Genomic DNA, 281,164 nt, shown 5'->3' with positions numbered 1-281,164 from the left:
TATATATATGTGTGTGTGTGTATATTACCTTGTGCAGGAAAATACTCTACATTGAGTCTCTAATTTGTTAATGCTAAGTACTAACTTGTCATTAATAATATTCAACATTTAATGACTTGCTGTAGCGCGTCAAATTTTTATTAATGTCCGGCCCCATCCAGGCTGCGATTGGTCGGTTGACGAAAAGTGACTGACAAGCAAGTCAGCCAGCGAGCCAAACCTTTCCTTATCTTCTTGTTTTCTCCTGTCTTACTGCCAGCTGCAGTCGATGTTTCTCTGTCACTGGAGCACCGGCATTTCTCTCGGTTCTCCGGTGGTGAGTCCGACTATATGTTTTGAACGATTAGCGGTGGGGCGGGGAGGAGGGTTACGGTAGGTTGTCTTAAAAGTTACTTGCAGACTGCTCATAAATCATTTTTTTTCTCATTTTACGTTGGCTTATCTGTTTTTAGAGGCACATGCAAGAGCCCGGTGTGGGCGGAGATTATGAGCAGCCTACAGCGCGCACAGAGAAGAGAGCGCCACACGCACTCTTACTGTTTTATTAAATCGCACACTTTTTGCGGTTACGTAATCACACGTGATTAAATTAATTGTGCAGCCCTAGTGTGTGTGTGTGTGTGTGTGTGTGTGTGTATGTATGTATATACATATATAAAATCTCCAAGATATCATCTGTGTGCATTATTAAAATCCAAGGCACTATCATTCTGTCGGAATTGCATCACAATGTGTCAAGTCAAAGACTGACTCATCTGTAGTTGAGTGAGTTGTGTCATGAGTCATCAGTGTTGGGACGGAGTGCGACAACACTGGAGCCATGATGGACATATTATTGTAGAGCAGGAGGGTCGTTTTCCCAACAAATTCGATAAAAGGTAGAATGTTTTTGCTATTAAATTTTGTAGTCACCAATATGTGGTGTCCCTGAGTGAAGTTTCTCAGTGTGTCTTTAAATGTTTTCCTTCCTTCATTTTTGGTTACCCATATAAATTTTTTTGGTTTGTACAGCCCAAGTTACATGGAATCTGATCTTTTACATATATTTGTGGTCCAAATCAGATACAGGTCGGATTTGTATGAAATACGACCTCAGTCTGGACCATCAGATCAGAATTCATGTGACTCTGACGTCAGTCTATAGCAACAGTCATCACAATTCTCCGCTAGACAGAGTCGCAATGAATGAAAAAGCTCCACTAAAAGATAATTAAAAATGCTACTTGAAACAGTAGAGGGAGAGTGTTGAAGGGCTTAGACCTGCTGTACAGTGCCTATGGGCAGCCACTGTGGCTGAGGGAGGAGGGGTTGATAAAAAATGCTAGTGTGCGTGTTCCCGTAGGGCCGCACAATGCGGAAGGTACGCACAAGATCCAGGTAATTTTATACGCGGAAGTCATTTTTTTGAGCTTCATGCACTTCTGAGCAGCTGCCTTCGACACTGTTTTCTTTATACGTCTATGGGTTCACCATCTTGGTTACTCACATTCATGTTCCCCTCAGGATAATTTGGTATAACACCCATAGGTTTTTATTCCCAAGATATTTGAGACTTTACCTACATATATACAGAAAGTGTTACCTCATTGATGTAAAATGTTGATAGTGTATCATCTGCTTTCCACTTTCATCATTTCACCACTTGACCCAACCTTTGTGATCAACTTTCCCTTTGTAGCAAGGCACAGGTCTAGTTTCTCTATTCTGTTTGTCATCCAGGTTAGCTCTTACCTGGTCACTCAGAATGACTTTCTCCACCTGCTATCATTTTCACCTCTGCAAAAATAGTTAATCTAGAATAGGCTGATGCAAGAGGAAGCCACCCAGTGTATCATTTAGCATTTAATGTATTTTGTCTCCTGCAGTTAAAAGCCCAACTTAACTGACTCATTTCCTTGTTGTTGCTCTCCTTTTCTTTCTCTCTGAATATAATGAATTTAGGATGTCTCATCAGAAGATTTCAGCTCATGTTCACATTATTACCATTAGTGATGTAACAGTGTGGATCCTTCTTTTTTTCATAACAAAGAGAAACCTCTAGTTTAAAGCTTTTGTTCATTAATTACAGCATAAAAATACAACTATTATTAACAGAAGAAAAATTGAAAGGGTTGGTGAAATAATGTATGGAAACACCTTGAAAATGTTAGATAATCAAAACCCTCACTGGGCACAATCACTGCAAATAATGAGCAAACGTTTTCTGAAGACCAAGGTGTGTGATGGTGGTCCTGCCGCATGAAACTAAGGCAGGGCAGGAAGGCAAGGATGTGAGGGATGTTGTCACTTAGCAAAAATCTTAATTTGGATGCTTGTGGACAAGATTGGAAGAGGTTCATACAGCTGCAGGGTTTAGAGGAGCGGACACAGCTGCTATTTGAAAATATGAATGAAGTTAAACTTGGACTCGGTGGTCAGTAATCTGGCGGCTGTATTGCTTGAGTGCTAGGCTCTGAAGATGGAGAACGTGGTTTCTATTCTGGCTGAGGTGAAGACTCTTCACCTGGCAGAGGAGCAGCAGAAAGCAGTTCAGGGATTAAGTATGAAAAGAAGACATGTGCATTGAAGAGGATGGCATCACAGTTTGGTACCAGGTTCAGTGTTGCGATTAATGAAAAAACACATATTTACTGTATGTTATCAGGAAGTGGATGGAGTGAGATAAGAGGATTGCTGGATGGGGTTACGCTGCTGATCACAACAGACTTAAAGATGTCAGTGATTAACGTAGTGCTTGTTCCACAGATTTGTATTGTGGTTGAGCTGCTGAGAGCCATTCATTTCAAAAAGTACTAGATCCTACAGTTTTTACCATGTTACTTTAAAAACCAAAACACAAATGAAAATGTATGATATCAGTTTCATAGGGACTTGACATGTATACATTTTATTTGTGCCCGTTTTATTTATTAATAATTTCAATATACACATACCTTACATTCACATAATTATTCAAAGAGGATATAATTTGTAAAGGAATTTATAAAAGAAGTTAGGATTGGTACATAAATCAAGGTTTTAAGGTTTTATTAAATACATATAACACTGTTATTTCCTTTGGTATGTTGTAGCCTTCAGTCCTGTTCCTTATGTAAATTTATTGAGTGGCACAGAGCCTGCAAGGGGCGGCATTTCCTTTTAAATTATACATCTAATAACAAAGTTTAGCAACTAGTAAATTTACAATCTAAACACTATGATTAAAAGTAGCCTTGTTTTTTTTATGTTGATTAGTAAATTATTTCCACCTGACGAGATTGATTCAAAGAAAATAGGTGAGATTCAGGATAAATAAGTGCACTTTCAAAGTAAAGAGATAATTAATTTGATTTTTATTGCGCATGCTGTCGTGCCAATGACAATATGTTAAAATATGTCTGTTTATCTGTAAAAATTGTATTGCTGTGAATAGCGATAGTAAGTTATTTTGAATCTTGTAAATATTCAGTATAATACAGAAAGTCCAGTTGTATTTACATTTGTGTACCTGTGTTATTTACAAGACAAAGTTTCCCTCTCTCTGTTGACTCGGTGCAATTCAGCTGTCGCTGCTCTCATGTCACAATATCGATGTGGTCCATGTCGACCGTGTGCATCCCCTGGTTTGTCACTGAGTCGAGGGGCCTGGCTACTGTACCACAGGTGCAATGCTGAGAAAGGTCAAAAGCTGGGAGACAGATGGCATGCACACACAAACTCATACATGCACACCCTCCCACACACTTTTAACAGTCCCAAAGGGACAGAGATCTATTGTGCAACTCAGATGGGCATTGCTGTAGCCTGTCACTCACTCACACATGTACGTGCACACACACAATGAATGTAGCCAAGCAGATGTCTTGTAAGCATGGAGTCTTTTTAGTAGTGATTTCCATTTTGGTGGTGGGAAAAAAAGACACAGAATATTACTTTTGCTAATTAATAATAATAATAATTATTATTAGTGCCTGCTTTTATTGCTATAACTGTTACTATTACTGCATATAATAATAATAATGAAAATAATAACGATAATGATTCAAATTAGGAGCGGAACAGGGAGACAAAAAGATTAAGAAATCAGAAAAAGAATGGCTGCCAGATGAGGCATATGATCTACCAATATTGGCATCTTAAACTTGTTTAACAGCTGTTTGATATGAATTTGTTTTTTGGGTGTCTTGTTCCCCTCAAGAAGACTTGTAACGGCTTTGTTGGTCATTTCACTTTCCACATAATGCCATCATTGCATTAGCAGCATTGTCCCTGTGAGCATGTTAGCATGCTGACGTTAGCATTTAGCTCAGCCTCATAGAGCCTCTAGCATGACTACTTAGTCTTGTTGTAATGTTGTTTATAAACCAAACCAAAATGTTTTCTCATTATGTTACATTCTTGAATTGATTGGCCACCCAGTGGAGTTAGTAGCGAGTTAAAAAAAGACCTGAAAGACAGACCGTGGCTCTTCTATCAGTCATCACCTTTTATCATCCATCCCCTCCTTTTCTCTCCCGTCTCTGCTGTCTCCCTCCACTCTCTAACTATTACCATTTAGGGTATCCATGCGCCACTGCCAACAGCATGGAATGTGTGTGTGTGTTTTGTGTTATGTTATTGCCTGTGTTGAGTTTGTGTTTCGTCATGCGTTAGTGGGTGCCTGCATTGTCCTCCTACGCACTCGAATGTCAGTAACGTTCGGCAATTTTCTGGGGGTAATAATGTGCACCAAATACATGGGCAGGCTTCCTTACTAACAGTTGGTCTCTGTGTGAGCGTTTAGGTGTGTGGGTGTTTGCGTGTCAAAGGTGGTTTGTGTGCAGAGGCGTTTGTGAGTGTGTGTGTAGGTGTTAGACACTCACCATTGTACAACACACTGAGTGTGGAGGCATCTGACCCTCAATAATAGATGTGGCTGCAGTGAATATTTAATGGGTGGAGGGTGTAGACACATGCACGTGTTTATACACACACACACACATACATGGGGAAATGGAAATATAATATCCATGCCTGTATGACTTTTAGACTGAGGCACTTGGGAAAGTGGTCTCCGTGTGTTCGGGTGATGCTCTCAGTAAAGGATACTGTGGAAGTTCGCCAGCCCACTACTTTAGCTTTCACTCATTCTTCTCTCTTTTTCTTCAAACAGGGCTCTCAGGATAGTGCTGGCGGTCAGGAGGGACTCGTACCACCACCTTTCTCAGCATTCCCTCCACCTCCACCTCCGCCCCCCCAGAACGGCCTGGCCCTGGATTACGGGGGCAGCCTGTATGCAGCGGGGGCCGTCCAGGGCCCCCGTGGAAGCCAGTGTAGCAGCAAACAGCGCCGTCAACGCTGCCAACAGCCTCAGTGTTCAAGTGAGTGCCAGCCTCTTCCTCTGTGTGCAGCCCACATCAGGTCTTTGCCTTGAGAGGGCGCCGAGAGCAGAGTGTGGAGGAATATATGTTATAGATTTTTTTTGAAAATAATAGTAAGTCACTGGGATACACCAATCTGACTTTCTACTCAACATACCAATTCTGATACCCAGAATCAGCATGCTGACCGATTGTAATTACAAATCCGATACCGTTGTCCGTTTTTCCTTAATCAAAAATCTGTAAATCTCTCTATGTAAAACTGATTCAGATCATTCCCAATCTTTGTGTAAGCCAACTTAAAGCTATATCTACACATGCATTCTTAAAGAGCAGCTAGCTTTGAACCCAAGACTGAAGTCCAGAGCCATTTAAACTGCTAGCTTAATGTTAGCTTAGAGGGGCTTCAGCAGATGTAACGCAGGTGGAGAGGGACAGAACAGGGTATGTGAATGATAGTGGGGGAAAGTGTTAATTTGCTCTAAACACTACAAGACTGATCGACACTGTAAACTACTATGTACCAGTAACTGTTGCAATACTTCTACAACTGCTAGGCTTACTCTCTGTTGCATGCTCTCAATCGCTCTATACTCCACACGGTCCACGCTGCTGACTGTTGATTGCTTTATTTTCCATTTTATTAAGTACACCTAGCTAATGCAGTCTAGAGTCCTGCAATAAAGTCTTTCTTCGTGAAGGTTATAATATTCCGTTTTTGTTAACCAAAATTATATAAAATATATAAAATATATAAAATTTTCACGATTTTAAGTGTGTTGCTTTATTGTGCATAGGGTATGGCACCAATATTGGTTCCTGAACCATACCAATTTTATAAAATCCATTTTAACACAAGAAAATTACATTACACATTACTACAAATACTCCCTTCAATGAGGAATGTGTTCAAAGATCGGGGAGCAGCTGGAGAAACTGTTTTTAATCTGCACTCCTAACTCAACCTGGATAACTAGACTAAAATGATAAAACAGATGAAATATCTGTACAGTATTGGACTATATAAAAAATAAAAATAACTGTCAAAAGGAACATTAATAACAAACAGTAAGGCAGCAATGTACCATTGTAGCATTTTAAATAGATGTCTAATCCAAAGATCCGGTCAACAGCAACACCAGGTTTGTTGTCATTCCTTTGTTCCCAGGGACCTATGTTACCCACCCCATTCGCTTAATATGACATGGGCTATAATGGGAACTCATCAAAGGGGGTTCTTATTACCATCTTAGTTTAATAGGCTTACATTTGAGGGAACTTATCAAATGGTTGGAGTCGTGGAATCACCAACATAGATTAACGCTTCCTTAGGTTAAAAACATGCAGCTATAAAACATTAAGCATAGTTTTGTGGATTAAACCCAACCCAAACAAGAGTTTGAGTCAAGTATAAGTAAAATATTATCCACAGAGCCACCCACACTCAACACATGTAACATTTTTTTTTAGAGATCTTCAATGATGACCATTGGTTATGTTGTGTTAGGAACATGGATACGCTCCTGTCATCACCAAATGACAAGGCACCTTTCAATGCTTGTTACTATCGACACAGTTCAGTCAGTGAATGGAGTACCCGGGTATCCAGGTGTTTCTGTTAATTTGTCCTATCAGTTTATATCAGTGAGGGTAGGCTCAATAACTGAATGAAGTTAATTGGTAACTATTTTGACCATCCATTAATCATTTTAGTTGCTTTTCAAGCAAGTCCCAAATGGTATCTGTTTTTGGCAATTTGAAAAAAATTTTTGGGGTCTGGGAAATTATGTGGGCAAAATATGAATTGATGAATTGTCAGTTGCAGGCCTACAGCTACCACAGTGTAAACAATAAAACCTGATGACAAATTGATATTGTCTGATGGTATATATCGTCTTTGCCCAACACCACAACCCTCTCATCATCTTCTGTGTCTCTTCCTTTTGTCCCTGTCCCTCTGTTCCAGCAGTCAGATGTGTCCTCTCAGATCGATGGTCAGTCAGGGGTTGGGTCGGGAGTAGGAGGTGGCGGAGGGTCTGCTGGGGTTGATGCGGATGACAAGGGAACCCCTAAACGCCTCCACGTGTCCAACATACCCTTCCGCTTCCGAGACCCTGACCTACGGCAGATGTTTGGGGTATGTAGACTGGAATATTCCGCCCTTTTCGCTTTGAATCACCACATAACAATTACCCAGAAAAGACGTCAGCTATGTTTGTTTCCTATACTCAAGTGGTGTTTTAAATGAAAAGTAGGTTCTGTTTGTCTAAAAAACAAAACTTTTACTTGGAATGTCATCGGGTAGAATGGTTATTTTGGGTCAGGTGTAAAAATCTGGCCTTGTGTTCGGTTTTATGTAAGAGGAATGACTTTAAAATGTGGTGCAGAGAAAAGGGCAGAGTCGAGGAAGATATGTTGGAAGGAAAGACCTGGCAGAGCTGGCTCCTTGCCAGCTCCTCATGGTTGAACAGTGCTGACACCCTGTGGCAAAATGCAGCACATGACGTGTTCAGCCTCTTAATTTTCTGCTTTTTATTTTTCAGCAATTTGGCAAAATCCTTGACGTCGAGATCATATTCAATGAGAGGGGATCCAAGGTAGGAAGTTTTTCTAAAATTTGTTAGCAAAAATGAGCCCAGCGAAAGCTTAACAGCTATTTTCAACCTTCTCTCACTTTTCTTTTTCCATTTTCCCCTCCTCTGCTCGCAGGGCTTTGGTTTTGTAACATTCGAGACGAGTGCAGATGCAGAGAGGGCCAGAGAGAAGCTTCATGGTACGCTGGTGGAAGGACGTAAAATCGAGGTAACTCACCACCCTCATCCCCCTTTTCTGAAACGGTGACCATTTTCTCCTGTGAGAATGAGAATGAGTTTGTTCTGGTTGTTTCTGCCCCAGAGGTTTCCGGATGGCTATATGTGTTCAACTCTAACCCCTCTGGCTTCACTATAGCATGGGGCAGTGGTGCCGTGCACACAGGCGTCGCTTTTGACGGCACTTCCTGTCAATGTTTATGTTGTTGTTGATGTTGTAGGCTGCCCATTGCACCTTGATCTTAAAGCTCTGTTTGCAAAGCATGTTGGGTGGAGTGGCTACACAACAAGGCATGGCCGGTGAGACGTCACTACGACATGGTTGCTGATGATATCTGCTTCTGTCACAGCATGTAGGATCTGTTTTTGTTATTTTGTATTTTCCTGCACCTTTTCCATCACCATCATCACTTCTTCCATGATCATGATGGGCAGCCATTTTTGGTTTATGGTTGTGTTTACGACTGAAAGGGCAGTTAATAGCCTCTCAGCTATTTTTCCTCTGAAAAAAGTGCTTGCTGGTGTCTGTAAGAGGCTACTGTATGTTGCATGGATGGATCATAAGGTCAGATGTCAACTGGGAGTTTTTACACTCTTACAGTTAATATTATGTGGGAGGCTCTGGGTATGCATTTTGTTGAAGATTTTTTTAAATGTTTGATGTGTTAAGAGACTGATGCATGATGGGGGCATTTTCAGGGGGCAGTTTTTGGGAATGAAACTGCCGTGAGTAGTGTGGTGTCATTTCTGATGCTTCAAAAAGCTGACTGTTTAATTTCAGACGTGCAAGATGGATGGCACAAAAAAATAGTTTTGTATACACACAAACACACACACACACACACACACACACAGTTGCATCCACCACTCCTGAAAAAGAACACCAGATCTCATGGAAGTGCATTTTGTTGTGCCTTTTTTTTTATCAGCATGAGCTCAGATTTCAGTTGCAAATGGCCTTGGAGATCAAATACACCATGCTTTCGCCATTTGCTCTGGCTCTTGATTATAAATCACGCTTTTGTTTTTACTTGCTACTAAAGCTCCTCTGCATGGTCTTGAACGTCCTGCACTCTTCTCTGTCTCTGTGTGTGGGTGTGCAGAACTAGAAATATGGAGGGCGGAGAGAGAATGAACATGTGAAGAGAATGCAATTGATAGCTTTCGTTCCCTCTCCTTTCCTTGTTTTTTTAAAAGATTTTTTATATTGGTTCTCCTCCATCTATCTCCACTCTTTCACCAGGCCAGTCTGTCTTGTCTGTCTCTACCTGTTTGTGTGTCCCCATATGCACCTGCATTTCTGCTGTCCGTCTCCCTTCCCCCATATCTTTGTCCACTTCCCTGTCCTGTGATGTAGTCAGGACAACGAGATTAAGTTTGATTTTGAGTGATTATTTTGTCAGTTATTTTAATACATTTTAGGCAATAATAAGGGCTAGTTCCCTCCAAAGTTAGATTTTAATTTCTGACTTATTTCTGTTTCCATTTGTTTGCTACTTTTTATCAACTTTTATGATCTGTGTTTGTAGAGGGGTTTAACCAGGAGAGGCTAGATTGTTGTCAAATGGCTGATACTTGTAGGTGACTGTTGACACGTGACCTGTTACATCACTCCCTCTCTATCACAGGGTGGGGGTTGCTATTCATTACCTCGTTCTGTTTGTTTGTTTTATTTTGGGTCATCATTTCTTTTATTACATATATATTTTCTCTATTTCCCTGATGATTTTTGTATGTTGTTGTTGTTGTCAGTCTCCACGGTAACTGCTCGCGTGTCCTCACGCCGTTTCCCTGGCAACGGTAAGTTGTGTACACATGGCATCATCTTTGAATGACCCCTCCCCCCACCCCATCCGTCAAATTTGAAATAAAATGCACCCAACACAAATGAAAGACTCCTTTACTGAAGGGGGCTCGATTGATGGATTGACAGAACCTGATTGGCTAATCATGTGATTGATTGGGGAGGTGGTGAATGAAACGATTACGAGATTAGCCATTGACCGCATGGCATTATTAAGGCCACTTGTATAACTGAATGTACTGCATCTATCTGCAAGTGCAACAACTATGACTACCACTTCTTATGCATTCATTCCAATCACCTCTCTAACTGCATTCAGCATTTAATTCCAGAGCTGTATCCTGCATGGTTTACTCTCTTTCTCGTCATCTGTATGACGCCATATAGTACTATGTCATCTCTCTGTGTCATGTGTCAGCCAATAGCTGCATTTCTGCACCTTAGTGGGACAGCATGCTGAAGCATGAGTGCTATGTTAGCTTTACTGGTGAGAGGATAATAGTTGTCTGTATATCATGGTGTACTGTAGTACTTGATTATCACTTTCTGTACCACACTTGGCTGCAGACAGTTGTAGAGGTATGGCTGCTTAGATTCAACATACAAATTTAAGATATATATATATATATATATATATATATATATATATATATATATATATATATATATATATATATATATATATATATATATATATATATATATATATATATATATATATATATATAGTGTGAGACCAAAAAGGATGCACAGCAAATCTACTCTTCATGTGAAATATGTACTCTTTTAGTACAAAATCTATCATGAAATCATTTGTAGCAAATCAAACTTAACCATTTGTGCCACTGATTAAGTAACAGCAGCTTTTCAATGTTCTGATTTCTGTAAAAAGGTGTCCTTGTTTTACTTTTTGATCAGTTTGGTTCTGGATGGTGTGTGTTGGTGGTTGTGTGCTTCAAGGTCTTTCTGGTGTGCGACACTGATCTGGAATGCCTGGCAGTGTTTCACAACCATAGTTGGATTTATTATTATTATTATTATTTTTTTTTTTTTTTTTTCGAGGAATGATATTTGCATCCCCCATCCTCTCTCGTCTTCATCTGGACTTCTTGCTCTCTCTCTGTGTCTCTGTATTCATTCTTGCTCCATTCACCACTTCTCCATTGTTGCTCATGTACAGTTAGATCAAATGTAGGCAAACAGTCAGATGTATTTTGTATGTGTGTATCGCATCTTGTTGTTTCTGTTTGTTAGAAGAATTGCACATTTGGATGGATTGTTCACTCTCTCTGCCTCTCTCCTCTCCACATCATGTATGTGTTTTTCTGTGTCTCTTCATGTGGACTGGCTCCTCCTCCTGACCTGCATCCCTCTATATTTCTGTCTTTTTTCTGTCGTTCTCTCTCCCTCCCCTTCCTCCCTTTTCTGTATGATGTGTAGTTGATTGGGAGGGCTGCCAACCTTTTTTGATTGGTCTCTTGCTGCATCTGATGCTTGCTGATTGGCTAGTTTTGCTCATCTCTGGTGATGTGATTTGCTCTTGATTGGCTGCGTGTAATTTGTGTATGAACTCTTCGATGGATGTTTTTTTGCATTGTGTTCAACTGATAAATCTGCCGCTTAATTCACCTTCTTTTTCCCTCCTTTTTTTAAAGGTAGCAATATAATGGTCTTGGATTTCTTTTTGAATGCTTTTGTTCTGAAATATTTTGTGGTTTTCTTTGTTCTGTGTGCCAATGGTTGCATTGTTTGTGTGCAAAACTGCCTGACTACTCACCAGGATCTTTGTTTTCAATGTCTTTCTCCTTCAAAAGAAGCGCATGCATCAAATACCATCGCTGCTCATCAACAGAATTAACCTCATAAGTTTGAAAATAAAGCTGTTTAAAGTATAATGACACCTCACACTTAAAGCACACAGGTAACATGAAAACTCTGATCAACATGAATGCAGAGTATGTCCCTCATGTCTCACATAATCTATTGAGTTTAAATTCTAATGTGATTTGGATTCTGCATCATTTTGATAAATCCTCAATACTTGTTTATCTGTTGTCTGTGTTATCTGAACTGGTTTGATTTAGCATCCTGACCACTTTTTCTGGTGTCCAGGTCAATAACGCCACAGCCAGAGTCATGACCAACAAGAAGATGACCACACCTTACTCTAACGGAGAGGCCCTCGCAACTCTGCCATACGGTAATGCACATCTCTACCTTTTGTTAGATATGTGCTGACTGGGCTGGGCAATGTGACTGAAATTAGTATCGCCATATAGGTAAATGTGTTGAATTCTGATTATGTATCACAATATGCTGCATATTTGTAAAACTACATATAAGAATTACTGTACTCCCCTTATACCTGTTTCACTGTAATGCATTGTATATGACGAAACAAAAGAAAATCTTCAGTTACGCCGGGAATCCACTGAATCAGTCTACGGCACGTTACAGCTGCGCCACGGTTGAAATGCGTCCTCAGCCCGGTGTCAAAGTCCACTGGAAGCGTCTCAGAAGCGTTTCAGCAGTGGAGCGTGCAGCCTGCCCCACGTTATTGACTTGTTAATAATTTGTTATTTTTGTGCTTCTACTACCTTCTTCACAGCTCTGTGTGACCCCGTTTCGTTCCGTCAACTTCAGGCTGCATTTCCCACAGGGAGCATTTTAGAAACAGAGCGTTTTGCCTGACTTTGCTGATATGTTTAGATTTTGTTGATCTTGTAACCAGTGTTTGCATTTTGTGCTTCTACTGATTAAGTAGGCTACGTAGTTAAATGATTTCCTTTTGTGTCCGTTTTAACCGTATTTATTGTTGTTTTACGATCGGGAGTCTCCACAGGGTATTTTATTTTGAAAATTGAAGTTCTATGCCGTTCTGTGTCTGACTTCCTGCCTGGTTCGATCTGCTCTGTCCTGCTTGACGCGGCTAGCGGCAAAAATAGACCTGCTACCTATTCTCTGTGGAGCAGAGCGGAGAACCGCTTCTGGGACGCGCTGCGGCCGCAGCTGGTGGATGAGCATTGACTATAATGGCCGCGATTAGCTCCGGCAACCGCGACGCAGCCTTAACGTGCCGTAGACGGAGTCAGTGGATTTTAGGGGTTACTCTTTTCTTTTAATGTTTTTTATTACTATTTTGGACTAAATATGGACTTTAGAGCTTTGTAAAACTAAGAGGATATATTTGTAATCATGATGATGAGACTCCAATAAAAAGAAAATAAATGCATAATAATATTGAATAGAATTTCTGTCCTGGTAATGGCACTGAGTGAAAGCATGTACAGACAAACACTCATGAAGTTTTATACATCTGCTCTTTATAATGAACAGCAGAGATCACTGTGAACACATGCACAAGTCATGAAATGTCTGATCGCTTCTATGAGTTCTTTGTCAAATTTTGCTTTAATTGTACGCTGTCATTCTTTTGTTGGCTACAGCTGGATGGAAGTTGAGTCCCATGGTTGGAGCCATGTACAGCCCTGAACTCTACACAGGTATTCCAACAAGGATTAGACTGACGGAGACACACGCACAAATAATATTGTAATCTTAGAGGTATTTGAGATGCTGTTCTTTTTTTGTCTCTTCTCGCTCAGTACCGGGGTTTCCATACCAAGCAGCAGCAGCAGCTGCCTCCACCGCTGCGACCTTTCGAGGCGCTCATCTCCGGGGGCGTGCCCGGCCGGTCTACAGTGCAGTCAGGGCGGCTGTGCCACAACCTGCCATCCCTACCTACCCAGGGTAAACACGCGCACATAAATAAAAACTGTTAACCAGAGGGGTGTACTATGAAGCGAGAATAATTGGTTAGCAAGGTATGCTGAAAACTAAAGGGGACAGAGCGTTTGCTGTCAGGGCCCCGAGGCTCTGGAACAGCCTGCCCAAGGAAACCAGGTCGGCTGAGTCAGTGAACTCTTTTAAGTCCCTTCTTAAAACATACTTTTATAGGAGAGCTTTTCCCAATCTTATTTGACTTTATTTTATCCCTTTTATTTTATTGTATTTTACTAATTTTATATTAATTTTTCATGCTCTTGTTTTTTTTGTATTATTCTTTACACTTGTTAAAGCACTTTGTAACTTGTTTTTGAAAAGTGCTCTACAAATAAGGATTATTATTATTATTATTATGTCTAAAGCCAGAGTTTTCAGTGTCACAAAAGTGGCTGTCTTTTAACCTGGCAAGAAGATTACCCATGATAACTTTAGCTGCTCCAGAGGTTATGTTCAGATTTTCAAATTTAGATCGGATGTAAAAAATGTCACAAATTAATTTGCTGACGATATTCTCTATGACTGATATAGATTGTTATACTAACAGACATGTTAGGTCGTACATTTGTAAAGGCAGTGAACAAAGCCGTCGTGTTTCCACAGGAACCTACATACGTTCAGTTACTGAAAATGCAAACTACTGTTTTTATGTTTGGTGCTGATTTGCTGCATGGTGAATTCCATGCATCCTTCATTATGGGACAGTGTCCGATCTAAATGCTTCTTGAGTATCATGTTTAAATGTATCAAATTTAAAGCTTAAGAGCTCTAATGTACAGCTGTCAGGTTAGTAATAAACGGCAGGCACTGAGTGGTAAAATAAATGTATTAAGTCAGCAAATTTAAATGGTTAACAATTATCGGTGGAAGAAGACTCAAATGACGCATGAAATGCCTTTTTATGGGAACGCGCACAGATCCTGACAAGACAAACCCTTGGTTAACAAAGAAAGTTGATTATCGCTGTTTGGGGCTTTAGGTTTGTCGAGCCAGCTAACACAAAGAGAGCCTTGTTATATCAAACTTGCTTCGTAGTACACCCCTCAGTAAACTGCTATTGATAGTTAAAGCTAGACGTAATATTATACACATGACTTTTCTAAATGCATGTCTTAGCTTAGTTCAAAGTAGTACTTCATAATTGTGCATGGTGTGTGTTTTGAATATATTTTTATTATAGATATTGACATTGATAGTTTGCCGAGCTAAAATACCATTTCCTTGTTCCTCAGAAGTTATGACATGAGACTTAAGAATTAAGATGAAACTAAGTAGCATTTTCTTTTAATAAAAGGTTGTCTCAGCAGCTGAAGTTAACAGTAGTATCACTCTAAAGTCAGTGCATTTGTATACAAAGAGGTGGTATTTTGTCTTGCATGTTGCACGGTGTGTAATAATCTCACCCTTCTTTCTTTTCTCTCTTTCACAATCTGTTTGGCACCATTTTCTCACCCCTCTCTCTCCCTTAATCGTGGTTCTTTTTTGTTGTTTTCTGCAATGCCCACACGGTGGCGCATCCCACCATGTTTTTGTTTTGTTTGTTTCGACTTTCCACCACCGCTCCTCTGTCCTCTCTCCTTTTCCCTCCTTTCCCGTCTCTCTCACTCTCTCTCTCTCAGTGTGATGGCCTATCAGGATGGCTTTTACGGTGCAGCTGATCTCTATGTAAGTATACCCCTCTCTCCTCTATTGCCTCTCCTTACCTACGTTTTCCCCGCTCTTGCCTGTGGGTTTTCAAGTGTGAAATGGCACGGACCAAACCCATAGAGACGTGTACTTTTGATTCATCACATCTAGACATTTTATCTTCTCCTGATTTATTCTTAAATTATCTTTTTATATTTTTTTTATTAGAAATAAATTTAAAAGTCATCGCTTTCCCAAATGCACATAATGTACCATCTCATTAGAAATGTTCCTTTTAATAATGTGTGCAAATAAATAAAAATAGTACTTGGCAGCCTAACACACACACACAAACATTCATCAAAGTGTTCATTCATGAGTAGACTCCTCTGGGGTTTGTCTCTGTGCATATGTGAGTTAGTTTGTACCAATGTGATTATGAGCGTGTGTGTGTGTGTGTAATGGTGTGTGTGCGTGTGTGACCAGGTTGACAATAGCTGTTTCTGTTCTCTCTGTAGACTAGTGTTTCAGGACATTAGTGGCAGATTGCCCCAGGTAGGGTTTACACACTCTGTATGAGAGCCAGTGTGCATCCTCCTCGTCTCCAATGACTGCGTGCTGCTAGACATTATTGACCATCTGAGATTGAAATGCCTTCTCTGTCTTCTTCTACTAACTCACTGGATTCTGACATGGGTGGAGTTGCGGAAGGGGGAGAAAAGAATTAAGACAAAATTTCATGAAGAATATACTACATAAAAAGTTCCATTCACAAAATATCTACAGGAGACATGGAGGTACATTTCAAGGTAGATTAGGTGCAATATTGAAGGCCAGTACTTGTAACAGTGGGTCACTGTCTTCTGTGATTAAGTTTTCAACTCAATTTCATGACAATATTATATTTACAATAAATTCATCCAGCTAACTTATTATTTCCCTCAGTGTGAAAAGGGCATTTTGTCTTGTTTTGCTATTGTCCCTTGGTGACCAGATGTTAGCACCCCACAGCAAAATACATCTATCAGTTTGATACATTTTATTACGTTCCTGAGGCAAGATACAACAAATCATTTTTATCACACACTTTTATTCCAAAATCAGAAAACAAGTGAAAAGACAAATAAATGAGGCAAGCCGGGACATGTCATCATTTTGTTTTACTCCTTTTATTAATTCATCCTGAATCTTGTCATTGTGTACAAATTTCACATATCGTGCGCATCAGTGAAAATTATTATGCGTCAGCTGCATTGCCATCTTAAAATACAAACAGGAAACAAAATGAATAAGACAAGAATAATGACACTGAAACCTGAGACCTATCCAGTCATCAGATGGATCTGGGACAGTTTCTATCAGCAGTCAATTCAGACCCCTTCCAGGAATCTCCCTATCTGTTTCACCTGTGGCATGCTAACTGGATCAATGTCGGCATGCAGACATACTTACAAGGCTGACTCCTCCCCCAGTCCCCTCTCATTTCCTCCCCTCTTCTCGGTCTATAAACTCCCCATTTTTTTTATTCATTCTTAATTTCACTGCCTCTTTCTTCTCACTCTGCTCATTCCGTCTTCTTTCCTTGCTCAGTCAGTAATTGAACACCTGTTCTGTTCGTAAATCACAGCAAAGTGTTATCTGGCAGTGGCACTTTCTTCTTCTTCTTCTACCTTTCCCTTGCTCTGTTACTCTTCCTCTTTCTTGCCTATTTTCTGCATCAGCCCCCTCTCTCTCTTTACATATCATCCTCCTTCCTCTTCCTCCGTCCTTTCCACCACCTCCCCAGTCCAGCCTTCCTCCCATAGCAGCAACTGTGTGGTCCTGAATGTGGGGACTTGGTCGTGACTGATCCTTTAGGGTAGAATGCAGCAGTGTGTGTGTTTTGTTTGTTTTGTTTTTTTTATAGGAAGTTTGGCCTAATACACTGTACGTTCTGAGTTTGGGAAAGCATGCTGTGTCTGTCAGTGATTGGTCGCTGGCCACGTGAGCGTGGTGTGTGTGTGCCCTTTTTAATCCGACTGGCTGACTGTCTTCTTATACTTTTAGGGTTTTTTTTGTGTGTGTCTGTTCATCAGCAGTCCATCTACACATAAATAATGACACAATCATCTTGCCACCCCTTCCCCTTTCTTTAACTGTGTGTTTTTGGTAGGGGAACCGGGGTGGGGCACAGTTATGGGTATGAACTCTCTCTCTCTCCATGTCCAGCTCACAGGGGAACAGTACAAACACTAAAACACATAATGTACAATTAAAGATATTTTTTCCACATTAGTCATGGAGGGAGAGACCCACACAGAGCCTGAGCTACATCCTTGTGAATGCTGTACTGCACCAGATTAGCCAGTTATGCTGACTGTCTGCTTGTTAATCTTTCACTCTCCTCTCAGCAGTTTTTCTCACAATGTAACCCTTTAGAATCACTGCTTATCTGTTAGTGTGTAGAGGAAATAACAGCAAATGTTTAACAATAATTTACCCTTGTTTCTTTTTCGTCCCACCTCTCTGTCCATCGTATTATTCTCCTTATGACACACTCTACCCTCTTGCTGTCCTCCATCTCTTTCCCCTTCATCGCCTCACCACAGGGTGGCTATGCAGCGTACCGTTACGCCCAGCCAACTGCAGTAGCGACTCCTGCGGCAGCGGCAGCTGCAGCAGCAGCTTACAGTGACAGGTGAGTGGACTATCCTCCTACTCTGACAGGCCAACATCTGCACAACAAGATGACGTGTCCTGAGGTTTAATATCCCACCAAGTCAAGTCATTTTACTTAAAAAGTACATGTACAGCATCTCACAAAAGAGTATACACCCCTCACTTGTTTGTAAATATTTGATTATATCTTTTCATGTGACAACACTGAAGAAATGAATGCTACAATGTAAAGTAGTGAGTGTACAGCTCAACAGTGTAAATTTGCTGTCCCCTCAAAATAACACATCACACAGCCATTAATGTTTAAACCGCTGGCAACAAAAGTGAGTACGCCCCTAAGTGAAAACGTGAGTGGTGTACTCACGTTAGTGAGATAGTGTAATCAAAACAAGTACTGATATCACGGCAAGGTTACTAAACAAGAATAAAACAACATAGATAGCGGACCTACATCAGCCTACAAGATCAGAAATCAAATTTGTCAGTAACATTTTCTAGAAGAGGCGAGACAAAAGACTTCAGGTCTCACACCTACACAAATACACTGCTCAAAAAAATAAAGGGAACACTTAAACAACACAATGTAACTCCAAGTCAGTCTAGTCAGTCACACTCCTGTGAAATCAAACTGTCCACTTAGGAAGCAACACTGATTGACAATTGGTGGAAATTATAAACAATTAGCAAGACACCCCCAATATAGGAGTGGTTCTGCAGGTGGTGACCACAGACCACTTCTCAGTTCCTGAGCTTCCTGGCTGATGTTTTGGTCACTTTTGAATGCTGGCGGTGCTTTCACTCTAGTGGTAGCATGAGACGGAGTCTACAACCCACACAAGTGGCTCAGGTAGTGCAGCTCATCCAGGATGGCACATCAGTGCGAGCTGTGGTCTGTCAGCGTAGTGTCCGGAGCATGGAGGCGCTACCAGGAGACAAGCCAGTACATCAGGAGACGTGGAGGAGGCCGTAGGAGGGCAACAACCCAGCAGCAGCACCGCTACCTCCGCCTTTGTGCAAGGAGGAGCAGGAGGAGCTCTGCCAGAGCCCTGCAGAATGACCTCCAGCAGGCCACAAATGTGCATGTGTCTGCTCAAACGGTCAGAAACAGACTCCATGAGGGTGGTATGAGGGTCCGACGTCCACAGGTGTGCTTACAGCCCAACACCGTGCAGGACGTTTGGCATTTGTCAGAGAACACCACGATTGGCAAATTCGCCACTGGCGCCCTGTGCTCTTCACAGATGAAAGCAGGTTCACTAGAGCACATGTGACAGAAGTGAGAACGTTCTGCTGCCTGCCACATGACCGATTTGGCGGTGGGTCAGTAATGATGTGGGGTGGCATTTCTTTGGAGGGATGCACAGTCCTCCATGTGCTCGTCAGAGGTAGCCTGACTGCCATAATATACCGAGATGAGATCCTCAGACCCCTTGTGAGACCATATGCTGGTGCGGTTGGCCCTGGGTTCCTCCTAATGCAAGACAATGCTAGACCTCATGTGGCTGGAGTGTGTCAGCAGTTCCTGCAAGAGGAAGGCATTGATGCTATGGACTGGCCCGCCCGTTCCCCAGACCTGAATCCAATTGAGCACATCTGGGACATCATGTCTCGCTCCATCCACCAACGCCACATTGCACCACAGACTGTCCAGGAGTTGGCGGATGCTTTAGTCCAGGTCTGGGAGGAGATCCCTCAGGAAACCATTCGCCACCTCATCAGGAGCATGCCCAGGCGTTGTAGGGAGGTCATACAGGCACGTGGAGGCCACACACACTACTGAACCTCATTTTGACTTGTTTTAAGGACATTAAAGTTGGATTGGCCCGTAGTGTGGTTTTCCACTTTGATTTTGAGTGTGACTCCAAATACAGACCTTCATGGGTTGATAAATTTGATTTCCATTGATAATTTTTGTGTGATTTTGTTGTCAGCACATTCAGCTATGTAAAGAAAGGAGTATTTAATGAGATTATTTCATTCATTCAGATCTAGGATGTGTTATTTTAGTGTTCCCTTTATTTTTTTGAGCAGTGTAATAGACCAGGAAGTGAATTTTGAAAAACAACAACTTCCTCTACTTTTCCAGTTAACAGTTTGATTCACCTCAGGCTATGGAGAGAATTTTCTTGATTTTTACCTACCTCTTGTTTGATGTGTTTGCCGTTTTCTGATAGCTATGGACGAGTTTACACGGCAGACCCCTACCATGCTGCGCTCGCCCCAGCTGCCTACGGTGTTGGAGCCATGGTAAGTTTCCAAAGGCCATATATTGTCAAGCGTTAATAATGATATGACGAGTGATAGTCAAAATTTTTGTCAACAATTCACATGAAAAGAGCAAAACCAACACTGTCTTAGTCCATCTCTCAGCACTTTACAACATCCCTCTCCAGTCTGTGGCACAAATACATAGTTATAAAAAAAGCTCAGTTTCCTAAAGCAGCTGGTCACGGTAGTTTAGAACAAACTTTATTCAATGAGGAATAAATAGAACATTTGTTGGGAAAAAAATATTTTTAGCTAACCCAACTGATTTGCGTTAACTTTATTAAATCTTTGTTTGGGAGGAGCATTAAAACACAATATCAGCTGACATGATAGGGGCTTTAAAGTAGGTTTTGAAGATGGTCCTTGTGTTAAAATCAAAGTTAATACACAGAAAATCTGGGGCCATGTAGTATTCCAGCATGGAGATAGTAGGATCAATTCAGTGTTGGTTTTAGTCTTTTTATTGACAATAAGGAAAATGTAGAATAACACCAGATTAATAAATTAATGAGTAATTTCATTTTGAAAAGATTTTATTTACCAAATGCTTGTCATTTGTTGTTTCACAGGCCACACTGTACAGGGGAGGCTACAGTAGATTTGCCCCTTACTAAAGACACTACATTTCCCAGGAGCTCCTCTCTTCCATTGAATTTCTCTGAAAGAGCTCCCTCTGTTGTCGTGGAGGTGGACTGCACCCAATTTTAAAGTGTTGCGTCGACCACAGCAAAGATATTTCAGATCCCACCCCAGAGCAGTCCCACTTTTTCTTATATACGCTACTACAGAAATAGAGGAATGCTGTATTAAAGACTGACGGGTGGCCTTTACATTAAAAAAGAAGGAGAAAAAAAGACTAAAAATGGCCACCTTCCCTATTGCACGGCTGTATTATAGTCCCCCCTTCTTATTCCCTCGGCACTCAGCAGCACAAGACTCGGGATGGAGCCCAGATGTTCTTCCAAAGGCTGTATGTGGATAACTGACATTTAAATAGCTGTCAACCCTGTGTGAGAACGAGCTGAGTTCTGTGAGGCCTGCACACACACCATTAAAGGAAAAAGAGAGGGAAACAAGCAATCAAAGCGTCCACAAAACGTCGGAGCGGTAGGAAGCAGGAAGGTGCATCGAAGGAGCACCTAAAGAAACATTTTGAACAAGAATGACGAGTCATTAAAATTATTTAAAAAAAACAAACACCCACTGATGGATTTTTATAATTCCTCCTTAATGTGGGCGGGTAGTAACGAGAGAAGATTTCCATTCTTGCTGTGTTCTGGTAGTGGGGGACTGAACACGGCAGCTTGGAGAGATGATGTGACGGTTTATAACGCTACAGTAATCACGTCCGAAAGCTGAAGGAGGGAGGGTTATTAGAGCTATTCCTTACCTCAAGTTTTCTTAGTATGTGGAAATGGTGAACCTTTAAACTTAAAATTGTTATGATATGCAAAGATATTAGTTTAGAGAAAAAAGTTACCAAATTATTATTATTATTATTGTTGTTGTAATTATTCTCATTCTTATTATTTTGTTTGACTCAGCAGCCACTGCTGTCATGGGACATGTAGATCCAACAGTGAACCTTGGGGTTAAAAATCAGAAAATGAGCATCTTTATTAACAATATTCCAGTTTTGACTTTATAAGACTCCACTTTAGTCTCACATCATCCTTCTCACGCACAGGATTTCACTACACTCTGTGTGCAGCCACCACTAAACACTACAAAATGTTTTAACACTACCCTTTTCTTCTTGAATTAATTTTAGCTTTAGATCCAAACTGAATCATCCACTCACAACCCTGGGGTTCAAGTACTTGCTGATCCTTTAATGTAGAGATTTTTATTATTTGGATTTTCCCCTCATGCTCGATCTTTTGTAGAGCAAAGTCCAACATTGAATGAGTCTTCCTAAAACATACTTTAGTTGGTAATTGTGTTCGAGATGCTGCCAGCGGCAATTACTGAGCAAGAGAGACATTCTGTCAGTGAGTTATTAGAAAATATTTAAATGCAAAACACCTTACTATTGTGCATATTTCTATACCGTTGTATTCTATATTTCCAAAACGTGGCTTTTTTTGGGGCTTTTGTTTTTGTTCCAAAGATTTGTAGAAAGCACATTTTTCTGCTGTATGTATAAATATTATTATCTTTGTTATTGTTATGATCATAATCCTATTGCTGTCTTTATTTACTTCTTCTTTTCATCTTTTTTATACCTAAGTTGTTGTTCCTTCTCCAGTAAGGTGCAAGTTCAATTTTAAGTTTTTGCTTTGGAGTAAAGATCTTCAAGCAGAGCGCGTACCTGAAAGGTATGCATGTAACACTACCAAACGTTTGCCCTCTTAGTTAAATATTCAGTCAATCCAGGCTACGGTTTTATTTGTATTTGTTTTGGGTTGATTTATATAATCCACTAGCATGACATATGATTATAATTCAAATTATACAGGAACAGATGGATTTTTTTGTTGTTGTTTGTGTGTCCATATTTTGAAGGTGACTGAGACATTTGGGATGAATGAACATAGACTTTAGTGCTTTTGGTTAAAACCAAATGTGTTCCTTTCTTTTTGAGGTTTTCCGTTTATTTGAATATATATTTTTTTAAAGCAGACTCCTTACATTTCAGTGGTTAAATCTGTCAGCTTGGTCGCTCCAGGTTTGTTTGAAGGTATCCAGTGTTATCTCTCATACATAAACAGGTTAATGTTCCAACATTAATAAAAAAAACCAAAATGTCATTGTGGGATATGATCTGGGTTGTGTGTTAAATGGGCCAGTTATGTTTTTGGGTTTTTGGGGGGGTTTTTTTCCCCCACCATAACTAATTTCAAAGCGTTTCCATTATGTTTTCCATTTCTCACAGTTAGAAAAACATCAGGTCAACAAGATGTTTTTTTTTTCTTCTTTCTTTTAAATGCGCTGCTGTTAGATTTTCTCATTACATTAATTTAACATTTCTTTTTAAATATATATAAGTTACTAGAAAAGTGCTCCGGACAAAATGTGTGTTGGGGGAAAGAAACCTAGCCAAAGATGCTAACTAATAGTCCCCAGCACGTTCTGGTTCCCAACTTGAGAAGTGCTACACAAAATACGCAAAGATGGACTTACAAAGCCACTGAAGGCATGGACAAACCAGCATGAGCGATAATTGTCAAGTAAAAAAAACAAATGTTTTGCATGAATCTTGTGTCTTTCATATTTGACTCCTGAGCAGCAGAGCCCAGTTGCGTTGTTCTTTACCACTAAACTCTTTGGAGAACGATAGGCAGCTAGCAGTTTGAAGCTAGCAAACACAACAAAGAGCACAGTGCTGTTTGACAAAAAGGCCTGATGACAAACAAAATGGCTGCCGCACAAACAAACACGTGGCAGCTTAATTTTCCTGTCACGGTTTTCTTGCCACTGTATTATAGTAAACTATGTGGCCATTCTTCATAGTTGCTATGATTTCACAATGATCAGTCCCCTCCCTTTGTCATGTCTATATCCTCCTCGACTGCCATTATGTTTTTTTGTTATTGAATGTCCACAAAATGTTTTATATAAAAATGTTTTGTTGTGATCAAGCTTTCAAGTTGTTTTCTTTGGGTATTCTATTTATTTGCTATTGTGGATGAGGGTTATTTTGTAGTTTCCCATATTATTACACACACACACACACACACACACACAGAGTAGTCTAGTATGCGACAACTGGTTTTTAAATTTTAGTAGCCTATTGATCACCAAGTCAGCAACTATAACTGCTTTAAACCTGCCACATATTTCTTTGGCTATTTGAGGGCAGTGGAAAAAAGCTGTACACGCGACACCAACGTATTATAAGTTTACATGACGCAAACAGTTGCTTGTTTACACATCCAGCAGATCCTGAGCAACAGTAGAATTCATTTGGAGTTGTTTCTGGTCACCTGTTGAATGTAAATCCAACATTTACTCTACTTTAATTTTTGTTTTGGTGGCCACCAAACTTGGGCACAGCAGTGTTTTGAGGTACATGCTAATGTACATATGCTAACATGCTCACAATGACAACACTAACATCCTAATTTTTTTTAATTTTCTCGTGCCAACATTTTGCGAGGCTAGTGATATTATTGCAGCTTTAATGAAGACATTATATGCTGGTATTTATTAAAGGTTTTCTCTGCCATTAAGTATCAATCACATTCCCATGAAGTTAGGCTGTGTGTTTAAAGAATGACATTTCTTTGGGGAAACTATTTATTGACAGTATTATTCAGTTGTAACTCCCATTGCTATTGATGGTGTGCACACATTTACAATCATAGTTCATAAAAATAAATATATATCTCATAAGCAGCTGTACATAAAAAAGGAATATCTCCAAAGAGGGGGAGGGTCATTGAGTGGAAAAGGCAGGAGAGAGGAGCAAGTGTTTAGTGTTGATGTACTGTAGAAACAGCGATCAAACCCATTGTCTCTCAGAAATATACAAGCCAAGTGCAAAGTATTGGGGAAAAATGTTTGGAGTTATTGCGTAAGCAGGGACACTTCAGTAAGCAAATCAATAATAAAATAACTTTTAAATTGCAATTGCCAATTTTACACAATTTGGATCAGCTTTGGGTATCAATTTCTGTTCAATGTCTGTCAAAACCCATGTGGGCCTAACAGAACAGCAGATATCACGTCAGGTATTTTGGTCGGTGAAGGAGACCAGGGCAAGAGAGGAGGACAGGGCGAAGGAAAATCTGTGCAGGGAGGTAAAGTAGTTATGGTGATGACACAGCAGGTTTTCTAGACAATTCCATATTTCGCCAGGTCGCTGAGCTCCATGTCACCGAAGGCTTCCCATGGGCAGACCACTGTGATGTCGGTGCCAAGACCCTCCATGCCGGGGATGTCATCTCCAAATCTAAGAAGAAACAAAAAACATGTCTTAATTTCCTGAACTTAATTAATTTTATTTGATATGAGACTTTTAAGTGGTGGAATAAGTACTCAAATCCTGTACTGTAAACAAAAGTACTTATACTACAACGTGAATACTCCATTAAAAGTACACATTCATAATCCTACTCAAGTAAAAGCAGAAAAGTATTATCCCCTGTGACTGATCAATTCTATACTATTAGATCATTATTACTGATGCATCAATGTGTAAGCAACATTTTAGTGTCCCAGAAGATTAAGGCGCAGCTAGTTTTGCCATTGACAGTTTTTTTTTTTTTTTTTTTTTACTTTTCTGTAATCTTTTTGTCAAATATTTTTTTTTATGATTTTTTAAAATTATTCATATGACTCACAAGCCAAAATGTTTAGGAACTACTGCTTTTATCTTTGTGTTAAGTGTTCAATTTATATGATTATGATTAGCTTTTTAAATGTAAACCAGCTGTTTGATAATTGTAGTGTAAAAGTCCAATGTGTCAGTGTAGTGGAGCTGAACTGTAAAGTGCCAGAACATGTAAATACTCCAGTGAAGTACCAGTACGTCAACATTGTACTTAAGGTACAGTGCTTGAGTAAATGTACTTAACTATTTTCCACCACCGATTACTTAAAGTCTATCTTACCCCTTCTGGCCTGGTTTGGGGGCCTTGCTCTTGAAGGTACGTTGAGTCCTCTGCTTGAATTTGGGGGGTGCCTTCTTCTCTGCGGGAGTTGCAACTGGTGCATCTGCCATCTTTTATGCACTGTGAGAAAAACAATTAACACTCAATTAGTGCAGTCTTGATGTGTAAGACCCTCCTTCTCCTCCTCCTCCTCTAATCCCCACTGTCACTTGCTTAGATGATATAACACGATGTTGGGTCAAAGACTACAGCTGTCATGCAGCTCTTTAAGTACCTGTTACACAAACAGCTTTGACTATTTTTACACTTGACTTTAAAGATTAATCTTGGCCAAGTTACAGACTAAATCTTGAGACCACGATATCAGTAAGTTCACCTAACTCCATGTGTGAAGTTACGCACGCATGCTGTAAATAAATAAAATCCTTAGTGTAGGGGGATTTTGACATGAGCAACTAATTGTCAATCTGCTATAATCTTACTTTTCTCTGACAAGTAAGCTAATCAGTGCTCTGGACTTTACCAGAAATGTACTTTAACCTCACGGATGGCATATTTGAAGATCTTGTAATTTTGTGGAATTTGTCATGAAGTCTCAATTAACCAGTTGTCATTAGACACAGATCACAACGTAAGCATTTATAGCAGATATACAGAATGTATAATATGTGTGATGTTCTTCTATTGAAGGCCAACACAAATAATACCACCTGTGTTGTCTCCGACACATAATGATGAAAGTACCGACACAGTACAGACATCTCTTTTTAATAGTTCTTTACCTTCATTAAACCAGGATGCTACATATTTTTTGGCCAAAATGGCAGCCCAGTTACATTACATAAACCAACAGCTACCCATCCTTTGCTCAATGAAGAATAGCAAGGAGGGAGGAGAAGATCATACAACATTTACATGATGGTTTCATGTAATGAACACATCAGAATTCAACTTTCAAAGTTTTAGTTTATGTTTTTTGGTTTTAACTTGTTCTTATTTTCAGCTTTGTCAGTTTTAATTATATTGTTAACTTATTGCTATTCATTACTATACTATATAACTATATCATTATGTTATTACTACGATTACAGTTACTTTTTCCAAGGAAGCTTTTATTCTGTTTACTTATGTCTGATGTGTTTTTTTTACTTTGCTGCAAGCAAATTCCCCATGCAGGACACTGAAGTCTGAACTGAACTAAACTGAAAGAGTATCTTCACTGTACACATATTTAAAACATGGTGAGAAAAAGAAAATGCAAGAAACCAAAGGTCATCCTTCCACTTCAAACTTTTCATTTGAAGTGGAACTTTTCATCAAGACTTTTCAAGCACTGATGTATACATTTCTAGCCATTTTTTCTTTTTTCCAGTTTAGTAAATTGTAAAACATGTCTTACATCTGCAGATTAAAAATAACAACTTCTGAGGAGTTAATGCCCAGTGCACAGCATCCATAAGGTAAAAGTAAGTAATTAGTAGTCCTATATAACACTTCAAAAAAGTTTTTATAAAGTGCCTTACAGAAGGGAGGAAAAAAATGAAAAAAGAAACAGACAAGACCATATAAAATAAAAGCAAAACAAGGAGGCAAGGTGCACAAACCACAAAACAGAAAGTTATAACTTGAAGAAAAAGCCAAAGGAAACAAAATCAGGGCCCTGTGACTTCTGAGGCGTTTTTCAAAATCGAACAGATACGTTTGTCTACAAAATAATTTCTGTTTCTACAGTTGGAAGATCACCGCACAGTATCTATCTGAAGTCAAGCTTTCTCAGCACGTTTGTGCATTCTGTGCACTCTCATATTCGCTCTAACCTTGACCCTTACAGCAGAATTGAAAGGTAGCAAAAGCTCGCAGATGAGTGAAGGTCAGAGTTTGATCTTACCTGATTTTGCTGTCACACAGTTTGCTTCTGTCCGATGTGTCTGCGGTCAGTTTGTGTTTCTGATCTTCACCCTGCTGTCTTCTTATATACTCTTACTACTAATCCCCCTAACATAACATGCATAACCCTCTAACTGGCGTCTCTGCACTATTAGATTAAGACAGCGGCTCAGGTGTCCAAACAGGTGTGTCTTGCCATGTGCACCTTACATAATGAAGCATCCCTGAGAAAAGCTTAGCTGGATTTACTGAACAATATGAGTTGTTTTGGGACCTGATGACCTGATTCTCAGTTGAGCTCATTTTTAAACTAAATTATTAAATTGTAAAATAATGTTATGCTTTTAAACAAACAGCAATACATTAATTTCACAGTTTCAAAGTTTTATGGCAGAAAATCTTAATTTAAGGTCCACTTACTAGCTTAGTTAAGATTTTTGTTGTCAGATAACTTTAAAATTAAGTGTTGTAACTAAATCATGGGGCCTATCTTGTCTATGTTTTACCAACCTCGGGCACTTCTTTTCATGCAACATTAATTGTTCAGTTAAGTTGGCAGTTACTGTATTGCCCTTATTTAACCTGAATTAAAATGTATTACCCTCATTTAACCTGAATTAAACTGTATTGCCCTTACTTAACCCCAATCCATGCCATGAAACGCGGGATTAAGAGCTGAACGGTTAAGTGTTCCTTATTTGTCGCTAAGTGATTGATCACCTGCGTGGAGCTCAGGGGGTCGCTACATCACATGCTCCAGATCCTTGTGCAGGATGGTACGTTAGGACACATGTTTGTTTACAAATAAAGTGAATGTTTTTCTCAGTCTTTAAGATTTTACAAATGCTGTCTATTTTCTTGAAGTTACTCTGTAAGCCCTCAAAACCTCCTTTATGCATGAAGACTAAAGCCAAGTCAACCTTTTAATAATGATGTGTGCATAACAAACAACAAGGGCTGTGTCAATGTGACTTGAACTGCTGTGAGGCTGCAGGTAATTGCGGGATATTGCTCTTTTCAAGTATTTCACTGCAAGAATGAGAATCAAGTTTATTGCCACCTAGGTATCACATACAAGGAATTTGCCTTGGTTTTGTGTTGCATAATGGTCGCAATAAGCAATAAGCATAGTAAGAGAAAAGTACTGCAAAAACAAATGTGGTAAACTATATCGTGTTTAATATTGAAAAGACCTGGCAGGAAATAAACTGCATAAATCTAAAACTGTGAACTAAAAATTACAAATACTATCTGACATGTAGACTTTAAGTGTAGTGTAGTAGCACATACATAGCAAAAGCAATGAAAAAAGGAAGGAAGCTGTCAAATGCAAAAAGTGAGACAATTTATTATTTATTTATTATTTATAAAAGGCTCCAGCGGCTGATTCAAGCATTTTTTGTGTGTTCTTCAAGCAACTAAGTGCCTGTATTTGTGCACATTTAGCAGAATAATGCTGCATTCCATGGTTCCCCTTCTTTTTTCTTTGCAGCCTATTACCACTAACCTGTTTGGTGCCTTTTCCCGCAGTTTTTGAAGATATATAGTAAAACCAGAAGTGACCCACATTAACCATGACAATAGTTTACACTGGCAGGTATTTTGCATGCACAGTAAATAAATTATTCCTGTGACTCATTTATGTACATTATAATAAAAATGTTACATTTACCATAATTAAACAAATTTTCATGATGCAGATGGGTACAGTACAGTATGTGTGGTTAAAAAAAGAATGAAGCATGTGGTGGGCTGTGACAGACAAACAATGAATATCTTTCAGCAGATTTGCTTGGCTTCTGTTTGATTGTCATGGTAATAATTACTGTCACTCATTACTGCCAATTGATGACACCTCTATAATTCTCTTCAAATTCACAGGTTGACAAACATACCCAACCTGAAATACACCTTGTATTAATATCTCTTCCTTCTTTATCTCATCTATTTGTGTCTGAGCTGGTACAGAAGAGGACAGAGCGGAGTTGGCACATGAAAGCATGACAGCATGAATGTCTGAGGGGATAAGCAGCTCGAAGGACTTTAAAAAGGGACAGTCGTACACAGAGAGGAATCCCACAAACGAGGCTCATCAGACAGCATCATAAAAACACTTTGAGACTTCAACAAAAGGTAAGATTATTCCCTCATCTCGGGTACAGGGAGCTAGCCTACTTTTCCTGCTTTGGATAACATGTAACAACTTACAGAAGAGGACGACAGACAGAGTGATGACTATAGTATTTTTATCATCTCTGAAATTTGGGTGAAATGGGACAGTGTTACTGAAAAGACTTCATACGGAAAGGTTGATGGTAGCAGAGTTTATTTGTACAGCACATTTCAACAGCAAGGCCGTTCAAAGTGCTGCACAAAAGACATAAAAAGACTTTAAGTCAAGATTTAAAATGAACAAGGTAATAGAAAAAAAAACATGCAATAATATTTTTAAAAGGTAAAATAAAAGTGAAGATTATAAGAGTCACAATGCAGCCACAGTGCAGTGTAAGATATGAATAAATAGTCCCAAAATGAATTTGATACAGAGAGGTATAAATCCTACGTGTTAAAAAACTGAGAGTTTCAGGGATCTCATATATATATATATATATATATATACATATAAAATTTATTTAATTTTTTTCAGTAATTAATCACAATGGCAGACGTAGCCGTTCCCGCTGACAAGAAGGGCCCTCCCAGATTCAAGCAGAGGGCCATGCGCACCTTCAAGAGCAAGGCGCCCAAACCAGGCCAGAAGGGGTGAGACAGAGATCACATACACACAAAATATACCCTTTATTCACATACATCTTTACTTCATCTGCCAAAAGTCCTTGTATCTCTCAGTTTGTACTCATCAGATCTTTTTTGTCTTGTGCACTCAGTTTCGGGGACGACATCCCCGGCATGGAGGGTCTTGGCACAGACATCACAGTGGTCTGCCCATGGGAAGCCTTTGGCGACATGGAGCTCAGCGACCTGGCGAAATATGGAATTGTTTAGGTGTCGTTCTTCTGGCTTTATCGCCATTGTAACTGTTGTTCCTCATGTGTTACAGCTGTAATCCTAACAGCTGAAAAAGTGGTAGGGCTACTTGTGTGCTCCAGAGAGGAGGCAGCTTTTGACGATATAGAGGGTTGACCTGGAAAAAATAAAATCCAGCACTCTCTCTTGTCCCTGGCAGTTTGTTTGACCCCTTTTCTTCTCCACCCCTGCCTTCTCTTTTCCCCTTAAAACTCTCTTCTTGTGTCTCCTAACTGGGGGTGAGTTGGACTTTCCACAGAGGAAAACAGAAATCAAATAGATTTTTCTATTTTGAAAACATGTAAGATGGTTTGATTATCTGTTACTGTACTGTTTTACTTTCCTCTTCTTCCACCTCTTTTCCTCAAAGCTGCTGATTTGACATGCACAGATGTTTTATTTTGTGTTAGCGACATAAATATGTATGAGAACGTCTTTCACTTCAACCTTCAGTGAAAGAGAGCAACTCTGTCTATTTTGTCTGTAGAGAGGAACAATTCAATAAACAATAAATTTTTCATAGAGCATCTGTCTTTGTGTCCTTCCTATTATTAACACCAAATGCTACACAGATGTTCCAATAATTAACATTTCACACTCAATGTCTCACACACTCATGCAGTAAAAACATCCACATACATGTTGTTTGGCCTCTTGTGTCACATACATGTGTATAATAACTCACATAATCCATTAATGAGGCCAGTCTGGCTGCCGCTCACTTGCATAAAAATTCCATATAGTTCACTCAAATTGTAAAAATAAATCTGGCTCCAAGGACAGAAGGCGAGGGAAGATAGCCAAAGCCACTGTTGCCATGGCGACCAAAGCTGCTTATTCACAGAAAGTGTCGAGTCTATTGGTTTCCTCCGCAAGTAAAGGAAAGAGGCTTAATAGGAAAGGTGAATGGTTTTAATGTCAACAGGATCACTGCATCAAAGGTCAGATTTGGCGTAACGCCAATAAAGATAATGTTATCAGAAATCTGGCATTTAAAGGCGTTTTTATAGACGTAAGACACAACTTAACAAGAGATAGTCTCTCAGCAAAGACAAAATTAGCATGAAATGTTGTAATATTTGAAAAGGCACAGCCTCAGAAACCATAACGTGGGAATATGTTGTGGGAACATAAGGAGGAAGAGGAATCGCACATCAAGACAAAACAGACATGAAGAATAAAAAGCTTCTGCAATTCTATTTAGTTAGCTCCTTCCTTTTCAATATTATCCCTTGCACAGTGCTCCTTGGGATGTTTAAAGCTTGGGTAATCTTTTTGTATCCAAATCCGGTTTTAAACGTCTCCACAACAGTATCTCGGACCTGCCTGGTGTGTTCCTTGTTCTTCATGACGCTCTCTGCGCTTTAAACGGACCTCTGAGACTATCACAGAGCAGGTGCATTTATACGGAGACTTGATTTCACAGGTGGATTCTATTTATCATCATTAGTCATTTAGGTCAACATTGGATCATTCAGAGATCCTCACTGAACTTCTGGAGAGAGTTTGCTGCACTGAAAGTAAAGGGGCTGAATAATTTTGCACGCCCAATTTTTCAGTTTTTTATTTGTTAAAAAGGTTTGAAATATCCAATAAATTTCATTCCACTTCATGATTGTGTCCCACTTGTTGTTGGTTCTTCACAAAAAATTACAGTTTTATATCTTTATGTCTGAAGCCTGCAATGTGGCAAAAGGTTGAAAAGTTCAAGGGGGCCGAATACTTTCGCAAGGCACTGTATAATCTACTCAATGCAATACCTAGCCCCTCCTCTGGTAACATTTTTGTTAGTTTTGTTTGCTGGTGCCAGTGTCAATGTGTGTGTCGCCTCTAGATATCAATGTGCATTTGTGTCACAGCACCAATTAGCTGTTCAAGTCTCCAAACAGTGAGCGGACAAAGGGACGGCGCCTCATGCAATGTGGCACAAATATGACAAACATCAGTTCAAAACCTTTGGCCTCTTCGTTAGCGGGGAGCTGAGGGGGAGACAGGCGAGGGGAGGGAAGGTGAGGGAACATGATTACAGGGCCTATTGGAAATGAGGGATGAAAGATAAATATCACCAGAGCCTTCATATGGATTAACCTCTTTGATGTGTACACCAAATATCATCTCCAAGTTTTATTGGCCACTATGAAATTGATCCCAACAGTATTAGGATAGTAGCTAGTGTGAATAAGAATGACACTCGTTGGCAGCCCGCAGGTTAGGAATTACAGCTATAGAGTGTTGGAAAAAAATCATACATAAAATGTCTGATATGCAGATTATTTTTTTATATTTTTTGATCAATTTAAAGAGGCTCTTTAACTAACTCTTTCTCCCAAGTTAAACAAATAATAATACTTTTAATGATTGCCACTGCTTATGTGGGAAAACATACACACACGCCTTTTAATCATTTGTAAGCTGCTTAAAGACCGCCATGTAAGGTAATTAATTAATTCTTGTCTTAATTGCGTTAAAGTTTGTCAGTGTGCCTGCCAAGTCACCTTAAAATGAGATTATCAGCAGGGGCCGGCCAGAGCACGCGGGCCTTTTAAGCTGCAGTGTGCTCTCTGGTTGTATCAGCTGCATCTGCTGGTTACTGAGAGACGGAGGAGCCAGCTCACTCTGAGATGTTATCTTACAACAGCCGCCAGAGGTGGCTGTATATTATGGTTTGTTTATTTTAAAACTTAGTAACTCCTCACTGTACAGGAGTAAATTTATCCTCTAGTGTCGATGTTTACACTCTGACTGTAAGATTAGACTTTGCAAAGTCACAGACAACACATGCACAGTAATCATCTTGACTAAATCACTTAATATTCTTCACGTGGCTCGGGTGCTCATTTTAGCCTCTGCGTTTTTGTTCTCCGTATGTTAATGTTTTGTTAAAGCACTTTGTGACTCCTGTCAAATTATTTCCATTACTTACATTCAGTTTCAGGTTTATATTCTGATTCTGCAAAGATAGATTTCTGGCTGTCATAACCAATTTGACTGTCATAACCACTGAGTATCTGTGCAATTTCTGCTGCATTTTCTTTGAGATATGCTGCACAAGTATAGACTATTATAACTGCTGTAATGGGTTTAGTGAAATCACATATTTATGATTCAAATAACCCAGATTTGAGTCACCACCCTGCCACTCAAGCTGCTGCCTACTACTGCTACTACTACTACTACTAAGATGACTCACTTTATTATTGTAATAGTTCCCTATAAATGGTTTAAAGATTTGAAGAGTTATAAATCAAGCTGTGATGCTTTAAACTGTCAAAACCAAAAACTGAATCCAAAAGCTTACTTTTTACCAGTACAGCCAGAAATCCGAGCTGTAAGACAAATCAGGACAATGCAGCACCGCTTCTTCCTGAGTGTTTGTTTATTATCGTCAAATCGTGGTAGCAGAAAGCCTGAAGGTCTCTGAGAGGCTATACAGCAAAAAGCAAGCTGACATAGAAAGTGAGAAATGATGCAATCCTGGCTGAAAAGTAGTTCTGTCTGAAACATACATTGGAGTATCAGGAATTGCCTCAGAGACCAGCAACAGCTTTAACCTGAAATTTGAGTTCATATCGCTGTTTGAGCATCAAGTGCAAAGAGAGAAACATTTTGAATGCGTCATCAGTATGTACCGCAGTGTAGTGTCATATTAATGCTGACAGGGCCGTTTTCCCCTACATGCATTAGAAGCAACTGCAGTGGTGTTTTGTTGTTGTTGTTTGCTTTTAGGGGCATTACCTTATAAGAGAAAAAGTTCAACTCTATGTTGTGCTTTATTTCTTTAATAAAAGTGTTATCAATAATAAAATATGCCTAGTCATTAATTCTGATTCAGGGATATTAAAATGACTGTGGACCTTCAGGTCGTAGCCAGAGGGGTTGTGGTGGTGGTGGGGGGGGGGAGCATTTTAAGATGTTGCTTAGGTCTCCAAAATGTTCAGAAACAACCTTGACTGCTGACAATAAAGACAATCTTTCCCCAAATTACAACCTACACATCCAGCAATTACACACTAACTATTGCATGCATATATTTAAAAATAGAGAGTTGATCAGCGAGCCCACTGTAGACACTGTGTTTCTATTTTTTCAGCAGCAGGTCTGCAACACAGACTCAAAAAATTAGAAAAGAAAATAAATTTAAAAATACAGCCCTGAAGGCTCAGTAGAAAGCTCAGTGCAGAACCTGGAATACCTCATGATGCCTGTCAGGTACCAATCTGTTTGTCACTTTGTTCTTTGCTCTGACACGATGGTGCAACTCTTTGCTCTGAGGCTTGACGAGCTGGCAGCTTACAGGCTGTAATAGCATTGGGACATATGGGTCAGTGCTGACAGAAACAGTACGTGAGTGCTGTGTGAGAGGTTTTTTTTTAGTAAAGACCATCCTGCCAACCCTGAACTAAAGTTGGCCATTATTGCTATGTATAGCAATAGCAAAACATAGGCTAAACACATATTCAGTGTGTTTTTTAAATGGCAAGTGGGCAATGTCTTTCACATAAAATAAGAGGGCAACAAATCTGAAATATGATCATGCATTAATAATAATTTTTTTAAACATTGCAGATCTGGATGCACGCAGTGAAAAAAGTCTGGATGGGGGAATTATTGAACATCACTGTATGTAGTTCAGTGTGATTTAAAATTACATTTTTCATCAACATATTTGAAATTATTTGTACAATAATACAACCCATATAAATTATTATTATAAAAAAAGATTTAAAGTACAAAAATGCAAATGTAATTGTTGCATATAATAGCTTCCGATGTACTCCTGTATCTGCAGGAGCTATTGTAAACAAGCAGCTGCCATTTTAGAGATATTGTTCCTTTTTTCCACACATGCTTCTTCCTTGTCAAAACCTGTTGCCTACATTACCCACAATGCAACTCAATAGTCGACAAGTGGGGTCTGTGATGCAGGTGTGTTATGCCAGGAGCACCTAATGTAGCCTTGAGCAGCCATCATGAGGCGCGGGTTGCAGAGGTCCACACCCCCAGACACCCCCTTGTTTTCATTTTTAAACTTGTCATCTTCAGCCCCAAACAATGCAGACTCAAGTGACATAACTTGAGGTAATTTATCCTACATCATGCAGCTCCCTCTGGAGCCACTAAGTGCTACACAACTTTTTTTCCACATATGCAGTAGGGCTCCTCAACACCTGCAGCCAGACTTTGATATGTAAAGCCATAAGCCATTATTACATGATTATGTGGCTATTACACACTAAATATTACCAACAACTATCAGTTACTTCCAGTATTCTCAAAATATAAAGCCACCAAACAATAAATTTCGAAAATATCATGTTATGTGGGGCATTCAATTGTCAAGGGCAAACACATCCTCTGTGGACCCCTGTTGTAACATTCAGAAAGACACCCCCACCCCCATTAAATCCATACTGCAAACACTCCCACACAACTGACACAGTAAACATGAACCACATCATATTAATCCTAAACTACTAGAAGTTTGACACTGCAGACCAAACATCCCATTCAAGAAAAGACCAGATACATTTTGGATATTATTTTATATTTGATTTTAGCTGATACAAATATTTTACTTTTTTATCTATGTAGTCTCCAGAAAGTGGTTTGCTTACATGGTTGGTTTTGTCTTTAGCGTTTTGTTTCAGTCACAGTACGTTTGTCAAACTTCTCAAACTCTTTACAAGGCGTGTTTCATGGAAAATGTATTTCTTGTTTCTGAAGATCTCTAAATTTACATGACAAATGTTAAAGTTTGCATGCTGACATGGTCAGGAAAGGCTCGGCAGAAGGGTCTGAGGATTAAAATGATGTCAGGCCTTCACACACACGTCATGCCAAAGTCTAACAGGGTTAAAAGTTGTATAACTGATGTTCGACAAACAGTGACAGCTTTAACCTGGCCACAGGTCTAAATACTAGTAATCCATCAGCTTGAGGTTTACGTGCATTACATCACTCATCACTAAACTACTAAATTAAACCTTTTGTCTACATGTAAACTTAAAATCTTGCTCATCTATTGGGACCACTCATGCAAACTGTACAGAGCACATTTTCAAAGTAGAAACCAGAGTTCTGCCCTAATAGCTATCGAGCAACCTCCTGTGTGTTTAACAAAACTGCAAACTAATTTTAGTTTTTTAATTAAATTATAGATAAACCGTTTTAAAGTCTTTTAAAAGTTGGTACAGAGCTCTGATGACATGTAAAGGCATTTGTATTTGTAGCTTTAAATTGTGTTGTCAAGGAAATGTTTACAAAAATCTCATAATGTCTCAAAACGCAAAAAGTGAGAAGCAGAGAATGTCCTCAACAATTTTCTTCATTCAACCATTCAACATTCGAGGGAAGTGAGAGGAGCAAGATTTAGCATTGTATACAATTAAAACATGTTTGTTTTAGTCCAAAAACCAACACAGAATGTGTTCGCATCCAAAAATCAAAAATGTGTTTTCATCTCAGAGTGGGTAACCAAATAAACACAATATGGATATCTGACTGTTTTGACTGCAAGTATGCTCTGAAGACTCTTCTGTATTGTTTTTATATCCAATCTTTTACACAATTTTTGACACGATACACCTTTAATGTTTTGAAGTGGTTAAATGCAGCTCATCTTCACTCTTTCATCATGTAGCATTTCTTTTTCTATTCATCCATCACTATATGATAAGATGTTCCTTTATTGATCCTAGGGAAAATTGTGTTAGTGTCATAAAGCTCCAGTATGAAGCTGCCATGATCATCCCATGTTGCACCAGCTGCTGTGATGATCAGTAAGTCTGGTGATCATGTGACCTCACTTGCTGCTTTTCATTAGTGAAGGAGTGATAGCAGATAGAGGACACCTGTGTCATGAGAGTGAAGGCCTTTAATCTTCTTGGTGGATTTTCAGGGTTGTTTTGTTTTTTATGTAACACAAATTAATTTTATTCTGACTTTCCACCACAAAACAAACAAAAGAAAAACTCCAAATTAACCTGTTGCAAGGTATGATGTGCTGGACTGTATTTATATTTTTAAGTTATCCTGAAAAAGTGTCACCACAAACCATTTAGAGAAAACATAAATCTCAAATGTGATGTTTAAATGTCTGCCACTGTGTGTGTTGTAATCATCACTTTTGCTTTTTTCAATATTTAATATTTTTAGAATTCTATGTGAAAATATTTTGGATTTTATTGATGCAATATAAAGTTTACAGAGTTCAGACCAAAACTGTTACCACCACTGTCCTTAAGAGTTCATTGTATTTTTGTGCACCCAGCTGTTTTTTTTCTGCTCTGTGGTCGAGCAAACTTTAACTTTCATGCATTTTTTAGTAGATTTCTTTTCAGTTCGAATTTTTTTGAGTATAGTAATATTTGCCATGGTGTGGTTATAAATAATTTTGCATTTCAGAGGCTTTTACATTTTTGTTTTAACATCAATACAAAAGACAACATTTCTGTGGTGGTTTGTGGGAGCTGGTCTAAGTTTGTCTCTCTAACAAGTTATGAGAAAATTACTCGTAAAAAATTTAAAATCCTGCTGAGTAGGGTGCTGAGTGTGCACTTACTCTACTCATTAAACATTTAAAATCCTGATGAACAAACAGTCTTATGGCTGTATTAACTGTATTTGACAACTGCAACAAATCAACTGCACCACAAAAAGTTCAAGCATGGCAATGTTTCCATGTTTTTCACAGCATTTCCACAATCTGTATGTCCTCAGACAGACATGTCTGATGTGGCATGATGTCACATCAGACATGTTGTCATGGTGCCATGTGACTTTTGGCATAATGAATATGAATCATTTTAAGTTATTCAGTTGATCTGATCAAATCTTGTTCTCATAACATAGTTTGGTTTTGGGGATGTTCACTGAGAATTCTTCAGATGTCTTTTCTTACACTTGCTAAACGTAGGAAAAACATACATTTAATTTTAACACTAATACATAATAATATGAAATCAGTTTAATTTTGCACAATGCAGGGAAATATGTCAATAGGACATTAAAAAGAAAATAAAACAAGGTAATAACAATTCAATTTGCCTTGTAATTACATCAGGCAAAAAAAGGTAGATTTCAATGTGTCTCCAAATACCAGACTCTAAACATGTATGTTTCTGCGGCAAGGCAAGATTTACTTCACTGGGTGTCTGAATGACGATGAATGGAGGAATTGGTGGAAGTTGTGTCCCTCCTGTGGTGAATGTACCAAAATGCAGCCCAGTTAATCTCTGGTCCTTCAGTGGGCTCACGGGCCTTCTCACTGGCTGTCTACATCCTTCCTGAGAAATAAAGCCTGATTATTGAGTATTGTATGAGTATAAATGATTATTAACCAGGCTGTTAAGTCAGCAGAGCATCCCACCCACAACAGATTTACGTAACACACTGTTACATGAACATGCTACTAATGAGACGTACAAGAAAGGTGTGAAGTATTTCACAAAAGCAAAGGTAAACTGGACTCATCATATCATTATTGTCCCTCTCACCCTCAGATCCCATCGTGCAGGCACATGCTTACAGCTGTCCCCTGTTGCACAGTGACACGTAGTCCTAGGTCCCAGGACCCCCACCTATCGTAAACACCTGTCTGGTTCCCACGAAGCCGCCAATCACATCCCAGAGAAGCTGCAGCAGAGACAGCCGGCTGCCATGTGGCGACCGTCAGGGGCAGAGCAGAGGTGACACAACTCTTCGTACAGAGTCTACAGAGTCTCCTGGTCATTGCTTGATTTGTGTCTTTTTTCCTGCCGCCCTGTCAGCTGAATCATTTGAAAAATGCTGATCACTCTGTTTTTCTCCCTCCTGGTGTCTTCTGTCATTGCCACAGAGAAAGGTAAACTGATTTAAGTAGGTTTTTTTCTAGCATTCCTCTCTCGGCCTTCAATGTAGAAAATCAAACATAACATAATCTGTGTCTTATATTTTAATCATACCAACTCTGTTAAAATATGTTTATTTATCCATGTGGTTCCATGGTGTTTAGTCGGTCGGCACCGACTTTTCAGCACTTTCACTTGCCATGAAATTTTGTACTGTTTTTCAGATAGACATTAATAATCCCCCGAGGCAGAATCCTGATTATTCTGGTGATCTGCTTTTACCTCTAGTGTCACCATGAAGTTGACATTTGTGGTTTTTAGTAAAACATCTCAACAACCATTGGATGGATTGCCATGAAATATAGACATTCATGGTGCTCAGTGAATAAATCCCACGGACTTGATCCCCTGACTTTTCCTGAAGTGTCACCAGCAGGTCAGAGTTTTCTCTTAGCTGGTGAAATCGCTCAACGCCTACTTGGTGGATTGACACAAGATATTGTCGAGATATTCATGGTTCCCAGACAATAATTCCTACTGTGCAGACTTAACTTTTCCTTGATTATTGGATAGATTGCCATGACATTTGGTTCAGACATTCATGCATCCTTCTGGATGACTTGTAATAATTTAGTTAATCCCTTAGCTTTTCCTCTAGCGCCAGCATCATGTGAGGATGTCTAGCATGGCTGTGGACTGTTGTAGTAGTATCATTGAGACAACAATACAACGGTGCAAACTATGTTGAATTGTGTGTCTAGTGCATCTTGTGTCTTTCTCTCTCAGACAGTGCCCTTCCCAGGCTGACTGACACCAAAGCTTCTGAGGCCTTCATCGATTCTGCCGAAGTGGTGGTCATCGGTTTCCTAGAGGTCAGTGAACAAAATTGTACATAGAGGAAAGAAAAAGTCTCAACCATGCCCTACAGAGGCTGTTTTTTGGTTTAGTTTATTATGCTTACATGCATGTGGCAAACCAGACATGATCAAGCAAATTAGCTGAGAGTGAGACTGTGAGGGCTCCAAAAATACAGCATTTCTTTGCACCCTGGTCTCGGTGATGTTGCTGTTACAAATAGATTTTGAGGAAGAATGTATTTCCTGTGGCCACACCTTTGGCAGCACTGGTGCTGCGAGGACAGAGAGTGGCTGCCTGTCCCACAGAGGCGAGCCCTTTGGCCAGACTCTGTGTGCGGGGGAAGATGGAGGGCCACTTGACAGGAAGACTTGTGGGATTGGCTCCATTGACCCTCTTGTAAACAAGTGCAAACAGAGAGGAGATTCATGAGAAGAGACTGGATGAGAGAGAGACAGAGAGCGCATGAGGATAACGCATAGTTGGACTGTGATGCTTAAGGCAAAAAGTGACTGAAATATTGGTGCTCTGACTCACTGCAAATGGACGCATATTACAGGCTGCAAAATGATAAATCGGATTGCCAGAGCTCATGCAATTCTGTCTCAGAAATAGACGTGATTCACCTTCCTTTGAGTCAGCCTCATTTCTCTCTTCCCAGTACATTTTTTTGTTTCTCCAACTTTCTGAATCTCTCACAGCCCTTTGACTTTTTTATATTTATAAGATCATCTTATATTTAGTATATAAAATATCCATTTTTTAATTAGATTATATTGTAAGGTTGTCAGACAATTGTAGTGGAGTAAAAAGTATAATATTTCCCTCTGAAATGTAAGTAGAATAAAATTCAAATACTCAACTAAAGAACAACTACTTTGAGTAAATTTACTTACTGTATTTACTTCCCACATCTGCCAATGCATACCAGCCCACTTTCCCTCCTCAGAGTGTCTTAAAGTGCCAGATTTAGATTTTTATGTCACACCCCGTTTCCCCCTCTTTTAGAATGAAAGATTTGCCAGCTTTGCCAGCAGGTTGAACAAGAAATTGTATTAAACTTACTACATAGTGAGCAATAACGAAAGAAAAACAAAAATCATTTAAAAAAGTAAAAGAATGTACTCCATAAGACGAGATATAGTTAAAACAATCTCCCTCTTTGACTCTCTTTCTCTTTTGGGTCTCAGGGAGAGAAGAGTCGCGGCTATCAGGAGCTCGTTGCAGCTGCAAAGCGAGTTGACTCGGTCCCTGTAGCCATTTGCACGATGAAAGAGGTGTGGGCTGACTACAACCTCTCCTCAGACACCATCACCCTCTTCCGAAAGGTATTCTACACCATCGTGACGGTGCATGATTTTGTCAGCATGAGGCATCTTGTCAAAAAATTCAATAATAAATATGGTGGGTCCTGTCAGTTTGATGATGATAATGATGAAGATGATGATGTGTTACGTGATCAAGGCAGATAACCACCAGGAGAACCTCGTTCTTGCTGAGACCAAGAAGGTTGAAGCTGACAGTTTTGTAAACTTCATCACCATCAACGAGGTCCGCTACATCACAGAATACAACCAAGTGGTACGTCCAACTCTTTTCTCATTTTTTTCTGGAACCAGCAGCTTGAAAATATATATAAATGATAAATAAAAGATGCATATAAGTATAAAATAGCAAATAAATGCAATATAGAAATAAATGCCTAACACTTCATCCATGTCCAAGATGTAACACAAGAACAAAACTAACATTTAAATTAATAATAAATCTAAATAATCTAGAAACAAATAAATGCATAAATAAATAAATACAGAAATAAATGTCTGTCAAATTGTTTTTTCTTTGTTGTTTATCCCTTAAATCTTTACTTCTTTCAAAAATACAAAATATAAATGGAGTTAAAAGCAAAGAAAAAAATTTAACTATTTACATTTTAACATTACCCACCACCCCTTCACCACCCACTCCATCATCCCTTTCCTACCACCCCTCAACAATGCACATTATTCAGAGTATTCCACAGATCTAAACTTATCCAACATAAATGAAAGGGCTAATACAAGAGCAACAAGTAGTCACACAAATGTGAAAAACTAAATAAAAATAACCCGCCACTGACTGTAAGATGTTTCTGGAAAAGGAGATCAGCAGGGATGTAATGTCTCCTGTCTTAACACTCATTCTTTGTAAATGCTGTTTTCCTTTTCCTCAGACAGCAGTGGGCCTGTTCAACTCAGAGGTGAAGTCCCACCTGCTGCTCTTTGCCAACAGAGGGAGTAAAGAATATTCTGAGCTCAAGGAGCGACTGGGAGCTCTGGCCCCTGAGTTCACAGGCAAGGTGAGAATGCCTGTGTGTTTTTACAGGTCAGGCAAGTTCACATGGATATCAGCCTAAATGGTTGTGTTATGCTTTATTGATATTCTTCAACAAATCAAATGCAATCCAGTGATTTTCCATTTCTGTAGTTACGTGATCTGATCGATAATGAGCTAAAGTCATAAAAACTATGTTCCAGTTCTTGTTTGTGCTGATTAACGGAGCAGTGAAGTCCAACTCCCGGTCACTGGGCTACTTCGGCCTCAAGTCTCAGGACCTTCCGCGAGTAGGAATCTATGACAGTGACTCTGACATGAAGTGGCTCCTACCTGAGGGAGAGATTTCTACTGAACGAGTGCGGGAGTTCTGCCAGTCCTTCATACAAGGGGAACTGAAGGTGAGCAGATGATGATCATCTGCTGATGATTAGACGTGTTCAACTGGGTATCTACAACTGCTGGTTAAGATTTAGATGCTGCTCATTGCAGTCAGACGACCTACTAACATAAAGAACAATTCAAAGCAAAAAAAGCAGCCAGGTTAGAGATTTAGAAATTCAGAATAAGTAATGCAATTAATAAATAACAAAAAAAAAAAAAGAATTCGTGCAATAAAAACACTTGACTCGTTCTCTCGTCATGTAAGAAAAGGTGGCAGGGAGTATAAGACACACCACTAATGCAGAACAAGAACATAAGCACTTCTTGCTGTTACTGTAAAGTATATGTGCCACACAAAAGACAGGAAAGCTCACTCACACACTAATTTCGTCTGTCAGAGGCAGAGTCTGAAGCCCCACAACAAGACAGAGGGACCAGAGTTAGTGCCAGGAAATATGTGGCACTGAAAAGGCAAAGGTGGACAACAGAGTGCATTTAAAATGACTTCTGACACTTATTCTACTTAGATAAATAAGATTGTAATGCACAAAATAATATATCTTTATTAGAACAAACAAAGTTACAAAGTGCATCACATAGCAAGCAAATATAATATAATATGTTAATCTATTTCTTATCTATGTTAATATAATAACATACAAACAATGCAGTTGTCGGCAAACTGGAGTCCCTTCCCATGTCATACAAGAAAGGAATTAACTGATAAAGATTTTGTAATTACTAATCATTTATAATTATTAAAGACAGACAATTGCGTAGTTCTTGAAAGGACCCTCTTCAGATTCATCACCAGTAACGCACACAATTTCAACCCTGAAGCCACAGATTTATACATTTCTCTTAGGCTCAATCACAATTTCTACAGATTTCTACAGGATTTTTTCTTGAGAAGGAATGTCACTGACTGCAACATTACAGTATAATCCCTGGCCCTTTACCTACACATATACCTGGCAAATGTGATTTATAAAGTTGAGTCAAGTCTATTTCATTTATATAGCTTATAATATGTGATCTGCACATTGTATGACACCCTCTCTCCTTGGACCCTTGTGTTTTCCTTGTCTGTTATATTCTTCTGAAACGGAATAAATAATAAAATCATTGACAGAAAAAACTAGAAAATGAAGCAGAGCCAAAATAGATTAAAAGCATAATGTGCCAGTGTTGCTGACATGGATGAAGTTAGTTCCTAAGTGAAGGCATTTCTTTGAGCTTTGGTCTGAAGGAAATTCAGTTCAACAGTGGACTTTTATGTCTGTGAAACACTACATAAATAAACTTCAGGTAAACTTGACATAAGTGACATGTGTTCCCTCTATGCTGCATTGTCTGCTATATTTCACTTACCACACTTTATGTTTTTCAGGAGGTGAAGCAGGCAGGAGCAGAAGCCAAAACAGAGCTTTAGGATTCACAGAAGGAATGTAAATGCATTTATATTAAATAAAATACTGTGTCTGATGTGAATTATTTCTTCTGTGAAAAGGCTGTGTGTTTGATTGTCTTGCCCTGCAATTTCTTTTTTCCAACACAAAGGAAATGTGTGCGTGTGTATATCATGTGTCCTCACATATTTATGTGTGTGTTATGTTTTGTCTGTTTACGCGAGTGTGAGCCCGTCTGCGGTCTGGGACACCGGCCACAAGTCGCAGAGATCTGGCCGAGTTTGTTAGTCTGTCCACTAAAGTTATTGTCAGAACCACAACACACCGACCTCAGAGAGAGTGACAGAGGGCAGACTGGGAAGACATGAACCGAGCCAGTCAAGATGCGGTAGTTAGTGGTCTCTCATATGATTCATCCTGTGTGTAAATAAAGTGAAAAACAGCATATCTACTGGATAAATTAACATGGAAATCCCCAGTGTAGAATGACAGAGGCAGCAATCATACACAGTTGAAAGCAGGGCATCAAATTCAATTATTAAGTTTGAGAGATTTGACTCAAAGTCATATCGGGCTCTAAATATGGATAAAAGAGAGTGTATTTAGCAATAAAGGCTATGAAAGCTCTATAAAAGAACAACAGATGGGCTGTAGACATCAAGAGTGAAAAAGTTTGGGCTTGTCCCCAAAAATACTCTCCCAAGCGAGAAGGGAATTTCAAGGCCCAGACTGGGATCGGTATAATTAGTAGTGTTTTATTGCCAAGTGAATGCATCCGGCCGAATTTGGGAAAGCCTGGCAGGTGGACGTTTCTCAGAGACCAGATGGAAATATACAGTATGTGCCGCCTGCCATCTGAGTTTGTTTACGACTGCTATCGAGACAGTGTGACATGAAGCATTGATGGGGGACCTCTGGGCGGCAGTGAGATGACAGTGTATTTTACTTTTATGCCATCAAAAGGTAAACTGTGAGATATTAGAGTTAGTCCCATAAATTTAAACAATATTGCAAGCTCATATCAGAAATAATCTGGTACTAGTAGCTAATTTAAAATCAGGTTTATTGCACAATTGTGTAGTTTGTTAACTTATTGTTTCTGTGATTTTAATAAATGAGTCTCAGCTTCCTCTCTATTTGATGCTATTTCCAACGTACTCAATTTAAGAAGCAATTTCTGACCAAAGTTTATGATAAATAAGATAATTGTGATCATTTTATCCATGTCTGAGTGAGCAGACAGAGACAAGACACAGTCCAGAAAGAGGTCCCACATCTGTGAGAAGGGATTATAGAAACATTAAAAACTAATATATAGTAAACTAAGAAAAACTTGCATTTGTCTCTTCACACAATAATATGCAGTACAGTGTGTGGACATGATGGCCTACTAGTGTGGATTGTGTGTGCCAAGACATTCTGGTAGTAGTGTAATAGAATGACAGCAGTCATGAGGAACTGTGGATTCTGCAATATAATGTTAAATTAGTTCATATTTACACACCGTAACGCAAAATCATACATCTAGCTTTTTTTTAATCATTCAGTTTAGCTAGAGCATATTTCCCCATAGTCCCTGTCACCTTGTGTTCTCACGTTATGAGTCTCTTGTTATGAGCATCCACACACAAAGTGAGGTAATGGTTTAAAAAGAAAAGTCTAAATACATGCCTGTAACTGCTCATTTAACTCGTTTAAGGTTGTTTGTTGCAATGATATGCTGCCTGTGTATCATGCAAGTGGAGCAAAGCTGGCAGGGACTAAAGAAGGACATTTACATAGGTACATTCTTTGACACTTTATTTAAAACAGCTCCAGTTATACACCATACAGACTCTGTGCTGTGTCATACACATTAGCAAAGTGGATAAATCCGCTGTTAATACAACATATCTTGGTGGTGCGTCAGTGTAGGGGTTATATTTATTTGTTTGTTTTGTTTTGTAAAGCTTGAGCACAGGCTTGTTGGAGTCCTGATCTATCAGGTCTGAGGTCTCCAGATGCGTTATTTTAAGGTCATTTACCAAACATAGTTATTTTACTGTAACATTTCCCAGTGCAGATCCCTGTTGGTGTTCTTAAAGGATGGGCGCAAAGGAGGAGATTGGTGAAAAATATGAAAGAAATACATAAATTATTTTGTTGGGTCATTTGTGTCTTAGCATTTGTTAAACCATTCATCAAATGGTGAAAAGCTCTTATAATGGTGCATGTATAATGGAAAATAACCATCCAAGCCTCTAATACACATGCACACACAAACACACACGCACAAATGAACAAACTGTAAAACAATTTTAGACTAACTAACACAAGAGAAATAAAAAAAACAACAATAAAACAGATAAAAGACAATGAAACATTTCAAAACATCAATATAATACAATAAATCCTTAAATATCATTGAAGTAAGGGACATTTAAAGTTTACATTTAAAGACATTTAAAAAGACATTAAAAACTGTTTCAGGCTTCCTCGGATCCTCTGGCAGCCTGTCTCAAAATCTGCCTCACCAAATGTTTCTGTCCTGCACTTTGGAACAATTAAAATACTAAGCCAGAAGATGGGCCTCATGGGAAGTATTTTAAAAGTAAATATTCAAATATCAGTATGGAAACTGACAGGGAATCAATGTAACATCTATAAAACAGGTGTATTGTGTTCTCTCCTTCTGGTCACAGTCAATACACAGCCTCGTCAGTAAACACAGTATTATATTTTTCCCCGTGAGGATAACATATCATCTAATATAGAAGAAGATGGGATGTTTATTACTGATATGAGTTGACTGGCAAGATCAGGCACAGTATAGTGTCTGTCATACCATGTAAGTGTGCGCCTGGGCGTGTAAGTTTTCCACTTTCTGCTGGGCAGACAGGAAAACCCACAACAACAGTACATTTCAAGATTTCAAAGAAGACATGCAACAACAAAAAGGTACTGATCCAAAGCAGAAATGCCTTATTTCCTGCCCATTCGGGGACAGTGGGGGCGATTGTTTACTCCAACTGTGTCCCCCATGCGCTGAATGCATTGACAAAAATGGACACTGGACCAGACATTGAAATTACATGGCACGCGGTCCAAAACAAATTTCTGATCCCAGGAATAACACAAGATTATGAAACACAAAGGACACCAAGGTCACTCTCAGGCAGCACTGAATGTCTCACTAGGCTATATGATGGATGAAGCTGTCAGGGGGCCCTCAGAGATATATATATATGTGATGTGATGAGTGTGTGCATAATTTTTTTGTTATCTAGATAGTATTTAAGCAGCGAGATGGTTCAGCAGTTTTACCATCATACCATTCTTTATCATAAATCACAGCTGAAGCCACACTCACTCACGCGGTTTTGCACAAACAGAAAACTGCATCCAAACCCACATGCATAACGCTGTGCATCCAACACATGGGGGTTGCCTTTATTTAGCTGTATATATATGCTGAAGCACATCAAGGGAGGCTGTGCATTGGACCACTGGTTGGCGATGGTAAGCCTTGGCCGTGCCTGGATCTGACCGGGAGCTCGACCGAGATGGATCTGTAAATAGTGACTGACTGCGGTTCTGGTGGGACTCTGCAGCACTCTAATTAAGCTCTGTCGCATAATGAGGCTCACTGCTGTTCTGTGTCACTCGATTAGTAGCTTGTGGTCGACTCAGGCTATAGTTTGGGGTTTGTGGGGGTGGGAGATCACATCTGGGGCAAGGAGTATAGTAACACTACAGCAATGACAGAACTGGCAAACTTGATGATAAAGAGATTTGACAAAAATTTAATTTCATTTTAAGGGTGTTTCATAGAGATCAGTAAGTTTCAGAGGTTTTGTTGCATTTCCTTATACTGCAGTAATGAGGAGTGATGATTTTTAAGGAACCTGAAGGGGATGTACAGGATGGGTAAACAGGACAAGTATAAAAATAATTTGGTTTGACCTCAGAAAATGATTGACAGGGAAATGAGGGCATTTTTGTTGGAGAAAATATGAGAAAAACACTGTTCAGTTTACCCAAAAGCCAAACAGAGAGAAACAATTTTCGGAATTCAGTTCAGTAATTAAATTTGACATTTATCTTTAAAATTAAAGGTAAAATATTATATTTGTGTGCATGCATGTGCCTCATGGAGAAGGGGAATTCCCTTACACTGTCCTCATGTTACTCTGTTTGTATTGGCTTGGCTTTAATGTGAAGGCTTACATACTATACGTACATACAGGTTTACATACAGAGCATGCACTGTACGCACAGCTGAATGCCTGGGATGTTTGCGGCCTTGTAAGTTTCTGCGCGGGTGAATGATGTTTTGGACTCTGTGCCAGGCCTGCGTGGGTGTTTATGGGAGCTTTCATGACAAGTGGAAGTGGAAACGTTGACATTTGATTCCCCAGCCAATCGGAGGGATATCTCATGTGTGGGCCTGGTCTGACAAAGGACGTGGACTACAATATATATTGACCTTGAATTGGGGAACAGAACAAGCCATCGGAAGAAAAGCTAAGAAGAGCAAGCCATCAAGAAAGCAACTAGTCTACAGAGAGAACTACAAGGCATCATGAAGGCTCTGACTCTCCTCTCCATCTGTGCTCTTCTGTCCCTGTCCTGGTCCATGGGAGGTAAGGACAAATTCACCTCATGATTGCTGTGTTTCACAATATTGTCATCTATGTTATTTGGAACCATGTTAAAGTCGATAATGTGGGTGTAAAAGTGTTGTTTCCTGTGATCCTCAGCTGTTGAGCCAGAGGTTGTCGTGGACCCCGCTGCCGACACAGCCGATGAAGCTGCACCTGCTGCTGACCCTGTGGCTGCTGACCCCGCAGCTGCCGCCCCCGATTCATCCTCCTCATCGGAATCTTCCTCCTCTTCTGAGTCTGATTCGGCCTCATCCTCTGAATCTGACTCCAACTCTTCCTCAGACTCTTCAGCATCTGATTCTAACTCCAGCTCCTCTTCCTCTGAATCTTCTTCCTCTGAGTCAGACTCCGCCGCCTCTGACTCTTCCTCTTCTTCTTCTTCTTCTTCTTCATCCTCCGAGTCTTCATCGGAGTCAGCCAGTGCTGAGGGTATGCAACATTTTTGGTTCCAGAAAGAATTGCTGTATGCTTTTAGAATTAATGTATGAATGTAAAACAAGAAAAGTATGGCTCTTACAAAGAAAGTCTGAGTTTGTGATGTTTGTCCGCACAGCGGCTCAGGTGGTTATGAAGAGAGACCTGGCTGCGGTTCTCCTGAGGAGAAGAAGAGCTGCCCCATCAGGAGACCTCACCCCTCTGCAGCTGGAAAGGTACACTCATTTAATAATCTAATTGGAATAAACTGACTCAGTGAGCAACAAATATACATATATATATATATAGCAAAAAATTACTTATACTTTGCAAACTATGTTGACAAATTCCTTGCTGCAAAGTTCCTACCTAAGAACAAATAATCATTTTATGTTTTATTCTGGTGTGGCTTACTCAGAACAAAAATAATGAATCTAAGTCTAAAGTGACACTTAGATTAGACTACTGAGATTTTACAAGCCATCTAACCCCTTTCCTCTCCTGTGCCATCCAGCCTGAGAGAGGTGTGCGAGGTGAACGTCGCCTGTGACGAGATGGCTGACACTCAAGGCATCGTTGCCGCATATAACGCCTACTATGGACCTGTCCCTTTCTAGGTTACAGACTCATTCACATGGGAACTGTTTTCTGTGTCATTTTTGTAATAGAACGGCGCAACAACTCCCCTGAATCCAGACAAGGAGCAGACAATCACAAAAACAAAAAGGGTTTGGCCCATGTTATGATGCTAGATGAAGCTTTTTAGGCACAAATCCTTGTGACCAGCTTTAGTGGTCCTGTGTAAAAAGGCTCCTCCAGGCTTTCAGAAAAAGGCACATGGAAAAACAAGCCTGTGAAGTATGTAGTAGCCCACATAAGATTAAATTATTATTCACTATAATACAATGAATGGTGCTACAAGTGCAGATGTATTTGTATGTTAATGTATTGATGTTTTTATATTGTGCTTTAGTCTTACTTTAACTAGAAGCAGTAGTTCTAGTAGTAGTGGATGTAGTAATGATGTACTGTAGTTTTAGTAGTAGTGTATTGATCATGGTAGTGGTTGTGTGCAGTGTGTGTAAGATGCACATCAGTTATCTGTAATGACTGTTACCACAAATTGCCTCTGGGTTTGGAAATAATAAATTATTTTTTTTGTCGAATTGTTGTTTTGTCCTCGATGACTAAATACATTTTTTGATTGTATCCCCTGATGTAAGAGATGGCATTATACCTTTAAGATAACTGATGTTTTGCCTGATGTTTTGCCTGAGTGCAGTGGAAACAAGCTGTAAACAACCTGCTGTCATACTTACAAACCGGCAAACTTGTTAGCAAATCGTTGCTTATACATCAAGCAGACAACATTAGCATTCATTTGTAGTCATATTTCTGGCCACCTGGCCAATGTAAGAGCATTATTTACTGCTTTCATCTCTGTTTTGCTTGACTAATTCCTGAGGTAAATATCTGTCTGAAACAGGGTTGTCACTGCATCTTCCAGCAGCATACAGCTAAATCAGGTGCTGTTTAGTTCCAGTACAGCAAACTTCCATGGAAAAAAGGGGAGTGGAGCACACTAATTGATTTGCAGTCTTTACTTGTGCAAACTGCAATCAATGGTTAATTAAGCCTATTCTTGAAAGAAACTGATTGTTACCCGTGTGACCAAAATGTATGCCAGTAGAGAAGAGGCACAAACTGGGGGTAGCTCTTTAGCTGCTAAATGCTCCACTGGGATCACAACAAGCCATTCACTGACTTTGTCTGTCTGCTATTGGGTGTTGAGCAGGTAGTGTACAGTCAGTTTATCACTCTGATAACACAATGAGAGTAAACCAAAACAGTCAAGTTGTGGGACAGAAATCCCAAATAATGAGCTGAAAGATGCTAGGAAGCTCCTTAAAGTTGAGGTGAACTGTGTACCTCTCTATGAATGACATTCTCATACAAGTGGTTATGTAATCAATTCATCAAAACATTGATCATATCAGGTTTAATGCTGACTAAAAACATTCTGTAGTGGATTAGTATCAGATTGTCTTTCATACAAAAACATGCGCAAACATGTCACATCATCATCATCGTCATCATGATCGTCAGCAATTTCTACCTCTCCTTCATTCAGCTTTTACTTGTCCTCATTGACTGCTTTTCTTATATTTACCACTAGATTACAGTGTTGGTCAGTCAAACACATTTTAGTGCACAAGTGATGATTTAATCCTGGATTTAATTGGCACACATGAAAGCTCTTAACTTGGGAGACTATTTGACATGATATCTACCTCTTCTTGGTGTTTGGTAAATACTTGTTTGAGCTCTCTCTCTGAGCTGAAACATGACCTGGAAATTCAGTGCATTGACTGATATCATCATTGTATAAATTGACATATTGCTGTAGGTAAGTTCAATGTCATGATGGTTTAGTTCACTGGTGGGCAAACTCATGAATTGCACTTTATTTTAAATTCTACTGTAGAGCTCATGGTTTCAGAAATACCTAATAAGTAAAGCAGACTTTTGGAGAAATGTGTGTAAAATCACAAGAAATGTGAATATTGTGATTTATACCGTATTAGACGTTAAGTCGTGGGTTTGTATATTTCACTCATGCAAACACCATACAGAATACTGTCAGACATAATCATGAAATAGCATGATTGAACTATATAATAATATATATTAGTGCTGGGCAACGATTAATCGTTATGAGCAAAATTTAATAATGAATTCTAAAAGTGTATTGCGCACTTTTAATTTAAATGTATTGCTATATACACTCACCTAAAGGATTATTAGGAACACCTGTTCAATTTCTCATTAATGCAATTATCTAATCAACCAATCACATGGCAGTTGCTTCAATGCATTTAGGGGTGTGGTCCTGGTCAAGACAATCTCCTGAACTCCAAACTGAATGTCAGAATAGGAAAGAAAGGTGATTTAAGCAATTTTGAGCGTGGCATGGTTGTTGGTGCCAGACGGGTCGGTCTGAGTATTTCACAATCTGCTCAGTTACTGGGATTTTCACGCACAACCATTTCTAGGGTTTACAAAGAATGGTGTGAAAAGGGAAAAACATCCAGTATGCGGCAGTCCTGTGGGCGAAAATGCCTTGTTGATGCTAGAGGTCAGAGGAGAATGGGCCGACTGATTCAAGCTGATAGAAGAGCAACTTTGACTGAAATAACCACTCATTACAACCGAGATATGCAGCAAAGCATTTGTGAAGCCACAACACGCACAACCTTGAGGCGGATGGGCTACAACAGCAGAAGACCCCACCGGGTACCACTCATCTCCACTACAATTAGGAAAAAGAGGCTACAATTTGCAAGAGCTCACCAAAATTGGACAGTTGAAGACTGGAAAAATGTTGCCTGGTCTGATGAGTCTCGATTTCTGTTGAGACATTCAGATGGTAGAGTCAGAATTTGGCGTAAACAGAATGAGAACATGGATCCATCATGCCTTGTTACCACTGTGCAGGCTGGTGGTGGTGGTGTAATGGTGTGGGGGATGTTTTCTTGGCACACTTTAGGCCCCTTAGTGCCAATTGGGCATCGTTTAAATGCCACGGCCTACCTAAGCATTGTTTCTGACCATGTCTATCCCTTTATGGCCACCATGTACCCATCCTCTGCTACTTCCAGCAGGATAATGCACCATGTCACAAAGCTCGAATCATTTAAAATTGGTTTCTTGAACATGACTATGAGTTCACTGTACTAAAATGGCCCCCCCAGTCACCAGATCTCAACCCAACAGAGCATCTTTGGGATATGGTGGAACGAGAGCTTCGTGCCCTAGATGTGCATCCCACAAATCTCCATCAACTGCAAGATGCTATCCTATCAATATGGGCCAACATTTCTAAAGAATGCTTTCAGCACCTTGTTGAATCAATGCCACGTAGAATTAAGGCAGTTCTCAAGGAGAAAGGGGGTCAAACACAGTATTAGTATCGTGTTCCTAATAATCCTTTAGGTGAGTGTACAACCACATGGAAGAAGTTGGAGGGAATGGTGTCATTATGAATAACAACCATAGGTACCTGGACTTATTTACTGGACTTCTCACACCAGTTTAAGAACAGAGAAAACCCCTTCAACAGTCGTTCTTCTGTACAGTAAAGCTCAAATATTCAAAACTTTAATTGTTTTCAAGCCTCATTCTTTATATTCATTTCATTTCTTAACCTAGGTGTAGGAGATTTTAAATATTATGCCTGAAAGACAATAAAGTAAGAAAACAGAGTATGAGAATAGATAAGATTAACAGTGTGTAGGCCTGATCAAAAAATGTGCCCTTTGTGATGTTACAGCTATGACACACCCTGTCACGTGGATTGGTGTACTGTGCTGCTGTTTTATCATTAACAGAGAGAGAAGACCATCTGCTATTGATTTTCTCTGTACACAGTGTTCAGGAGTTCTGCCTTAGCTCACTTAAATCTGTTTACAAGGTGGAGATTTCCGCATCACTGAATTCAAATATGTTGCACCACACAAATTAGCGCTTACGTAGAGATTAAGTGCTACTAAAGATTTACAGCTAGCTAGTAAGTGGCAGGTGTAACTGGTGTGTAGCTTATGTTAGCTTGCTAATAGATAACTCAGTCAGATTCAAGAGTAAAAGCGGTTGTATGGAACATGGTCAATACACCTGACCTGGCACTTGGTTAAAGTTGTTTAATAATGATGTAAACTGGGAATATTTGAAAACATCAATTTATTTTAGGATAAAATTAGCTAGGTTAGCATAATCGCATACTTCCCACTCATTTGAAACTACAATGTCAGAAACATACATATTTCTATAGTTAAAACAACGGGATAACTACATTTATAAAGGGCTGGTAGTTAAGTTTAGCATACTGTTTGCACCCCTAAAAACTGTAATTTTTGAAAGTACAACTCAGTTAACTTCCTGTCTACTAGCTGATTGATTCTGACTGGATGGTGATGTCAAAGCTTAATCTGAAAAGTAACTAGTAGCTACAGCTGTTAAACAAGTACAGTGAAAGTGGGGTAAAAAATACAATATTTCCATACGAAAGTAGACCTGTAAACCTAAATAAAGTAGGTTACAAGTATCTTATTATAATGCTATTTTTAGAGAGTGTCAGTGGACCATGTGGAAAGTGTCTTGTGATTGTTCGTGTGCTTTGGCACAGTTGTGCATATTGACATACTGATAATCCATCTTATGTTCTTTGCACATGGTTTACTAACATCGAATATACAGGAAACAGTTTACTGGTCAGAACCGGTAAACTGTTTTCTGTATATTAGCTGTGTTGCCCCAGACACATAAAATAAAATAAAAATAAAAAAAACTCACAAATCGAACAGAAAGGTCATAAACTAGCAAACTATCTGACTCTCTGAAAGAAGGCCATTACAAAAATAGTGAATCATTAATAATACTGACAATAATATACCACCATGCTGTTCTCATACACCTAATCATACCTATGATAAAGGTTCAGTTATCAACTTTTTCAAATGAGGACACATTTAAAGCGATGAGTGCTGTGGTTTCTGCCCTGTGAGTAGGACATTTCTTTTATAAATTAAAAAAATAATGTTTCAATTAGGTATCAGTATTAATTAATTTTTTTATTTAATTTGTAAATGTCCACACAGGTATTATTGAGACACAGTAGCCTATACAACTCAACATTAAGCATTAAAAGTTAAAAATATTTAGTTAGATGCACATTCATCTAATTTTAAACTACATATTCGTTGAACACAATTATGCTTCTGATTTACAAAATAATTTTTACATCTTAAAACGATGTGTTGATGATGTCAATGTGTTTTTAATACACAGTTTAAAAAAAGATTTTTCTCTGTAAAAACAAAAGATGAAATGTGGAAACATGAGTAAATCTGTTTGTCAAATCAAACCTGCACTCTGCCAAGCAGGTGTTGTGCAGAACTGATCATGACTGACTACAATGACTACATTATCTACTGCAGTGCACAAAGGCCATAGCATCCTCAGGAGTTTTCACAGTTTAACAACAAGGCCTATAAAAGAACCTAACAGCCAAATGACCAAATGCTGCAATAGGTTTGCATTGATCTACTTTGTAATGTACTTTGTTATGAACATCAGTTATGGACTTTTCTCACCATTTGATTACAAATAACCATATTTGGTAAATTGTAAATTTTGATTCATCCTTTTATGTTATCTAAATGGCAGTTTGTTCAAAAATCAAATAGTATATATGTCTGGCAATATTCTATGTTTTTCTTATTGTTCATAAATCCCATGAAAATACCAAATATACACAATGAAGCATTGATACCACTAACAAGCAATCACAGTGTAGCCAAAGCCTGATTATTCCTCATAGACATAGACCTTTTACCAAGTTCTGTACAGCAGTGCTCGAGATAAATGCTAACATTAGCATGTTAACGTGCTCACAATGACAATGCCAATGTACTCATGTTTATCAGGTAAATGTTCATGATCTTACTTTGAAATGTTAGCATGCTAACGTTTGCTAATTAGCAGTGCCGGGCAATATCACCTTAAATAAATATCACGATTTATTGTTGATTCTTTGTCGTTTACACTGATCAACAAACTGAAAATCATGGATTGAGTAGTTCAGAAAACTTTTAAGTATTTGCTAAAATGGGAGAATCAAACTAAGCTGCTAGCATAGCTAAAACACTAGCCTATTAAAACACATTAATGAACCACACCGTTGCACTGGGTGACATGTTCCTTCATTACCATGAACAAATGTTTCTTTTTTGTCAATCCCACATGCATCATCCTGCTGCCAGAAATGCTCAGTATTAACCGGCAGCTGAAAATAGTCCCCAACAAATGCACCATTTCCTTCTGTTTAATGTAATGTTTGCTAAAAACTACAGTGCCCAGATGCTTTAAGAAATGACTAAGCCTTTTCAAAAATGCAACTATATTATATTTTTTATATATTTGTGAACTAAAAATTGAAAACTGGACTGAATTGCTTTAAGATTTATGTCTTCAAAAGGCTTGAGGTTGAAAGCCAAAGACAGAGTATGGAAGGTCAAAAAGTATTGAGAGATGAACAAATGCACTGTTGGTTTTGGTATATTGATGGGATTTGTTGACAATAACAATAAATAATAATATTGCCAGTCTTATTATTTAAAGGCCACATCAGTTAACATCATACAGCTGAAAGACCAACACTTTCCTCCATGTGTTACTTTTTTTGTCTGGCTCTTGATACGCTGAGAGTTGGAATTCTCTCAAAAACCATACTCCATCTCAGACTAAAGGATCTGAGTAATAACATGAATATTATGGAAATTAGAGAGTTTGCCTAAATTTGTTTGGTTTTGTGCCATGACCAGTGCATTTCTTTGCATCATTCACACATAGTCACACACATATATATATACATGTGTACTGTTAATATGTATATATAATCTCAAAGCTGGGTCATTTTCAGAATCTTTAGCTCTATCTTTATCTCATTTTCCACCTCCTTCTCTGCACTCATTGCAGGGTTATCATAAACCTCTGTGCGTGGTTTCTTGTTCTTCTCCACGGATGCTTTCTCACTGTGTTCTTCATCATAAGCAGAAACCTGGCAGCATTTGCAGCAGCAACAGCATTTGCCAGTAATCATACCAACCACTTTGTCCCAGGGAGCCAGAGAGTGGGCCCATAGAGGGAGGAAGTCCCAGGATCGCAGTGCTGCAGGCAGGCACCTGGGTTTCCGTTTCTGCAGGATGTTGATCACAATGATGATGATCAACATGAGGACCAGAGGTGCAGCCACGCCTACCAGTACCTGCCAGCCAGCCAGCGACAGGCTGAAGACGAACAAAGGTAAAATGAAGAAGCAGCTGATGATGTAGACAGCAGCAAACCAGCGGTAGGAGGCGGTGATGTTGCCCATGGATTTAGCCAACCGGATAGGTAAGCGAGTCAAGGGAATTGGATACCACAGGATGATGCCAGAGACGTTGAACATGAGGTGCACGAGGGCAATCTAGAGTAACCATCAACCAATCTTAATAATATGCATCAGACATTATTTTATTTAATATAACATTTTTGTAATTCTTCACTTCACAGGTTTGTAATTTTCTAATAATTCCCTATAAAGTCCAGGAAAGAGCTATGGAATATGTATGCTATATTTGGTATTAAATAAATATTTATAGGTAAAACTGAGACAGCATTTCATTGATACACTTCCAACAATTTATTCATCATTTACAGTGTATTTGTAAGAATGAAAAACATGTCCAAAAGTCTCAAATAAAAAAAATTATCTTTTCTTCATTCTTTAAAGGAACTTTCTCTTTTCCCTATATTTCATCCCAAATTAAAAAAAGAACCCCCTTTTCCTGTTTAACTAATAAATTAAAGTTACAATAAATACCATCTGAATTTTACAAATATTATTGACATCCCTATGGGTCATGATAATCCCTACGAGTCACGTTTGCACAATTTAAACAGTATCAGTTTAAAATTTGTCATTTGGATTTTGGTGGTTCCAAAATGTCAAAGCAAACATTATAAATATGGTGAATAATGAAAGCTAATATTTTCAAATATATATTTTGAATGATATTTACACAAATATACACCAGGGGAAAAAAAGGCTTCCTCTAACCTATAGATCTGATTTCCCTGGCAATTAAAAAGACTAATAAAGAAAAAAGAAAAAAGTAAGTCTGTCCATTCTATGTCTTTTGTGTGAATTACTGACCTGTAGAGCATTGGCCAGTGTGTCTCCAGGACTAGCCATAGCTGCAAGGATGGCTGTGGTTGTTGTGCCAATATTTGAACCCAGAGACAATGGGTATGCTCTTTCTATGCTGATGACACCAATACCTATTCAAATAAACAAGACACTGGTTAAATTCCACATTTTCACACCATCTCTCCAAGAACCATCCCTTAAAGTGTCCTTACTGTTTTACGAGGAAATAACTTACATTTATTTGCTCATTAGGGATAAAAGACAATAAGAAAAGGTCAACAAGCAACCTATGAATATTCAACATATTTTTGTGAAATAGACAGTGTTTGTACACAGTTTTACTGCCTAAGATGTCACAAAGAGAGAGAAGAATATGGAAACATTAAGAAAAGCTGAATCAGATTGTCTATCTGTGGGAATTTCAAGTGCAAAATGGTACATAGATTTTTTTAATAAAAAAACACCAAGGTGATGAATGAAATGGATAGATGGACGGATGGATGGATGACCTCACCAACAAGTGGAGTAATAGCAGAAGTGAAAACAGAACTGCTCTGCACAATGAAGGTCATTCCAGCTCCGACTAAAAGGGCAATGTAACCAGTGACCCAACCAAATGGAAAAGGGAAATCTACACACACAAACAGACACACAACATTCAAGTATTAACCACTGCAACTACTTTCACAATTTATCGACCTTGAACATACAGTGTGGGGCTCTGCTCACCAGTGTTAAGGATCTTCTTGATGACTCCAGCCACCTGTCCCTTCAGCATGGAGTTGAGCAGCTTGACGATCAGGATCAGGCAGGAGCAGAGCACCAACAAAGAGAGAGCCAGCAGGATCAGACCCACTGCCAGGTCTGGCAGATTCACATCCACAAAGAGATGCTCACCTGCAGACACAAACAAAACGCACTCATGAAAGGTCTGCAGAAATGAAACAGTATGGAAACGAGCAGATGATGACTTGTATCCTCCTTGTTTCAAAGCTGCACCTTGGGCACAAGCTGAAAAAGATTTACTCATATTATCACTTTAAAAAATAATATGGTTGGTTATGGCTTCTGCTGTTGGAAATGGGGTCAATAAATGTGCAGCCTGTCAAACCCAAAACATTGAACTAAAAGACAATAAAACGCTCCATTAAGGCAAGGACAATGTTACTGTGTTACTGCATGGTTAAGTAGTTGCTTAGTAAATTTAAACACTTTTGTCATACCATGTGACATGAGGTCATGTATACCATGATGACAATATAATACATTTAATTATTGTACAGATTACAGTTTTTGCAGTTTACACTGGCAAAAAAAGAAGGAGTATACAGTCTGTGAATGCTGGTCTTACATTTCTGGACATTGTATGTTTCAGTAATGTTCTTCTGTGTGAAGGTGTAGTTGCCATCAACCCAGCAGAGAGAAGGAGATGTGCAGTTCTCTGGACCAGGAACTGTAACGTTCATTAAGGTCTGAAACACAATGGCAGTTTGACAAAATATATTTTAATCTGAATGTTTTTGAATATTTGGTGCATAGCTGACATGTTTTGGTCTTACTGTGTTTGTGAAGGTTTGGCACCATATTTTGATGAGACTCTTATTCCTGGCTTCTGGATGTCCGGTGGCAATCTCAGTAATAACAGACTCATCCAACTAAGTCAAAGGTAAAGAGAAAGAACATTATGTAATTTACACCCATGACAAAGATAAGACTAACAATTGTAAAGTAACTTATGTTTCAACCCGACTACTGTTACAGTATTCACATATATCTGGGGCCGGTTTCACAAACCTATTTTAGCTTTTTAACATTTTACCATGTTACCAAGTTAGACTGTTTCACAAAAATAAAGACTGACTAGGGCCTGTGTCCACCAAAGAGTTTTTTGCCAGCTGAAAACACTACCTGCTGTTCTGAAAACGCCTAGCTGGGAGCGCTAGGGTGCGTTTTGGAGGCGCAGTGTTTTTTTGAGACGATGTGGTTGCTATGATACATAATTTCCTAGGAGGTGATGTGCTGCAAGTAGGGTAGCCTACTTAATTTTACTGAATATAAAAATGTCACCACAAAGTACGTAGGCCTACTTGCTCTGGCCTTTGCTCTGCATGAAGAGAAGGCTGAAACATGAGAGCATAGACTGTCCGTACGTGGGTTCATGAGATTTTGCGAGTAGGCACATCCTTTCGTTCAAGATCGGATGTGCTCGGTGCAGTGTTTCTCCCGCCCCTCCTGCACTGTGATTGGACGGCTGGGTAAAAAGTGACAGTGACGAGCGCAGCGTTTTTCCCCAAAGGTGAACATTTTTCTATGAGAGGCCGATTAGGGTGAAAACATTAAAAAACAGACACAGGCACACTGAAAACTGTCACACACGCACTGACGATGTGTGCATATACACTGAAATACAGGGGTATCTGAGTGTGTGCGTGTAAAATTATTTTAGTGCACCTGGAAGCTGTTGTAGTGTAAGAGGAAGCCTTAGATTCCTGTCCTAACCTTCAAAATAAAAACATAGCCAACATGATGAAACATGGATTTCAGTGCGAGTGGTATTCCTTGTTCAGAGTGTTTATTTAAGCAATTATATGAACAGTTAATCATTTATTAGGAGTAAATGATTAAACGCAACTTGCCATTACTACAGCTGTATGAACCCAAAGTAAACTGTTGTGATTAAATAGCAATAGACGGATCAAACTGATGCCGAAATAACTACAATATGATGCAGTTTTGTTAAACATATGAATTCATGCTTTGTCAGGTCTGCCAGCAAGACAGCAGGACAACAACTGAGTGAGGATAAATCAACGTTGTAATCCGAAAAACTAAAGTAAAAAGCTAATTTTATAAAAGCAGTTTACTCCGAGCTCCTCCCTCGAGCAAACGGCGTAGTAGCGAGCAAAGTCCAGTCCGACCACGGGTGTTTATTTGTCCGAAGCTGGAGCGCTGCTCCCTGCTCCTCTAGCCCAATAGCAGCTGTCAGCCGGCCTGCAGATTTTCAATCGCCCGCTCTACCTGGCCCTCTCCACACAACGCTCTGAAGCTGTCGGTGACGTACGGACAATCTCAACGTTGATAGGCTATCGCAACATAGCGTCGTGCGAATGTCTCGCTTGAGTTGAAAATATTCAACTTCGCTTCGCGTCGCCGGGACCGCCCCCTTCGCGTCGCTTCGTACGCCCGACAGGAAATCGCGGCTCTACCCATCTTTGCATTGACTTTGTATGTAAACTCACGGCCCCAACGCTCACTTCGCTTTTGGTCTGAAAGCACCATAAGATTCCATGGTAACCACCAGTAACAATCAGTTAGCTACATTACAAACAGCCCCCAAAAAAACGGAAAATGGCTCATGATTTGTGGTTTGTTGATGATATTATGGAGAGCGCTATGAGAAGGGAATACGTTTTTAGTGACGGCAGTAACCTACTGGAAATATACAGCAATAAGGACTTTATCGGTCGGTTTCGTTAACCCAAGGAAGCTATCCTGAGTCTGACAGATGAATTAGCTGAAGTACTGATCCCTGCCTCCTCCTGTTTTAGGATATTTCCTCTTAAATATTTATTTTTTGGCATCTTGTACCATGTTCTTGGATCTTTTCTGTATATCTTTGACGCTGCGCTCAATGGTAGGGTTAACGCTGTTTACTTTCGTCACAATTTTTTTATTCCAAATCAAGCATTTATTTTTGTTACTACATTCTCCACTAACTTTTCCAAGTAAAATGTCCTTATAACTATTATACTGCTTCAACAAACACATATTTTCCATTGGGGTAAACTGCACTGAATGGTTGGATGCGCCTACTCTATCCACTATTGTTTTTGTTTTGAAAAGTGTCTTATTTTACCCAGAAATCATTGCAGTGTAGTCCTACTTAAGATAGGCTAGTCATTGTCTTCAGTGCTTTGTGCTACGGTCTGATTTAGATGTCTATCTGAAGTCTGACTATCTACTATAGCTAAGCCATAGTCAAAGTCTATCTTTCTGAAACCGGCCCCTGTCTCAGCTCAGGGACGAACTAAAAAATGTGACAGTTAAGGCAGCCAAAAAGACAAACACTGATCTTACCAGAAGTAGGCCTAGTCATTTCATACACTTGCTGGTGAGACAACAGACTCATTCCTGAAGCTAAATGACTATCACAGCCAAAAGGTCTGTGCTTTTTGTACTGGACTCAGCATCATGTTCATTTTGTAGGCTATCCTGATCTGTCCTAAAAGCATATATAATACAATTTATAATCATCTGAAAGTGAAAGGTTAGAGGTTTGATTCAGGCATAAGGTGAGACATATCCACTGACTGCATTGCAAACTGAGGCTCATTACAACAACATTACCGCTTATTGTAATGCACTCTTGATAGTATGTGTCAGCTAGGTTTAAAATTATAATGGTGTTAAGATTAAGTCTTTTAGATATTTGTAACAATTAATTAATGATGTTAAAAGGTACAATGTGTAAAACATGATCAGCAGAATGTGAAAAAGAAATCCATGATCCTTTTAACTTCACTGTTGCAGAGGAAGTAATGCCCCTCTAATCCAGGAGGACATAAAAAGTTTAATTTATGAGGTTATTATAAAGATAAGCCATAATATTACATGTGATTAGAAAAAAGCGCAAGTGGCAAGGAATTACACATTGCACCTTTAGAGGTACCCTATGGAGTAATGTTTACTCTGGAAATCTATGATGTAGCCTACATTACTTCATAGTGCTGCTGGTGGTCAAAGACTATAAGCTTTAATAGCTTTAATGTCCCAATGTCCTAACAACAAATCTTCAGATTTGAACAATAAAAATTGCCTAAGTAAACAACAACATCATCAGAAATTACATTATACCTGTATAATTGACTCCGTTAGGACATCAGTGATCACATTTAACAGGTCTGGGGCCTCTCCACTCTGAATTTTAAAGGAGTCGATGATGAGCTTGGTGACTACATACATATAACCAGTGGCAACCTCAAGAGGCAGCAGCACCAACACAGAGAGCCAGTTGAAGAAGTCGTGCACTGTGGCGCCTGCAAAAGCCCTGCATGCATTGTGAAAGAAGGCAGATAAATGCAAAGCAAAACGACCTTTGATCTTTCTAATGGGAGCTATAAATTACAGACAGGAAACGAGTGGAAGGAAACTACCCATCAAATAGAAAATGATTACCTGCGAAAGGTGCTGCGGTCAGCAGCCTGCGTCATGGCGACTAGTGTGTTGGTGACAGAGGTGCCGATGTTGGTGCCCATGATGATAGGAACAGCCACCTGGACTGTTAGCACTGCCAAAGCACACAGATCTCCTTTATCATCAGTCCTCCCTCACTTCCACACATCCAGCATCATCAGTATTTAAACATATGCATTCTGTGTATAGATTTGTGTCTGTGTGTATTCGTGTACTGACGTCCAGAGGAGACCATGCTGACAACTATGGAGGAGGAAGTGGACGAGCTCTGGACCAGCAGGGTAACAAGCACACCAATGACCAGACCAGCTAGAGGGTTGGACAAAACTGTGTTGTCCTGAAATATGTCACCGGCAGTTTTACCTGGACAAGATGAACAAAGCAGCATGGACATTTAAAAAAATATATTGTTTGGATAGTGATTGGATATAATATAAATCATACTGCATGTTTAGTGGTTGAGACAATGCAGCTGCATATTAATACCATGTTATGGGCCTTTTTGAGAGCAGACTTTTTGATGTGTCAGCTGGAAAAACACGTGTGTAAATAATAACATTAATGATGTCTAAATTCCATTTAGCTGCTTCAGTTTCAGGACAGTGCTATTGTGCATGCTGGTGCTCACGGCACTTGCACAAAATAAAGCCATCATTGGAGTTATTAGAAACACTTGTGCTTTTCCACGACAAGGCCTGTGAAAAATGCCGATAACATGTGAGTTTATGGGTGGTCATAACACCCACACATGGCTTCAGAAAAGTGGGGGTGTGTTTACCTCCAACAAGCTGGAAAGCTGAGCTGAGGATGTCAAGAGAGCAGATGAACATGTAAAGGAAACCCAGCAGCAGGATCAACTTCCCCACTGACACCAACACCCTCAACACCTTCCCATTGGTATCCAGAGCTAATAAAGAGATGATAAATTCATTGGATAAAACACGGAAAACATTATTTTTTATTTAAAGATTTATCCAGTTTTTCTTTTATGTGCCCTTTTCACCACAGACATTTTCACTTGTCACAACAGGAAATAAACATTTGTAAAAAATACCAAGAATGGATTACAGCCCTTATTTACTATCATTAATCACACCAGTGGTTTCCTGCTATAACATGCCAAAAAATCGGCTGTGGGAAAGGCTTATTGCACAGTCCACAGAGTTGAGAATTATAGGAAATATGATACAAGAGAGTAGCACCCAGGATGCCCCCAGACTTTTAAAAACATTTCATAAATAAATAGTAATGCATTCACATTGGATGACTCCATTTTGTAGTAAACTGCAGAAACAATATTTACTTTCAGAGTTGTTGCCTTTATTCAGCAGTCATCCAGTATGTTGGCACACACTCAGCTGTCTGTCTGGCCACTGTCTGGATCATTTCCATTATTATTTATGAACTCTATGCTTTCTAAAAAATCAGATAACTGAATGACAGAACACTGATTTCATTTATTGTCTGTTTAATGAGGCAATGTTGTCTTAGAAGTTCAGCCAACAGCAGTGCTTGTAAAAATTATTAACTGCCTTTGAAATTTGAATCAAAATATATGTAGTGTTGCTTTTTTCAGTATTCACGTCCCTTTAATAGAACACAACTAAAAACAAATTGGCTCTAGAAGTCACGTAATTAATTTATTTGAAATCATCTGTGTTAAGGGGTTTCAATGATTATAGAATAAATACACATGTACCTGAAAGGTCCATTAAGACAAAGGACACAGGATCTACAGTAGAGTAGGCTACATGTAATCCATCAGTAGTAGCACACATGTTCCTTTATAAATAAAAGGATAAGACATTATTGTACTTGTCTTAGTAATAATGTTATAATACAAGTCTTCACCTGACCAAGGGACCCCTGTGTCCTTTAGCTCTGGCATGTCCCATGGGTCTGCATCCTCCGGTTCCTCCTCAATCAAAGCCAGAACGGAGTGTGCAGGGCTCACTTTGACCTCTAAGGCAGACAAAAAGCTGAATGCATTTACTGTCCTTTTTGTACACCTATATACATTACATTTAACTGCTGTATAGCCGTCTGTTGTATTTCACACAACTTGAAGAATACCTGTGCTTTTATTTCCATTGGGGTCTTCCCTGCAGTTGTTTTGAGCAGTCATTTGCTGTAAAGGAAAAAAGAGGGAAAAAGATAAAATATTTATTGTGAAAATGTTGGCTTTGTAAATTTCATTTGGCAGGAACTGCATGTAAGTAAAGGTCTTGAGATGAGGCGTCAGTGTTTTCAAATGGTGAGTTTATAAAGAGATTACACATCAAATATGCTAGCCTGTAACATACTGGTGGTTGGCATCATATCAAGTCATTACATTACACAGAACTCCTCAGTCATTTGTGAATAATCCCTTGTTAACTGTTGACCAACTTAAAGTATGTAGAAACAAAATCACCATTACAGTTTGATTATCGAGGCATTACGTTCAGAAATATCACACATAAACACACACACACACGCACACACACATACACACTTTCTCGCACATGCCAGGGTATTGATCTTATCGTCACATGGTCTAACTGCAGTAAAATTCCATTCACACAGTATGACACCGAAAGAAATCTACCAGCTTATAAAGGAGTGTTACACTTTCACTGAGTTACGTTTAATCAGTTTGCTGTTTTAATGTATTCATTGACTACTGATAATATATAAAGTGTACAAATATAACAGTATATCATGTTATTCTCCTTTAATGCATAATTAAGCCCTGTTTCTATAATTAGTAAGGTCTATAACACTGCGTGATTTTTATTAAACATTAATTTAATTTAATTTGCTGAGTTTCAGTGGTCGTTGCCAAGCTAAATTTCCAAAACCATAAAGATACCTTCTTATGCTACTATATAGTAGTAATAGTAGTATAATATGTTACCATCATAATATAATCAATACAAATAGCAATCATATACATATCTTAGTACAGTGAAGCACAAACAATGAGATGTGTATATTTGTAAGTAGTAATAATCATTTTTCAGATAGTAGTAATAAGCTTAATTATACTAATAATAAAATGGTGACTTGTACCCTTGAGGTATATGGGTTTTTAATTTTATCAAACTTAAAAAGTATTAAATTGATATTGAAAAGTTCTGTGCACATTGATAGAAACCATGCTTGTTCTCACCTGCGGCGGGTGTAGTGAGTCCATGCTTCGTGTGTGCTGAGCTCACCTGGGCTTCAGTTTTCAAAAACGCTGCCTCCACACAGGTAGAGTGGAAGGGTGGGGGTGGGGTCCGTGGAGGGTAGCGGAGAGTGTGATGTGCAGCGGTCACATCACCCAGAACACGTCCATCTCATAGATAAGCTGAACACACCTTTCAAACCTTGATTAGTCTTACCTGAAACTGCTGTAATCACTCTGCAAGTTGTGTCACAATCCAACTCACATGGTAGATAAGTCTTGAGCCGGCGTTGTCTACCTTGACCTGCACCTAACACCCGCTGTTATTAATCTGTATACTGTATCTGTATGTTATTAATCTGTTATTAATCTAAATACCTTACTGGTTTTACGCCCAACATTTTCAAGACGTTCTGCTGTTTGTTTGTCCGATTTGCAAATGTGTCCATCCATTTAAAATAGAAAGATGAGCAATAATCACCTGTACCTCTTATCAAACTCTCTAACTGCTCTGTTACATCTGCATTGCACAGCCCTCAGAAGGATCATAGCTCCAGCTGGTGGACCCTGATTAACCATCGGATTGGAGTGACAGATAGAATGGCTCCCCTGGCAATGGTTTATCCCACTAACAGATAGATCACATGGGGGTGGGGGGGTTGCAGGATGTGCACTGTGTCATACCATTTACACTGTGTATGTGGGTATGTTCTATTTTCGGTACACAATGAGGTTTTTGTGGCAAGCTATTGATTCTCTTAATACTGCTACCCCATTGTTCAATACTTCAAAATATCAATGAACTAAGTTTAGGCCTATAAAACCGTTGATGATAGCTGAGAGAACTTAGAGGAGAGAAAGTCAGCCCAGGCCACACCGATACTTTGAATTTCCATGGAGGCTGTGACCTGAAAATGTTAGGTGAGGTCAGGAGAGGACTTCCGTTTGACAGCCTCTTTCTCTTTTACAACTGAATGCAAGTTTTATTCAAAGTGCCTTTCCATGTCCTAACAAAACACATCCATGCTTGATTTCTACCTTCATGAAGGTTATAATGTTTAGTCTTTATTGAAACTGTTTAAGAGAGGTGTTCACTTTCAACTTTATGGACATTTTGATGGCTGTCTTTTGTGGTGTTGTTGAATTGTATCACGTTATCCAGAGAGGTGTTTCTGTTATTTAACCCTTACTAATTTGGTAGATAGATAGATAGATAGATAGATAGATAGATAGATAGATAGATAGATAGATAGATAGATAGATAGATAGATAGATAGATAGATAGATAGATACTTTATTTATCCAAGGGGAAATTCAAGTATCCAGTAGCATACGAAATATACATACATTAAACATACATTAAACCTATATTAAAATTAAAATTAAATAAAAATAACTTATAACACCGTAGCCACAGTAAACAGTGCAAAAACAGTAAACAGTGCAAATGGAGTGCAGATGGAAGTAAACAGTACAGATGGAGGTATTATTCTATGTCTATTGTCCTCCCTGCCATGACTAGGAGCTGTTGTACAGTTTGATGGCCAGGGGGACGAAAGAGTTTTTAAGTCTGTTGGTGGAGCTCGGCTGGGACAGCAGTCTGCCACTGAACACACTCCTCTGCCCAATGAAGGTGTTGTGCAGAGGGTGGTGGGCGTTGTCCAGTATGAACAGCAGTTTGTCCAGGGTCCTTCTTTCTGCCACTGTCACCAGAGAGTCCAGCTCTGAGCCCACCATTGGGCCAGCTCTCCTCACCAGTCTGTCCAGTTGACCGGCGTCTCTCTTCTTGCTGCTTCCTCCCTAGCAAACTACAGCATAAAAGAGGACGCTGGCCACCACAGACTGGTAAAATATCTCCAGCAGTTTTTTTTGCAGATGTTGAAGGACCCCAGCCTTCTCAGGAGGTACATACAGCTCTGCCCTTTCCTGTGGAGAGTGTCCATATTTGCTGTCCAGTACAGCTTGTCATCAGCCCCAGATATTTGTAAGTCCTGACCACCTCCACATCGACCCCCTCAATGGACACAGGCTGAAGATGTGGTTTCTTCCTTCTGAAGTCCACCACCATCTCCTTGGTCTTGGAGATGTTCAGCTGCAGATGGTTGGTCCTGCACCACCTCACGAAGTCCTCTACCAGGCTCCTGTACTCCCCCTCCTGTCCATCCTTGATACAGCCAACTATCACAGTATCGTCTGAGTATTTCTGCATGTGGCAGAGCCCGGTGTTATACTGGAAGTCAGATATAAATGGGTGGACAAAATAATAGAAACATCTGTCAGTAGAATTCAGTAGAATTTAACAGCGCCACAAACAACAGCCTCCAATATGTCCATGCAGGTAAATTAAAACAATAATAATAATTTTCAATAAAAACTGAACATTATAACCTTCATGGAGTTAGCCTTTATTGCAGGACTGTTTGTATTAGACATTCATTTGAGCTAGGGGTATGAAATAAACTGGCAACTGAGTTCATGTTTGTTTGTTTATTAATTGGGGCAGTGCACATAAAGAAAAACTGATATTTTGAAAACACCAACGAAAATGTGCCAGGGTTAGCTGAGCAGGTCATTTGCAGCCATGACCAAACATGTCATACCAGAGGCATACTTGGGTGTCCCAAGTGCCCATCTGGTTAGCTCAAGTGGCCCCACGGTGACCCAAATGACACCTAAGGGCCCCTAGTGATCTTCACAGGTGCCCTTCTGCAGCCCAATGTAGCCAAGTACCCTGATGGACCAAAGTGTCCTGACGCTCTGGTGTGACCGTAGGTTCACAAAAACTAACCATAACCCTACTCTGTCACAAACACCAGCACAGATCAGACATTTCCTGTCATGTCAAGCTGCCAGTAAAACTGAATGGATAACTGGGGCAACAAAGAAAAAGTCTAGCCTATCTAAAATAGAAATCTATTTTTAGTTTTATCGACAAATGTTAGCCTATTGATTGTGATCTAGTCTCTCTTCTCCCCTCTTTCTCTTCCTTTCCAGACCTGCTCTGGATTAACACATGTACTCTATTTTGAAACTGAAAAAATGTATAACTGTATAGCAGCAAAGACTGTTTTTCTTTATGCAACTATATAAATGAGGCAATCAAAATCTTCTGTATCCTTTTGCAAGTGCAACAGCATCACCTAGGCACCATACGGTACTATTACAACATTGTACCATTCTGGTCTTACTGGAAACTTCTTTTAATCAGACTTTTAAAAAGTCCTATGTGATGTTTAGTCTCGCCTGTTGTTGTGAAGTAATTGTCATTTTTCATTTGCTGTGGTTTTCAATATGTTTCTTGTCATTTATATTGGATCCTCCTGTAAGTTTTGTTGTTGTTATGTTTTGTGTGCTTTTGTCACTTTCTTTTAATGCATAACATCGATCTGTCTAAAGAGTATTTAATGATATTAATTATATACATAACAGTACCGAAGAACATAAATAAATGAATTGTGTGAAAGAAATTCAGTTGTGAAACTCTGACAGCCATGATGCATGTGCTACAGTCTCTTCCAAAAGTATTGGAACCGTAAGGAAAATTCCTTTGTTTTTGTTGTTCACTGAAGACATTTGGTTTAAGATCAAAAGATAAGTATGAGACAATAGTTCAGAATTTCAGCTCTCATTTCCTGGTATTCACATCTAAATGTGTTAAACAACTCAGGACATATCACCCTTTGTTTGAACCCACCCATTTTTCAAGAAAGCAAAACTATTGGAACATGTGACTGACAGATGTTTCTTGTTGCCCAGGTGTTGCCTTTTAGGTTGATTGTCCAAACATTAAATAGCTCTGCAGGACTAGTCTAAGTTTTCATCCTTGGTTCAAACCTATAAAGAATGCATTTCCTGTTAAAGAGGAGAAACCAACATGAAGACCAGAGAGCTGTCTATGGGAGAAAAGCAAGCCATTGTCAAGCTGAGAAAAGATGTAAAATCGACCAGAGACATTGGGCAAATATTGGGCATAGCAAGCACAACAATTTGGAATGTCCTGAAAGAGAAAGAAACTACTGGTGTACTGAGCAACAGACGTTGAACAGGTCAGCCAAGGAAAACAACAATAGTTGATGAAATGTTGTGAGAGCTGTGAAGAAAACCCCCAAAACATCAGTAAGTGACATCACCAACGACCTCCACAGTGCAGGGATGAAGGTATCACAATCCACTGCTCGAAGAAGCCTCAGAGAGCAGAAATATAGAGGCCACACCACAAGATGCAAACCACTCATCAGCAGGAAGAATCGGAAGGCCAGATTGAAATTTGCTAAGAAGTACAGAGATGAGCTGCAAAAGTCTGGAACAAAATCTTATGGACTGATGAGACCAAGATTAATCTCTAGCAAAGTGATGGAAAGGCCAAAGTGTGGAGAAAGAAAGGAACTGATTATGATCCGAAGCATACAAGCTCATCTGTGAAGCATGGTGGAGGTAATGTCATGGCTTGGGCGTGCATGGCTGCTTCTGGAACAGGCTCATTAATATTTATTGATGATGTAACTGATGATGGCGGCAGCAGAATGAAGTCAGAAGTGGACAGAAACATTTTGTCTGCTAATTTATGGAGAAATGCATTGAAACTAATCGGAAGGAAGTTTATCATGCAGCAGGATAATGACCCAAAGCACACTGAAAAAAATGCAAGGTTTTAGACTGGCCAAGTCAGTCACCTGACCTTAACCCAATAGAGCATGCATTTCCCCTCCTTAAGGAGACTGAAGGGAGAAACACCCCGAAACAAACGAGCTGAAAGAAGCTGCGGTAAAAGCCTGGAATAGCATCACAAATGAAGAATGCAACAGTTTGGTGATGTCGATGGGTCGCAGGCTTGAGGCAGTTATTGCAAGCAAAGGTTATGCCACCAAATATTAAATGTTATTTACTTTAAGATTGTCTGTGAAGGTTCTCAGTCATCCAGGTCATAGTTATCCAACGAAGATGTGAATACCAGGAAATAAAAGCTGAAATTCTGAACTCTAGTCTCATACTAATCTTTTGATCAGTGAACAACAAAAACAAAGGAATTTGCCTTACCGTTCCGATACTTTTGGAGGGGACTCTATATCTATAGACACAAGTGTGAATAATAAATAAAAGCAAATCGTGTTAAATATATGTGTACTTTATGTAATATGCAAACACCATAGAACACAACATTATAAAACATATAGCCAATACATTAAAACTGGAAAAGAACATCAAGATTTAGCACATGTATTATGGGAATACTGTAAAAGCGATATAGTAACATAATGCAATGTAATAGAGGGTTAGATATGTTACTAAAAGCCAATTATTCCATTATTATACTGGGATGATTTGTCATCATTCTCACAACCACTAGAGGACGTTACAAGTCGCCATACAGAGTCCTTAACTTTCAAAATAAAATATCCAGTTGAAAACTCCAGTGTCTAACTAATGTAACCTTTTTTGGAATTTACACGAGTAAACAGTAATGTATGATTATATGAAAATAACTTGACCCGATTATTCTTTCTGAATGCTCACAATCGAGCAGTAATTGCAAAGACAACGACACTTCTCTCGCTACAAACAACACTTTTATTTTTTTAATTTCCGGTTAAACGTTATGTCAGCTCGCTAGCGCAATGACATTGTACCAAACAGAAGTCGGATCGCCGAGTGGTTTACAGTGTGTTATTTCACAGACTTTGAACGCTCAAACTTAGCATTGACATTGCCGTCAACATGTCCTCCGCCTCCACAGGTTTTCCGGAGGAGCAGCAGCGCAGAGGAGCACAGGTAAACACACCGAGAAACACACATTGTCTAACAGCATGCTAGCGTGTTAGCTGGCTAGGGTTAACTTTGGATGAACTGTCTCCTTGAGAATCGACGCGTATTGCTGTCTGCTAATTAAATCTCATTAGTATCTCTCTTTAAAATGGGAATCTGTGTGTGGCTTGCCAACAGGTCTACGTTAGCAGCAATTAACTAACGGAATTTAAGTTACCGCCGCTGGTGTGTGTGTGATTGTGTGTGTTGATCTGCAGATACCAGTGGGCATGGAGTACATCCCAACAGAGGAAGAGAAGAGGGTGTTCAGAGAGTGCAACCAGGAGAGCTTTTGGTACAGGTGTAAGTTTCTGTCTGTCACATACAAGTCAGATTAATGATGTCATGTAAGATTACAATCAAGGCTAAAAGAGGATTATTTTGTCACCTCTGTATTGACTTACATCAACATGCTTCCTTCACAGCGGTGCCCTTCTCTGTGGTCGGCATGGCTATCACACAGGCCCTAGTTGCCAAAGGTAATACTGTGTATAATGTAGAGGAATCTGCAACGTATCTGTAAAATGAATATTATTGCACCTTGAGCTTTAAATTCACCTTGTTCTTCGTTTCAATTTGTAGGGACGCTCTCTGCATCTGCAAGGTTTGGATCTCTACCTAAAGTGGTCTGTAAGTTCATGAAGCTGGGGAATTGACACATTTAGCTGCCTTATACTAATGAGTAAACTAAATATTAGACAATATAGTTCTAAAACACCGCAAACTACAGCCTCTAAAAAGACCTTAAAGTTGAATCAACACCTCTCTAAAACCAAAACTGAAGATTTGTTGCAGGACTGTTGTATTAGATTACATGAGTTTTAACAAGCTGAGTGTATATAGTACCATTAACTAGACATCCTCTTAAAGGCTTCATTACAGGTAAGTGATTTAACCATGGGTGTCTATACCTGTTTCGCTACAGTATCTTATGCACATTACTAACAATACCTTCCTCAGTGAATTCCCCTGCCCCAAGTTGAAATTAATTAGTACATGAAAAGGCAAATAGTAATGAACTGAATGTTGTCATGTATTCTTTTCTGGGGTATTTAAGTATAAAATATTGATATTTAAAATATGCCACATACTTTTTTCTTTGCCTCTCCAGTTGCTGGCTTCTGTGGCTATCTGGCTGGGAAAATGTCATACATGAAGACGTGCCAGGAGAAGTTCAAGAGGTTGGAAAACTCCCCTCTGGGAGAGGCCCTCAGACAGAGGACGGGATTCCCTCCAAAACTGTGAGCACCACAGTACATAGTGATACTATATGTTTTCATCCACCAAATACCCCTTGACTGTTTTTTCTGTTCTCCTCCCCAGTTCCAAGGCTCCTCAGTCAGAGATGAGTGACCCAGACATCCAGTCATTTGACACCATGTTCCAGCAAGCAGAAGCCCCAATCCAGAGAACCTACACTTCAGAGTCACCCGTGCAAATGGGGAGAGTAGATGACTTGAGCACTCCAGGTACCACAAATAGCTGCTGTATAAACTTTTCAGAAAAAATCCAATAATGATCATTTGTGCAAATGAGTATAAAGACAAAAGTAGCTCTCGGGCCCACAACTCATTGCAAAACATCTGGAAAATGACTTTCGCTAATCAGTACTAAAATCAATGTAACATGTCATTTGCCTAAACTTTGCTAGTTACAAAGCATTCATATGGCAAAGATGGAGATCTAGCAATTTACCAACATATTTATTTTAGTTTGTTCCTTAAGCCGATTGCAATATCTCATATTTTATATACAATAATATTTATATACAATAGTGTGTAAGCGTTTTAGACAGGTGTGAAAAAATGCTGTTAAGTAAGAATGCTTTCAAAAATAGAAATGTTAGATTATAGGGCTGGGCGACATGGCCAAAAATGTTATCACAATTAAAAGATTTCATATCATTCGATGTCATTATTTCTTTGAAGTTTAAAGGCAGATTTTTGCTCCTGAGTGAAAATTGAAGAAACCAGATGGTTAATTATTTGGTTAAACTTTTCTTTATGTTAAGTTATGTGTGTGTAGCATGAAAGGAATTTATTTAAACTTTATTTATCATTATACAACCTGTGTTGTATAATGTGGTGGTCACACCGAATATTAATTTGATTTAAATTTTTCTTCAGTTTGCTCACTTTGCATTTTGTTAATTGATAAATATAATCCATTAACATCTCTATTTTTACAAGTTTACCCCCTTTTTCCACACTTTTTATTTGTGTATAAATTGTGTAACAACCAATTTGGTTTTGATACACTGATGCTTTTTCTAATATTTTATACAGTACCGGTACACAGTTATTAGAATTAATATTGAACTAATGCTGTTATTACTTTGTAAATATGTTGGCCAAAGTCAAACCTATGGCAATGTATTAGTGCATCTCTTCACAAAGTCAGTGGGGATAAAAACAGACAAAGAGAGCTGTGGTGTGGTCAAAGGCCTTCTGCCAGTGCTGAACAGAGACACTGAAATAATGAAGTGAGTAATTTTCCTGTCAACTTTCCTGGATAACCCTCTCGATCCTTTTTGTTCAAAATCAGCCCAGTCAGATGTGGAAGAAGAGGAACCGACGAGGAAGTCCATCCTCTATGAGGACCTGAGGCTCAAGAACAGGGAGAACTATGAGGTCACGCTCACTCAGAGGGCCGAGACGCTGCTCAAAACAACACCCGAGAAGGAGCCAAAAATACCCAAGAAAGAGGGTAAGCTTAAAGGTTCTGTGTGTAATATTTCTGAGGATTTATTGACAGAAATGCAATATAATATCCATAACTATGTTTTCAGTGGTGTATAAAGACCTTACATAACCGCAGGCTCCCTCTTCTGTGGAGGTCGCTGTATTTTGTTGCGAAGTTTCTACCATAGCCGACAGCGGACAAACAGCGCTACAGAGCACGTTTCATCATCACGGCGTTCTTCTTCTGCTTGTATTATTCCGGTAGTGTAGATGCCTGTCACTACATTAAATGCGTCCACAAAAGACGAAAAAATAATAATAATAAAAAGTCTCTGAGTAGTACTCTGATTTATTAGAAGTAAGAAGAGAAGTGACATTTGGACAAATGAACGAGCACGTGTTATTTAGCACGAGAGCCAACAGTCTGGATCTTTATACCATGAAGCCAGACGGAGTCCGGGCAGATACAAACAGCTGACAGCTAAAAATCACGGACATAATAGGTGTGGATTTCCCCAGATGGAAGGCTTTGATGTGGGACAGATATTTTCAAAGCGGAGCTGAAGTTGTCTGTTTTCTGCTGGACAGGTAATTAAGTTAGTCGGACTTTAGCAATGCAAATGAAAGCTATTGTTTGATAGCTTTAGCTAGAAGCTGGCCATAGACCTGGTATGTTTCTCCTGTCGGTGTAAAATACAGTATGTAACATTAGTTGGATTCATTTCATGTAGCCTTGTTATTCTCCTGCGCTGTGATTTGGCTTTTCCGGTTATGTTATCGAGACAATCGGCTCATCAGTAATTGTCAATAAAACAGTAACGTTAGCTTACAGCATGGAAGTATCAACCAGCTAAACTTTTACTGCTCTGGTAGAAAAACATGTAGTTGGATTAATTTCATGTAGTTATTCTCCAGCGCTGTGCTTTGGCTTTTGGTGTAAAATACAGTCCTATTTTGTAGAAACACCTGCTATTAATCTGACTTTTAATTAATCAATTGGTGTTAGAAATAGCTCATATGAAAAGCTAAAACCCTCCCAAATGATGTTTAATGCACTGAAATAAATTAGTTTCACTGAAAAAAGATTTATCATTTAAACAAGATAGAAAGGTAAAATTTTGGCAAGACAAAAGTTTTGTCGCCTATACAGAAATTGAACAAATTTACTGCAAATACAAAAATATGTCAGCAAATTAAGTAGTGGTGCTGTGAGATCCAAATTTAATATCTTGTATGACTTCCATGAGCTTGAAGGACTGCATCCATGCGGTTTGAAAGGATGCATACAATTTATTGATGAAGTCATCAGGAATAGCAAAGAAAGCAGTCTTGCATGCCTCCCAGAGTCCATCAGTATTCTTTGGTTTCGTCTTCCATGCTTCCTCTTTCATCCTACCCCACATATGCTCAATGATGTTCATGTCTGGTGATTGGGCTGGCCAATCCTGGAGCATCTTGATCTTCTTCGCCTTGAGGAACTTTGATGTGGAGATGGAAGTATGCGATGGAGCACCATCCAGCTGCAGAATTTGGCCTCTTTTATGGTTGGGAATATAAGAGGTAGCTAAGATTTCTTGGTATTTTAGACTATTGATGTTGCCTTCCACCCTGCAGATCTCTCGCACACCCCCATACTGGATGTAACCCCAGACCATGATTTTTCCGCCACCAAACTTCACTGTTTTCTGGGTGAATCTCGGATCCATGCGGGCTCCAGTAGGTCTCCTGCAATATTTGCGGCGACTGTGGTGTAATTCAACAGAAGATTCATCTGAAAAATCCACCTTCTTCCACTTTTCCAGCGTCCATCCTTTTAGCAGGCTGTAGGCCTTGGCAAATGCCACACGGTTTTTCAATTGTCTTTTGTTTATTGCTGGCTTCTGGGCACTGATTCGACCATGGAGGCCATTTCGAGATAGAATCCGACAAACTGTTCTGGTTGACACAGGGACTTCAGGTGACCAGGTCTCGTGGAGCTCTGCTGCAGTGGAAAATGGGCTGGCCTTGGATTTTCGAGCCAACAAACGGTCCTCTCGAGCAGTTGTCTTGCGGGGTCTGCCTGACCTGGGCTTGTCAAAAATGTCTCCAGTGTCTTCAGATGTTTTTTCTATCCTCTGTACTTGACGCTGAGACACATTGAAGGTGTCTGCCACATCAGTAGTGGATCTGGTCTTCAGCCTCTCAGGCATGTTTGCAGAGGTCTAGTTGCTGTTGATGTGAAGGTCTAGTGTACTGGGTTTGTTTTTATACACACCTGAGACCTAATTGATCCATTATTAGTCACAGGTGAAGCTCATATGACAAGGTGACAACACTTATGTCTTTGCAAAAATTGACTCAATGGGCTTTACCAAGCTGTGAATATTAGAATACTTTTTGACAGTTTCGTTTTGCACTGAAACATTATTACAAAAGCTGTTGGGATTAAAATGAGCCATTTCTTGTAAAAAAGTCTTGATTAGAAATATATTTCAGCGGCACTTCAGGTCAATTTGTACACAAGCGACAAGACTTTTGTCAGGGACTGTATGTAGTTACTCTCTCTCCAGCGCTCTGTTTTGACTTTGTCGGTTACGTTGGTGAGACAATCAGCTGATCACTAAGTGGCAGTAAAATGTAGCTTCCAGCGTGAAAGCTCTGATCAGCCAGCTAAACTTTTACTGCCCTGGTAGAAAAAATATGTTGTTGGATTGTAATTTAATGTAGTTATTCTACAGTGCTCTGTTATGGCTTTGCAAGGTGGACAGAAATGTACCTGTTACCTTCCTGAGACAAACCGCTGATGAATATTATTGGCAATAAAACAGTAACAACAGGGAAGCTCAGATCAGCAGCTAAACTTCTGTTGAATACTGCCCTGGTGGAAAACATGTATTTATTTTACTGCTAATAGTGACATATAACATGACCCTGTGCCTATCAAGTGACCAATAGTGAATACTTTCCAAATTTGCATTTAAAAAAACGTTTTTTATAGTGCTTTGCCACTGTGCACACACATGTGTAACTTTCACTAACTAAATGGCCATTAAAAACGTTGTTTTACCACAAGCTGAAATTATGACTGTCAGTACTAATTTGTGTTTGTGTTGTATTTTAAAAAAGACATTTTGGTAATATTTTCAGATTGCTCATGTAATTAATTAAGCAAAGCGAGAGGAGCCTTGATAATCACCTGACAATGCCTTTGGAAACTTCATGTATTATGTGGTTTATAATGGACTGTGGTGCAGAAACTAAATGCCACTAAAACTTACACACTGAACCTTTAAGGGCTTCATATTCAAATATTGTTTTTAAATTAATCTGTGAAACACTGACTTCACTCGCTCTGCTTTTCTCTTATGTTACAGCGAAGAACATCTATGGAGACACCTGGGATGAATGAAAATGAAATTAAGATGTAATAGGTGTTCTTGCATCTCTTGAGACCACAGTACAGCAGACAGCTCAGTGGCCCTTTTTCTCCAGTGCGACTTAGCCAGGTGTCATGAAGTTGTTTCTGATCAGTGTCGTTGCAAGTGAGTCAATTAAATCCAGTTGCTTGAGGACTAAAACTGTCTCTCTGTGCCTTGACATATGAATTCTGTGTACTTTTTTTTTATCTTCACTTGCACAAATTTTAAATTACAAAATTTTAAAGCTCTCAAAACTTAACTGGAAAAGAAAAGTAAATGTTTCATCCCATAGTTTTCATTGGGCACATCGCCAGCAAGACATAGTATATAAGCAAAAACAGAGTACATCCTGCTGATGTCATGGTCCAGATTGATTGATTAAATAAAATATATATTCACTACTTACAACTAAAAACCAGTCTGGTGTGTATGGTGTTGTTACACACTATAAACAATATTGTTGCTTTTTTGTTGTTTTACCTTCGCTGTGCAGAACAATGCCTGTGCAGAGTTTGACACTAGAGTGCTTTATTTCACATGTATCTGCTGAAGGGAAAAAGTTTGTGCTCACCTTAAATCTGAGTTTACGACGAACACGTATTGGCATGACTTTTACATCATAACTATAGTCATTGTTATCACTTTTTTATATGCATTTCTAGTATTACCGGGACCACTACTATTATTTTACATCGCTGTGTGGAACTTTCATTGTGCTGCTGTGTTTATTTCTCCTGCTCTCTGTATCTCAACCCAATAGGTAGAGGCAGATAGCCGCCTACCCTGAGACAAGGTTCTGCTCGTGGTTGCTGAAGAGGAAGTATTTTTATGCGTCTTAATTCATGTCTGGAAGGGGGTCTTTGAATATATTCAAATACTTTGTGCAGATAAGTTTTGTCGTTCTTATGATTTTTCTTTGTATATCTTGCAAATTGTATTATAAGTATTGAATATCTTTTGTTGGATCTTGACCACGACATCGGCAGAATGTAATTAGTTTTGTGCCCTTGTATAGGTATACTGTGTCCATTGTTATACCTGATGAAGACCTTGTATGGTTAAAACATTGTTTCTAGTTCAACGGTAAAGTTGTAGGAACTTTAATCCAGTATGCATATACTAAATTTTTTTGCATTGAAATTAACCTAAAATGTGTTATCCTGCACATGCTTTAAATACCGGACAGAATGTGCACACAAGGTTAGGTTTGTGTGTATGTGAGTTTAATACATTTATTTCAAAAAATAATAATGAGGGGCAAAAGGTACAAAAGTCACCGTAACATTAAAACATTCAGAGAAATGCCATTTAATTAAAAAGGCAGGCAGACACTCCACAAATACTGTAAAAGCCTAATATAAAACCATCAATTAACAATGTGTCCGAGCATTTGACATTGTAGATGACACAATCGAGTGACAACAGACACTGCAGGTACAAAAATAGAGTATCGACAGAAAAAGGCTTATCTGTATGGTTAGAAAATTGTAAAGCAATTGAATAAATAACCATGACTATAGCTGAACATGACTATGGTTGTGGTTGCAACTGTGGCCAAAACTCTGCTCTGAACAGTGTCCGTGACTTAGTCCCAAGCCATGTGCTGAACCATGTCCATGACTGAGTCCAAAGCCATGTGCTGAACCATGTCCATGACTGAGTCCAAAGCCATGTGCTGAACCATGTCCATGACTGAGTCCAAAGCCATGTGCTGAGCTATGTCCATGAGGATGAGGACTGATAGGTGGTGTGGGACTGGACAGAGCATTGATCGAATTTGGCCAGCCTTCGTAAAACTTGCCCATGGTATCAGCACTATTGATGCTGGATAATGGAGCATAAGCCTGGACCGGGTAGGACCCGGGTGTTGGATTGATTTGTGGAAGGAGGGTCTTCCTCCGCTCTTCTGTGGAAGCGGGGACAAACATGGCACCACTGATGCTCCTCAAGAACCTGAAAGGCATCATCTTCTCCAGAATGCCAGCTCTGGCCTCAGACAGGTCCATAAGAGAGAGCCATCCTTTCCCATACATCACTCCAACCAGGATTGCGATGACGTTACAGGGGAGCACACTGTGAGGAACGAGGGCAGTGGTGATTATGAGGAACACCCAGGGCAGAGCCATGGTGGGGAAGCTGACTCCACACAGGAAACCTTTTGTCATTCTTGTGTGCATGGTAGTTAGAGCCACACATGCAAGGGCCACAGGAACCAGCCCCTCTGCGTGACTGTGGTTGCCATCAACCTGCATAAGATCCACGAAGCTGTAAAACAAGCCTGTGGTGGTCGACAGCAGGAAGAACAGGAACAGGAAGCGGACAGTACCGACACCTTTCTCCACGCTGCCACTGAGAAACGCCAGGACTATAATGTTCAAGATAAGCTGAGCGAGGGTTTTGTGGTAAAAAGGGTAGGCCAAGAGTCTGTGGAGGTGTCCATTTTGAAAAACAGTGGCACCAACACTGAAGACACCCTGTGTGAAGTTGAAATATGTTTGGATACCAAACAAAACACACGATACGAGCACCACTGTTAGAATCCCACTCGTGAGGACAGGAGCCACGTCTTTGAAAATTTGAAAGATCATTTTAAAGTGCTCAGTCCGTGTCATCTTGCCAAATTAAGTTACTTCCGCGGCTAATAGTTAACTAACGTTAAAGCAAAAGTTCACAGTGGTTCACACTTCCTAAACAAGGAAGTACGGTCCTGACCAGACTGGTTTGAGCCAAAGCTGATGGTGCACCTCTCGGCTTTTATAGAGAAAAGTTTTTTTTATTTTAAAGTTTTAAAATCATAGATAAGAGCCTTTGACGGCAACACTTACAACTTGGTCATTAGCGGATCCCGGAAGTAACTCTAGAAATCATGTTATCTTGAGTGCTACAAGACAACTTCCGGTTTAACCCTTCAAAATAAAAGATAAATTGACGCACGAAAGTTGCATTTAACTGCGTAACAAAGTGGACCATCTAAGCTGTATGTAAGGGTTGACCGCACTTACAATACTAGATATTTGTATTTTACTGTATTTTTTTAGTATTTCCAATTGACTGTACTTTGTACCTCTATTCCCCTATAAGTGAGAGTAAAATATTTACTGATCCTTCAACATTCATGCAGAACATAGCCTAATATAATCTTAATATAATGCATAATGCATCAAAAACTATACTGTAATAACGCGCTCAAAAAAACATGCTACATAATGAATACTTCTATTGATACTTACTTAGGTACACTTTGTTGATAAAACTTTAATGCTTATGTACGTTTACATATATATATAATCTTAAGCAACTTTCAGTTCAAAGCACCTTGATTTTCACAGTAGATGTGGGTTCTAATTTGTCTTTGCAGGAAAAAAGGTTTTGTTGTTAAAGTGTTTACATTTATGAATATAAAATCAGGTGGAGTTTGTTCTCATCCTGCTGTTCTAAAGAAACCAAACGACACATTTTCCAATTTAAGTGAGACAAAAAGAGCGAAACGTAACAGAACAAAGCTTTTGTAATGTGTGTCTCTTTTTTTCTCAATTAAATTTGAAAAACAAAGGAAATGAGACGTAAGCACGTCTGTCCCTCTTCCGGTGTCGTACGGTTACTGCGGCGGATGTTGATGTTTTGTTTCACAGCTCGCCGAATGATGTGAACTGTATCGTCTCCGGGACGGGTTGATATATTTTGTTTGTGATTGTCCTCGCGGTTTTCTACTGTTCTCCCTGTAAGCTTTGTCTGTTCGTCGGCATCGTGTCTCTCCCGGTGTCTCTCCCGGGAAGCGCGAGGCCGAGTCGTGCGATGATGGAGGACTTTGATGAGATCTACGAAGAGGAGGAGGAGGAAGAGGAGGACGAGGACAGGGCCGCGGAGGAGCAGCTCCTCAAGTACGCTCCGGACCCGGTGGTGGTGCGAGGGTCCGGCCACGTCACTGTGTAAGCAACCGGCGACGCTTACGGGCACCGAGAAAGGAGTTTACCGTTACCTTGAAAAGATTAGCAGCCGCGGTCTCCGTGAATAGCGAAGTTAGCTAACACTGGTGACCTAGCATAGCCAGTTAGCTAGCTTCTAAGTTAGCAGGGAGCTAACGTTAACTCTGCGTGCAGACGAGGAGTGGCTAAGATTTAGCTTTCGTTTTAGAGTCCATGGCGTAATGAATGTGTGTTTATTGTTTGCCACGTAGTGTGACGTGTTGTTGCGTTACAAGTCAAGACAGTTTGTCCCCGTTATTGGTTCCACTATTTCAGGGAACACAGGATCAGACTCGTTATCTGATTTGTACTGAAGTGGGTCTAAAAGGTTAAATGTAGCTAAATCGTGCATATAGATTGGAATGAATAACCCTCAGTAGTCTAAATAACATCTCAAACTATGCCCAGCCAAATATTAACTTAAAGTTGTTGTAGCAGTAGGAACTGAAGCTACTGGATGTTGTCTGTAGGTAGGAGCACTGAGAGTGTTAGCTGCGGGCTAGCAGCAGTGTGTTACTGTAGTTTGGGGTTCAAACTACTGATATAATTCACTCAAATTAGCTGTGTTTTCATATTGTTTCCCCTTAAGGCTCTTTCTCACACAGTCTTGATAGTGCATTGGATGTCAGCATTTTGTCTTGTTGGCCGTCTTGGCCACATATGTGGTTCTGTAATGCAGCCCAGAGTGAACAGTGAAATCTATCAAGTCATGTGCAGTGTAGAGGGGCTGCTTCTGTAGAATACACTTTGTTTGATTTAGGACTAAGGCACATGCAAGTAGTTGGGGTTTTGGGTGTATATTGTAACTATGTATCATCTTAATATCCCTTAAACATTTTATATGAATTTCTGTTTTGATATTATAAAAATGTGTGTGTTGAGAAGCTTCCTCAAAAATTAGATGATGCATCTCAGGACGTTTATGCTGATGCAAATTACCATTAGAAAAGTAATAATTTACCGTTGATACCTGCTGGCCTTAGCAGGTTTACCTTTGGCTACGTGGAGTAAAATAGCTCTCCACAGGAGGCCTGAAATGTAAAATTGAGTAGCACACATGATAGACAAGACTTGATGCCACTTGGCAAACATTTCTTTATTCAAGCCAGTCAGCCAAATGGGTTGTATTTCTGCTTATGTATAACGTTTTACTTTTTTCCCTGCCCCCCACAGGTTTGGGCTTAGTAACAAATTCGAGTCAGAATTTCCTTCTGCACTTACGGGAAAGGTGAGAGTCTTGTCATTATTTATTAGTCAATTTTAACTCACACCACAAGATGTACAATATATTCTAGCCAACAGTGAAAATATGATACTTAATTTGATACATTTTTATATTACAATTGCTTAATATTCTGCAGCGCAGAACATATGATGAACATATGAAATTTTTGTGGCACAGGTAAAATAGTTTTGAACTCTACATAAAGCATTCCAATAGGGCTGAAACGATTAATAAAATGCATCGACGCAAATTCTTTCCATCGATGCTTCATTTAATCCATATAACTATAAAGCACACTGTTTCGCACAGACATTTATTACTGTCGCACATCGCGCTTACGCTGTGAACACGACACGATTATAATGGAGCTGTTTGCAAAGTGGAGGAAGAGAGAGAAAATAGTGAGGGACAAAAAAGAAAGTGTCCAAAGCATGGGATTATTGCAAGCTAAAGAAAATGACAACTCTGTAATGTTACCTTCCGTCCACCGTAAAATGAAATTTAGGTCGCCTCGGCAACAGCACAATGGCATCTGATCAGAAAGCAGCCGGTGTTCTGTCAGAAGACATTTTAGCATTTAACTGAAATCATGATTGATTGTTGAGTTGAAGGCTAGCCAAACTAAGCCGCAGTCCTCAGCTGAAAATGTACACACGTGCGTTTGTTGTTCTCCGTTTTGGGCCATGAGTTGTAACTTCACAGTCATGAGTTAACTGGGTGTCGGGACGCTGCACCTTTTAACTCACCTCCAGCTCTCTGTAGCTCAGACAATCCCTGCTACCTGCGTGTGCTAATCCATCCTTTCACCCATATTCTTTGTCTTTATAATTGCCATCTTTATATTAACAAACAGCTGTTTCGTGTTCAGGATCGCTCATTTCATGTTTCACATGTGTTTTCTTGACAAAACGTGGTTTGGAGACCAGCGTCGGGTGACACACCGATCAGTCACTTAGTGTGAACGCCACAACAACTTCAAGACTTAACTATATTGACTGTACCATGTATGTGCTCTTCACCAGGTAGCACCAGAGGAATTCAAAGCCAGTATCAACCGTGTGAACAGCTGCCTGAGGAAGACGCTGCCAGTGAATGTGCGGTGGCTGCTGTGTGGCTGTCTCTGCTGCTGTTGCACACTGGGCTTCAGTTTGTGGCCTGTTATCTGCCTCAGCAAGAGGGTGAGAGACCCATCTATGTTGCATTTGCACCAGTATCATAGTAATTCCAAATCAATAATGGAAAGAATATCATCAAATGTCACTGTTGCCTTCCAGACAAGAAGATCTATAGAGAAACTTCTGGAGTGGGAGAACAGCAGACTTTACCACAAGGTGAGTAGTGAATGAATTAATGGATATATGTGTGTATTAATATTGTACCTTGTTAGGGTATGTTCTAAAAAAAATCTGTGATCACTATTGCACTCTGTTTGCAGTTGTGTTTGCATTGGAGACTAAGCAAAAGGAAGTGTGAAACCAACAACATGATGGAATATGTAAGTATCTGTTGTGGTTAGTTGGCTGGGTGCAATGGTTCCAAATGAAAACATATGTATCAGGTGTTATTACCACAAACAGCAGTGTGTAAAAAGGATTCCGAGCATTGCATTGGGTTGAGCTTGTATCAGGTATTGGAGAGATGATAATACATAATATAGGGAGGCTGGATTAAGTAGTTGATAGATGAGTTTGAAGGCCAGAACAACTGCACAACACTTTATAATGCTATGAGGAAAGATTTAACAACCGGAAATACATGGCATCATCATGGCTGCATCATTTTATCCTCCATTGCACAAACTGCAAGGTTAACAGTAGAATGACAATGGTCGTGTTACATAGTAATCTAGAATGAAATGTGCACTGTAATGTGTTTTATTGTTCAATGCTGTGCACTAGGGCTGTGCAAAAACACATCAGTGTGCTTGGTCACATTGATTTGCAACACCACCTGCAATTGCTCAAAATGATGAGATAGTAAAGTGATAGGTTCTTTGGTAGTAGCAACAATGTGGCAAAATCTTGATCGTCTCTCAGTAACTGCTTTTTCTCTTATACGCTCCAGGTAATCCTAATAGAGTTCTTACCTAAGATCCCCATCTTCAGACCGGACTAGCCCGACTGCAGGTGATCTTAAACCTCCAAAGCTGTACCACCACAATGGCTGTCAAACTCCTGAATAAGTACCTCTCCCAAAATACTCCCAATATTTTTGTTTACAGGGTAACATTGATCCACCACCATTCTCCCGCACATACCTTGTCTTACACCCTTGTTTACAAATCCAGCATCCCAAAACTTGTTTTTGGAGTGAATTCACTATTGAACCACGGTCTATCGGGCGAGCTGGCACACTGTCAGGCCATGCTAACCGGCACCAGCCTGTGGGATGTCAGGGGAGAACCAGCCATGGGCAGCGTTATGGATTGAAACTTGGAGCTGGAGACTAGACTCTTAAATTGAGTTCTGTAAGCTACAACTGGAACTGTGTCACTTGTATGTTCCCTAACCTAAGCACATGGCACGGTCAGACCATGATAGAGCAAACACTTTTACATGTTCCTTAACTGTCTCACCACCAACTTCACCTGCAAAAAATACACTCTAGTGCTTTTGTACCAGATGGATTGGAGCTCTGGATAATTACTAGAAGCTGTAGAGGCAACATCACGTGGAATTTCAGAGGAGCCTTCATCCAAATCAGCTCTGCAGCAGACAGACTTACAGGAACATGTTGAGCCAGTGGCCAGAACAGCGGAACTCCGTAATGTCACTCTACTTATCAGCTACCAGACATTCTTATCCTCTCGTCTCCTTTCATATCTCTGCACACTTCACAGTGCATCACATAACCCAGTGACAATCACACTCACTCTTGACTGTCCTCCATGTAGTATGATTGGGTCTTTATGCTACACAGTTGATCTGGAACAATTTGTTTTCAGCATTATGTGCACCCAGGTGATGGGCTGCCTACCAACTACTCTGAGTCGCAGTAGAACAAGTAAGAAGGTCACCTTTTTCTTTTCTTTTTCTTTTTTTTTTAACTGTTTTGGTAAAGGAGAGGCAGTCAATGCTCACAAAACTGTTTGGTGTGTGACAGAGAAACATAAGCAAAAAAGAGACAAATCAGACATTAAGGGATTCTCTTACTCTGTAAAGCAGGGTTCTTCATTCACGTTTTTTTTTTTTTTGTTGTTGTTGTTGCCATAACCGTTCTTTGTTATTTTTACTGTAGTAATTTATAAATGCCTGATTGCGCATATAATATGTGCATTTGTGAAATAGGCCTCGTGTATATTTTTTTTCTTACAAAGGTTCTTTCCTTTTTGTCTTTATGGTCATGTGTCAACACTGAAGCACACAATCGCTTTGTCCTTAACAACTTCACATGGCCTCTCTTCCTTATCTGCTGACCCTGGCTTACTTATACAAGGGCTCAAGTTAAATTGTGGTTCTTGAGCAAGTTCCTCTGTTTTAGTTATAGTCTGACTCATTACATCCAGAAGTCTTGGGTGACCATGAGTGTTCGGTCCTCTTTGTTAGGTGTTAGATAATAACAGCGTTCTGTATCATGAAGCAGGATTACTAGTAATAGCACACTATTTGCAAATCAAGAATATGGACTTAAAGCTGGGGGGGGGGCATATATTTAATTTGAAAATATTAAGAATACATTACATTATTTATAGTAGGTTATTTCTTATTTCACCATTTTAATACTACACTTTATATTAGTTTTAACAAAAACCCTTAATCAGATTTCTGCTCCCTTTCTGTTTCTCTCTCCCTGTATGTGTCCGCTCTGTCAACTTCCCTCGTCAGCAGTATGTAAAGTCGGCCAAAAAATTAAGCTTGCAAATCAGATTTCACAGCAGCAGGTGAGCTACGTATGGTGGCGGGTTTTTGTTAATGACGTAGCCTACCAAAACCAACATGGTACCGGGTGACATCGGCACCTACCAGGTGTTCATGATTGCTTAACCTGGTCCATGCTTGTAAAATATCCACAATGTCCGCGTCTTCAAAAAGAATACCAGAGAACATCGCTTTCTCTTTGTGCGCTTCTCTGCAGAGCATGTGCAATTTCAGGTAGACCACACAGAAAGGGTGGAGCAAGAGGAGATTGTCCACTAGTTAATCAATCGCAGATGGCATTTTTCGCTCGGATGGATTAAAAAAAATGGAAAATATACCTAGGCAGCCCACCCAAGTAAAGTCTGTGTGGGAAACACTGATGTAAAATTATGATAAACATACTGAGAATTATAACCGTTACTTCTCCACTCTACAAAGTGTTTTAGCATCTTTCAGCTCAAATGTTTTGGTTTTTGCTGGCCTTCAGCTTCCAGCATCAGCAGGCATCAGCTTTCAGAGAAAAGGTGCTGACAAAACCCACTGTACACTACCTACCCAGTGCCAAACAGCAGACAGAGGAAAAAGTTAGCAACTAGCAGATGAACATAGTGGCGCATTTTGTAGCTCGAGTCAGATATTTCCCTCAAGAGTTAAAGGAGCAAAAAGGACAGTGAATAGTGGACTTGCATGCACCAGGTGGCCAGAAAAACTACTCCAAATGAATAATAATGTTGGTATGTGTATACTGGATTTGTATATAAGCAACTCGTTGCTAACACATTTGTGATATAAGCATAATAACATAGTTAATCAGGTTTAAGTAAAAGGTCATGTCCCAGGCTTAATTTAGATCAGCTATCTAGCTAACTAACAATCCTGCTCTGTGATAAAGGGCTAAGAGTTATTTTTTTAAATTGTCAACATACAACATAAAATCATTTGACAGCAAATAGGAGAAAAGACAGAACAGAAAAACAAAGCCATTTTGAATATAGTATAGATTTAGTTTTTCCTACTCAGCACACCTCTTCATTTTTAAAACCATCCAGATACTGAGATTGAAAGTCAACAAAGTCAGTTCGTTTTAGGTTGCTCAGTTCTGGTGATTGTATGGGTCATACTCAGGGGATTATACTAGATAAACAACAAAATGTTGCATTGAAAAATCTCACAGTCAGGTTTGTTCCAAAGTTACACCAGGGGGTCAAGTATACCATGCACATCACACATTACTTGAATAATTAAAAAAATATATATAGAAGTTTGTTTGGAAATTGAAACATACCCTAAAGACAATTTACCCTTCTGTGGTCTTCCTGTTCAGATAATAAAGGAGGCACATATTCTATGGACCCACATAGCCCAGACATTGTGTTGGTTTATATGTTAAAAGACTCAAATTCACTTGATTACCACTGGGTTTCCTGTTGGTTTATCTGTCACTTTTCTATATTTTTGATTGATTGTGGTCTGTTCTATGTAAATCAAGGCATAAGGCCATATGCAGATGTGTGTGTGTGTGTATGTGTGTGTGTACATGATGTATGCAGAGGCAAATGGTCTTCATAGATCTCAGACTGTGATTGAACCCTGCACAGAAAATGAGTAATTTTTTAATATAATCTGGAGTGTTTGTGTCAGTCTGTGTGTATGAGGGGGAGGAAGATATATGTACATACGACTCGAGCAGGTGTGTGTACAGTAATAAACTACCAATAAATAAAGCTATGGGCATCCTCCTCTGTAAGTATGTGGGATTTGTAATGGTAATAACGTGAGTTTACCTGCCTGTTGGCATAAAGTGTCTCTGAACATTATTGGTCATGAGTTCACAGGATATATAGAAGTCATCGCTGGGTTGGCCGGTGGGCAGTTCTCATAATTAAGAGTATAGTGCTATATATATATATATATATATATATATGGTGGAGATGTGGAAGGACCAACAGGGGGGCCAGGTTCTTCGGTTAAAACACAACAGTCTACCTATGTTGAAAGAACAAGGGATGCTTGTTCAAAAATGTACACATTTTGGACAGTGATGTTAATGTTCAAGAGGGATCACATGAATTTGAAGACTAATGTGACTGAACATGCAACCTCAACAATAATAGACATGTAAGCAGAACTGATGAAGCAAAAGAAAGATACCAGTCTATTAGCCATGCTAGCAACTCTGTGAGGCTGTGAGACTGTGCTTTGAATTGAAAATAAACCAGTATTTAAGTATTTAACAAGTAAAACCTGGATGAAAAGTCAAAGGATCAACAAAAGGATTCATTCTCTGGGGAACATGTGTGCGTGTAGGCCTACAAAATGTCATGACAATTCATCTCATAGTTGAGGCATTTAAGTGTGGACCAAATTGGTTGACCCTCTGTTCGACATTGCTATCCCCAGAGCAATGCTGCTAGCATGGCAAAAAAATCTAACCTAGTTGTTGTTGACATACTTGATTATGCTTGAATTTTCTCTTAGACTTTACTTCTGGGCGTCTGAGGGGACAAAGTAGGAACCTCCGGGTCTGAAAAGTGTAGCAAATGCGGAAGTGCCTTAAACCTGCATTCTGTGTAATGGACAGCAGGGGGCGACTTCTGGTTGCAAAAAGAAGTCAGATTGTACAGAAGTCTGACAAAATGACCCCACACTTTTTGAATGAGTGTGGGATCGAATGAAAGACAGGTTTCAAGTCTTTGTCAATATGCCATGATGTTCTTTTTTTAAAATTATGGTCCCATTGAGAGTAAAACTGAAATAAAGCAGGGTATGCTCATAGACTGGATAAGGCATGGCCATCTTGTAATAGAGAAGTCGCTCCCACAGCGACCTGTTAATCAGGATAGTTGTGAACCCAACCACTGCACTGTGTACATTTAACTAGCTGTAGACTTGTTTTGGGTGCTGTTGGTGTTTTCTTTGACTAACTGTTTTTTCTGATAAGTATTTTGTTTTAAGCCTGATTTTTGCAAGCCAAAATTAACATCCCAATTAATATAACAGTTAATGTGAATAATGGATTCATGGTGCTAACCAAGCTAGCAAGTTAGCGCTAACTGATAACTTAGTATGACTGATGACATGTATATTTACAAGCAAACAGAGTTTGGAGGGAACCAAATTCATGGCTACGTCACCTTACTTCATTGTTTTATAGAGTCTATAGTCACCCCTCACTCTCAAATCAAGATGCCAAAATGCCACAGTCGAGGTTTCAAAAGGATAGTCCAAAACCCAAAGGGTAATGTCGCGGTGACTACGTCCACTTCTTTTATGTAGTCTATGGAGAGGACACAATGGGGCCTGAAAGGACAGTTAAAAAGGTTATATTAATTTTAAAAGGAAAGCATGCATTTTCAACTGGGGTTGTGGCATTTGAAAGATGTGGGCATACAGGTGTGCATGGTATAATGAAAGATAAAGTTGCAACATTGAAGTCAAGGGATTAAGGTCAGGAAATCTCAGCCCCTGCTCTTCTTTGACACATGACACATGGTCTGTGCCGTTAGTCCTTCTTTTAAGTGCGTCAGAGACCTATTTGGGGCGATTTTCTAGTCCACCCACTCTGTTGCCAACTCCTCAGTCATGTTTCTAAAGTCTGATATCTGTCCATAAAAACGTGGCACATCTATAATCTCTGTGTCATGAGGCACTGGTGTGACTTCTTTTAAAAGAATTCATAGAACAGGTTGTGGATAGCATGAATTCACATTCTTTCATACAATACACATTCTTGTAGATCTAACATGGTTCTGCGGAGTTGCCACATTTACAACACTGCTGCAGCTATTAAATTATCAAGGTACAAAACACTGTAGGTATATTCAACCGCCATAATGCTGCATTACAGTCCAGATGCTCATCCCACATGAAATGAGTCCATAGTTGTTTACACGTGTTGTAATCCGGGTTTAATGGTAGGTAAAGTGAAAGGTTTATTTGCTTTTAGTCAGATAGAAGAACAACAGACATCCGTCATATTAATTTTGTATCATCGTTTTTATTGGTAGACTTGTCTAACAGATATGCCCTCTTCATTACGTAAGCATGGCATGACATTTTTAACAATGTTCAATTTCTTTTCATCTGAACTAAATAATCTGCCAGACAAAATGAGCACATCATACATCCAATTCATTTAGTTTCTTATTTATTCACACAGTTTCTGTGCATTAGTTCTTTGAAAGTACGTCAGAGACCATTTTAAGAAAGTTTTCTGCCCCACCTACACTCTTGGTAATCTCTTCAGTTGCGTTTGTTAAATCGGACATCTGTCCATTGACAAAATAACGTGGCACATCTATAATCTCTGTTTCTTGAGGCTCAGGGCAAACACCTGTAAGACAGAGAAAGTGTGACTTCATTTAAATTCAACTTCATAGAACTGGTTGTGGATAGCATGAATTAGTGAATGCACATTCCTGTAGATCTAACATGATTGCGCTTAGATACCACATTTATGACAATGCTGCAGCTATTATATTATCTAAGGTAAAAAACATTCATACCTTCATCTTGTGCCAGGCTAAAAGGCTGTGCAAAGTTAAGACATTCGGCCTGCTTCTTAAACTCTTCCAGCTCAGCAGCAGTCACAGTCTGTCTCTTGCCTGAAAGACAAATTTTTTTTAATGATTTGTGTATAAACAGTTATGAATGAATGTTTAAATGATACTAAAGCAGCACTTGTCCTGTAAATAATTTGCTCACTCCCCGAGATGAAACTTCTTTAAGTCTTTAAGTTAATGTCTCCTTTTTAACTGTATTATTGTTTGTTTATTTTTGTCATTTGTGTCACATGTCAAAGAGTAACATAGATAAACATTTGAATTAGTATTGTTATCTTACTGAGTAACTGAAGAACTTTGAGGTTCCTTCCTGTCATTTGGTAATAAAATTGGAGCAGAAGACAGTCAGAACAGCCAGTTTTGAGTAGGTTCACTGTTGGTGAAATATTGATAGTCCCTGGGGAGAACACACACATACACAAGTGCTGTTGCAATACTAGACACAAAGTTCAAATGTGTTTGTGCAGGTATGTCAGACAAAATATTTGCGCAGCATGTATCATTGATAAATTAGCCTGCTCTCTTGGTTGACAGATAAAGGAGAAACCAGTTTCATGTAGTGGCTCCTCGGCTGTAAAACAAGCCGACAATACTGGTGGTTTTATGCACACTGCAGTCAAATTGCTGAGAGTGAGGATGGTATTTCTTGTGTTTTGTTTTGTTTTTTAAATGGGTTGTCATTATTGTTGCACCTTGAGGTAATAGGATAAAGAGGCCTACTAGTTAACAGTTTTAAAAAAGTAAAAAGAGTAATTTTGAAGTTATTTCAGTAAGAACTCTTTGCAAAGAAGAAAAAGTGCTGCTGCTGGTTACAAAGTTAAGATCTATTTGTGCAGGTCAAAATATTTGCACAGCAGATTGCATAAATGATAATAAATTAGCCTACTCACGTGGCTGGAGAGTGCTGTTTCCCAAGGTCATCTTAACTGTGTTTGTGACACAATAGCCGAACCTTTCACAGGTAGAAACATATACGTGCAGTTACAAACTGATATTTTTTTTAAACGAATAAAAATTAAAACCTGAATGATGGTGGTTTGGAATATTAGACTTTTGTCAATTTTGAGACAAAATTTGAAATTACGCTTTTACTGTGCCCATGAGAGCAACAGCATCACTCTCAGTAGCAGCAGTGATTTTCAGAGAGTGGCTTTCCCGAAAAGTCTTCAACACCACTCCAGTATTGTGGTCTTCTGTGCTTTCTGCTACGTGCATCCACTTGCCCAGCAACTGAAACAGAAATTGTCTCCCTCAGTTGCACAAGATGACAAATGGATTCATTAAAATATTTTTTGGTTTTAAAAACATGATGAAAATGATAGCTCGAAGCTTGACTGACAAAGGAAAGTGAGATTGTGAGAGACAGGTAACGAGTGCAATGAGACAGTGTCTCTTACCTGCTCTCTTCCCTGGATTTCAAGAGGTTGGATTAGACTCTCACAGCTGCTCACAGGAGCTGACTGTCCAACAGACAGAAGACTGAGCACAGCCACAGCAACACGAATAAAGCCTGTCATGGCTCACCTGCTGATTGTGTCTGCTTCAGGATTAAAACTGGTGCGAGCTAAAAACTGGTGCATTAAAGTCCAGAGGCTCATCCCACATGAACTGAGTCCTTACTGTTTACACGTATGTTGTAATCTGGGTTTAAAGGTAGATAAAATGAAAGGTTTATTGGCTTTTATTCAGAAAATGTAATTAGGCCACCAATATCAGAAAAAGTGACATTTATGTTCACTAAATTAGTGTAAGTTTGAGTCCAACTTTTTTCAAGAACATGTATTGAAATATTGTAACAGCACTCAGTAAGCCTGAGTCTCAGATGGCGCTGACTATCAGTCATGGAGTCAAATCTTATAACAGGTTCATTTTACCATATTTTATTAGTGTCTGCCGAATTAAGATTTGTCAGTGGAGAAGTTCAGCAAGATCTAAATACTTGCACAGATTAGAGGCTGGTGATGCATTATGCAAATTATAAAGAGAGATTTTCCAGTAACTGTGTGTGAGTGCGATTTCCTTTACAATAAAAATTCAAACGATCTGAATATTTGACATGTCGATAACAAAACACTTTATTTAGAACAAATAGTAAAAGACAGAAGACATACTCATATTAATTTAGTGTTTTTATTGACAGAATTTCCTTTTGTCAGACATGGCCTCTTCTTATTTAAGCATGGCATGACATTTTTAACAATGTTAATTTTCTTTTAATCCACCTATGGCACTGGAGATCATTTCAGTAAGTCTCTTCAGTCCACCTTCACTGTTGATCATTTTGGCAAATAGGTTGATAACTTTAGAAGCCATGTCATCCGAGAAACTGGTCAGATCAATGGTCGTTGTTTCTTGGGAGGAAGACCCATCTGGGCAGAAACCTGTGAGGTGATTTTCATTTATTACAGGAGAGAGAACATTTCATTAACCATGAACTAAATAAAGGCAGAGACTAAGAATCACATTCACCTTAGAGGTTTAACTTTTTAGGTGATGTGTTGTAAAACCTGCTTGTGTAAAATGAATGTTATCTAATATAAACCTTACTTCAGTTATAATTTGTTTCCCTGTTTGTTTTAGTCAATTTGACAAAATGCATTTTACTACTGGCTGTTTTGTATTCTGTTTGTGCTTAGCCCCACCACAAGTAAGATATCGCTTGGTTATGTTGCAACCTTGGTTCTCTGAGTGAAGAGACCATCTCTCCACCATTACATATTCCATATGTACGGGAGATGATCACCCGAGGTCACACCAACCAAAGGGCTGCCAGGGGTAGTCCGCAGGGAATGTCTGGAGGCCACTCAGGTAAGCCCGCAAGACGCTAAGCTGACCATGGAGACAACAAACCAGTGAACCACACAGCCCTCGAGGCTTCAGTCATTCATTGACAAGACACACCCAGCACTCGATCACCAAGGGAGGGGCTGGCTGCCACATTCAGACGGTAGAACCTTGTGAACATGGGCCGAGATGACTACATGGCTGCTGCGCATATAGCTGCAAGGGAGGCTATATGCGCAGCAACGCTATGGGTTGAGTGTGCCCATACCCCGGCCGGACAGGCACACCCGAAAACAAATACGCTTGCTCAATAACATCCACAACCCAGTGGGACAGCCTTGATTTTGACAAAGGCCTGCCTAGGTGATTCGACTCAAAGCAAATGAAGAGCTGGTCAGTCTTCCTAATTGTGCATCTGATGTATCCTGCTAGTGGGCACAGTGTGGACTGGGTTGGCTCAGCCACCTGTCCTTCCACAGGGGAGAAGAGCGACCGTAGCTCGACTGGCTGGGTCAGATGGAATTCAGACAATATCTTAGGCAGGAAAGCCAGATTGGGGCAAAGGATTACACCCAACCCATCTGTTAAGAACCTGCAGCATTGTTTGATATCTGATATTTGATCTATTTTTTTATTTGGAACATAGAGAAAAAAAGAGAGACAAAAAAGTTCTACTGCTTTAAGAAACATTGATATTGTATTTCTTTCTATAAGATTATTATATCTCTTTTCAAATATCTGTGGAACAGAGATTTTTCTAGCAAAGTCTGGTCCAATACTTGCAAAATATTTATTAAAGTTATTAACCACTTCCTCAATGTTGTTGCTATTCTTTTCATTATAAGTATATACTGGGGATAATTAGCCCGTCTAGAGGGCCAAATCTAATAATACTGTTAATATTCACACGTTCTCATAATATTAATTAACTGATTTATATATTTATTTTCTGCTTCTATAGTTCTATGTTTAATAAATTCTCCATAAAGTGTATTTTTGTTTTTACAGGCGCTATATTTTTGTTTCCTGCAATATATTTACTGTAAACCAACATGTAGCTTACCTACCTTTCTGGCGGAGGTTATAGCTAACTACTTCTCTGTTTATTTTCTTTTTGTTAATAAATTCTTCAAAGACAACGGTTGGTTGTAACTCAATTCTTTGCTCAATCCCTCACCAGGAATATAATTTCCACGACAGAAAACAGTTTTAAGGGAGAGCCACTTAAGATCAGCAGACCCAAGGGGCTCAAAGGGCGATTGCCAAAGTGCCCCAGTGATCATGACGGTCATATATATTGATCCACAGTGTTACAGCTGCCGTTTTGGCCGCTAGTAAAAGTTACTACAAAGCACGGAGCACTTCCTGTCGGCTCGGAGTCATTGCGAGGCTACCCAGCCGACCAATCACAGTGCTTACGGTCCACGTCAACTTGACGTATAGTTAAATTTTTGAGGATGTGCATGTCAGGCGACGGTAGCCTCTGCGTAGCCCCGTAACCTACGCTGTCGATTCAATGCAGAAGTATAAATTACACTTGAAGGTCTGGTCTTACGAACTGCCAGCCTCTGAGAGCCTCATAGAGCCTCTGAAAAACCAGGAAATAAGGGATGCCCATTCAGTGTTGAAGCACCAACACGAACTGCATTAATTGCCACCATCATCTCTCCGGCAAGCCTAGATCCGGGAGGCCGTCCCTTTCAGGGGCCAGGCTACCAGCCTGAGTCCCGCTGAGAAGGGGTGTCGCCTGCCTGGGACAGCAGGTCCCTCCTGAGGGAGCTCTCACGGCATCCAGTGCAAGAGGAGCGGGATTGCTGAGAACTATGTCATGTTTGGCCAAAGAGCCTCCATTCCCCTGGCTAGGGTTCAATGAGTCCTGGCACATGCACCGCTCTGAGTGAGCAGAAGCGGGGGGTGCCTAAAGCCACAACTTGGTTGCCAGTTTGCAGAGGACAGGGGAGCCCAGCCCCCCTTGCCTGTTGGTGTAGGCCGCTGCCTCAGTGCTGTCCGTCTTGACAATGACGTGATGACCTCTCAGTCTGGGCAGAAACTGGAAAAGTGCCAGCTGCACGACTCCAAGACGTTGACATGCTGAGTCACCCAGAGGCTGTTCCAACTGTCACTGACCCTGCAGCCATCATGGACAGTGGCCCACCCTGCCTGGGACGCATCTGTGAAGACTAGTCGGCAACAATCCACTGGTCCCAGTGCACTTCCTTTTGCTACATTGGTTGAGTCCTTGCTAGGGCAGGTGGCCTTGCCAAGCTGGAGGGAGAGACCAGAGAAGAGAGGGTTTGATCCATTGGAAGGCAACCTGCTCCCTGCCTTGCACGTTCAATAACCTCCTGCAGGATCTAGATGACTTGTGTGTGGTTGACAGTGAGTGGAACTGTTTACACAAGAGATCCTCAAAGTCAGGCAGAAGAGGGACCTGCACCGGTGTGGAGCGCACTCTCATCGAACCGAGAGGGGGTTGCCATCAGGGTTTCAGGAGGGGCCTTTCCCAGAGCTGCAACCGTCCTGCTGAGAAGCTGGTCGAAGCTATTAACCGTCTAGTCACCACCAACGTGCACTGCTATGTTCTGCCCGCTGAACAAGTTACTGTCCTCAGAGAAGAGCACATCCACATCCTCCTCCTCCAACACAGAAATGGGTGAGGAGGGGGGTTCACAAAATAGGTCTGCTGAAGGCTCAAGAACAGAGAGAGGAAGGGAAATGTGCCAGGATCCTAAACACTCCACTCCGTCTATTCTAGTTTCAGCCTCTTCTTCTCTGTCTTCACGCACGCCATAGCTCAGGTTGAGATCGGTGATGTCACGCCGAAGCAGGTGCTTTATAGGTAAACTGGGTGGCGTGGCAGGGCAAGCCGGTGTGTCTTAATGAGGTTTTCATGTACCTGACCTTGGGGAATCATCCCCTGGACATATGGAATATGTAACAGTGGAGAGATAGTCGCGATACAATAGAGAACGCTGGCGCTGCTGTACAAATGAAGGCACTGTTTCTTTTGATGATTAAAGGTGTAGGTACATTCTGTATTCACATAATGTGTTAAAAGCATAAGGCATTAAACATTTCATTATGAAAAGATCCAAAGCAAGCAACATCAGGGAATATGGGTTTCAAAGCCTTGCAGCCAGATTACATGTGTGAAAGTTCATACCTTTTTCTGGCTCCAGAAGAGTAGGTGGTGTTAAGTTCAGACACTCTACCTGCTTGGTAAACTCTTCCAGCTCAGCAGCAGTCACTTTATTTCTCATGCCTGGGAGACAGAACAAGTTTATGCAAAGGAGCTTAGTTCATTTAGCTAAAAGCACCGCTGTCGCTACAGTGTTACAGAGCCGCCCGCATGGCTGTATGCAGTGCAGTATGATGATTCATATTCATACAGTCCATTGTGAGGCAGTATTCAGGTCCTTCATTTAAAATACTATTACTAGTAAAGATTCCTTTAATCAATATCCTACTCAAGTAAAACTACAGAAGCATTATCAGTGAAAGTAGCCCTACGTAAAGAATCAAAAGTGAAAAATGGCCTTCAATGTAATAATATATGTATATATATATATATATATATTAACTCATAGTTGTCAAGTGGTTCTCAACCTAGGGGTCGAGCCCCTTTAAAGGGTTATAAAAAAAAAAATAAACCTGAGGAGTCATGAGATGCTTAATTGAGTTGCAAAGAAAGACTAAGTTCAGCAGTAAACTGTATTTAACTTGAGTAACTTGTAAACTTGTTACTTTCCACCACTGCCAACCCTATGAGATGTTACACTGTGTATACCAAGATAGCTTAATATATGGTTGTATTTGATCACCATGTATAATAACATTATTGGATTTACACATTTTTTTCGTCAGTATGGTGAAGTACCTTGGTTTGATCTAATTCACTGGATTAGCAGAAAACAGACATGTGGATGTTTCATCTGTAGAGGTTATCTCACCTGAGCTTCCAGAAAAAGTATTGCATCACAACACAGATTTCAATACAGAATTACATAATGGTAAAAGTGACAGAAAATTATAACCATATGGTCCACCCATAGCCTGACTTTTAATACAGTGTGTAAACTCTCAGATGTCAGTGCACAACCATTTCAAAGTCATTCCATTGAATGAACATCGTCAACTCCGTTGAATATCTTATGAATTATTTTTAAGGTAAAAGTGAAAACATTTCTTCAACATTAATTTTATCAGTCTGTACGTCTCAAGTCTTACTCGCGAGCTGGATACCACTGTATGTGCTTCCTCCAATGGTGTATTTTGAGTAGGAAACAAGGCAGTCGGGGCAGCCAGTATTCAGTAGGACCGTAGAAGTAGTGAAAGGTTGCACTGCGGATACATACATACATACACATCAACACTTGCACTTGCAACACTGCAAAGTGCTGTTGCAATGGTGGACACAAAGTCCAAATCTGTTTTTGCAGGCACACGGTCAGTAAAAAGGTTTGTACAGGATGTTTAATCAATACTCACGCATAGAGAGAGTGTTGTTTTCCAAGGTCATCGTAATTATGAGAGTGAAGCAGCGGCCGAACCTTTTACAAGTAGAAATTACACACTGAATGTTTTTCACTCACTTATTAATAAACACTTCAGTTCCAAAAAATAATTTCATTTATTTAAATATACATTTTTTGAGAATGAATAGCATTGATGGCACCACTCTCGTTAGCAGCAGTGATTTCCCCCAGGCAGTCTCCACAAACATCTTTGTCAGAAAATCTGATCCGGGGATGCTTGTGCTTTCTGCTAAATACGTCCACTTGCCCAGCAGCTGAAACAAACAGTGTCTCCCTCAGTTGCATAAGATGTACAAATGATCACATTAAAGGATAGTGTGATTCTTTCAAAAATGAAAACAAAAAGATCCAACATGCAAAAAGTGAGAGTGTGAGAGAGGAGTGACATGGGAGATGAGACAGTGTCTCTTACCTGCTCTCTTCCCTGGATTTCAAGAGGTTGGATTAGACTCTCACAGCTGCTCACAGGAGCTGACTGTCCAACAGACAGAAGACTGAGCACAGCCACAGCAACACGAATAAAGCCTGTCATGGCTCACCTGCTGATTGTGTCTGCTTCAGGATTAAAACTGGTGCGAGCTAAAAACTGGTGCATTAAAGTCCAGAGGCTCATCCCACATGAACTGAGTCCTTACTGTTTACACGTATGTTGTAATCTGGGTTTAAAGGTAGATAAAATGAAAGGTTTATTGGCTTTTATTCAGAAAATGTAATTAGGCCACCAATATCAGAAAAAGTGACATTTATGTTCACTAAATTAGTGTAAGTTTGAGTCCAACTTTTTTCAAGAACATGTATTGAAATATTGTAACAGCACTCAGTAACTTCAGCCTGAGTCTCAGATGGCGCTGACTATCAGTCATGGAGTCAAATCTTATAACAGGTTCATTTTACCATATTTTATTAGTGTCTGCCGAATTAAGATTTGTCAGTGGAGAAGTTCAGCAAGATCTAAATACTTGCACAGATTAGAGGCTGGTGATGCATTATACAAATTATAAAGAGGGATCTTCCATTAACTGGGAGAGCGATTTCCAATACAATAAAATTCAAACAATCTGAACTTTTTTTAGAACAAATAGTAAAAAACAGAAGACATACTCATATTAATTTAGTGTTTTTATTGACAGAATTTCCTTTTGTCAGACATGGCCTCTTCTTATTTAAGTATGACATGACATTTTTAACAATGTTAATTTTCTTTTAATCCACCTAGATCATTTCAGTAAGTTGATAACTTCAGAAGCCATGTCATCCGAGAAATTGGTCAGCTCAATGGTCGTTGTTTCTTGGGAGGACGACCTATCTGGGCAGAAACCTGTGAGGTGAATTTCATTTATTACAGGAGAGAGAACATTTCATGAAGGCGCATCCATATCAACCATGAACAAAATAAAGGTAGTGACAGAGAAGTTATATTTTGTTTCCCTGTTTGTTACAAAATGCATTTTACTACTGGCTGTACTGTATTTAGTTTTAGCTTAGCACCACCACAAGTAAGATATTGCTGCAGCTGCTGTATAAATGAAGGCACTGTTTCTTGACTATAAAAGGTGTGGGTACATTCTGTATTCACACACATGTTGAAAGCATTAAACAGTTCATTATGATAAAGGCCAAAGCATATTTACAACATCAGTGTTCCAAAGCCCTGCAGCCACATTACACGTGTGAAAGTTCATACCTTTTCTGGGTCCAGTAGAGTAGGTGGTGTTAAGTTCAGACACTGTACCTGCTTGGTAAACTCTTCCAGCTCAGCAGCAGTCACTTTATTTCTCCTCCCTGAGAGACAGAACAAGTGTATGCACAGGACAAGACTAATTTGAGAGATTTAAACACAAGGAGTTTTATTTCTAATCATGTTAGCAGTGTGGCACTGTAGGACTTTTCAGCCTGTCTACAATGGACTGATCAGCATATTAACATTGTCAGCATTTTAGCATACTGATGTTAGCATTTAGCTAAAAGCACCGCTGTCGCTACAGTTTTACAGAGCTGCCCGCATGGCTGTGGACTCTTGCTTTCCCATTATGAGTATCTTTGTGAAAAGTCTGACTCACAGCTGGGCATTATGATGACATATAAAGTACATCCTGAGGCAGTGGTGGAAGAAGCATTCAGATCCTTCAGTCAAGTAAGAGTACTAATACATTAAATACTCCATTACTAGTAAAAGGCTCTGCACTCAATATCCTACTCAAGTAAAACTACAGAAGCATTATCAGTAAAATGTAGCCCTACTTAAAGTATCAAAAGTAAAAACACTTGAAAAATGGCCTTCAACCTAATAATATATGACATTATTAACTTGTTGTTGTCCAGTGGTTCTCAACGTGGGGGTCGAGCCCCTATAAAGGGTTGCAAAATAAACCTGAGGAGTCATAAGATGCTTAATTGTGTTGCAAAGAAGAAAAAACTAAGTTCAGCTTAACAAACTTTTTTGTGAAAATTTGGATACTTTTACATCTTCCGGCCTTGAACATCTATCGTCAACCGCTTATCCTGTTACAGGGTCGCGGGGGACTGGAGCCAATCTCAGCTGACATCGGGCGAAAGGCAGGGTACATTCTAGACAGGTCGCCTATCCATCGCAGGGCCACAAATAGACAAACAACCAGTCACACTCAAACCTAAGGACAATTTAGAGTCACAAATCAACCTAGGCCGCACGTCTTTGGATGGTGGAAGGAAGCCGGAGCACTCGGAGAGAACCCACGCAGACACATGGAGAACATGCAAACTCCACACACAGACAGGCCGGGGCAACCGGGGTTTGAACCTGCAACCACCGTGCCGCCTGCCTTGAACAGTTATTTAAATGAAAACATGTAAGAAGTTTATAGAGGAAATGTCTCTTTGGTGGACTTTCCAACAACTCATACACTCTGAAACGCAACTGGTTCAATCTTTAAAAATTTGTTATGTTTCATAAGGTTATGGTTTTATTGTAAAATCTTTTAAAAAACTGTAGTGGAATAAAAAGTACATTTCTCTGTCAATATAGCGGAGAATAAGTATAAAGTAGCGTGAAATAGAAATACTCTAGGTAAGTACAAGTACCCCAAAATAGTACTTAATTTGATTAACTTCTTAACTTCTTACTTTCCAGCACTGCCAACCCAAGAGATGTTGTTATACCGTGTATACAAAGATGGCTTAATATATAATGGTTATATTAGACCACCATTTGGATTTACACATTTTTTCGTCAGTATGGTGAAGTACCTTGGTTTGATCTAATTCACTGGATTAGCAGAAAACAGACATGTGGGTGTTTCATTTGTAGAGGTTATCTCACCTGAGCTTCCAGAAAAAGTATTGCATCACAATACATGTCGATACTGTGATGTAGAATTACATAATGGTAAAAATAACAGAAAATTATAACCATATCGTCCACCACTAGTTTGATGTTTAATACAGTGTGTAAACTCTCAGATGTTAGTGCACAACCATTTCAGAGTTACTCCTTAACAACATCATATGAATTATTTGTAATGTAAAAGTGACTTCTTCAACATTAATTTTATCAGTCTGTACGTCTCAAGTCTTACTCGCGAGCTTGATACCACTGTATGTGCTTCCTCCAATGGTGTATTCTGAGTAGGAAACAAGGCAGTCGGGCAACCAGTTTTTAGTTGGACTGCAGAAGTAGTGAGAGGTTGCACTACATCCATACATCCATACACACACATCTACACATCAATAAACATACGCAAAGTGCTGTTGCAATGGTGGACACAAAGTCCAAATCTGTTTGTGCAGGTACACGTGTTGTTTGTGTGGCATGTTTATCTATGCTCACCCATAGAGAGTGTCGTTTTCCAAGGTTTCCTTATCTCCAAAATGATTTATTAAATTTATTAAATTTACTCTTTTGAAACTGTATAAAATTGATGGCATCACTCTCGTTAGCAGCACTGACTTCCCCCAGACAGTCTCTGTCTCTCAGAGGCTCATCCCACGTGAAAAGAGTCCTTAGTTGTTTACACATGTGTTGTAATCCAGGTTTAATGGTAGATAAAGTGAAAGGTCCATTGGCTTTTATTCAAAAATTTAGTTGGGCCACCAAAATCTGAAACAGTGACATTTATGGTCACAAAATTAGTGTGTTGTCAGTGTTTGAAATGTATTTTAAATAAGAGCATAATAGTCCTGCATTCAAAATGTGAACTTTGTAAAGTACAAGCATTGAAATACTGTCCCAGCACTCAGTAACTTCACCCTGAATCTCTGATGGCGCTGACAGTCATGGAGTCAAATCTTATAACAGGTTGATTTTACCATATATTATTAGCGAATTAAGATTTGTCAGTGGAGAAGTTCAGCAAGATCTAAATACTTGCACAGATTAGAGGCTGGTGATGCATTATGCAAATTATAAAGAGAGATTTTCCAGTAACTGTGTCTGAGTGCGATTTCCTTTACAATAAAAATTCAAACGATCTGAATATTTGACATGTCGATAACAAAACACTTTATTTAGAACAAATAGTAAAAGACAGAAGACATACTCATATTAATTTAGTGTTTTTATTGACAGAATTTCCTTTTGTCAGACATGGCCTCTTCTTATTTAAGCATGGCATGACATTTTTAACAATGTTAATTTTCTTTTAATCCACCTATGGCACTGGAGATCATTTCAGTAAGTCTCTTCAGTCCACCTTCACTGTTGATCATTTTGGCAAATAGGTTGATAACTTTAGAAGCCATGTCATCCGAGAAACTGGTCAGATCAATGGTCGTTGTTTCTTGGGAGGAAGACCCATCTGGGCAGAAACCTGTGAGGTGATTTTCATTTATTACAGGAGAGAGAACATTTCATTAACCATGAACTAAATAAAGGCAGAGACTAAGAATCACATTCACCTTAGAGGTTTAACTTTTTAGGTGATGTGTTGTAAAACCTGCTTGTGTAAAATGAATGTTATCTAATATAAACCTTACTTCAGTTATAATTTGTTTCCCTGTTTGTTTTAGTCAATTTGACAAAATGCATTTTACTACTGGCTGTTTTGTATTCTGTTTGTGCTTAGCCCCACCACAAGTAAGATATCGCTTGGTTATGTTGCAACCTTGGTTCTCTGAGTGAAGAGACCATCTCTCCACCATTACATATTCCATATGTACGGGGATGATCACCCGAGGTCACACCAACCAAAGGGCTGCCAGGGGTAGTCCGCAGGGAATGTCTGGAGGCCACTCAGGTAAGCCCGCAAGACGCTAAGCTGACCATGGAGACAACAAACCAGTGAACCACACAGCCCTCGAGGCTTCAGTCATTCATTGACAAGACACACCCAGCACTCGATCACCAAGGGAGGGGCTGGCTGCCACATTCAGACGGTAGAACCTTGTGAACATGGGCCGAGATGACTACATGGCTGCTGCGCATATAGCTGCAAGGGAGGCTATATGCGCAGCAACGCTATGGGTTGAGTGTGCCCATACCCCGGCCGGACAGGCACACCCGAAAACAAATACGCTTGCTCAATAACATCCACAACCCAGTGGGACAGCCTTGATTTTGACAAAGGCCTGCCTAGGTGATTCGACTCAAAGCAAATGAAGAGCTGGTCAGTCTTCCTTATTGTGCATCTGATGTATCCTGCTAGTGCTCTGATTGGGCACAGTGTGGACTGGGTTGGCTCAGCCACCTGTCCTTCCACAGGGAGAAGAGCGACCGTAGCTCGACTGGCTGGGTCAGATGGAATTCAGACAATATCTTAGGCAGGAAAGCCAGATTGGGGCAAAGGATTACACCCAACCCATCTGTTAAGAACCTGCAGCATTGTTTGATATCTGATATCTGATCTATTTTTTTATTTGGAACATAGAGAAAAAAAGAGACAAAAAGTTCTACTGCTTTAAGAAACATTGATATTGTATTTCTTTCTATAAGATTATTATATCTCTTTTCAAATATCTGTGGAACAGAGATTTTTCTAGCAAAGTCTGGTCCAATACTTGCAAAATATTTATTAAAGTTATTAACCACTTCCTCAATGTTGTTGCTATTCTTTTCATTATAAGTATATACTGGGGATAATTAGCCCGTCTAGAGGGCCAAATCTAATAATACTGTTAATATTCACACGTTCTCATAATATTAATTAACTGATTTATATATTTATTTTCTGCTTCTATAGTTCTATGTTTAATAAATTCTCCATAAAGTGTATTTTTGTTTTTACAGGCGCTATATTTTTGTTTCCTGCAATATATTTACTGTAAACCAACATGTAGCTTACCTACCTTTCTGGCGGAGGTTATAGCTAACTACTTCTCTGTTTATTTTCTTTTTGTTAATAAATTCTTCAAAGACAACGGTTGGTTGTAACTCAATTCTTTGCTCAATCCCTCACCAGGAATATAATTTCCACGACAGAAAACAGTTTTAAGGGAGAGCCACTTAAGATCAGCAGACCCAAGGGGCTCAAAGGGCGATTGCCAAAGTGCCCCAGTGATCATGACGGTCATATATATTGATCCACAGTGTTACAGCTGCCGTTTTGGCCGCTAGTAAAAGTTACTACAAAGCACGGAGCACTTCCTGTCGGCTCGGAGTCATTGCGAGGCTACCCAGCCGACCAATCACAGTGCTTACGGTCCACGTCAACTTGACGTATAGTTAAATTTTTGAGGATGTGCATGTCAGGCGACGGTAGCCTCTGCGTAGCCCCGTAACCTACGCTGTCGATTCAATGCAGAAGTATAAATTACACTTGAAGGTCTGGTCTTACGAACTGCCAGCCTCTGAGACCCTCATAGAGCCTCTGAAAAACCAGGAAATAAGGGATGCCCATTCAGTGTTGAAGCACCAACACGAACTGCATTAATTGCCACCATCATCTCTCCGGCAAGCCTAGATCCGGGAGGCCGTCCCTTTCAGGGGCCAGGCTACCAGCCTGAGTCCCGCTGAGAAGGGGTGTCGCCTGCCTGGGACAGCAGGTCCCTCCTGAGGGAGCTCTCACGGCATCCAGTGCAAGAGGAGCGGGATTGCTGAGAACTATGTCATGTTTGGCCAAAGAGCCTCCATTCCCCTGGCTAGGGTTCAATGAGTCCTGGCACATGCACCGCTCTGAGTGAGCAGAAGCGGGGGGTGCCTAAAGCCACAACTTGGTTGCCAGTTTGCAGAGGACAGGGGAGCCCAGCCCCCCTTGCCTGTTGGTGTAGGCCGCTGCCTCAGTGCTGTCCGTCTTGACAATGACGTGATGACCTCTCAGTCTGGGCAGAAACTGGAAAAGTGCCAGCTGCACGACTCCAAGACGTTGACATGCTGAGTCACCCAGAGGCTGTTCCAACTGTCACTGACCCTGCAGCCATCATGGACAGTGGCCCACCCTGCCTGGGACGCATCTGTGAAGACTAGTCGGCAACAATCCACTGGTCCCAGTGCACTTCCTTTTGCTACATTGGTTGAGTCCTTGCTAGGGCAGGTGGCCTTGCCAAGCTGGAGGGAGAGACCAGAGAAGAGAGGGTTTGATCCATTGGAAGGCAACCTGCTCCCTGCCTTGCACGTTCAATAACCTCCTGCAGGATCTAGATGACTTGTGTGTGGTTGACAGTGAGTGGAACTGTTTACACAAGAGATCCTCAAAGTCAGGCAGAAGAGGGACCTGCACCGGTGTGGAGCGCACTCTCATCGAACCGAGAGGGGGTTGCCATCAGGGTTTCAGGAGGGGCCTTTCCCAGAGCTGCAACCGTCCTGCTGAGAAGCTGGTCGAAGCTATTAACCGTCTAGTCACCACCAACGTGCACTGCTATGTTCTGCCCGCTGAACAAGTTACTGTCCTCAGAGAAGAGCACATCCACATCCTCCTCCTCCAACACAGAAATGGGGTGAGGAGGGGGGTTCACAAAATAGGTCTGCTGAAGGCTCAAGAACAGAGAGAGGAAGGGAAATGTGCCAGGATCCTAAACACTCCACTCCGTCTATTCTAGTTTCAGCCTCTTCTTCTCTGTCTTCACGCACGCCATAGCTCAGGTTGAGATCGGTGATGTCACGCCGAAGCAGGTGCTTTATAGGTAAACTGGGTGGCGTGGCAGGGCAAGCCGGTGTGTCTTAATGAGGTTTTCATGTACCTGACCTTGGGGAATCATCCCCTGGACATATGGAATATGTAACAGTGGAGAGATAGTCGCGATACAATAGAGAACGCTGGCGCTGCTGTACAAATGAAGGCACTGTTTCTTTTGATGATTAAAGGTGTAGGTACATTCTGTATTCACATAATGTGTTAAAAGCATAAGGCATTAAACATTTCATTATGAAAAGATCCAAAGCAAGCAACATCAGGGAATATGGGTTTCAAAGCCTTGCAGCCAGATTACATGTGTGAAAGTTCATACCTTTTTCTGGCTCCAGAAGAGTAGGTGGTGTTAAGTTCAGACACTCTACCTGCTTGGTAAACTCTTCCAGCTCAGCAGCAGTCACTTTATTTCTCATGCCTGGGAGACAGAACAAGTTTATGCAAAGGAGCTTAGTTCATTTAGCTAAAAGCACCGCTGTCGCTACAGTGTTACAGAGCCGCCCGCATGGCTGTATGCAGTGCAGTATGATGATTCATATTCATACAGTACATTGTGAGGCAGTATTCAGGTCCTTCATTTAAAATACTATTACTAGTAAAGATTCCTTTAATCAATATCCTACTCAAGTAAAACTACAGAAGCATTATCAGTGAAAGTAGCCCTACGTAAAGAATCAAAAGTGAAAAATGGCCTTCAATGTAATAATATATGTATATATATATATATATATATAAACTCATAGTTGTCAAGTGGTTCTCAACCTAGGGGTCGAGCCCCTTTAAAGGGTTATAAAAAAAAAATAAACCTGAGGAGTCATGAGATGCTTAATTGAGTTGCAAAGAAAGACTAAGTTCAGCAGTAAACTGTATTTAACTTGAGTAACTTGTAAACTTGTTACTTTCCACCACTGCCAACCCTATGAGATGTTACACTGTGTATACCAAGATAGCTTAATATATGGTTGTATTTGATCACCATGTATAATAACATTATTGGATTTACACATTTTTTTCGTCAGTATGGTGAAGTACCTTGGTTTGATCTAATTCACTGGATTAGCAGAAAACAGACATGTGGATGTTTCATCTGTAGAGGTTATCTCACCTGAGCTTCCAGAAAAAGTATTGCATCACAACACAGATTTCAATACAGAATTACATAATGGTAAAAGTGACAGAAAATTATAACCATATGGTCCACCCATAGCCTGACTTTTAATACAGTGTGTAAACTCTCAGATGTCAGTGCACAACCATTTCAAAGTCATTCCATTGAATGAACATCGTCAACTCCGTTGAATATCTTATGAATTATTTTTAAGGTAAAAGTGAAAACATTTCTTCAACATTAATTTTATCAGTCTGTACGTCTCAAGTCTTACTCGCGAGCTGGATACCACTGTATGTGCTTCCTCCAATGGTGTATTTTGAGTAGGAAACAAGGCAGTCGGGGCAGCCAGTATTCAGTAGGACCGTAGAAGTAGTGAAAGGTTTCACTGCGGATACATACATACATACACATCAACACTTGCACTTGCAACACTGCAAAGTGCTGTTGCAATGGTGGACACAAAGTCCAAATCTGTTTTTGCAGGCACACGGTCAGTAAAAAGGTTTGTACAGGATGTTTAATCAATACTCACGCATAGAGAGAGTGTTGTTTTCCAAGGTCATCTTAATTATGAGAGTGAAGCAGCGGCCGAACATTTTACAAGTAGAAATTACACACTGAATGTTTTTCACTCACTTATTAATAAACACTTCAGTTCCAAAAAACAATTATTATTATAATTATAAATAATTTATTTAAATATACATTTTTTGAGAATGAATAGCATTGATGGCACCACTCTCGTTAGCAGCAGTGATTTCCCCCCAGGCAGTCTCCACAAACATCTTTGTCAGAAAATTTGATCCGGGGATGTTTGTGCTTTCTGCTAAATACGTCCACTTGCCCAGCAGCTGAAACAAACAGTGTCTCCCTCAGTTGCATAAGATGTACAAATGATCACATTAAAGGATAGTGTGATTCTTTCAAAAATGAAAACAAAAAAGATCCAACATGCAAAAAGTGAGAGTGTGAGAGAGGAGTGACATGGGAGATGAGACAGTGTCTCTTACCTGCTCTCTTCCCTGGATTTCAAGAGGTTGGATTAGACTCTCACAGCTGCTCACAGGAGCTGACTGTCCGACAGACAGAAGACTGAGCACAGCCACAGCAACGTGAAAAAAGCCTGTCATGGCTCGTCACAGCTACTTAGACAAAGATCCTAAATCTGTGTATCTTTGTGTGTTGTACTGTTCAAAGCTTGAAACTGACTGTGTCTGCTTAGCTAAAACTGGTGCATTGATGTTCATATAGATGCTCATCCCACAAGGTTAAAGTCCAGTTTGAAACCAGGAAGGCAGATCCAAACAGGCAGACCTCTCCAAAAGGGAGTCATTCACGGAGGCAGTCTCATACAGGTCAGCCAGGCAGAACAAAAGGCTGAAAAGCCACATTCAGACTACACAATATCAGCCCATTAATAGCCTGACCGGACAGACGGTATCATACACACTGCTATGAAAGACATTGTTTGTTTATATTCTTGTTAGGTCAAGAAGGTCCAGAAAGATGGCAAGCTATGATTGGTCTGGGCCCAAGGTGTAGTCTGTCATGTCTCTCAGGCAATGTCCCAAACAATCTTGTGGCACATTTCGAATGTAAATATGCCTAACTGCAGGGCTGATGAGGGAAAGTGTGTGAGTAGGTAGAAGGTCAAGCAAATCAGTGAAATCGACCAAACTGTTGTCACAGGTTTCTCCAATGCTGTCAATTAAATGCTGCTAGCAGCAGAAGTTTAGAAGATGTGAATGGTAGTAAAGAGCAAGTTCAACTTCAAATTAGCTAGCTAAAGCTAACCAGCTGCTACAATGCTAATCAGTGAATATTTATATTAACAGTGGACCTATGTTTAATCCCTATGTTCTGAGGGTCCTATGAGCATGTGTGTCTCTTGATATAAATGAACATTGTGAGAAATTGGTATGGACTAACTTTGTAGTTCAAATTGCAAAAGAACTTAAGGAAGATCTCAAATGCAGTGAATGGTAAAAAATACGTTCTGCCACTGTGACAACCATTGTCTTAAGTCTAACAACTATCTTGCCCGCAAATGTGAGAGCAGAGGTTTCAGGGTCTAACATCAGTAAGTTGTATAAGTTGTAGGTGGGTGATTTCAACAGATACTGAACATTTGACAAAGGGAAAAACATTGCTTAAACCCAAGTTTACTTAGAATCATGTTAAAGGTATGATTTTCACACCAATGATGTGGACAGAGCCTTCCCAAACCTAGTGTCAACTTCTTATAAAGGATTTCAATGACAAAATATTGGGATGTAGTGCAAAATACATCAGTGCTTCCATATTCATTTTAATATGACACACTAAAGTTTCCATTATGTGTTTATTCTGCAAGGGTTCAGGCTCCAACACATTCCCTAGTCATCAAAGAATAAACAATCTTGCTAAGTTTGCTAAAATAATAATTTCAATTTTAAGTAGCTATAGAATATTTACCACAGTGTAATATAACACATAATATATCTCCTCAAAGGGTATTTGTGTAATAAACAAAAAAAAAGTCTTGTTTTAAAAAATTAAAAAATTACATATCAGGATTTTTTTTTTTGTGCTTTCTCATCAAAAATGACTAATGGCAGAGATCAAAGCTAATTATAAATCAGTTCACAAAAATATCAAAAAGAGTATCCAGGAGTTTTGCTACCCGGTGTCCCATCTTGGCCTCTAATAAGGTGTTGAGGGCAATGAGGCCTTCTGATGGCGAGATGTTGTCTGGGCAGATTTCTGTGTACATACACGTTAAAGATAAGTCACAAAACAAACAGCACTGTGTGACGTTATGAAGGCTCAGTATGCAGGGAGAGTTTAAATCCTCACCGTAGTTTGTGTCTATCATTATGGGCGACGGCATCCGGAGACATTCTGCTTGTCTCTTGAGCATCACCAGATCAGCAGTTGAGACACTCTTTCTCCTGCCTGGAAATAAAGATGTTAGAGTTATAACAATCCCAGGAGATACATTCCAAAATAACATTTCAACTAAGAAGACTACCACAATCAGGAAACTTAACAAAGATACTAGGCAGACAGAGTAATCCGAGACAGTGGACAGAGGAAGTTCATCTCCATTTAACGCTTACTTTTTCTGTTCATGCGGTTACAAAATATAACCATTGGAGTTTTTTGCTGAAACCCAGCTGGGAAAAGTGCTTCCTGATTTAAATTGATTAATTCCACATTTTAGGACTGATAAGTGAGTATTTCTTACTAAAAAGCAGAAGACTGGTGAAAGTATCTGATCCAGAGATAACTTTTTCATAGACAACCAGACAGTCGGAGCAGTCAGTTGCCAGGTACACTTCCTTGAGGTAGAAAGGTTGCTCTGTGAAACATAAACACACACAAACTGCAAATCACAGGAAATTGTGTGTGTTTGAATGTTTTCAAGGTGTTGCAGGTTTCCATTCTATCCAATCCAATCTCTCTGATACACTGTGGCTCTTCTTTACTCACCAATTAACATCATGCTGTTTTCAAAGGTCACATTGTATGTCAAGCTGGAACATTCACCATAACTATGAAGAAAAAAAAGGTCATAACATAATATCTTGATTTTAGTAATATCAATGGATCAAATGACTGCATTTTACTGCAAGGTGTTGCTTGTAGTGATGAACCCACAGAGAATCATCACACGGCTCTGCAGCTCTTGCAGTCCCACAGGGTTTAGGGTCTTTCAGCTAGTTTCAGTTAGTTTGTGACCCTCAAATTTACTGGTTTGATTCACTCTCACCATCCTCATCAGGATTGTTTTTGGTTACAGCAGGAAGCTGTTTCCACTGAAATAGTTCTAAAATCCCATTATACCCAGAAACAGAAACACAGCAGCTTTCCCCCACTAAGCTATCAGACTTTTAAACTCAAATTCATTCTCAGCACTGCTCCATTAATTATATTTTATTTCTTTTTACCATTTTTACAATTGCTTTTATATTATTGAATATAATCTGCTACGAAGCAGAAGGGAGTTACAATCTCAGTTTCACTCTATAACCTGTTGTGTTATTGTGACAAATTAAATCTACCTACCTACCTAAATGTTGCTTATGATGCTCCAGATCTACTGGATGTGTTAATAAGGAACTGTTCACTAACATGCTCCCCGTAACAACTTTATAAGCTGATAGTGTGTTAATATTGTGTTTACAGCTTGCTTTCAGTGCTCTCCAAGTTAATTGATGTGATAAAGAGTAGGTGCACATACACCTTCGCTTGTCTCCTGATATACATTAGTATACAAACATATGTTAAAATACTGAACTGAAACTGAAGCTCTGCAAACTGCTAATGATGCGTGTTTGAATTTGCACTGAATTGCATGCTGTCAAACTTGCAAAAGTGAATAGAGAATATATCTCATTAACAAGATATTTATATATCTACAGATTTCCTACTTATAACATGTTTTTACAATAGCAGCAGAAGGTTTGTTTTGTAAAAACACATTAACTGGAAACATCAGGATTTATCTTTAGAAATTTGGGACGCTTATTGGTTGGAGACGTGTTGCTGTGGTGTCAGAGTGTGGGAGGGGATTTACATTCTCTGAGTCTGGACCAGATTGAGGATGTTGCTCTGGCTGGTTGCAGTGACATCCAGCCAGACACTGGTCAGCAGGTGGCCCAGGGAACGGCTTCCTGGGAGGTCAGAGCTCCCTCCGATGTACAGCCACCTCCCCAACATCTGCAGCACACAGACAGAGCACAGAATACACCAATCAGCCATGATATTATAACCACCTGCCAAATATTGTAAAGGTCCCCCTCTTTATACTTTATACCATATTACATAGTTCTGTCCTGGAAAGTATTTAGGACTATAAATTGCTTTTTTTGTTTGTTTATTCAAAGCTGACAGCAGTAGAGGTTGTGTAAATACGTATCATTGAAATGTATCTGATGAAACCAGAGGTTATTATTTTTTAGGTTAGATAAGCTGTTCACCCTTATACAAGAGAGGATGCACAGACTGCATTTACAGATCTCTCACTGGGTTGAAATTAAATATAGATACTTAAAATGCAAAGTCAGGCAGACGTGTACTTACGTCTTCATTGCTGATAGGTATTGGTTTAACCAGACTGTCACAGCTGCCCAGAGGAGTCGAGTGTCCCAGCGACAGAAGACTCAGCAACACAACAACAGCAACACACTTCATCCTCTAGATGGCTCTTATCTTGTTTTTTCTCTTTCCTTCTTGTCAGAGTCTCCCAGTCCACCCTCGACCTTTACTTTGTCTTCAGGTGTTTCTCTTCACGGCCTGCCACAAACCGACTGGCTGTGACTCACCAGCATATATTCACTGTCCTGTGAGCTGATGTAACCAAAGCAAACAGCCCAGTGGCAAGAGAGAGGGGAGACTTTGACCCGTTTGAGGAATTGATGGAATTTTGGATCTGATCACAGACAACAGGGTATTGTATGTATTTTGTTAATCTCTCTGATAATCCCTTCTGATCTGTCACTGAGACTCAAACACATGCAGTCAGTACAAAAATGGTTTATACTCTGTTCCTCACACCTTCATTTCATTAACATAACACCAGTCACTGTAGCAAAAGTAGCAATAGTACAAAGTAAAAATACATCTTTTGAAGTTAGTTCTCCAGTCAATTAATTAGCTACTTTGCTGTTATGTAATCTTTCTTAGCTTGCCTTGAGTTTCAACTTCCTGTCTCTGTTGCATGTTTTTCTTAACTTTTAATTCACGCGCGTGTGTGTGTGTGTGTGTGTGTGTATATGTCTATGAATTTCTTTGTGTGCATCTTTTCTAACCGTTGCATTTTATTGTGCAAACAAATCAATAAGAAATAAATATAAAATATAAGTAAAGTATTTAAGTACTTGAGTGTTTTAAATTGTGTAAAACAAATTTTTGGCAATGAGATATTAAATTACTAAACTAAAACCTTAAAATAATAATTAAGACTAATGTTTTCATGCATAAGTCCTAAAGGTGTTATGGAACAGCTACGGCTCTCGTATGCCAAATTAAACTCAAAACTCAATCCACAAGACCATGTAATACAGGTGAAAGCCTTGGAAAAAAGCTTGCAAGCTTTTTTTTTTTTTTACCACATAAGCAGCCTTTTAATGTTTTGATGTTCTTTTTTGCTTCACACGGTACACTGCTGGGAAATTACAATTTTTAACACATAATATTTTTAAGATGGCACATGATGAAAGGGCATAAAATTGAGACCTCAAATCAAACGTATAAATAAATACTACTAGGAGCTGTAAGGATTTTAGAAATACTAAGGTCACTGATTTTTCAAATTAAATATTAATCTGAAGTTGATATGAACTTTGTCCTCACCAACTGATAACCCCAGCTGTGCTCTGCCAGATGATCCCCAGAGATAATAATTTAAGCATTTAAGAATATGTTGAAATCAAACGTTACGTACAAAACAGATGCCTCAAAGTGCAGATGCACTGGAAATAAACAGAATCTCATCAGGTACATGATTAAGAGAACTTCCAGACGTTTGAATATGTATAAAAATACTCTAGAATGCTTGGAAAAATAATTTGTAGACATGGTTTACATCTTCTCTCATTCTCACTCTTTGCAGAAAAACAGAATCTATGGCTATGTTAATATTTTTAATTTAGAAAAAGTTTAACTGCTGGACACGAGATGTCTCCTACTTTACTGAGAATCCAGTCCAGTCTCAGTGTTTGTCCAGTGGACGGCTCAGATTGATGGTACGAGCATGTCTTATACTCAGATTTAAGGTGAGCAAAGAGAAACTTTCCATCTTCAGTAGGTGAACCTGAAAAGTCCCTTATAGTTACAGTGCAGCTCAAACTTCCAAGTAAGGTAAGAATAAGTTAAACACATTACTGAGTGGGGGGAGACATTAAGATTTCTGTGGTCACAACATTTCAGACTCCAAAGGTGATTTTTACAGTGCATAATTAAGTCTATACAGATACCAAAGCCTGTGAACGATTAATATGAATCAATATATGTGAAGAATTATTGGACCATTTATTCAAAAGAAAAAGTCACAGAAAGACATCTTATCAAAAGTGTTTTTTAATTGAACTTGTCAAACTGAGAGCTCTCTATAGATGTCTTCATACAGCACAAGAACAAAAAGGACATTAAACAAACAAATGACAGAAAAAGAACTAAATCTGCTGATCATCCTGATTATACAGTGAAATCTCTGAGCATGACCTAACTGTTACAGCAGTGCTCTGAGAGGAGGGTGGGGGAGCCGAGGAGAGAGGGAGGAGAGGGAGGAGAGGGTTGAAGGGCAGACTGATGCCCTGTGAGATGTCAGCTGGTGATGGTGAAAAAACAGATGAAGTAAAGGACACCTGCCCCTCCTTCCCCGCGTCCTCTGATCCGTCCATTCTCCGCATGAAGTGATGGTGAGGACGAACGACAGCGGGATGGAGGAGAATTGAGATTGATGGAGGGGCGAGTGGCATCGAACACTCTGCAATTTCCTGGTTTTGTGGGTCTGTGCTCATCTTCTCCCTCTCCTTCTTTCGCATCTTGGTGGGAGATGGAGACGGGGGGGAGGGGGGGCAGACAAGACCGGAGACAGACAAGAGAGGAAAACCAGGAGGTGGCAATCACTACTCCATAGCCTCCTGGTTCTCTTGGTCTGCGCTGATCTCCTCGCTGACCTCTTTACCCTCCTTGCTCCTTTTGCTCTTCTTGTGTTTGTGCCTCCGGTGGCTGTCGCCCTCCTCGCTGTCGTGCCTCCTCCTGCTACTGCTGCTAATGGAAGGAGAAGGACAGAAGTGTGGAAAAGGGCAAGGGAGGTGAAGAGGAGGGAGATTTGACAGGTAGGGGAAAGAGATCAGAGGGAAGAGTAAAGGGCAGACATGGGAAGGAGTGAGAGAGGGACAAAGAGAGACAAGAAGATCAATGGGTGAAAGAAAGAAAAGGGGAAGTGAAATGGAAAGGGGACCGAAAGGTTAGGAAAAAAAGAGAATGTGTTGGGTAAAAGACAGAAAAGTAGAAAGCATTTTGAATTTGCTGAGCCCTTGTCCCTCTCTGGTGCTGTTGCTAAGCTTGTCAGTCTTCCCATGCTCACAGGGCACATCTGCACTTTACAATGATAATGAAATGATGATGAAAAAAAAAAAAAAAAGGCTTTGGCTATCTCAGGTAGCATAGCACCTGGCACAAACATCTTTCTACAGCTACATGCACACTCTGTCTTGACGGGCCTTCTGTAGTTTTTGTGTGTGTGTTTATGTACCTGCGAGAGGACTTGTGGCGTCCCTCCTCTTTCTCTCGATGCCGCCTCTCTCTGTGTCTTTCCTCTTTCTCCCGGCTCGACCGGTCACGATGTCGCTCTGCATAACCACGCTCCTGGTACTCACGGTAACGGTACCGCTCCTCGTCGCTATGGAAGTTAAAAGAACAATAGCTTTCACTTTATTATGATAAATTTGTATGCTTACCATAAAAATCTGTTTCTAAATGCAGCTTTTAAAATCAGTCTGCGTCCGTAACTATGACTGCATTATTTACCTAAAAAAAAAAATACTGAAGACAAAAAAAGGGATGCACCAATCCATTTTTCTCATGATACCTTTTCTAATACCTCAACTAAAAGAACCACTCTGATATCAGTGTTCACTTTTTCCTTTAATTTAAAATCTGCTTCTCTCACAGTGTCAAACTAAATGGAATATTTATGTAAGGTAACATGAAGCCAGGGATATCTATGACACTAAAAACTGCTGCCAGTCTTGACCGAGTGAACGTAAATGGTAGCAGAAACACTGAACTTTATAATGATACTGACAACAAAATGAATTTAACGTGAATCTGATGCATCACGGCTGATACTCGATCTACTTAGTAGCATCAGCGCAGATACCGAAACGGTAAATCAGAATGGTGCATCTATAGACAAAAACTGTTCAAAAGTGTGTGTGTGTGTGTGTGTGTGTGTGTGTCCCTCTCACCTGGTGTAGCTAATAGCCGAAGGGCTGTGCTCCCTCTCTCTCTCCCGCTCATGTGTCCTCTCTCGGGGCCTCTCCCTGTCCTTGTCTCTCTTTTCATCTCGACGGGGATAGTAGTCCCAGGGTTTGGAGTTGTCCATCATGGGGGGCCAAGGAGGAGGTACACCTCCAGCCATGGGTGGAGGATATGCACCTGAAAAGGTCAAGCGGGTGGAAGACTTGGTTATTACATTGTGTTCAAATGTTTCCTGGAAATTTGACTTTGATCAAATCCAATTAGCTAAAATGATATAAATAACTATGAATGCAAATTTGCTTTGATCTTTCAAAATGCCCTTGTTTTTCCATATACACATCACAACAGATCTCTTATTAATGGACTGACAGCTAGTTCAGACATTTTTAATGTTGCTGTGGCTAGAAAAACAGATCACGTTGTAAAGCTTCCTACCTTGAGGGAATGGGTAGGAAGGGACAGATCGTCCATCATAACCTCCAGGGTGGCCACTGTGGAAACACAGGTAGAAAAGCAGCATGTTACAACGTGTGTGTGATTGTGAAGCGATTTAATCTCCTTTTTATAAACATATTCCATTGAATTAATGCAAAATGTTTACATAGACTTTTAATTTCAAATATTTTGTTGTGAAACTTTGTAATGAAGGAAAATATGAACATAAAACTTCTGTCATGTGACAAATTCATATGATTATGAATTTGGTTCTGAATGACCCCACAGTAATAAAGGAATCACTCCAGAGTAGTATAATTCTCTGTGGGTGACACAGACCTCTTATATTTTAACTGCATGTATACTTTAGACCCATACATTTTACTACATCTTAATTGTTATTCAGTTTTATTCTCTCAAATTCAAGTTAAAATATTTGACCTTGTTTACCTTAAAAATCAGCCTTTAAACTTGAAAGAAATAATGATTTAACATTTATCGTGATAATTATCGATATCGAATGGTATGAAATGTTTTTATCGTGATAACATTTTTGGCCATATAGGTGTGAATGTGAGTGTGAGTGGTTGTCTGTCTACGTGTGGCCCTGCGATGGACTGGCGACCTGTCCAGGGTGTACCCCGCCTTTCGCCCAATGTCAGTTGGGATAGGCTCCAGCCCCCCCGCGACCCTGTACACAGGATAAGCGGTTGACGATGGATGGATGGATTTTGGTACTCAGGTAAAAGAATGTGGTTCATGCAATGTGCAGCAGTAGAGTGTGTGTTTTACATTATATCACATGACACCAGGCTGCTACATAGTAACCACACACACCTCTACACACATCAGTCTGTTGCATCTCATTGATGTGTGTGCACATGGTGCCACTCTGCACCTTCCAATAACTGGATTTCCTGGGGAAGCAGACCCTTCATCTGTTGAGCTGTTGTCATGCTTCACTGTGATTGGCAAAGCAGTTTCAGAGCGACGAGACCAGCGATGTGACTGGCTGAGAGTGTATTTATTACTCACCAAACCCTCATATTTTCAGACCTTTTGCACTTGAATGCACATATACGGTATGAAACCAAAAATAGCAGGTGTGCTTGGAGACACACACACACATTTTTTGTACCCAAGACCAACCGTTTTGTGCTTGTCGTTGTGCTTGCACAATTAAAATAGAGTGTGTGTGTACGTGTGTTTACATGTGTTACCTGTCCATAGTGGGAATGATAGCAGGAGGCGGTCCACTAGGTGGAGGAGGAAAACCAGGAGGAGGGACAGTAATGGGTAACCCTGTGAGAGAGAAGAGAGAATAAACATATTGAAAACAATAACACAGAGCAAATACAGGGTAAGATAGGACTGTTGCTTAAATTCAAACACACCAACTGAGCAGCTGAGAAAGAAAAAGACGATGACGAACTTACGGGGTGGGGGAATGAGTGGGGGTGCAGCGCTGACGTTGGGTGGCGGAGGGAGGAAAGGAGGCGGGGGGATATTTGGAGGAAGTGGTCCAGGAGGGAAGAAGGGGGGTATCTTAGCTGGAGTCGGCTCAGCATCTGATTGTTCAGCGATCACCTGCACAACAGACAGACAGGAGAGGTTGGGCTGACAACGCACACTCCTGTTTCTTCTAACTGCAACTCTAGTTTAGTAAGAGCTAGTGCAAAGCTTCCACCAGAGAAAAGAAAAACAAACAACAAATCACATAGAAAAAGGGAAAATAAGTCCCGAGTGGTTTTTTTCAGTCCCTGTCTGTTGCCTCAGTGTACCTGGATATTGTTGCCATCAACATTGTGTCTGCGTCGCCCTTCAACCCTGCTGATGGTGGCCAACTGTCCTCCAATCACATCTATAGTACCGCTCGTCTTCCTGGGAAAAGAACATAAAAAATAAAGATCAAGACACTGAGCAGTATCCAAAACAGACGGCCCGTTCACATACACACCCTCTACTTCCACACGTACAATAAGAAAACAAAAGCAATGTACATAAAGTGTATATCTAAGTTACATGAAAGTCTAGGAGGGTCTAGCTCTAATGACGTTTTTAGGTCTGGTAAGTGATTTCACTTTACTGCTATTCAACTCCATTAGTGCCACAAGTAATACTGTCCCACAAGAAGTGGGGGACGCTGGGTAGGGTAGAGCAGGTCGTCCACTGATCACAGGATTTGCCATTCAATGCCCACCTCTTCCTGTCCACATGTCAGGAACCCTGCGTGGTGTGTGTGTGAGAATGAGCAGCAAAAACGTTGTAAGCACTTTGGATAAATGCATTACATGAATATAGCCACTTACCATTTAAGAACACATTTAAAAGATACCATAAAATGCCGATTTGAGAAAATATCACAATATTTTTTTTATATTACGTTTTGGCTATGACCCCTCTGGCCTGCTTCAGTGGGTTATGTTCTAACTCAACATCCTCCACCAACAAAAATGATACAAGGGCCTTTAAAGGGTTAACCATTTACAAATACGTTATGCGATGATGACCAAGTGATTAATCTAAGTATTGCAAAAAAAAGTTCTAATTAGGAGCAAGTAATTCTCAGTCATCAACGTGTCACCAAAAAAGAAAAAGAGCGGTGGATTCTGCTCACATGATCACATTCCGCTGCCTCTTCCTTTTCTTTCTAAAGTTTGAACTTATGTTAACTTTCTGCATTATGACACATGCACATCAACCATCCCAAAAGAAAGAAACACGGGCAAAAAGACAGCATCTTCGGGGCCTTGGAAGTAGCGCCGGGAGTTTTTCTATGGTCACGTTTCATGGTCAAGAAAAACGCCAGGCCCCCTGTTTTTAACATGTACACATTTCCCCATCAGGCCCATTTAACCTTGCGGGGACAAGGCCATGCCCACTTACGTATAATAGGACATGTCCTGAACAGGTGGGCCAGGCCACTGAGGGGGAGAGATCCTACAATTTTGAAACAAAGGACAGGGGTAAAGGAAATGAGAGTAGCATCGTCCCTGATACACATAAACACACATACAGCGCGTGGGATGGTGACTGGTTTTAACCACGGGGACCAAGGCGAACTTGGAGTTGACCAGGTGAGTTTTTCTGTGTCGGGGGAGTCAAAACAATGTCTGAGCATGCTGAATTTAGCTAAAACCCAAGACGTGTTTTCAGTCTGCAGTCTGTTCCTTCAGAACAAACTATGGCTGCCACACAGAGCATATATTTTTTCCCTCCCATCTGCTTAAGATCTTCTCCCTTTTCTAGCTACATAAATCAAGTTTCCATCCAAATGTGCCGCACATTTTAAACAAGTTTCAAATCAGATAAATAAAATGCAAATGAATGCATGTTTCCATCAACTACTGTTTCCTACACGAATAAAAATCAGGAGCTGGGAACATCGTGATAAACAATAGGTGGTGCTAATTCTAGAGCTGCAAAAAGCCATTGCAGAAGAAGAGGGTACAACGAGATTACATAATTAAAAGAGCTCCAGTCAAACCTCAAACTACGGCAAACGATAAAATGTGATGAAAATATGGCATATATGTTGTTTTAACGTATTAATTATGTTTTCACCTGCCGCAACATTTAGTCTCTCTAGTGGAGCAGGGGCCTCGGTGGACATCTAAGTCATATGCTTCATATACGTCATGATTTCTCTTATCGATACACAAAGTTTTCCATCTCAGCCAAGAGGAAAAGCTTTTTTGCAAGCATTTCCAGGTTGTTGCTTTTTAGCATAATGCAAATGCATAACTGAAAATGCACATAAAACAGGCGGCTTACAGTTGGCTTATCTACTTATCTGTACATATACCTTTTAAGGGACCCTGCATGTGTGTTATATTACCAGATATCTTTAATAAGTGAGGACTGAAGCAGAAGTGTTACCTGGTGACCTGGTGTGGAGTGATGGTGGACTTGTACATGCTGACAGGAGAAGTGAAGTCTGGCTTGGACGTGTGAACAGGCAAACTGGACATGTCCTTCTCATTGCCTGTCCGGCCTTGCTGAACCTAAGAAAGATCCAAAATTAGCTTATATATATAATATATAATATAGGGTGTAACGTGTTTCTTACATTTGTGTAGTTTCCAGTAAAAGCACGCAGAAGAGACATACAATACATTCAGAAAGTTGGCAAACTCCTCTGATTTCAACTAACTGGTGAGAGGGAGAGGCTTCTGAATGAAATTAATATAGAAAACACTGTTGGCAGAAAACAAACAAGGACAGAGTAAGCACTGGTCTCTCACAGTAATCTTGCTTGCGACCGAGCTGACATTAGAGACCTCCAGGCCCATGCGCAGCCTCTTCTGTTTTTCACAGTACGCCTTCCATGTGTCTTCATTGAAGCCATAGTTAAAGTAGTCTGACAGATCCGCACCTAAACACACACACACAAAACTTCTGAAATACTGTAAATGCGTAAAGGAACAGTTATACATTTTTAAAGGTGTTTTTGTTCCAGCTACACACAAACACTGACCTGGCTTCCTCCAGGGTTTTTCTTCAAAGGACTCCAATTCTGCCTCCAGCACTGGTACCCCGTTGATGTTTCCAGGAGCATCCAGATCCACTCCCTTGAGCTTGGAGGCTATTGAAGAGAAAACAACACAACATGGTAAAACACATGTACATTTTGTACAGAAACAGAAGTGCAGGTTTCTTTAAGTCAAAACAGAAAGAAACTGCAGCAAAAGAAGCAAGAACAGAAAGCGATACCTTGTCCATAAGGTCTGGAGCCGGTTGTCTTTATGTTGAGATTGACAGGTGGAGCTCCATAAGTTCTGGGAGGAGAAAAATTTTTTTTAAAAACCGTCACTGATATCACAAGGTCTACTCTTTTAATTAAAGCCACGTATAATACCGTCCGCACATAAAGAATAAGAGCTGTCAATTCTGTGGTGAATAAGTTTCTTGATCTGCTGATCGTGTAATGTATCTAATGATGCACTACAAAACTTGAGCGTCCTTGGTGTTATGGACCGAACAAGCTATCTTTGCATCATGTCAAAGCACCAACAAACTCATTCTTCAAAACTCTATTTGAATTGTAGAGAGACTTAGAGTTTAGTTTTATGAGCTGGAACAAAAAAAGCATCAGGTAAGAACAAGCAAGTTCTCTTTTTTACAACATTAAAAAATATTAATTTAGCTTATTTAAAGTAGACAACTTTAACACCACACTTGGACTAAAACCTACGTGTATTGGGGTGCTCCAGTTTTTATGTCTCCAATGGTGACGCGGACATCGTCGTCGTCATCATCACTGTCGCTGTCGCTGTCAACATCCTCACCTGCAGCTTCACCCGTGGCCTGACAGACCAGGGTAAAAAAAACAAAAAACAATGAGCATTTCCCAGACGGACTAAAAACTGGGCGCTAAGTACATCAACAAAAAAAACAGAAAGAACTAGTCGCAACACAAACTGTGACTGTGTGCATGCATGCAAGCCACCAACCTCAGAGGCCACTCCATTCCCTGTAGCGTGTGCAGCAGCTTCTTCTGCTGAAGCATCAGCAGGTGCACTGTAGATAAAATGAAGCATTAAACATGAAGTTACTTTAAATTACATACAAATGAAAGAACCAAAACATCCACATCAAAAACTGCATATAAGTGGGCTTTCAAACATCCAGTGACTATTCATTTCGTACCAATGCTCAAGTAGCATTCAAGCACTGTATGAAGTCAGGTACTGAACTACTGCAGCTTAGGTTTGACTTTCTTTGGGCTCTCTAATGTCACAACCACGATGCAAATATAACACATGATAAAAAAGGTATGGTTTGACACTAGACAGCAAGTTAAACCAAATACTTTTATCCAGTTTTTTTGTTTGTGGTTCTGTTAAAAGGTTGTTTACATCTGCAATATCCGACTGGATCAGTCAGTCAGTCCATCTTTGATATGTATACTAAGAAGAGGTTAGAATGCTTCTTTATGGTTTCTCTTACAGTCAATAAGACCTCCTCCTCTGGATGTAAACAGGCGTCTTCTGACTTTTTAAATGGTGTTTACATGGGGTGAACATAAATGTTAAATACCTGACTGCAGCATTCAGTTTGGCTTCCTCGTCCTCATCTTTGCTCTCGGACTCATCTGAAAGATGAAAAATGCAAATTGTTCTTCAATATTTAACTAGCCAAAGAGCCCGTTAACTGGCTGTTCGTGTGTGCGGTTAAATTTATTCACAACATTTAAAGGTTGAATGGTACCTTATATGTGACAGAAACATATATTATCACTTGTTCTTAAGTCTTGCGGCTGCAAAAGGCCGAGAAAAGCAATTCACAGGCGCTGCTAGCTTAGCTTCCAGGCTAACTAATCCTCTCATGTAGCATGCACTGTTGTTGCTTAGCAGCTCATCAACAGAGCAGCGCGTACACTGACTCGTGTCTCTTTCGGTCAAGGGGAGATGTGTTTGCGGACAGCAGATGTCTTTTTTACCTCCATAAAGCCATTCCTCCTCCTCGTCTCCAGCGCTCGCATCAGTGGTGGTTGTTTTGTCCGCTTCCTCCGCAGACATGTTCAGCTTAAAACACACGGAGCGCTAAACCAACAGCAGTCGCACGACGACGACGTTCAACAACGCTTCTAACTGCAGAAATACGCGTACACTGTATGCCTTCAGCTGGGAAACGCAGTTATGTACAAAAATTATGCCTTCATAGATTCATCTCCAACCTCTGTGAGTCAGTGTGAACCCGGAAGAGGTCGTTGGTGTCCCGCTAAGGTCAAAGTGTTGGAGCAGAAACCACAGCGCCCACCATCGGACAAGAAGCTGCACGCTTCATTCAGTTGGTCCTTGTTGGCTCATAAGGTGCTGACAGTGATCAATACTGTGATAACAAAATAACCCTTGTTATAAGATAATTGTTGATTGTCGTTGTATATTGTGTACTTCTTATATTGTGGGCACAACTGCCTCATAAGGCTCCTGTTCTTCTCCAAGACAACAATTCATAAAGGTATCATTATGGCTTCTTTATTTTTTCTGTCTACGGGGGCTGGCAACAAGGACGGGGCATGATGGAGGGAGCTTACTATGGCCTATGTCCCACAGGGGACAATTAGGATTTAACAAGTTGGGTCTGCTCCTGAAAGCAAAATCAGCTGCATAGGACACACCTTGGCCGTGTGGTGATGACGCTTTATCCGGAGGGGGACATGATGGGTAGCTAACCACTTTACCGTTGTCTAGACATTTCACTGAAATTCACCAATATTAACCTCATGGTGGCGCTAGAGGAAAAGTCAGGGGCTCACCAAAGTCACAAGGTTTCATCATCTGGGGATCATGAATGTCTGTGCAAAATATTATGCCAGTCCATCCAAAAGTTGCTGAGATATTTCAGCCTGGAGTAAAGTGGAGGACGGACTGACTCGCAGAAAAAACAGAGACACATGGAGAAGGGAGAGAGATAAAATGTGTTTGGTGGGAAAGAGAAAACAATCTCAAGATTTACTTCTCCGATTGTAACACATTTACAAAGTGATGAAGCAGAGTACACAGCAGACACTGACACAATTCAACAATGACAAAGAAAACAAGATTACACGAGACAAATGAAAATGGAATTAAAAACCAGGATAAATAAAATAATGCAAGTCAACTAAAAGACAGTTTTAAAATGTATAATGATTAGCTGTATTGTAAAAGAAAATAGAATAGCTTGTAAACGGGAGTTTATAAATGCCATCACAGCAATCACCTTTGAAAACAAGTCCAGATGCAGAGCTAATTCTACTTACTTGAAGGTTCCGTTTGTAATATTTAGGAGGATCTATTGACAGAAATGCATTATAATATACATAACTATGTTTTTAGTGGCGTTTAAAGATCTTTCATAATGAGCAATTATGTTTTTATTACCTTAGAATGAGACATTTCTATCTACATACACTGCGGGTCCTCTTACATGGAAGTCACCATGTTGTGGCGACATGTTTCTACAGTAGCCCAAAGGACGGCTCTACAGAGTGTTTGTCACTTTGTGGAATTCGTATGAAAAACAAGCAGAAATAGTAGTAGTAGTAGTCTGGTTTATTAGAAGTTAGAAGACAAGAGAAATTTGGATAAATAGAGGACCACTGGTATTTTGTAGCACAATAGCCGCAGAGCACTAGACATTAAGAAGTGTACAGAACAGTATACAAAGACACAAATAATAAAAACTTTGGGGTAGTCTATATTTTATAAAGATATAAAAAGAGGACCATATGTTGACAGTTTTCACAGCCTTTTTGTTGTTGGATTTAGAAATTAAATAGATATAATGTACAATCTCATGGAAAAAAGTACAAAGTTAGGTTTTTTACTGCTGAATTTACAATTGCCATTAGAATAAATGCATTTATGATAAAGTACTTATTTTGTCCGAGGAGCAAGTGAATGCACAGCAAGCCATTTGTTGAAATTTGCAACTCTCACCACTAGATGCCACTAAAACTTACACACTGAACCTTTAAGTGTGCATCTTTACAGGTCAATTGGAGTCAATTAATTTAATGCCTTATAAGTATTTCTCAACTGTACTCACTTTCTCCACCAGTTTTTTTGATAAAGCCAACACATGTTACTCATCCTGCCATCCCATGTCTTCATGTATCATATAAAACCCCACCTTTCCCAGCAGTATCAACCACAGATTTTATCATTTAAATTCTACACTATTCCCAGCATCGCTTAAAGGCAAACATGTTGACTCAAATGGTCGTCGTCTCAAAGTCACTGCTAATAATGCCTGCAACCTGAGTTTAACTGTGTGCCCTGATGGAGTGCAGTTTATCTGTGTCTGCCTTACATCTGAGAAAATAGTAACTAAGGCAAGAATATTTTACCGAATATATTACCGAATATTTCTGAGGACACACACACACACACACGCACCTACACTCAACAGACAGATACGTCTCACTTCGCCTGCACTGAAGGTATAAAGGTCAGACTCACACACAGTGAGTTGTTCTTGTTTTCTTGATGCCTGATGAACACATCACACATGACATAGACACAAATAATATTACAATTGACAAATAGAAGTTTAAATGGATGACGAGAGGCGTGACCCATCCATTCTTGATACATTCATAAAATCAAGCAGCATCTGCAGCACGCTCATCATCAGCAAGCCGACTCTCATGATTGCTGTTGTGGTTCTGTTTGCACAAGAAGTTGCCCCATTAATGCAAAGGGGATTGTTAATGCATTTATGGCCCCCGACCAGTTAAGTGGAGGCCACTTTAGCTTTGTCAGTTAACGACAAGGAAATCTGTGGATTCTCTCACTCTCTCTTTCCACCACCACTTTAGCTATTATCACTTCTTTACAGTGGTGATTATACAGAGGCGTGGACAGCATTCACAAATACTTTAATGTATCTGATGCTGAACAGAAATTAATAATAGCACATGCATGCACGTGCACGCACATACACAAACTTAACTTGTAACTCACTATTTATTCCCATCATAAATTGTTATATGTTTTATGATTCTGTTATATTTTTTAATGTCTGCAAACTTGTTAACTGTGCTGCTGCCTGTCATAGCCAGGGTGCTCTTGGAAAAGAGATTTTTAATCTCAATGTGTTTTCTTTCTGGTTAAATAAAGGTAAAATAAAATAAAATAAAGCATACACACACAGTGGTAATCTTATATTTGTCAGTACATTGATTTTTCTCCACACAGGGGTTGATATCACAATTATCTACTGTATCACATCGTGTGTGAGCTTTGAGTGCATGTTCCGTATGTTCAAGGTACACACGCGCACACACACAAACACACACATGGGGGCAGTAGAGCGAGGGGGAAGCCAATGGTCTCTCATGGAAATTGCATTTATTTCATCCAGTGTCTCCCCGGACCTCATCTCTTCTCCAGTCTCTGTTACTCCTCTCTGTCTTTTTACCCCATCCTTCTGATCTCAGTCCCTCCCTCTTTTTTCTTTCTTTTCCCTCATTTGATTACTTTTTCTGCCATCTCTCTATTAAACCATCCCACTCGCTCTCTCTCTCTGCCCTGAAATGTATTGCGTTAACACATGTTTCTGTTGTTTTGTCCACTCTTTCTATCATTGAGGATATGCTAAATGACAGAAACACAACTCTATTACATTATAACCTTTATGATGGCGGGATTGTTTTCTTCTGGACTGTTGTTTTAGACTACATTAATTTTAGCCAGGTGTAAAAACTGGCCACTGAGTGTATAAAACAACATGATCGTACAGTACAGTACAAAAATTTTATGTAATGACAATGGTGAACCACACAAGAAAAATGATACAATCAAAATCAAAAGAGGAGGCAGATTTTGAAAGAGTTCAGTACAGTTGCATGTGTTGTTGCTTTGTTTTTTCCCTCAGGCTGTGAACTGCTCTGACGTGCTTCACTTCACTTCTTTTTCCATGACTGTTCCGTCTCTTCCTCCCTACCCACCCCCTGCTCTCCATCCTCTTGCACCATGTTTGTCTTTATTTTCCCTTTCTTATTCCTTTCCCCTTCAGCCTCTGGATCCTCCCGTCTCCCTCTGTCTCTTGTTGGCTCTGTGCTCCCTCCCTCACTGCGTCCATCCCTCTCTCCTTACGGTGGATTAGGGCGGTTTTACAGCCTAGTCGATGCTAATCAGGTTTATCCAGACAGAGGGTGATCATTGGGCTATCAGTAATTACACACGCTGATATTAGCTTACTCAGTTATGTGCCCTGGCACATTTTCAATCCACGTCATCTCTTTGGATCTAACATATGGTTATCTCAACAGTGTGATGCCACACACATGCCAGCTTAACATGTCTGTGCTTTTGTTTTGCAACACAAAGATCCATCTGTTGGGAAAGTAAATGTACATTTGTTACAAGCTAAAGTCTCAGAATATGAGATAATAGTTGCAAATGGGATTATAGAAACTGTACATTTTCTACTGATGTGTAATCACAGTTAGATTTGAGATTGGAAATAATGAATTTAGCTCTGACGTTCTGCATCAGAAATTCACAGCAAACCAACAATTTATGCAACTAACATATCATTTCCATTTGTGATAATGTTTAAACACTGACACTGACAGCAAAGGATTGACATTTTGCTTTTTGGCAGAAAGTTATTTCAGAAGGCTGTGTCATATACAGTAAATATAAAACTACAACCAGCAGTCAGTTAGCTTAGTTTAGCACAAAGACTTATAACAGGGGGAAACAGCTAGCCTATCTCTGTCCAAAGGTAACAAAATGGAGATCTAAAGCTCACTAATAAACACGTTACACTTGTTAGTTTAATCTCAAAAAAATCTGACCATTTTTTCGGGAGTTCACCTGAGCAGTTACTAGGCAAGCAGAAGAGACTCTACAAACTTTATGTGCCTGGGCAAACCAATAATCAAAATTTATTTTTTGTTCTTTCAGAGAAAATGAGATGCTTTTTGGTTTTTGAACATTACAAAAATAGACAGATATGTCAGTGGTATCAATCAAGAAAGCGTAATCCATATATTTCACAAAATGTTAATCTATTCCTTTAAGGTTTCAAAAAAGGAAATTGATGTTAACTGGAATACATCACTGGATTCAATCAAAGCAAATTACATGAAAGTGAATCTAATGCTTTACCTGGTTTCTCTGAGAAAATGTTCTATATTTCCTTTATTTTTTGACCTACATCTTACTCTGATCTGTTCAATGGGTCATAATTGATATGTGAAACACTACAATTGAACCATGGATGGACACTTAACAACCACACAGAGTGGGTCAAAAAAAAGAAGAAGAAAACAACATCCAGTGCACTGACAGTATTACAGTAAAAGAGAGGAAAGACAAATGGGCACAGATATCAGGTTTATAATGTCCAGTCAGCAGACAGAGAACAGTGTTGGACTGCATCAGAAAAAAAAGGTTATGCTAAGCTTCTGGCCAATCATTGAAAGGAGAAACAATGAGGTATTTTGAGTTGAAATGTGTGTGTCCAAGTGGGTGTGTGTGTCCTATCAGTCTTGTGTGGTTTTGTGCAACCAGTCAAAGAAGGTGTTCATACGTGCATGCCTGTGGGTGTGAAGATAGCTCCATTTGTAGGTGATTGAGTTAGGATGTGTGTGTGTGTGTGTGTGTGTGTGTGTGTGTGTGGTGTGTATGCGTCACTAAAAAAGGAGAAAGGAGAGCGGGGAAGGTGAAAGAGAACGAGGGGGGGGGGGGGGGTGGCGTAGGGAGAGAGAGAGGAATGTTTTTCATTACGTAATCTAATCTAAGTGGCTATTTTTCTTGTAGAAAACCTCTGTTGCCCTCAGTGAGACCACTGTCCTCATCTGTCTAAAAGCACTAAGTGAGTCATGCTGTGGGTCTACGCACGCACACACACACACACCAAGTCATAGTGAGTCAGCCAAGATCTGTTATAGACGTTCACCTCAATGATGAATAATGTAATAGGGAAAGGCATATAAACTGCTCAAATGACACGTGAACTCAGTGGACAGTAGACTGATGGACGCGCACTCAACACAAGCACACAAACACACATATAGTGACATCTTCGTAGAGCATATGGGCAGCTGGACTAATGGGCTGGGGAACAGGTGGATAGTACTTTGACACCTTGAGATGAAGGTTTCCTTTGTGTGAAAGCAGAATATTTAACAGAACGTCTCTCGGCTGGATGGAGAAAAGTTTAATTAAAGCAAAAGTTTGACATTTTGGTAAATGGGCTGAGTCACTTTCAGGCGGAGAGTTAGATGAGAAGATTGGTACCATTCTCATCTTTGTCTTTTAAATAAGGCTTCACCCTGCAGCTATAGCCTAGCATAAAGACTGGAAATGGGGAAACCACTAGCCTGGCTCTGTCTGAAGGTAATCAACCTACCAGCACCCCTAAACCAATTAACATGTTATCTTGTTTCTTCATTACACAAACAGAAGCGTAAAAATTGCAAATTGTTCTTTCTAAAAGAGATACATGTTGATTAGGAAGCTTTAGAGGTGCTGGTGTATTTAGTTCTCTTTAGATAGATCTAGGCTAGCTGTTTCCCAGTTTCCAGCTGTAAGCTATTTAACAAACAGTCAAGCTGGTATCAATCTTCTCATCTAGCCCTCTGCCAGAAGGTGAATACCCCTGTTTCCCTAAATGCTGAACTATTCATTTAATGTTCATTTGAACAGTATGATAAATATTTGGGTTAAGCTTTGAGGCTGCATGAGCCTCCTGAGCCTTAACATCAGATGTGCAACCAGCAAACCTTTTGTGGTGCAGCAATGTAATACTCCTTTGAGGCATCACTGCTCTCAAGCACATGGTTGTATATTATTTTTTCAACTAATAAAAGAAATCATTACCAATCATATTTTTCTTGAAAATTATAGCCTGTACTGGAAAAACAAACAGACTTGAAGTTAAAAAAAATCAATAAAAGCAATGCTTCTGCTCTAGTTTGATCAGCATCATCCTGCCATCATGTGCTGATAAAGACATAAATTCCATGCAGTGAGCTTGGAAATTAATCATGTGTGTAAGAAAAAAACACAACGATGCCAGTGTCCTCTTGCATATTCCTCTAGAGCAACAGAAAACACAAACAGGCAGATCAAAAGATAGCAGTAAAAACACCACAAACCCACAGGAAACCAAACAAATGCGAACATCTATATACACACTTAAACACGCAGTGCCGGCCCAGAACATAAAACAAATTAAGTGGCTTCCTGTGGCCTCTGGGTCACTGAGGGGGCCCTGAAATTGAAAAACAAGTGTTTATGTATTTAAATGTTGTTGCAGTCATTTGGTCTATGAGGGTGCTTTTTGGGTTTATGGCAATGACAATCCCCCCAGATTGTTGATCTCTTGTAACCACTTAATTTATATCACATTGTTTAGATATAGGTAGACCTCCTTACTAAAACTGAATTACAAACCCGGCATAGCCTCAAGACCCGCAGACCCTCTCCCAAAAGCCCCAATTTGTTTTTGTGGCTTACAATTTCTTACAAATTTGACTTGTAATATGTACCATTAATGCAAAAAAAAAAAAAGTGAGCAATTAAATATTAGGACATTTTTGCCCTGGGAGCCCCCTTGCAGGTTAATCCAGCTTTGCTTCTTGCCTGATGCAGGTCAACAAAACTGTGAGTGCATGTGACCAAATAAAGAGAAAACCACATATTTTTTCAGTGAACAAATTAAGTGATTTCTATATTTTGGGGGGGGGGGGGGGGGGGGGTTACTACAAATAATCAAGATGTGAAAGGTGGGTTTGGGGGGCTGTGAAAAGAACAGCTTTCACAAAGAGAAGCAGAAAGTGAAAGGGAATATTATAAAGATGAGTTGAAATGATCACTTCCAATAGGAACAACACTGTTCACAACATATAGGCTACAGAACAGGCTGAAGTCTTTGCTGATACCAGATATTTAATCTAATAATTGTTGCTGTGTAGGAAGTGTGGGAGGTTGAAAATGTATGGTCTGGTTTTTCGACTCCAAGTAGAATGTAAAGTTGATTAAATCTGGGGAGAGACCACTAAGATAATGTTGATTAGAGCTGAAACGTTAAGGCTGTGAAGCGCATCACGGACTGAAAGGGCTTCTGCAGGGAAACTCCTGCCAAGTGAGAGATGTCATCATCACAGCAGACCACGAAGTGTACGAAGAGGCTGTCACAATAATACTACTGCAGTGATGTTTGTAATAAACATTTTTATCATCTTCTTATTGAGAGAGACAGAACAGTCATTGCTTTGTAGCCTATTTGTATATCAGCCAGTCACTTTATTGGAGACTTGCTTTACATTATGTTTCTCGCAATGACTGTGTAAGAAATGGTGACGTTGGCTTGGAAAGATCCGTGTTTTTATTCCGGTAATAACCGACGCATCACTTTGCCCAGCCTCCAGCCAATGCGGGACAGCAAGGAGTGGCAGGAATCCAGAGCAGGGAGGAGAGGCGCTGCACTGTGTCTTTAAACCCCAGTCAAGTGCGTTAGGGCAGGTCGCAGCCTACCGGATCATTTGTCCGCTCGCGGTGGAGGGACCTGTTTTGATAGGAGCTGGTGTTTTCTTTAAGCTCAGGATGGTTATTCCTGCACTTGAAACGCATGGAGTAGAGTGAACAGCTCGAAAACCGCCTGATCATGAGATTCCACTGGGTTGTTTTTGCCTCACATTTTATTTCGCTGCCACTAACAGGTGAGAAAACTACTTAAAAATTAGAGAAATCATTAAAATGTTGCTTTAATTATTGCTTTGGCGCTTCAGTGTCTCAACAATGACGGTGACCTTAATTTATCTCTTTAACTTAACTCGCACTATTCATTACTATATTTTAATGCTATAGGCCTATTCCTGGGGACGTGAGCAGGCGATGCCTTTAATAAAGTGTACATATAGCCCTATGCGTGTAGAACCGGTGATATTAGCCAACAACAAAAATCTTGACCGTCCCACTATTTATGATGTTTCGCCCTAAACTGCCGTGTATCGTATCATTGCTTATGTTTTGTGCAACTTACATGTTTCTGTCACTGAACGGCGTATAATACATGGTCCCCACCTTGTTTCTGGAAACGTGGTTTACGTTTACATAAAGTGGTGTTTAAGGGTTCAGTCTGATCAACCTGTCATTTCTGCAGATCACATCATTTACATGCTGTGTGTCAACCATATTACGTACAGGAGATACCTCTCCCGACAGGCAACAGGTTCGTGTGTGTGTGTGTGTGTGTGTGTGTGTGTGTGTGTGTGTGTGTGTGTGTGTGTGCGTGTGTGACATGTTCTTATATCCAGGTGGGGACTGAAACCAGTACACCAAACTCGTGTCACCACGAGTAGAGACTGCTTTTTGAGGGTTAAGACATGGTTTTGAGGGTTAAGACATGGTTTTGAGGGTTAAGGTTAGGGGTAAACGACTGGAGAATGCATTGTGTGTGTGTGTGTGTGTGTGTGTGCGCCCCTCGCATGTGTGTCTGTTTCGACCACTGTTTGAGGACAATTAATAATTTATCCCACCGAAATAAAAGGGATTAGGTTGTGCACCTTAGCATTGCAGTAAAAGGAACAACACATCTTTTAACACAAGCACACCCAGCAGCACTTTGAGATCTAGCTGTGATGATAACTTTGTGTTTAGTCATACAACAGCCTCAGGTTTAGTGCAACACCTTTTGCTTGCTCAAATAACAGGGCAGCAACTGCAAAGCACCAAATTCTTATGCACAAGAGATAGCAGCTATAAAACATGCACCTACACCCAGCAAAAACACAGATATTGATGTTTTAGAAGGGGAGCCTATTTGCATGCCTCTCCTTCTTCCTTTCCCAGCCAGGCCTGAAGGCACAACAGTCACATGAAAATCTTGTTCTTGAAATCATGTGGGAATCTGCGCAGAAAAAAAAGAAAGAAGTAGGGGTTGTAGTTTAGTTTACTCATCTTAAGGGTATGGATTTAAGGCCCTTAATGCATGATTACTCAGCGGCTAAACAGCTCATAATTATTGATTGATCAATTGAGCCTTGGTGGTTTGATAGCACTCTATCTTAAGGGGCTCTGTACCAATCGTAACATCCTATTTAACCATTACATTAAGGCTCTATTATATTGTATTCTATACAGCTAAAATGATTAGTCAATAAATCGATTTGTTGATGAAAAATAATAAGTCAGTTAAGTCATTTTTCAAGCAAAAATACCCGATTTTGTTACAGCTTTTCTTTGTCTTATGTGCTAATACCTTTAGAGTGTTGGTCGGCCAATAGAAAAAGGAATTTCATTATTGACCAAACAATTAATGGATTAATCAACAAAATTATCTGAATACTAATCAGTGATGAAAATAACCTTCAGTTGCGGCACTACCACTGTGCTTTTTGCTCAGCGTCAACAGTAGTGTTACTGAAAGCAGCCGGTTTCCTTCTGGGCTGGATCTTGGCCCAAACTGAACCTGTCACAGCCTTCAAAAATAGCATCCAGGTCCACCATAAGTCAACCATGTTGTATGTCTTCTGTTCCAGTGTGGTGTGAGCCAGTCATCTCCCCCAGCGGGCCTCACATAGTAGTTCCCCAGAGGGGGAAGCTGGAGCTGCGTTGCCATGACAATGCCACGACGTCTGGCACCCCGCCCAGGTTGAGGTGGCAGACGGAGAGGCCTCGCAGGCTGGAGGGAGAGGTGGAGGAGGGCGGAGCGGCTTATGTCAAGGTGTCAGCAGTGCAGCCCTACCACATGGGGCGTTATGTGTGTGTCAACAACAGCACACTGGAACACAGCTCCATCTATGTATATGTGAAAGGTGGGTGTTTAAGGTGGTGGTGGTGGTGGGGCATGTGATTGCAGATTGTCCATCTAATAACATCCACATCACCCTCTCTCTTCCCACAGACCCGCAGAATGCCTTCCAGCGCACCATGGTGAACGTCATCCTGGTGCGTGCAAGTGAGAACTGCACCATCCCCTGTCTTGTGACCGACCCCGGGGTCACCCTCCTGGCTTTGGAGACCTGCAATGGACAACCTTTGCCCTCTGGTATGAGTTACCACAGCAACCTTCAGCGAGGCATCGACATCATCAACGTGAAAAAGGAATATGAGGGCTGTTACGTATGTGTGGGACGGCTTGGTGAAGTCAAAGTGGTGTCGAGCCAGTACACTGTGGATGTACGACTTGGTGAGTGAGAGAGATGATGGACAAAGGCAATTAATATTCTTGTTTCTGAAAGATTTCAATTCATGTTGATAAAAGGGTTTCATACCAGTGTTTAATTGCTCTGCATGTGTCATAGCTTTACTAGATTTGTTATTGTGATAATTAAGCTAAAAGGGTGAAAAGAGGGATAGAGTGGAAGGCAGTCTGGGAGAGGCTGCTGTGATCTTTACAGAAAGTAATTGAAGTAAGAAAAGGGCAGATGTACAAAGTCAGAGAAAAAGTCACTAGCTAGTAAAAGGCATAGTTAAGCTATCCATCTTGTAGCCTATATTTCCAGCCTAAAAAACTAGTCAGTGGAAGGTAAAGCCAAAGCATTTGCGTTTGCTAATGCCTTGGGGAGCCACAATGACAAAGGAAACAGTGAAGGAAGCACATAGCAAGTTGCCAATACCCATAACATCAGGGCTGCTTGTTTCAAGCAATAAAGCTAGGTCAGGGCAATGCGAGGAAAAAGTAGCCTATCCAGAAGATACATCATCATATGAAAATCATACATGAAGTTGGCTTCTTGATCCCACAGTATAATAATAAGAAGTCTAAATCTGGCATTCTCAAATATTTGTCTAAAAGACTAGTTGCTTTGTAGTAATAACTTGTGATTGCCAGATAAATGATATGCAGACATACGTAAACAAGAACAAGAGTCTACAGTCATGCTAGCGACAATGTGAGGCTGTGTGGTGGTGCTTTAAGCTAAATACTACTGTTGGCATGCTAACTTGCTGAGGGTAGTTTGCTAAACACAAAGTAGAGCTGAGTTTGATGGCAGTGTTGTTAGATTTGCAGGGGTTTGATCACAAACAAAGCATTGGACAACTTGAAATTGATTCATACACTGGGGAGCATCAATATCTCTACAAAACTTCATGACAATCATTGTAATAGTTGTTGAGGTACTTCAGTCTCGACTAAAGTGGCGGGCTAGCATGAAAAAAACACTTCCTACATTGCAGATGTGTTTTGGCAAAAGAAATGTGACTTACTTTTTCTTATGAGCTATACTGAAATAACACTGTAAGCATTTTAAGTGTACATCAGTGTCTCCGCACTGCATCAGCATTTTCAGTCTGGTCTGCAATGGAAAGAAGTCTAAACAGAGACAAGCTGGGAGGAGCTGGGGCGTTGTGTCCTTTTGACTGATGGTGAGAGGGAGTGAGAAAAGAGACTGGGGGGGGGGGGGGAGTAAAAGGATTAGAGCCCCATACTCAATAAAGCTTTACGCTGTAACGGTGCATGAAGGCCGTGTTTGGGGTAAATAGATTTACCGCAGTCTTTGTCAAACACAGCCAATGAAGTGACGTCAGCAGGCAAGTGTGTGTATGCAAATACTGTACTGTGCTGTACGTGCAACTGAACAAACAGGAGTCACACACCCTTACTGTTACTGTTTTATGACAGAATACACATAAGGTATTGGTCGTGTTTACATTTTAGTATCAAAACAGTCATATTTAGTTTTCGAGGAGCACTGTTGTTAACATGCATATAGATTGATGATGATTTAGACATTTTGCACACACTCAAATCCAGAGTGATTTAGAAGGTTGTATATCATGCAATAGAATCATTTCAGACTCATAAATAACATGCAACCAGTAGTGGGCTGGCCAGGACCTCCATCCATCCATCCATCCATCCATCCATCGTCAACCGCTTATCCTGTGTACAGGGTCGCGGGGCTGGCCAGGACCTAAGTGATCCAAATGTCCTTGTGACTCTTATTTAACAGCAAATGCAATGGGAGTGAAGAGCAAGGTTTGTTGTGCCTGTGTAGACAAGCTGATCAGTTATATCAGTTGTGATAATGTTGCTTTTGTATCTCTTGATCCAGTGCCAGATGTGCCTCCAGTGGTCACGCTTTCCCAGAAAAACACAGTCATTCTGAGGAAAGGAGAGCAGTTTGAGATTACCTGCAGCTCCACCAATGTCAACCCGGACTTCAGTCTCAAGTGGGATTTCCCTTCAACAGCGGTGAGATTGATGTAGGGATTGACTGGCAGGACAGGCTGCTTCTGTCTCTATGTCTGGGTGACTGACTGTCAAGTGTGGCTTTTTTTTTAAATGGGAATTTACCCATACCAATGCAAGAATAATGACAAATATTTAGACTGAAGTTAGATTGTGAAGTTTGGTCATATCCTGAGTGTCCTTAGGGAGTTTAATCAAATGAAGAGGAGTTTTCATTTGTTAAGACAGCTGTTTAAGAACTTGAAAAACTGAACTATGAACGTGATATCTTGAAAACAACGTTACACCTGTTGATATTGCACTACTCACCTTGTCCCTGATGCACTGCAGGATCCTGGTAAATCACACACCTCACACATCCTGTCCGGTTCCCGTGGTTATCAACGGGCCACAACACTCTTGATCAAAGCTGTTAACCAGTCAGACTCGGGAACCTACCGCTGCCATGTCCACAACGAGAGAGGCACCAGTTCCACAGCGCTGCAGCTGGATGTCCATGGTGAGTGTTGATGATGGGGTTATAAGTTTTCATGCATGAATGGGTACACATGGGCAGTCAGTGTAGCAGATTGTACAGATACACCCAACGGCACAAGTGTTCACTCCTAAAACGATTATGCAAATTAGTGTGTGGAGGCCTCGAGGAAACAGCTATTATTATTCAAATTTATTATATACTGGTAAGAAAGTCTGAAATCAAAGCTAGTCTAGACACAAGATGGCCTCAAAAAGGTGCAGCAAAAGAGAAGAATGTTCCAAAAGTCACAAAGATTTGCCAGTCAAACATTTGGAGTGAATACAAACTGTTTCGTCACTAGGAGAGATCACTCACCAGTTTTGAATAGTGCTGTTTAGAGTTTGTTTATCAAGATCCCCATTAGCTTCTGCATTGCAGCAATTCATCCTGGGGTCCACACAGTTTACATGGTGACAAAAAGTACGCATTCACATTATTCGTCACAATACATTAAACATAACACACCATAATGCATGCCTACTGTAAATAAAACAGTAACAATTGACACAATTTAAATAACACAAAGAATACTGGCGGGCTCCGACTGAATCTATCATGAACTAACAAATAAATATAACCATTTAACATAGAATGCACATGCCACCGCTTAGGTGCCCTTAAGCAACACCCTTAACATGATTAACTAGAGCCGCCCAGTGGACAACCAGATCAGACTGTGGTTGAACTGGGCAGCATCCAGGTGTGAATATGTCTATTGTGTGAGTGTGAACAGGGCGTACAAACTGGCTCTCAGTGAAACTACCCTGAATAAATAATGGTATTATATATCTCGGGTACACTTTTTGATCATTTTCTGGCTTCTTCCCAAAACTTTTACAGAACTATTTTGTTGCTCTTACCTGTTTAAATACCTGCTAATGGGTGGGATAAGGCTCAGGCACATTTTCATAAGGCAAAATTTATAAAATAACTAACTTAAATATTTAGACAAGGCACTTAAACATCAGTAAATACATTACATACATACAAATTTGTTTATGTTAATGCAGACATTGAATATTTATGAATAGACTAATGACACATTTACACCCATATGCAGTATAGCCCTTGCTTATATGGGACACTCATGCTTAGATGGACTATAGTGTAAAGTATAAAGGGGGACTTTTCCTTTAACTATGTATATTTCTGTTGTCTTTCAGAACAGGGGTTCATAACCATGTTAGGGAGCCTGGGTCCAGTCCATGCTGATGTTAAAGAGGGGGAGAGCCTGAGCCTCAGAGTAGAATTTGATGCCTATCCTGCACCCAGCCCCCTGTCCTGGTCTTACAACGGCAAACAGCTCCTCAACACCACAGAGCACGTTATCACTATCCACCGCCACAAATACAGGTAGAGTGAGTAGTATATCAACTGCATGGGCACATGTATATGCATGCACAGACTTTGTAATGTACTGTATGTTTGTTTAATCAGATACATCAGTGAGCTCAGACTAGTGAGGGTTCTCAGCTCGGAGGGCGGGGTCTATAAGTTCTCAGCCAGTCACGAGGACGCATCTGTCGATCATTCATTCCACGTGTATGTCAGCAGTAAGTAGCTCTCACAGTTCTGCTCTTGAGTTCCCCAGGTGATTGTTAACATTGAAATAAACACATAAGCACTTTATGATCTGCATGTTTTAATATTTTAAATATGTGTCTCTCTTTTGTATCAATCTGTCCACCTTTTTCTGTCCAAGGTAAGCCAGTTATCCTTGCCCAGGAGGGGCCCGTTGATGGACAGGTGCGGTGCATTGCTGCTGGTTACCCGGTCCCTAAAATCAGCTGGTACTTCTGTGAGCTCCCCCACACGAGGTATGCCTCAAATATACTGCACTTGATTCTTTATTTGCTTAATGAGATTGCATACATCAGAATAAGACTGGAAAGGTGATGATACGCAGCTACTGTATTGTCACAAGATGGATGTGAACCTTTGATATCTTTCAACATTTTATCTCGCTGTTCCACCAGCAAATTGATGAGTACAGAAGCTGAGAATGGCTGTGATTGCAATAAATTTATCAGGATCACAAGTTAATTATCTTGCAATAGCAGGATAATTGTCTCATTATCCTGGGATCGTTTTCTTGAGATAACGGCATTCCCTGTTACAACCTTTTCAAGAAAAGGTATAAACGACATAATTAACTTGTGATCGCGAGATAACAGATAAAATAAGGTTATTGCAACCGCAGCAATGCTTGGCTGTCATTTAAATTAGCTATCACATTGTCTGATCAATTCAATAAAGATAGATTAATCGGACAGTATTTATGGAGGTCAGTGATAGAGAAAAACTTTGACCCCCAAGAAGCATCTCCCTTGAGCTTCTGGCTCATGAAGATAAGCATAACAGGACAGGTTTCCCCGGAGTCCAGAGACAGAATGACAAGATTGCAATCATATTTTAAGAACAGCATCCAAGGACTCAATGTGAGCAATGTGGATAGAAAGATCATGGTGACACCAGAATTTGTGAAAGAAAAGAACTGAGAAGATAAGACTGGGAAGAAATAGGTGAAGTTTACCAATCGAGAAAAAAAAATCTTTGTTATTGAACCTTTGCCAGCATTTTTTAATATTATCAGTTGCAACAAAAGTCAAGAAATAAAAATATATTGTAGTGGAGCCGCTGTTGCTGAAGTATAAATGCAAAAACTTGCTCTGATGTATAACTGAGAGAGGAAAATGTGACCTTACGCAACTTTCTAATCTCTCGACAGGTGCTCACATCTGCCCAATGCCACCCAATGGGAGACTCCGGAGGTTGCCATGTTGACAGAGTCTACCTTTGGTAAGAGTGAGGTGGAGAGTCGTCTGAATGTGAGCAAGGAGCATGCACACTATCACACCCTGGAGTGTGTGGCGAGTACGGAGGGAGAAGAGGCCTACACACTGTTCTCCATCAGTGGTACGACACACACACGCGTATTAGTACACACACTCAGACACACAAATCGACTGTGTGTCTGCCGAGGCCAGGTGTGTGGTTACTGGGTGCAGATTGAAAAAGATTAGTGCATGCTGACTATGCAGGCTGGGATTATATATGGTATAGGCTCACTAATCCGTGTCACACAAACAAACACCACTGCTGCAGCTGTCAGTCTTAACGCTGCAGGAAGAGGGCGTGACTGTGTGTAACTGCCGGTGAAATGTTGTGTATACGTCAATGCTCCATGTAATTTCTGATGGTGTGTGTTTCCTCTCAGAACGCCTCGTCCCCCATAAACTCTTCACTCCCCTTCTAAGCGGCATGGTGGCCACTGGCATCATACTCAGCCTCATTCTAGTGGTGCTGCTCTATAAATACATGCAGGTAAGATGGGAAATAAATCACACAGTGCAATATCATTAATGCAATGAAGAAATATTATTTCATCTGAGTGAAAGGGGGATCATATATCTTCATCTTCTTCTTCTAAATCTCTCATAAATCGCATAAATCAATGGCCGTCAAACCCATTAATTAGTTTCAGAATGCATTTAAAAATTTGTAGACGTCAATGTTGAATGAAGTTCATCTACCACCACTGATACGCAGTTTGCAGAAAAATAAATTGCTGCAATAGTTTCTGGCAGTGGGCCCATTCTCATTTACTAATGACTCATGTCTCCATCTTGATTCTGGTTAAAGTTAGAAGCTTCTTTCTGAGATCAGACTTGTTTTTGGTTTTTTGATGCATTTGGTAACGATATTCAATAGATAAGAGTGAAAGTATGTCCTTTTAATCAATATGAATGTGTCCTAATGAATTTGAAAAGGATCAATCAGCTATTCAGAGTGCAGACATGCCGTAGTTAAAGGCTTTTTTGACACTCTGATCACGCCTCGAGCCATTAATGTACCCCCACAGCATGATGCTCTCATTGCCCTCGGATGAGTCAGACTCCTTGAGAACTAGTTTATGAATTCGCAGAGGGATCATCAGGGGAAAGTCTAGACACAGACTGACTACTAAAGTGCACGGAGTAATCAAAAATTGAATAGAAGATTGATGAGAAAACATTTAGTCACACATAAACAATATCAGGAAGCTGATCTAACATCACTTTCTCTGTATAAATCCCTCTTTTCTCTCCAAACTTTAACAGAAACCAAAGTTCCAAATCCAGTGGAAGGTCATTGAGAGTATCCACGGCAACAACTACATATATATTGACCCCACCCAGCTTCCATATGACTCCAAATGGGAGTTTCCTCGACAGAAACTACGCTTCGGTATGACAACATGCATTTTTGTATAGCTATATGCAGCATGTCTAAGAAAGCACATCTGCAGACATGTTAGACAGATTGGTTATTATTGTGTTTATTTTAAAGTCTCCCTAAACTAGAAAATGTGTTTTTCTTATTGTTATGTCGAGCTTGACTGTGCAGAATGATGCACAAGTAGCGTTTGACACTAGTTTTCACGTTCACCTGTGAAAGAGGATAAGTTCCTCTGTGATAGTTTATAAAACGTTTTGTGGAAAAAAACATGAGAGAGATAATATTCAAAGCAGAGTATTTTTTAATGGCTTACAACATGTCTGGTGGTGATCTTAGATTAATCATAAAATCCTAAAGGTTTGTTTGTGTGTATGTGTGTTTGTTCCCACAGGTAAAACCCTGGGCTCTGGGGCTTTTGGGAAGGTAGTGAGGGCCACAGCATACGGACTCTGCTCTGCCGATACTGTTACAATTGTCGCTGTTAAGATGCTCAAACGTAAGTGTGTGTTGTTCTGCTTTTATGTCAGTGGCTGTGTCCAAAACCACTCCTTGTTCTCTCATTCCTTACTACAGGAACTAAATGTAGTCGCTGGTTCCTCCAGTCCAAACACAGATTAAGTTTCTGACTTCCATAAAAGGTTCCTGGTCACACACAAGTCATCATCTTTTCGTGTCATAGCAAGGGTATCATTTTCACTGGGGATGGTGGTGGGTCGCACTAAAAGACCACTGAACCACAAAGTCCTCTCACTGTCTAACCTGTAGTACAGATGAGAGAAGCTCTGTTGATCTAAATGTTAAAATGCTCCCCTGAGTCGCCTTTACTTATTACCATGTACTCATGTACATGTAAAGGTACCCATATATTTAAGCTTTACAAGCAGTAGCAAGAAAGATTTGTTTAACCCTGGATACTCCCTCTCAGGCAACATAACCTGCCCTACCTTCTGAGGGCTGTATGCAGCTTATAAGGACTGCAGGCACTACTCAGGGCTGAAAAACAACCCCTGCCCCCAACTCTTCTGCATTTTTGGTTAAAAAAAATAATTCCCCTAAAAAGACTCTAGAACTGATCATTATAAATAGATAATACGGAAAAAGAAAGTGCTTTTTGAATTAGAGATAGAAATAAATCATTATTTAGTTCATTGCTGCCATTGGGAATGCTGGAATTGTGGTTTAACATTGTCTAGCAATATTTATCCAAAGGGTAAAAAGGAAATTATAGGTATTTATTGTATTAGTGCATTATATTGCAGAAATGTATGTGCTTTTTCTTGGTAGGCTGACATAACAATCGATTTGTTAATAATTTTATATTTGCTGGATGATATACATTTATATGAAATGAAGAAAATAAAATTTATTTATTACTTGCATACATTTCATACTCACACAAAATGGTGGACAGCAAACTCAGTGCACTATACAGTACATAGGGGGTGATTTTGGACACAGGCTGCTTGTGCATGATGTAGCCATATATGAGACACTGTTAATAATATAAATGTCCTGATGATTCCATCGCAGCCAATGCTCATTCTACGGAGAAGGAGGCGCTGATGTCGGAGCTGAAGGTTCTCAGCTACCTTGGAAACCACGTGAACATTGTTAACCTGCTGGGGGCCTGCACTGTCGGAGGTGAGAAGAGCAGCTTTAACATAGTTGGAAAGTTTAATGTAATCCTCTTGCGTTTGCACGTGCTTATTACATGTTTATTGACTCGCTGTGTTTTATGGTAATAGGTATTGTTTGGAGAGGTTGTGTGGAAAGTGCAGACATGTGTTGATGTGCTGACATGCTGTTGTGCCCTGCAAATATTGGCGTCTTATTAAAAATCAGATATTGGACAGTCAGTACCCCCCAGCTCCAAGATATGAAAACGTGATGCAGTTTGACTTGTCACAAATTTACTGCGCAGTCGATCAATAATATCTACCTGTCTTGGCTCTCAACATTGACTATAATGCTGCATTTTGAATTCCACGCGAGTGTGCACGAGTATGTTATTAACACTGGACAGATTTTCTTATACTCTATTGTTGGGCGTGAAAAATCCTAATTTAAAGATATTTACACACATTTCCTCAATATGTTTCAACACAATATTATTGATATCAGCTTTTAAACACACACGTTGTTCAAACCTGTCTTAATGCACTTCACGTGCCCTGCCTTGTGTCAGTCAAATGAAAAAAATCAACATGACTGAGGCAGCTTTGCAAACCCCATCTTCTTCTGCCTCATTATTAGAGCTTTGCCCTTTCTGTTTCTTTTTCATTGTTACATGCTGTCATATGGTTTAAAAGCCAGTGAGCGAGGTTGTCTTTTTATCTCTTGCATCTTGCCAGGCCCAATTTTGGTGATCACAGAGTACTGTTGCTATGGCGACCTCCTAAACTTCCTGCGCAGAAAAAGAGTGTCCTTCCTAAACTCCCAAGTTGGTGATGGTTACTATCGCAACATCTCGAACCAGACAGAGCCTACCAGGTGTGTATGTGTGCGTATTTAAATTGTGATTGTAATTGCAAAATGGTTACCCTGTCAACATTTAATGCTTATATATATATGTGTGTGTGTGTGTGTGTGTGTGTGTGACTGCAGCAGGGAGGCGACTGGTACTGGATATATGCCCATGCGTCCCTCTGAGAAAGAAAGGTCTTCCCAGTCAGGTAAGAAGTCTCTCACTCTTCTCTTATGATATCTTAACAGCACACTGAGGACCTTACCTTCTGCAGGAAAGTTTGTGTAAACCCCTGGTTTCGTTCACTAAATGTAATCTTTACCCAGATGAAATAGATGAGCTGTCTCTGGACGCTGAAGATCTCCTCAGCTTTTCCTATCAGGTGGCCAAAGGAATGGAGTACATCACTTCCAAGAATGTAAGTTTATTAGAGACTGTGTGCTTTATTTATAGAATAGTAACAGACGAGATTTAAAAGTGCTGCCGCTAGTTTATAAATCATGTTATGGCTCAGGGCCAATGTGATGTGCATTGCTGTCGGCTAATGGTGCCTATACAGTCAGGACTGAACATAGTGAAGCTGCATTTACTGTACATTAGATAAGATCCAACTTAGACTTTAAATTTAAATTAAACCCAGATTAGGTTTCTCTTACTGCACTTTTGTTGCTTTTATTCAGTTAGGCACTATTTATGCATTTCTGTCTAGACTGTCATTCCTTTGACTATTATTCTTTTTTTTTTGTTTAATTGATTTGCAAAATATAAAGATTTAATGTCTTTTGTGTTTGTTCATTGGTATGTGCGTGCTGTGTGTCAGTCATTCACAGCAGAAACAGGTTACAAATGTCAGTGCTTATTTCCATGTTTGCTTGTGTGTGTGTGTGTGTGTGTGTGTGTTTAGTGTATCCACAGGGATCTTGCAGCTAGAAACATTCTGCTGACTCACGGCAGGGTGGCAAAGATCTGTGACTTTGGGTTGGCACGAGACATCACCACTGACGCCAGCTATGTGCTCCGGGGCAATGTGAGTCTGTCACTTATTCTCTCTGACCCCTCATCCTTCCTTGCGTCCTTTCTTCTCTCATTTAAGCTGCTACACAGTCCCATGACAAATTTCCTGAAGCTCGTGCTGACATCATTTATATGCTTGTTTTGTCCATTCAACGCTCCAAAAGCTGAAGATAACAAGTTTATAATCATATACTGTAAGACGAAAAAGCAGCAGAATTTAGTACCTGGAAGAAAATGTAAAGTTAATGTAATGTTTGACATTTTTGCTTTGAAAAAGAATAATATTCAGTAGCACATATGAAAGAAATGAATTAATTGAAAAGTGGGGCTGCTATAGGCTATACTCTTTTAGAGGACATTTGTTTTTAAGCAACACTGCTCTTGTTATCATGGCTGTCCCTCCTGCAGGCTCGTCTGCCAGTCAAGTGGATGTCTCCCGAGAGCATTTTCGACTGTGTCTACACCTTTGAGAGTGACGTGTGGTCCTACGGCATTCTGCTCTGGGAAATCTTCTCTCTGGGTAACATTTCCAGTTAGAGCTTTGTTGCTGCATCTGTGTCCTAATGTCTGAGCCATTATTATCAACCATTTGAGCTGACTGGGGCCTTATTAGAGAATCTGATGAAGCTCCCAAGCAGCAGCATCACTTAGTGGGGTGACTCATGCAAAGTCAATATTGATTGTGATGCATAATGTAGCTCCAGATACCATCATGATGTGAATCCATGGGGTTTGACATGAATGACACAAAGTTATTGAAGTGTGAACATTGTATATTTGTGTCACAGGTAATAGCCCGTACCCTGGGATGCAGGTGGGCTCTGCATTTTATAGGATGATTCAAGAGGGCCACAGGATGAGCAGACCTGAGTTTGCTCCCGTCGAGATGTAAGTGTGTAACTGTGAGAGTGTTCTTTTTTAAGGATCATAAGCACAGCTGCAACTAATTCTTTAATTTTCTAGTATAAAGTAATCTGTGAAGTATTGTTTCAATTAATCAATTAATTGTTTTGTATAAATTTAATATTGTTTTTTATATTGTAGCTATTGTTGGAAAAAAATGTAGTGCAATGTGACACAACACAAAAACATATATATAACAGAAATTATACAGATGTCGGTGCAACAAAATGCTCAGACAACAAGACAAAAAAAAAACTGTGGTACAATATGGTTAATGTAATGAAACAGAGGTTATGAGTTGGATTTGGTAGAGAAGGAAAGTCACTAGCTGTATTTTGCCCACTTCTTTGTTTAGCTTTATACTGAACTTTAAATCTGTACTCAGTAGAAAATGTTGAAACTAACTGCAGTCTCACATCTGCAGGTACGACATGATGTTGTCCTGTTGGAACCATGACCCTCTGAAAAGGCCTTCCTTCAGGAAACTGGTGGAGAGGACTGAACTGCTGCTGTCAGAAAATACCAAGAATGTAGGTACATGGAACTATGACATTACTCACGTTATTTTGTAAATATTACTTTTAGGGGTGCACCGAATGTTCGGCCACCGAAATTAATCGACCGGAAATAGCAAAAATAGCGCTTTTGGTCAAAAGACCGAATAAATTTTACCGAACAATTACGTTGACATGTCGGCAGTGTGGAGGCTTTTTAAAGTGTCCGAGAAACACGCAAAAATCGCTGTTTGCAGACACTGTTCTGCTGAACTGTCTCCTAGCACAACCACTCCATCTGTGGCTGACTTCTTAGAAAAGGCAACAAAACGGTCTGACCCGCTTTGAGTGTTTCTGTCACTCATGTCTGAGAAGGCGATTAAGCTAGCTGCACCTAAATCTGGAGTGCACACGTATTCAAGCCTTTATGGTAAATCCACTGAAACGGACCAGTGCGAGCTGACAGGCAGGTTAGCACCTTTATCCTGTCAGTTTCTCTCTTTACAAAGACAAGTTGCAGTATGAGAGTCCTACCTGAAGAGAGGCTGTGAAGTCTTCATGTTACGCGATACAGGAACCACATACAACATTATTTATCAAATTGGGTCGGACTTAATGAAATTAGTGCAACGATACACATGTGACATCGTCCAGTTTTCAAAATAAGTTGTCTATACAGGATGGAAATAAGGTTAATTGGATTATATTCACAGAAAGTATAAATCATATTACATGTGTACATTAAAAGTAAATGGACACATGGTTGCAAATGTAAAAAACATGTTTTTGAGGCCAGAAGAGGCAACAAGACTAAATTAATTAAGTAATCACTTTTAAGCATCTTACACTCCTTAGATTGATCTCATGGCCCCTTGTGGAGGCCACAGGTTGGGAACCACTGACATAAACTAAAAGTCAAGATATCTGCATTGATTTTGACCAATTTTCAATTGGCGTGTTGTTTCCCAACTTTATGGAAGTGCAATACTTAATAACATGAGTATCCTTGAATAGACTTCTTCTCACAACTACAGCAACAGCCTTGGAAAAAAGATGTAAATACCACTAGAGATATTTGGGAACATTTTATTTGTTAATAGAAGTAGGTTGCCTGGGGCGTCCTGTGAAAAGCTGTATCATCAAAACTTCCATAAACCACAACAATGTGTGTTGTTCCTCAGGTGTACCTGAGACTGACCAATGCTCCAAGTCATCCAGAGCAGCAGAGGGCGCCATCGCGGAGGCTCAGCTCAGTCTGCAGCACAACAGCCCCCACCCAGCCTTTACTGCAAAACACGGCTGATGTCTTCCTGGACTATGTCTGACATATACACACACACATACACACAGACACACACACACGTATATATGCACATACACTGGCACATACACTGCTATGAAACACACAACCCGCCCAGCTCCTTGTTCATTCTCTCCTTTTACCGCACAATCTGCAAGAGCCAAATTAGCTACTAACAACACATTCACTCAAACTAACTCTCAAACGCTGGCCTTGATGCATCACACACACATAAACACACAGATACTGTATATATATGACCCTGCACAGGGCTCTCAGTATTGGCCTCTATCTAATCTCCCCATTACCGTATTGATCTCTGTGGTAGGTATTCCAGGTGCACGTCGTTTATATAAAGCAGACTCCAGCACTAACCGCCCATCAGATACAGCATCACCCATCAGCAGCAGGAGGGGGTTTGGCTCACATTCAGCCTTCAATTACATTTTAAGATGCTTTCAGGAAAACAGACTACAAGTAAGACTGAGGAGCAGATACATAGGGTTGTTGCTGTGATGGGTGGAGTCCACAGTTTTTGGTGTCAGATTTGTCTCTCTTTTTATAGGAATATTTTTGGAACATTTTGGGAAATACACTTTAACCTCTTTCTTGCCATGGGTTTGATGAGAAACTGATACCACTCTAATATATGTGGTTTAAGTAATAAGAAATTTAGCTTAGCACAAAGACTGAGGAATTACGTGAGGGACTATTTCTTGGCGGGATCATTGACTTACAATATTTTCTGCTGGTTGCCTGGCAGCCTTATTTAACTTATTTGCCTATTTTTCTTTCTCTTGAGAATTATTACAAGTTTTCTTGTGTTGGTATTTTGATTAATAGAACCAGAGTTGGTGTTACATTTTTCTCTCTAATTAGATTAAAAACTAGAGAAAGGATAGTCATACTTGCCAACCCTCACAGTTTTCCCGGGAGACTCGCGTTTTCTTTTAACACCAATTCCGTTTTTCATTGGTTTCTTCCCAGGATCACAATTCTCCAGTATTTCTCCTGATTTATGATTTATTTTCACACCTTTTTTCTGGCTCTGTACTGCATGTATAATCCCTACAACTCTAAAAGTCCACTGTCTCCACCCAAACAACAATAAAGCGGCTGTGGAGCAAATAATTCTGTGTTCTTTACTGAGAATTAAAAGCAAGCATACATACAACATAAAAATGATGTTGCAGTATATTATTTTTCATTCTTTAAAAGTCACCAGAAAGCAGGAAACAAAGTCTGTAGCTCACCTTGTTCTCGGGGAGGACCACCAGACCTGCCAGTTTCCTATTTTAAGATTTTAAGGTTGGCAAGTGTAAGTATAGTGCATGCATCCATTGTGCTGCTGCATTGTTATCTAACTTTAATAATATATAATGATAACAGGACAATACTTGTCTGGCTCCCAAGAATAAAGACACTATAGTCAAACTGTCCCCTGTGAGGACCAGACTCCAAAAAATAGTCTTGAACAACCCCACATAAAACCACAAAATGTTTTTACACTTCAGTTTTTACACTTCAGTTTTTCTACAGATTAAATAAACAATATATTAGGCGAGCTTTAGTTAAGCTTTATCATTTGTCCTTTGGACGTAGTCAGGCCAGCTATTTCCCTGTTTATAACCTTTTTGCTGTGATAAGCTAACTGGCTGCTTGCTCCAGCTTCATATTCGATGTACAGACACGAGAGAGATATCATTCTTCTCATCTGATTGTCGACGAGAAAGCAAGTAAAAGTCACCACATTAACAAATACTGAGAGGTCAGCAAGCCTATCTTTAAACTGGTTTAACAGGCCTTGAAAAAAGAATACGACAATAACAACTACACCATAGGTGGCATGCAAGCGACATCTGCTAATATAAAAATAAAGCCATAAGTTACAGAAATACTGATTGCAATCTGTGAATTGTAGCTTTGAAAACTGTGATTTACAAAAGACTGACTGGTGTATTGCTGTATGTATTTTAGGGTTAGCTTTAGTTTAGTCTCTTAAGCAAAGCCACTGTGTGCTCTTTTTACTTGATTTATGTCAAACATGTATGCAATGTAAATACAATAGAGATGTGCCTTTAGATGTTTGTTTTTTTTTGAAAATACAGAATGCATTTGGTTGTGACACTGGTATTGCTGAGAGGACGGACAGAAGAGGGCTTCTGTACGCTGGTTTTGAGGATTGTGCAGTTTTGATACAGTTGGTTGAATTGTTATAATAAAGTATCTGCGATGGTAGAACCAACTGGAAAGTGTCCATTTCTTTTGTCATTTTCCTATTTCTGTGACACGACAGTCATGCTAGCAGCTCTGTGAGGGTGTACTGGTGGTGCTTTGAGCTAACATGCTTACAGTGACAATGCTAACATGCTGATTCCGCTATAAATAGTCAGGGGAGTACCAAAGCTAGTACAATTATCCTAAGAGGACATGAATGGCTGCACAAAAGCAGTTGGCAATCCACCCAATATTTGTTGAGATATTTCACTCAAACAACAAATGTCAACCTCTTGGTGGTGCTAGAGGAAAAGTCAGGGGATCACCTAAGTCAGAAGGATCTGGGAACCATGAATTTATGTACACGACTGAGATATTTCTTTGGATAAGTGAAAACTGCTGGTGGCACTAGATGAAGTCACTGTGACTTCTCTTGAGATAATACATACTGTATTTCATGTATTTTCAGGAGTCTCAGCAGGTTCCTTGCCTATTTTATCTTTTATCCCCCCGTCTGTTGAGATTTAAGACAAGATTTGCCGATGCACATGTTGTGATTCATCCTCTTGGGGACCATGAATGGCTGTTAAAATTGTCAAGAAAATACCTCCAATAGCCTAGTTATTGAGATCTTTCCCTAAAAAACTAAAACGTCGACCAACCTCATGGTAGAACTAGAGGAAAAGTCAGGAGATCACCAAACTCAGTAGGAGTCATCCTCTGGGGATCATGAATGTCTGCACATTACAATCCACCTAACAGTTGTTGATATATTTTGGGCTGGATGAAAGCCGTGGACTGACATCTCTAGAGCTGCTAGCTTGGCTAATAAAAGAACAAAACACAACAGAATTGCAGCAGATGTGAGTAACGTATAATATTTGCAACTGTTTTTATTTTCAAATTGACCAAGAGGGGAGAGGGGGGTTATAATAATAGCAAACATTTTGCTTCAAAATATTGATTATTACATTTGACTTTGGGGTAGATAAAGGAACACAGTTCGATAGCAGAAGAAGGGATATACATACATACAGTACAGGTAAGCATAGCACCATTTTACACTGAATACTGGTGTTCTTAGCTTTGTGTATGTGTACAGTATTATACTAGAACAAGGACTCTTTAGAACCAAATAGTGTAGTGGAAGAGTGATCTGTGTATCTCTGTGGAGGGCGGGGGAAGGGCTCGTTGTCTTGTCTATGGTGTCCCATTTCAAATATCCTACACCTCACATTTCAACAGCTTTCAAACTCATCTTCCAACCAGATGTCAGAAAATTACTTTTGAAATAACAAAGTTTGTAACATTCTGAGGTTCTTCTACAACACAAAGCCTGTAAATAAGATTGTGTTTCAGATTCTATATGTAGATCCTTGCAGTGAAAAACATGATTTTCTTTAACACCCCTTGTTTCCTTCATCACAAAGCCTGTAAAAGGTCCTCCATAATCAACAGTTAAAAACATCCATTTGTCTCTTTATAACACCTTTACATTCTTTGGGCTGGGTATCAGTGACACAAACAACAAACATTTCAACATTACCCTTTAGAGTGAATCCTTAAACACAAACTAGTCTATAGAGATCTATATTTGCTATGTGATGGGTAGAATACCTGGTTCAAATAGTAAGACCATCACTGTAAATGCTCTCTTCTATTCCTTCTATGTGGACAAAGTCAGGAAGAGGATTTGTCATTGTCGCACACATTGCCATCTAAGTTAAAACGTATCTAAGAGTTTTACCATTTGGGGCTGGTCTGATGTGTAGTTGTTTTGATAAGTGTTTTTTTGAGCAGTCGGCCATTGTAAAACAATAAAACCGCCCATATTCTTTATAGCCTGACAGGTGACCAATGCTTTGCATTGCCTAAAACCCATTCTTTTACAGTCACATATCTGTTTCCATATGAAAATATAATGGGTTACAGCGACAGTTAACATGCATACAAACCCTCACACACAAACATGTATCCAAGCTGAGCTGTCCCACACACCGGCTTGCAGAATACTGAGCCCAACCGGAGAGGAAGTTTCTTGAATATTACAATTATTTCTTTATACTGCAACGCAAGAACTGATTGGCTATCGCCAGGGGGAAACCAATACTGACTCCCCTGAGTGATACGAGAAGTAGGATCAAGAACAGGAGACGCTATATTCACACAAACACATATACACCCACCCACACACAGTCTTTCCTACACTCTGAGACAAAACAACACATTCTAAAAGCTCCTTTGCCAACAATTACGCTTCCTCCAATCCAAGGCTTTTCTGTTTGATATGGCTTACAACTGTAATAGAGGGGCTGAGCCCATTTCCATCTGTATTTAAAGTCAACTTGGGCAAAGCCCTAGTTTTAACTGCTGTTTGAGAACTGAGAGAAGAGTGAACTGAACTGCATGAGGGTTTCTGAGGCCTAACAAGAGAAAGAAGAATAAAACACTGATGATACAAAAGACCATGAGGCAGTTGGTAGAAATGCAGGTTCGCTGGTACAATGAAGTCAATGAATATTCGTCTATTCCAATCCGGACAAAAGCTATAAAGGATCTTTATATTTCTACTCCATCATATCTGCCACTGCACAAAAACAACATAATTTTAGTCTCTTTGGAGACTTCTCCCGCTATATTATTTTGATAAGGAAACAAGGAAGGCAAATTTGAATGAGGCAACTGCGTCCTTTTAGGACACTTCCTCCTCTGGTCTTTGCAGCACCACTGTCTAATCCTCCCGGGTCTGGTTCCAGACTGAGGCAGAAGCAAAAAAACTTTCCACATTCCTGAGAATACAAGTACCATCCAGCAACTTCAAACCCTTGCTAAGTCAATTATTGTAAGACACAAGGGGCGACAAGCACACATACACACACATACACACCAACCACACACAGACACTCTCATGCCCAATCATGCACACAAAAGATTGTATTCCCCCCCCAAAAAACACACACTAACTCACAGAATCACACCACAGGTTACAAATAACTAGGTCTCGACAGTGATTTACTGTACACAACCATATCAAGTGCTAAAGTTGACGATATACTGTTTGTTACGTATAGGGCTCTCTGACTGTTAAAAAATAATCCCTACTATATACACACGCATTAAATTTATTAGAGGGTAATATCTTGTTGGAAAATATATCTACACCTTTGAATAGTCTGCTTGAAAAGCAACATAATTTACCATTATTGGCACTTGGAATCACTAAACCCGTGTTATAATTCAGTTAAACTGTAATCTAGTTTCTTGCCAAACATAATTTGTACTTACAAAGTTAAAAGGAGCCTTTTTTGTCTCAGAGACACAGTGTTTAAAAACACAACTTTCACAAAAAATAAAAATAAAAAATAACCCAAGCCCAACCAATTTCAACAAACCGAAAGAAATTTAAAACCTTGTCCTGGACTTTCTTTTTTTTTTTCTTAGAGAAGGGGGGTGGTGGGGGTGGTGGTAGAGAGGTTTCTGAGAGAGCACGTCATTGCTCTGTCTTTGACCAGAAAACACTTGAACAAAGTAAAAATTTTCAAAAGCGACTAATAAAAGCTTACACAGTTATTTTTTCCATGCAATCATATAAAATACTACATTTCTGTTTCCTGTTAGGCTATATTGGATATTTACAAGTTTTTTTTTTATCATACAGTAAATCTGTACAAGGTCAGTCCACTTTGACACACCTTCAAAATAAAAGTCGTTACAGTGGCGATAAGATGTTTGCTGGATTTTTTTCAGGTTGCTGCACCCCCCTCACAATGCCGCCTCCGGTGAGGGAAAGGGGAGTTTTAATCCATCCTGTTGTCATGGTGACAATCCTTAGCGAGTTCTTTGCAGACTCACAGGCTTTCCTCTTTCCTATGATCATTTCTTTCAGATGGAGGAAGGGAGGGCAACGATTTTGGGAAAAATGGAAGTTTGTGACAGCCACACGACCGGAACAAATGTATGCAGCAATCCCCAGCTTTACTAACTGAACACATTTCCCTGCAGGCTTTACTGTGGCTGGCTGCTGACACTGTCAGTCCTGTGCGATGACGGGGCTTTCTGCTGTTTCTGGGGCTGTGGTTTCAGCTGCTGCTGGTGCCTCTGATGGTGAGATTGTTGCTGCTGCTGCTGCTGCCGCTGTTGTTGTTGTTGTTGTTGTTGTTGTTGTTGTTGTTGCTGCGGCTGCTGCTGTTGGTGCGTTGCCTGTGTGAAGGTGCCCTGTTGTTGGAGTGGGAAAGCTGCCTGCAGAATCAGCTGGGTAGACTGGTTACTGTGGAGAAGACGAGTGCCCTGGTAGGAAAACAGTGCAATAATATTAGAATATGAAGTAGTTTGTACTATTTAGATATGTTTACATTTTCATTCTAACTTAAAGTCAACAAAATTTATCTTTCTCTTCTCACACACTCATAGATACTTAAAATTATTAGATTCTGTAAACAGTAGTTTTATTATTTCAGTTTTATTATTTTATAATGCTAACTGCAGGTAAAAGACAACACGTGGTTATCTTGTCAGGATGTGTACTTAAATATTTTTGCTGCCCTCTACTGATACCTGTAGGAATTGCTGTTGTTGCTGCTGCCCCTGCTGGCCGCTCTGAGCCACTACAGTGGTCTGATTTTGGCCATCGGGCTGACCTTGGGGCGCTTGGGCTGGTTGCAGAGTCAGGGTCTGGGTTTGCCCACCCTGCTGAAATGGCACATGAGTTAACAGAGAACAACACAGGGATGTAGTCATGTAAGTGAATCATATAAGAAATGATGTTTTCTTTGGAAAATTGCAGGCCATTGACTGCATATAGAGAGATCCATCTATATTGGCAACACCTGTACAAACCCTTAAGGTCTCTCTCAATGGATTCTTTAAGGAACCAACTTGTCAAGTGTTTTTTGGACAGGCAAGACAAATAAAAGGGATGGAGTCTATTGTAGACGTCAAAATAAAAACAACACGGCGCCTGTTTTTTTTTTGACAAATCATATACTAGTCCTCTTAGTTGTTTGAGTCATCTCTTTGACTTTAATCTCTTGTGTGCTGCTTTCAGACTTAGGCAATGAAAAATATTGCTGTTTTCTTTATTTTCATTTGTTGCCAAATATCAGCATAAAATACAAAAAGTTTTTTCAAGACTACATTTATAAAACAGACATTTGCTGAGCTAGCTTTTTATTACATTGTATTGAACACTGAGCAGCTGGGTGGTTATGTGCCTCACACATGGTCTTTTGGAAGGACTCTATTTAGAGTAATTCTTGATCTGATCTTAGATACAGTTTCATTAGTTACTCTGTGACTCACACAGCTTTGTCCTTACCTGTTGCCCACCAAAGGGGTTGTACGCAGTGACCACCTGTCCCATGAACATGGAAGTGGGCACCATGACTGCTCCACATGCCATTGGAGCTGTCACAAGCTTGGTCACCAGCTGCTGCCCTGCTGGGAACCTGGAGAGAGTGAAATGGAGAAAAGGGAACAGGGGGAAAGAAAACTAAATTACAGCCAAGAATCATACTGGACATCTTCTATTTAAGTATCAGGTTTGGTGGCTGTCTACTTACCGGATCTGTCGGTCCTGTGTGAAGGTGGCCACGGCGGTGCCTTGCTGTGTGTTGTTCTGCGGCAGGCTGGTGCTGATCTGCAGCACGTTGGGCTGCCCTGGCTGGGAAATCATCATAGTGTTGTATAGTGGAGCAGATACAGAGCCCTGGGTCTGGGGCTGACCCTGGGGAGGTTGCTGGGGCTGACGCTGAGGCTGGAGAGTGGCAATGTGGGGAAGGAGGGAGGGACATGAAATGAATTCCTTTAAAAACAAAGTAAACCGACTAAAGTGTCTTTTCTTGTGGATTATTGCCCCCACTTTCTCCAGTTTTCCCATTTCATTTCAGTATATTTAGTCATGTGAACATAGGTTAAAATAAACTAAACAGATCATAAACCCCTAAATATACAAAAAAATAGAAACGGGTGGTGGTCTGGGAGGTTTTATGAAGCCGCTTCAAGACTTAGAAAAGTCCCATATAGTAAGGTGAGACATTATTTTGTCACAGTATGCTTGCTTTTGACACACAAAAATATGAACATGAAGTAAAAAGTGTTGCTTTTGTTGCCCATGCTGTTATGAACGGACTTTATTATTACATGACAGGATAACTTCGATAGATCACCATTACTGAACAGCAGAGTATGGACGTTGTCTCCAACTGTGGTAAATACGATAGTTTGTGTGTTTAACAGGACTCAGCTGTCACTGTGAGTATTCTGTCCCTCACATGACTAAACACTAGCAGCATACATGTGACCAATAGTGTCAAAAGTTCACACAAGATTAGTGTTCTCAGAGGAACTTGAAAATTGAGTACATAATTATTGTTGGACCTTTCAAATGCTGACAGTTTATCCGAGATAATCTGTGTGTGTGTGTGTGTGTCCCACCTGTGTGAGAGCATTGGTCTGCTGCTGCTGCTGCTGCTGCTGCTGCTGTAGGTTCTGCTGAGGGGGTGGAGCCTGCTGCTGGATGGTGAGTTGCTGAGTTCCTGAATGGACAGGGTTAATTGTTGTCTGCTGGACCTGACTGGTCAAAGTAGCTGTTTGTTGGACCGACCCCACCTGGGGGAGCTGCACATTCATCGCTCCACCCTGCTGCTGCAGCAACATCTGTCGGGATGGAAACACTAAATGTCAGGCCACAGTTGTCTGTGTGTCGAGGTGTACACTGCATGCCGTTATTTTTGTATATTTATTTGCCAAATCAAAATGTGCTTATTGTAATAACAGAATTGAACAGGATGCACATTCAAGTAGTGAAACATCGTTTCCTCTGAACAGAAGAAAAATTATGCATGACTCTAGTTCTGATCTAGGTCAGGCTAAGCCATGTAGAACAAAACAGGAAAAGACAAAATCACAATACCGATACTGATCTGTTAAAAAAGAAGAAAGGTTGCATGCTAGTTTTGTTTGTTTAAACAGTTTTCAACATTTGAAAAGGATTAATTATCATGTGAGAAAAAAAAAAAACTTTTGGTAAACTGAAGTCGCTCTCTTTTATTGTTTGAATATAATTAGTTTTTCTTACATTGTCTTGTAGATACTCTTTTATCAACACAGCCAATAAACAACTATCAACCAACCACCACTGAGTAAAAATAACGAATTATGACACAAAGAGAGAGTAAGGGAGGAAGAGAAATAAAATGAAGGAAGATTTCAGAGGGTGATGAGTTTGTGTACTACATTATAATTATCACATTTGAGACAATAAACCATAGACTAGATTCAAATATAACTGCGTCAATTTAATGAAAAGGCTACATTTTTAAATTCTGCGGCCTTGACAGCTACCACGCGTGTGAGTTTCCCTAGTACCTGTAGGCCCTGTCCCTGGACTCTCTGCAGCTGCTCTTGGATGTGTCTCAGCTCCTCCTGCTGCCTCTGGATGTTGGCCTGGATCAACCTTGTCCTCTGTTCCAGCTGATCCTTTAGATGCTGCATGGCATTCACCTGCGCTGAGAACTCCATCACCGGCTGTGGGTGGAAAGAAGAAGAACAGGTCAATTACTTCAGCAGTATAGACTTTGTGCGCATGCAGTTCCCAGTAACTGATGTTCTGCTGTTCATTACGAAACACTGGCAAACAAACATCACAACCTCCACAGTAGGGCTGCAGCTAATGATTACTTTCATTATTGATTAATCAGACTATTATTTTCTCCATTAATTATCTCCACCAGGTGTAAGCCTGGAGGGGATCATGTGTGTATCCGCCTGCAGCCAGTCTCTCCCTCTTAAATGTGAATATTTTCTGGTTTCTTTACTCCTCTATTACATATTTATGTGACATTCATATGTGATGTCATTGTGGAGTGACATTCATTAAATAAACCTACTGCTTTTATTACATTACTACTTGTTATCAGGAGGTAATGTTCTCATTGTCAGACACAGGCTACAGTATAGAGAACACATATATACACACTATAAACCACAACAATATAGACAGATTGAGACAATAGTGCAATGAGCAGAGTACAAAGGATGCGGTAAATTATTATTATTATTATTATTATGTCGGAGGTGGATGAGATACACAGGTTCACATACATATATGTACACATGTACACAGTGGGATTGAGTATAGTGCAAAGGATGCTGGAATAAATAAGTATTATGTGCTTGAGCTAGGTGGATTTGGTATACAGTACATACAATATAACAATATGAACAGTATAAACAGAACTAAAATAGAGAATGAAGAATAAATAATAAGTGGTAACCAGTAAACAGGTGGCTGAGTTACTGGGTTATTGCACAAGAATTGTTCCTGACACTGTGAGTCAGAAGTCAGCTGTTCATCAGAGTGATGGCTTGTGGGAAGAAACTGTTCCCGAGTCTGTTGGTTTTGGCGTACAGTGCTCTGTAGCGCCTACCAGAGGGGAGGAGCTGGAACAGCTTGTGTCCAGGGTGAGATGGATCTGCAGTGATGTGTCCTGCCCGTTTCCTGACTCTGGAAATATAGAAGTCCTGAATGGAGGGCAGGTTGGCACTGATTTCTTTTCTGAAATCCTGACTGTCCGTTGTAGTCTGCTCCTGTCCTTTTTGGTGGCAGATCCAAACCAGACAGTGATGGAGGTGCAGAGGACAGACTGGATGATAGCTGTGTAGAACTGGATCAGCAGCTCCTTAGGCAGGTTGAGCTTCCTGAGCTGGCGCAGGAAGTACATCCTCTGCTGGGCCTTCTTGATGATGGTGTCAGTGTTGGGCTCCCAGTTTAGGTCCTGGGATATAGTGGATCCCAGAAACCTGTAGGATTCCACAGCAGACACAGCTGTTGAGCATGGTGCTGGGGGGCAGAGTGTAGGGGGGGGGGGCTCCTCCGGTCATCTCCACAGTTTTGAGCGTGTTAAGCTCCAGGTTGTTCTGACTGCACCAGAGAGCCAGCTGATAAATCTCCCATCTGTAGGCCGACTCATCACCGTCCTGGACGAGGTCGATGACCGTTGTGTCGTCAGCGAACTTCAGGAGTTTGACAGATGGGTCTCCTGAGGTGCAGTCGTTGGTGTAGAGGGAGAAGAGCAGGGGGGAGACACGCACCCCTGGGGGGCGCCAGTGCTAATAGTCCGGGTGCTGTATGTGATGTTCCCCAGTCTCACCTGCTAAGTCCAAGTTTGTGATCCACTGACAGGTGGAGGCTGGCACAGTGAGCTGGGTGAGTTTGGTGCTGAGGATGTCCAGACTGATGGTGTTGAACACCGACCTGAAGTCCACGAACAGGATCCCTGCATTTGTCCCCAGAGAGTCGAGGTGTTGCAGGATGTAATGCAGTCCGAAGTGGACTGCATCATCCACTGACCTATTAGCCCGGTAGGCAAACTAGTCCAGTTGTTAAACTGAACGAAGCTCTTTCCAAAGCACCAGTGATATTTGAAGCTTCATACATCATCAGTCACTTGATATTCTTCATTCAACCCAAGCTCCGGCACAATGCATTAAAACAGTGCCCTTCACAAGAGTGAAACAAGCTTAGGAGCTTTGGTATCATCTGCTCATCTCTACAGTAGGGACAATGTACGTTGCAGTCGTGTTAGTGTGGTTTCTTTAGTTGGCATTTTCACTTTGAAACTGAAATTGTCTCGGCACAACATAAGTCAGTAGAAAATGAAATTAAAGTGTAGTAGTCCCATTCTCACCTGTACATTTGTCTGAAGCTGTTGTTGCTGCTGCTGTTGTTGTTGTTGTTGTTGTTGAGTGATCATACCCGGAGTTACACTCTGACTTGTTGTTTGAGAGCTCATAGACTGCAAATATACAGATAATCAAGAGAATTATCACTTGTTAAGTGCAGGAATTTGTTATATCACATTTCCTTAACCACACTGCATGGAAATGAATAAAATTCCATCTCTGTATGTGTTAACTCATGGTATCAATCAGTTCCTGTCAAACCAGGAAGTCCTAGTTTGCTGTGTGTTGGCGTTTTGGACACTCAAGTTTGCTCACCTGGCTGCTGATGGATGAGCGACGTTGTGATGTCATCTCCATGGTGGAGGCCAGTGACTGCCGAGGAGGCGTGGCCGTGTCCATGTGTAGCTTAGAGGCTGTTGCTGCAGAGACAGAATTATTGATGAAGTGGCATACTTTACACACTCATACTCATTCTACGTCATCCCATTGAACTCCAGGTCTGATATGTCAACGACTTGTCTTTAGGCTGAATTCAGATCAAACCCGGCATTGGGGGAAAAAAAGCGGGTAGTCGATTTAGGCAGCGGCAGAGGGGCCGCAGAGGATACTGAAAAGACAAAAAAAACGCAGCGGCCTTTGGCGGAAAAGTTGAAACAGAATCAACTTTCAGAATCATGCTTGGGTGGACAATCCGAGCAAAGTGCTCCACAGCCAGCCTGAAATATCACTGAAACCACGCACTAACCAGACGGAGTTCATGGACTATGATACACTCCAAGTTGTGTCCTCACTTGGTTTATTTCATCTACCCAGGTTCGATCTGTGTCTGGCTTGCAATCTATGCTGAAAAATAGCGATATCAAGAAGCTTCCTTTGGTTTGTGTTAATTTGTTTGAGAGAGACAGCGACAGAGGGACAGCAGTGGTCGAGTGACCTATAGAGTGAATGAGGAGGATAGCTGGTAGTGAAAAAGCCAGTGAATCAGAAACAAAACAATTTTCTGATTGTTTCACAGCGGTTAAGTTCCAAAGCACATACACCACGCAACCCTGCAGCTAATTACCGTAATGACGGATTTGGTCTGAATAACGCCTGCGGGTATTATGTCAGGGTATAAGTGACATAACTTACAAGTGCAAGTGTTGTCAGAGACATGGGATGAGGATTTTCGGGAACTCCGTGAGGAGGTCGAGGGTGATCGGCTACGGTCAAATCGCTCCAGAGCCTCCTTGAGGCTGGACGTATTTAGCTGTGACTCTGAGCCAGAGTCCTGACTCTAAAAACAGACACACAGAAGAAAAATACATATGAAAGCCAATTCTTCAATAAATCAATCAGTGGGTAAGTGAGCAAAATCAGTTATAACCGGTTAAAATCCATGAAATCTCATTTGAACCAACAACAATATACAGTAACTACACTGCACATGCTTTAGCCTGCTTTCCTACCAATACATGCTAACAAACAGCTACCATATGGATGACCCTAAAGCGTAACTGATTAACAAATAAACTGAATTAATGTGAGATTAACAACTACTATCCTTTAGTTTTATCTGTTAGTGAATTTCAATTCCAAGTTTGCTGTTCTCATCTTGATGTAATCACTGACCAAAGGGCTTGAGATAAAATCAGACAACAACAGTAAGATTGTCAGAGATTTGTGGACAGAGTGAGAAATGTTAATAGGCAGCAGCAACTCACTGCCAGAAGTTAATGGTTAACAAATTTGGAAAAATAAATAGGCTTTAGACTTCCTGTTCCAGTTCACATTAGTTTTAGGGCTTTATTTTGTGAGCCAAATGTAATCATTTATGACTCCTAATGAGGCTGAATATCGTTTGTATGGTTAATACCTTGTCACTAGAGAATGTCAGTCAATCAACTGATCAAAGTTCAATTGTGCTACTGATAGTTTAGTTTTTTCTGTTCCTCAGGCTTAAACAACAAATCTACTAATTCAACCACACTATGTTTCTTACAATTTTTCCTCTGTACCTGGTATATGGTGATTCATTTCATTATTGGGATCATGGATTTATGAAAAAAGATTTCTAGTAAGTAATTTCTCACCTTATCTGCAGTAACATCCGGGTTAGACTCCTCAATGCCCAGCTCTCTGCGCTGTTCTGCCCTCACTTCTGAATAGCTGTGTTTCAGACATAGGTGGTGTGCATGAGAGATGTGAAGACAATTTAGAAATGCTGTGTCACCTATAAATAAATCCTAGTGGTAGGGATGAAACGATTACCGGTTTAACAGTAAACCATGGTAAAATTCCCGATGGTTATTATTACCGTACACTTTTTAATTAGCATTGAAACCGGGTACGGTTACAATGCTAATGGAGGATGGAGGAAGCTACTCCGCTGATTAGAATGGAGAGGAGTGAAGCCAGTTTTGGACCAATAAAATACTACTACAGGGGCTACTACCTGTTGGCACCAGCGTCTACTGCGCATGATCACGTAGCATAACTGTGGTTTAATGACGTAGAACGGCAGAAACACCGTAATTCTGGTAGCTGCACCAACAAAAAGTTTCATGGCTCAGTGTGTTTGTCTGACTCGGATCGTCACTGATTAATCAGCCCACCTACGAGGCTCACCTGCCAAACACCAACGCAGCGTCACTGATGGCCGAATAGTTTTTCAGATTGCTGAGAGTTTATAATCTAAGCAATACGGTTACATCTCTCAGGTGCGACGGGGTATCACGGGGTTTTGACGTCATTTTTGGGCCTACATGGATCCCTCCATGCCGGCTTTGGTCGGCTTCACTGTCTGACCTCTGGTTTACCCCCTTGGGTTAACCGCGCTCTTATAATCTCACGGCAGACACTGTCCAGGTCTCCCAGACGCAGGCGCGTATGCGCAGGATGCAACGTGGGGGTTTGCGTCAATGACGGCAGAAGACAACGCTGCGTAGATTTTTCAGTCACTCTGAAGTCCGGTCGCATTGTAGTTTTTATGAGAGTGCTGAAGGAAACTTGATTGAAGAAAACCTTATAGTGAACGCAGGGTGAGTTAACTTTTAGTTTTATCTGACTTGCTAACCGCGTGTAAACTGAAGCTCTAGCTGATCTTTTAAAGACGCTACACGTTGTTCTGTTGCTGTGTGCACATGATAACACGTTAGACAGTTTAGTCAACCAACCAGCGTATCTAGACGCTACAGACTCCTGTATTTATGTCAGTTTTTATTGCAGTTACTATCACTGTCACTATCTTCTAAAGACGTATTTGTTTTCATGTAATTGTCCACGGGGTCATTGTATTACCTATAAAATATAAAATCTTGATAATGCACACTTAGATGATTTTCATATGTTTACAAAATGTATTTGCGGTTTTATTTTTTATGCAAACAAAATGGCAATTGTATTTGTAGTTTTCAATATAAAACTTGCTGAAATGGTTTCAGTGTGTGTATCGGTACATTTTAATATTTTTTGACACATTTCTACAATACCGTGATAATACGGATAACCATGATAATTTTGGTCACTATAATCGTGATATGAAATTTTCATACCGTTTCATCCCTACCTAGTGGAAATGGGGAGCCTTTTATTTGGATCACAACAAAAAAAAATCTCTAAGAGGTACAGAGAAAAAGAAGAAACAGAATTCAGCTGAAGTACCTGACTACTGTGTGCGTGCAGACAATAAACTCAGGCCGAGAGTTCCACTGGTGATAGGTGATGTAATAGTGCGTCTGAAGCCAGATCCACTGTTGCCCTTTAGTTAAGAAACGATAGTAGCAAGACTTCCCTTTACCGTACTGCATCACTGAACAGGAGAGAGACAAGAGCGTCAGAAACAACACGCAGGGAAATACTTAACTGAAGGTGTGTAAATGTGTCCCTCACAGTGTTCGTGACACTTGGCGAGTGTCTCCAGGTCGTCCACGTGGTAATAGTCGTACCCGGATGTTCCTAGAACCTCGAATGGCAGGTAGCCTATGATTGGTGGAGCTCTGAAAAGGAGAAACGGCATCTTTATCAATGACGCTGACACACACACACACAAAACAAAACAGAAGGTAGGCTTCACAAAGCCCTGCAGTTATGTCATATCTCAAAAAAATTTGCAGTGTGTATAAATTTGATGGCTGGGCATGAAGAGAACTAGTTCATACAGCGTGTTGTCAACCGAAAAGCACCTCTGACAGAGTGTACTGGCGCCTTAAGGAGTAATGCAGAATTAAGTGTGTGTGTGTGTGTTTACCTGTGGTCTAAGAAGAGGAACTTCCATTCTAAGCTGTGCCTGGAGGTGAATTCTTCATTGGGCTCCTCCACTGTACACATTTCCTATGAATATAAAAATAGAAATAACAGAGAGAGAGAAAGTATATAAGAAAGGGATTCATTAATGACTCTGTGATTTTATTTGCATGTGTGAGTGTGTCCAAGAATACCTTGATAAACTGGGGTTTGGCCAGCCGAACTGTGGCTACAAAGCACACCTGGTCATCGAACGCAGGTTGTAGTGACCGCTGTAACACCCCTGCTAGGCCATTCCTCGTCATGTTGGGAACTAGACAACACAGAGGAGAGTTTGCCATTGAGAATGTTGTTTACTCTGTGAATCAAAATATATTGTGTAGGTTTGGGCAGTATATATTTTTTCATACCTTCCTCACAATTCACCATACGAATATATGACAGTGTTTGGGGGGGGAAATATATATATATATATATATATATATATATATATGCATAAAATATGCATTTAGCCTACTTAGACAAGTCTTGTTTGGGTTTAAACACTTATGGCCTATGGAATAATGCATAGATAAGAAATAAGCGCCCTTCTTCCATAGATTCTTGCTGGAGGACCCGAAGACACTAACTTGCCACGGTGGATCCTGACACATCAGTGGGCCAAAAGAGGCATTTTTCTTTATTAGTTATCCAGGGAAAGTTAAAAAAAATCAAGGGCAACAGGACTTGGTTGAAGATTTTACTAGTCGTGTAACGGTACCGGTTTCAAGGTATCCCACTGTATGAAAATGTTCTGTTACACCGTTGCTGCGGTATCAGCGGGGGGTTTTTATGTCTCGTCAAAGAGGAAAGCGCAGGAATACTGAGAGTAACACTCCCTCTCCAATTGGTGTGAGCAGTCAATCAACTGTGTGTAGGATGGAACATTTCCCCCCATCGACAAAGATGAAGTCTGCCGTAATATGACGTCAAATATGATATCCCATCTATGGTACAACCACCCGTCACTCTTCGCTAAATTCAAGGTAACACTATCTTGAAATGAACATTTGCTGAGAGAGTTAGCGTGTTTAGCACTAGTGAAATAAATACTATTGGCTTGCTACCGAGGCAGATAACATGGCTAATTAACTAGCTAACACCAGCTAGTTTCACTTCTCTCGTTACTTCAGAGCGGGGAAGAACAGAGCACTACGTTTCTGTGATTTAGTAGTAATGAAATTTAGTTTGTTTAAGTCTTCCACCATTGTGTACATCTGTTTATAGTCATCAAAGTTCATGTTTTACGACATGTATAAAAAAATAAAATAAATAAAAAAATAGAGGAAGAAAACTCAACTGTGGCTCTGGTTTTTTCCACTGTTTGTTTATACATCAACACTGAAATAACAATAACTGATTTTATAGCATTATTTGCTATTATTCTTAGCAGCAGTGTTATAAGCAATATAATTTGTTGCTTAAAAATAGAATCCATTTTATTCAGTGGCGGAAAAAAAGTTTGTTTTTTACCCAGACATTTAAAAATAATACATTTAAAGCTGTAATACCAATACAGTGAGAGCGTGATATTTTATGCTATCACTGATATCATTCCTGTCCATGGCTTCCCACCACTCGCTCGCTGTAGAGTCACTCCTTTTTGTGTGCATGAGTGTGTGATTCAGCGAAAGTGAGCAAGCGGAAGGTGAGTAGTGAAGTTCAGCAATTAATGTGCAGTGTAGGTTACAGTTTGTCAGTGAATAAAGGCAACAGCTAAAGCTCCTGTGTGTGTTTGTTGTTTACCAACTGTTGGAAAAGTGAAGGGGGATATTTTGTTTGTTTTCACGTTGAAGATGAATTCAGGCAGTATCAAACGGTGTCGCCCACCTATGTTCGGATTGTACACTACATCACATAACCTAAATACAGCATCTCCGTATCACTTTAATAGAAAGAGTAGTGTCTGTATTTTTGACGGTATAGAAAGTCATATGGTCTGAATATCTAAATAACCTGGTATACTGTAATACCTTGATACCGCCCAAGCCTAGTACTGTGTGGTTCTGTGTAGGGCATTCATTTAATGACCACTTTCAAAGCATGTGTTAACTGATCACACAAAGTATGTGCACTGTCCAATTGATACTGGTGCACATTCCTGTGAATAAACAGGCCTGCTATGTGAAATAGCAAAGAAATAAATATTTTAACTTTTAAGTGGCTCTTTTTATTGCCATTTAGCTGTTCTAACATTTCTCACATGCAATATTGTTTAAATGACTAAAATAAATAAAAAATAAGTGGCATACCGTTGTTGAGTGACTTGAAGTTGCCAATGAACTTAACATATTCGTAGACAGGGGGCTCTTTGGGGTCAATGGCCCCTCGCAGCATATGGCAGCAGAACTCCATGTGGTTCTTAGCTGGAGACGATAAAATGAAACAAAGAAAAGTCAGGTCAAAGTCAATTTGGCATTCAGTGATGTATTTAAAAATGTTTCCTGATGCTGGAAGGAAATCAGAACACAATAAGAATGAATTATGTCTCTTTGTTTAGAAGATGATTATTTTTTATCAACAAATTATTATTTTTATTATTATTTATTTATTCATAATAAATTCCACGAACAGACAAAAGATGAACAGGGCAGGATTTATACTAAACTAACACAGTTAGCTACACCGCTATGGAAACTTTACATCTATCTACATTCTGAAGTATAGAAGTAAATGTTAAAGTGAATGATACTCTCGTTTAACCACCAAACACACAATACAGTAGAGTATTATTGGATAATGTTGAAACAGGCAGTAAGTATGGTGTCATATGACTTGGGGTGCTACTGACTCTTCAGGTAATCGTTGCTAAGGCTCTCTGGGTCGGTGGGGTGTGTGGACAAAGACTTGTACACTTCGGAGTGTTCCCCAGTTGGCAGGAAGTTTAACAGGTTCTGGTCCACCAAGTCCGTCTGGGAAACACATGCATAAGAACACACACACAAATCAGAAAAAAATCAAACCTTTTTTTCAGCACACACTGGCATTTGGTCACACTGACGTTTGGTCAGATCGACACACAGACAAATTCTGTTTAAGCTTGTTATACAATACATAGGGTGACTAATATATACCACACAAAATACACAACAAGTGTTGCTCACCGGGAGATGTTCTAGTAGTGAGGTGACACTCTCAGAGACGTAGAGGATGTTCCCATCTGTCAATATTGCTATAAAGAACCCATCCAGAGCCTGATGATGCAGACACGACAATATAAAGAGAACACCCTTAAATGTCAGTAAAAGTCAAAGACACCAATTTGTTGCTTGTTAAAAATCAAAAAAATCAAAAATCAGTTAAAATGACATAGCAGATATTTTACATTTAGAAATAAAATCACAATCCAATTGGACTTTTTGAGGTGAGTTAATCTTGACCCTGGTCATGAAAAACCTACCTAAAGAGTTAAAAAAACAGCTCTTATAGCAGAGAAATGTGAGATTACTAACCTCCAGCATGAGCTGGGTGAACTCCTCATTGCTAAGAAAAGGAGGCTTCCAGTCCTGCCTGATCTCACTTGACTCCGACTGGGCTGCGATCTCTGAAGGAGGAAAAAGGAGAGCAAATGGGATACTTTAAAGGGATGGAAATCAAGTCTTGCAGGAAAAAAGTCAAGTGAGGAAAACATAATCAAGCAACAGGGCATAAAAGAGACAAAAACAAAGGAAGTAATAACGCATGTGATATAAAACTGTATTGACAAGGCTCAGAGTGAAAACAAGGCAATTAAACAGAACACTAGATAACACAGAGCACCAGTCAAGTGGTAGCCGAGAGTTATTGAGCATGCACGGCAATGATAAGAGCTAGGATTAAAAATAACAGTAACCCATGTGCAGAGATCAAACATTTCAAGACACTCCCAGTATTTAAGTTGTGATCAACTAAGATTATGAAGGGAAAAAGAGTAAAGCATGTATGTATAAAGTACCTCAAGCACAGAATGAAAGCACGGCATAATCATTAATCATATTACACCGTCAAAAAGGTTAAAATTAATTAAAGAGTAATTTACACTTCACATGTACAGTGCCCATGTCTCATTAAATGTGTAATAAAATCATGGAGTGTCTGTTCTGTTTAACAACAAGCTCTAGTAATGAGAGTAAACGAGCACAGACAACAGTGTACACAAGAGTGAATGATAAACCTCACTACAGAACAAGGAGTCCACCCAGTGAGGTGTTCAAAAAAGGAAGAGACGTGAGGATGGCAGGAAGCCCTGACCTTTGTGTTTACACAGGAAGTCGATGCTTTTCTGCAGGATGGTGGACTTGTCCATCTTCCTGGTGTTGCCCGGCAACATGGTGCCAAGTTCCTTGATGAGGACATTGAACTGGTCTCTCCGTTTCTTCTCAGACTTGTTACGGGACACACTACAATCAAATCCACAGTTATGAATTAAGATTTTATGTTTTGCAGTTTTGTTTGTTTTATTGAAAAACGTTTTTAAACGTTTTTAAAGGTTCAGTGTGTAATATTTAAAAGGATCTATTGACAGAAAGGCAATATAATATACATAACTATGTTTTCAGTGGTGTATAAAGGCCTTACATAATGAACCGTTATGTTTTTATTACCTTAGAATGAGCCATTTCTATCTGCATACACCGTGTTGAACAGATTTGTGCAGCAGTGTTCATGAGAGAGAGAGAGAGAGCGAGCGAGCAAGAGGAGGTGCCGAACATATGTACTGCACGCAGCTCTGCAATACGATTTTAAATATGCCTAATAAAATTTAATGTGACGGTCAGCATTGATAATGTGGCGGGCTGCCACAAATAAATCAATGTATGGGAAACACTGGTTAGTAGTAGTAATAATAGTCATCTGGTTTCTGGCTATTCTGGTTTAGTCCACAAGAGCCGACGAGCGTGTAGGCCACCGTAGCTTCTCCTGCACACTTTGAAAGGGAGGGGTGAGCGGTGACTGATTCATGTGGTGCACATGAACACATGCTTAATCAGAAGAACGACTTCACAACTCGGGAAATGGGACCATCCGAGGAGCACTTGAATGCACCGTGAACAGCTGGTTGCAATTCGCAATCCTCTCCACTAGATGCCACTAAAATTTACACACTAAACCTTTAAAGAGATTTGTTTGTTTGTATGTTTTTTTTTGTCCAGACTGGCAGTTTTGACATACAGAAAAAACACCACAATGAAAAAAGCAGGTTCAACCGTTTTGTCAGTGTTCAAGTTAAGACAGTAGGTCTGATAAAGTCGACACAGAATATTCTCTACAGGGGCTAAACATGTAAAACGTGTTTCAAATGTGGTTATTCAACAAGTGTAGGTCTGGTCAAAATACCATGTGATGTTTTATGAAAAGGATTGGTGTATTAATAATAAACATATACTACAAGTAGCATCACTCTAGAGTGATTCTCTTTATATCTAACTTACCGTTTTGCTTTGTCCTTTTCATCTTCTTCCATCAACCCATCAAAGATGCTACAATCATCCCTACAGGAGGAAAGGAAATTCTTTACAGACTTCCCTGAGTTTTTCCCAACTCACTTTGTGTTTTCCTCTGCGTGCACGTTTGTTGGCAGCTTGAAAGCAGATATGTATTGTTAATAATAGTGAATGACGGATGTTGGCTAATGAGAGGATTCCTACATGCCAGGACCAAGTTTATTTTTGGGTCACACACACACACATAAAAAAAGAGAGTGAGACAGGCAGAGAGAGGGAAACGGAATGTGTTGTGCTTGCCAAAAAGGTTTACGAGTGCATTTGTGTAACAGGCCATTTCTTCTGTATGTTTCAATTAATATGGGTCAATATGAATACTTTCATTTGTACTGATGGTTGATATCTGGGGTGGTTAAGATCTTTAATTTTCATGGTTTTGATGCCAAAAGAGGCAAGAAATGCCGTTTGACAATAATAAGGTGACGTTTTTGCAAATCTATATATCTAAACATATTTTGTACTTGTGTCAAAGCATGTGCATGTCATAATTCGTGTGTGTTGCAGCATACCCTATGCTTGATGTCATGGTGGCTGCTGATCAGGGCTGTGGCTGCAGTGATTTGCTCTTTAGGCGTGAGGTAGGCATTTGGAAGACCACCTGGAGAGACAGAAAAACAAGTACTGTATTAGCTTAAGTGCCAGTTATGATTTACATATATTGCAATTCAGCAGACTCCAACACTAATCACAATTATCACCATTCCCATAGGGCTCAGATAACTGGCTCACCATGGTGGCTGCTTTTATACTTCAATACCCTACTGACCCTATACACTATCTAGTGTCAACTTGACCAGTGATAGACCGATTAATTGGGCGCTATCTGGCATTTTAAGATAATTGGCATCTTCCATCCTAATGACAGCTAATCTAATCTAAAACCATTACTGGCTAGCATTAAATATTAATTGTTCTACTGTAGAGAATAATGCAGTTGAATGACGTCAGTTCTGACAATTTGTACCCCACTATCCCTTACACGCCAGTCATGTTCTGAAATCTACAGCATAACCTGAAGTATTTTTCTGTTTCATTAATTAATAAAAAATCCCTCTCAAAACAACACATTACTGTCTAAAATAACCATGTATAGTACATTGTACTCTGCATGGAATAATGGAATTATCCATTACTTTTCTTTGTTTTGATATTGCCATTATACACTCACTGGCCATTTTATTAGGTACACCTTGCTAGTACCGGGTTGGACCCCCTTCTGCCTTCAGAACTGCCTTAATTCTTAGTGGCATACTTTCAACAAGGTGTTGGAAACATTCCTCAGAGACTTTGGTCTATGTTGACATTATCATCAGTTGCCGCAGATTTGTCAGCTGCACAAACATGATGCGAATCTCCCGTTCCACCACATCCCAAAGGGTGCTCTACTGGATTGAGATCTGGTGACTGTGGAGGCCACTGGAGTGCAGTGAACTCATTGTCATGTTCAAGAAGCCAGTTTGAGATGATTTGAGCTTTGAGACATGGCGCATTATCGCATTATCATTATCGCATTATCATTATCCTGCTGGAAGTAGCCATCAGAAGATATAGATGGACATGGTCAGCAACAGGTAGGCTGGGGTGTTTAAACAATGCTCAGTTGGTACTAAAGGGCCCAAAGTGTGCCAAGAAAATATCCCCCACGCCATTACACCACCACCACCAGCCTGAACCGTTGATACAAGGCAGGATGGATCCATGCTTTCATGTTGTTTACGCAAAATTCTGACCATCAGAATGTTGCAGCTAAAATCGAGACTCACCAAACCAGGCAACATTTTTCCAATCTTCTATTGTCCAGTTTTGCTGAGCCTGTGCAAATTATAGCCTCAGTTTCCTGTTCTTTGCTGACAGGAGTGGCACCCGGGGGTCTTCTGCTGCTGTAGCCCATCTGCTTCAAGGTTCAATGTGTTGAGCATTCAAAGATGGTATTCTGGTTGTAACGAGTGGTTATTTGGGTTAATGTTGCCTTTCTGTCATCTCGAACCAGTCTGCCCATTCTCCTCTGACCTCTGACATCAACAAGGCATTTTCATCCACACAACTGCCGCTCTTCTCTGTAAACCATAGAGATGGTTGTGTGTGAAAATCCCAGTAGATCAGAAGTTTCTGAAATACTCAGACCAGCCCGTCAGGCACAAACAACCATGCCATGTTCAAAGTCACTAAAATCCCCTTTCTTCCCCATTCTGATGGAAGTTGCCTTGACCACGTCTACATGCCTAAATGCATTGAGTTGCTACCATGTGATTGGCTGATTAGCTATTTGTGTTAACAAGCAATTGAACAGTTGTACCTAATAAAGTGGCCGGTGAGTGCATATCAGCCATCGACCGTCCTGCTCTCTAAACATCGACATCGGCAATTGCAAACCCAAATTGTTTTACCACTAAACTTGACTGAATCCCGAATCGTAGCACAGATGTCCAAAAAAGACCCTATTTGTAGTCAATAAAACATTATAACATGCTGTATGTTGCAACATGAGTTGGGAACATACATCTAAATATAGACTAATTAGATTGAATCAGTGAAAACGAATGGTCTGCATGACTCTTCCATATGTTAATTTAAGTGCAATCACAACATGTGTAGTCACTTCTCACCCCAATGCAGCTTATGCACACGGTCAGCTAACGTCTTTCAGTGGTCGTAGAAAAGGTTTGGGGTCAAAGCTGACTCTACGGTGAAAACTGACATTGACGTCATTGGGGTCACAAGAGGGCACCAGACCACAGGAAAGACATGGTGGTGAACCAAACCTGTGGAAAAAATCAGAGCAGAAAACTGTGGTCATGAGGTGAACTTGCCCCTTGTGATTTGTGATAGTTTTTATAAATAAAATTGACTTGACCATCAGCTTTTAGCAATATTCTATCTATAATCCCATGAGAATAGTGAATAAAATTCACTCTTTGCTGAGTCCAATTGCAACTACAGCTATAAATTATAATTTTCATAAGATAAAGTGTTTTATACAAGGAAAAAAACAACATCTTGGTTGTAACCTACATTAACACTGGGATGGTCAATTTACTTCAGAAGCATTTCATATTTGTTGAAATTGTCTTTACATCCCTTTGGAGGGAGGCCTGAAGGGAAGCGGGTGGATTTTTTTTCAGTTGGCTACTTTTCATAATGGAGCTGAGCTAGTTTCTCCCCAGCTTTAATGGAAGAAAAGCTCAAATATTAAATTATTTCTGAGAGATTGGTCAAATGTTTCACATGCAAAATCAGATTGTGGGTTGCATATACAATTGATCAAGTCAGTTTTTTAATGTCAGATGCAGCAGAACAACATGTTACCAGCCAGTGTAGTAGACCACCTTCACTGACTTTACTGATTTACCAACTACTGACAATGTTACTGCTTTTTAACCAGTTTTACAGTGTTTCATTTAATTAACTTGGACCTGCACAAAAAAATTACAGATGCTTTCAAATAAAAGTTTTTTTTTTTTTTACAAGTACATTATTTCTAGTTTTATAACTTACTAATAAATGAACTAATAATAAACTACAGAAACAGATTTTATGAATTAACATTGTTAGAAGATCCTGGAATCCAGTTTGTTGTGCCACAAAGTTTTTTAAGTGTGAATAATATACATCAGTGCAGAGAGGAAAACCTGGAATAAATCAGTTATTATGCATACATTATTAGTATTTAAGAAACTCTTCTGGAGCACACTGATCCAGTTATGAAAAAAGCGGTGATTAAGTATTTTCTTACTTACTTTCTGGAATTTCTCTTTGCAGACAAAACTTGCTGTTTTAGATGCTATCCTTCCAGGCACTGACAAACTTTCTCACGTGAGCCACACCTCACCTGCAACACAAATAACCCACACTCATTCACAAATATCCAAGGGGCCTGTGTTCACTATTTACCATGCATGTAAATTCTATAAGAAATGTAAATATGTTGGTTGCTGCAAGGTAAAAACAGGAAAATGGGGTTGAATAGTTTTATTGGTCAGAAAATGCCCACTTCATCAGAGCCCACTGTGCCATCATCATCAGACCAAGAGTCCAAAACTAAAATATACTGATTCTACTACAATATTATGGCTACAACTAATAGTTATTTTTATTATCAGTTAATTTGCCATTTAGTTTTTCGATTAACTGATCAATCCTTTGGTCTACAAAATGAAACGAAATTGCAAAAAATGGCTGTCTCAATATGAGATTAAGATGAGTTCGGACCAACAGCCCAAAACCCAAAGACTTTACGGTGATATAAAACACACAAAAGCAGAATAACCTCACAATTAAGAAGCTGGAACCAATTCATGTGTGGATGTTTTGCAAGAAAAAATGACTAATGCAATTATTGAATTATAAAATTTCATGATGTCAATCCCCTGTAATCATCAGCCAGTCAAGAAAAGCAGCAACTCCTCTCAATTGAGAAGCTACAGTGGGTACGGAAAGTATTCAGACCCCTTTAAATTTTTCACTCTTTGTTTCATTGCAGCCATTTTCCAAAAATCAAAAAAGTTCATTTTATTTCTCAGTAATGTACACTCAGCACCCCATCTTGACAGAAAAAAACAGAAATGTATGCAAATGTATTAAAAAAGAAAAACTGAAATATCACATGGTCATAAGTATCCTTTGCCGTGACACTCATATTTAACTCAGGTGCTGTCTATTTCTTCTGATCATCCTTGAGATGGTTCTACACCTTCATTTGAGTCCAGCTGTGTTTGATTATACTGATTGGACTTGATTAGGAAAGTCTGTCTATATAAGACCTTACAGCTCACAGTGCATGTCAGAGCAAATGAGAATCATGAGGTCAAAGGAACTGCCTGAAGAGCTCAGAGACAGAATTGTGGCAAGGCACAGATCTGGCCAAGGTTACAGAAAAATTTCTGCTGCACTTAAGGTTCCTAAGAGCACAGTGGCCTCCATAATCCTCAAATGGAAGACGTTTGGGACGACCAGAACCCTTCCTAGAGCTGGCCGTCCGGCCAAACTGAGCTATCGGGGGAGAAGAGCCTTGGTGAGAGAGGTAAAGAAGAACCCAAAGGTCACTGTGGCTGAGCTCCAGAGATGCAGTCGGGAGATGGGAGAAAGTTGTAGTAAGTCAACCATCACTGCAGCAATCCACCAGTCGGGGCTTTATGGCAGAGTGGCCCGACGGAAGCCTCTCCTCAGTGCAAGACACATGAAAGCCCGCATGGAGTTTGCTAAAAAACACCTGAAAGACTCCAAGATGGTGATAAGATCCTCTGGTCTGATGAGACCAAGATAGAACTTTTTGGCCTTAATTCTAAGTGGTATGTGTGGAGAAAACCAGGCACTGCTCATCACCTGTCCAATACAGTCTCAACAGTGAAGCATGGTGGTGGCAGCATCATGCTGCTGGGGTGTTTTTCAGCTGCAGGGACAGGACGACTGGTTGCAATCGAGGGAAAGATGAATGCGGCCAAGTACAGGGATATCCTGGACGAAAACCTTTTCCAGAGTGCTCTGGACCTCAGACTGGGCCGAAGGTTTACCTTCCAACAAGACAATGACACTAAGCACACCGCTAAAATAACGAAGGAGTGGCTTCACAACAACTCCGTGGCTGTTCTTGAATGGCCCAGCCAGAGCCCTGACTTAAACCCAATTGAGCATCTCTGGAGAGACCTGAAAATGGCTGTCCACCAACGTTTACCATCCAACCTGACAGAACTGGAGAGGATCTGCAAGGAGGAATGGCAGAGGATACCCAAATCCAGATGTGAAAAACTTGTTGCATCTTTCCCAAAACGACTCATGGCTGTATTAGATCAAAAGGGTGCTTCTACTAAATACTGAGCAAAGGGTCTGAATACTTATGACCATGTGATATTTCAGTTTTTCTCTTTTAATAAATTTGCAAAAATTTCTACATTTCTGTTTTTTTTCTGTCAAGATGGGGTGCGGAGTGTACATTACTGAGAAATAAAATGAACTTTTTTGATTTTTGGAAAATGGCTGCAATGAAACAAAGAGAGAAATATTTAAAGGGGTCTGAATATTTTCCGTACCCACTGTATAACTAGGGAACACTGGCCATTTTTGCTTGAAAAATTAGTCGACTAATCGTTATATTATGTCTGACAGAACAGTCCAAAAATGAAGCTCCTAAACTTGTTAATCAGAACACAACACCAATCAGACAGCATACTAAAGTTGCAACAATTAATTGATTAGTTGTCAACTATTACATTAAAACAAAACAAGACATTTGAGGATGACATGTTGGACTTTGGAAAAACTGATTGACATTTTAAAGACCAAGCAACTAATTGATTAATTGCTGAAAATAATCTTTCAAATTAAACCGACAACGAAAAGACTCGCTAGTTGCACCCCTACAACATACCACCACTTGGATCACATTGTGATCAGAAAATAGCCCCCATGTAAGAGGATTTTTCTGTAGATATGACAGTAGAAGGAAGGTCAAAGTGGGTACAGTAAAAACATATGGATAACATTATAGCCCAGCTAGATTATCTTATTGCACTCATTTTACTGGGGGATAATAGTGAGATTTAGGTATTTTAGTAAACCATCCAAAAGACCCCACAGTGGTCCCTTGTCTGTACTTCGACAAGCACTGGCCTGACCTACAGTCATGTATTCCTGACGGCCAATAAGTGAAACCTCATTAGACTGATCTTATGCAAACTGTACACCACTGCCAATGAATAAACACAGATATATTAGAAACATGGCACAGTGCAGACCACGTAGGGCAGTCGACCAAAGCAGCCACTGGCTATTGGCTAGGAAAGGTAACGTTAATATTTTTAATATATCTTTAGTTACACAGAGGGTTCGTTATACAACTCCTAAGACAGCAACCCATATAGCAAGCTAGCAGGCTAACTAAGCTTGCCACCGAAAACTGCCCATTTAAGATTTAATGCTCTTACTGACCCCGTTTCCTCTCGCTACACTCGCAAATACTGAGTGACACAGATACAGCAGGTAAATTATTCCCCGTTAGTGAAATAAACAGGAGGAATATCAGTCCCTATCATGGCATGCTGGCGCCGAGCCTCAAGCTGTCACGCAACAACTGACATTGAAGACAAAATAATCTGTAATATATATATACTATATATATATATATATGTTACCGTCGGTCCTAAAACACCGCGAGAAAACTGAGCCTAAACATCCGCGCGGGGCAATGTAAAAGCCCACAAAAGCATAATACATGTCGGCCGCGGAGAAATGCCTAAAACCAGAGATGGTGGAAACATTTTCGCGGCAGATGTATGTGTACACACACACACACACACACACTCACACACACACACACACAGAGTCCCCAGGCGCACACACATACACACACACGGAGAGCGGTGCGCGCACACGCTCGCCCACTCGTACACATAGACACTGGCTGCTCTGAATGTGGGTCACTGGGCCTTGCTCTCCCTCGAGCGTGCGGAAACAGTCCCGAAGCCTCCTCTGCAGTCCGACCGCTTCCGCACGCTAAAAAACAAACAAACCTCGGACACCGACCACAGTGGCCGTGCTATTACACACTCGACGACCATCGCTGGCTTTGGATGTGCATTAAAAATAATCCTTACCTTCCCGAATAACCGACAGCAGCCTCCGTGTTTTGCTTACTTGAGCGTTGCATCGATGCGGTGGGGGCCGGGAGGACTCCGGGTTGGGGAGAAAAACAGGAGGCCTACTTCATATTACGACATTACGACGTACTGTCATGCGCAATGGAGACAGTTAGGGCGCACTATTTTGCAAGTACAGTAGCTGTGAAACGGAGAGGGGATCGCTGAGTGATCTTCAGAGGGGAAATGACTCCGCGTGTTTGTGTGGCTCTTCCAGCCAAACTAGTCCACTGTAGATGTCACCTAGTTTTTTTTACATGATAGAAAATAAAATGACATGGAAGCGATTCTGCCACCAGACAAATGAATACATTCAAAGTGGGAACGACGGATCTCCACTTAATTCGCCTTTTAATTAAAGGCTTAATATTTAGAGATATAAAGCCACCCTATTTAGATATTTTCACAATTATATTAAAATGCATTATTGACATAATCATATTCTTTTCAGAGAGAACAGTTTGTGTTACAGTGATTGGACTGTGAATGTGACATTGGACGGTCGCCAGGACGGTGCAGAGCAGGGTAGGGATGGCCCTGCCTCATGGCAAGGGGTTTCCCCTTTAATCGACATCCAATCAGAAGCTCTACACACCGTGACGTACGTTGTACCTAGACTGTGTCAGGGTCCCCAAAATTCATATTATTGTGTATTTTGACATTAAGCTATTTTTATGCGGCATGGCAAGTGTTTAAATATTAATTTCACATGGTGGAGAAGATGATAAACAACAGTAAGTGTATTCCTGCTTAAAACTTTCTATGCAAATAACAACATTCATAAACAAGGTATCATTAGGGTAAAGAGATGACAGAGAAGTGTGGCCATGTAAGGGCTGCAGTAGACATGTATAATGCTGGCAGTGATAGCTATTTATACTGTATTGTATGTATGTATATGTCTTTACAGAAAAGAGAATAGTATGTTATATTGTTATATACAGATAAGTACAAGACATAGAAATCACATATACATATATATATATAAAGACAAAATAAACAAGTTACTGTCTCGCTGTTGCAGAATTAAATCTCTCCAGTTAGTATAGAAACTGTATTATTATATTATAGACCTGGAGAGGCCATGTTTCCTCTGACAGTCCTGCTACATAGTAGATGGGCTTCAGCTGTGTAATTGCCCTCTATCAGTGCAGGACTCTAGCTCTAACAGGAAGATTTGGACAATATTTGGACAATTGAGTGTAAGTTGAACCAGAGTTCTACGGCCCCTGTGTCCATGTTTACACGGAAGTCAACATGCAACATGTAAACTCAACTTTTCTTCATCATCCTCTCTTACTGTCCCTCCCCAACTGGCCAAAGATACACCCAGAAAAGTGTACTGACATGGCAGACAGGCGTGGAGACATTTGGGGAAATTAAACAGTGATCTCTTACCTTAAATGATGATGCACAGTGTTGAAGCTAGAAAGTCGTCTCTCAGACAGGATCTGGCTCCCATCATTCACTTAAAAGAGCTGGCTCATAGAGCCAATTCATTCGCGACCGACACACCGCTAGATACCATCAAAAATACATTTTCAATAATAACAGTGGTGTCACAGTGCAAGCAAGTAATTCTGTTTTATGTCATATACATTATTTATTGCATCACAACATCAGGGTAATTTTTTGCCTTTACTGTACTACAGCTTTTTAAATGCAAAACTGTTACAGAGTTCAAATGTCTGCAATTAAACAATGCAAACTTAAATCTGTGCGAATAAGTTTAAATAGAAGTCAAATACTACAATACTGCCGCAAAAATTGCAAATTGTAAAATCCAGAATCTACATGTATAATGAACACAGCGTTCCTGTTTTCACACAGGCATACTTTGAATTCCAGCCTTGGGCTTGTGCATTAAACAAAAAGTTAGCTCCATTCTAGTTTGCTTAATGTATAACAGTGCCAACCTCATTAATTCTCTGCTCCTGCGTGGACTCATTATAGCCCTGCACCTTCTCTGAATTTCTGTCTGCCTCGTATTCCTTTCTTCAGTGTCCTTCCTCTCTGTGAACTCAATTTTCCCCTTCACTTCTTCTCTGTCATAATTTTCAGCTCTCACCTGCTTTGTTCGGATTAGCCGTTACCTGCTTCTTAAGGATTCTCCACATTTTCCTATCTATTATTTTCTCTCCTTTCTCATCTTTCCTTTGCTCAACACCCCTTCTTGCACAATTTGTGTTGTCCATTCCATAAGTCATCTCCACAGCCTGCTCTTTGTTTCAAATTCAGCTTCTCTTTTCTTCAGATCTCCTGTATTTCTTCCTGTCTTTTGTTTTGCTTTCTTCTTCCTTTGCTTCCTCTGCTTTTTTCAGTTGTTAAAATTTCCCACTCTCACTCCTCTGCATCCTGCGTGTCTTCTCCCCTTCTCTGTTTCTTGATAATTTTTTAATACTTCTTGATAGCCAGATGCTCTTTCTTCCTTTCTTCCTTCCACAACTTCATCTGTCCTTCCAGTGTAACACAGATCTTCTCCTATCCTTACTGCCAGGGGCCCTGACTTTACTCCTGAACTCTCTACATCCCCTCTTAATCCTCTTAAATCATGTGTTGATGTCTTTCCAAACTCCTCCTATATTAACTTATAACTGTACATTAGTTGCTATACGTTCATATCCTGTTGTTTTTTTCCCATCTATTTACCTGCATGTTTCCACAAACTGCAAAATCATCACAAGCATATTTTATTAAAAATACAGATACAGGCACATTGATGTAGTGATGCCACTGAATACAAGAGGGAGATCAACGCAGTTTGTGCATTACAGCATATTTTACAAAAACTACTCTCTTGTGCCAATCTTGGATTTTCTCCAATTATTATACAAATAAGAATCCTTTTAAAGGCACGTGACAGACATGCTGGGGTTAAAGGTTATGACAAGTAAGTAAAGCAAACCTCATCTGTTATTCATGAGGTTCAACACTATATTTCCTTTCCTCCCTGCTTCCTGCCCATCTGCTCATCTTTCCATCTCAGAGGCAAAAAGCCTTTCAAGTGAACACCCACAAAAACCATCAACGACCACAACGATAAAGCACTTAGCTGCGGAACAACCCATCTTTGTTTTCACAAAATGTGACAAATCCAATGGAGCCACACTCTATCCTGCTAACAAATGAAATCAGAGCTTTGGCCTGGTTCGTTCTGGGGCGGTTTGCTTATGGAAAAAGTCCTCCCACGCTGTTGTTGTTTGTTTACCCTGCCTTTCCTGAGCTGGAACCTGCTCAAAAGTGTAACATTATTTTATTTCTGCTTATCATCTAGCAAATTATCTCATGGAGTCATGATCATTAAAGACGTGTAGCATCCTTTATGTGCTTATAAAATCCCTCCATTTAAGTGCTTCACCCCGCTTGTACCTGTACTCAGATATTGAATTATTAGTGGGTAATGGAAACCACGCAGAGTGCTGCGGGACATCCTTTTCCCACATAACCACCGTTTAATCACAGACAAACATTGGGCACTGTGCCACAGCATATATCAACGTCTATACGTGAGTGAGTGGAAACAGATAGGCCATGGAAAGACAGAAAGAAAGAAAGAAAATAAGAAAGAAAGAAAGAGAGTAGGGGGGATATAACCACTCACAGTACAACTAGGGTAAAGCACTTGTGTGTCTATGCCTTGGATCCACCGAAGTAAATACAAATCCAAGAGGGAAAGCCATATTTTCAGGAAGCCTGAGCAAACATCAGGATCAACATTATAATGGATCTTAATTGAAGGAAGCAATAAAAAGCTAAAATGATGAAGAGATTGACCTTGAATTGCAGTGCTAAGTACTAAGTTTAACATTGATCATCAAACCTGACTGCTGCAGAGTTAAGTGTGTGTGTAGTTGAGCTCATTTCACACACAACCACATAGTTTTACGCGGTCTGACCAGAGGAAACATCACCTCCTCCCTCCTCATCACTTCCAGTTTTCATTGTTGTCCAGTGTCCTCATTATTTTTCATCAACTCTGTCGCTCTCTTTTTCTCTCTTGGATTTTCTCATCCTCTGTTTGTCACTCTTGTTTTCTTTCCGCCTTACTGTTTCTGTTTTTTTTTTTGTTTTTAAAAATCCCTTTTCCCACCATCCGGTCCTGATTCTTTGCTTCGTCTCTCCAGTGATGTCGTCTCTTCTGAAGGCGGAGATGCAGAGAGTTTTGTTCCGACCTGCAAAACAGAGACTGGTGGAGTTTATCGAGATTGAAGAGCCATCGCCTGGAAGACATTTCCTCTGTGTCTCAGGTAAACAGCCTTCTTGTTGATCAGGTAGTCACTTCAAAACATTTTTGTTCATTTGATACAGCAGCTTTTAAGGGTTAAGTATGTTCACCTATTCAAGATCATTTCTATTCTGTTGTATTTAAAAACATTAAAACATTTGGAAGCTTTACAGTAGAATTTTCTTTCATAGGTAATAGAGAATATTATTAATGATTGCAGAGAATCTTTAGAAGAAAATGGCTGAACATGTCTTTGAACTGTTGTATGAAAACGGGCTGTGTAAAGTCTATGAGGCCTGAAATGAGTCATGATTCTTCTGCAGTAGATGAAATGCCCTGAGCTGCACTGGACTCTTTTGGCTTCTGTTTACACTTTTGTTATTTCTCATTTTCTGTAGTTTCAAAAACCAAAGTGGTGCAGTTAAGTATAGTGGGATGTCAGGCATCTAAGATGTCCCTAAAGGCTGGATCCAAGAGGTCCCATACCAAACGCTCCAGTATACAGGAGTGCTACAGGAGGACAGAGATCTGGTCCCTGCAAGACCTGACTCTTGTTGATGGACGGGACCCTGATGTGGTAATTAACCAAATTTAATTGCAATTTCCATAGCTTATTATTGCATGATTTCCAACAGTTTTGTATAGAAAGGATGTCTGGCACATAGACTATAGTTATTAAAATAATTATTAAAATTGTCTCTTAATCACACTTTTACTCTTATAGTAATAGCCTTGAAACAATGTAATTTATCTCAAACTATAATTTTACATTCTAATTCATAATTTTTCAGTGCTACGTGTTACTCTTGTGGTGTTTCATGTTGAGCAAAGGAATAACAACTGTCTCTCATTGGGATCCTAAATATAAAAAACAAATTAAATAGAATTGCTTAAGGAAATAAAGAAAGTTACAACACGAATATACTTATACCCATTTTTCTGTTCTTGTGCACAACCACCTCAGTTATCTGTTTTACAGTTTTCAGTCGCTTTGGTACATTTCTCAAATCATCCCTAACATCTGCAAAACAGTGAGTGCATTTCTTGAAACAAACAGCACACGTAGAAACACAGTGGATTACCTGCAAAAGCCTGTAAATTGTTCAGAATCCTTAGTCTATCTCTCAAAAGCAAATCTTTATGTCATTGAACATGTCAGTGCCATCAGAATGACAAGTCCTTGTGTCATTGTTTACGAACAAGATAGTCAAAATGTGTAATCAATATACAGTCCTCTCCAAAAGTTTTGGAACTGTAAGGCAAAGTCCTTTGTTTTTGTTGTTCACTGAAGACATTTGGGTTTAAGATCAAAAGATGAGTATGAGACAAGAGTTCAGAATTTCAGCTTTTATTTCCTGGCATGCACATCTAGATGTGTTAAACAACTTAGGACATATCACCGTTTGTACTAGACCACAGCATTCTTAGGTGAGCAAAAGTAATGGAACAAATAATCTTAAAGTAAATAACATTTAATATTTGGTGGCATAACCCTTGCTTGCAATAACTGCCTCAAGCCTGCGACCCATCGACATCAGCAAACTGTCGCATTCTTCCCTTTGTGATGCTATTCCAGGCTTTTACCACAGCTTCTTTCAGCTCTTGTTTGTTTCGGGGGTGTTTCTCCCTTCAGTCTCCTTAAGGAGGTGAAATGCATGCTCTATTGGGTTAAGGTCAGGTGATTGACTTGGCCAGTCTAAAACCTTGCATTTTTTTCAGTGTGCTTTGGGTCATTGTCCTGCTGCATGATAAACTTCCTTCCGATTAGTTTCAATGCATTTTTCCATAAATTAGCAGACAAAATGTTTCTGTCCACTTCTGACTTCATTCTGCTGCCGCCATCATCAGTTACATCATCAATAAATATTAATGAGCCTGTTCCAGAAGCAACCATGCACGCCCAAGCCATGACATTACCTCCACCATGCTTCACAGATGAGCTTGTATGCTTCGGATCATAAGCAGTTCCTTTCTTTCTCTGCACTTTGGCTTTTCCATCACTGTGGTAGAGATTAATCTTGGTCTCATCAGTCCATAAGATTTTGTTCCAGAACTTTTGCGGCTCATCTCTGTACTTCTTTGCAAATTTCAATCTGGCCTTCCGATTCTTCCTGCTGATGAGTGGTTTGCATCTTGTGGTGTGGCCTCTATATTTCTGCTCTGAGGCTTCTTCGAACAGCGGATTGTGATACCTTCACCCCTGCACTGTGGAGGTCATTGGTGATGTCACTTACTGATGTTTTGGGGGGTTTCTTCACAGCTCTCACGACATTTCTGTCATCAACTACTGTTGTTTTCCTTGGTCGACCTGTTCGACGTCTGTTGCTTAGTGCACCAGTAGTTTCTTTTTCAGGACATTCCAAATTGTTGTGCTTGCTTTGCCCAATGTTTGTCCAATGACTCTGGTCGATTTTCCCACTTGAAAAATGGGTGGGTTCAAACAAAGGGTGATATGTCCTGAGTTGTTTAACACATCTAGATGTGAATACCAGGAAATGAGAGCTGAAATTCTGAACTCTTGTCTCATACTCATCTTTTGATCTTAAACCCAAATGTCTTCAGTGAACAACAAAAACAAAGGAATTTTCCTTACCGTTCCAAAACTTTTGATGACAATGACTGAAAATGCACAAGGCTGCACTTCAATATGTCATATCAATGTCAACAGTATAAATTTATACATTGCAAGAGATTGGACAGGGTACAGTTACGTTTTTACTGTAATTTGCTGACAGACCATGTCATTGTGATGCAAAAAAGAAAGGACTGTTTTACAGCACTGTATAGCACAACGGAAGAAATTACAAAATTAGAAATGCAAGCATGTGAAACACTCCAGGCTGATGTTCCTGTCTGTCAGGTCACAGATTCTTATCCATATAACAATGGATATCTTCATCAATAATAAAGTAAGGAGACATTTGCAAAAAAAGTCTAATAGATATGTATAGGAAATACGCTTTCTCTCGACTTATGCAATGAAGTTATGCTTAGATGTTTTGGGGGGTAAAAGTATAATTCATTGTGATCAGCATGACATAGCCAATTGATAATGTAGAAAATAGCAGACAATAGTACTTAATCATTTGCTTCAATGTGTCAAAGCATTTGAAGTATGTTCAAAACAATGAGAAATTGCTTTTATGATGTGCACAAGTGACGAGATGATGTGGAGGTTGAACAAGTGGTTTTGAGAATTTCAATTCTGATCTGAGAAATGTACTAAAGCGAGCGAGAAAAACTAATGTAGAAATCTGAGTTTGACAAAGGAATCTTAACTCAAGGTACATTTAGCTTCAGATACAGATTTATCTGAAGCTTTCAACCATTTCATCAGTCAAACAATAGAGAATTACCTCAGCAAGCTATTCTTAGGATGTAAACAAGTTGGAGTAGATACTTCAAATGTGCTTAAGATATTAATGCATGCTTTTATCAACAACACTATTTCATACGTATAGCTTTCATCTCCCAGCAGTTTGCTTTTCATACATCCGGCATCTCTGATTACTTCTTCAAATTTAGAATGAATTTTATTGAGAGGCCATTGTGTTGAATCACTGTATCTTTGTAACTTTGAAAAGGGTTACACAAAAGATTTTTACAATAAGTAACATTATCTCATTCTGTGTGTATGTGGCTCTAGGATGACCCTTGTTTCTTGCTGCACTTTGACAAGGTGCGTACAGTGACAGCCATCAGCTGCTCAGCCAAATACTCTATCGTGCGTGCCATGGTGGCTCTCAGCGACCAGCACTGTCAGAGGCCACTGAACCTGCTGAACTTTGACTGGGCCTACATCAAGCCTACCGCCTTTTACTCTAATAGAGGAGACTGTGTTGTTCTATCACAGATATGCTTCTACGCATTCAATTTGGTGTGTCTGTCCATGTGTCCCGTGCCCCTGGATGCTTAATGGGATGACAATGATTGTGTGTCAATAAAGGCATGGGGCAGCTTTATTATATATTGTGTATAGGCATGGAGTGAATGTAGACTTGTGGCTTCCATTACAACAACACACCAACTATGATGAGTTATCCACTATGAAATGTCTTTTTGCATTAATACTCTAAAACATATCAAATAGCATTGTATATTACACTTTACTTTTAAGTAGCCTATTCTGTGTGCTACTGTAAAAATGTGAATTTCTAATAGAGAACAAATAAAACAACTACACATTTCTTGCCTTTGTCTGCCTTTAGCCTTGTTAAAAGTAGAATAAATTAGGAATTCACTATACAATATTTTACATAGATAACTATCATCTGTCCCAAAGCAGTGACAGAAATTCTCCTTTGACAAGGCTCAAACACACAAAACAGCAGCTGTACAATGTCTAATTTATGTTGTTCAGAGTAGGCTAATTATTGCAGGGAATGAAAGATTTCTTGTAAATGTTTTTCACGGCTGCTTTATATCGTCTGCCTGAAGCTAGAGTTTGTCTGTGGTGTTAAATATAATTAGAAAAACCCAAGTTATTATTTTAAAATAGTTTTAGTAGGTCTACTTTTAAGTAATGTTTTAGTTTCTGCTGCATCCATTGACTGAATGAAATTTTCCTGTGCATAAGGATTTGTCATAGACCTTCTACCTCCATGCAGAAAAAAATTCAGTGGGATTAAGGAAGGGCGAGTATGGTGGGAGGCACACATTTATAAAACGTAGGTTATTTTCAAACCACTCAAATTCTAGGACCACGGTGAAAGTTCACATTGTCCCAGATTACCACATACATGGGATGCTCTGCCTGCTCATCACCTCTGTTCACGTCTCAGTAGTGCTTCCTGTAGAGCATGCAGAAACATAAGATGGGCAGTATTGTAAGGCCCTAAAGTCACATGGCGGTGAATAACCCCGTAGATGCTGATGGCAGCACATATGGTCACGTTGCCACCACGCTGCCCTGGCAACTCTACAATGGCATGTTGACCAATAATGTTGCGGCCTCTCCTCCGCTTGGTGAGATTGAAGCCAGCTTCATCCAAGAAGATGCACTCATGAGGCCTCTCCATGGAACCCAGTTGAAACATACAATGAACAAAATTCATTTTTGAAGTAACGTAAATGACATAGCATTCCAGGCTTTATGACTCTATACATGGGCTGCATTACCTTCAACACAGTAAAGATGTACAGTAACTCAATAGTGCTGTATAATTTCTGGACATGATTACTTACTTGTACATAGATATCGTAGCTCTTTTGCCTTTCAGAATTTCTCTCAAATGGTATTCTGTAGGCTTGTTTGAGACTTATCAGGTTGCGTTTCAGGGACACGGTCAGTTGTGGAGAGACTCACACTGTTGATTCCTTCAAAGTTCACGTTGTCTTCCTCAACTCACTGTTGTATTTCATGCAGACGAATGAGATTATTTTGAAGGACCATATTGACAATAATGGTCTGCTGTTGTGAGAACATACCTCTCCTTCCACTGACATGTGGCAGTCTTTCAATTCTAGCAAATAAAACCTCTTGTTAGAATTGTACAGACAGGCCTAATGCATTGAAATGTCACCAAATATGTACAATACATAAAATACTGTTACTTTTACTGTTATACTACTATTCGTTTTAGTTTTACTGTAATACTGCAAGAAAAGGGCCAATTTTTAGACATGTTACAGTAATTTACTGAGACGTTCCACAGCTGTCTATACTCTGCTGTAAGTTTGAGGGACCACAAATGATAGTACACTTACCTGTTCTCTTCTCTGAATGTCCTGACAATGGAGGCCACAGAGAACCTGCTTATGTTTGGCTGAACACGTAGTCCTGCTTCCCTCATACTCATTCCATGAACCAGAACATGGTGTATGATTGTTGCTCTAATTTCATTGGAAATTATTGCTCTTGTTGCCTGCTCTCCTGCTCTCCTGCTCTCCATTGTGAAACTCACACTGCTCTCCTGCTCTCCTGCTCTCCTGCTCTCCTGCTCTCCTGCTCTCCTGCTCTCCTGCTCTCCTGCTCTCCTGCTCTCCTGCTCTCCTGCTCTCCTGCTCTCCTGCTCTCCTGCTCTCCTGCTCTCCTGCTCTCCTGCTCTCCTGCTCTCCTGCTCTCCTGCTCTCCTGCTCTCCTGCTCTCCTGCTCTCCTGCTCTCCTGCTCTCCATTGTGAAACTCACACATGCCATCTGGATTTGACATGGCTTTATATCCTTATTACTGATTAGGTGCAACACATTACTGATTTGAAACAGGTGTGTTCAATTTTGAGTGCTTGTGTGTTACCGATGACAACAGTGTGTTGCTTGTGTTTCACTTTTGGGGGCTGTGTTGTGCCATTCTGAGTTGAAGTGCACCAAAATGCTACATGTGCATTGTGAATGCGTTTACAGTTTTGCACAAAGAGTGATTCCGATTTGCTAGTTGTGTCTAACCACATGAGAAGTATTTAAAGTTCTGCAAATTGTGTGATTCAATCAATAAAGTGGTTTGTACACTTGCAACTTCGGTTTTGCAAATGGATTTTAGTGTTTTAGCAATTCAGAAATACTGTATTACAGTTTTTTTCTATTTGTAACCTGCGTTGGTCAAAACTGAAGTCACATTGTCAAAACTCTTCACACAGTCAGCGCAACAGACGTGTATGTGGACCAAACTGTGAATCATTTTTCATTGCTTTCACATAAAATGCATTCAATGACCCCTTTCTCCAAAATTTATGAACTCTTTTCTCATTACTACTTCACCACCTCCAAAACACTGTATCTGCAGTACTTTTTTCCAAATGCTAACACACTGTGTCCAAAACTGTTAAAAAGACATTCACAACAGATTGATGGTAAATGTACTGCATTTCTGCAGTGACCAGATTGAAATAAGTAGAAAATCTCAGAAGGCAGACAATATCACTTTTGGAAATGTGAATTCGGTCAGCACACTGACAATTGCCAGAGTCCTGGAGAAACATAAAATAAGGACAAAGCAGTTGTATACTATACCATTCAAGAGAAACTGTGAACGTGTGAAAGAACTGTTATCAATATGTCCAGGTAAGATGTCTGTTCAATAATTAATCAGGGAACATACACAGTGATGCATAATGTGAAGTCCTGGGTATTTACTGTATTTTAGACAGTAATGGAGCTGGAAGCCTGGAAAACTGCACATACATTCATCTTTGTAGATGAAGCTGGATTCAACCTGGCAAAAACATGCCGCAGGGGAAGACATGTGATTGGACAGACAGCAACCATGGATGTCCCAGGGCAAAGAGGAGCTAACATCACGATGTGTGCAGCACTGTCCAATGATGGTTTGCTGTTATACAAACCACTCATTGGCCCCGACAGTACGGAGAGGCTCAAGTCTTTCCTGGATGACCTGCATAATCGCCTTGTGCCAGCGGAGGAGAGAGGAGCAAGAAACTCCCCTATCTTTGTTGTGACCACCATCCACATGACCAGATGACCTTACTGGATGCCATGAATGCGGGATGTGGAGACACTTCTCCTGAAGACTGCCAGGGTTGGATTAGATATTCCAGAAGATACTTTCCAAGATGCATCGCCAGGAAAGACGTAAGATGTGATGTTGATGAGAACTTGCAAATGCAGCAGAGAGGGAGGACTAGCACCCTCAAGTACTGTACATTATGAGTTTTTGAGGTGTTTCTTATTTGTATTACTGTTTGCAGCCCTGGAATTCCAGAAATTTGTGTGTGTGTGTGTGTGTGTGTGGTGTGTGGGTGTGGGGGGGGTTGTTTCAACTTACAGTAAAATATTTCACAGTTTACAATACTATCCACAGATATAGAACAAATAAAGGATATTGAAGCAAATTGCTGCATTTCTGATGTGAAAATATGTTATTGTTATTGTATAATGAAAACCTAATTTGTTCGCTCATGCTTCAAAGATAAAAGTTCTTCATTTATGTAATGCTCCCTGTTTTTAGTGTTTTGTAGGTCAGTGTGTTATGAGTGAGACTGTATGCTTTCTAAATGAGAATTGTTGCCAGTGTTTTGGTTGAACGACTCTATTTTGAGACTTGTACGAAGTGTTTTGGTGGTTTGAGTGAGTATTGGGGGTCAGATTAACTGTTTGGCCAAGATGCATGTTGGTAATGCAGACTGTGTGAAGAGTTTTGCACCCCTCTCTCTGTCTCTGAATCAGTTTCCTTCACATGTGGCTCTGTTTTTTACCTACAGGTGGCACCAAAACAAGTCGGGAGTATTAGTAGCCTTAAAATGTGCCTGAAAAAATACACATTCATACTAATGTATCTGAAACGGTGTTCTTTGAATTTTATCTTTGTTTTTAGATCAGTCATATTTATTTCTTGATAAATATATTCAATGTGTGCACACATCGTGTTAAGACACTTTAAGCCGCCCCATCCCGTCCCAGGCACAGAGCGGACGGACCAGTGGCTCCATACCTGCCGCCAAAATTCAAGTTAGAGGGGAGACGGGCGAGTTGTCGGTTGTAAATACTGGGCTGTAAGCCAGGGCTTCACCTTTTTTAAGTCACCGAGTAGGTAACGTTATTCAAACACCACGAATCTTGCCTCCGGAGTCTGCGGAGAGAGGACAGCCTGAAGATGCACATCAAGTCTATTATTGTTGAAGGATTCAAATCCTACGCGCAGAGGACGGAGATCAACGGCTTTGACCCGCTGTTCAACGCCATCACAGGACTGAACGGCAGCGGCAAGTCCAATATTTTGGACTCGATATGTTTCCTTTTGGGCATTTCCAATCTCACACATGTAAGTACTTTATTGGTTATGATGTCATTACGCTCCATAATAAAAATTACGTAGGTATTTGCCTTAATTACTGTGTAGAGTTAAGCATCGTGGTAAGTTGGTAATAGTTTCAATCGTAACGTTACTACTACTAGCAAAGCAGAGATAGCGAGGAGCATCTTAACACTAACGTTAGCTAACACTCAACAAAACTAGTTGGAACTTCTATGTTTTTGTTTCATTTTCACTTGAAAGGTGCGGGCCTCCAATCTTCAGGACCTGGTTTACAAAAATGGACAAGGTGGTATCACTAAGGCCACTGTGTCTATTACCTTTGACAACTCCAACAAAAGCCAGAGTCCTCTGGGTTTTGAAACTCATGATGAGATCACCGTCACCAGACAGGTTGGCAAAGAATTAAGAGCTCACGGGGGCTCCGTGGTTTTTGTTATTGTGTTTGAATGTTATTGTGTTGTACATGACTCCTTCTTTCTTTAAGGTTGTAATTGGTGGCAGGAACAAGTACCTCATCAATGGAGTCAATGCCAACAACACCAGGGTGCAAGACTTGTTTTGCTCTGTTGGCCTCAACGTCAACAACCCACATTTTCTCATCATGCAGGTTGGTGTCCTGTTTGCAGCAGTATGCATGCTTGTGGTTTTAGCCCTGTACAGTTTTTTATAATGTGATGTTTCCAATATTTCAGGGGAGGATCACCAAAGTTCTAAACATGAAGCCACCAGAGGTAAAACATACATCCGTCGTCCACTATTTCACCATCAGTACTTTTTCATACACATTTTCCTCTATTTTCATTGGTCTTCCAATGATCACATCTTTTCTTTCAGATCCTTGCCATGATTGAGGAGGCTGCAGGAACCAGGATGTATGAATGTAAAAAGATTAGCGCTCAGAAAACCATTGAGAAGAAGGAGGCCAAGCTGAAGGAGATTCAGACAGTATGTTAGACATCCAAACTCATTTTTGACTAATGCATCTCCTACAGTGGAGAGAAATACAATTGCAGCTAATGTTGAAATATTTAACCATTTCTCTTCGTTGACTCTTTCAGATTTTGGATGAGGAAATTACTCCAACCATGCAGAAATTGCAAGAGGTAAGTTCACTGTATTGTTAATAATAATAATTATAATAATAATTGAATAAATAATAATTAATATCCCATTTTTGCTAAACTTTCCTCCCTCTGCAGGAACGATCATCATACTTGGAGTACCAAAAGCTGATGCGTGAGATCCAGCACTTGTCACGGCTGTACGTGGCCTGGCTGTTTGTGTGTGCAGAGGAAACGAAGCTGAAGTCGGCAGACAATCTGAAGGTGATGCAGGATAACATTGCCAAGATGCAAGCCAGCATTGGTGAGAATGAGAGCAAAGTCCAGGAGCTCTCAGCCCAGATTCAGGAGCTGCAGAAGAAAAAAGACCAGGTACACTGGAAGATAAAATTGGGGAGCTTTTTATACTTTAATAGAGACCCTTATGCTAATATTTTGAGAGCTCTTATGTACTATTTACCATTTTTTTGTTTGTTAACCTTAAACACTTTCTCAGGAAATGTCATCTGCTGCTATTTGAGAATGTTTGGATGATCTGTTTTCCTCATTCTTGGAACTTTTGTTGAAACTTGGAATATTTGCAAGGTTTTTTTGTTTGTTTTTTGTTGAATATTTGTCTGTTTGACCCTCTTGCATCAAAAGACATTTTGAAAGAATTGTGTTTTTTTTTTTTTTTTTTCATTTTATTTTTTAATCAAACTACAAGTAAAGGGAATCTTAAGTCTTATTGCTTTGACAATGTTTACCTGCTCGCCTGTAGGAAGTGAATGGAGTATTAAAATCCCTGGAGGAGGCTCTAGCTGATGTGCAACGTGTGGACGCCAAAGCTCAGAGTGCTCTTGACTTAAAAAAACAGAATCTCAAAGATGAAACCAAGAAGAGGAAGGAGCTTGTAAAGAGTATGGAGGAGGTAACAGGACAGTCCATTTTGCTAATATCTGCCTGTATAATCACATCTCAGAAACTTTTAGCAAATTAAATCTACACACAGTGAGGGTAATTTGCACAACTGAATTCCTGATTACTTGAACTGTTATTTTCCTTAATCCTTAGGACAAGAAAATGCTTGTGGTAAAAGAAAAGGAGGTTTCTAAGTCGACAGAGCAGCTTCAGGCTCTGCAGGAGGAGGGACAGAAGGACAGCGCAGCCCTGGAGGCCGCTGAACAGCATTTTAGGGCCGTGTCGGCGGGCCTTTCTACCAATGAGGACGGCGAGGAGGCCACACTGGCTGGGCAGATGATGACATGCAAGAATGACATGAGCAAGGCAGATACTGAGGCCAAGCAGGTAAGGAAAGGACTTGAACCCATCTGTCAGGGATGCAGTGTTTCAGGATGCCAGTTTATATTCAGTATCGAGTTTTTAGCACAAACGTTAATGCTCAGTAGAATTAATATATATAGTATGTCTTGTCTGTGTCCTCCTGTCCGTCCAGGCCCAGATGACCCTGAAGCATGCCCAGGCTGAGCTGAAGAGTAAACAGGCAGAGGTGAAAAAGATGGACAGTGGATACAAGAAGGACCAGGACACCCTGCAGGCTGTCAGTAGCAGCAGGGAGAAACTACAGGCTGAGCTAGCTAAACTAAACTATGAAGGTACTGTGTGCGTGTGTGCAGCCTCTTGCGTACTCCTTACTTTAAACATTATGTATTAACATTTGGTGTCTGTCTATTCAGATGGGAAGGAGGAAAGTCTGCTGGACAAAAGAAGGCAGCTGTCCAGAGAGGTCGCTAAACTTAAAGAGACATATGAGTGTCTTGTGTCTCGTTTCCCCAACTTGCGCTTTGACTACAAGTAAGGAATGAATTTGCTCATATCTTTAACAAACTGTACTGTAAGTGTTTTGAATGTGGATGTTCCTACTTTTGTTACGGCCCCAATAACAACTTATTATAGGGCAAAATAATCTTCAGAAAAGCATGAATTAATCTATTCTGAATTTAAAGTAAAATACTTAATACTATAAAAAGTAATATGAATATGATGATCAAACATTAACTGCTTATTTTATTACTTTAGAACCAATTACTTAAAGAGGAACTTGTATACACATAACTAAGTGTCTGTGTGTATGAGGGAGTAAACACCCGTTAAGGAGAAAATAATGGTACTTTCTATAAAAATTAAACTTACTGTCTTAACACGTTGCTTTGAGCCCTGAAAAGAGTTTCAGCAACATTTGCAAAGTGTTTCATGTGTTTCTGCTGTCTTACAGGGACCCAGAGCGAGGATGGGACCGTAGCAAAGTGAAGGGGCTGCTAGCTAACCTGATCACAGTCCGTGACGTCTCCTATGCAACGGCGCTGGAGGTTGTTGCAGGAGGACGGCTCTATAACATTATAGTTGACACAGAGGTAGGTGTGGTAGTGGGCACTGTGCATGTTTTATTAGTGCAATCATGTTTAAGGGTTTTATGTATGCAGACCAGTGGGACTATGTAACCAGAGTCAGCGGTGTGAATGATTTTGTCTTTTCCAGGTAACCGGTAAAAAACTGCTGGAGAAGGGAGAGCTACAGCGTAGGTACACCATCATTCCCTTGAACAAGATCTCTGCCAAGACCCTCAACGACAGAGTGGTCAACACTGCCAAGAGCCTGGTAAGATATCTAAATACTGCCAGGTTTGGAAATTAAATTGTCATACATGGTACAGTGTCTTTGATGACTCTCCCTCTTTTCTGTCAGGTCGGACAGGACAACGTCCACACAGCTTTGTCCCTGGTGGGCTATGAATCTGACTTGCGTAAGGCCATGGAGTACGTCTTTGGCTCCACACTGGTGTGTGACACCCTGGACAACGCCAAAAAAGTGGCTTTTGATAAACAGGTGATGACCAAGACCGTCACTCTTGGAGGGGACATCTTCGACCCACAGGGAACTCTGAGCGGAGGTGAGAAGAAGGGGGATTCATTGTCATGATTATATGTATGTCATTTAGTCATCTGCAGTGTGTAAGTTTGGGGAGAACAAGCAAAAACAAAAATTATTTATTTGTTGCTTAGAATAGTGTTTGCTTCATCACTGTTTTATAAAGTTTCAGAACATTATACATGAAATAACAGTTTTAACTAGCATGACTGTTAAATTAAATAATTTTTCAGACACAGCTGTTTAAAAATAAAACTGCTGCTAGACATACATTGAAATGGATTTACCAGCAGGCTTTCTTTTTTCCTGCTCTTCTTTCTTCCAGGCGCTCGTTCCCAGTCAGCATCAGTTCTGTCCAGCCTACAGGAACTGAAGGAGGTTCGCGACAACTTGAATGACAAGGAGGCCCAGCTTCAGGATACTGAACGACAACTGGCCGGCCTTAAGGGAACCGCTGAGAAGTATGTAGACACAAATCACCTACAGAAATGTAAATTATTCTTATTAGAGCTTGACAGACAAATCAACTAGGCCAATATATCAGCCAACATTAGTTTATAAATAATAAATAAGTAAGTAACAAGAAATTGTGGTCCAGAAATGCCAAACTGTGTTTGCCAGAAGGAACTGACGAGGTGATTTTTACACTGCAAAATGTCGATTATGTATCTTGGTCAAACTCGAAGAGCTCTGTATAAAGATAGTGTGTTTATGTTAAGTCAGCTATAATACTGATGCACATTTACAGTAAGATATTTTTGAATGGCGTTGTTTGAATTGCACTTTGACGTCATTTCCCAAAAACATTTAATTCGGAAAATAAATCCCACCTCTGTCTTCAGCAACTCCAATGACCCGCAACTTGCTTTCCCATCTTTCTGGAGTTTAGTCTTTTTTTTCCTTACTTTTTTTCTTCTCTTCACCACATTGTCTCCCTCCAGGTACCGTCAGCTGAAGCAGCAGTATGAGCTGAAGGTAGAGGAGGAACAGATTCTGCAGGCCAAGCTGCAGCAGAGCTCCTTCCACCAGCAGCAGGAGGAGCTGGAGAGGCTGCGCAAGGCCATCGGTCAGAATGCTGAAATGTGCCCAAATGCACAATTTGAAATGCCTGAATTCCACCAGTGCTTATGTATTAATTAAAGTGTGTGTGTGTGTGTGTGTGTGTGTGTGTGTGTGTGTGTGTGTGTGTGTGTGTTAATTTAACTGATTATGTGGTGTGTTTGCTTAACCAGAGGAGAGTGAGGAGACGTTGCGTGTTACCAAGGACGTGCAGAAACGGGCTGAAGAAAAGTACAAGGTGCTGGAGAACAAGATGAAGAATGCTGAGGCAGAGAGGGAGAAGGAGCTGAAAGCAGCCCAGCAGAAACTCAATGCAGCCAAGTCCAAAGCTGATGCCTTCAATAAGAAGCTCAAGCAGAAGCAGCAGGTACACCCACCAGACACACGATCATTCACAGCCAGTCGGCCTCGGCGTGCATTGCTCTGTATTGGATGTGTTTTGTTTTGTTTTTTTCCCTCTCAGCAACAGCCTACTGATGCTTCTGTTCAATTGATCAAATGTGTTTCTTTTCTTGCTCACGTGTGCAGGAGTCTGAGGCGGTGGCCTTGGAGCTGGAGGAGCTGCGGAGAGAGCAGGCTGGTTATGAGCAGCAGATTCAGGCTGTAGATGAAGCCATAACAGCCATCCAGGAGCAGATAGACAGCATGGCTTGCACCGTATCACAGAACAAGGTGTGTGTGTGTGTGTGTGTATATATGTGTATATATGTGTATATATTTTAATTGGTCGCACCTAAAGTTGGTACTTTCGAGGGCCATTTTCAACAGAGAACTAAACCAAGATTTCAATAAGTTGCTTATTTACAGTATGTCCAGTAAATGAGACATCATTTGTCACCCCTCAAAACAAGCCATTATGCAGATGCTCAGCTATTGTACTGTGCTCATTTGACATCTCTCTCTCACCATACCTCATTCTCTCTGTTGCCATGCAGGAAGCAGTGCGTAAAGCCCAGGAGGAGCTTGCCAAACAGAAGGAAGTGATCATGGCTCAGGACAAAGAGCTCAAGGTGAATACAACTTTGCTTTTAATGCTTTGGGTTGTAACCTCCTATATTATAAGACCTTTTAAAGTAAAATAAACGTAGAATAAATTTAGTTTGGCTGGAAGTTACTTCAAACATAGTCTGTTGTGGGGCTCTGAGCCACCCCTGTAATATCTACTTGGGACAGTTGGACTTTTCTCTTTCTATTTCATACTTTAATTGTGTAGTGTGCTGACTAATTTAATGCTTTGAATTCTAAAATGTGACTCTTTGTTTGATCATTTCCATCCAATTGAAATGTCCCAGGGGAAGAGCGCAGAGGCCAATAAAATAAGGGAGCAGAACAACGAAGTCCAGCTGAAGATCAAGGAGCTGGAACACAACATTAATAAGCACCGCAAAGACAGCCAGGACGCCGCTGACAAGGTACACACGGTTCATTTGCTTCAGACAGACCTTTTCACTCACTCACTCACTCACTCACACCTTTTTGTCATACTTTCTTCCTCCAGGTGTCTCGGATGCTGGAGGAACACGACTGGATCCACTCGGAGCGTCAGTTCTTCGGCCAGCCCAACACCTCTTATGACTTCAAGATCAACAACCCTCGTGAGGCTGGCCAACGGCTGAAGAAATTGGAGGAGACCACCACCAAGCTGGAGAGAAACGTCAACAAGAGAGCCATGAACATGCTGAATGAGGCAGAAGAAAGGGTGAGGACAGAGACCTGGAGAGGGTTTTGCAAAAACTACACTTTTACAGCTTTGAACGTCTTCATCCGGCTCACACAACCTTCATCCCCCTTATAGTACAATGACCTGATGAAGAAGAAGAGGATCGTGGAGAACGACAAAGCAAAAATCTTGCAGACCATTGAGGAGCTGGACCAGAAGAAGAATGAGGCTCTCAACCTGGCATGGCAGAAGGTCTGCTCTCTTTCGGCAAATGATTTATTTTCCTATCTTTCAGCTAACATCGTGGCTAGGGCTGCAGCTAAGGATGATTTTAGTATTCGAAGCTTCTATAGATTATTTCAATGATTCATCGATACGTCATTTAAGAAGTACTTTTGCTTGGTGGTTTTGTTGTGGCGTTCACGCTACGTGACTGATCGGTGACAGACACACACACACACACACACACACACACACCACACACACACACTCTACAGGAGCTGACAGCGGCTGTCACCCAAGGAAGGTCTCCAAACCACATTTTGTCAAGAAAACAAAGGGGAAATGAGCGGTCCTGCACACGAAACAGCTGTTTATTATAAAGATAACAGTTTTATAAAGTCAAAGAATATGGGTGAAAGGATGGATTAGCACAGGCAGGTAGCAGGGATTGTCTGAGCTACAGAGAGAGCTGGAGGGGAGTTAAAAGGTGCAGCTCCCCGACACCCACTTAACGCATGACTGTGAGGTTACAACTTAGGGCCCAAAAAGGAGAAAAACAAACGCACGTGTGCACATTTTCAGCTGAGGTCTGCGGCTTACTTTCGCTAACTTTCAACAAAACAATCAATCATGATTTCAGCTAAATGCTAAAGTTGCTTTCTGATAAGGTGCCGTCGTGCTGTTGCCAAGGCGACATAAATTTAGTTTTACGGTGGATGGACGGTAACATTATAGAGTTGTTGTTTTCTTTAGCTTGAAATAATCCCATGCTTGGGACACTTTCTTCTTTGTCCCTCACTATTTTCTCTCTCTTCCTCCACTTTGCAAACAGCGGCATTATACATCGTGTTCACAGCGTAAGCGCGATGTGCGACAGTAATAAATTGCTGTAAAATTACATGGATTAAACAAAGCATCGATGCAAAGAATTTGTGTCGAAGCATTTTATTAATCGATTTTATCAATATAATTGAATCGTTTCAGCCCTAATCGTGACTATGTATACTGAGGGACAATATGCACTTAGTTGCCATTTTATAAGGCACACCTAATTAAGACCAGTGCAGTCTGCTACAACACTGCTGCAATAAAATAGTGATAGGTGTTTCTATTTAATTTTTTTTCAACCAAATTTATATCAACGAGGGTAGACTAAATAACACGCACATCTTTCAGTATAGCGCACTACAGCTCAACAGCACCACAAACTGCAGCCTCCAAAATGACCACAGTTGAAGGAACACCTCTAAAAATTAACCTTCATGAAGTATTTATTGCACGACTGTTGTTTTATACTGCATTAATTTTACCTCTGCGTACCTAATAATAAATGGGAAACTGAGTGTAAATTTGTCAACATGACATTTTGTCATACTATTTATATTTTAGTCTCTTTTTATATATATCTGTGTTTATTAGAAAAATATTGCAAAGAAATGAGCAGGACTGCTTTATGATATTGTTAGATTTTGAAACACCTTCAACTGTCAGATATTTAATTTGCTGGATTCGTCAAAAATGGACACTCCCATCTCTTCATATTATTCAAAAACCATACAGAGATGTAAAACTGCATATACTATGAAGAATTTATCCATATTTCCCACCTCAGTGTTTTATCAAACGGACTTCTTGTGCCTATACATCTCTACTCTTTATTTTTGCTCATTTAAAATGCTCGTAGCTCATCTATGGTAGTGTGTCAATAACTGTCACATCAGTGGACCCAAAAGTGTCATGGTGGTTGAAATGCATTTGAAGCTTATTTTCTTTGTCCCGTGGATTTGGACCTCACTGTAGTGCCTTGTATTTATTGCTTTTACTTCAGCTGTGATATTTCCCTTCCTCTGCAGGTAAACAAGGACTTTGGCTCTATTTTCTCCACTCTGCTGCCAGGGGCGACTGCTAAGCTAGCTCCTCCCCAGGGCGGTGGTGTCTTGGAGGGCCTTGAGTTCAAGGTGGCCTTGGGCAACACCTGGAAGGAGAACCTCACTGAGCTCAGCGGTGGGCAGAGGTCAGAAAACGAATAAATAAACTTGTTTTCTTTATTTTAAATGGTAGCCTAAGTGTGAATGTAAAGGTTTCCATGCATGATAATGAAGTCGGTCACTTTTACTGAGCACCCTCTTTGTGTCTGTGTTTTCAGATCACTGGTGGCCTTGTCTCTCATCTTGGCCATGCTGCTGTTCAAACCCGCTCCCATCTACATCTTAGATGAGGTGGATGCTGCCCTGGATCTATCGCACACGCAGAACATTGGACAGATGCTGCGCACACATTTTAGACACTCCCAGGTATGTTGAAACATGTACATGTTTACTACATACTGTACACACTCACCGCAACTCTAAGCAAACATGTACTCAAGATAACTTTTATTTAAATTCTCTCCCTGCAGTTTGTGGTGGTGTCCCTAAAGGATGGCATGTTCACCAACGCCAACGTCCTGTTCAAGACAAAGTTTGTTGACGGCATGTCCACAGTTTCACGCACTGCCCTCAGCCAGAGCGATGCCAACCTTCCCCAGAAAGTCCAAGACAAGGCTCGTCAAAAAGACAAGCGGAACAAGCAGCTCATCAGCTAATCATTGCACTGAAATAGCTCAGCAGTCGCCCTCTAAATTTGCTTTGGGATTTTTTTCTTTTTTTTTTTTTAAAGACCATATCACGTAACATAACAAAATGTGGTATGTTAATCGCTTCTGATCAATTGTATATACTGCTAGTGCGGTTTTTATTCTGTGGCCATTGCACTCTGCGATTCTTTCAACTGTGTAAGTGTGGTGTTACTTCACATTTTTGTGTATTTTAAAACCTTTTAACTGTAAATTTGTTTTGTCTGAATCTTGGTTATCCTTTTGTTTTTCTATGTTCATGCTCTTTTTCTACATCTTCTTACCAGTTTTATCTGCAGCAAATGTGTCCATATATTTTAGTAAATAAAGCAGGTCTAATATGAACCTTTTGACCCACTGTCATGTCATAAAACTGCTTTACAAATTGGACGAAAGCAAAAGTGTAGGATTTGTACAATGTTGGCGCCCCTTAGTGGTAGTATGAAGTACACTGGAAGACAGCAATGCACAGTAACTGGCTATGAAAGAGACTTCTTTATTCGCAAACAAATATCCTACAATGACATTCACTGCCAAGTTGATACTAATTTGACAGGAGGGTTATAAAACACGGGCGGCGTGGTGGTGCAGTGGTTAGCACTGTTACCTCACAGCAAGAAGGTTCAAAACCCTGGTTGCCTCAGCCTTTCTGTGTTGAGTTTGCATGTTCTCCCCGTGTCTGCATGGGTCTTCTTCCTCCCACCGTCCATAGACATGGAGGCTAGGTTAATTGACTCTAAAATTGTCCTTAGGTGTGAGTGTGCAATGGACTGGCAAACCTGTCTAGAATGTACCCCGCCTTTCACCCGATGTCAGCTGGGATAGGCTCCAGCCCCTCCACGACCCTGTACACAGGATAAGCGGTTGATGATGGATGGTTATTACCTAACTCAAATATACATTATTGCATATATTTTGAAAAGCAAATCTTAGAAATAAGTTATAACTTGATTCATATATTTTTTTCATGTCAAAAGTGGCAGTATTTTCCAGCTCAGCCTTCAAGTAAAGTGCAAATGCAAGCTGAAACACACTATTGTGAACATACAACTAAATTGCATGATAGTGCTTTTCAGTGAAATTTGACAACTTGTTGCTTTGATTTTAAACTGTAAATATAAACATGATTCTGTATTAAGAAAAAAGAGTCACTTATCCAAATAGTCAATGTAGTTTTATTTTATCGGGGACAAATTCAAACAATACATCACTTTCAACTGAACAGCAGGATTATTTATTTATTCTCAATACTTGTCAAAATTGGCTGTTGTCTTGCTCATTTACCTTGCAAAGAGTAGAAACAACGCCTCAGTCCTTTCACCACTACGCAGCAGCAGCGGTAAAAGAGCGAGGAAGAGTCCACACCCCCTGAAAGGTGCAACTTTGTACGATAGCTGACTAGTCTGCGTTAGCTAAGATATACAACTTGTTGCTCTGACATTTAATGAGTAGGCAAACCACAGCAGTAGTAAAGTCCCCATTTTGGGGCTATAGGTATACAGCGTCCACAAACCCAACACATTGGTTTATATAGCATTTATCATTATTATCTTACTGTCCATTTAAATGAACCAAATAAAACTTGACACGTTACAATAATAGCCTTGCCCTTAACAACAGTTACTGGGAGTTCAGACTCGGCAGTTGTTATTGTAGTTTCTTCAAGCTTTAAAGTCAAGCTTCGACAGCCACAAATGTGAATCAGTGTGTTGGCTTGACTGGAGCAGTCTCTTCCACAAAGCCAGCTTCAAAGCTCACAGGTAATATGGATAAGTAATGCAAGTATTTGTAAATCAGTTTAAAAGAAAATTACTGCATGAAAAAGGTCAGACAGAGGAGTGTGCCACGTGTTTTGTTTTGCTGATAAGGAAGTAAAAAGAAGCTGATGCTCTATCGTGACGGTATGTGTCGTCTGGCTGGCTCCGTGAGCTGCGTGTATGTGGGTGCGTCAGGGTTGGCTCTGGATGTGTCGACGCAGCTCCTGGGCTTTGTCCTTCAGGTCGGGTCTGCTGTCCGACTGCAGCGTTGACAGGGAGCGCTGCAACTGCTGCCGGCTCTTCACAGACACACAGTCCCACTGCTCGCTCTCTGTTAATGTCACACAGGCACAAGAAGATTTCCCTCAGTGACACTTGGATCACTAATCTATACATACACTATAATACAACATATTACGATATATGATACAACAATTGCTTTGCATTGGAATCCACAGTCTTCCACCATCTGTGGTTAGAATCCATGTTGTGGCAGTACATCCAATATTTGTGATATATATCTCAGTCAAGTATTGTGGGCTGCCTGACATTGCCAGCCCCTGACCCGCAACCTGAAACCATTTGCACTCTGACAATGGAAACAATGTGCAAAAGTATATCATAGTATTTAAAACATTTCTAACTGCCTAAATTTATAGGCACATTAGACTGCACACCTCCTCCTGGAAATATATATATATATATATATATATATATACGCGCATGCAGAAAACCGGGCTCTACTTTCATTTGCTCATATTCCAACTGAACTTAGTAGCCATAAATATTTACCTCCAGTTCTCTTTACGATCAGATCCACCACTGACAAAGCCTCTGTCCTCACAGAGGAATAACTTTTGTTTTCTGGATAGAAAAACAACACAAATATTGTGATGAAATGCAGGTGTATTAGTCAAGAATTCAGTACACTGAATTGTGAGGCCCTTACCTAAAGGGTAAGTTAGAGAAGCACAGGTCTCTGTCAGGATCTGCGATAATGCTTTGAAGTCTTCACTGCCTTTCTCTAGCAGCAATAACCTGCAGAGAAAAGCAGCTCACGTTTATACACTCAAAAAAATGTATTTATTATAGGCTATTATTATTATTATTATAAGACTTATTTCAAAGAACACATTACAAGAAAATGTTAGTGGGGCTGGTCTTTGTTTGGTCCTTACCCCTGGAAGTATGCCTTCATGGACTGTAGGACAGCAAGCTGGACTTTCCAGGTGCTTAGCTTGAGCTTCTCACACATTAGACTGCACACCTCCTCCTGGAAACGAGCTACAGACAGACACAATGTTCAGAACATTTCTTCGCAAGGGCCACTTATCAGGTCCCCAGCAGCCCACACACCCGTTTAGCCTACATCACTGGGAGAAATACACTGGCAGTTCTGCCACTGAGCTTAAGCCCCTGACAATGTGTGGGAGTCTCTTCAAGTTAAGATTTTAGGAGGTGGTGGAGTGAATGGGAGAAATATTGGCATGGTATTGGACTGGTATGAAGTAGCTTATATTTTTGCCTACATGACATTTGGCAAACTATAAACCTTGCTCACTTGTCTTCAATGAATATGTGAACAGTCCTTGTGAATAATAGACAAAAATGTTTAAAAAGGACCACTATGTTTTGGATAATCTTTAGTACTAGAAGAATACTAGAAAAGCAATATGTCTACAAATCAATACACACATCTTAAAGTGCAATGAAACCAATGGAGAGAATGTAAGAATTCATAATCATAGCAACAATGCCAACATAGAGAAATACATGTATTCTATCTCAGATAAACCAAACTACATACTATTTAGAGTGATTTATACTCACTGCAGGAAACATATGGACTAAGCTAAATCAAACTAGCTTTGACTGCAAAAGGTCTAAAATTTAAAGACAGTACACTTTCCATCAATTGATCCACCCATCTCTACTGATGACAAAAATAATAGTTTGGATCCAATTCTATACGCAAAGTGTAGTAACATGAGGACCATCACAAAGTGGGGCGAGGTCAAGTTTCAGGGTTCAAAAGGAGCAGGCCTGCCACATGAGAGTGAGTCCAGCAAGGTGTTCAACTTCTAAAACAGGGTAAAAGAAAAATACTTTTGTGGGAATGTTAACTATTGTCCAGGATTAATATTTTTTGTCCAGTTTAGGGTTTATTCATTTCCCTGATCCAGTGGACTTTCTTTATCTGGGCAGTAGGGGTGTAACGGTACATTTATTCGTACCGGACCGTTTTGGTGAATGCAGTCTTTAATGTCAGATATTAGGCTTATTTTGTGTGTGGAACATACGAAAATTCCAAGTTTCCACACGTACATATTAAGAGGTGGACAAAATCTCCACCTTACAGCACTATACAAGCAGTAGCTTTAGAACTAGCCTCTCGCTAACTAGTGATTTAAGAATCATGGCCAGTGCAGAGAAGCCAGAGCTTGAAAACCCTCCCTTAAGGTCTTCTGTTTGGGAACACTTTGGTTTACAGTGAAATACAACAACGGACAAGTTGATAAGATGAAAGCAGTGGGCCAACACTTCTCAGTAGTGATCGGGTAATATGGTTCTGCCAACAGGTCAAACTTGCTAACTCAGTAGTGGTATCACACAAAGAGAATGTCACTACAACAAGGGAAAAATAAGAAGAATGCGGCACTGTAATCCATATTATTATATATTTTTTATTACATTTTATGAGCTATATATGGTATTGTTTTGACAATATTTTATTTAGTGGAGAACTTGTTAGTAGTTTCCAGTAGTATTTTATTTCTTTTTATTTGATATAATTTATTTATTATGTGTAATTTGGAAGTTTGTTTAAAAATTGTTAAGTAATTTGGATGTTTACAAAAGTTCATAATAAACCAGCAGCAATTTAATGTTTGCATTTTTTTACTGTACCGAAAATAAACCGAACCGTGACTTCAAAACCGAGGCACATACCAAACCGGGATTTTTGTGTACCGTTACACCTCTACTGAGCAGTGGTCCAAGTTGTATGTGTTCTGGGGACAAGCTGTAAATTACCCTGAGTCTCCGGGTTCCTGGGCCAAGTCTTTCCAAGAGTCTCGAAAGCACAGAGCAGAGCTTCTGTCTGCAGCTCTTTCTCCTTCACATCTCTATCATCATCATCATCCAGCGACCTCGGTGATGCACCGCCACTCTCTGGGCAGCTCTGGTAGGAATCAGGAAGACAGATTGAGCACCGTTAAAAAGTTTCTTGAAATGCACTAGTATGGTGCTATCATAACAACAGGCGATATCAAACAAGTCGATGTGACTGAACCTTCTTGATCAGAGGGACAAGGATCTCAGCCACGTCGCTGAAGCGGTCCTCGTTGCTGCTGTGAAGCACGTCTCCAGCGCAGCGCAGAGCAGCCATTTTGTACACCAGACTTTCCTTACGACATTCCTTCAACACAACCTCCAGCACCTCAGAGATGGTGGGTTGGCCTGCGCAAGGCTTCTGCAGCTCCGCACTAAAAGCCAGAGGAATAATGGAAGCCACAAAGTATAAAAAAAAACCCCTGTAAATTAACGTTGATGGAGCAAAAAAGTTCTTCAAAGAGTCTCACCTGCACTTGGACACTACTGATCCAATAGCTTTCAATAGCTCCTCCTGAAACAAAAATAAATAAATATAAAGCCAAAACAATTTCTTTGTTGTGTTTTTGCCACTCTTTTGTATAATCAGTCGCTACCTTGCCAGCCCATGTTCGTCCAGACAGTCCCTGCATTAAAGCCGTTAGCACCATGCCAAGGTGTGGCGCAACCAATGAGCCTGTCTGTTCCTTGGCAACAGTCGCCATGGCAGCTGCACCCTGAGCTTTCATCTTCCAGGACTGGGACTGCAGTGCCTTCTGGGTGATAGCGATCAGCTCTGTCATGTAGAGTCGGATGCCTCCAAAGCTTCCTAGAATGGAAGTAATTGTTCAAAGAAAAAAGGTTAAAATACTAGTGTGTGACGAGAGACAAGACGAAAACACGAGATTGGGTTCACGAGATCGAGACAAGACAAGAGTTTAACACTATACTTTAAGACTACAGAAATCTTCAGTGCTAAATTATGTGAACATTTTGAGCATTAAACAGTTAATTTGCTGCATTCTGGTGACTTTTTATGCACCGATACATGGTGGAAAGATTTTATTTATGTAAAGGGAAACAAAATTCAGGTGGCAGGTGACAAGTCAAAATCTAAAAATATAACTGAATATAATGCAGTGCAGCTCTCAGGCATTCTGTGTTGCTTTCAGATATGTTTCTCCTGTAGATCAACCTTTCTCATTTACTATCAGTCGTGATTTAGTCTTCCCTCCTCTTCTGTGTCTTTTGTTTGGTGCAGTAACCTCTTTAAATGTGCACATGACACCTGTTCACCTCAATGATAAATTAATTCATTTTGATTCAGTTATAAACTCCTGGACTTTCATAGCTCCTGTGTTTCAGCAGGTTTTCTGCTCATGTTCAAAACTTTCTGCACATTCAGAATCTCTCCCAAATCTCTGTGTTCTCTGACATGTCCAGAAAAAAGTTGTAATATTACGAAAATGAATGAGAATTCATAATATGCCCTATACTGTGCTGTGCATTACGTTATTGCTCCACTAGTTATAATCCCTTCAGACCATTTGATCGACACGGTTTGGGACTGCATGTCGCATGTGAAACCGCAACTAACTGAGAGACTTCTGATCAAGCAGAAATCTCACCACAAATCCACACACGTTTACTTCAGGAGCTCCTATAACGTGCAGCTCTTTATGAGTAAATCCCTTTTTATTATTGTATACTGTAAGAGTATTTCTCACCTGGGACATTGTCCTGCCACACCTCCGCCCACAGCGTGGCGTCATGGCTCTCTCCTTTCTCCTCATCGGGACCTGGCGCCTGATGCATACCTAGGAAAGCCAGTGGCAGAGCCACTCCTGCATGGGCCTTGAGCACATCAGGACTATAGTGGCTGATGGCATGCACAGTCAACGCACATGATGACTTGTACACTGGCTCTGGGAGTAGAAGAGAAATTAGGAAATGGAAAGAGTAGAAGAGAACACAGACCGTGAATTTAGTTTAATGCACATTAGTAACAGACTGATTAATCGGTCGGCCGATTAGGATCATCATCATGATCCCGTGATACCCAGGTATCCAGGAAATGAGTGAAACTAAGCAAATTAACTAACAGGGTGTGAAGAGGTGCCTTTGTCTAAGCTTTGTTTGAGCGAAGGCCCACAGTCTCTGACTTTGAAAACCCCTGCTGTACAGAATAATGCAGTTGAATGACATCACTTCTGGCAAACTGTACCCCACTACCCTTTAAACACCAGCAACGCACTGAAAATCTACACATAGCCCAATGTCTTTTTCTGTTTTATTATGTAAAAAATGTGTATTAGATTATACTCTGCATGGAATAACAGAATTATACATGACTTTTCTTTGTTTTTATGTCAGCCATCAGACACCCTACTACTCTCTAAATATGGGCATCTGCAACTGAAAAACCCAAATTGGTCGACCACTAATGAACATACACAATTATTATATTGAAGAAAAACTGCAGACTTTGTCTTACCTTCTTTCTCCAAGTACCAGCTGTTGAGCTTCAGTAGTAGTTTCTCTACACTACTGTCTTTTGCTGTCTGATGGGGAAAAACAACAACAACCCATGCTTACTGAGTCACTTAGAACAAACTATGGTGTAATTAATGTAATATGACTGCTTCTGAGACAGATCTGGTGCTCACCCTGACTAGGTGTCCCAAAGCAAAGGCAAATTGTTTCTGTACTACAGTGCTTCTGTCATGGATGCCATTCAGCAGGGCACTCATCAGTTTACCTGGAAACACCAAAACATTTTTGTTGTTGGTTCACTTGCAACAAACGGTACATTGAACATGTTACAGGAACAGATTGAGCACACTTGTGCTTTACCTGAGTATGGGGTGAGATCCTGGGGGCACTGCACTGTGAGTGAAACAATTACACTAGCGCAGCCACCCTACGTCGAGAAAAGAGACAAACATAAATAAGCTGACTCGATACAAACAAGTAACAGGTGGATTTAAAAGATAATCAATGCGTTTACAATAAATCTAAGAATTAGAGACTACAAAAGTGTGCGCCTACCTTGGTGCCCAAGCCTACTCCACTCTTGAGCAGCTCACAGAGCCTGGGAACCAGCTCTCCCAGCACAGAAACATCGAGGTGCTGCAAACACTGAGCACAGGGATAACAAAGACAGACCCTTAAAAAACAGATCTCACTGGCTTTTGTCATGTTTTGTCAAGCAGAAACAACACTTTCTTTCCTCTTGACACCTAGAAACTAGGTCTAAACCCCCAAAAATGGGAATGAACAGTAATTATGATGTTTTCTTTTACCATGTTAATGGTCTCCATCATTGGAGAGGACTTGGCAGCGCTCAGCCTGGCAGCATCCATGGCACTCTAGAGAGCCAGAAAGAACACAATTCATGACAATGTGGACTCCAACCTGTGATAAAACCTACAGATTTAGGTTACCAGTCTTGCGGAGGATTCAGAAGACGGCTGAGGTTACCTTTTCCTGCTCTGTGGCTCTGAGACTGAGGTAGTTGAGGACCTGTGGCTCCAGGGTGCTGAGGGCCTCCAGCAGGGCCGGGATCAACCTGGAAGCATGAGGCTTTAGTCGGGCACCGGCTGTCTTGCTAATCTTCACCAGGGTCTGGATACTGGTTGGAAATAAAATTGATTGGTTGAGAGAGAGAACAAGGAAAACAATGCTATGGTACAAAATTACAACCCGGTAATGTAAACAAAAAAAACCATACTGTTCAACATTGTTACATATTAGAAAACTGAAATGGTAAATTCTCATTTCCATGGTAAGTTTAATGACCAAGGGTTAAATTTGACTCAATAAAACAAAGAAATTGTCAAGTCAGCACCTATACCGACAAACACATTGCCTGTTTACAACTTTATCTGTGCAGGATCATAGGTAGGCAAACTGTACATTGCTGAACATCTGGTTTCATTTTGAGAGCAGTGTTTCCCCTATATGCATTCAGGAGCGGTGGTGTGCAGCTGCTAAAATTTCCCAACATCATTAAACTATGCGCTTACAAATATTTTCACACTGTGCGAGTACGGCAACACTCAATGCTTCGCTAGCCTCCTCTCATCGTTCTATACAAAACATCTACATGACAGATGAGGAATTGGGAGGTGCGTAGCGATTGTTTGTCCAAGCGGCAGAAAGTGACGGTGAATGCGAGCAGAGGAAAATATTCTGGCAGTAAATGTACTGTGTCGGTGACAGTGTGTCAGCTTCTCAAGACCAAGAAAAGTCTGTCTGTTGTTTCCCCAACTGCTGGGAAAGCGAAGCCTGTTCACGCTAGCTAACATCTCCCCTCCCCTTCAGGCTGCTTTCCTGAGCTGAGCAGGAAAGCTTCTACAGTAGGCTGCGTCTTTAGATGCTAGGTAACTTAACATTAGCTCAATAGAAAGTAACTGGTAGCTGTATTTTTTTACTTCCTACTTCTCCAATGTTGAGAACATCAGTTACAATCTGAGAGTAAACTGGTGTAGCCAACAGCTCTGTCCTGTACAGACTGATACAATTATTTTTCAGTTTTCATATGAGTGGTTGTTAGGAAAGGAAAGGATGGAGGTGACTGGAGGAGCCCCCAAACCCCCCCACTCCCCCGATCACGACCACCACCAAAACATTAAGCTAAAGCTCACATTAAAATGGGAAAACACTGACATTTTAAGATATTCTAATGTGCAGCGCATGCTCATGGACACAAGAGCAATATTGCTGAGACATGTTGTGTTGGGGTTTTATATTCAGACAAAAATTTTACTTCACCTCCGCTGCTACAACTCCATCCTAGGGGAAACACTGGAGACTCAAGAGTATTATGCTCCAAAAGACATTACTTAGTTTTGTATTTGACTGACAGACATACAATATCTTCAGAGCAAGGTCACACAGACCACACTGATGGAGGGAGATGCTACCTTAGTGAGCGGACCTCTGAGACATTGCTAACGATGCCTTTTTCCAGCAGGGTAGGTAACAGGACCGCCACAGTTCTCTGGGCTGCAGAGCCTGTAGACTCACACATACGAGTACACACCTGGACAGAGAAAGAGAGAGACACACACACACAGATGCTTGGACGTGCATGTGTACACACAAACAAAGACACACGTGGGCCAATACTGTGACAAACAACTTTACCTTACTCAGTGTCTTCAGTGTTAGGTCAGCAGCTTTCCTCACAGATTCCTGAAATGTAAAATGACACAGAATATCAGAATCACGTGACTAAATAATGAAAGAAATCTAAACTGAATCTCTACTTGTAATGTGTCATCTAGTCAGTTACAAACAACAACAACTATTAAAAAAATACCATCTGTTGCTCTTGGGAATAAAATAAAATGATAAATAAAATGAAAGTTTTCTGCTCACCTTGATGTCATCAAGGACTCTGAACAGTGTCTCCCAAATTTCTGCCAGGTGATCAATGAGGTCATCAGCTTGGCGGCCGCGAATCAGGTCACTTAGAGCCAGGCAGCTGGAGGGAAAGTCAATTCATCAAAAACAGATTGTTACATTACAGCATAGGCTTCTAGCCCACATTCATCTTCAGAACAAGTTGCAAGGAGTGTAACAGAAGAATTAACTAAATTACTAGACTACCATAATTACAATGTGTTTACTATAATTCCAACAATCAGGTTCATTACAATGTTCCTGAGGCCAGATGAGAAAGGTATAAGAAAAAACCCTTAAGCGATATTAAGATAAAAAGTCAAAAGTGGTTTTGTGACATTATACCTGAGGGGAAAAAATCCCAGACAAACCTACGGCAAAATATGAGCATCTCTTTAAAATACTTTTGGCTGCCATCGCCTCCAACCACGTACAACTGGTCTGCAACTGTCAGTTAAATAAACAGCATGAAGCAACTGATCTTTACTTTAACACTATAATATCAATATGTAAAATACTGCAAAAATGGCTATATACTGTATATGTGCCTTTAAAATTTAACTCTTTGCATATTAGGCCATGTACAAATACTGTATTGCCATTTCACTCAAGTTTGCAAAAGAAAACAAAAAACACTAAGAACAGACTATATACATTTTGTACCCAATCACTTATAAGGCTAAATAAATAGATCAAAGGAAACAAGAAAACAATATTAGTCTTTATAATCTAACTTTTTTGTAGATTATAAAGACATATACAGTCTTGCCACTGTACCTGGACTCGCGCACTCTCCAGGTGTTACTGGTCAAGTTGGAAATTACATCCTGCAGGATCTCGTTAAGATACTTATCCACCTGAAACACACAACCATGCTCACATTACTCCTGATGACATCCATCGCTACATCCTGGTAAATGTAAATGCTCCGTATTTGTATTTTAGTCTTCGACCACTCAAAGCGCTTTTACACTACATCTGCATTCACCATTCATACATTCATTCACTGAGCCTAAGTGCTCAGACAGAAACTAACATTCACACACATTCATACACTGGTGGAACAGCCACCAGAGGCAATTCGGGGTTCAGTATCTTGCCGAAGGACACTTCGACATGCAGCCTGGAGGAGCCAGGGATTGAACCGCCGATTAACGGGCAACCCACTCTACCTACTGAGCCACAACCGCCCCTTAGTACTTGGTACATGCATGAGGATGTTTTTTTTTGTCCGCACACACACACACACACACACACACACACACACACAAAGACTCAGTTCCTACCAGGGTCTTATCCGTGACCAAGGCATCCCAAATGCTGGTCATAGCCTGGCGAATGCTCAGGTTGGGGTCGAACTGGTAGCGGTACAGACGGGGCACAAGCTGGGGCAGGAATGGAGCCAGCTGCTCCCCGGCTTTGGCTGCGATCATGTGGAAACCAAAAGCTGCTCCCTGAAAGGAGGAGAGGTCAGGTGGAAGGAGACAGCACCATACAGTAGGACAAGGGGCAGATTTAATGGATGGGATAGAGGGGGCACGAGCATCATACCTTGCGGGAGTTCCACATGGCATGATGATTGGCCAGGTTCATGAACTTGTAGACGAGATCTGGTTGGTTCAGGTCGCTGGCCAATGAGCAGAGCTCCTTGTATGTGGTCAGGCCGTGACTGTCAGGAGCCATCAATGCATGAGGGAGGAGGAGAAGAAGGTGGTCAATTGGCACAAAGAGAACCCACGCAAATAGAAATTTTTAGCATTTACATTACATTTGAACAACAAATGACTAGTAGTTGTGACATGTGACTTACCCATCAGGTGTTTTCCCCAAACCTTCTCCTTGGAACACCTCGGTATCTTCTGAAACAGCATGTTTCACTCTGTTTGCAAAGATACAATATAATAAACTTAATTTATACAGCACTTTTATCAAAGTTATAAAGCGCTTTACATGGTAAAACCACAAGCAAAAACAATTCAGGACTGCAACGAAATAAATTCAGGCAACGGCAACACTACAAAATAAAATGAAAATAAAATAGCCACAAGTAAGATAAAAATTTAAAAGCAGAACATTTAAATCAACAAGGCATAAAATAATATCTTCATACACTGAAAATGTTATTTCTCCTTCCCTGCAGCAAGGGCACTACAATACATTACTACCTCCTGTGATTCTCTGTCGTTTAATTCCTGCCTCCTTTACTCTACCATCGGCTCACCTTTTTCCAGTCATGAGTGTTTCCACCAGAGTGGACACAAGTTGCTGCTGGTCACCCTCTCCTCCCATCTCATAGACAAGGCCCAGGCCTTTAGATGCCACATCCTGACTCAAATCTGAATGAAAAAAGAAAAAAGCACGATGAATGGTGACTTGGGAAGGAAACAGAGCAAAGAGTGGTGGCTGCTTTTTTTGTAATGTTGCACAGGTACATTTGAAGTAATGAGCAGCTCAATCTAACAGTCGGGTTAGACAGAACGCTCTTCTTACCATCAGGGTCTGAGAGAACAGAGATAAACGCCACCTGAATCTCCTTCAAATGGGACTGTAGGAGTAAAGGCAGAAGAAGAACATTATTTGTATTACAACTGCAAAAGTGATATGACATGAGTTCAAAATAAAATGAAGCAGCACTAATTCTCTTTGTCATGAAGAGGGAAAAAGCCTTATTTCCTACAGCTAAAGGTCATTAATAAATACAGAGAACACATTTGGTGAGAATTGTGAGGGATGTGTGAAAAGCGCCGGATACTTTGAAAATAAAAAGACTTGGTGTGCAAAGGTCTTAACTCTAAATCAGAACACCCAAAACAAGGGAAAGAATCAAGATCTGATAATCCCAAAAGCTAAAACTTGTCTTTACTCCGGCAACCATATGAGGCCAGCTGAGGCCTTTAACGGTTACTGTTTAAGTGATCACTCTCCTGAGTCCCTCCTTAGATTCAGAGGTTGTACAGTACACTCACCGTGATTTCCTTGTGTTGGCTGAGTTTCTTGACCAGGGACAGCAGCCATATGCAGGCTGCCTGTCGGACATGGGGGTTCTGGCTGGGTATATACCTGGACAAGATGGAGTTGAGGACCCAAGGAACCACATCGTTGTTTTTCACATCTGGAAGGGAAAGGAAGAGAGTGGAAATGTTAGAACAAAAATTTATATTTCTAGTTTTGTTGAGGGAGCATTTAAGGTTTAGATAAAAAGGACTATTGCAGGTAAACATATACTCACATATCTGATTACTAGCAATGCAGAGCTGCTAGACAGAAAATATGTCTTTCACAGCTGAAAGTACTTACTGTGTGGCGGGCTGTACTGGTCCTCAGTGCAGGTCCATGGGTCTCTGGCAGCACCAGAGCTGGTGCCTATTGCGGCGCTGGTTATAGCCTCTCCAACTGTAAACTGCAGCTCCACCTGCTTGGCCTTAAGAGAGAAATAAGGGAAAATGTGATGGAGTTTCTATGAGCCCTCCAACAGTTTCACCGATCACCGTCAATGATCGAAGATCATACAGTCTTGATTGTGACAGAAAAAAATCCCAATTTCTACTAAAAAAGACTGCATTTGTTTTTTCTCAATCAGAAAACATTAAGTCACAGACAAAATACATTTTACAACTCAAACTTTTACTACAGCAATCAAGTCACTAGTGCCTACGAATATTAATGCTTCTAAACAATCTGTTAGTTCTAACTGTTTCTGTTGTCTTTGTAAAGCCCTGCATTGCAATTGATAATGCTACTGTAAGACAGTACGTTTCATACCTCTACAGAGTCCATGAGACCCTGCAGCAGCTTCTTCTGGTGAGGGAAGTCTCCATCTCCCACAGGTAGGTAACCCAAGGTCTGGATTGATCGCTCCTTCATCTGGACCACGTACATGGACAGAGACAGATACAAACAAGATAATTAAGTTAAAAGGACAATATGAGCCACAGATCTGTTAGCTTAATATCTGATGTATCATTAATGCAAACAGTATGAATATAGTATGGACACATAGGGCTGTGCGATATGATTAAAATCTCATATCCTGATATAGGTCATTTCAAATCAAGCATCTGGACAGAACAGTAACTCATGATATTTCTTATGTTTTTAGTAGCTTGATTTTTATTCAAGCGTTTTAATTATAGCCTACTTCATTCTCCACCTTATTTAACTTTCCTCACTTATTGAATCTGCCTTCTTTTCCTTCAGTTCTCTTTTCCCCACACTCACAGACCTAACGTACCTCTGCTGCAAACATGTCAGCGTTCTCCGCTTCTTTCCATCTCTCTCCCCATGTATCTCTGTTCCAGTGACTTTCTCTATCAGTAGTAGGCTACGTTATTTACATTTATTCATTTAGCTGACGCTTTTATCCAAAGCGACTTACAATTACTATATACAGTGAGGAAAATAAGTATTTGAACACACTGCTATTTTGCAAGTTCTCCCACATAGAAATCATGGAGGGGTCTGAAATTGTCATCGTAGGTGCATGTCCACTGTGAGAGACATAATCTAAAAAAAGCCTCGACCCATCTTCAATGCTCTAACTGATGGAAGGAGGTTGTTCCCCAAAATCTCGCAATACATGGCCCCGGTCATCCTCTCCTCAATACAGTGCAGTCGCCCTGTCCCATGTGCAGAAAAACACCCCCAAAGCATGATGCTACCACCCCCATGCTTCACAGTAGGGTTGGTGTTCTTGGGATGGTACTCATCATTCTTCTTCCCCAGTCCGAGGGAGATTGACAGTCATGTTTAGCTTCTTCCATTTTCTAATGATTGCTCCAACAGTGGACCTTTTTTCACCAAGCTGCTTGGCAATTTCCCCGTAGCCCTTTCCAGCCTTGTGGAGGTGTACAATTTTGTCTCTAGTGTCTTTGGACAGCTCTTTGATCTTGGCCATGTTAGTAGTTGGATTCTTACTGATTGTATGGGGTGGACAGGTGTCTTTATGCAGCTAACGACCTCAAACAGGTGCATCTAATTTAGGATAATAAATGGAGTGCAGGTGGACATTTTGAAGGCAGACTAACAGGTCTTTGAGAGTCAGAATTCTAGCTGATAGACAGGTGTTCAAATACTTATTTGCAGCTGTATCATACAAATAAATAGTTAAAAAATCATACATTGTGATTTCTGGATTTTTTTTTTAGATTATGTCTCTCACAGTGGACATGCACCTACGATGACAATTTCAGACCCCTCCATGATTTCTAAGTGGGAGAACTTAGAAATCGAAAATAGCAGGGTGTTCAAATACTTATTTTCCTCACTGTATGTCAGAGGTTGCACACCTCTGGAGCAACTACGGGTTAAGTGTCTTGCTCAGGGACACAGTGGTGGATGTGTCATAGTGGGGAGTTGAACCCGAGTCTCTCACACCAAAGGCACGTTTTCTTATCCACTTCATGTCCGCTGATAGCCAAAACTAAAGGAAGAAAGCAGAACAAGGGAGAGAGGCGTTCTTTCCACAGCTGTAAGAAGCTACTGCCATTATTGCCATTATACAGCACAGCAACGTGAAACTTACAGAAAGAAACTCCGGTAGCTACTGCCACTGATGCTTGGACTTGTCGGGAGAGAGTGGCGCTAACCTAACGTTTTGTAACTACTGAAGACTGCTCTTATGAACAGGTTACATGTGCAGAAAAACAGCTGTTTAAAAGTTGGGATTTAGTTGCTTTATTTTTTTATTTCAGTGGGTGGTTATAAGAAACGTTAGGCCTAGGCTATATACTTTGTACCACAAAACCACACTCCTTGCTGCTGTTGAATAGGATATTAGTTAAAAAGTCGGGGGAGACTGCTTTGTTTGGGAGTGAAGGGGGGTGGTTGTGAAAGCATGTTTTTTTTTTTTTTTTACTAGGCGTATTTAAAATCATATTTGATTGAGGAGCATATATTCGTGCAGCATCTCCTCGCTCGCTCTCTCTTTCTCTCTCTCTCTTTCTCTTAGAGAAAGTTAGAAACCCCACCCCCACTGTCATTCTGTGGGAAACACTGGAAAGTAATATAGTAACATAACGACTAACGTAACTAGTTACTTTTAACACCCAGTAATAAGTAAAGTAATATTACTTTTTTAAGGAGTAATAAGTAACTAGTAATATATTACAATTTCTGAGTAACTTGCCCAACACTGGTCACCAAATATACCTGGGTGGCCGTTAATATACCTGGCTGGCCCGCTCAAGGAAAGCGTATGTGTGGGAAACACTAACTGAACCGTTATTATTCTTTTAACAAGCCAGGTCTTCAACAGTGTCGACCAGTACTGTGTCTCCCTCCTTGTTGTCAGAGAGTTTGTGAGTAGATGGCTGCGTGGAAACGTTATGTAACTCAACATCAAACTATATTGGTATAAACAGTATTGTCTAATTTTTTATCTCTTTTGAAATTATAATCGGTATAACGCATAATACAGATATATCGCCCAGCCCTAGTCTGAGACTGAACAGAAATGGGTAATACTGATGTAAACGATAGACCGTCAAACGATATACATCGCCATATCATATTGCAAAGCCCTACAGTGTAAATCACTAACGAAAATATCACAGCAACCACCTTCGTTTCGTGGAGTCTGAGGTTACCTTTGTGCTCTCCTTGCCAGAGGGGATGCGAGCCAGTAGGTTTTCCACGGTTGACAGTTTGGTGAAGCCCTCCCCCTCTGCAGGGATTGGCAAGGTGCCATTCCGCCCAATTTCTCCCAGAGCTGTACACGCTGCTACAGCCAGCAGTGCACTACTGCTGTCCAGGAAGGAACCTGGATGGGAACACACACACACACACACACACACACACACACACACACACACACACACACACACACATTAACCCATACTGAGGGAGGAACCCATACAGACAGATTTAACTTGTTTTAATTTAATTTTTAATGACAAAACAAATTAATTTTAGGTTACAGAAAGGAGATAACAAAACAATTTTCTTTATAACTCCTTATCACAATCTAAGCAAATAACTTCACATTGACTCTTTAAGCTACTGAAGTCAATGAATGAAATCTAAACTGCAGGAAAATATTGCTAAATAATTACATACCAATTGTCTTGGTGGCCATGGCAACAAGTTGATGATCTTCTTGGGAGGTGATTTGCTGCCCCATGTCGTGCATTGAGTCACTAGAGGTGACAGCTTTCTTCTTGCTCATGTACCTTCCCACCATGTAGCCGAGAGCCAAGATGGCGCCATGCTGAGTCTCAGGACTCTGTGGTCCAACAAAACCAACACACAAGTTAAAAATGCACACTTTTAAAATATAAAGCAAATATCAAGTGCTCCATAGAGACAAAGTGGCATACATGGTTGTCTTTGGTGATTTTGACCAGGTTGTGCACAGCCATCTGCAGCTCGTTGCCAATCATGGTAGATACCACCAAAGCATACAGCTGGGCTGCAAGCTCCCTCATGTCCTCCTTATTTGTGTTCATCAGACTCTGGAGAAGAAACCATCTGTTAGTACAGCTGAACGCACATTACAGGTGTGAAATATGAATTAGGCTCACGGATTTACAACACAGCACAGCTAAGTGACTGGACTAATTATTTAGTGGTGCAGATACTAGTCTCAGTAATGAATTAGAGCACAGTAAATGTTAATGTAGAATTTCCTCCAATCTTAAAAATAAAATATAAAACATAAATAAATGAAACACTTACTTTAATCCAGTCAATTTTATCAACAAATCTGGAGCCAGTTTCTCTGGACAGACAGACACCACCTCCAGCAGACAGTACATAACTGGGATTCCTGTTGAGAGATTAATAATGAAGTGCAATAAATAAACACACAGAGAGTGAGTTTTTACAATACCACACCATGCATATGAATATATAGACAATATAACTAAATACATTACTTATGACAGGTTAAATAAACAATAAAGCAAACGCCCTATCTGTACCACTACACTAAACTTAACTCAAGACCCAATTCTGACTCAGAGTGATTAACAGAAGATACATGTAATACCTACAAAACATCTCAAATGTCCCATAATAACAATGGAGACCTGACTTGATCATGTGGTATAATATCCCTCAGGAAAGAGCAGGTTAACTTGTCTCACCCCCTACAGCAGACAGCAGCTGCTGCAGCAGATCCATATACACATGAACAGGGTTTGCCTCAGAACTCTTTACTGAAGACTGATGCTCAGAAGACAGCAGTGTCTGGATGTAGTGGCCGATGGCCGGTGCATCGTCCTGCATATCTGCCAGGCGCATGGACATGGGCTTGGCCCCGGCGCTGTAGGCCAAACACATCCTCAGGTAGAGCACAATCTGTGGTGGGGTGGGGGTACAGGAAAATTAGGTGTCTGCAGCAAAACACTCAACTTAGGACTGACCCCCAATAGTCAAAGATTCGATGCTTCAATGGGCAGAGCCTGATTCGACTGTCAATCTCACAGTTGAACCTTCGCAGTGAAACGAGGATCAACGTCTGATTTTACATAGAACTACCAGTTTTCTCTCAATAAGTTAATATACAGCCTATTACAATATACATTTCAACATTTAATGCTGTAAATAAACATATAAAAAGAATAAAACTTTCAATAAATGTTTTTAAAGTGTGTAAATAAATCCAAAATTGTAACCTCAACCCTGGGTCGTCAGTGCGTATGTGTAGGCGTTAGTTATCACCGTTGATGAACCACACAAAGAATATTATATAGTTTTTAAATAGCCGGCTACTTGAAATAGACCCGCGAGGAACCGCGATGTGCATGTAGTTGTCGGCAGCACAGCATGCATGCAAAACTCAGACAAGACTGGAGAATGACAGGCGAGAGAGAGAGAGAGAGAAAATGGTCAACAATAATAACCCTTTCCTTGGGCAGGCTGTTCCAGAGTCTCGGGGCCCTGACAGCAAACGCTCTGTCCCCTTTAGTTTTCAGTCGAGACTCTGGAACAGACAACAGACCTCTGCCCGAGGATCTCAAGGTGCGTGCTGGTGTGTATGGTACTAAAAGGTCAGAAATATAACAAGGAGAGAGGCCATGAAGTAAAAGTGATTAAAAGTGATCAATAGAATTTTAAAGTCAATTCTAAAGCATACTGGGAGCCAGTGTAATGAAGCTAAAATAGGAGTAATGTAGTCATATTTCTTTGTTCTGGTTAAAAGCCTGGCAGCTGAGTTCTGGACAGTCTGGAGTCGATCAATAGATTTTTGGGTTAAACAGGTAAAAAGGCTGTTGCAATAATCCAGGCGTGATGAGATGAAGGTGTGTAAAATGGTCTCGGTGTCCTTAAAAGTTAACATAGATCGAATTTTTGCTATATTTCTAAGTTGATAAAAACATGATTGAACAAGCTTTGTGGTGTGCTGCTCGAAATTTAAATTACTATCAAACCAGACACCAAGGTTCTTTGCCACAGGCTTAATGTGATTTACTAGGGAACCAGCAGATGGCAGTATTTGATTTGCCATCTGCTGGGACCCAATGACCAGGATTTCTGTTTTGTCTGAGTTCAGCTGGAGGAAATTATTTGACATCCATTTTTTAACTTCATAAAGGCAGTTGTTAAGTGAACTCAGCATTCCAGGGTCTGTGGATCTGACGGGCAAGTATATTTGTGTGTCATCAGCATAAATATGAAAAGAAATGCCATGTTTATGGATAATATGTCCAAGGGGAAGCAGATACAAGGAAAACAAAATGGGTCCTAAGACCGACCCCTGAGGCACACCATATTTAACTGGACAGAACGAGGAGACATAGTTGTTTACAGACACGCAAAACTTCCTATTTGACAGGTAGGATGAAAACCATTCTAGGGCAGTACCAGAGATCCCCACCCAGTGCCTCAGTCTGTCTAACATGATGTTGTGATCAATGGTGTCAAAAGCAGTGCTAAGGTCCAGGAGTACCAGGACTGAGAACATGCCTTCTTCAGCAGACATTAAAAGGTCATTGGTGACTTTAAGCAGGGCAGTCTCAGTGCTGTGGTACTTCCTAAAACCAGACTGAAACTCTTCAAATAATTTGTTATTTTCCAGTACAGTGAGCAGCTGTTTGGACACAATTCTTTCTAGAATCTTGCAATAAAAGGCAGTTTTGAAATTGGTCTAAAATTATGTGGGAGAGAGGGATCTAAACCAGGTTTCTTTAAAAGTGGGTTCACGCAAGCCGTTATAAATAATCAGGGACACAACCAGTAGATAGGGAGCTGTTGAAAACAGATCAAATGGGGCCCAACAGAATCCATTACTTTCAGTAAAAACTTTGTAGGTATTACATCAAGTGGGCTGTAGGACACTCATTAGTGATACTGTTTAAAAGCTCAGACAAGTTGATGGGATAAAACTGGTTAAAACTCTCTTGTTGCTGGTGAGGAACCTCTGAGTAAGAGACCGCAGGGTAATAGAGGCTCTGTCTGACACCACCTTATTGGTAAAATAAGATAAAAACAATTCACAGTCATCATTACTTCCAGCTGAGGCACAAGGAGGGGTTGGGTTTGCCAGCTGATCCACAGTCTTAAACAGAAACCTGGGATTGTGTTTATGTGTAGTAATGAGTTCAGAAAAATAGTGTGTTCTCGCATCGTTAACCAAGTTATTGTATTTAATTAATAAATCCTTCAGACTGAGGTAATGGACTTGGAGACTGGATTTTTTCCATCTGCACTCTGATTTCCTGCATTCCCTTTTTAGGCTGCGAATGCTGTCATTTATCCAGGGTTGCTTACTAGCTTTAGACGTAGGCCTAACCTTTAGAGGAGCAGTAATATTTAGTGACGACAAGCAGATATGATTGAAGTGATCGACCAGATTGTTGGTGTTGGAATTAGACAGGTGTTGGCTTTGGCTCTGAAAGAATGCGCAAAACTTTGTATAACCCCCCAAACTTGCAAACTCATCTTGTGTCACATTTACTGAATGTACAGGCTGATCACCAATTAATATTTACCTCCCCAAACGCGGATGGGTTGAAAGGAATAGTGGAGGTTCCAACAATGTACTTAGCTGGAGTCTTGATCCTCTGAGCAGCCTGACAATGACATAACCAAAAAAAGATACCAGATTAATATTTCTTTTAGCAAAAACAGCCACCATGTAACCTGGATGTATTGTTTCTAAGACAATGAAAAATGCACTGAGCCTCACCTTCTCCTGGACATAGGCCACCATGTCAGGAAAGGAGGGCATTGGCTTTGGTCCCTCCTTCTCTGAGCTCTTGGTAGGAAAAACTCTTAGCACCTTTTGGGCTTCCGCAGACACCTCCTCCCTCCTAAAAATATAGCACAACTTTGATTTTAGTTTTGACTTTCTCCCATCTTATTTGAATTTTTGTGTGTACAAAGTGCTTTCAAGACTTTGTACTACATTGTATTTACTGTTATGTAGACAATTTGTGTGTTTTGGGACTTACGGGTCTCCAGCTGCCAGTAGCAGTAGATATCTTGATGGCACGTGATCAGGACCAAACACCGTGCTGGCAAACTTCATGGCCACCTGCCGAACTTGCACTTCCGGCTGGCCATAAAGAAAATCGAGTGTGTTTGAATTGCCTCGTGCCTAGTTACTAAACTAGTCAACATACCAAATATCTACTTTACCCATGTACACTCACCTTTCCAATGTATGCAGCCACCAGGGCCTCCATCAGGTTCAGCAGTGCCCCCTGTAGGTTGGCATAAGCTCCAACCATCATAGACAAAGCTTCCTGGATGGCAAGACGGACATCCGGCTCCTCCTAAAGAAGTTGACACAGAATTTGAAATGTCTATATCGGATACACCACTGTGAAAAGGAATACATAAAAAAAAAAAAAAAAAAAAAAACTTTGATTGATAGTTTTATTTTAATTGTAGTGTGCTGCCAGTTTTCGTTGCATTGAGATTTTTAAGAGCTTTTTCACCTACCTTGCACATGGACTCAAAAAACTGCTGTACAAGTGCAATATCCTTTGTGAACAGCTGTGGCATGCGGCTAGAGGAGAGGATATAAAGTGTTTAATGTTTTTTTAAGTCTAAAATCCCACACCAAGCTGGCAATGTTTTAAGGAAAAAAGAAAGAATTATTTTATTGTACCTTGACAGCTTTCCAACAGCAGAGTAGGCAACACATAGCAACTTAGGATCCTGCAAGGACAAATGTTGTTTACTAGGCATAAATCAAATTATACTGTATGAAATTACAGTTAAAATGTGCATTTCCATTTGTAGTTTTACCTCCTTGTATTCATTGATGAGCTTGGTAAGGCCATTAAGCAGCATTAGGCCCAACGGTTTATTAGTGTCAGGACATCTGAAAAACGACAAAACACTTTGTCGTGAGAAGAAATTAAACATGGATGCATCTAGACTAAGAAAAGAAAAGTGCACTTTTCTTACACCATGCAAATGTGATGGACAAACTGTAAGGTGAGAGACAGCAGTTTGTTGTTGGTGTTGGTTCCAAACAGACCATCGTACACAACCTGTGGAGGAAAGGAAAGGACTGATTGTGCCATACACTGGATCATTTCCTTAAAAATTATTTAGCTTACCACCAGACTTACTGTAATATGTATATGCAAAATTGAGACTACACAAATGTACCCAAAAGCATGGACAAAGAGCCTACCTGGATATTAGCTGGAAAGCACTCTGCGGCTAGGCGTGACCGTAGAAGATGTGGTAGAATCTTCAGTTTGACTCTTGTGCTTACTGGCTCGTGTTTCAGCTCTTGCTTCATATTGCCGCCCTAGTGCGCAATGCAAATCAGAATTATAATTAAGAAATAAATAATTAAAGAAAGAAAGAAAACACAGGTTAAGTTTGAAAACGAAATGTTTATTTTACAAACCTTTGTCTTAAGAGGAACGTCTCCCAGATACACCTTGTACATCTTGTTGATAATCAGAGGATTGTTCCAATCGATGATGCTGGAAGGTAATAAAACAAGTACATAACCAATGATATGAATAAAAGTTTATACATTCAGCATTTCTCTCCAATGGGTATAGATACCAGCTTGTCAATCTGTAACTTTCATAACCTGAAGAAAATGTTATTGGCAAAAAATCAATCATTTAGAGATGAAAGATTTTGCTTTGTGAATTTGTAGCACAACCAGTGTACCTAACAATTTCGTAGTTCACTGCAGAGGAAAGATTACAGGGTGGATGACATCTGTAAAGCACATATGAACCGGGGGCGATTCAAGCTCCTTCCCCTACCTCTGTTTGCTCTTCAGCTCCAGATCAGCTGCAGTGGCCACACTGTGACGAGTGTCGCTTGACGCCACCACCAGGTGCACCACCGTCTCCACCTCTGGGACTTGCTTTGCTTCAATGAACTTCACTATGCCTAGTTTACACTGTTGAAACACGCAATGAAGGAATCGTTAGCTTTATATTCAAGAGAAATGCGACCCAATACGCATCACCATTCACATATATATTTAAATCATTATGAATTAATACAGGGGCACAAACAAAGACTTAACAATGTATTGAACAGCTATTGACTGACAGCAAACACACTATTTCTGTATTGAGCTGTGTTTAGAACCTACATTACATTTCAGAGAAATCTTATTTTGACTTTAATGTGAGATGAAATATAGCCACTACTCATCCTCCAGATTCGGCTATTGCACCTGCTCTAGCTGCTCAGCGCTCCACTGAGCCTCTCCGATCACCCTCTTGGCAGCATAGACACTCATTCCTGGGGGAGGCTGGGGGAGTATCTGGCCACCTGCAGCCACTGTCCCGTCTGCAGAACCTCCCTGGGAGGAGGAGGGAGCAGGGCGCGTCGGGGACTCGTTCAACACAAACCTTTGAGGAGGCGAAGAGAGAACAAGTCAGCATTCAAATGCTTCGAAGCGAACGACTAATACACCCATTTCAGTGGGGTTCCACAAACGACACAGCAAGAACTCACCCATAAGGCATCAGTAAAACATCTAACATGAACTCCAGCAGCAGCTGCACTGTCTTTGGCCTCTCAGTTAAGTTAAATGGAGACGCATTCTTGGATATGTCTGCAGGATACTTCATATGGTAAAGAGTAGGGATCAGCAGGTGCATCAGGCTAAGGGAAAGAGAGAGAGTGAAGGGAAATCGTAGCCCAAAAAGGAATGGATGGGGCCAGCCCCGTATACAGAGGACAGAGGCAGTATCTGTATTTATACATGTGTTAATCAAGAAACACCTCAAGTGTATACTTCTTATAACACAGTATTGTGATAATAGTAACTATCCTTGTGTCCCCTCACCTGTCCTGCTGTGGCTGTGGCTTGCCTTCCATGGCAGTGAGGAGAGTGGGGGCCAACTCGCACTGTTTTCCCACCTCCAGACGTGGGTAGCCCATTTTGATGTAGATGATGGTGAAATTCTACAAAATACATAGATTAGACAATCACCACTCCTGTCTCAACTTAATACTTAAGCAAAATGAAAATAAAAATGGTTTCAGATGACTAAAATATTAAAGTGGTCATATTATGCTCATTTTCAGGTTCATCATTTAATTTTTTCATACTGCACATTGCTGCAGCTCCTCTTTTCACCCTGTGTGTTGAACGCTCCGTTTTAGCTATGGAGTGATACATCTCACCTCTACAAGATCTTTGTTGGGAGTTGAACATGTGCAGTTCCTAGTTAAGAACTACTAGCCAATCAGAAGCAGAGAAGGGCGGGTCAGTGAGAAGCCGGTAAACACGGCTTCGGTTCAGCTGTATATCCCCTTAGCAGCTTAGCAACATGGACTGGAGCAAGGGTTTTGGAGTGGTGAGTTATTAATCTGTAACAACTGTATCTTTCATCCATAAAGTTATAACTGAGGTCTGTCTCTACATCACAGTAACAACTTTAGGTCCACTGACTGCGTGGAGGGTAGCTAGTGTTTGGAAGGGAGAGGGGAGGAAGAAGGTGGACGTCTTGTCACTGTGTGCTGCAGTTCAGAGTGTTTTTCCACTGGTGTTTTTGAGGGCATGTCGGACTAGCCGCTTGACGAGCGTTATGATTCATTTTTCATAACGTCGGCATATAGAGGAGGAAAAGGCTGGACTACAAACAAGCTGTTTTCAGGCAGATCAGAGCAGTGTTCTCTGTGGGAGATGGAAACTCTCTTTGGGAGCTGTACTGGTGTACAATCCACAAAATTTTAATTTAATCTAATATTTATTTTATGGTATTAAAACACAGATGTAGACAAGTAGATAAGTTTTTATAATTTATATTATGTTATATTAACTTGCCAGTAAACAATTATATACACAGTTACTTTTGCATGCACCAACACCTACCTAATAAGACCAACACTGTAAATTCTTACTCTCACCGTGACAAAGGAGGCAGCTGCAGGATCTTGGTACTGTACCAGCAAAGTTTCTACTGGTAGCTGAATCTTAGGTCGACTTTTGATCCTCTTGTTCAGGTGGACAAGTAACTCCATGACCTAGCAGAGGAGGCACAGAAAGCGATTCGTAATTAAACCACCGGGGGGGGGGGGGGGGGGGCTGACGGCATTACGCTTTCACTTTATTCACATTTTTATGAAGGCTAGCTATAAAGCATAGACTCATAAGCCATTGTAATCTCTTTAGGCACCCTTCTTACTTTCTTTCGCACACCCTCCTGAACGCTGGAGAGTTTGAGGAGCACAGGGGGTAGGAACTTGGAGATAATGTCCTGTAGCTGTTCATCGGTTTCTGCATGGCCCAGGCGAAGGAACACACGTTCCAGTTGATCTGTCAAAAAAAAAAAAAAAAGCACAGTTAACACCATGATCAGGTCATATGTCTCTTTTTCTGGGCGGTATCTGTCATACCCCAAGAATGAACACCAAACATAGGACCTGTTTAAAGCAATCCCTCTGCTATATTTAATATATCAACAGCTTTCCATTCAAATATGAAAGAACAACCCACTGGCTTTATGCAACCACATGCAAAACCAGTCTGTGCGACCTTCGGCTTCATACAGAGTAAAATTCGCACACTTTTACTAGTGAACTAAAAACACACAGTCCCTCATGCATGTGGCCCCAGTTTGGCTAATAAGCTCATCCTGCCAGCTGCTGTGTTGGTGCAACCATCACCCAGCCCTGCCTTCTTTCTCTTGGCATGGCTCACCAGAAAGCTAACTGCAGTAACTGACAGACTATCCACGCATTTAACCGTCTCTTTGCTGTACCGCTGGCACACAACCAGTGACATTATGCGCAATTAATCATAAATGCCCTAAACATTCAAATTATGAATAGGTAGCTTATATTTTGATTAATACAAATATATTCATAACCTTCGTGATAGTTTCATTTTGACCATGACTGGGCAAACGGCCTCCTGACGTTAGCATTCTAGCTAGCAATATAGCTGAGTAGCTAGCTAACGTTCATGCTCCCAGTTTTTAAATGAAGGATCTTTATCGTTACTTAAAAAAAACATCCCACTAGTTACAATGAAGCTGGTCTGTTGTTCAGTATAGGTTTGACATCCACGAACACGACATTTTGAGAGGTATGAATCACCAATAACGCAGAGAGAAACTTACTGAGTTCATCCTGGGCAGCCATGTTTGCAGAAAGTCATTAGCGACCCTCCCAGTTTACTGAGTGTCACTGCAGGCACAAAAGCCACTCCTCAACAATTGCTTAATCATCACAAACTACATCAAGGGCCCAAACAGGTGTTAAAATTGTATATTGTACACATAAATATATATAACAGTGCCAATATATTACTAGCACTACGTTATTAGTGCAATATTACACAAACAGGTGACAGATTGGACAAAAAAATATTTTTTAAAATTCATTTTTCTGTTTACTGATTGATTGATTTATTAATCTATTGATAATAATTAATCTATTAATTCTATTTTATTATCATGTTCTCTTATTTTTATTTCTATTATGTTATTTTAAATATTTTATTTTTATAATTTTATTATTATGTTTTACCTTTATTTTACTTTTCTTTTAATACCATACTCTAGGGTTTCCTCAATGCAAATTTTAGTTTTATGCTGGTAGTGGTCTTTTACAGTTTTTCTCGCTCTCTTTAGTACATTTCTCAGATCAGAAATGAAATTCTCAAAACTGCATGTTCATCCCCTACATCATCTCGTCACTTGTGCACATCATAAAAGCAATTTCTCATTGTTTTGAACATATTGCAAATGCTTTGACACATTGATGCAAATGATTATGTACAATTGTCTGCTGTTTCCTACATTATCAATTGCTTATGTCATACTGATCACAACATATTATACAGGTTCTCTGTTGAATAGTCTTACCACCCTAAACATCTAGGCATAAGTTCATTGCATAAGTCATTACATGCAAATTGGCTGAAAATGTTGTCAAAATCAAAGTCAAACTTTATTGTCATTCTTTGCGTTCAAGTATACAGCTGAATGAAATGTTGTTTTGTACAGACCATGGTGCATAAACAAAATAAGAAATCACAACATACTACAGTAGCAACACAGCCCTCAGACCATTCACCCAATACACACAATACCATACATGGTGAACAGTAGCAGTATACTTACTCAACAAAATGACTACTCGTAAACTTAAAATTTACAAAATGACCATTTTCAGAGAGTAGTCCTTAAAAATATAAATACAACTCCATTATTACAATTCAAGTTCTCTTTATTAGTAGTATTTAGTATTAGTATCATCTTCTCACAACATCATTTCTACATTTAACAGACACAAAATAAGGTGCATCTTGCATAAAGCTGAATATACAAAGTAACTGACTGCTTGATCAGATAATTAACCAGTACAATTTCAATAATCAGTTTGTTTTCATTCTTTTTTGCAAAAGTGTTGAGCATTCTCTATTTCCAGATTCTTAATGAGATTTTTTTGTGTTAAGTGATAATAACTTGAATCTTGAGCTGAAAAAAACTTTCCTTTTACTACTTACTTTACTGTGTTTTGTGGAAAAAGCAACTATGCATAATTTTATTCCATCAGCAGCACTTTTACTTAAATAATATAAAAGGAAGCTTTAAATGTGTAGTTTTATGGAAGTTTAATAAGAAGTTCCACATTATGCAAATTTTTAAGACAGGTAGACGAGGTAATGGAACAAGGTCTGCAGGTCTCACCTGGTCAAATTTAAGACCTTTTTAAGACCTTTTTAAGACCATTATGAATGAAATTTAAGACCTATATCACGACTTAAAAAAAAGAAACGCACAAAGGAAATGCAGTCACAAAATTACTTACAGAGTAAATCAGTGTATTCAAATTAGGGTTGAATACACTGACAAAATTGGCATCGGACAATGTCAACAATGAAAAATGGATCACCGCTGGAAAAAAAAGAGTTATATGTCTCTTCGGTGACTTTATATAACATAACCTACTGCTGATGGATAAACTCAGGGGAGCAGACAGGGAGACAGAGAGAAGCAGGGAAAGCCAGTGTGTTTGCAGTGAGAGACCAGAGCAGGGGCGTAGGAGCAACTTTGAACCTGGGGGGGACGCTGAAATGCTAGGAGGGTTCGGGTTTTTGTTTTTTAATAAAGCACTTAAATAGTTGATTGATAAATAGTCTGCAAATAGTTGTATTATTTTTCTCTATTCTTTTTAATATTACAGTTTTTCTCAGTTGCTTTGGTACATTTCTCGAATCATCTTTAACATTTGCAAAACAGTAAATACATTTCTCGAAACAGGTAGTACAAACGGCACAACACAGTGGTTTACCTGCAAAAGCCCATAACTTGCTCAAAATCCTTAGTCTATCTCTCAAAAGTAAATCTTTATGTCATTGAACTTGTCAGTGCCATCAGAACGACAAGTCCTTGTGTCTTGTTTATGAACAAGCAAGTCAAAATGTTTAGCCATCTTGTCAATATAACAGTGTACTCTGTAAGTATTTTCTGAAGAACACTTTGGCTAAGATTTTGATAACAATGATTGAAAATGCACATGGCTGCACTTTTTTTGGCATATATCACTTTCACCAGTACCAAGTTATACATTGCAGGAGAGAGGACAGGAATCACAGCTATGCTTTTACTGTTCGTACTGTAATTTGTTGACAGAGCATGTCTTTGTAATACAGAAAAGAAAGAGACAGGACTGTTGCATGGGATACAGTACACCCCTTTGGCTGATGTTCCGGTCTACATGTAACACCTTATCACCAAAACAAATTCCTCATATGTGTTAAACAAGACTTGGCAATAAAGGTCCTTCTGATTCCAATTCTGATTAAATGCTCATTTCTAATGACTTTTGAAAACAGAATGTACTTATTAGTTTGGCTGAAAAAGGGTCTTTGTAGTGACAGAAGATGGAGAATAGACTGGAAAAGGGGAGATTATGAAAACTCAAAGAGGGAGAAGGTGAAAGAGAGGGAGTATAATATAACTAGAACAAAACCGACTACATACCATAAAAACCATGGAACAGCTGCTAGTTAATGTAGCCACAGTACAAATGTATTTAGTTATCCTAATGTTACACTTGAAACTCTGATGACATGGCATTGGAATAGGCATATGACCGGGTACCCCGGGAGAAACTGTGGGAGGTGCTGCGGGAGTATGGGGTGAGGGGGGCCCTTCTCAGGGCTATCCAATCCCTGTACATCCAAAGCGAGAGCTGTGTCCAAGTACTCGGCAGTAAGTCTGACTCTTTCCAGGTGAGGGTTGGCCTTCGCCAGGGCTGCGCTTTGTCACCAATCCTGTTTGTGATATTCATGGTCAGGATATCAAGGCGTAGTTGTGGCGAGGATGGGCTTCGGTGGGTTTGGGATCTCGTCTCTGCTTTTTGCGGATGATGTGGTCTTGATGGCATCATCGGTCCATGACCTTCAGCTCTCACTGGATTGGTTCGCAGCTGAGTGCGAAGCGGTTGGGATGAGGATTAGCACCTCTAAATCTGTGGCCATGGTTCTCAGCAGGAAACTGGTGGAGTGCCAACTCCAGGTAGGGAATGAGTCCTTACCCCAAGTGAAGGAGTTCAAGTACCTCGGGGTCTTGTTCACGAGTGAGGTGAGACTGGACAGGAGATTGGCCGGAGAATCGGAGCAGCGGGGGCGGTATTGCACTCGCTTTACCGCACCGTTGTGACGAAAAGCCGCTGAGCCGTAAGGCAAAGCTCTCGATCTACAGGTCAATTTTCGTTCCTACCCTCACCCATGGTCATGAAGGCTGGGTCATGACCGGAAGAACAAGATCGCGGGTACAAGCTGCCAAAATGGGTTTCCTCAGGCCGATGGCTGGTGTCTCAGAGTAGAGCCGCTGCTCCTTTGCGTTGAAAGGAGCCAGTTGAGGTGGTTTGGGCATCTGGTAAGGATCTCTCCTGGAGGAGGCCTCGGGGAAGACCCAGGACTAGGTGGAGAGATTATATCTCCACACTGGCCTGGGAATGCCTCAGGATCCCCCAGTCAGAGCTGGTCAATGTGGCTAGGGAAAGAGAAGTTTGGGGTCCCCTGCTGGAGCTGCTGTCCATGCGACCCAACCCGGGGGTGAGTCAGGTGAGGACAGATAGGACAGAGGCCTACACGCTGAGGTGGTTCCTCGCCTGCAAAATCTCATGAACCCACGTCTGTGCTCTCATGTTTCAGCCTTCTCTTCATGCAGAGCAAGGGCCAGAGCAAGTAGGCCTACATACTTTGTGGTGACATTTTTGCATTCACTAAAATTACATTGCAACACATTGCCTCCACGGAAATTATGTATCATAGCAACCACAGCGTCTCGAAAAAAAACACTGCGCCTCCAAAACACACCCTAGTGCTCCCAGCTAGGCGTTTTCAGAACAGCAGGTGGCGTTTTCAGCTGGTAAAAAATGCTTTGGTGGACACGGGCCCTAAGGATTAGGGTTAGGGTTAGGCCGAGCCTGAGCAACGGTAAGAACACCAGCTGTCAGTACACACACAGGCTTAGTGATCGCTTCAGGAGGGATTGATAACTGATCGCTGATTGATTGTGTCTGTCTTTGCCAGTCTTCACTCAGACCCCGATCCTTTGACCAGCTGTGACGAGGTCCACAAGATGAGGTATGCACACATTCACACACACTGACGGGTGACATCACTGCAGCGGCTGATGATATCCCTTCCACCAGACTAAGCCTCCCAAGTCCCGCCGTAAGGCTCCAGCCTCCTCGCCTCGCTTCCGCCCACCAACAACGAGGAGGAGAGTGCCTCCAGCAGGGCCACAGTATGTAGCCCCACCTCCACCTGCTCCTCTGTGTGAGGACAACCTGAATCTGCATCTCGTTCTTTGATTGGTCCGTTTCAAAACCACAGGAAAATTGATTTGTGAAACCAGGAAGCAGCTTTGTGTCTTCACCAAGCAGGAACCTCCAGGTTTGAAAAGTAAAGCCTCAAACCGGCATTCTCTCTAACAGCCAGCACTGGGGCGACTCCACTGGATCGTATAGAAGTCTATGAGAAAATGTGGATACTTCTCAGCTTATTTATTACCTCAGGAAACACTTTCCTAATGAGTTTATGGTCTCAGTCGCTAGTCTTCTTCAACACAGCATGATGTTCATTTAGTAAATTATGGTCCCATTTAGAGGAAAACAGACCAGAAAGCAGAGGAGGCTTTAGAGCGGGGCTACCTTGTGACTGACAAGTTGCTATTATTAAGTCGCTATTCGTTTTTACTGCCAGAATATTTTCCTCCTCTGAGATTCACTGTCACTTTCTGTCACTCGGAAAATCAAACACTCTGAGACCTCCAGGTTAGGAGCTGCTCTGATAACAGCACCTGTCAGGTAGACGTCCTGCAGGGTTTCCGCGGGGTCTTAAAGAGGTCATATTATGCTTTTTGGCTTTTTCCCTCTCCTCTCTTTTTTGTGCATGTAACAGGTTTGCAAAGTGAAAAAGCCCAGCCCAAAGGGAGTTCCCATCTCCCACAGAAAGCACTGCTCTGAACCGCTTGAAAACAGCTCGTTTGTAGTCCAGCCCTTCACTTCCTTTACTTGTGACATCACAATGAAAACGCGTCATAAAGCTTGCCAAGCAGCTAGGGGGTCAGGCACGCCCTCAAACCAAGCTAGTCTGAGCGGAGGCCCTTTGGCTCAACTCGCCTTCGTTTGGTTTTCCATTGTAGAAATGTTGTACCTGTACCTGCTTCCAGGTACTTTTTTTCGTATCACCTCACCTCCGTCAAGGTTCCTAGCAAGCTGAGGGATGCTAAAATGTAATGTGAAAACACGACAGACTGCTGACTGGTCAGAGAGAATATTCACTATTCACTGCATCATCATTGCGTGCACCAGACAGAGGCCAGCAACAGAAAGTTTTATATTTTACAGTTTTCGTATGGAATTTCATCACTAAATCCACTTCTGAGAAGTTTTGAGGTGACAAATCAGCTGTGTAGATTTCAAATATTGACAGTTTTACGAGAAGTGATGGCGGAGCAAAAATGTGCTTGAATATTGTCGGAGTTGAGGAGCTCCGCAATTGGCTGCGGGGGAATGCCTGTGCCAACCTGTGGGAGGAGCGTGTGAGGCTGGCCAGCTGCCCGCTCACAGAGTCCTCTGCTCCCACCGTCACACAGACCGCTGCAGCAACAACGGCAGAGGAAAACACAGCTGGAAGGTTTTCATACCGCTTATCTGTCTTTACATTCTGAGTAATGTTGAAACGTTTTAACTTAAAAAAGAGAAAGCTGTGTGGATCGCTGGTGTGTGTGTCGCATTGAACATTACGTCACGGCAGTTGTCTGTGGCGTCGCTATGACAAGAAGCTACGCACTATCTCTGGGTACTGCAAATGGAAAACTGAGTAGTAGAGTCGAGTCTATCGATTTGCGCTTTGGTAGCATTTTTCGGCAAGGCAGCATAGATCGTCAGAACACCGGCAACAGTTCAACATTTAGTCCTGATGGTAAGATGTGGAACAATGATGTTGTGTGGTTGTGGACTTGTGAGTAACTTATACCATCTGCTAGGTTACAGTAGCAGTCTGAAGCAGCTTTGATTTGGATCACACTACCTTGTTTCTTACGACCCACCCTTCTCTGCTTCTGATTGATTAGCAGTCCTTACCTGGGAACTGCGCATGTGCAATTCCCAACAAAGATTTTGTACAAGTAAGATGCATCACTCTGTAGCTCAAGAGCGGAGCGTACAACACATAGGGTGAAAAGAGGAGCTGCAGCAATGCGCAGTATGAGAAAAAAATGGTGTTTTTTGAAAATTAAACGATGTAAACCTGTTCTGGTACAACCCCTAATTAAGATTTTGAACCTGAAAATGTGCATAATACCACCTCTTTAAAAAGTCTAAAATTTCAAAATCTAATTTTAAGGCCTTAAAAAGTCTTAACTTTGCTGAAGTGTTGTGTTCTAGGTCTTGAATAGGGCTGGGACGAAAAAATGTGTTTCGTTACCAAATTTCGATACCAGGGGTTATGTACTGTAACCTGGATTCTATGAGTATAGGCGCAGCCCTCTATGGCTATCACTATTGGGTTTACCCGCAGCGTGTGCCTCTCCTACGTCCACACCTTATATATATACAACGGTGAGACCCAGCCTTTGGCTCCCAAATGCCTTTTCTTCAGCACTGAGAACCAAGGTCCAGTGAGGCCCTCAACTTAGAGGGCTACGCCTATACTCATAGAATCAGAGTTACAGTACGTAACCCCCGTTCTATTTCGTCTAGGCTTCGGCCTCTAAGGCTATCGCTATTGGGTTAGAGGCGAAACAGGATGAGTATACCCATACAGTACCACCAAGCACAACTCACCTGCCCAGAGCCATAATGAGCCACCCAGTCACCCGCTTACCGCGGCATTGGTGTTGGCGTGCGCGCGAGCAATGATGGCGCGGCACGGGAGGCCGAGGGCTGACCTATGCGTAAGTCGGGAAACTGGGTGGGTGGCCCCTCAGCTGTACAGACGCAGGCAGGGTCACGACAGCAACCGTATCAGCTGCGAACAAGACAGGGCCACGTACGCAGCGGCTGACCCCCACACACCGTCCCGGACGTGGGAGAGGGCGCACCGCCCACTCACAAGGAGAATCGCTCAGCCAAAACACTCAGGACTGAGTGAGTCAGAGAGAAACGGGAGACATCCCGCAGGTAGAAACAGACAAAAGAGCATGGCTCAAACCGCATCACCGGCCTGTGCCTCCGCATCCCCCTAAGGAAACGCATCACCAGGGGGTGGAAGAAAACAGTCCTGTCCCCGAAGCCCTCGTGACGACGTGGACGAAATGGTGGCAGTGTAGGTTTTAACCGTTACTGAACGCCAGCCCCCTGTACTGCCGGTAGCGGACAGGCGACCGGGTCCGTCCCCTGGTCCAGACACCAGCGTTGGAAAGCCGACCACTTAGAGGAGTAAGAGGACTGAGTGGAGGCGGCTCTCGACCCCTGGATAGTGCAAACCACCTCACGGGAGAGACCTAAGCCCTCCAGGCGTCGCCTCTCAGCGGCCAGACCCAGAGAGGCTGGCCGAAGGAGCAGGTCACTCCTGATTGCACCCCCCTGCCTGAGAGTAATCAACCCCCCTCCAGGGTAGTTTCCACGGCTGGTCCACCAAATCGGGATGGAGGCGCCACTCATCTGGGCGAGGGCCTCCCCTCGACATGATGTCCGCCCCTCTGTTCAGCACACCAGGGATGTACAGTATTCTGCTCTGATGTAGAGCAAGTGGGTGTGCGCCCACAGGAGCAGCCGCCTGGCCAGACTCAGCAGGTGCGCCTAGCGCACCCTGCCCTGGCGGTTTATGTAGGCCTGTTGTCAGTGCGGACCAGCACGTGCTGGTCCCGTAGCAGAGGGGAGAAATGTCAGATCACCTTCCACACCGTGAGGAGCTCCAGCACATTTATGTGGAGCGGCCTGCGGCCCTGCCACAGTCTCCCTGGCGCACACACTCCATCACCTGTTTTACTGTTAACATGCGAAAAGGTCCCACCATAGTCGCCCTGTTGAACAGTGACATTTTCAGGATGGGCCTCACACCGCCCGTCTTCTTCCTGACCTGGAAGTAGCGGGAGTAAAACCCCTGATTCTCCTGCCCAGGAGGAACCCTGGAGATGGCCTGTTTCTCCAGGAGCTCCTGGAGCTCCGCCTGAAGGGCTCCACAATCCCGGTGAAGGGGGGAGGGGGGGAGGCGAACTGCAGCCTGTGACCCCGGTGGATCAGGCTGTCCATACATCTGTCCATTGGGCAGGAAGCGAGCCACTCTGAGTAGCGCTTTGAAAGTGGTTGGATCTGCTGATGAGGTGCTCTGGTGGCCATGAAGAGAAGCCCCTCCCAGATACACTCGCAGGTCCACAGCAACTCCACCGCCCCAGCCGCCGTCCCGTGAGGGGCCTGCCTCAAAAGGGCGGGTCTGGCGAGGGAGAGACGTGAGCGCCGGCATGCCCCGCCCCTGCGGGAGGGAGCGCCTCCCTGCATGGGGGGCATGCTTGAGTCAATCCGATGGCAAGGTGCGGCCGCCGGGGGGGGGGCAAGCCAGTACTTGGTCCACTGGGGCCCTCCCAAGTGGCGGTGCGCGGGCCGCATCGAGAGAGACCTTCACACCTGGACAGAGGGATCTGCATGGGTGTCCCCCTCTGCGTGGTGGGGGGGGCTGCGCGAGGCCTCCCAGATACACTTGCGAGTCCACAGCCATTCCGCGACCCTAACACCCTCGGGGAAAAGGAGGCGGAGGCGGACAAGGTCGCCTCGAGGTCCACATAAGGTGGGGCTTCCACGCTCGTGGGCTCATAGCCATGCCGCTCCCCTGGAGGGGCAGAGGCAGGCGACCGGGAAGGGAGTCTGCTTGTGACCGCGGAGCCAGAAAGCGTGACGGCCACCTGGCCGGCCGCAGCTGTACCAAGTAATGCAGGAGAAACGAGCTGAGCGGATCTTTACTGACCGAGTAGCTTCCACACACGCTACATTTTCCAAAGCATTTCTGAAGGATCAGTAAGTGACGCCACCGCAACACATGGACCTGTATGTGCAGCGGAGGAGCTTCCGGTGACATCATGTACCGATCCTTGGGCTGATGTCTACGACTTCAATATTATGAAGCTGCAGTACTGGAGGCTGCAGTTTCAGGACTGCAGCAATCCTGGGACTGCAGTTCTTGTTGTGGTGGCAGCCCGGCTGACCGTGAGTGTCCTGTTTATTTTTCCTTTTTTCCTACCATTCTGTTTTCCCCTGTGTTTTGCCTGCCTCTCTGTGTCTCCTCCTCTCCCCCTGCGTGTGCTCTCCACCTCTCTCTGCTCCTGAGCCCAGCTGACTATCCACACCTGCACCTCATCAGCAGCCTCCTCTGCCTGCCTCCATCTCCGCCAGTATCAACCCTGGTTCTCCACACAATCTCCTCTTGATTGTTGTTCCTACTCAGGCCTCTGTGATTCCTGCAACATCTCTGTTCTCTGTTGTCCCAGTGATTAACCCTGTCTGTCTGTCTGCCTTTCCCCAGGTTCGCTCACCTCCGTCCATCGTCGTGTCAGCTGGGCTCGCCTACCTGCCCTCTCCCCTCAGGCGTCTTCCACGGCATCATCGCGGCTCCCCCCTCGCTCCTTGCCAATCAACCCTGGTTCTCCACACAATCTCCGCTTGATTGTTGTTGCTCCTTACCTGGTGCTAATTTAAAAGCCTCCAAACCAAAACCTCTACAAATGAACAATAACAAATGATTTGACACTGAATGCAAAAACCTAAGGAAAACTTTAAGGAAATTATCAAATGAAAAGTAGCATATAGGGAACCAAATAACCACAACATACGCTGTCAATATGAGGCCACTCTGAAACAATACAAGTACACCACAGCAAGAACCAGCTCAGAATTGAGGAATCCTTAGGGTCCAACCAGTTCTGGGAGCAACCTAAACAAAACCCAGCAGGATGAATTGGTGATCCAAGATGGAAATACTTGGATTAATCACTTTAATGAATTATACAGTAATATTACAAAAAATGATGATCAGCACAAGATATTCAGGAAATGCAAAAATCTGGAGGCGGTGATAAAAAACAAACAAACCCTCTAGATTATCCAGTAACAGAACAAGAATTAACAGAAGTCATCCAGTCCCTGAAAGGAAAAAAGGCTTGTGGTATTGATGGAATCCTCAATGAAATGATCAAATACTCAGACCATAAAATCAGACTGGCTATACTAAAACTATTCAGTACTATTTTATCAACTGGAACTTTTCCAGACATCTGGAACAAAGGTTTAATAACCCCAATTCATAAATCTGGAGATAAATATTATCCAAATTATTACAGGGGAACATGTGTATCCAGTAACCTGGGAAAAATATTCTGCAACATCATTAATAAACGACTTGTCAACATTCTCAATGACCACAATATTCTGCATGAATGCCAAATTGGTTCTTTGCCGCACTTAAAATCAGTTAACCCCTAGACATACCATCACAAAGCCCTAACATACCAGGAGCTGAAATCAGAGAACAGTCCCCTCAGCCAGCTGGTCCTGAGGCTCTCTGCAGAAACAAGTCCGCAACAGCCTCAGGACAGCAACACCAACTCAAGCAGACCAAACCAAATTATCAACAAGCAAAAAGAATAGGAAAGAAAGGACCAAAACACAAAGTAAATTACAATGTTATCTGACCCTAAAACAAGAATTCACACCTGCTGGTGCTTATTATTATGAGAGAGAGACAGACTCGCATCACAATGACATGGTCTGTCAACATATGAAAAGTAAAAACGTAACTGAATCCTGTCCAATCTCTTGCAATGTATAACTTTATACTGTTGAAATTAATATGACATACTGAAAAAGTCATGATAACATGACTAAACATTGACTATCTTGTTCGTAAACAATGGCTCAAGAACTTGTCATTCTGATGGCACTGACATGTTCAATGATTGCTTTTGAGAGATAGACTAAGGATTTTGAGCAAGTTATGGCCTTTTGCAGGTGCTGCATGTTCGATATGTTTTGAGAAATGCACTCACTGTTTTGCAAATGTTAGGGATGATTCGAGAAATGTACCAAAGTGTTATGAGACAGGACAGACCCAAACGCAACGCTCAGTGGGAAGGAGGTTTATTGAGGGTTTACAGAGGGGCTAGGGAAGAGGAGATGGGGGTGAGGTGGACGCCTGGGGACGTGGACACGGAGGACCGAGGAGCAGGCGTGGCGCAGGCAGTGAGGCGAGGGCGCCGTGGAGGAAGCCCGAGAGGAGAGGACCGCAGGACGAGCCCAGCCGACAGAAAGGAGGACGAGGGTGAGTGAACCTGGGACGGAAAGCAGAGGGAAAGAGTTAACATAGGAAACAACGGGGGGCTGGAAAACTGAGATCACTTCTGAGGTTTAACCAGAGATTGAGAGGTTGGCACCAGTTTGGGAGCAACGACGATCAAGCAAAGATGGTGTGGAGAACCGGGGTTGATATACTTGCTGAGATGAGATTGATAATTGGCAGGTGTGGCAAGCTGGGGAGGTTGCTGACGAGGTGCAGGTGCGGGTTGTTGGCTGGGCTCAGGAGCGGAGGAGAACACAGAGAGGCAGGCAGAGCAAGACAATGGGAGAAATAAAACGAAAAAGAAAACAAACAGGACACTCACCGTCGGCCGGGCTGTCCCCACAACACCAAAGTGAGTGAGAAAAACTGTATTATAGCTTTTCCTCCCATCATGTTTTTATTGTCTTTTACTTTGTCTCTCCCTTTCTTTGTGTGTGTGTGTGTGTGTGTGGGGTGTGTGTGTGTGTGTGTGTGTGTGTGAGTGTGTGCGTGCAGGGGTTGGGGTGGCATTTATTGTTTTTATTTTTAGTGTGAAGCACTTTGCGTTACATGACTTTTGCACAAAAATACAATTACAGATGGATTGATATATAACAGAATATACAGACAATAACACAAAACAAACCCAGATAAAAAGATCTGGGTTTGGTATTTTGTATAAGGTTTTTAATTTAATAAAACATTTTTCCTTCCTTTTTTAGAGGGAGTATTGTATGTGTTTGCATGCATGAATGAAAGTGTGTTGTGTAAGTATGTAGGAATGTGCAAGGGAGAGGAAAAATAAATAAGTAATGATTATAAATGTTATAAATAAACAAACATGGGAAAGATAATTATACTATGCTTAAAGGCATGCATATGAATGTAATACACATACTTAAGGACTTTTTGATTCTAGCAACCACAAAAACCTGGATGACATTACACAACATCTGAAATTGTCCTCCTGCCGTCTTGATATTCAGCCAACAGGCTTTTTCAAAAATGTTTCTAATTGCATGGACTCAGATGTTCAACAAATTGTCAACATGTCTCTTCTCTCAGGTTTATTCCCACAGGCCCTGACAACTGCAGTCATCTAACAAAGAGCAATCTAGACACATCATTAATGAGCCCATTTCAAGCATCCAGTTTTTAAGAAAAATCATTTAAAAAGCAATTTTTCAACATTAAAAACTTCTTGCTACTAACTGATGTCTTCGAGTCAGGATTTCAACCACACCACAACACTAAGACTGCTCCTGTTAATGTCTTCAGTCACATCCAGTTAAAGTTCAGTCTTAGTATTATTTGATCTCAGTGCTGCATTTGACAGTGTCGACCACAACATATCACTAGATCGACTGAAAAACTGGATGTGACTTTCTGGCACAGTACTAAACTGATCTGAATCCTATTTAAAGGACAGGCTACTTTGCATCTACAGGTGCTGGTCATATAATTAGAATATCAAAAAGTTGATTTATTTCAGTAATTCCATTCAAAAAGTTAAACTTGGATATTATATTCATTCATTACACACAGACTGATATTTCAAATGTTTATTTCATTTAGTTGTGATGATTAAAACTGATGAAACTAATGAAAATCCCAAATTCAGTATCTCTGAAAATTAGAAGATTACTTAAGACCAATACAAAAAAAGAATTTTTAGAAATGTTGGCCAACTGAAAAGTATGAGCATGTACAGCACTTAATACTTAGTTGGGGCTCCTTTTGCCTGAATTACTGCAGCAATGCGGTGTGGCATGGAGTCGATCAGTCTGTGGCACTGCTCAGGTGTTATGAGAGCCCAGGTTGCTCTGATAGTGGCCTTCAGCTCTTCTGCATTGTTGGGTCTGGCGTATCGCATCTTATCACAATACCCCATAGATTTTCTGTAGGGTTAAGGTCAGGCGAGTTTGCTGGCCAATTAAGAACAGGGATACCATGGTCCTTAAACCAGGTACTGGTAGCTTTGGCACTGTGTGCAGGTGCCAAGTCCTATTGAAAATGAAATCTGCATCTCCATAAAGTTGGTCAGCAGCAGGAAGCATGAAGTGCTCTAAAACTTCCTGATAGACGGCTGCATTGACCGTGGACCAACACCAGCAGATGACATGGCACCCCAAACCATCACTGACTGTGGAAACTTTACACTGGACTTCAAGCAACGTGGATTCTGTGCCTCTCCTCTCTTCCTCCAGACTCTGGGACCTTGATTTCCAAAGGAAATGCAAAATTTACTTTCATCAGAGAACATAACTTTGGACCACTCAGCAGCAGTCCTGTCCTTTTTGTCTTTAGCCCAGGTGAGACGCTTCTGACGCTGTGCCTTGTTCAAGAGTGGCTTGAAACAAGGAATGCGACAGCTGAAACCCATGTCTTGCATACGTCTGTGTGTGGTGGTTCTTGAAGCACTGACTCCAGCTGCAGTCCACTCTTTGTGAATCTCCCCCACATTTTTGAATGGGTTTTGTTTCACAATCCTCTCCAGGGTGCGGTTATCCCTATTGCTTGTACACTTTTTTCTACCACATCTTTTCCTTCCCTTCACCTCTCTATTAATGTGCTTTGACACAGAGCTCTGTGAACAGCCAGCCTCTTTAGCAATGACCTTTTGTGTCTTGCCCTCCTTGTGCAAGGTGTCAATGGTCGTCTTTTGGACTGCTGTCAAGTCAGCAGTCTTCCCCCATGATTGTGTAGCCTACAGAACTAGACTGAGAGACCATTTAAAGGCCTTTGCAGGTGTTTTGAGTTAATTAGCTGATTAGAGTGTGGCACCAGGTGTCTTCAATATTGAACCTCTTCACAATATTCTAAGAGATACTGATTTTGGGGTTTTCATTAGTTGTCAGTTATAATCATCAAAATTAAAAGGAATGAACACTTGAAATATATCACTCTCTGTGGAATGACTGTATACATTATACAAGTTTCACTTTTTGAATGGAATTACTGAAATAAATCAACTTTTTGATGATATTCTAATTATATGACCAGCACCTGTATGGGTAATTACACACTAGAGCTGACAAAAATGACCTGTGAAGTTCCCACAGGTGACCGACAGACAGAGTGAGCGAGCAAGCTTCCATACCAGACAAACTGTGTCATGTATTGTTGGACTTCATCAATAGACCTTTTGATATCTCACAGTAGAAGAAGCACAGGTGCAAATAATACGCTTAATGATGGCTGAATTCCATTTAGCTGCTTCACTTTCAGGGTCGCTGGGATTTTTCATGCTGACTCACTGACACACTGTCAGGACTTACTGGGGCTCTTGAATAAAACAGTCATTAACACATAACTCAAAATGTCTTCAGGCCTGCAGGTTTTAAATTTGCAGATACGCTATTTTGCCAATAATATATTAAATAATTTAATGTTTTGGGGGGTTGCTTAGTTTTATCAAAACAATACATTTTAAATGTGGTCTTCCTGATGAACTAGAGCTAAGAAGCCAAAGCAAGTGTCATGCTGGAGCAGGATAAACACCAGAAACGTTTTACATACAGGCAACCCAGAAGTTGTTCAAATTAATACTCATAACTGATCTTTAAAGCATTAGAAAGTTCTTTATAACTTAATAAAATTAGTTACAATGTAGAAAATGTAACTTTTTAGAAAGTAGTAACAATTTGTTTGTTAATTAATCATAGCTTTTGTTAGTCAATATGCATTGTGCTTTAAAGAACAATTATGTATAATTTGTTTTAGCTTATCAAATGCATATTGAACTCCAAAATATAGCTGAGTCAAGTTTAAGTTTATTTGTCATTTAAACTAAAAAAATATGCAAAATATTTGTTTTCTTCATAAAACTGTAACAAAAAAGTGTATGTGTGCAATAAAACATGCTGGAGAAGGAATCCTGTGCATTTTGCATCAACCGCGTTCCAGTTTATCCACTCGCCGGCTGTTTTCGCAGATCTCACAGTGCACGGATAAGTCCAGCACACTATTGTCTGCCTCTCAAGGCGGTCGTGCATGTTAGCATGCACACACACAGTTGAGCCGGAGGAGAGCCGGTTTGGAACACGGCCCTTAATCAAGGCACGAAGCAGCAGCAGCCAGAGCAGCTGTCATGTGAATCAGCTGGACGAACAAGGAAGAGGATAAACAACAACACCAACCCGTCATTTGAAATCAAGGTAAATTACTGTGTACTTTCGTGGACAAGACATGTGATGTTCCAGCGAAAATTGTTCATGCTTGCTAGCATTGTACCAGTTTATCAGAAAGCGGTGTGCATTTCGTGACTCCTGTGCAGAATTAGCCAAGCTATCAACAGCTAACCGTTAGCTTTGCAAACCAAAGAAGTTGCCACGCTCTCATTCCAATGGTCATCTCGCACGGTGTGCTTTGTCATTGTTTGTCTATTGCTAAACTTGTACGACGCCGACAAATGATGTATACATTAACGTTACATAAATATCAATCTTAATCACACAAAGTCATACAGCGAAGTAGCTACGGGCCTATCTGCAGCCACCTTGCGAGGGGCATTTAAACCCCACTGACTCGTAGATTAAGAAGTTAGCTAATGTGGTAGCTAGGTTAGCTTAATAGTTAACGTTATATATGCTTTCCATTTCCTAACTGCCCAACCACACTATCCCCAAGTACTTTCGAGTCAGCACGCATGAACACATATCACATTTTAGTACCCACTGAGTCTACCATCTAAATATAAGTTAGCTAGTCAGCTGAGCTAGCGTGCTACGCTATTTGTCAGCCATTACTTTGCATCATAACAAAACGTAGGCTAGTCGGCTAGTTAGCTGGCTTGGCAGACAACAAAGATAAAGCCACACACGCTCATGCAGTAATACAAGCGAATCTACAATTCAGCCGAGGCTTATTTGACCTAGGAGTTTAACAGGTTTGTTTTAATAAATAATACGACAAATATACTCGATTAAGGTCACCCACGGTTTGAATTGATTGTTTTAGTATTTGAATGAACAAAGAGTCAGGTTGTAAACACATTGTGTCTAAACACTGTAACATATTTTTATTAAACTTGTTTCAGCCTGCAATTGCCTGTTACATAATCGGGACGCACGCCATTGTAATGGGATTTTCACTGTTGCAAGTATAAAGAAATATTAGGTTGAGAATCCCAATAGCTTCACTCGGGGAGGCATGACCCTTTGTCTGAATGCACAGTAAAGTCAGAGTTGGGAGTGGGATGGGTGGATGGGACAAAATTTTTGAGAAGGGGTTGTTGGCATCAGCAGGGATCAAATCGACATTTGTTGAATCTCTACCTCCATCTGGTGGTCACCAACACACAAACCAACTGCCTCCAACTCCAGCTACCCACCTGTAATTTACATCTAGTGGGTACAGATTTTGTAATGGCCAATATAAAATGTGTTTTGGACGAAATAAAGACACTTCCTCTATAAATTAATAAACACATTGTGTAATAGCATGAATCAACAAATCACTGCAGCAGATGCAAAAAAAGTAAAATTAATGATTAAATGTAGGTAGTTTAAAACGGACCTAATTTTTTAAACTGGTTTTCTCATTAACTTTGCTTTAATTCTGCCATATATCACCCCAAAGAAGACAATATTAACATAATATGAACACACTTGATAAATTAATCACCATAAAGTTAAAAACACAAACAAATTTTGCTTAATTTAAGTACTTTTCAGAATAGACTGTTTACACTTATAAAGTAATGATTAATTTACCTAACCCAATATCTGTCACCAAAACAAATTTAAATGCCAATTCTAAAATGTAAGTTTTAAGCACATTGTTGTAATTTTTTCTCCCTCTTTGTTGTTGTTTTCAGGTTATATCTGGTGAGGCAGCAGGATGGCGGGAGCAGAGGTGTTCACCCCTGCAAACCCCACCTGCAAGATTATGACCTTCAGGCCCACCATGGAAGAGTTCAATGACTTCAACCAGTACCTGGCTTATATGGAGTCTCAGGGTGCACACCGTGCTGGCCTGGCTAAGGTAGGTAGTGTTTTCAGTCTCAACTTGGACAAAGTTTTCACCTCCAACAAAAGTAGCTTCTCTAGCTCTGTGAAATTTGAGAACTATGTAATGGATCAGAGTGAAGAACTTCGTTATGACCATTAAGTTTCCTCTCTTGAGGGCCTACAGATTGATGACTGTTGCAAAGTGTAATTATATGCCAGAAGTCAGAGAAAAGAAAGACAAAGAAAAGCAAAGAAGACATTCAGACATATCAAAATAAGCAATTAATCGGCTAGTGGCTCTTCAGCAGTTAAATGACAATCTATTTGTACAAGGTCATTCTCTTCTTGTTTTATGTTCAACAGCAATCATTTCCTCCTCTGTTTGTACCTCAGGTGATTCCTCCTAAAGGCTGGAAGCCTCGTCGTACCTATGACGACATAGATGATCTGATGATTGATGCTCCCATCCAGCAGATGGTGGCTGGCCAGTCGGGGCTCTTCACTCAATACAACATCCAGAAGAAGCCTCTTAGTGTGCAGGAGTTCAGGCGATTAGCTAATAGTGACATGTGAGTATTATGGAGTATTTCATTGTTTTCAGTGCCTTATTGGTTATATTACAGAGGTGCTTACATTCACACAAACATTACATTCTGGAGCTGCCACAGTAAAAATCTTACTTTTTTCATTCACAAGGTATGTGGTATATTATTATTTACAAATATATTTTAGAATACAAAATAATCTCTAGAAGATGATTTGGTTACTTGGCAAACTGGCTGATAGAAATAGAGAGATACTTACCATTACATCACTATATGTGCGGGTGTGTTTTGTCGATTTATCATCCTGGATACAGTATATTGTATTTTACTGCTAACCTTACATGTAATCTTATATAAACAAAAGAAAAAGTGAGAAATTGAAGAAGGGCAAAGAAATGAACAGCAGTTAAGACCATAGTTAATGTGTTAATTTGCAGAGCTACAGTTTTCTAAATCCCTCATTTGGTTGAACCTGGAGTTGGATGAGTTGTTTAAGTTTAAGGTTATAACATGTACCTGATGTGTATTATGTGCTAAGGTTTTGATTGTGAGGTTACAGATGGCCATTTTGTTGTACCAAATGTAATGTCTTTCTCCTCCACAGGTACTGTACACCTCGCTACCTGAATTATGAGGATCTTGAGAGGAAATATTGGAAGAACCTCACTTTTGTCTCACCCATATATGGTGCTGATGTCAGTGGCAGCCTTTATGATGAGGTGGATGGCTTTTCTTCCTCTTTTATGTGGTTTCTCTCAGTTTGCGTTCCCCTATTTCACCTGTTATTCAATCTCCATATATTTAGTTTCTAGTTAAGCCTTCACTCAATTCTTTACAGGTTGATCCAAGTCTGAACTGATATTTTTTTAAATGTTCCTTTTATAATGTAGGGCTACATTAAAATCAGTAAAGCAATGTAGATGTTTTGATAGGGAAATGAATTGAATGTGTCCTTCACTGCAGCCTTTCTTTGTTTGTTAAATGTTTTATAGTGTTCTCTGTAGTTGCTGCAAAGTAGGGCTGCACTTAATGATTATATTTTGATCGATTAATCCAACAAATAATATATTCAAAATAAATATAAAAATTGTATGTCCTTAATATAGTTACACATAAAGCACATTAGATTAACTATAATAATGGCATGTTTTAAAACATGTCCTAATGTAGTAGTAGTAGTAGTAATAATAGTAAACCCTATTTGTCAGATGTCGGATCAGCAAAATACTGGGCCTCAAATTCAAAAGGATTGCTGTGACAGATTAATTTAATCACTGTATGTTAACCCTTTCCCTAAACTGGAGAGTCAGTATATTTACTTAAGTACTTTACATAAAACTTAAAATGATTATGAAATTGATTTGTTTCATCACTAGAGTTATAATGCAGCATGCACTCAAATGTGGCCCTTAAAGTAAACCGTAATTATAAAATATCAAATCGTTACCTGACACATAGTATAGCGTTACGTTTCCAATAACAGCAGTGGTGCAGAAATCACTTTTAATATGGGGTTGATGAAGAAACATTTTGAAAATACATTTTATTTGACTACTACTAACAGAAACATGTTCCTCATGTTGATAACCCTAATAAATCATGCTTGTGTGGAGGGGGAAAAGTAAACAGGATTTGCGGCGGTCTTGCTTCCGTTGCCGACTTGCCAGGAAGCCTGAACAATCTTTCTTCATCCACAGCTTGAATATAATAGACTACTGAAGCTGAAATCTAGTTTTCAGTCCTAAGCAACATTTCCCAACAGTAGCACATTAGGGGCATGGTATTCTTGACATTTGTAACTTAAATGAGGTTTTCACCCGAGTGGCATTGCTTGCATTGATCACTGGCTCCCACTATCACAGTGTGGATGTTATTAATTGAAACTACTGACTTAGGGTACATTTGACAGTTGGCCCACCTGGAACATGGTGAGTTACTTTATAAAGCTGATGCTGATTTGATTTAAAAACGCCATACTGGAACTGGGACACCAGTCTGTAGGATCAATGTGGGGCATCCCAAAACCTAATCTAACTTCTGTTTCTAATGTCTTAGGATGTGGAGGAGTGGAACATTGGCCACCTGAACTCCATCTTGGATGTTATTGAGGAAGACTGTGGTGTTTCTATCCAGGGGGTTAATACTCCATATCTCTACTTTGGCATGTGGAAGACCACCTTCTCCTGGCACACTGAAGATATGGACCTGTACAGCATCAACTACCTGCACTTTGGAGAGCCCAAGTCCTGGTTAGTGTGGGACAGATTTAGGTGCAGGGGGTAGATGTGTATATAAAAAAAAAAAGGAACAATTGTGCAACATAATGCAATCCAATACACCAACACCACAATATACAGACTGAAACATTATCACTATGTCACAAAATCAACAGTATTACAGTGTTTTCCCTAGGTTGGAGTTGTAGCAGCGGAGGTGAAGCAATTTTTTTATGTGCGTATAGGGATGCAACAAATACAGATTTTTTCAGTACGATTATAGTCAGAGGAATAATCACAGATACATGATATCACAATTATGTTAATTTCACTAGTAATGACTTAAGTTGATTTTTAATATTTAAATATAGCTGCTAGCGGCAATGATCGGGATCCAAGCAAGTCACGAAAAACGCAACATTTGACATTTTCAAAGGAGAAGAACAGACGCAGATGACTTAAGACATTAAAGTGATGAAAGAATTTGGTTTTTAATGTAATTGCAGAAACGCAAACTTGATTTTTTTCATCATCACCTTAAAATCGGAGAGTGTCATTATATGTTGACTACTGGGTGAAATGTTCAACCCACCTGCGACATTTTGTGTTTCCAAGATTTTAAGTTTAAGCTGCACACTTTTAAGCAGATAAAAATAAGTCTAAAATGTACTATGATCTGACCACCCCCATTGTCAGCAAGTCTTACAGACTGAGCTACTGGTGAGAGTCTGTTACCCCTCACCGTCTCACATGTGGAGGTAGTGACGTCACATGTGCCTGCCACGGATATTTTTGTCACTTAAAACTTAAAACGCTTACAACTGTCAAGATATTTGTGAGAAAATTCTGCTGGTTTTGGGTGTGGTGTTAATTATTTTGGTGGCATTTGATCTAAAACTGATTTAAAAAGAAAATATAGTTCATACTGTACAAGTTATGACAAGATACTGAATATCAGTGCAGACTCACAGTTTGACCGATCTGAAAACCCTTTGAAACACTTGATATCGGCCATCTGGAGAACGACTCTGTCAAGTTTGGTAGCGTTTGAAGAAAGACTTGTGGAGATATAGATGTCAATTGAATTAGCATATTCTGAAAAATATAGAGTGACTGACTTCTGAATTGACCATAGGTTGCAGTGAGGCAAACATTTGTCACAAATCAGTGGATGTGCTCAAAAAGTTTCAGCTCTCTAGGATGATTTTCTTAGATTTTTTGAAGTTAGTAATGAGAAATGTCTAGAAATCCACATTTCTTGTAGTAAGCCATGCCCACTTTGCGCAGTCAAATTTTATACTTCAACTGAGTAGTGACCTGAGATCGTACAAACCGAATTTCGTATGAATCCATCCAGCGAATTACGAGAGATAAACATTTTTGCAAGTGTAGCGCCCCTGAGTGGAAAAATCCCAGGACTGCTCAGTGAAGCTCGGGCCGAGCATCTGAGAAGACGCGTCAACAAAAATCTATGAAAATATAACAGATTGACGTATCAAAATTCTTTTAACTTTTGATCAGCGACGTCCATGGATGATCCTGCCAAAGTTTCAGGTCGATTGGCGAAACCGTCTGGGATGAGTTCGCAAAAATAGGTTTTAGAGAAAAGTGATAAAAAGTCGTATGGATTTGACATTTTTAGAGCAGAAGACCATTGGAGCAAAGATGCAGATGAATCCAGAGATTAAAATAATGAAAGAAGTTCGACTCTAAACAAAGCCGTTTTTGAGATAATTGCAAAAACGCAAAGTTGATTGTTATAACACCACTATGAGGTCTATGAGGGCCATTTTTTTGCCTGAGTAGTGGGTGGAATTTGCCTGTGTGCCAATTTTGGCGAGTTTTCGTCCAGCAGTTTCTGCTGCCCTAACACTTTTAGCGGAGAAAAAGAAGAAAGGCAGAAGAAGAATCAGAACCAATAGGGCTCCAGCAGCTTCGCTGCTTGGATCCCTAATTACATTAACATGTATATTTCTATAATATGTAAGTAGTATTAATATAAGATGAATATTAAATTAATTTATCCCCCAGGGGAAATTTTTATTAAGGAGGGTAATAAACTAAACTGTCATCTTACTGTCATCAACTCTCATCCATGAAAATGATTTTGAGAAATTAAGATAAGAAAAGATAAGAAAACCTTTTTGTCCTACAGTGGGGAAATTGCGGTAAGATACATGAGACATACATGAGACATGCATGAGACATCTCTCATGCATTGTTATTAATAACTGAAATGCAGTTAATTGATATAGTCCTGATGTTATGTTAGTCTTTTACACCTGGCAACATTTTCTCAGCACAGACAGGAGGCAGGATGTAACGTTAAATGTTCAGTGACTGAAGGTCTTGAGAGGACTACACCATTTGCACTGCGCGGAAGCAGTTTTGTCCCTCTACCGCAGTTTAGCCAGTGTACAGTAGTAGCCTCCATGTCTCTGATAAGCACGGCACTTTAAGGTGGTGCACTGCTTGTGCAACGTTTTTTTTTCATTTTGTGCAAGTTGCAACAGTTTTGTTTTGTGCAACAGAAACACTTGGTGTAGCGGAGCCTTTACAATTAACTGTGATGTTTTAAAGCGCAGTTAATAGTGAAATCGCTGCATCTCTATGCATGTAGTTTGTCTGAATATAAAATCCCAACACAACATGTCTCAGCAGTATTGCTCTTGTGTCCATGAGCATGCGATGCACATTAGAATAGCTTAAAATTTCAGTGTTCTCCTATAGTTTTATGTGAGCTTTAGATGAATGTTTTGGTGGTGGTCGTGGTTGTCATGGGGAGGTTTGGGTGTCCTCTCCCAAGAAAATTTTACATTTTCCAATGAAAAATATAAATAATAAAATGTAATTTCACATTATATTGGGCCATTATTTTCACCATATCTCTGAACAAATACTTGGAAAAGCTAGAGCAGATGATAAATAAACAACACCAGTCACCACCGTTCTTTCTTTTCCTACCAACCACTTTTTCAGACTCATCTGAAAACTGAAAAATAATTTAGGATGTACCAGTCTGTACAGTACAGAGCTGTAGGATACAGCAGTTTTGTCTAAGTTTGTACCTGATGTTCTCAACATTAGACAAGTAGGTAGTAATAATATAGTTCTATAAATTGAGCTAATGTTAAGTTACATAGCAACCAAAAGACGTATAGCCTAAGTATAAGCTTTCCTGCTCAGCTGCGCAGCCTGAAGGGGAGGGGGAGATGTTTGCTAGCGCAAACAGGCTTCACTTTTCCAGCAGTTGGGGAAACAACAGACAGACTTTTCTTGGTCTTGAGAAGCTGACACACTGTTACCGACACAGTACATTTACTGTCAGAATGTTTTCACTTTCTGAATATGATTTTGGCAGGTCTAAAGGAAAGAATTGCTGGATTTTCTCTGCAAAAAGGAAAATAAACTCTGTTGTTATTTGCGATATAGACTGGGACCAGCCTCAGTAAAGAGTGTAAAGTATAAAGTGACTGCACACTGTAATTTATTGTACTCTAATTCGCTTTTACTACTTTAAGTTACTCATTAAGCGAGACATAAGAACAGTGAAGATGAGGCTGAAATGAACTGCCCAGATGGCAGATTTTCAGGTATAGATACATTACATACTATAGCACACAGTAACATGATCAAATGAGTCACACAATATGTATTGCACAGGTGTAAAAGTGTGGTGCACATTCTTTTAATAGAAGTGGAGCTGGGTTTTAAGGAGGTTGGGGTTAAAATGATGAAGCTAAAAGAAGGTGAAGAATTCGGGTAGATCAAAATAGAGTTTGCTTTTTATTTCTTTGTCAGCTTGGCTTGCTCCATTTCTCTCTCCCTCTTGCCCTGGAGGGAGTTCTGCTCATTAGAGCAGTGAGCCCTGCAACCCCACGGGGATCAGTGTCACAGCCAGACAGTGACACACACATACACAAAAACACACACACACACACTCTCACAAAGAGCAGCCTAATGTGCCAAGTACCGACAGACATGCATACATACCCTTTTCATCATCTCTCTCTCTCACACACACACACACACACACACACACACACACACACACACACACACACACACACACACACACACACACACACACACACACACTCTCTGACAGTCTTTCATCTCGCTGCTATTTTGACATCTCGTCCCTGGAGGGGAGCAGCTTAAAGATGCACCTCTCTACCCTTTTCTCAATCCCCTCCAACTCCCCATGTCACCTCTACCTGAGTTTGCCTTTCCCTCTCACCCTGTCTCTCAGTGCTCTGTTAAGCTGACAGGTGATATGATGATAGAAATGACACGGACCTGAGGGCGAATGGTGCTAGTCAAATGGAATTCCTGGTCAAACCTTGAGGGAATTCTGTCACGCTCCCAAGATTTTCTCCCCGGGAACTTTGGGAATAGTTTAAATTTAGATTGCGTCAACAGTGTGGCATGTGAAAATGCAGAAAAACGTCAGAATAAGATGTTCTAAACTCTTGAGTCAACAGCAAGCAGTGGTGTTTATTATGTCACTATCAGCGACCTGAGCTCCATATTATTTATTTTTTTACAGTAAATGTTAATACTTTTACAATAAGGAATAGCAGCATTTTATGTGTTAATAGTGCGTTGCTGGGAAATGTTAATCAGCCTTCTTGCAATTATTCATTTATCCACCACTTGATGGCAGTCTTGAAATTGTAAAGGCTGCTCATGTCTGCAACCTTCAGTGTATGCTACAGTGTAGGCATAATGAACAAACAATACATGCTCAGAATTTCCTATACACGGTCAAAAATAATCCTGTCTGCTCTGTATCTATCTGTTGTCTCTAACAGGTATGCCATCCCCCCTGAGCATGGGAAGAGACTGGAGCGTCTGGCTACAGGTAAGAGTAATTTATATTCTCTTTGTATTCTCCATAGAAATGGAGGTAGGAGAGCTAATTAATTATTAAATAATGATTGCAGCATACAGAAGCAGGTCTGCATTAAACAACAAAGTACAACACATAAATTAAACTCGGCAATGAGAGGGCACTGGAGGTAATGGTAAAGCTACAGATGCTACATGCTAATGAACTCTGACTACAAAGATGCAAGAACTGCTTCTCGTAGAGATGTAAACTGCTGCTTAATGTATTGACAAACCACTTTAGGGAAATCCACACTTTAAGGCATTAGTAGACTAAATAAACTGTAATGGACAAGGTTGCAGTTGTGTTGTGCAAGCATTTCAAGTATTCAAGTGAAGAAGCAGGATCTAAATTCATGCCTACATAGTTAATGTAATGTAAAATTGGGCTATTAGGTCTAAGCGTGCGATGCTGATTACTTCACTGCATAAATGAAAAGCAAAAAAAGAGAGCTGAACTACGTATATCACAGTAGAGTAACGTGCAGCCTTCCAGTTAACAATCCAATTTGTTTAATGAAAATGAACTGTTGACCATTGATAGATTGTTGAAGTAATTTATCGGGTAAAAATACTAAAAATAAAAGTGTTTCCTGCTTACATACTCTTAAATGAGTAAAGTATGATTGTGAATTTAATTTGTTTACCAGATACCATAGCACATAATTGAAAATGGTAGAAAATATTCCAACCAGAAAAAGTAAAACCACCACTCACTTAGCTTTTTAGTCACGCTTTTTATTCATGTACTGTATGCTTTTTTTTGTCTTTGGCTGGCTTGTTAATGGTGTGTGTGTGTGTGTGTGTGTGTGTGTGCACACATTTTTGTCAGGTTTCTTTCCCAACAGTTTCAAGGGGTGTGAGGCTTTTCTTCGTCACAAGATGACTCTAATCTCCCCTTCCATACTGAAGAAGTATGGCATTCCCTTTGATAAGGTAGGCTCTCAGCCCCTTTGGAAAATTACTCTCAGCCCTCTTCTACTTGCAGTTCATACTCCCTTTATTTATCAACGCCCTGAAAACAGCTTTACTTGCCACTAAAAATGAGCAGGGCTCATTTTGACTGATTGCAGAAATCTGCAGTGGCTTATTTTAATTCAATTTTATTTTTATTTTACTTGCCAATTTTTTGAAGACCCAAAGGACAGTTCAGGGTTTGCCACTCGTCTCTTTTAAACCAATCTCTCCCCCTGTGTCTTTCTCCCTCCCCATCACAAATTGTCAGATTACTCAGGAAGCTGGAGAGTTCATGATCACCTTCCCTTATGGCTACCATGCTGGCTTTAATCATGGCTTCAACTGTGCGGAGTCCACAAACTTTGCCACTGTGCGCTGGATAGACTATGGAAAAGTGGCCACACAGGTAACATCCACTTCAATTTTCCTTAAAACTGTGCACCAATTCATGTATTTGGAAAGGCTGACAAAGAAGTGTCTCAGTGAATACAATTAATTCCAGGTAAAATGATGTTCATGCAGTAACAAACCGAACACAATTGGTTGTAATTTAGGCTTACAAATGAAAACCTCTTCCTTTCCTCTAGTGCACATGTAGCAGGGACATGGTAAAGATATCCATGGAACCCTTTGTGAAACGTTTCCAGCCTGACCGGTACCCTAACTGGATGCTGGGCAAAGATTCTGCACCTATTGACCACACACTTGCCACTCCCAGTACAACACCGGAGCTGCAGAGCTGGTTGCAGAGACGGCGCAAGACCAAAACTACTAATAAAGGGTACAGTACTGTTCATACTCGATGTGTCTTCTCTTTTCTATGCCGTGCTGGTACAGAGAGCGTTGTACTACAGCTGATGGTGCTATTGGGGTTTTAATCTGGAGTAGGAGTGGTGCGAATAGAATACTTTGGAATACTTTTTAATATAAACACAGTCCTCATTGTCCTAAAGATACACCAATTAAATAGTAGGAAAGAACATTTACATAGAAAACAGTGACATTTCCTATGCAACATTTAGAGAGGCATTACATTGTGATGATGAACTAAATTCTTGGTACCTGTGATGGTGGCCTCGGCGCATTGGCAAGTGACCTATTTGGCAGCTGCAAAAGCACAATGCCTTTGTCACACAGATGCACAGCACTTGCTTTCATTGATTTCCAGTGTTAATCAGGGTGTTTAAAGTTTCAATCTTCTTTGACATGCCTCCCTTCTTACAGCAGCAGCCACTCCCGTACGCGCTCCAAGCGCCTCAGAACCTCAGAGGAGCCTGTTGGACTGGATGGCAGCTCAGCGTTGAGCAGCAGCAAGAGGAAAGGCCTCGGTGGTCCACCTGGGCCCAAGGCGCGAAGGTCTGGGGCAGGGACAACGCGCAGGGAAGAGGAGAAAGAGAAGAAAAGGGAAGCTGAGTCAAAGCACAACCAGAATCAGAACTCTGTTCAGCTTTCTGGTAAGAGACTGACTGATGGCACTGGAAGGTATTTGACACTTCACTTTGATCTGAAGAGTGCACAGATGGGCCTGGTAGTGTGTGTGTGTGTGTGTGTGTGCACGGTTGAGACAGTTTCTCTGTGTGCCTATTTTCTTATTTTTGGAAATCTCTCTCGTTTTCTTGATGGTAGATTTCACATTTCATCCATTCTTTTATCCTCAACAGGTCCTTGCAGACAGATGTGTGTGGTCAAGGTAAATCGTGTTGAGAGTAATAGTTTGGGATTTTCTAATAAGGAGCCATCCCCTAACTCTCACTGCAGCCCCTTCCCCTCCCCTGCTTCACCAGTGAAGAATGACCTAAAGGCAGAGACGGTCACTCAAACGGACCATCAACACTTCTCAGGGTCAGGGTTCATGAGTAGGACTCCTGAAGGACTCAGACAACGGCCTGAGGCTACCCAGATGCATCCTGGAAGTAATGAGTCAGTGTGTTGCTCTCCTGAACCAAAAGATCTCTCAACTTCTAAGGACAGCTCTATCATGGTCCCTCCCCCGGAGGCCAACAAACTTAGCTCATTTTCCCACGCAGCAAGTACATCTGCTGAGACTGAGATGAGCTTGTGTGCCCCTGACTCTGAAGCTCAGACATCTAGTTCCTCATGTAGAGAAGAAACTTTAAACCTAACACCAGACGTTGCTAAGGCAGAGAAAATGGACACAGTTGTTGATCCAAAACATATTAATCCACACTCCACTACAGAAGCACTTTATGATCTCAAAACTGAGCCAGTAGAGGGGGATAGCTCCTTCTCCCCATCAGGGCACAATTGCAGTTTAGAAAAAAGCAGCACTGAGGAAAATGTTTTCCCTCCCCTGCTACAGAGGAATGCAGTGGATATGCCACAGCTTACTCTGGAGCCAGCAGATAAGGTTGGAATCTGCCCTTTGCCACCTGTACTGATCCAAGAGATGCCCTCCCTCACCCCGGCTGATGACGGACTAACTGACGTCCCAAAATCTAGATCGTGCAGTCACCAGGTTGCACCTGTGCTTCAACGGGAGACGCCAACTGGCTCTCCTTCCTCACATGGAGCCAAACAGGAAGAGCGAGAAATTGATTTAATGATGTCAAAAGAACTTCTTACTGTAGAATATGCCAACAATTGGCATTTAGATTCTCCAAATAATTTTGAAGGGGCAGCAATGTCTGGTTTAGAAGGAAACACGGCTCATTTAACTGCCAATGCGGTGCACAAAATAACATCTGGTGGTCTCCATGAAATGCTGTTAATGCCAGAAATTGCTGCAGAAAAGGATTGTACAAAGCTGGAAAATGTTGCTACTGGACAGAGTGACACTTCTCCTCGCCAGCTGAGCGCTGCACCTCAAACAGAGCAGCAGTACAGCTTAGCAGAGTTAGCAAGTAAAGATAACTCGAAGGACCCAGCTCAAAGAGACAGTGCGCTCAGTCTGAGCAGTGCTGGTTTTCTTTTGACTGGTACCTCAAACAATAATCCCTCAGCCCTTTCCCCTCCATTATGCAGTCAAAGTGACAGTCACTCAGCATTACAACTCCACTACCACACTACATACTCCCCTTCGAATTGTACTTCCCACAACCCATACACGGAGCCCAAACCTTTCTCCAGCAGCATCTGGAAAAATTTCAATTCCCAGGGTCCCGCAGTACTCATTCAGAGTCTGCACCCAGAACTCCCTTCTGACTTCACCCATGACCCCCTACCTTACACCATGTGGACTGAACCTCAGTGCAAAGAGGTCACAGACCTGGAGGACCCAGAACAAGACCTCCGTGAGTCAGAGAACCGGGAAGAGGAAGGTGCACCTCTAACCTGGGCCCAGCTCGAGCCCACGTCGCTAGTTTCAGTGGGTGCTGAGCCCCTGGGGCTTTGCGGAGATTATGAACTCCACAGAGGGGAAGCGGACCGATCCGAAGCCCTTTCCTTGTGCCGGGAGCTGGGTAGACAAAGGGAGGCAGAGGAGACTCTACACTCAGACACTGCTGTTTCACCTCTCGGGATGGGAGGAGGAGAACAGGATGGGGTGTCTGATATGGAAGAAGGGGGATATGATGGTGAGGAGGCGGATCATCAATGTAGTGCTAAGGGAGAGAGCAGCAGTGAGTCCTCCGATGAGGAAGAAGAGGAGGAAAATGATACAAGTAACTACGAGTGTGATGAATCAGGCCTGGAACCTGGGGAGGTTTGCGCAGTGAGTGCTCTTTTACACACAATCATACACATTAAGTCTTTTGCTCAAGTTTTATACAAATACAGATTATTATGCTCTCTAACGCATTTCAATGATGCCTGGCCCTGCTAGTACCCTGCACTGTCGATGAAGAGGACCACTAAGAGTTGGCGTCACCCACTCAGGAAACCCACTGCAAGGGCTGTACCCACTGCTGTTAAACAACAGGCTGCCAGTGATGATGGTGGGCACACACACACATTCACAGTTCATTGAAAGGTATTGTGAGGGTTTAGCATTAAAAATATTATAACTTTCAGACAGGGACACATGCACACACTGCAGCCAAGAGCCATGCTCATTGCAATAAAATCCCAGGGACATTTCCTGGTGTGGTCAGGGCTGTCACCAGGCCAGAAACCATGGTCTTCTGACTTCTGCTGGTTGCATTGCTGTGAACAAGAATACAGTTGCCATAACTCTTCCCTTCTCTTTTTATTTATTTATTTTTGGTTTGCACCCAGTTTTCAGCATTCTTAAAAACCATGACATTGTCTTTGTTAAAAGGTTGTGTAGCTAGAAAGAATATGCTCAGAATGAAGATAATTGACTTTGTGGTCTAAGTACCATTAACAACAAACTTTTGAGTCTGAAGTAATGTCAGGTAATGTTTGTGTTCTCTCACAGCGCAGCTTTTTATAACCATTGAACCATTCCACTCTGCGGGCCCACACTTCCCCTCCTCATTTTTCACATTTTATGACCCCCCCAAATGATTCTTCTGACGTCAATGCTCACATAAACCAAACAGATTTAACTCTCAGGCCTACCACAGTAAAATGACCTAGTGATAGACACACTATTTTGTTTCCAGGGGTTTTACAGGGCGGGAGGGAGGGACCTCAATTAACAACTACTAATGCACATATGCACACACAGTCGCATTCATCATCTCTATGGTTGTGAAAAAGGATGAATAATTCAATAGCCATTTTTGTTGTTTATCCCAGAGTAAGAAATGACCATGAAATGACCACGGCTGCGAGAAGACTATTTTATGATGACGAGTGCCTAATCATTTGGGGTAATTTTTTATAAACAGACAGGTTCCTATTCATTGAAAATGTTTTTCAAGTCACTGGAGGAAATTGTCACTGAGGATTGGTTAGATCTGACTTAGTCAGTCTATTAATACCGCTAAAGTCAATTGTGAGAATGATACATGCTGTGTTTTTGATTTTCAGGCCACACGATTGTTTCAGATTCAGAATAGGCTTAATTAACATACTACCAAAGAAAGACGTTTTCACTCTGTATGTCATGGATCATCATGTGCCATAGTAAAAGGCACAAGTTGAATATATAACTAATTATAAGGCTTTGTTTCATCTCCATTTAGAGCCCCCTGAAACAAACCTGGCAGAGGAGGAGGAGCAGGAAATGGAATCATGGGCGAAGCCCCTCATCTACCTGTGGCAGAACAGGAAATGCTGCTTCACAGCAGAGAGGGAGTACAATGCTCACGCAGCCACCATGCAGCCGTACTGTGCTGTGTGCACACTCTTCATGCCCTATTATCAGGTAAAGGGGAGCTCAACAAAAATATGTCAGTGTCATTTGGTGGATGCTTTCATCCAAAATGCATTACTGTTTCATTATTGCCTAAATGTATTGCAGGCTCAAGCATAAACACACTTAATAAGATAAGACTGTTTCCTATCCACCGAGCTAATGATGATGATAGAGCATTTGAGATGATAGAGGATTTATTTCTGTGGGATGATTTAAATTTTACCTGCGCTGTGCAGTGATTATAATCCCATTAGAAGTGCATATGTCTGTTTGTTTTTCAAATGTAAAGACCCCAGAACCTAATCAAATGGGCTGTTGTAATGTCATGTTAGCTGTGAATCTGTCTTTGCTGGTCTACCTTTTCCAAGCCAAATTGATATGATGTGTAGCAGAGAGCTACATGTATATAACACTGTTGAAGATAACCAGGCCCTTTTGCTATTGTGAAAGCATAGCCTCAGCGACATTCAGAAAGAGGCATTTAAGCTGTGTTAATAATTAAATTACAGCTCTGCAATTAGCCGTAAATAATACTAATATTGAAAATAATACTTAGCCCGCTGGTAAGGAAGGTCACATGGTTTTCCTGCAGCTTATCATTGTCTTATTACAGAACCAGCGCCTTTAATTTCCCACTGGCCAAAATGCCATTCAGAACGACAGCTTTTATTATGAGGGAGGAAGGGAAATATTTTATTACCCACCTCCCTGTGTAATATTAAGAAGGTCTTAAGAATAACAAAATCACTCAAAGTCTTTTGTTTGTTTATTTTATTTTTAGGGTGAAGACAAAGCAGAGGACAATACACCTATCGTAGCTATGGGCACCTCCAAGTCTTCATCTCCAATGGAGGGTCCCACACATCCCTATGGAGGTCTGAGAAGGACCACGCCCTTGGTCCCAGAGATTTGCTTTTCTTTCCGGGAGCAAAACTGCCCCCCAACTCCCACTAACCCTCTGCTGCAGGAAGACGGCACCTCCCCTCTGCTCTGCTGCCAGAGCTGTTGCCTGCAAGTCCATGCAAGTATGTATACACAAAGAGAGAGTAATGTGTACATGTGAGGGTGTGGTGCGTCCTAAAGTAGGTAGAGTTGTTTTAAGTCTAGTTTATAGTTTCTGAACTTCATAGTGTCCATTTAGCACCTTCCTCACCGAGTCACATGTTGTTCTACATATTGTGCTTGTTAGAGGGTCAGTGGGTTTAAGTCTTGACTCACTCTGTTTCAATGTTCCACCCACTTCTGTTTCCCTTTCTCCCCCCTCTCTGTGGTTTGGAGTATTTTATTTCCCTCGTCAGCCGAATGAGGGTGAATCCTCTGCCTTCACCACACATACTTCCTGTCCAAAAGCCCCAAGCCAGTGCAACAAGCCCTCACACACACTCTTAAAAACCCCAGAGCCTCTCTGTTCCATCGGACACAGATGCGATACACTATGCTTTATCTCAATCCCTCATTCACACACTTTCAACAGCCCTAGATCTCTTTCCTAATCCATACACATTTTGCCAATATCTTTAGCTTTCAGCCAGTGTCCTAAAAATGTACACAAAGACACACACAGACACACTTTTTGAAAGTCTCTCACACTTTCCTGAATCCACAGCTTTAAAATGACATTGCTTCTCCCCAAATCAGTTTCAGTCTCTCATACTTTTCTGCCACTAGTGTTTATCCACCTCGTTTTTTTTTTTTTACTTTGGAGGGTATGTGTGTGCTGTGTGCTTAACTGCTGTACACTGTATGTACTACAGAGTGTGTTCAGTGGTGTGGGAGTAGAAGATGAAGTATATGTCATTTGACACTGATGAAAAAGCCACAAGTTTGGTTTCGAGACCCAACAATTACTGTACTGGTTGATGTTGCTCTCCCTCTGTACAGCTATTTGACCTTGAGAAAGTAAAGTGAGCTTAACTTAGATTTTATGTTTGCTCTGATGATGGATAGTTTGGGGAAAAGAACAGAGACATACAGACTTAAAGTGTTTCTTACAAATAAAAATCCCCCACAGCTTGTGTGTCTAAACTGTCTAGCTGATGGATTTTAACCAGCTGCCAGCTTTAAAAAGGATCACTTCATCACACATTCACAATCATTTGGCTTACTTTGAAATTCAAAATGTTTTCTCTTAACATTCCACCAGGATTCATGTTTTTATAAGCCATTTGTGCTGCTCTGCCACACCAAGGACATAAACAAAACAACAATATTTAGAAAAAGTGGCTGTTGTTTTCATGCTATATGTTTTGGGTTGTCTGTCAGCCATGTCATCTGGGCTACAAAGGTATAACTGCACAAGTGTCTGAAACGAAAAGCATACTGTCACACCAGTGCAAATCTGGCTGTCTTACAAAGTGCTCTTTGATACATAGATGAACACAAATGGATGCATTTATAAACAAAGACGCATAGACGTGTACCCTTCCCACTGTGTTGTCTTTCTTGCTGAACCACAGCCATTCCCTTACACAAACACACAGAGAGAAACACACAGCATAGAGCTCTCCATTTCCACTTAGTCTGCAATACTGTGCGTTTCTGCACGGAATAATACCACCTTACTGTTGAAAGTCTGTGGAAGGAGGATGTGGCATTTTATTCTGTGCTTTGGAGCTGATGATAGACTTAGCGTTTGCTGTCAAATCTGTGGTTCTGTGAATGGTTCATTGATACCATTTTAATTTTTACATGTCTTTGCCCCTAATTTTCATTTTTCAATTCCTCCTTTAGGTTGCTACGGTGTTGCTGCAGACGACGTCAGCGAACAGTGGTCGTGTGATCGCTGTACGGAAGGAAGCTTTACTGCAGTAAGACTATTTTTCTCCATGCATTACATGTAGGTGCAAGACTATTGGAGAACTGCAGTGATAAAAATCGAATCTCATGTTTCTAAATAAACAATGACTAATCTGATCCTTGTAAAGATACCTGTGGTTTTATGTATAGGCCTGATAGATGACCAAAGATTCATCTCAGTTTGTGCGAGGGCAAGCATTTCATAATACTTTTTTTTTTTTTTTTTTTAATGTTAAACACCACATCTCTTCTATTATGTTCTGCTCATTGAAAAGAAAATTTAAAAAAATGCTGCATAACACAGGGCCACACCAATGTAATCAGTAAATTAATTAAAATATATGTTCACGTTATAATCATGTTAAGAAATCTGACCATAGTTGAGATAATTATTAGCCTTTATTTCATGCCAGGAATGTTTCTAGTGCCAGTGTTTCTTAAATTAAAGATGCATTTCCAAAAACCATCACTGTTTCTGCAACAAAGAAGAAACTACTTTGTAGTCTCATCACTTTGTGTGCAATACATTGCTTTACAGAGGTGAACACTCTAGACCATTAACATTTTAACATTTATTCATTTAGTTGATGCTACAATTTACAAATTTGACTTACAATTGCCATATATGTCAGAGGTCGCACTCCTCTGGAGCAACTAGGGGTGTAAGTGTCTTGGTCAGGGACACATTGGTGTCTCACAGTGGGGAATTGAACCCAGGTCTCTCACAGCAAAGGCATGTGTCTTATCCATTGCACCATCACCGTAAGTTAAAGGTGCAGCTTTTTTACTGCATTTGTGTTGAAAGGTCAAGTGACCCTGCATGTAATTCGTGCTAAAAATGTATCTACCTTTTTCAAATTAAACAACTGAGCAGATTTCCCACAAACCTAACCTAGAGCCACACATAATGCAGGTGTATTAAACAAGGATATTTGTGAATGGAACAAAAATATCTTCTTTCTCTCTTCCTCACTTGTCTCTCTTCATGTTTTCTCAGGAATGCTGTCTCTGTAACCTCAGAGGTGGAGCACTGAAGAAAACCCAAAGCGACAAGTGAGACAAGCTTTTGTTCTGTGATTAGCTCCGCATACTCATCTCTGAAGTCTAGAGCTCAAAAGAAATAATTGTCTGTGCGTCCTAATTATCGTAATGTATTAATTTGTTTGTGTGTCTATATAGATGGGCTCATGTGATGTGTGCAGTAGCACTGCCAGAGGCGAGGTTCACCGATGAAGCCAAAAGGAGTCCCATTGACACCAGTAGGATCCCCATGCAGCGATATAAACTGGTAAGGAGAGAGAGACCCACACACACACACACACACAGATGCAGTGCTGGAATTGCCCAGGTCCTTTAGGACTGGCTCAGTCTAATTAATGAAGTGTTCACACTTCTAATTAACAATGTGAAACGAACATGCCTGCAATCAAAGCTAGATAATTAACCACTGGTGGGCGGGAGTGGGGGCTTGTGTGTGTAGGGCTGTCTGTGAGCGGATGTTTGTCTATACGTGTGTGTGTGTGTGTGCGCGCTTAATGAGAGGAGTGTATCTCAGCAGACCTGACATGTTGCCACTATAGTTAGCTCTCTGCTGCAGGCACCATGATAGCTCAGCAGAAAGCGAAGTGTTGGAGAGGTACATCCTCACACAAGATAGATAACAGAGATGAATACTGCCTGTCCATTCCCTGCTTAAATTATTGTTTCAGCAATAAGTATTGCACGTAAATTAAAACTTAAGCTTTTGAAGAAGCATATACGATTGGTCAGCGTTGGCTCTCCCTAAAACACAACTTACATTTGTATCAGTTTACTATCCAAAGCTAGAGATAAAAGAGCTGAGAGTGACTATGGCATTAATATATAATCAATTTATAGTATTTGTTGCATTTAATTGTCAAAGTATTGTAGATACACACTCAATTGCCAGTCTATAATGTCAACCTAGTTAAAACCATAGCAGACTAAGATGACATCCACAAAATAATCTTTCATGAAGGTTATAATGTTCAGTTTTTAAAAAACTGTTTTAGAGAGATGATTCAACTTTATGATAATTTAGGAGGCTGTGTGTCTGGCTATACAGCTGTATCCCATTATACTGAAAGGTCTTTCTAGTATTGATAAGGGGTGCTTGGTGGCCTAGAGCTCTACTTTCAACTATCAAATGAAGGAATAATAAAATCCCGCCCTCATTGATGATAAAAATGGAGTGAACAATAATTCTAATCAATAATAGAAACGCCTCTCAGTATAAAGCAATACTATCAAGTTGAATTGAGCTAGGTGTACTTAATAAGCTGGTGTTATAACGTTGAAGAGGTCACAATCCACCATAATGGAACCAACTAATCTAGGTTCCAACGTGCCTACCCAAAAATGGTTGAAGGGACACTACTGCACTAACACTGAATGCGACACTAAGTTTGCGGACACAGTGACATTACCCACAGGGTATTTACAGGGCTATGGTTCATATCTACTCACACCACATTGAAATTAAGCACATTTGGATATGAAAGCCCAAACCACAAAGTCAGTTTCTATATCCACGGGCCAAAATCTAAACAAAATGAAAATTGTAGTGCTGACTGGAAAGGGTGGGATGCTCATAAAAAGCCTCTGACATGACCCTGACGATGGCCAAAATATTTCAGATCATGCAATTAACAGTACTTCCTTCCTTTAGCTGTTAAATGGTGTCAAGTTTGTCACAGTGCCAATTTTTGTTCGACACACAGAGATTACACTTTTTCTAGCATAGCAGCTAAATACACATTCTTTGCACAAGCATGTTTTGAATGGAGCCATGCTTCAGTTGATGAAAAAACAGAGGGGCCTCTTTTAAACAAGCTCTTTGAGTTCTAAATTAAGGTAAAATATGAGCACAGCATGCTTGAATAAATAATGAGCCTATTTAAACACGTTTGAGGATGACAAGGTTTTGATCATAATTGACATTTGAAATTGAGTGTGCTTATGGGCGGAATACTTTTTCTGTTTTGTGCACTTCATCATTTGTACGTTTGCTCCGTGAGCCACGTGTTTTGAAGCTTGCATTGGACCCATTGCCCCTGCAGCAGTCCACTACATTCATAATTTACTATCACACAACACACACGCACACAGGCGCGCGCACACATACACATTCATTATTTACTGTAGGAATGTTCTTAACGCATGGCTCAACACAGGCACCCAAATAAACCCCGGATAAGGGGGAGAAGTGTGTTAAGCTCACACACATTTAAACATAAAACCAACATATATTGACATATTTACACTACTTTTCCACAAAAAACAATTTTTTTCTTTCCACCAATAACTAGATTAATACTAATTTACACACAACCACACACTTCTTCCTACACAAATGGGGTGTGTTGCATGTCAGTCAGAATCTTGTCATGCTTGCCTCAATAGGTCGGCGAGACAGTCAGGCCGGTTCATCAGCGCACTGCTGTCCATAATAGAGGAGGTATGGGGAAAAGGCTTTATGAAATGTAGGCCAAGTTAGTCACTAGGAAAAGCGCTGAGTAAAAGTCCCTCTGTTCAGAAATAGAGGAGCTGTGAAGCAGAAGCGACTTCATTAATTTAAAGAAAAGGGATAAAGTTACGGAATTTCATCACCCATTTTAAATTAAGCATTCACATTGCCTTTTGGGTTGCCTTGCAAGAACACAAGAGGACTTCTCTAAGAGTCTCTCTATACACAATACCTCCTGATCCTCAACTGATATCTGAATTAAGTAGGCTAAGCTGATAATTGTAATGGTGGAGCCAGCCCTGTTGTAGAGGTTACATTTAATTAATGCTGTCTAGGTTAACTAATTAGATTAGCTATTGATTTTTCAAAGAAATGAACAAAGGGCATTTTATTTTTGAGGCTAAGCTTAAAAGGACTAAAGTTTTATATTCACACGATCACTTTCTTATCCACCTGTCAAATGCTGTGCTTTTCTTCCTGGGGCAATGAGCATTTTTAATTATATGTACCAGGGAATGAAAACATCTCATAGTACCTTTTGTTATGTTGTAGTATTGTATCTGCATCCTCCTACATATGCTGTAAGATCCTTTTATAGGCTAGAATTCATATTTACAAACCAGCTTAATCCCAGTTGAGGTGCATCCTTTTAAGGACTATATATATATATATATATATATATAATAGGCATATTATGCATATTATCTGTCATCATGTGTTTGGTATTTCAGCTTGGATTCCCAAGAATTAGATTAATGAATAAATAACCTTCAGATGAGAAACCAAGCCCGCAAGAGAGAGGAACACGGGGCAGGGAAGCAAAGCGAAAAAGGACAGTGTACATGGGTGTTTTATTAGGAGGAGAGTGAAGGAAATGTGAAATGGAGTGAGATGGGAGGCATGCGAAAGGGGTGAAAGAGGAACGGAAGAGAGAAGAGTTATATTGGGAAGATGTCGTCATTCTTTCCCTTTTAGTGGACTTGCTGAGGATTTGGAAAAGGAGGAGAGGGGGGATGTCACAGTAGAGGAAATGGACTTGATGGGCTGTTTGGTGCAGAAAATCGAGGGATAGTCTTAAAAAATGTAAGTGTGCCTTTGTGCACGGGCGCATGGCAGCGTTTGTGCGTAGGTTGTGTGCGAGTGTATTATGCCGTCCAATGTGCAGTTCTGTACCGGTCACAGACCTCAAATTCGAAAAAACAACAACATAGACATTGCAGCACTAGTTTGTTGTTTGTCATTTGTCATCTGATTGGTCTATTTGAGGGTTCCCTTGTATTGTAGCAGTGAAATAACATGTTTCTTATGACTATTACAACTGGGGTCTCGGTCCCCCTCCTAGTTTTATTTGCTTGCATCTATGTTTTGTTTATACCACTGTATCCAATAACATTGTATTTAAGAGATTTTGCAGATATGATTATTTGGAGGCCATAGTGGTTTTAAATGATGTTAGAGGTTCATGGCACAACCGAACGATGATTCACTTTGTCCTTAATTCACTGCTGTTTGTAATTCTCTAAAGTGGAAATTAAATTTACTCCGTTCCAAAGGCTACTCTGTTGAATAAGGTTCCTTTACTGCGATAGAATGTCTGAACTGAATGACAGTTGGTTTAATGTAGTTTGCAATGGAAAGTGACAGGAAAGATGAGAAGGTAGGAGAAGTTGTTTATTGTATGAGTGTTGATTTGATGGTTTTGTGAAACCATTTTATATAACTAAATGTTATATTCTCAATCTTTGCGTAATGTATGTAAACAGCAGACACCCTAGCTATGTCAAAATTGTTAATACATTCTCTAAATCTACATACTGTATGTGCTGCCTATTACATACTCTCATACAAGTCACTGTATAGAGTGTACTATTCATCTTCTATGTGCAACATCTAAACAGAAGCTACCCTTTTTATCACTGGAAGCCGAAGGTTGTAGTTTTCCTATTTACCTCTTTTGCTATGTTAAAAACTGATTTAATCAGTCTTTATAACTATTAAAGTTATCAGAAACATTCATTGGAATCAGCCAAAAAGTACTGCCTTGTTTATTATTTTTTTGGTTTGTTGTCTATCATATTGCTTAGGAAATGTCCTCTGACCGGGGTTGCTGGTACGGGACTGGAAATGTGCAAAAAGGTTTCGGACAGTTTCTACCTTTTTAGGTTAAATGTCCATCCATGTGTGCTCCTTTCTTTTACAGAATAAATATGCACACCAACATTGCGCTTTCTAATACGATATACTGTGCTTGTAGTGTTAAAGGATAAGGCTGGTGATGTCCTATAATTTTTCTGATTGTTTGTGGAACATTTGGTTTAAACTACAGTTCCCAGCTGTGTTAGGAAATTATTAAGCTTTTTTTTGAATGAAACTATATAATAGTCACCTTTTTTAAAAAAACAAAACAAAACTTTTTTGTCTTCAGTACGAAAGAGTGGACGTGGGCCTGAGTGCTAGTTAGTTACAAAAAAAAAAAAAAGAGGAGTAAAGCCAGTCTTGTCCTTAAAGAATTTGGACTCAGCTGGCCCTCGTCAGTCAGTCTTTCGTGTTGACGGTTTGCTCTGGTCTGTGTTTACAGAGGTGCATCTATTGTCGTAAGCGCTGCGCAGGGAAGCGGCAGGCAGGGGCTTGTATCCAGTGCTCATGTGGCCGGTGTCCCACCTCCTTTCATGTGACCTGTGCCCATGCTGCCGGTGTAATCATGGAGCCTGATGATTGGCCATATGTCGTGTCAATCACCTGCCATAGACACCAATCACGGAGTTCGTCAGCTGTAAGTCATAGGACAGGTGTCTCTAGAGCTGTTATGAACCAGGTTGTGCTCAGTTAGAAAGGACATGGCAGTGTATTTGCAGTTGTAGACCATCAACTTTTATGTCATTTGTAAAAGATTAATAGGGATAATTGGTTCTATAGTAGACACAGTAATGATAGGTGTTACTCTCATACTGTGTAGTAGGAGTAGATATATGAATGTTGATTTAAAATTAAATGTAAGTAGAATAAAAGGTGCAGAGGTGGTTTAGTGTAGGAATATAAATATGCATATTGTTAGAATGTTTTTAGAAATGCAATGAAATAAAATGTATTGCTTCATTGTTCATCCTTGGAATGCAAGAAAAGACAGAAATATCTCTCTAAGAAGTATTATTTGCTTCCTTACTTAGCTTTGGTGGTATCTGTCTAGCCATGCAAATAGTGGCTATTTCTATAGTAGAAAGGGGTTTTTAAGGAAAATAGGGAGCTCTCTGGATTATCAAAAGTAACCGATTTCTTGAAAGACATTTTTTAAATGTTATTTTTAAAAGCTGTGAACTACTCAAAATGAAATTCCATTCAGCTCCATTGTAGTAGGGGGGTGGCAGAAAGAAAAACAAAACTATCTGCATGGCTAGATGCCATTAGATGTAATTAAGAACATGTTGACTATTAATTTGGGTTAACAAATCTTTTTAAAATGCAACTGAAGTGTACTCATCACTCGCCATACAGTGATGTACTATCACAGAAGTTTTAGTTTAGTGAATTATTAATTTAGTAATTGAGTAACTGCATCGAGTCATACAGTAGTCTAATTGCTGCTCTCTGCCCTCTGTCTTTACTAGAAGCAGCGAGCGTGCCAAGCGTCCATCTCACTGGGCCAGACAGTGATCTCCAAACACAAGAACCTGCGCTACTACAGCTCAAAGGTCACCCAGATCACCTCCCAGATGTTCTACGAGGTCATGTTTGATGACGGCTCCTTCTCTAACGATACCTACCCCGAGGACATAGTGGTGAGAATGTGTTTAATTTGAGACACGCTTGAGAGGTCAACTCCCCGTTGAATGAGGTCATATCAGATATGAAACCCCCTCTCATTTTGAAAGGAGCTTCCTTTGTTTTCAAGGAGGATTATTGGTTCTCCAATCGTGATTGCATGAGGGATTACGTGTAAGATTGTTTTAATATCTTACCTTAAGGCGTGCATCTGCAGAAGCAACGTGAGCGAGTCATTTTGAGTAATTTTCTCTTTCTGCAGTTACCATGAAACAACATGGATTTCTGAAAAGGCCATTCAAATCAGAATATCATAGGACTGCTGAGTTGTCATGGAGACAGCAAATAATCACTGACATGACCGTTCTTGATTAGTTAAAATTCATGGATTGTTGACTGTGATTATGGTAATGACCAAGTCTCCCTTAGTGAGCTTAACACTGTGGAAAAAGAAGTAGCAGTGGCAAACACACCCACACACTGTTACTACTGTTTTAGTGAGGACATTTCACTAATTTGCATTCAAACCTGAACATCAGCCTTACTTGACCAAGTTTTGTTTTGATGTACACCAAATTGTACACCCCCTAAATTCTTACTTAAAAGCCTTTTAATAAAACAATTAAATTATTTTTATTTGGAAAATAGTATGACATTGGATATTAAATTAAAGTAATGATAGAATTTCATTTATATTAAAAAATCACCAGCAAATTTTAAGTCAACATTTCATCCCCTCCTTCATCTTGTAGCTACATTATTTACCAATTCAAATTTGAGATATAGGATGAATTTACATATACCTACCCTTGTTTATGGTGTTTTGTGGAAACTCATTTTAGAGCACCTTTAAAAGCCTGCAAGCGTGTGGATTGTTCAATGTTGAAGCCTCTTATGCGGTCTATACAAGAGGTTGGACGTCAGTCTTAAAACAGTGAGGAATGTGTTTTGTTTGTTTTACACATTTAACAATATACACACGTCAAAAAAAAAAGGTGTTAAGATCACACAATCTGTTTTGAGGTTGTCAAAAAAACTTTGATTTGCACATTTAAAAAATTGTGATAACACTATATAGTTTATACAAATGTCTGTCTCTTAAAATAGTAGGCAGATTACTTAGTAGTAGGGCTGTAACACTTTTGAAACCAAGCTGCTCTCTCTCTCTGTGTTTCTCTGCAAGGCCTATATTTTGGAAATATTAGGCTACATCTTATCAACCTCTTTTCTTGGTATTCAACAATACCAAGAAACAAAACACCAGGAGACTGTTGGTGAAGGCCAACCAAGAGCTGGCATTGTTTTACACAGAGCCATGGAGGTGTCATTTGACTCCATTTGTTCGCTATTAGTAATTACATAATCTTTTTCTGTGTGTGTGTTTTGTCAGCTTATGGGGGGGCTCAGCTTTTCTTAGATAAAAGTAGGTGGGGCGCCAAGGGAAAAAAGGTTGGGAACCACTGTCCTAGTTGCTCCAGAGGTGTGTGACCTCTGACATACTTAGCAATTGTAAATTGCTTTGGATAAAAGCATCAGCTAAATGAATAAATGTAATGTAATATAATGAAGGTGCACTAAACATCACAATCTTATAATCTATTTCTGTGCTGACAAGCAGGCCAGTGTCTCAGTTACACCACTGAAAGTGCACAAAGTCACAGCCAACAGTAGGGCTGAACAATTTTGAAAAAAATATCTAAATGCGATTATTTTGACTGATATTGCGATATGATTTGCGATATTTGAGAGAGTGATAATTTTAACGGAATTATTCTAATTTTGAAAACATTTTAAATGATTATGGTGGGATTTTGCAAGGATCTGTACCAGGGGGAGTCTGTGTGAACCACGGATCAACTACGATCTGTTACACCACTACTCCATACCAAAAGTTTGTTTTCAGCTCAGGCAAGTGATTTAGCAGGTAAGCTTGTCAAAGCACCTTATTGTATTCCACAGCAGGATAGAAAGGCAGAGTCTGAAGTCTAACCATGACATTAACCTCGTAAAACTAAAAAGAGCTTTTCAACATCAAACCACTCAGTTTGAATGACTTATCAAAATTTTCTATCCTTTGAGGATATTTTGATTCACACTTGGGCACTCACACAGACATCCATTATTCTGTCGTATTTTTAGAGCAGAGATTGTGTGGACTTGGGTCCTCCTGAAGTGGGGGAAGCTGTTCAAGTGAAATGGCCTGATGGGCTGTTCTATGGTGCCAAATACCTGGGATCCAACGTCTCCTACATGTACCAGGTACACACATACACACACATACACACACACACACACACACACACATATGTGTGTGTATATCTTTTGCGTACGTACGTACAAAAGATAGACACATTCATGACAAATGGTAAACGTATGATGCAACCTGGTTTTTGCAGATTAATATTTTTCGTTGAATTAATTCAGTTGTTGGTCAGAGCGAGACAGCAGTAAACTTGTTGAACTCAACATCAGAACCACTGTGACACCACTGATGTTGTCAAGGTCCCCAGGTTTAAATATAGTGAGGTGGAGAGAGGGAAAAACCAAGGGGACACAGAGATTGAGGGAGGTGCTGACGTCATGACGACTAGAGGGAGAGGCGGAGGTGAAGATGAGATTAAAGATGATGGGAGGATGAAAGGATAGATATATAGGAAGCAAAAGCTATTCAGACACAGTGGAAGCAGATGGGTAGAGAAAAGAGAGATGGAGAGTGCGAGGAGAGGAGGATGAGAAGGAGGTGACAATCTGCATTATTCAAACTCACTGAAATATTCACCGAGCTAAGGGTCATGCGGTTTCCACTTAAAGCTTTATTTAGTTGAGCTGGGCGTCAACCATTAGTTATGCACAAATGCATCTGTGCCGCACACACTCCGTTTAAGACGGGTTAGATTTTTTAGAAAAAGGCTGAACAAGAACTTTCCATTGTGAAGGTGCGTTCAAGTACCAAGTAGTTTCAGGCTGCACGGCGATCAAAAACTTTGAATTTCTAGAGCAGAGGTAATATGAAAATGTCTTTGAAATCAGTCACACTGCATAATCAGAGCTGTTACATAAATTACCATAATAATGGTAATATAAAAAACCTCTGTATTGTTAATGCACTGTCCCTACTTAAAGTATGTTTACTTTGCTTGACACAGACCTGATATGTGCTTTGTATTAGATAATGTATTTGCATCTTTACCACAAAGATCACTGCCTTTGTCTCACTTCTAGCATCTTTTCAGGAGATTAACTAGCAAATAAATGTATAGATTAAATAAAGAATTTTGAGTGTGCCAAGTGGAAATATACCCTTTGATTTGTGTGTGCCTGGGTGAAAAAGAGGCGTATGTATTTAGGTGGATGCATATGCACTTAATATGCAATATTTTCATGTTATCTCAGGTGGAGTTTGAGGACGGGTCTCAGGTGCTGGCAAAAAGAGAAGACGTCTATACTTTAGATGAAGACCTGCCTAAAAAGGTGAAACGTAGACTTGTAAGTATTAGACTTACTGGGCAACACAAACGTTAGAACACAAGTTTGATACTTTAATGGCATGAAAGTAGAAAAATTCTCTCACCACCTGGAACGTTTTCTTGTTTACTCATTGGTGTTTTGTCATGTCTCGTTTTCTAGTCCACGGCCTCAAGCATGCGTTTCCAGGACGCCTTCTTCACGACGCAAGGAGAGAGGAAACGGCAGAGAACACCTAATTCACGCTTCCAGAAAGACTATGTGGCCCTGCCAGGCCTCCGTACAACTGCCAAAAGCACATGGGAGCAACGCAGCCACAAAGGGAAATGAAGTCATGGAGAAGGATCAATGACAAATGAATGCACTGAATCAACAGTGGATGTAGAGAAGTTGTTGGTGCGGGTGTGCGTATGCTTGTGTGTAAGTTCTTTGGATCTACTTCCATCTCAACTATTGCCCACACAACTTCCCTGTTAAAGGATCAAAGGAAACATAAGGGAATGATTTGGGTTAGATGGATGTTGACTTATGTGTGCTTGTATATTATACATTAGTGGCTGGGTGTTGTGATGGGCTGGAGAAGAATTCTGATTGGACAGCTGGACCCTATATGGAATGGGTTAACAAGAGGGCATTGTTGCCTCAGTTGCCTAGTGCTTTCACATCCGTCAGGGAAAATAAATGTGACTTACATTTGTCACATCACCCTTTTTTGAAATAAACGACAAAACTTTTTTCTTTGTACAGTACATGAAAAATTCACAGGTGAGATTTTTTTCTAAATAGCTTGCCTATGGTAGCTTTTTCGGGATCTGTTATTTCCAGTTTGGATTTTGAATATTTATGCACTTTGCTTGTAGTATTTTCCTCATGTCTTACTGTTTCTCCTCGCATGTTTAACACTGTCTCCCAACTGCTTCTACTGGGCTGAGTCCAATTACACTACAATGGCTTCCTTTCTGCATATATGAATTGTGTGATTTTGACACCGAAAAATTAATCACTGCTGAATTAAAAAAAAAATAAATAAATAATTGACCACATGTTAATCACAAGGTGAAAGACTCAGACAGGAAGCCATGCCTTTGTGGTAGATTCTTTGCCCCGTTAACGTGAAATGTTAGTGTTGCTCTGTTGAATGAAACACTGTTGAAATTATTTAAAATTTGTATTTATTTTTGGCTTGCCATAGTTAAACTATTGCTAACTGCTGTAAGGAAAACAATAAAAAAATAACGTATGTTTTTTTTTATTATTAAATTGTCAGTTATTTCAAGTAATTAGTAAGTAGTTAGTAAGAGATTGGCTATTCCTGGTGCAGTGGGGGGAAAAAAAGTTTTTTGACTCTTGAATATATTTGTGTAGCACACTACATTTGATGCTGAAAATCAAAATAGGAGCAATAATTTTAAACAATATTTAAATGGTCTGTTTATTAAAATATACATCGTGTGTTAATGTTTGATTATCTTGGAGAAAACTGTCATTTCAACTAGTGATCCTTTCCAGATATCGTAGAACCTGTTAAGAGCAAGAAGCATGTTCCCTGCCTCATGAGGATGAGCAGGCTGATGTGAATATGCAACCATCTGAATGATATGAGTGCTGACTGTAAACAACTACAGCATACACTAATACAATTACATCAGACTGTCTTTAAAAGGTAGATTATATGAAAGCTATAATTGCGCTTACTAGTAAAACGATCATTCTAATGTTGGGTATTTTTTTTCTGTAGCACTTTTAACGAAAACATGATTTCTAAATTATATAGACAATATTTGGGGTGGTGATGGTGCAATGGATAAGACGCCTGCCTTTGGTGTAATAGACCCGGGTTTAATCCCCCACTGTGACCCATCCACCATTGTGTCCCTGAGCAAGACACTTAACTCCTCATTGCTCCAAAGGCGTGCGACCTCTGACATATATAGCAATTGTAAGTCACTTTGGATAAAAGCGTCAGCTAAATGAATTAATGTAATATTTAAGGTTATGGAATGGATTTTTGATTGAATTAAGGTTTGATTACATGTCAATAGAATGAAATATTACTGTTGAACTGCTAGATTAAGACGCATTAGAGGTTGGTGAACATGTGCGCTGTCATAAAGTTAGTGTTAAATAACTGATAACTGCCTGACTGGCATCTGCAGAGGAGCAGCTGCATACAGAGCAGAATGTTCCCAGCCCTTCAAGCAGGGCCTGGAGGAGCCTGGAAATCCAGGAGGTATTTAAGTGGCCATGGCGAGACTACAAAAAGCTTTGTACTCCCATGGAAACTGCACCACAGCCTGCTTCAGATGGCTCTTTGTGATACTGAAGCCAAGGCAAAAAGGCAAGTCATCCTTGATGAAAATGCCAGAGTGTATACACTTCTGTGGTGTTCCAAGCAACTCCATGACTTTCAAGTGTTGTAATGTGAGCGTGGCAATCATGCTGCTGTGCAGTCTGGTCTTGTGGTGGCTAATACTTGACACTGTTGACAAAAACATACCTGTAAATATTTAAGGTTGTATACTGAAGGTCTACTCTAATAAAATAGGTTTACTCATTGAGGATAACTGTAATAATAATAATCTTTATTTGTAGAGCACTTTTCAAAAACAATTTACAAAGTGCTTTAACAAGTGTAAAGACAATAATACCCAAAAGACAATAATACAAAAACAATACAAGATTAAGCATGAAAACATTGGACCTGATAGCTGACCTGATTTCCTCGGGCAGGCTGTTCCAGAGCCTCGGGGCCCTGACAGAAAACGCTCTGTCCCCTTTAGTTTTCAGTCGAGACTCTGGAACAGACAACAGACCTCTGCCCGAGGATCTCAAGGTGCGTGCTGGTGTGTATGGGACTAAAAGGTCAGAAATATAACAAGGCGAGAGGCCATGAAGAGCTTCAAAAGTGATCAATAGAATTTTAAAGTCATTTCTAAAACATACTGGGTGTAATGAAACTAAAATAGGAGTAATTTGGTCATATTTCTTTGTTCTGGTTAAAAGCCTGGCAGCTGAGTTCTGGACAGTCTGGAGTTGATCAATAGATTTTTGGGTTAAACAGGTGAAAAGGCTGTTGCAATAATCCAGGCGTGATGAGATGAAGGCGTGTAAAATGGTCTCGGTGTCCTTAAAAGTTAACATAGATCGAATTTTTGCTATATTTCTAAGTTGATAAAAACATGATTAAACAAGCTTTGTGGTGTGCTGCTCGAAATTTAAATTACTATCAAACCAGACACCAAGGTTCTTTGCCACAGGCTTAATGTGATTTACTAGGGAACCAGCAGATGGCAGTATTTGTTTTGCCATCTGCTGGGACCCAATGACCAGGATTTCTGTTTTGTCTGAGTTCAGATGGAGGAAATTATTTGACATCCATTTTTTAACTTCACAAAGGCAGTTGTTAAGTGAACTCAGCATTCCAGGGTCTGTGGATCTGACGGGCAAGTATATTTGTGTGTCATCAGCATAAATATGAAAAGAAATGCCATGTTTATGGATAATATGTCCAAGGGGAAGCAGATACTAGGAAAACAAAATGGGTCCTAAGACCGACCCCTGAGGCACACCATATTTAACTTGACAGAACGAAGAGACATAGTTGTTTACAGACACGCAAAACTTCCTATTTGACAGGTAGGATGAAAACCATTCTAGTAATGACTTCAGAAAAATAGTGTGTTCTCGCATCCTTAACCATGTTATTGTAGTTAATTAATAAATCCTTCAGACTGAGGTAATGGACTTGGAGACTGGATTTTTTCCATCTGCACTCTGCTTTCCTGCATTCCCTTTTGAGGCTGCGAATGCTGTCATTTATCCAGGGTTGCTTACTAGCTTTAGACGTAGGCCTAACCTTTAGAGGAGCAGTAATATTTAGTGACAACAAGCAGATATGATTGAAGTGATCGACCAGATTGTTGGTGTTGGAATCAGACAGGTGTTGGCTTTGGCTCTGAAAGAATGTGCAAAACTTTGAAACACTTTGTTCATTAAGGATGCGAGAACACAAGGAGCTTGGTGAGGCAGCATGAGTAACAGGCGATCACAGCGTACTTGATGACATTTTAAATTTTTCCTATACACGCTCACTAGCCCACCACCACGACCACTGACCCTCGGTTGACTAAAACAATCATATTGAGGCGGACACAGTTCAGCTAGCTGGCTATAGTCATTCATTTGCAACCATGATTCAGTTAAAAACATAAAATCTAGATTTGCAGACAAGATAAAATCATTTAAGATAAAAGTCATACTTGAAAGTGATCTCACATTGAAGAAATCCATTTTAAATGAGTTTGGTTTGGGTGCTGGAGTTGGTGCAGTTGTCTTAATCCTTAAGAGATTACTAATATTTCTGTGTGGGATGTGCGTGATGATGAGAGGAGTAGAAGTCTTTGGAACAGCGCTGGGAGCAGACGGCTTTACATGCCAGCACGTGGAGACAGTTGTTAGTGGCAGTGAGGCAGAGATCTGTTCAGTGAGCGGTGGTGAGTCCAGGTGTGCTGCATGAATGATTAGTCATTCACGTAAGTCATGTGTGGACCGCACCACATGCTGTATGTGAGGAGCTAACATTTCTGAGCCCCGTTTGTTTGGGTGAAGTCCGTCTGTCTTAAAAAGAGACATTCTTTGCCAGAAAATATTAAAATTATCCACATAACACACAAGGTGAGCCCTGCAGGCGGACTGGAGCCAGTCGTGGAGGCCAAGGAGTCTACTGAAGCGGCCAGCACCGCGACCAACTGTGGGAATGGGACCAGAGATAAAAACGGACTTTCCACACTGCTTTAAGTTAAAAAGACAGTTAAAATCTGATTTTGTCAGCTCAGACTGCTGAAGAGCTGTGTCATTTGTTCCGACATGGACTATCACTCTTGTGATGGAGGACGGGAGCGATGGCATCAGGTCCTGGAGTTTTTTTAAAATGTCAGCCGTGGTGGCACCGGGGAAGCAGTGAGTGGTAGCGTTAAAGAAATGGATGTTTCTGGTTATGGAGTCACCAATTGTTAGTGTGGTTGGGGAGAAAAGACGAGACGAGGAGATGCCGGTTGTGGGGTTCCAGAGCAGGACTGAGCACAATCTGCTTCAACACTGCGTGCGGACTGAGGATGGAGTGTGTGAGCTGCCCAGTGTTGTGTTGGAGTAGCAGTAACAGACCTGAGAGAAGGGCTACCCGACGGTGTAGGGTAGAGACGGCCTCCGGAGCGTCTCTACGAGCGTAATGTAACCTCCACTCTTGCTCTTGGCAAAGCTTTGTCTGTGGAAAGTTAACATTTAGGTCCAATTCACAAGTCTCCTTTTATTGTGCATCACTCAGCAGGTTTTGTATCACCTATTGGGCAGTCCAGTTGGGAACTTTCCACTGGGATGGTTTGACTCAAGGATGAACTTGTGAAGACTGAAGGCTTCAAGTTGGCTTTGCTCCCCCAAACCATTTCATTTACCTAAATTTGTTATAGCTACGCACTTGTTAAACAATGACAGTGCTGCATTGCCACAGGAGCAAAAAGCCATATGGAGAAGCTTATGGATCCAAAGGGCCAAGTGAGTCTTTAGAACATCCTACGTGGTCTAACAGAGGAACTCTTGAAGTGGTGGGAATGGAGCTGATGAAACATGCAGCAGAGCTTCAGAGGCTGCGTTGGGAACAAGACTGATGTAACTGTTCTGCTCAAAGCAAGACAGTCTCTGTGTCCTGGTAGAGGCGTTGGAAGATAATTCGCTGTGCCTTTCCAATGACAAGACAGACATGAACAAGTAAGGCGCCTTCAGCCGTAAATCTCCACTCACTGCAGCCTCAGTCCATTTCCCAATATGGGTTTAACAAGACTAAATGTTTACAGCAATACAAGAGGCCCTGTGAGGCTGGAATGCTCATTACACAGCCAAAAAAGTTGCTGAAACATTTCTGCTCGATGCTGGAATAAACTGTGAGACGAATAGAGATAATGTTGCTGTTCTTAGGGTCTTACACCCTAGTGAGGAAGAAAAAAAACTAAATTATGGCCTGTGGATGCCACTATAGGAACGGTTGTCTATTTGTGGAAAGGCCATTTTAGGCCATTTTAGACATTGCCAGACTCAACTCAGCTTTCCTCAGTCTAAGCAGCTGTACATTGTGAGTGAATATTCCCACGCTAAGGCAATTCTGGTTTCAGGAATGCCTATAAAATAATGGTTTATTTGTTAGGACATACTGAATGAGTATAGGCTGACGGGTCCCGTGCCATTCTTATAAAGAGGAATATTTGAATTGGTTGATTGATTGGAAAATGCACTTTTACAGCAAGCAACAAACCACAAAGCTGCCAAAGAACATCGTTTCATTTTTACACTATCAAATAAACCAAACTTATGGATCATTTTCACACAGGCCAAACAAACCACTGAGATAAATCGCATCTTGCTTGTTTGCCGCAGGTGAGATTGCTCACAGGCCCACACAGGCCAGGTCAGGTCAGGTGGAGGAAATATGAAGTGGGAGGGTGTTTTCCACAGCTGCTATAGTGAGTGTGTTGGCACACTATGAATTAATAACAATTTACAGCTGAGACTCAAAAAGGGAATTTACTTTATACTATCCTGTCATGAAGTAACATGTTGGACAAGTGGTATTCTGACCTGTCAGTGGCACCGGATGAAAAGTGAAGACCAGAGTCAATTCTCCCAGGACCACACCTCTACAAAATTTCATGTCTCACTCTGGATGGACTGTGTTTTGTACAATTAAATTTCATTTAGTTAGTGACATCATTGGGTCACAATTTATGAGCTAATTCAGCAAAAAGCAAACAACAAAAAATAATGACCAACTGCAAAGATTATTAAAAGATTATGTAAAAATACTCCACTAAGTGAAAATCCTGCATTCAAATCCTCACTTGTATGTATTAATTATTAGCTAAATGTAAGTTTCAAAAGTAAAAGTACTCAATATGCAGTATGGTCCTTGTCAGTGTTTTATCATTATGTATGATGTTTCTGGATTAATATTATTGATGTAATAATGTGTAGCCTATGTTGCATTTTACTGCTGAAAGTAAAGGTTGAGCTAATTTTAACTACTTTATATACTGTTGGGTAGTTTAATCTACAGCAGTATTGCAGTTTTCTCAACCATAAAGGAACACTTCAGGTTATCAGAAAAATTCTAATTCACAATTGCCAAATTTGGAGGTGCATGGTTTTTCACTGGACCTAAGGGGTATGAAAAATTGTAATCTGAAAAGTTAACTGGACAATATTGTAGAGGAGTAGAAGTATACAGTTGCATAACATGGAAAAAGTACATTGAATGTGGTATTTCCATATGCTTCAGCTTGTGTTTAGCGCTAATTAGCACATGTAAGCATGCTAAACAAAGTAAACATACCTGAACATAGTATATCGGCTAAACATAGCATTGTCATTGTGAGCATATTGTCATGCAAGTGCTAGAATTTATCTTAACCACTACTGTGCCTAAGTATAAACTATAAACTCAAAGAAGTGCATGGTGGTACCCTCTTAAGATTCTCACTCTTAATGCCATCTCATATTTTCCCACCACTTTCACTGAATTTGCTGAAGACCACCCGTTATCCTATGCTAGCATGGTCTAGAAAAGGACTGCTGATTTAACATGTTTTAGCCCCTTTACGACAGTTTGAGAGTTAATATGCTTTACATTATGCCTGATCATTTTCTAAGCATAGTGTAAGTTTCTAGATAGAACGATTAACCATTTAATACACACGGCAAGCAAGGCAAATATCAATGTTGTGAAAATTAAAGTGAGTTTTAAGTTTCTTCTGTCAGTGTCCATATAGGCTATGCACTGACAGGAAGAATGTCTTTACTGCCTTGACCATTATAACACTGACAAAAAGTAAAAAGAGCTTTTTAAAAAAAATCTCCAGCAAGTTTAAAGTCTCAGCAAGTTCATTTTCATAAGTCACTGAAACAGCTGAGACCAATAACTGCCTGGAAGTAAAAATGGAGAAAAGAATGCATAGTAGGCTGTTAAATATCCCTGTTAAATGGTCTGTACTAATAGTACTAAATTATACATGGTCCTTTAAAAAACAAGTACAATCCATGCCCTAATGTCATCCTTTTACAACATGAATCATTTAAGTAGGAGTTAGAAAAAAATGCTTAATTTGAGACAGTTTGGAGCTTGTTTCTGTAGCATTTCAAACACGGAAATCACAATTGACTTCTATCACAGTGTCTTACCAGCAATGTAAAGGCAGCCAAAAATAATAATACCGACATACAAAACGACAGCCATAGCAATTATTTCACTTGAGTTTATTTGTAACAAATGAAACTTGTGTCGACAGAGAACAGAAATCCATACAGACCTGTTTTTCGGTTTTCACACACTCCGAGAACGAATGTAAGAAAATAAAAAGCACTTGTTGACTCGGAGCAGAAAACAAACAAACAAAAAAGTTTACATTTACAGACCAATTGGAGGTAACTGATCCAAGTAACACACCATATTTTCGTTTTTATACAATTTATAAACTCCAGTTTTATCCATCTACATGATACATTGGGGGTAAAATAGAACACTTTTTTTGTGAGACTTCTCTTTTTGTGGTACAACAAATCCACAATGTGATGTATTGCACATAACTGCTGTGCCATAAACTGTGATTTCAGGTGCATCCTTTTATCACTCTGTATATCTGATAGATTTTTATTCACTCTTTACCATAATCCTTTATTTATTTATTCATTTATTTATTCAATTACTCTCTGTGTTTTGTGTTATTTACATATACACAACCATGTGAGCATTACAGGATCCATCTTTACTGAGTTCAAGTAAAACTCCTTTTGGTGGTGGGGAGGTGGGGGCTATCAGAGATAATAGGATACTAGTATTAGTGCATAGTACAAAGAGAGAAAGTGCAAGTCTTCCCATAACAGGTGCGACCATAGGGGCATCTCAAAAGTGGTACCATGCATACAAAAAAAAAACGACAACAGGGTTACTGTAAGATGGTGGAAAACTGTCAACGACCCCTTGTATGGTCAAGCGTTAATGGAGGTCCAAAAAGAAAAAAAGACGTAGCTTCTGTGTCATTGGAGACGTAGTGTAGCACCTGAACTTCTCTCAGCTTTTGTCGTTAAAGGAAAAAAAATATATTGTAGACATCAGAACGTGGAAAA

General features: G+C 40.5%; 20 protein-coding genes and 1 long non-coding RNA gene across 45 annotated transcripts in view; 10 read left to right on the top strand and 11 right to left on the bottom strand.

Moving 5' to 3' along the window:
• LOC119899155 (RNA binding protein fox-1 homolog 2-like) overlaps positions 1 to 23,865 on the top strand; it is a 39,522-nt gene extending 15,657 nt beyond the window's left edge. The window contains 12 exon segments of the mRNA XM_038713602.1: positions 5,132 to 5,275; positions 5,277 to 5,339; positions 7,306 to 7,476; positions 7,883 to 7,936; positions 8,049 to 8,141; positions 12,066 to 12,153; positions 13,400 to 13,456; positions 13,559 to 13,703; positions 15,356 to 15,401; positions 17,951 to 18,039; positions 20,195 to 20,267; positions 20,858 to 23,865. Coding sequence (XP_038569530.1) covers positions 5,132 to 5,275; positions 5,277 to 5,339; positions 7,306 to 7,476; positions 7,883 to 7,936; positions 8,049 to 8,141; positions 12,066 to 12,153; positions 13,400 to 13,456; positions 13,559 to 13,703; positions 15,356 to 15,401; positions 17,951 to 18,039; positions 20,195 to 20,267; positions 20,858 to 20,902 — 1,068 coding nt within the window. The 3' untranslated portion in view covers positions 20,903 to 23,865.
• A 657-nt stretch (positions 23,866 to 24,522) lies between these two features.
• Positions 24,523 to 26,034, bottom strand: LOC119899154 (retinal cone rhodopsin-sensitive cGMP 3',5'-cyclic phosphodiesterase subunit gamma-like). Its single transcript, XM_038713601.1, has 2 exons — positions 25,844 to 26,034; positions 24,523 to 25,182 (listed from the first exon to the last, which is right to left on the bottom strand). Exons 1-2 carry the CDS (start codon positions 25,951 to 25,953, stop codon positions 25,065 to 25,067), a joined length of 228 nt encoding a protein of 75 aa, XP_038569529.1. The 5' UTR covers positions 25,954 to 26,034; the 3' UTR covers positions 24,523 to 25,064.
• A 3,553-nt stretch (positions 26,035 to 29,587) lies between these two features.
• On the top strand, positions 29,588 to 31,284 carry LOC119899153 (retinal cone rhodopsin-sensitive cGMP 3',5'-cyclic phosphodiesterase subunit gamma-like). Its single transcript, XM_038713600.1, has 3 exons — positions 29,588 to 29,863; positions 30,378 to 30,493; positions 30,619 to 31,284. Exons 2-3 carry the CDS (start codon positions 30,390 to 30,392, stop codon positions 30,734 to 30,736), a joined length of 222 nt encoding a protein of 73 aa, XP_038569528.1. The 5' UTR covers positions 29,588 to 29,863; positions 30,378 to 30,389; the 3' UTR covers positions 30,737 to 31,284.
• Positions 31,285 to 37,628: 6,344 nt separating this feature from the next.
• Positions 37,629 to 44,631, top strand: LOC119899152 (endoplasmic reticulum resident protein 27). The gene is made up of 8 exons (XM_038713599.1): positions 37,629 to 37,750; positions 39,259 to 39,599; positions 40,372 to 40,457; positions 41,631 to 41,768; positions 41,905 to 42,021; positions 42,653 to 42,778; positions 42,957 to 43,154; positions 44,528 to 44,631. The coding sequence occupies exons 2-8, from the start codon at positions 39,542 to 39,544 to the stop codon at positions 44,567 to 44,569; spliced, it is 765 nt and encodes a 254-aa protein (XP_038569527.1). The 5' UTR covers positions 37,629 to 37,750; positions 39,259 to 39,541; the 3' UTR covers positions 44,570 to 44,631.
• A 4,386-nt stretch (positions 44,632 to 49,017) lies between these two features.
• On the top strand, positions 49,018 to 50,769 carry bglapl (bone gamma-carboxyglutamate (gla) protein, like). Its single transcript, XM_038712681.1, has 4 exons — positions 49,018 to 49,168; positions 49,286 to 49,618; positions 49,743 to 49,839; positions 50,118 to 50,769. The coding sequence occupies exons 1-4, from the start codon at positions 49,108 to 49,110 to the stop codon at positions 50,218 to 50,220; spliced, it is 594 nt and encodes a 197-aa protein (XP_038568609.1). The 5' UTR covers positions 49,018 to 49,107; the 3' UTR covers positions 50,221 to 50,769.
• A 3,552-nt stretch (positions 50,770 to 54,321) lies between these two features.
• On the bottom strand, positions 54,322 to 67,186 carry LOC119899151 (sodium-dependent phosphate transport protein 2B-like). The gene is made up of 13 exons (XM_038713598.1): positions 66,694 to 67,186; positions 65,616 to 65,670; positions 65,394 to 65,504; positions 64,321 to 64,449; positions 63,762 to 63,905; positions 63,525 to 63,636; positions 63,204 to 63,396; positions 59,909 to 60,004; positions 59,701 to 59,821; positions 59,079 to 59,246; positions 58,864 to 58,980; positions 58,356 to 58,480; positions 54,322 to 57,626 (listed from the first exon to the last, which is right to left on the bottom strand). Exons 1-13 carry the CDS (start codon positions 66,715 to 66,717, stop codon positions 57,060 to 57,062), a joined length of 1,962 nt encoding a protein of 653 aa, XP_038569526.1. The 5' UTR covers positions 66,718 to 67,186; the 3' UTR covers positions 54,322 to 57,059.
• A 5,088-nt stretch (positions 67,187 to 72,274) lies between these two features.
• On the top strand, positions 72,275 to 78,986 carry LOC119899146 (OCIA domain-containing protein 1). The gene is made up of 8 exons (XM_038713593.1): positions 72,275 to 72,459; positions 72,711 to 72,795; positions 72,918 to 72,971; positions 73,075 to 73,122; positions 73,604 to 73,733; positions 73,816 to 73,961; positions 75,037 to 75,198; positions 78,527 to 78,986. The coding sequence occupies exons 1-8, from the start codon at positions 72,406 to 72,408 to the stop codon at positions 78,559 to 78,561; spliced, it is 714 nt and encodes a 237-aa protein (XP_038569521.1). The 5' UTR covers positions 72,275 to 72,405; the 3' UTR covers positions 78,562 to 78,986.
• Positions 78,987 to 79,777: 791 nt separating this feature from the next.
• Positions 79,778 to 81,935, bottom strand: rhbdd2 (rhomboid domain containing 2). Its single transcript, XM_038713591.1, has 2 exons — positions 80,280 to 81,935; positions 79,778 to 80,243 (listed from the first exon to the last, which is right to left on the bottom strand). Exons 1-2 carry the CDS (start codon positions 81,181 to 81,183, stop codon positions 80,086 to 80,088), a joined length of 1,062 nt encoding a protein of 353 aa, XP_038569519.1. The 5' UTR covers positions 81,184 to 81,935; the 3' UTR covers positions 79,778 to 80,085.
• Positions 81,936 to 82,153: 218 nt separating this feature from the next.
• On the top strand, positions 82,154 to 89,365 carry chic2 (cysteine-rich hydrophobic domain 2). Of its 2 annotated transcripts, XM_038713597.1 has the most exons (7): positions 82,154 to 82,500; positions 83,710 to 83,764; positions 84,784 to 84,939; positions 85,036 to 85,092; positions 85,197 to 85,256; positions 85,826 to 85,887; positions 85,983 to 89,365. In XM_038713597.1, the coding sequence occupies exons 1-6, from the start codon at positions 82,367 to 82,369 to the stop codon at positions 85,874 to 85,876; spliced, it is 513 nt and encodes a 170-aa protein (XP_038569525.1). In that variant the 5' UTR covers positions 82,154 to 82,366; the 3' UTR covers positions 85,877 to 85,887; positions 85,983 to 89,365. The 2 variants fall into 2 exon arrangements, with proteins under 2 accessions (XP_038569525.1, XP_038569524.1); XM_038713596.1 differs by having other exon boundaries at positions 82,158 to 82,500; positions 85,826 to 89,365.
• A 2,378-nt stretch (positions 89,366 to 91,743) lies between these two features.
• LOC119899147 lies at positions 91,744 to 93,728 on the bottom strand. Its single transcript, XM_038713594.1, has 6 exons — positions 93,578 to 93,728; positions 93,265 to 93,410; positions 93,071 to 93,132; positions 92,461 to 92,577; positions 92,124 to 92,222; positions 91,744 to 91,951 (listed from the first exon to the last, which is right to left on the bottom strand). The coding sequence occupies exons 1-6, from the start codon at positions 93,695 to 93,697 to the stop codon at positions 91,788 to 91,790; spliced, it is 708 nt and encodes a 235-aa protein (XP_038569522.1). The 5' UTR covers positions 93,698 to 93,728; the 3' UTR covers positions 91,744 to 91,787.
• Positions 93,729 to 100,600: 6,872 nt separating this feature from the next.
• Positions 100,601 to 109,896, bottom strand: LOC119899145. Its single transcript, XM_038713592.1, has 7 exons — positions 109,657 to 109,896; positions 109,354 to 109,497; positions 109,179 to 109,242; positions 108,918 to 109,031; positions 107,855 to 107,953; positions 104,080 to 104,283; positions 100,601 to 100,666 (listed from the first exon to the last, which is right to left on the bottom strand). Exons 1-6 carry the CDS (start codon positions 109,774 to 109,776, stop codon positions 104,105 to 104,107), a joined length of 720 nt encoding a protein of 239 aa, XP_038569520.1. The 5' UTR covers positions 109,777 to 109,896; the 3' UTR covers positions 100,601 to 100,666; positions 104,080 to 104,104.
• A 1,038-nt stretch (positions 109,897 to 110,934) lies between these two features.
• On the bottom strand, positions 110,935 to 113,957 carry LOC119899148. Its single transcript, XM_038713595.1, has 6 exons — positions 113,711 to 113,957; positions 113,205 to 113,347; positions 112,118 to 112,179; positions 111,873 to 111,986; positions 111,482 to 111,580; positions 110,935 to 111,388 (listed from the first exon to the last, which is right to left on the bottom strand). The coding sequence occupies exons 1-6, from the start codon at positions 113,819 to 113,821 to the stop codon at positions 111,264 to 111,266; spliced, it is 654 nt and encodes a 217-aa protein (XP_038569523.1). The 5' UTR covers positions 113,822 to 113,957; the 3' UTR covers positions 110,935 to 111,263.
• A 1,733-nt stretch (positions 113,958 to 115,690) lies between these two features.
• On the bottom strand, positions 115,691 to 124,779 carry fip1l1b (FIP1 like 1b (S. cerevisiae)). Of its 3 annotated transcripts, none has more exons than XM_038713588.1 (16): positions 124,497 to 124,778; positions 124,094 to 124,148; positions 123,508 to 123,574; positions 123,249 to 123,361; positions 122,768 to 122,832; positions 122,532 to 122,639; positions 122,299 to 122,429; positions 121,934 to 122,058; positions 120,941 to 120,994; positions 119,836 to 119,935; positions 119,491 to 119,641; positions 119,275 to 119,356; positions 118,055 to 118,110; positions 117,607 to 117,796; positions 116,892 to 117,038; positions 115,691 to 116,404 (listed from the first exon to the last, which is right to left on the bottom strand). In XM_038713588.1, the coding sequence occupies exons 1-16, from the start codon at positions 124,573 to 124,575 to the stop codon at positions 116,260 to 116,262; spliced, it is 1,668 nt and encodes a 555-aa protein (XP_038569516.1). In that variant the 5' UTR covers positions 124,576 to 124,778; the 3' UTR covers positions 115,691 to 116,259. The 3 variants fall into 3 exon arrangements, with proteins under 3 accessions (XP_038569516.1, XP_038569517.1, XP_038569518.1); XM_038713589.1 differs by having other exon boundaries at positions 115,691 to 116,401; positions 124,497 to 124,777; XM_038713590.1 differs by lacking the exon at positions 120,941 to 120,994 and having other exon boundaries at positions 124,497 to 124,779.
• An 8,213-nt stretch (positions 124,780 to 132,992) lies between these two features.
• kitb (KIT proto-oncogene, receptor tyrosine kinase b) lies at positions 132,993 to 149,739 on the top strand. 3 transcript variants are annotated; one of them, XM_038713585.1, is made up of 21 exons: positions 132,993 to 133,220; positions 135,042 to 135,317; positions 135,407 to 135,691; positions 137,562 to 137,701; positions 138,029 to 138,197; positions 139,379 to 139,568; positions 139,653 to 139,768; positions 139,918 to 140,032; positions 140,944 to 141,131; positions 141,433 to 141,539; positions 142,316 to 142,442; positions 142,825 to 142,929; positions 143,964 to 144,074; positions 144,785 to 144,923; positions 145,041 to 145,105; positions 145,224 to 145,315; positions 145,802 to 145,924; positions 146,320 to 146,431; positions 146,700 to 146,799; positions 147,239 to 147,344; positions 148,490 to 149,739. In XM_038713585.1, the coding sequence occupies exons 1-21, from the start codon at positions 133,166 to 133,168 to the stop codon at positions 148,631 to 148,633; spliced, it is 2,865 nt and encodes a 954-aa protein (XP_038569513.1). In that variant the 5' UTR covers positions 132,993 to 133,165; the 3' UTR covers positions 148,634 to 149,739. The 3 variants fall into 3 exon arrangements, with proteins under 3 accessions (XP_038569513.1, XP_038569512.1, XP_038569514.1); XM_038713584.1 differs by having other exon boundaries at positions 145,038 to 145,105; XM_038713586.1 differs by having other exon boundaries at positions 145,038 to 145,105; positions 147,239 to 147,348.
• A 1,950-nt stretch (positions 149,740 to 151,689) lies between these two features.
• On the bottom strand, positions 151,690 to 177,987 carry LOC119899138 (circadian locomoter output cycles protein kaput-like). 5 transcript variants are annotated; one of them, XM_038713581.1, is made up of 24 exons: positions 177,842 to 177,987; positions 173,990 to 174,081; positions 172,859 to 173,014; positions 170,762 to 170,850; positions 170,181 to 170,240; positions 169,000 to 169,148; positions 168,222 to 168,313; positions 167,874 to 167,963; positions 167,561 to 167,681; positions 167,022 to 167,135; positions 164,925 to 165,043; positions 164,735 to 164,817; positions 164,377 to 164,483; positions 164,149 to 164,296; positions 162,579 to 162,654; positions 161,638 to 161,782; positions 160,822 to 160,925; positions 160,512 to 160,619; positions 158,191 to 158,349; positions 157,258 to 157,479; positions 156,384 to 156,577; positions 156,140 to 156,269; positions 155,380 to 155,514; positions 151,690 to 155,112 (listed from the first exon to the last, which is right to left on the bottom strand). In XM_038713581.1, the coding sequence occupies exons 4-24, from the start codon at positions 170,776 to 170,778 to the stop codon at positions 154,831 to 154,833; spliced, it is 2,655 nt and encodes an 884-aa protein (XP_038569509.1). In that variant the 5' UTR covers positions 170,779 to 170,850; positions 172,859 to 173,014; positions 173,990 to 174,081; positions 177,842 to 177,987; the 3' UTR covers positions 151,690 to 154,830. The 5 variants fall into 5 exon arrangements, with proteins under 5 accessions (XP_038569509.1, XP_038569511.1, XP_038569508.1 ...); XM_038713583.1 differs by having other exon boundaries at positions 154,831 to 155,112; positions 155,380 to 155,511; XM_038713580.1 differs by lacking the exon at positions 177,842 to 177,987 and adding an exon at positions 177,380 to 177,491 and having other exon boundaries at positions 154,831 to 155,112.
• Positions 177,988 to 181,953: 3,966 nt separating this feature from the next.
• Positions 181,954 to 186,227, top strand: si:dkey-245p14.4 (uncharacterized protein LOC563576 homolog). Its single transcript, XM_038713578.1, has 3 exons — positions 181,954 to 182,130; positions 182,507 to 182,685; positions 185,755 to 186,227. The coding sequence occupies exons 1-3, from the start codon at positions 182,010 to 182,012 to the stop codon at positions 186,022 to 186,024; spliced, it is 570 nt and encodes a 189-aa protein (XP_038569506.1). The 5' UTR covers positions 181,954 to 182,009; the 3' UTR covers positions 186,025 to 186,227.
• Positions 186,228 to 186,747: 520 nt separating this feature from the next.
• Positions 186,748 to 188,022, bottom strand: LOC119899137. The gene is made up of 4 exons (XR_005443724.1): positions 187,815 to 188,022; positions 187,536 to 187,570; positions 187,293 to 187,455; positions 186,748 to 187,120 (listed from the first exon to the last, which is right to left on the bottom strand). It is a non-coding gene; the product is annotated as an uncharacterized LOC119899137 (long non-coding RNA).
• Positions 188,023 to 190,511: 2,489 nt separating this feature from the next.
• Positions 190,512 to 200,645, top strand: LOC119899135 (structural maintenance of chromosomes protein 2-like). Its single transcript, XM_038713577.1, has 25 exons — positions 190,512 to 190,822; positions 191,057 to 191,206; positions 191,301 to 191,423; positions 191,509 to 191,547; positions 191,651 to 191,761; positions 191,875 to 191,919; positions 192,016 to 192,249; positions 192,638 to 192,787; positions 192,931 to 193,164; positions 193,313 to 193,472; positions 193,554 to 193,671; positions 194,093 to 194,231; positions 194,356 to 194,475; positions 194,563 to 194,767; positions 195,071 to 195,206; positions 195,687 to 195,811; positions 195,978 to 196,171; positions 196,333 to 196,476; positions 196,740 to 196,814; positions 197,097 to 197,216; positions 197,303 to 197,503; positions 197,600 to 197,716; positions 199,540 to 199,700; positions 199,833 to 199,980; positions 200,085 to 200,645. The coding sequence occupies exons 1-25, from the start codon at positions 190,655 to 190,657 to the stop codon at positions 200,268 to 200,270; spliced, it is 3,603 nt and encodes a 1,200-aa protein (XP_038569505.1). The 5' UTR covers positions 190,512 to 190,654; the 3' UTR covers positions 200,271 to 200,645.
• An 810-nt stretch (positions 200,646 to 201,455) lies between these two features.
• Positions 201,456 to 227,122, bottom strand: ecpas (Ecm29 proteasome adaptor and scaffold). Its single transcript, XM_038713576.1, is given in 50 exon segments — positions 201,456 to 202,388; positions 202,850 to 202,921; positions 203,007 to 203,095; positions 203,236 to 203,341; positions 205,091 to 205,238; positions 205,350 to 205,542; positions 205,639 to 205,682; positions 205,765 to 205,976; positions 206,875 to 207,072; positions 207,642 to 207,708; positions 207,814 to 207,905; positions 208,001 to 208,067; positions 208,196 to 208,285; positions 208,450 to 208,515; positions 208,628 to 208,778; positions 210,073 to 210,191; positions 210,296 to 210,343; positions 210,530 to 210,635; positions 211,331 to 211,410; positions 211,840 to 212,007; positions 212,105 to 212,222; positions 212,364 to 212,432; positions 212,775 to 212,889; positions 213,044 to 213,098; positions 213,520 to 213,665; positions 213,851 to 213,974; positions 214,316 to 214,417; positions 217,138 to 217,310; positions 217,607 to 217,772; positions 217,867 to 218,001; positions 218,225 to 218,256; positions 218,259 to 218,315; positions 218,635 to 218,848; positions 221,482 to 221,562; positions 221,679 to 221,802; positions 221,944 to 222,047; positions 222,145 to 222,267; positions 222,437 to 222,503; positions 222,606 to 222,655; positions 222,746 to 222,821; positions 222,908 to 222,993; positions 223,140 to 223,259; positions 223,362 to 223,440; positions 223,735 to 223,874; positions 224,157 to 224,334; positions 224,441 to 224,590; positions 224,775 to 224,893; positions 225,842 to 225,958; positions 226,120 to 226,250; positions 227,056 to 227,122. Coding segments are annotated over 50 exon segments (5,529 nt in total). The 5' UTR covers positions 227,078 to 227,122; the 3' UTR covers positions 201,456 to 202,248.
• Positions 227,123 to 242,599: 15,477 nt separating this feature from the next.
• kdm4c (lysine (K)-specific demethylase 4C) lies at positions 242,600 to 273,251 on the top strand. Of its 6 annotated transcripts, none has more exons than XM_038713572.1 (22): positions 242,600 to 242,866; positions 244,528 to 244,694; positions 245,054 to 245,229; positions 245,810 to 245,924; positions 247,261 to 247,454; positions 252,236 to 252,285; positions 253,144 to 253,247; positions 253,537 to 253,674; positions 253,856 to 254,049; positions 254,493 to 254,722; positions 254,930 to 256,938; positions 257,050 to 257,161; positions 258,317 to 258,498; positions 259,271 to 259,514; positions 261,220 to 261,296; positions 262,283 to 262,338; positions 262,465 to 262,573; positions 267,351 to 267,545; positions 268,381 to 268,548; positions 270,671 to 270,790; positions 271,925 to 272,017; positions 272,159 to 273,251. In XM_038713572.1, the coding sequence occupies exons 2-22, from the start codon at positions 244,551 to 244,553 to the stop codon at positions 272,324 to 272,326; spliced, it is 4,878 nt and encodes a 1,625-aa protein (XP_038569500.1). In that variant the 5' UTR covers positions 242,600 to 242,866; positions 244,528 to 244,550; the 3' UTR covers positions 272,327 to 273,251. The 6 variants fall into 6 exon arrangements, with proteins under 6 accessions (XP_038569500.1, XP_038569503.1, XP_038569501.1 ...); XM_038713573.1 differs by having other exon boundaries at positions 242,601 to 242,866; positions 268,378 to 268,548; positions 271,925 to 272,002; XM_038713570.1 differs by having other exon boundaries at positions 242,619 to 242,866; positions 268,378 to 268,548.
• A 7,026-nt stretch (positions 273,252 to 280,277) lies between these two features.
• The window catches only part of LOC119899130 (receptor-type tyrosine-protein phosphatase delta-like), a 142,855-nt gene continuing 141,968 nt past the window's right edge, over positions 280,278 to 281,164 (bottom strand). For all 11 annotated transcript variants that reach the window (XM_038713559.1, XM_038713564.1, XM_038713566.1 and 8 more), the window contains one exon: positions 280,278 to 281,164. This exon is cut by the window's right edge and continues 2,480 nt beyond it. The gene's annotated coding sequence lies outside the window, so the exon portion shown is untranslated.

This window comes from Micropterus salmoides, unplaced genomic scaffold, assembly GCF_014851395.1.
Source record: "Micropterus salmoides isolate LMB-PRFRI ecotype aquatic unplaced genomic scaffold, ASM1485139v1 Ms_hic_scaffold_12, whole genome shotgun sequence".
Lineage (NCBI taxonomy): Eukaryota > Metazoa > Chordata > Actinopteri > Centrarchiformes > Centrarchidae > Micropterus > Micropterus salmoides.
Note: the sequence above shows the minus strand (reverse complement) of the source record. Positions and strands in the feature narration are given on the sequence as shown.

Excerpts from the sequence above, each read along its gene's own strand:
- rhbdd2 (XM_038713591.1), bottom strand. The coding sequence starts at position 81,183 with ATGACACGGACTGAGCACTTTAAAATGATCTTTCAAATTTTCAAAGAC. Across the intron at positions 80,244-80,279 it reads TCATGGACATAGCTCAGCAC|ATGGCTTTGGACTCAGTCAT; the intron begins ATGGCTTTGGAC and ends ATGGTTCAGCAC.
- fip1l1b (XM_038713588.1), bottom strand. The coding sequence starts at position 124,575 with ATGTCTGCGGAGGAAGCGGACAAAACAACCACCACTGATGCGAGCGCT. Across the intron at positions 119,357-119,490 it reads CCCACTCATTCCCCCACCCC|GGTTACCCATTACTGTCCCT; the intron begins GTAAGTTCGTCA and ends TCTCTCTCACAG. Across the intron at positions 116,405-116,891 it reads CGCCACAAGTCCTCTCGCAG|CAGCAGTAGCAGGAGGAGGC; the intron begins GTACATAAACAC and ends TCCTTCCATTAG.
- LOC119899151 (XM_038713598.1), bottom strand. The coding sequence starts at position 66,717 with ATGGACTCACTACACCCGCCGCAG. Across the intron at positions 58,481-58,863 it reads TGCTATTACTCCACTTGTTG|GTATTGGTGTCATCAGCATA; the intron begins GTGAGGTCATCC and ends TTATTTGAATAG. Across the intron at positions 57,627-58,355 it reads CACTGGCCAATGCTCTACAG|ATTGCCCTCGTGCACCTCAT; the intron begins GTCAGTAATTCA and ends TGGTTACTCTAG.
- kitb (XM_038713584.1), top strand. The coding sequence starts at position 133,166 with ATGAGATTCCACTGGGTTGTTTTTGCCTCACATTTTATTTCGCTGCCA. Across the intron at positions 142,930-143,963 it reads CGCTGTTAAGATGCTCAAAC|CCAATGCTCATTCTACGGAG; the intron begins GTAAGTGTGTGT and ends ATTCCATCGCAG. Across the intron at positions 146,800-147,238 it reads GAGTTTGCTCCCGTCGAGAT|GTACGACATGATGTTGTCCT; the intron begins GTAAGTGTGTAA and ends TCACATCTGCAG.
- LOC119899147 (XM_038713594.1), bottom strand. The coding sequence starts at position 93,697 with ATGACAGGCTTTATTCGTGTTGCTGTGGCTGTGCTCAGTCTTCTGTCT. Across the intron at positions 92,578-93,070 it reads AAACAGCACTCTCCAGCCAC|GGACTATCAATATTTCACCA; the intron begins GTGAGTAGGCTA and ends TGTTCTCCCCAG. Across the intron at positions 91,952-92,123 it reads TAGCCTGGCACAAGATGAAG|GTGTTTGCCCTGAGCCTCAA; the intron begins GTATGAATGTTT and ends TCTGTCTTACAG.
- bglapl (XM_038712681.1), top strand. The coding sequence starts at position 49,108 with ATGAAGGCTCTGACTCTCCTCTCCATCTGTGCTCTTCTGTCCCTGTCC. Across the intron at positions 49,169-49,285 it reads CCTGTCCTGGTCCATGGGAG|CTGTTGAGCCAGAGGTTGTC; the intron begins GTAAGGACAAAT and ends TGTGATCCTCAG. Across the intron at positions 49,619-49,742 it reads GGAGTCAGCCAGTGCTGAGG|CGGCTCAGGTGGTTATGAAG; the intron begins GTATGCAACATT and ends TTGTCCGCACAG.
- LOC119899146 (XM_038713593.1), top strand. The coding sequence starts at position 72,406 with ATGTCCTCCGCCTCCACAGGTTTTCCGGAGGAGCAGCAGCGCAGAGGA. Across the intron at positions 72,796-72,917 it reads GGAGAGCTTTTGGTACAGGT|CGGTGCCCTTCTCTGTGGTC; the intron begins GTAAGTTTCTGT and ends CTTCCTTCACAG. Across the intron at positions 73,734-73,815 it reads ACGGGATTCCCTCCAAAACT|TTCCAAGGCTCCTCAGTCAG; the intron begins GTGAGCACCACA and ends TCTCCTCCCCAG.
- LOC119899153 (XM_038713600.1), top strand. The coding sequence starts at position 30,390 with ATGGCAGACGTAGCCGTTCCCGCTGACAAGAAGGGCCCTCCCAGATTC. Across the intron at positions 30,494-30,618 it reads CCCAAACCAGGCCAGAAGGG|TTTCGGGGACGACATCCCCG; the intron begins GTGAGACAGAGA and ends TTGTGCACTCAG.
- LOC119899145 (XM_038713592.1), bottom strand. The coding sequence starts at position 109,776 with ATGACAGGCTTTTTTCACGTTGCTGTGGCTGTGCTCAGTCTTCTGTCT. Across the intron at positions 107,954-108,917 it reads CAGTGGTATCCAGCTCGCGA|GCATGAGAAATAAAGTGACT; the intron begins GTAAGACTTGAG and ends TCTGTCTCCCAG. Across the intron at positions 104,284-107,854 it reads TCTTCTGGAGCCAGAAAAAG|GTTTCTGCCCAGATGGGTCT; the intron begins GTATGAACTTTC and ends ATCACCTCACAG.
- LOC119899135 (XM_038713577.1), top strand. The coding sequence starts at position 190,655 with ATGCACATCAAGTCTATTATTGTTGAAGGATTCAAATCCTACGCGCAG. Across the intron at positions 191,424-191,508 it reads CACATTTTCTCATCATGCAG|GGGAGGATCACCAAAGTTCT; the intron begins GTTGGTGTCCTG and ends CCAATATTTCAG. Across the intron at positions 195,207-195,686 it reads CTTAAGGGAACCGCTGAGAA|GTACCGTCAGCTGAAGCAGC; the intron begins GTATGTAGACAC and ends GTCTCCCTCCAG.
- si:dkey-245p14.4 (XM_038713578.1), top strand. The coding sequence starts at position 182,010 with ATGTCGTCTCTTCTGAAGGCGGAGATGCAGAGAGTTTTGTTCCGACCT. Across the intron at positions 182,131-182,506 it reads ACATTTCCTCTGTGTCTCAG|TTTCAAAAACCAAAGTGGTG; the intron begins GTAAACAGCCTT and ends CATTTTCTGTAG. Across the intron at positions 182,686-185,754 it reads ATGGACGGGACCCTGATGTG|GATGACCCTTGTTTCTTGCT; the intron begins GTAATTAACCAA and ends ATGTGGCTCTAG.
- LOC119899148 (XM_038713595.1), bottom strand. The coding sequence starts at position 113,821 with ATGAAGTGTGTTGCTGTTGTTGTGTTGCTGAGTCTTCTGTCGCTGGGA. Across the intron at positions 113,348-113,710 it reads TACCTATCAGCAATGAAGAC|ATGTTGGGGAGGTGGCTGTA; the intron begins GTAAGTACACGT and ends TGTGTGCTGCAG. Across the intron at positions 112,180-113,204 it reads CTGGTCCAGACTCAGAGAAT|TTATGGTGAATGTTCCAGCT; the intron begins GTAAATCCCCTC and ends TTTTCTTCATAG.
- LOC119899138 (XM_038713581.1), bottom strand. Across the intron at positions 158,350-160,511 it reads AGCTTCAGACAAATGTACAG|CCGGTGATGGAGTTCTCAGC; the intron begins GTGAGAATGGGA and ends TTCCACCCACAG. Across the intron at positions 155,113-155,379 it reads AACAACAGCAATTCCTACAG|GGCACTCGTCTTCTCCACAG; the intron begins GTATCAGTAGAG and ends TTTTCCTACCAG.
- chic2 (XM_038713597.1), top strand. The coding sequence starts at position 82,367 with ATGATGGAGGACTTTGATGAGATCTACGAAGAGGAGGAGGAGGAAGAG. Across the intron at positions 85,093-85,196 it reads ACAGCAGACTTTACCACAAG|TTGTGTTTGCATTGGAGACT; the intron begins GTGAGTAGTGAA and ends CTCTGTTTGCAG. Across the intron at positions 85,257-85,825 it reads CCAACAACATGATGGAATAT|GTAATCCTAATAGAGTTCTT; the intron begins GTAAGTATCTGT and ends TATACGCTCCAG.
- LOC119899154 (XM_038713601.1), bottom strand. The coding sequence starts at position 25,953 with ATGGCAGATGCACCAGTTGCAACTCCCGCAGAGAAGAAGGCACCCCCC. Across the intron at positions 25,183-25,843 it reads CCCAAACCAGGCCAGAAGGG|ATTTGGAGATGACATCCCCG; the intron begins GTAAGATAGACT and ends GTTTCTTCTTAG.
- kdm4c (XM_038713570.1), top strand. The coding sequence starts at position 244,551 with ATGGCGGGAGCAGAGGTGTTCACCCCTGCAAACCCCACCTGCAAGATT. Across the intron at positions 258,499-259,270 it reads TCTTCATGCCCTATTATCAG|GGTGAAGACAAAGCAGAGGA; the intron begins GTAAAGGGGAGC and ends TTTTATTTTTAG. Across the intron at positions 268,549-270,670 it reads CCTACCCCGAGGACATAGTG|AGCAGAGATTGTGTGGACTT; the intron begins GTGAGAATGTGT and ends TCGTATTTTTAG.
- LOC119899152 (XM_038713599.1), top strand. The coding sequence starts at position 39,542 with ATGCTGATCACTCTGTTTTTCTCCCTCCTGGTGTCTTCTGTCATTGCC. Across the intron at positions 40,458-41,630 it reads TGGTCATCGGTTTCCTAGAG|GGAGAGAAGAGTCGCGGCTA; the intron begins GTCAGTGAACAA and ends TTTGGGTCTCAG. Across the intron at positions 41,769-41,904 it reads CCATCACCCTCTTCCGAAAG|GCAGATAACCACCAGGAGAA; the intron begins GTATTCTACACC and ends TACGTGATCAAG.